Source organism: Cydia pomonella, chromosome 25, assembly GCF_033807575.1.
Source record: "Cydia pomonella isolate Wapato2018A chromosome 25, ilCydPomo1, whole genome shotgun sequence".
Taxonomy (NCBI): Eukaryota; Metazoa; Arthropoda; class Insecta; order Lepidoptera; family Tortricidae; genus Cydia; species Cydia pomonella.
Window position 1 is genome coordinate 1 of NC_084727.1, and position 288,358 is coordinate 288,358.

Sequence of the window (288,358 nt, forward strand, 5' to 3'; positions counted from 1 at the left end):
ACATAAAAAATATTTCGTAAAAACTTATAGTTAAATATCATACCAAATGTACCTGGAGGGGCAGGGACTCACCTTCGAATAGCTCATATCCCGCCGACTCCAATTTTGAGTTCGTATTTCACCACAAACACGAAAATTTGATTGTTCACACAGCACAGCGTTAAAAGTGATGTCACTGATCTTCTTGGAGTATTTTTTCACATGTATTTTGAGTTTTGATTAGAGGAGTGCGAGTTTTTGGGCGCGCGCGCGATGGGATTTTATTTTGCACTGGCGGTTTAAGGTGAGGGTGGGGGTATAGGACAAAGGATGTTGCCATATATAAAATATATAAGAGGTGCGTTCTAGTTGTGTGTATGAGATATTTAAATAAACTTAAATTAATTTTAAAATGTATGAAATTATCACAATGGCGTAGCCAACTTCGGGGCGCCTAGAGGTTTCCTCTACATTGCGTTGAGATAAAAACTGTTAATATAGGTAGATACTACTGCTAAAGAAGAGTTTTTTTTTTTTTTTTTTTTTTAATAAGTTTGTACTATGTTAAATTTAATTATTGCGTAGGTAACGGGCAGAGCCGAGTTACAGGACGGACATAAGTTCCTGAATTAGTAGTCACTTTTGCGACGCGAATTATATTATCTTTTCCTGGGAAAACCTCTGAGACAACAGCGAGAGGCCAGAACATAGGAATGAGCGTGATCATCTTTAATGACAACAACTGTTCCCACACTCACAGGTTTAGGAGGGTGAATTCCATTTATCGCGTTTGTTGAAGGGAAGTGAGATATTCCGTGCTGAAACGGTTCCAATAACTTTGGACAATTTTATTTAAAAGTTGATAGCGAGTTAACATATTATTTGAGATATTAGTATCAACTTTTTCCGCGGGTAAAAACTTGAGTGGAGTGATATTTAAGAAATGACTTGGCGATAATGCGGCTTGGATCAGTAGGATCCGATGATAGGACGCAAATCGGACGACTATTAAGCAGCCCTTCAATTTGGACCAAAACCGAATTGAATTCTTCATAGGTTAAAATTTGATTTCCTATAGTTTTATATAAGTGAGTTTTTACGGATTTAACATTAGTTTCGCTTAAACCGTTAAAGTGCGGACCATAAGGTGGACTATGTTGAAATGTAATTTTATGTTGCGCTAGATAATTACTTAAATATTTGTTATAATCGGTTGACTGTATCAGTGGGTAAATTTCGTTTAGTTTGTGTTTTGCTCCAATAAAATTTGTACCTCCGTCACTATATAAAATCGAAACCGGACCTCTGCGTGAAATGAAACGTTTAAAAGCGGCAAGAAATAAGTCCGTGCTCAGATCGGAGACCAATTCTAAATGGATGGCTTTGGTTGTCAAACAAACAAACAAACAGATATAAGCCTTATGGCTTTTAACTCCGCGACGGCGTATATGAGTGATATAAAACGGTCCGCCGTAATCGACAGCCGTGTGTACGAATGCTTTTACTTGAGAGACTCGAATGGGGGGGAAGATCACCCATCGGTGGTTGCGTAGACAATGGTTTGAGTTTAAAACATGAGTTGCATTTGTGCACTCTTTGACGAATTAAATTTCGAGCAGATAAGATCCAATATTTTTGCCTAATTAATGCTAGTACTAAGGCGGGACCGGTGTGAAGGTTCGACGAGTGATAATAATCTACTAGAAGTGATACTACTCTGCTTTTTGCGGATAATAGTATTTGATGTTTTGATCAAAACTTAATTGAGAATGAGTGAGTCTACCTCCTACTCTTAGGAGACCTTGGTCGTCAATAAATGGACGTAGTTTTAGAACTGATTTACTAGGAATTAATTTGTTATTTTTAATAGCATCGAGCTCGCGAGAGAAGTGTGTTGCTTGTTCGTAGCGTAATACGCGGCATTCTGCATATTCTAAGTCATTTGGAGTTATGGAACCTTGAGAGTTGAGTAGTTTTACAAAACGAAATGCGTATACGAGTGAGCGAATTAATTTAGTCCACGTCGAACATCTTAAAGCGAGGTCATGAATTGGTGGTGAGTAGGTTCGGCCGTAGATAAAGTTTGCGCGGGAAGCGATGTAATTTTAATTTCTTGTAAATCTTCCTGTTTATTATGATTTATTTTAAATTCCTTTACAGGCCAGGTATTAATCGGAGCGGACAGCCATTGCGGGCCGTGGAACCAGAGTGAGTTGTTTATTAATCCTATTGGCGTTACAGGTCGCGAAACAATATCTGCAGGGTTCTCTACGCCACGAACGTGGAACCAGTGTGAAGCGGGTAAGTATTCATTTATTTGAGCGATACGATTAGCTACAAATGTGTGAAATTTATAAGCGGGTGAATGAATCCATGTAAGTGTTACAGTGGCGTCTGAAAAAGCGTATATTTTATTTATAGTGCAGCGTTTACTTAGGACGTCGCGAACAGAATTTATTAATTTTGCGAGTAACACAGCGGCGCAGAGTTCTAAGCGAGCGAGGGTTTTATTAGGATTGGAAACTTTGGATTTAGCGGTTAGTAATTTTACTGAATGCGCGGCTGAGTTTTCATCTGAATCTACGCGTATGTAGTACGCTGCCCCATAGCACTGCTGACTAGCGTCGGCAAATCCGATTAAAGTTATTTTATTTGTGGACGTTATGCCAATACGGCGCGGTATTTTAATTTCTGATAAGTGCGAAAGCTCCTGGTGGAACGGTTTCCATTTGGAGACAATGAAATCGGGCACTTCATCGTCCCAGTGAAGTTGAAGTTTAAAACATTCTTGAATGAGTAATTTCATATAAGCTACGACCGGGCTAATTAGACCTAGCGGGTCGAACAAGCGCGCGGTGACAGATAAAATCGTGCGTTTAGTACAAGTTTCTGGAAAATTTATGTTTGTTTTAAAATGAAAGTTATCGTCAGTAGGCTGCCATTGCATACCTACGATTTTAGTATCAGCGTTGGGGTCGTCGTCAAATTTGACAGCAAGAGGGCTTTTTTGTGCGGATGGGATGCGCGACATGAGTTGAGTATCATTTGAAATCCATTTGACTAAATTGAAACCTCCCGATTTTGAACATAGCAGTCATCTCTTTATATATTTTTTCTGCCGTATCAACGTTATCGACGGAGCTAACATAATCGTCAACGTACATATGGTTTTCAGCTTCATAAGCGGCGAGCGGGTACGAATCACGACTATCTGCGGCAAGTTGTCGCACGACACGCAAAGCTAAATATGGCGAACTGGAAACGCCGAAACAGACCCTATTAAATTGATATATTTCAATTGGTGAGTTTGTGTCAAATCTAAATAAAATTCTTTGGAATGAGTGGTGATCAGGAGAAAGTCTCACTTGAAAATACATTTTCTCTATATCTGCGGATATTGCAATTGAAAACATCCGGAGATTTAAAAGCAATTCGAAAATATTATTTTGTAGAACTGGGCCTATATAAAGTAAATCATTAAGAGATTTTCCTGACGTAGTTTTACAACCAGCGTTCAGTACAATACGCGTCTTTGAAGTTTCTTTGTCGGGACGATAAACGGCCCTATGCGGTATGTAATAAGAATCAGTGTTTAGAAAATTGTTCGGAACTTTTGTTAAATAACCTTGATTTATGTAAGTTTGAATAGGTGCGTTATAATCAGACCGTAATCCGTTTGAGTCGAGTTTCTTTTCTAAATTTAATAAGCGGTGCTTCGCTGCAGAATAAGACGATCCTAATTCGGCAGGTGAGTGTTTGAAAGGGAGAGCAACGGTGTAGGTACCGTCGTCATCGCGCGTATAAGTTGACTGAAAAAGCTTTTCACATGCTTCGTCATCTGGACTAAAATGGGTTTTTTCTGGGACATTTTCAATTTCCCAAAAGCGTTGCGTTAATTGATCGAGACAGAAATCCTCAGTTTGACAAAATAACGTTTTTTCAGAGTTGTGAGAATTTAATGAGCGTGTGTCATTTTCGAGTGAATGAGGAAAACAATGCGCCCTTCCTCCGGCGATGTATCCGAGAGTAGTCTCGATACCTACAACCGAGGAGGTCGGTGAGGTGACTTTACGCGGTCCGAGTAACGTGGGGAACAATTCATTGCCTATCAAACAATCTATTTCACCCGGTAAATAATATTCGTCATCGGCCATCGGCAAACCTTGAAGGTGATTTAATTGCGTGGATTCTAGCTCGGCGCTAGGTAAAATGTCCGTTATTTGATCCATAACGCGACAGCAAATGGTATAGGAACAGCGTGAGTCGAATCGAGAATGTATTGTAAGTTGCGTTATTCCGAACGTGCGGTCTTTAATTTTTCCTATGCCATTAATAATAGCGGGTGCGGGATTAATTTTTAAATTTAAGCGTTCACAGCAAGCCTTAGTTATGAAATTAGTAGCCGCTCCCGTATCCAAAAATACGCGGAGGCGATGTGTTTGATTATTACTATAAACGTTAACAGATGCGGTCGGGCATAAAACTAACGTGTCACTCTTTGATTTTCGAGGATTTGCGGGAATGGTAACCGACAACGCGAGGTTGCTATCGTTATTCGCCCTGAGCATTTGTCTGGCCGCCGTCGTGCGTGCGAGCGGCACTCGCCGTAGGCGAGCGCGGCTGACGCGGCGGGTGAGACAGAGACGGAAGATTGCTGGACAGCGGCGCTGCGGCAGCGCGCGCGCCAGCGGAGTTGTTATTAATGTTATCATTTGCTGAATCAGCTAATCGCGGGAAATGCGTTGTATTTGTTTGGGTCTCATAATGTAATAAAGAATGATGTTTCTTATTGCAAATCGAACACCTGTTTGTTGATTTACATGTACTAATATGATGAAAACCTAAACAGTTTATGCAAAATGTGTGTTGACGAACTAAGTCGTTGCGCGTTTTTGAGTGTTTTGTTTCAAGAAATATTCACATTTAAATAGCGGGTGAGAGAGTTGAGAATTGCACACTTTGCATGATCGAGATTGAGTGACAATGTCAGAGTTATTTGACTTGCTAGAAGTTTGAGGTTGCGGAACTGTAACTTGGGTACAGAATGTTTTTATTTTATTAATTTGCGGTGCGGGTTTGTTAGTAATCTGAATGCGAGTATTATTATTATAAGTTTGAGAGCGAGACGGCGTGTGGAGTACTTGGAGTTTACTCTGTTCAGTTAGAAATTTCTTTAAATCACTAAATTTAGGAATGTCGATGTGTCTATGAGCCTGTTCGAATAGGTCAATCATAGATTTATCCAATTTGCTTAAGGCAACGTGAGTTATAATAAAATCTGATAAATTATCAATTTTCAAGCGCTGCAATGCTGCTTCAGCGGAACAAAAATTATCGAGCATATTATCGACCGACTGTCCGGTCTTTTGTTGTAACATTTGGTCTAGATAGATAGAAGCCTGTACCCTAGTATCTTGGTATTTTGCTAGAAGAGCTTGCCATATGATGTCATAGTTTTCAGAGGTAGCGATTATTCCAGAACAAACATTTAGTGCTTTGCCGGAGAGACATCCTATGAGGTACTGGACCTTTTCAGCACTTGTTAAGCGAGTATTAGTGTGTATGACACTGCGGAAATTTTCATAGAATACTGGCCACTTAGTAAGAGTACCATCGAAACCTATGAGTTGAAGCGGGGGTAACTTAGTATTTAAGTTATTATTTTTCTTTTGGTCCTCAAGCTCTTGCCTCAGTGTAGTTTCTTTTTGTTTTATGTAACAATATAATTCGTCGAATGTATTTAAAATACTATAACTCGGCAGAGCCTCAGGATTTTCTTTGAGTTGCTCAATCATAAGTTTATCTACCGTTTCAATATAATCTGAACGCGTTTTATCAGCGGATTGAGCCCTAGCTAAGAATTGTGTGCGAGTGACATCGTCGGAAACCTTCAAGCTTAAGTTATAGACTTCTTGGATCATTTGAAATAGAAATTGTTTTTTATGTTCCAAAAATCTAATCATGACATCTTCGTCGCTTGAACCCTCTTTCGGTTTCTTGTTTCCCGGCATATTGGCGATGAGTTAATTAATAATGAGTTATGCGTAATTTGCGTGAAGTTTTAAAATGAAAGTTTTGTCGTAAAATAAAATATATCGACGAACTGTGCGCGGCGCGTATCTAAAAGTGATATGGCGGGTAGGGAAATATAAATGGCTCGAGCGGCGAACAAATTTTTACGATTGATTATGTGAAATATACGGAATCTACCAAAAATATGCTTTAAATCTTAAAGAATGAGTAAAATAACTGGTATTTAATAATAACTAGTTGCGAAATAAAATGAAATAAGCGTGATGCGAATCAATTAAAGTATGTTGGCACGTTGCGGGTTTTTAACAAATATGCGTGTAAATTATATTTTTGAGTGTGTAAATAATGTAAATATGTACGAGATAATGGGATATTTATATAGGAAGGATCAGGATTCGAAGGACCAATTCTAAATGGATGGCTTTGGTTGTCAAACAAACAGATATAAGCCTTATGGCTTTTAACTCCGCGTCGGCGGGATATGAGCTATTCGAAGGTGAGTCCCTGCCCCTCCAGTATCTAACGAACCTACCTGGGGAAACATGATTTTTTGTTTGGCTTACTGACTTTACCTCCGTTTCCTATATTTCATGTAACTTATTAATCCATTTCGTGCCGCCAACGAGTCGACGGAGCCCCGCTTCGCGGGACTCCTATTTTCGCTCTGAGGGACACAAGGTAACTAACGAACCTACCTGGGGAAACATGATTTTTTGAATTAATCGACATTCATGCCAATATCATTTCTTCCTATTCGCAATTCTACACAGTCTAAATTCCTCACAGTAAGTATTTAACCACATTCGCTATTGTGCACAGTCATTATTTGTGTACAGTAGCGATTCAGCCTTTTCGCAATTCTGCACAATCTGAATTCTACACAACGGCATTTCACCACAGTCGCTACTGTGCACAGTCATTATTTGTGCACATTAGCGATTCAGCCTTTTCGCAATTCTGCACAATCTGAATTCTACACAACGGCATTTCACCACAGTCGCTACTGTGCACAGTCATTATTTGTGCACATTAGCGATTCAGCCTTTTCGCAATTCTGCACAATCTGAATTCTACACAACGGCATTTCACCACAGTCGCTACTGTGCACAGTCATTATTTGTGCACATTAGCGATTCAGCCTTTTCGCAATTCTGCACAATCTGAATTCTACACAACGGCATTTCACCACAGTCGCTACTGTGCACAGTCATTATTTGTGCACATTAGCGATTCAGCCTTTTCGCAATTCTGCACAATCTGAATTCTACACAACGGCATTTCACCACAGTCGCTACTGTGCACAGTCATTATTTGTGCACATTAGCGATTCTCCCTGTTCGCAATCTCGCACAATCTTAATTCTACGCAATATCATGTGATAATAATATCATTATTTATTTGTTAGGATAATGAAAAGACGACTAAAAGCTAAAAAATATACTATAAATTCTATTAATAGAACATTATTACAGAGGCCGGGATGAAAGGGGTTGCCGGCCGAATGCATATAGTTATGAGGCAGGCAACCTTTTTTCACGCCTAGGTATGTATAGTGCTTCTCTCAAACTAGCAATGAAATTAAAAACAACTATTAAATAAGAAATATTGTTTTCAATTATTTTTTTCATTTCTGAATGTCATGATGCTGTGTTCCTATATCTGTGAAATGAAAATTAAAAAATAGTACTTAGTCGGCCTAGGCCTTAAATTTAATTGCCGGCTTCTTAGATGTGCTCCGCCCGAAACGAAATGTTTGAAGCCTAAAATACCGAACAGAATGACAATATTTCATTGCATGCTTGAAAAAATGATATTGCGTAGAATTAAGATTGTGCGAGATTGCGAACAGGGAGAATCGCTAATGTGCACAAATAATGACTGTGCACAGTAGCGACTGTGGTGAAATGCCGTTGTGTAGAATTCAGATTGTGCAGAATTGCGAAAAGGCTGAATCGCTAATGTGCACAAATAATGACTGTGCACAGTAGCGACTGTGGTGAAATGCCGTTGTGTAGAATTCAGATTGTGCAGAATTGCGAAAAGGCTGAATCGCTAATGTGCACAAATAATGACTGTGCACAGTAGCGACTGTGGTGAAATGCCGTTGTGTAGAATTCAGATTGTGCAGAATTGCGAAAAGGCTGAATCGCTAATGTGCACAAATAATGACTGTGCACAGTAGCGACTGTGGTGAAATGCCGTTGTGTAGAATTCAGATTGTGCAGAATTGCGAAAAGGCTGAATCGCTAATGTGCACAAATAATGACTGTGCACAGTAGCGACTGTGGTGAAATGCCGTTGTGTAGAATTCAGATTGTGCAGAATTGCGAAAAGGCTGAATCGCTAATGTGCACAAATAATGACTGTGCACAGTAGCGACTGTGGTGAAATGCCGTTGTGTAGAATTCAGATTGTGCAGAATTGCGAAAAGGCTGAATCGCTAATGTGCACAAATAATGACTGTGCACAGTAGCGACTGTGGTGAAATGCCGTTGTGTAGAATTCAGATTGTGCAGAATTGCGAAAAGGCTGAATCGCTACTGTACACAAATAATGACTGTGCACAATAGCGAATGTGGTTAAATACTTACTGTGAGGAATTTAGACTGTGTAGAATTGCGAATAGGAAGAAATGATATTGGCATGAATATCGATTAATTCGATTTTTTGTATGGCTTACTGACTTTACCTCCGTTTCCTATATTTCATGTAACTTATTAATCCATTTCGTGCCGCCAACGAGTCGACGGAGCCCCGCTTCGCGGGACTCCTATTTTCGCTCTGAGGGACACAAGGTAACTAACGAACCTACCTGGGGAAACATGATTTTTTGTTTGGCTTACTAATTAAAACATGATTTTTTGTTTAGTTATTAAAAATGAATAATAACCATTAGTCCGTTAAAATGTATGCCTTAAAATATTTCTGAATAATAATGCATAGGCCTTAGAATGTTATACTAATCAATTTTATAACTTTTGCGATTATAGTATTTAATATTATAGAATGATAATGTTCGAACTATTAAACGTTATGCTTAGCAAAAATTATGACTATTGATCTTTATGTTCTTTAATTATATGGATATCAATTTCTGACTATCGAAATTCGGAACAATAAGAATATGGGAAAGAAAGGGATCCCATGAAAAACACTTCAAAATTTTTGATCAACCATCCTCCGCCACCGCTTCATGGATCCCTTGAATTCCTTCTCATAATGTGCAGATTTCTTATATATTAGTGTCGAAAAATAGTGATTAGATCACCGATTTACACACCCACTACAACGGGGTCTAATCAAAAGTTGAACAGAATACGCATTAAATTAAGAATGATACCTGAAGTTCTCTCCACTGGTTCTCCAGCTCCTCCACGTGCGTGGAGATCTCCTGCGATGCATAGTGTTTCGCCTCTGTTGGAAACAACACGTTTTAGACAACTATATGACCATGCAGGACTTGTGATAGTAAAAGCATTTAGGGACTTTTCTAGGAAGAAGCTTATGGAGTGACAGTACTAAAGGCCGACAGCCAGCAGTGAACATAAAAATGCTCATACAGTAAAATTTTGCGTCCTAAGTATAGGCGCGGCTAGGCGCCTTTGAACATACTCTGAGGTTGAACAGTGCGTGCTTCCAACTTTTATCAAACAGGATTCTAGTATAGAAGATAATGATGATCTATAAGTGTATTGTGTATGCTACCTATGAGCTCCTCGCCGCGGTTGGCGACGTCGTCTATACGCTTCTTGTTGGACGCCAGCTCCGACTCGAAGGCCGCGTGCTTCTGAATCTTGCTCTGCAGGTTCGACAGTTCTCTGCACACACAAATATTAATAAATTATTATACAAATATTACCGATTTTGCATTAGCTACGAGCGCGCACCGACCGTATTCGCTCGATACTGATGCTGGCGGCTCGATTTAGATTAGAACGCTTCTGTCATAGCCTTAATGTTTACGTTATATTTTACCTTTACGTTACATCTTATTTTTCTCTTTGATAGTGTAATGTAAATAATTATAAGTATAGTATCTGCAATATCAACTGTCGCCTGAAGTCATAATGATCTCTTTCACTCTTGGCTAGTCTTAACAAGTTGGTATTGCGGTAACTATAGTAACAAATGTGGCGTTATGAGAACTTAGACACCACGAAAATTGTGTTAACTATTTAGGCACGCGCAAAGTGATATTCCGAATATGTATACCTGTAGTTGTGGTCGGTGGCGGTCTGCATCTTGAGCGCGATCCACTCCTGCTCGTGCTCCAGGTCTCGCAGGAACTCCAGCAGCTGCTTGGACTGCTGCAGCATCACGCCGCGCGCGCGGCACGACTCCTGGACGAGAACAAAACACGTCAGCAATAAAATTCAATCTAAAATGCGGAAATGAAATGGGGAAGGCAAAAATAATAATACGGGGGATTTTTTTTTTCCAATGAAAATCTTTTTGTCTGTAGGTATATGGTTTTCGTACATCCGGTGCTCTAAAATGAGTATCCTCTTTTCTGTACAGCTAGCACACCACCACGTGAGTACTCAAGTTGGGACACTAACTGTACGGTCACGTCTGAAGATATCGATACGGAAAAAGCGCCAAAAATATATATACACTACCTTAATTAATAAAGGCAATAAGCTCGTGTATACATATTTTTGGCACTTTTTCCGTATCGATATTTTTAGACGTGACTGTACATACTTAAAGACCATCTGACTTCTATCTAATTTTATCTATAATCTAGAAGAGCGCCATCGACAATAAGGATGTTTTTTGTGTTTAAAATTATTTCACACCACGCACGAAATAAGGCACCAGAAACCGCAGTTATCTTCAGACACTATTTCTATTTGAGAAAACCGAAAGAACTATAAAGAGTAGCTAACTTGACCGTGACGTCATTGTTCTGTTTTTCATATAATCTCCATAGTGGCTAATCGTTTTGACTGTTCGAAAAAAGAAACTGATTTGACCAGGCAGTCTACTACCCTATTACAAGCTCGTAGTTTTCTTCGTCCTTCCCTTTTTGCCCTAGGTGTTGATTGATTAATGGGTGCTGATTATTAATATGATAGCTAACCTAAATACTACTTAAATATTAGTATGATTAACATAAGATGGACAGAATATAACATAGGTATAAGTATAGAAGTAAGACATTGTAATGCCCTCACAGGGTAGCATGTACTATTCCTAAGAAATTATATTTAACACCATGTATCCTGATGCATTACTATAAATAAATAAATAAATAAATATTATATGACATTATTACACAAATTGACTAAGTCCCACAGTAAGCTCAATAAGGCTTGTGTTGAGGGTACTAAGACAACGATATATATAATATATAAATATTTATAAATACTTAAATACATAGAAAACACCCATGACTCAGGAACAAATATCCATGCTTATCACACGAATAAATGCCCTTACCAGGATTTTAACCCGGGACCATCGGCTTCATAGGCAGGGTCACTACCCACTAGGCCAGACCGGTCGTCAAATACTATACATGTATACAATAAATAAATACAATACAATACAATACCTTGAGTTTGTCTCTCCTCGCCAAGATGGCGGCGAGTCGTCGCTCGATGTAGGCCTGGTCGTAGTGTCCTCCCTCCAGCAGCGAGCGAGCGAAGGTCTCCAGCTCCTCCACTCGCGCCACTCCCGACTCCAGCAGCTTGGCGAACTCTGCGTGCTTCCTGATCAGGGTTTCCACGGCTACAATAAAAAGGAACACACTCGTTCAAGCGCTGGTGACCTAGCGGTAAGAGCGTGCGACTTGCAATCCGGAGGTCGCGAGTTCAAACCCCGGCTCGTACCAATGACTGTTTCGGAACTTATGTACGAAATATCTTTTGATATTCACCACTCGCTTTTCGGTGAAGGAAAACATCGTGAGGAAACCGGACTAATCCCAACAAGGCCTAGTTTATCCTCTAGGTTGGAAGGTCAGATGGCAGTCGCTTTCGTACAAACTAGGGCCTACACCAAATCTTGGGATTAGTTGTCAAGAGGACCCCAAGCTCCCGTGAGCCGCGGCAAAATGCCGGGACAACGCAAGGAAGAAGGGACTTATTCATACATAACAAAACTCTGTGAAGTTTTCTCTCTTTCTAACAAAGCAAATGTAAAACTAACGAATAGGGACCAATCAACGGCTTTTTGTAAACGTGGTAAAAAACTGCCTCCGACGGCAACCTCAGCAGCGTGAGGAGCCCTGCCCGCCTGCGTCGCATCACAGGTCCCGCGCGCTGTCGGCCCTCAAATTAAAACTGAAATGAGAGTTTTGTACTCGTCCACTGTAATGGTTGAGTTAAGTTTTCGTATACCAAACTAATTGCGTACTTATCATGTGTGGGCTCCAAACTCAACTTGAATATTTCTTTCGATACGCTGTAGTCAACTATAAAAAAATGGACCAATCACGTGCTCCCATAGAAAAGACTAAAGGGGCGCGGGGCGGGAGTGGCACGTTTTTGTCTACGAGATACGAGTACTTACCAATTTTCATTAATTATTTAGGTTTTATAGTAAAACAATATTATTTTTGATGACTCGTAGAAAAAGTATTGTAGTATTAGTGATATAATCAAGCTTTTCAATCTCGTACCTTACTTAGGCAACTCAGCATACTCGGCTGAAAAGCTCTCTATTATATCAAGATTATATAAAATACAATATATATGTATTATTGTATGTCATGTGTATTGTTGTTGAGTTTATTCAATACCGTCTAGGTTCTCGCCGAGATCATCATTGTTCAGGAAAGCCTCCTTAGCTGCAAGCCAGTCTTCTGTCTGTCTCGCTTGCTCCTTCAGCAGCTGCAGCTGGTGCGCCTGAGACAAAACATTTACGTTAGTATAAATAATTAAGTAAAGTAAAACGACAAAACATGCTTTCATCATCACAACATTTGCTTACATTTGTTACATGTCATAAAATACCTGTGTGAGATGCTGTTCTCGCTGCAGCCAGGCCTGGTCGAGGGTCTGCGCCAGCTCCGTGAGCTTCTTCAGCTTCTCCGGGCTCTGTTCTTCGCGCTGCAGCGCCGCTATGCTCTTCTGGCGATTGTCTATCTCCGTCTAACACATACAAAACATTTATGTCACAATGTAGTTTAAGTCTATATTTAAATAACAGATATTTATTCGTGACGATCACGAAACATGTACGAACATGTACAGACAACAATAGAAAGGGATAAAACATAGTTTAACTAATTTAAGTGCGAGTCAGAATTGCATCTCGACGTATAAAGGCTCCGCCACACTATGTCGCGGTACAGCCGATGGATTTTTGCCGCGCGGGTATTGTGCCGGCATAAGCTAAATGAGTTGTCGAAGGAACTTGATATTGACATATTCAATTGTAAAGTTCCTAATGTCAGGCATAGTCTGGTTAAGCGGTGTTTTATGTGAGCTTTCTTTCTCTGTATTATTATATGTATACCGTTTTTTTTTTTTGTTTTTGTTTCTTTATTAAGTTTTCATTAGGCGATTAAATGCATTTTATTCATCAACCTAGTGTATTAGCGCCTCGATATGAACTTTAAAATATGCTTTATCAGCATTAACCTTTTGACTGCCAAAGACGTCATATGACGCGCGCAGCTACAGCCCAATATCAACCTTCATGCGTACCGACAAGGTTCACGATTACGCGCCGCGTACGATAGGCGTGGCGTTCAAAAGGTTAACATCTGATATATTTTACTGTATGTTCTTTTTTCTTTCGAACTTTGAGACCTCAATTATTCTGGGCGGTAATGAACTAAGTGTTTTCGAACCTAGGGTCTATTTTAATGGCTTCTACGTATTTTCATTTCCAATTGTGTTTTTGTTTTTTTCTCACTTTGTACGCATGTGTGCGTGCGTCAGTGTTAGCATTTTTTTATATACTTTGTAATTACTCGTGAGTTCCTGTAATTGGCTTGGTAGGGTTCCGTAGTTACTCTTCCGTCACAATAAGCTAAACTGGAGCTTAAAGTATAGTAAATTGTTAACCAAGGGATGAAACGGTACCTTTCACCCGAGTTAAACAAATAGGCAAATTTGCATAATCAGTACCTAATTAAAGTAAGTCTTTTTTACTATGAAGGGAAAACTTTTTGCGATAACTCAAAAACAGCTAAACTGATCATGTCTGCTATAGTTTTCATTTAATGTCTTTCTTAAGCTCTACTTCCACGATTTTTTTCATATTTTTTGGACCTATGGTTCAAAAGTTAGAGGGGGGGGGGGACATTTTTTTTTCTTTCGGAGCGATTATCTCCGAATATATTCTCTTTATCAAAAAATGTTTCTTAAAAAACCCCTATTAGTTTTGAAAGACCTTTCCAACGATACCCCACACTCTAGGGATGAAGCGAAAAAAAAATTCACCCCCACTTTACGTGTAGGGGAGGTACCCTAAAAAAAAAAATTTAGATTTTATTGTACGACTTTGTCGGCTTTATTGATTTATATATCCATGCCAAATTTCAGCTTTCTAGCACTAACGACCGCGGAGCAAAGTCTCGGACAGACAGACAGACAGACAGACAGACATGGCGAAACTATAAGGGTTCCGTTTTATGCCATTTTACGGAACCCTAAAAAAGGGCCGTGTGGGTACCTTCCTCTCGTGGTGCGCGTCGAGCATGGCCCGGGCGGCGGGCGCGGAGTCGGGCGCGGCGCCGCGCTGCATGCGCTTCACGCGCTCCGACACCCACACCTCCAGCTCCTGCGACGCAAACACTCGATGACTCATCACACAGACCAGACTCTACTAACTATTCGATTAGGATACAATCGCAGCAGATCACAATTAAACTTTGGATACGAGGGTACTTTGGGAAGTGAAATTTTGGATACGAATTAAAGATCCGAGTTTGCAATATTCTCACCCCCGGAGGTACACACAATGTTTTTAATCACACTTGCGAAGAAAAAACTAAATTAATTCTTAAATACGGTTACATATCTAACATTCGTCCGCCATTTTGTGATTTCTTGGCGGGTGAGGCATCGAAGGCACAGACCTGTTTGGCATTCAGCCACGATTGAATATTATGTAAAAATATTTTAAACGGCTGTGAAATTAAATAATTTGAAACATAAACAAAAATAATAAATTATAAACGTCAGTATTTTAAAAGTAAACCTCATTTGTGCTTCTTGGTTTGTATGAATAAGTGACATAATAAAAAAGCTATAACTCTCTAGGGAGTTATAGCTTTTTTTCACAATTCATAACTCCCGCGGGAGCAAAATAGGCCTTTGTGCTTCAGCACACCTGCATGAAATAAGATATTTTTCAAGTAAGTGTGATAAAAATGCATTTGTATACATCCCCGTGTGTTTATACGGATCAAACCGAAAACCATCTATTTTTGAAGCTGGTTATAAATAATGAAAGTTGTCCGCTCTACACAGAACAAGCTGTCTCTGAGAGGAAATTGCCCCACAACATAGTACTTATAACATCTAACATTTTAAAACACGGTGTTTTCATACTGAAGTAGTTTTATAGCGAGCGAAGTAAGTGCAGAAATGTATAAAGCAGTTAATATTTTTGCCTCAGATGACACAATTATTCCTTGCCTCACGCTGGGCTGATCTAATCCCACGAAATTAACTCTTGGTTACCCCCCAAAAAGGGAGATGAAAAATCGGGCAGTGTAGTTCGCGATTTGTTTCAACGTACCTGCACGTATACGGTCAAGTTTTGTATCGTTTTCGTATAAATTAAGGACGAGAAAATCATTAACGGTTAGTTTCAGTAGACTTATATCGGCCGGTGGTAACCTTTTGTATTGTTTTCGAGCTCCCGATATTGCGACGCATATCGATCGATACAAGTCTAGAAGAAATCATTAATGAAATAATTATAGTAATACTATTAAGCTTCGAATAAATTTAAAAGTGGAAATATTACTGCCTCGGGTGAGACCGGAACTCACGGCCTCTGGATCGATACTCCAGCGCTCTGCCATCTGAGCCATCGAGACCTCATCCATAGCCAGCAAATTTTCTCACCATATAAGTCTAGGGGACCCTATTATTCTAAGCTTAATAGCATCGTTCACAGACGTTTCTGGTTGTTAAAAATTAATACAGTAATACTATGTTCTCGATATCGACATTGAAGTTGGCCGTTAGGCAATTTGACCTTAAGGCTGTCATCGAACTTGTGCTCGGCGATGGCGTCGTCCAGCAGCGCGGTGCGGCGCGCGGCGAGCTGCTGCAGGCGCTGCCAGTCCTCGCGCAGGGACGCCAGGCGCGCCTCGATCTCCTCGGCGCGGTCTGGATGTCTGGGACACATTTGTTACGTTACTAAAATATTACTTAACAAGTTACATAAAAATGCGAACAAATTTAAAGGATTCTCCCGGAGCGGCGTTTTCGCCTTTACAGAACGACACGTCGCTAGTAAATTTCACACAAAAAGAAATGTTACATTTCAGGCCTTCAGCACGTACACGCATAAGTGTATCGTAATACGCGCGTAGAACGAGAGCCAACGGGCGCGTACGAGTTAAAACAAGTCCGCACTCAAATCATCGTCGTAGCGAAACGTGTGAGATATCTGTCGTCATTACGACAGGCGTAGCGTAATAAAAGCGTGAAAAACAGAACTTCTGATATAATTGACATAATCAAACGATAAAAGATCTTGCTCATCTGACGAAAAAATAAGATCGTCGATACATCCGCCGAAGACAAGTGACGCCATGAAACGATTACGCTTACGCACGCTTGGTGCCCAGAACTCTACGCGTCCCGTACTCGCATTTTTACGATACGCTTACGCTCACGCCTCATGTGCTGAGGACTAGCCACTACAATAACAACAAGGCTAATTCCTGCACTTAATATTAAACGCTGTAGACTACTCGCAGAGTATAACATAGGCATGTTCTCACTGTTGCTGCAGCGTTGTAGCATTTGTTGCAGGCGAATGGTTTTTATAACCAAAAAGCCATACTCCTGCAACAGTCGCTACCGACTAAGGACCGGTTCAGAGGGACTGCACCCGACTGCAACTTGTATGGAAACTACACGCCGACGTTACAGTTGGCGTGCAGTCGGTGTGCAGTTACCATATAAATTGAAATCGGGTTGCAGTCCGTCCGTATCGGCCCTAACACAGTATAGTATCTTGCACCAACCTCAGCCGCTAAAAAACCTTACTCCTGCAACAGCTGTTCAAAGCGTTGCCGACTACCTGAACATGGCGTCATACGGTCGGTACTCACTTCCTCTGCAGCGTGGCTCCCTCTGCGCACAGCTGCTTGATCTTGTCTCCGACGGCACCGGCCTCCGCCGCCCTGGCCAGATGCCTCCTCTTCAACTCCTGCGCGGCGTCCAGGTCGCGCCCGCGCTCGTTGCTGCTGAAGAGGGCTGCTTTCTTCGCTATGCGCTCCGCGGTGTCTTCCACGTCCCTGTATTAAATATTACGTACATATATAATTAATAATAAAATTCTTTATTGCACACTACATAAAAAATACAGATACAGAAATTGAGAAAATATATACATTGGTAGGTAACAACAGGCGGACTTATCGTTAAACAGCGATCTCTTCCAGACAACCTTATATACATTTATGTTTTTTAAGATTTAAATCAGATGGAAATTGAGTGGAATACATACAATTTCATACAAATGAAGGTGCAACGTAAAAAGTCCTTACTTAATAAAATAATACTGTACAAATCACAAACTTGAGATGAAAGTGGAGGACCCGCCCGAAATCGCCTTTTCATACGAACTTAGTCCTCATTTTCCTCTCTGGATGCTAACGTTATTAAAAATATTTTACTTGGAACTTCAAGTCAAGAAGTGGCGAGAAATCGCACAGGACGAGAAAAGTGGCGCTGTCTGGTGTCGGAGGCCAAGTGATTTTGGGGCGCTGAGCCAACGCCAACGGAGAAAGTAAGTAAAAATATTTTGACACAATTTGTTGTATACCAACCACAGCTATGCTCCTACGTTTTATTTTTCGATTTTTAATTATTATAAAAGCTAGGAGAATTAAAAAATATGTTTGAAATCCGTTTTTCGCTCCTAATTTTTACAATAATCAAAAAATCGAAAAAGGTGTAACGTAGTTAAGGTTAATATATATCAAATTATGTAACAATATTTTCCTTAATGTCAATATCCATAGAGGAAAATGGGGACTACGTTTGTATGAAGCAGCGGCCGTCCCCTTTCGTGTTGAATGTAGTGGTCCCACAATCGGCTGACTTTTATTCTGTATCGTATTGCCTCGGCGGCTCAGGATCATAATAACACGTACTAATTTATACAAATATACAATCTAGGTCACAGCCATTTTTAAGATATTTGTCATTGTATGTATGTCAGTCTGTACGTATTTATCTTGTTGTTACACGCGTGGGTCCGTATCCCATCCTCGTCGCCGCTGTTATTTCTCGAATAAAGGAACCGAAAACGCCGTCTTTTGTAAGATTACCTATGTAATGTACTGTATTTATCTCGGTAAATCATACGATATAATGTATTTTTTGTTTTTGTAAGGTTGTCTGGAAGAGATCGCTTTTTAGCGATAAGACCGCCTGTTGTTTACCTCTTCTTTATGTGTTGTATTATTTGTACTGTTTCTTTATTGAGGTGTGCAATAAAGTATATTTGTATTGTATTGTATTGTATTTCCAACGGTTCGAAATGCTTCATCCGAGATAGTATGACTGTTCTACTCGGCGGTCTAACATCGACTGACAGTAACTTTCAATGACGTCACCACGACGTAAGGGCTCGAAACGTCTATACACTACAACCTAATAAATAATAAATTAATAGTTGATGATTGTAATAAGGTTCACTTTGGTAAATTGTGGTTTTTGCATTTAACTAAATCAGAAAGACGTGTGATCTTGTACGAGTTTATTAAGAGACTGGTAGGACATATAAAATAGAAAGAGAAGGCGGGAATATACTTAAACAGGCATGCATAAGGTTCAAATTTAACACAACATACCGCCCACCAAAAGGACACTTACGTCCTTTTCATAACCTTACAATAGTACAATTTAAATTGAATCAAATTGACATTACAAAGTTTCAGTATCAACGGGCAACGCACATAGTTTAGTTACAGACCGTTTCACTATAGCACTACCAGATTTCACACTATACACTCTAGTAAAACCGTCTTCAGCAGGGTGTTTGTCCATAATGCGGCCCAGTGACCATTTGCCTGGAGGTAAGTTATCAGTTTTAATAAGCACTATATCTCCTATTTTAAACTCCTTCTCTTTTTTAAGCCATTTAGGTCTTTGTTGCAGTCTGGATAGGTACTCATCTTGCCATCGACGCCAAAAATCTGCCAGCAGTTTCTGAGTAAGTTGCCAGCGTGACAAGGTATGTATTTTGCATTCTTTATAATCTGCTGCTGGAACAACTATAGGGGCTTCACCTATTAAGAAATGTCCTGGGGTGAGTATTTCAGCGTTTTCAGGGTCTGAGTTATCGAGAGGACACAGGGGCCGAGAATTCAAACAGGCCTCGATCTCGTAAAGTACGGTCGTCATCTCTTCGAACGTCAGGTTTGTTGTCAGAACTCTCTTTAGATGGTGTTTTATGGACTTGACGCCAGCTTCCCAAAGACCACCGAAGTTAGGGCTATAAGCTGGAATGAAGTGCCATTGTGTGCCTTCGATTGCAAGTGTCTCTGCTATTGGTCCGGTAAATTTCAATTTAGCTTCATTCCAGGCTTCTACAAGTTCTTTGTTAGCACCTACAAAGTTTCTACCCTGGTCGCTCCACATGTGAGTACATTTTCCTCTTCTAGCGACGAAGCGTTTGAATGCTGCTATGAACGCTTCTGAAGTAAGGTCTCCAACTAGTTCAATGTGAATTGCTTTGACGGCCATACAAATAAAAATAGCAATGTATGCCTTCACAGTTTTTCCTCCTCTGCCTTTAGACGTCAATATCTGGTATGGCCCTGCAAAGTCTACTCCACTGTGTAGAAATGACCTCGAAGGAGTGACTCTCGTCTCCGGTAAATCTCCCATGAATTGAGGTTTCGACGTAGCATTTTGTTTTGCACAAGTAAGGCATTTCTGTATGTGTCTCTTGACTAAGGACTTTGCTCGTAATATCCAGTATTTAGAACGTAAGTAGCATAGCATTTCAGCCATAGTGCCATGAAGCGTTCTCGTATGTGCATCAGCAATTATTAGTGGTACTAACGAGTTCTTGTTTCCCAGAATGATTGGATGCTTTCTGTTCTCATCTATATTTGCATATCTGAGGCGACCGCCCACCCTGAGGAATTTGTTTTCATCTACGTATGGGGCGAGGGATTGTAAGCAGCTCTTTCTTTTGACTTGTTTATTTGATATCAACCGTTCTATTTCTTCTTGATATTCTTCTTGCTGTGCCATTTTTATGCAAATATTCATGGCGTTTTGTAATTCCATTGTAGTTATATCTTTGTCAATGCCATCTGGATTTTTCTTGTAGTTTAGGAATCTTCGGCAATAGACAATACTTTTAAGTAGTTCAGTTAGTTTATCAAAATCTCCAAATTGTGTAGTCAATGCCTTTTCTTGTTTTTCCAGGTCCTCAATATTCAGGTAAGTTTGAATTTTTTGTACTTTTATTTCTTCATCTGTTGTAAAATCCTCTTGTTTACTAATATTTATTTCTTTTTCAGATAACCAGCTCGGGCCGTGCCACCACAGATCATAGTTCTTAAGTGTGGACAGTTTTATTCCTCTTGAAGCGATATCTGCAGGGTTATCTTTAGATTGCAAATGGTACCAGTGTTTGTTGTTTAAGTTCTCAACAATTTCTACGACGCGGTTGGCTACAAACGGTTTCCATCTATTGGGTTCTCCACAAAGCCAAGCGATCACTATCGAAGAGTCGGTCCATGCGAACATGCTTGTAGTTGGTACTTCTTCTAGATGTCCCTCATCCAGGTAATCATTAATACCCTTTATGTATTCTGTTTTCAGGTTCGGCGAACGCTTAAACTTTCTTTCCAATTGCATGAATCTCCTTTTAGCTATCTCTTTTGTATTTCCATCAAGTACTCTTGGATTCTCAGTCTTAAATGGAAGCTTCACAATGTATCTTCCTTCTTGGTTTCGAGTGACTGTTTTTTCATAGATTTCTTCACATTGTTCTTCCTTGGTGTATTTTCTCTTAGTGTCTGTTTCTATTTCCCATAGAGATTTCAGTGTGTCTTCTATATCGACCTGATGGTGCATGACGATGTAAGAATCTTCTTGTGGTGTGCTATCACTCTCTCCAAAAAGAATCCAGCCCAGGTCAGTTCTTTGTGCGCATGGTGTACCTGGTGGACCTTTGACTAGTTCTGCTTGCAGTATTCTAGCATATACTCGGACCCCTAGCAAGAGATCTATGGGTCCCGAGTTGTTGTAATTAGGATCTGCTAGCTGTAATCCTTGTAAATGAGGCCATGGTTGTTGAACAATATGCTTCTTGGGTAACTTCTTGGTCAGCTGTTTCGACATTACATAAGCTTTGACCGGTAGGACAAATGTTTTATCCCATTGTGATTTTATTTCTAGCTCACAGACGTGGTTGATTTCTGTTCTCATAGGACCCAAGCCCGTGATGCTACCCCTTACATGTTGTCGGTCAAGCTTGAGCAGTTGAGCCGCTTTCTCGCTTATAAATGATTCTTCGGAACCTTGGTCTATTAGCGCGCGCAGTGGAATGATGTGACCTTGGTTGCTTCTTGCTTCCACCACAGCAGTCGCTAGTAGTGCTGATTTCTGTCTAGTAGTGAGATGTAACGCGATCACTGTGTTTGCTTGTACTTCTTCTATGTCTTCTACAACATGTAATGATGAAGCCAGTGGTTGTGAGGGACTCGTAGGGGCCACAGGCTCAGTCTGCTTTAGTTGATGTAGAAGGGAGTGATGACGTCGGTGACATATTCTACAGGACACAGGTACTCGACATTTTGATGCTGAATGCCCTGGCACTAGACAGTTGTAACATAAGTTGTTATTCTTGACATATTCGCTTCTCTCCGTAGGTTCCATCTTGGTAAACTCCTTGCAGTGACATAATGTATGACTTTCTTTACACATTACACAACTCCTGTTCTCGAAGGTAGGTGTGGCAACATGGCATGTACTTCGCTCCTTGTTTGACTTCACTTCCCTTGTATTATTAGAAAGAAGTTCCAGCGTACGAAATTTGGCCTCTAGAAACTCCTTAAAATCGCTCCACTTCGGTAAGGGTTCAGAGTCACTCTTATAAGCATGTTCTTCCCAGTCTTTATGCGTCTCTGGGTCCAATTTCTGAACAAGCAAAAATAACACTAGTGGATCCCAAGAGTCAACAGAAACATTTAGGTTCTGAATATTCTGTAAACACTCTGACGTTGTATCTAAGAGTACTTTCAATTGAACAGCTGATTGTGTGGTCATTTGACGCTGATTAACCAATTTCTTTAAATTATTGTTCAAAATTAATCGTTTGTTGCCATACCTTGTTTTCAGGATCAGCCATGCTTGTGAATAATTATCAGACGTAATTTGAATGTGCCTCAGTAACGACGACGCTTCGGCAGTAACACTTGTCTTCAAATAATGTAGCCTTTGTACGTCACTTAACATCTTGTTATTATGCACGAGTGACATAAATAAATCCTTGAACGCGGGCCACTCTTCATAACTTCCACTAAAAGTAGGTAATTCGATCCGCGGCAAACGTACAAAGTTGTTTTGTGTTCCTGCTATAGCATAGCTTGCATTCGTAATAGAAGTTTCCATTAAAGTATCTTGCACTAAACTTGAAAGTCTGTCCATTAAATCTCCCCGGAGTACGTTGTATAAATCTTCGTAAATAAAAAACTCTTCATTCAAAAAGTATGGTAAAACACCCCTTTGCTCCGAAGGTGTAGCCTTAACCAACTCTTGATGTCCATTATTGAACGTAGTCCAGTACTCATCAATCATTTTAATGCGAGACTCGATGTAACCCTTGGTTAATCTTTCTTTAGGGCATTTCTTTAAGTTAGTTTGTGTTTTCCGAAGCACTATAGCACTATCTTCAAGCACAGCAAGTAATTGTTTTTGTTTATCAGTCATTGTTAACGATAAAACACTGCAATTTCACGTACAAGTCTATAAAACGTTGTTATAACTTTAAGCAATAAAACTTGTTTTTATTCAAAATAACTCATTAGTTTGAGGTGCAATTCGTTAGCATTTGCCGGCTCCTTATCTCTGGAATGCGCCTCGCTATTGTTCTCGCCGCCGGGCGGCCGGTGTCCGATGCACTAATTTATCCGGTTCGATTGCGACCATATGATGATTGTAATAAGGTTCACTTTGGTAAATTGTGGTTTTTGCATTTAACTAAATCAGAAAGACGTGTGATCTTGTACGAGTTTATTAAGCGACTGGTAGGACATATAAAATAGAAAGAGAAGGCGGGAATATACTTAAACAGGCATGCATAAGGTTCAAATTTAACACAACAATAGTTTAAAAAACACTAGAAAAACACGCTTTTATAAATGCACGTAAAAATCGTGGTCAAAGTTCATTACAAGACTTTTCTAACAAATCCAAACACAGCTACGATACGATGTTCCATCGTGAAGTTCCAGTTCATATCTTCCGGCTCCATCATCAGATCAGTTCGACAGTACCATATCATTGTATCGTCATCAGAACCACATACAGCTGCCAATTTTCATGACGCTACGATCCTTGGAAGATGGTTAAATTAGTCACCTAAGATTCATACAGGTCGACCTAATAAAAGCGTGTTAAAAATGAATAATACGAGATGATTCAGTGCGGGACCTGTTGAAGGCGTGCGCCTCGAGCGCGGCGGCGAGCGCGTCGCGGTAGGCCTGCAGGTGGCCGCTGAGCGCGCGCCACTTGCCCAGCAGCGCGTCGCGCCGCGCCGCCACCGCCGCCGCCTGCTGCGTCGGGCCCTGCGCCATGCACACCGTTAGCTTGAGAGTTAACACCTTCTCAAAGCACTCGCTCGGAAAACATCTTATTTCATGCAGGTGTACTGAAGGGCAGAGGGCTATTTTGTTCCCGCGTCCCCATTTATTCGTACAATTAAAGTAGCACAAATGAGTTTTACTTTTAAAATACTGACATTTATAATTTAATATTTTTGTTTATGTTTAAAATTATTAACAGCCGTTTAAAATATTTTTACATAATTTTCAATCGTGGCTAAATGCCGGATAGGTCTGTGCCTTCGATGCCTAAACTGTCAAGAAATTACAAAATGGCGGACTAATATTTGATATGTCACCGTATTTAAGAATTATTTCACTTAAGATTTAGTTTTTTCTTCGCAAGTGTGATGAAAAACATTGTGTGTAACTCCAAGGGTAAGAATACTCGAGTCTTTAATTCCCTCCAGCCTGCGACTGTCGGGAATTACCACCCTCGTATCCAAATCCTTATTTACCCCTTCTAGTTGCACAATGTACTATTGTTCTTCAATGAAGACATACTATAATACAACTCATATAACCATTCCGGTGGCAGAATCATCAAAGTAGTAAATAAATGTCAGTATATATAGCGGTGTCATAACAGTTACTACACTTTGCGACTGTGTTCAGTTTTGTTTACTTAGTGTGGTAACAGTGTGCACACAATGTGACCAGAATTGTTTCAGTAACTAAGTGTGGTCGCCGTGTTTACACATTTCAGTCACAAAGTTCCGAAACATTTTTATACACTTTGCGTTCAGTTTATCACCAAATGTTTACACAATGTGTCGTAACCATTGCCGAACTGTTTCGAAACATTTTGTCCGAAAAATTAGAATAAAATACCTCTTTGAAATCAAGTGTACCATTAGTTTCATGCGTGCTTGTACTGCCAATAGGTTATCATAAGCCATTCTAAGGATAATAATCGATTAAAACAAAAAAAAATCTTTAACTTTTTACAGAAAAGTGGGAATATTAAGAAATTCACAGAACGCAAAGACGAATAGTAAAGTGTATTCGGTTATTCCGAATGCCAAAAATCATTGGAAAATTCTGAATAGAGATTCTTGTTATGTTGTAATTTCGGGTGATTTTCATCAGATTTTCGGAATCATCCAACATACAAAATTACCCGAATACAATCTACTATAAAATTATGTATTACTACAACACAACCCTTATTGAGCTTACTGTGGGATTGAATTAGTCAATTTGTATAATTATGTCCTATAAAATATATTTTATCCGTGTCTGCCTGAAGATAAAAATGTAGATAGCTTTATGTAGGCATCACCCAATGTGACAATCGCATTTATGATTGACCGAGCGAGCAAAACATCTCCGTTTCATCTCGTTAAATAAAATTAAAAAAGTTTTTTTCCAAAATATCGGAGTCATGGGGGTTCGCGAGGTGTACAATGACTGTGTAGCCAGTACAAGGCACGCTACACACCTGGCGCAGCAGGCGGTCGGCGAGCGCGCAGGTGGTCCGGACGCGCTGCTCGTCCACCTTCATGTCGGAGTCCAGGTCGTCCAGCTTGCGCACCAGCGCCGAGCAGTGCTCGTAGTCGCGGCCCAGCTCGTGCGCTTGCACCTGACAACACTCGACCAATTACTACTTCGAAAACAAAATCAATAACATGAAGATTACCGTCACTGTTTTAACTAGAAAATAAAAAAAGGTTGTACAAGCGTGAAAATGTGTTTGTTCTCCGTCTGGAAAGCGTCAACTTTCAACGCAGAAATATTGTATATAAACCTCGGGCAGTAAATAAGAAAGCCTCAGATCACTTGTTTCTAGCCCTCGACTTCGCCTCGGCCTACAATTACGTTTGATCTGTGACCTACTTTTCTGCTCTAGGTATATAATATACCACTTTACTGTCCAAAATTAGCAAGAAAATAGAACACTACGATAAAAGTGTAAAACGTAGGAAGTGTTTTAAATCAACACGAGTTGCGAATCGAATTACACGTGTAATGTACAACGTTTTGCAGTGCACATACCCTTTAAATTTTCGATATACGCACGTATAGTGCTAGTTACCAAACTAAGGCGTCTCTCTAACCCTCTATATCTTAAAAAGCGTTTCAACTATCTTTCCTCGGTCCGCTGTGCGGAGATGCATCTCCTTGCTCCACCACCTTCATCATCAAAATTTTATAGCAACTCTTTTTCTTTTCGTGCTGTTCGGTTGTGGAATGCTTTGCCATTAGACATTAGACGTGCTAAATCCCTTCCCGTTTTCAAAAATCTTTTGAAGACTCACTACCTTTCGCTGCCTTAACTTGCCTTTATTTATGATTGTATAATATATAATGTATGTATGTATATATGTATTTATTTTATTAGTATGTAGGTATGTATTATATTGTTTGCGTCTTAATTTTGTTGAATTATATGTATATCGGCACTACCCGTTCAATGTTGTAAGTTCATTGTTTCCTGCTACCCCAAGGTTGTCTGGAAGAGATCGCTTCTTAGCGATAAGACCGCCTGTTGTTACCTAACTTTTACGTGTTTTTTCATTTCCTGTCTATTTTTAAATGTATGGTGCACAATAAAGAATATTTACTTACTTACTTACTTACTTAAGGCGGTAAAATAGCACCATTGTACTGTAGAAACATATCCAGTTCATAACGTAATTAATATGCCAATACCATACCATGCCAATATCATAAGGTAAGTACATTAGAACATAAACATACCATCATCTCCTTGTCGCGGATCCAGGCCTCGATCTTGTCCAGGTGCTGGTTGAACTCCAGGATGTCCTGCGCCTCCTCCAGCCCGCGCCCTGAAGGACACAATCACTTGTTACCCTTTTGTCATGTAATATTATAAATGTAAACTCAGTATGTTTCATTGATTAGATGTTTGTCGCTCAGAATGCTGTCACACAAAAACGGTTAAATATGAAGTTTAGCAACGTTAATTTATAACCAGGAATAAGATACATACGTTGGATACCTACATTGGTACCAAACTGTTTTTCCCAAAATTCACCACATAAAAGGGGTTGCTAGTACTGCAGTTTAGCAATTTGTACGTACATATGTACGCGGACGAAGCCGTATATATATATATATATATCGTAAATTAAAGCATGTCAAAACTAAAGTGCCTGTGATAACCGACGAAGCTTCCAAACGTGTCGACCAGGTATCCCATATTTTCCGCACATATACTTTAGCACGCTTATATCACAGGAATTGTGAATTGTTACACTCACCTCTCTCCTCGGTAGCCTTCTCGAGCTTCCCTCAGTCTTTTTTCAAGTGTATCATCTGTTTCTCATCTCCTCGTCAGGCCGCAGCTGTTCAGCCAGTGTCTGGGTCTCCTGCGGACGCAGCGGTTGTTCCTTCTGGACCTGGTAGTCTGTACTCACCTCTCTTCTCCGCAACCGCCTCGATCTTCCCCCGGTTTTCTTTCAACTGTTCCGTCCACCTCCTTGTCAGGCCGCACTTGCACAGCCACCACTTGGACCTCCTGCAGGCGCAGCGGTTGTTTCACTTGGACCTGGTAGTTTGCACTCACCTCTCTCCTCGGTAGCCTTCTCGAGCTTTCCCCAATCTTCCTTCAGCTGAGCCATCTGTTTCTCCACCTCCTCGTCAGGGCGCAGCTGCTCAGCCAGCGCCTGGATCTCCTGCAGGCGCGCGCGGTTGGCGGCTAGTTCGGCCGTGAAGGCCTGGTGCTTCTGCAACTTCTTTATCTTGTCTTCCAGATCGGTTACTTCGCCTGGAAAAGTAAAAAAAAAAAACAAGATTTAAAGTTTGTTTCTAATTCTAATAAGCTCAGTTTTTATATTCCAGATACTAAAATGCGTATGATTGACCGGTTTAAAAATGCCTTACTGGCATTAAAGTCCACCATGTGCGCTTTCATGTACTGTACCACTGGCCAATAATTTGTTTTTGTACTAAAATAGATATGGCTGATTTAGCATTCATGCCTAAATTGAAGTGTGTTATAGAGATTAGAGTACCGTACCTTGCTGGTGGTCGTTGTGCAGCTTGGCGAGCTTGTCGGCGAGCCAGCCGCGCGTCTCGGCGGCGTCGCGCGCGAACTGCGCCCGCGCGCGCGTGCGCAGCAGCAGCGCGCGCCGCGCCGCCGCCGCCGAGTACAGCTGCACACACAAGTACATGTACACGGAGCGACCATAGACTGTGGGAGGGGGGGTACAAGACAACGTACGAGAACGGTTGTTTTTGTCAATGTACATGTTTATGTTTCCGATTCAGGACACAAGATGGCAGAACCTCCGACGCGCACGGTCCCAATTACAGGACTTATGGACGGATTACACTGTTACTGCAAGAAATAAATGTCTTGACGTCTCTAAAATACATTACGTTAAAATTAATCTTTAAAAATGTTTTGTAAACAAATAGATAACAAACTTCTAAAGCTCCGTTACAGATTTAAAAGCCTAATTGCGATACATGGACATGTGTATATTGTATATACGTATACATATTGTAAAATGCATAAACAAGTATGCCATAAGGCTTAACATCGTTAATAACCAAGAAAATATATCTCTTGATAACTAGTGCCAGCAGTGACTAAACGATAATCTTTTTACTGTAATTTCCCCAAACCAGTATGCCATAAGGCGTAATACAATAAACATATCTGAAGTAATCTATGCGGTCATACCTTTTGCCGTCTTTCATTAATGGCGCGCAGTTCATCGGCGATCTTCTGACTCTCGACGTGGTTCTGCTGAAGCAGCTTGTCTCCGTGGCTGTTCAGGGTCGTCAGCTTCTCGTCCTGAAAGTATTTTATCTCGTAAAAACTTATTCATAATTACCTAAAATTTGAAAAATTGTGTATATGTATATTGTAAAGGTCAGAAAAGTAATAATAAGAACATCAATTAGAAACGTACCTGCGTAGCGAGCAGCTTCTCGAAGGCCTCGTGTTTCTTCAGAATGTTGTCGACTTCTTCCACGCTGCACGTCGGAGATATCTCTGTGCCTGCAATTTGGGAGTAAATTAAAATAACATTGTTATTATTTTTTATCTATGATTGAGGGTTGCGTCGAACATGGTCGAACGCACAAAACATTTGCACGTATACATCTATCGTTGATAATGATTTATTTGTATCGATTTATAGGCTTTTAAATCGAAATGTCAAGAGAAATAATGGATCAGTGAGTTACTAAGTGTGAGCCTAATTAGTGTATTCGCAATTTTTTTTATCATCGGCACATGTGCTTACTCAAGGCCGCCTCTTGCGCCGCGCTGTGCGCGTGCAGCTGCTTGGCGTCGCGCAGGAAGCAGTGCAGGTCGATGAGCTGGTCCAGCGCCACCTGGCGCGCCGCCCACGCGCCGTGCAGCTTGGCGCGCTCCTCCACCAGCGCCGCGCACTGCTCCTCAATCTCCTGTGTATGATACAGTGGCTTTATACTTCCACGTAGGGTTAACTTGCTGTTTGACAGCCGGATCTCGCTTGGAGTTAAGGACAAGCTGTTTATAGGGACATTTAAGTTACATATCGAACATATACAGAATACGTTCGTAAAAGTGTTTGTTATGCGAATGTGGTGTAAACATGTTTACAAAAGTAAGAATGAAATAATTATTCATCAAGAGTGGTATTTGTACACATTTCGTTCTAAACCTTGAGTTCTGAGGGTAACAATTAAAATAGGTCAGAGGGGTAAAATAATAAGTAAAAAAGTTAGAACCAGGGTACGGTACCTGCGAGCTGGGATGCTGCGCCAGCACCAGCTGCTGGCCCGCGTGCAGCGCGTCTCGGAAGCTGTCGTCTCTCGCGTCCAGCTCGGCGCGCACGGCGGCGTGCTCGGCGCGCGCGGCCTGCGCGCTGACGGCGTCGCGGACCCGGGGGGCCTGCGCGAGGCTGCTAGAACCAGGGTACGGTACCTGCGAGCTGGGATGCTGCGCCAGCACCAGCTGCTGGCCCGCGTGCAGCGCGTCCCGGAAGCTGTCGTCTCTCGCGTCCAGCTCGGCGCGCACGGCGGCGTGCTCGGCGCGCGCGGCCTGCGCGCTGACGGCGTCGCGGACCCGGGGGGCCTGCGCGAGGCTGCTAGAACCAGGGTACGGTACCTGCGAGCTGGGATGCTGCGCCAGCACCAGCTGCTGGCCCGCGTGCAGCGCGTCCCGGAAGCTGTCGTCTCTCGCGTCCAGCTCGGCGCGCACGGCGGCGGCGTGCTCGGCGCGCGCGGCCTGCGCGCTGACGGCGTCCGCGGACCCGGGGGGCCTGCGCGAGGCTGCTAGAACCCAGGGTACGGTACCTGCGAGCTGGGATGCTGCGCCAGCACCAGCTGCTGGCCCGCGTGCAGCGCGTCTCGGAAGCTGTCGTCTCTCGCGTCCAGCTCGGCGCGCACGGCGGCGTGCTCGGCGCGCGCGGCCTGCGCGCTGACGGCGTCGCGGACCCGGGGGGCCTGCGCGAGGCTGCTAGAACCAGGGTACGGTACCTGCGAGCTGGGATGCTGCGCCAGCACCAGCTGCTGGCCCGCGTGCAGCGCGTCTCGGAAGCTGTCGTCTCTCGCGTCCAGCTCGGCGCGCACGGCGGCGTGCTCGGCGCGCGCGGCCTGCGCGCTGACGGCGTCGCGGACCCGGGGGGCCTGCGCGAGGCTGCTAGAACCAGGGTACGGTACCTGCGAGCTGGGATGCTGCGCCAGCACCAGCTGCTGGCCCGCGTGCAGCGCGTCTCGGAAGCTGTCGTCTCTCGCGTCCAGCTCGGCGCGCACGGCGGCGTGCTCGGCGCGCGCGGCCTGCGCGCTGACGGCGTCGCGGACCCGGGGGGCCTGCGCGAGGCTGCTAGAACCAGGGTACGGTACCTGCGAGCTGGGATGCTGCGCCAGCACCAGCTGCTGGCCCGCGTGCAGCGCGTCTCGGAAGCTGTCGTCTCTCGCGTCCAGCTCGGCGCGCACGGCGGCGTGCTCGGCGCGCGCGGCCTGCGCGCTGACGGCGTCGCGGACCCGGGGGGCCTGCGCGAGGCTGCTAGAACCAGGGTACGGTACCTGCGAGCTGGGATGCTGCGCCAGCACCAGCTGCTGGCCCGCGTGCAGCGCGTCTCGGAAGCTGTCGTCTCTCGCGTCCAGCTCGGCGCGCACGGCGGCGTGCTCGGCGCGCGCGGCCTGCGCGCTGACGGCGTCGCGGACCCGGGGGGCCTGCGCGAGGCTGCTAGAACCAGGGTACGGTACCTGCGAGCTGGGATGCTGCGCCAGCACCAGCTGCTGGCCCGCGTGCAGCGCGTCTCGGAAGCTGTCGTCTCTCGCGTCCAGCTCGGCGCGCACGGCGGCGTGCTCGGCGCGCGCGGCCTGCGCGCTGACGGCGTCGCGGACCCGGGGGGCCTGCGCGAGGCTGCTAGAACCAGGGTACGGTACCTGCGAGCTGGGATGCTGCGCCAGCACCAGCTGCTGGCCCGCGTGCAGCGCGTCTCGGAAGCTGTCGTCTCTCGCGTCCAGCTCGGCGCGCACGGCGGCGTGCTCGGCGCGCGCGGCCTGCGCGCTGACGGCGTCGCGGACCCGGGGGGCCTGCGCGAGGCTGCTAGAACCAGGGTACGGTACCTGCGAGCTGGGATGCTGCGCCAGCACCAGCTGCTGGCCCGCGTGCAGCGCGTCTCGGAAGCTGTCGTCTCTCGCGTCCAGCTCGGCGCGCACGGCGGCGTGCTCGGCGCGCGCGGCCTGCGCGCTGACGGCGTCGCGGACCCGGGGGGCCTGCGCGAGGCTGCTAGAACCAGGGTACGGTACCTGCGAGCTGGGATGCTGCGCCAGCACCAGCTGCTGGCCCGCGTGCAGCGCGTCCCGGAAGCTGTCGTCTCTCGCGTCCAGCTCGGCGCGCACGGCGGCGTGCTCGGCGCGCGCGGCCTGCGCGCTGACGGCGTCGCGGACCCGGGGGGCCTGCGCGAGGCTGCTAGAACCAGGGTACGGTACCTGCGAGCTGGGATGCTGCGCCAGCACCAGCTGCTGGCCCGCGTGCAGCGCGTCCCGGAAGCTGTCGTCTCTCGCGTCCAGCTCGGCGCGCACGGCGGCGTGCTCGGCGCGCGCGGCCTGCGCGCTGACGGCGTCGCGGACCCGGGGGGCCTGCGCGAGGCTGCTAGAACCAGGGTACGGTACCTGCGAGCTGGGATGCTGCGCCAGCACCAGCTGCTGGCCCGCGTGCAGCGCGTCCCGGAAGCTGTCGTCTCTCGCGTCCAGCTCGGCGCGCACGGCGGCGTGCTCGGCGCGCGCGGCCTGCGCGCTGACGGCGTCGCGGACCCGGGGGGCCTGCGCGAGGCTGCTAGAACCAGGGTACGGTACCTGCGAGCTGGGATGCTGCGCCAGCACCAGCTGCTGGCCCGCGTGCAGCGCGTCCCGGAAGCTGTCGTCTCTCGCGTCCAGCTCGGCGCGCACGGCGGCGTGCTCGGCGCGCGCGGCCTGCGCGCTGACGGCGTCGCGGACCCGGGGGGCCTGCGCGAGGCTGCTAGAACCAGGGTACGGTACCTGCGAGCTGGGATGCTGCGCCAGCACCAGCTGCTGGCCCGCGTGCAGCGCGTCCCGGAAGCTGTCGTCTCTCGCGTCCAGCTCGGCGCGCACGGCGGCGTGCTCGGCGCGCGCGGCCTGCGCGCTGACGGCGTCGCGGACCCGGGGGGGCCTGCGCGAGGCTGCTAGAACCAGGGTACGGTACCTGCGAGCTGGGATGCTGCGCCAGCACCAGCTGCTGGCCCGCGTGCAGCGCGTCCCGGAAGCTGTCGTCTCTCGCGTCCAGCTCGGCGCGCACGGCGGCGTGCTCGGCGCGCGCGGCCTGCGCGCTGACGGCGTCGCGGACCCGGGGGGCCTGCGCGAGGCTGCTAGAACCAGGGTACGGTACCTGCGAGCTGGGATGCTGCGCCAGCACCAGCTGCTGGCCCGCGTGCAGCGCGTCCCGGAAGCTGTCGTCTCTCGCGTCCAGCTCGGCGCGCACGGCGGCGTGCTCGGCGCGCGCGGCCTGCGCGCTGACGGCGTCGCGGACCCGGGGGGCCTGCGCGAGGCTGCTAGAACCAGGGTACGGTACCTGCGAGCTGGGATGCTGCGCCAGCACCAGCTGCTGGCCCGCGTGCAGCGCGTCTCGGAAGCTGTCGTCTCTCGCGTCCAGCTCGGCGCGCACGGCGGCGTGCTCGGCGCGCGCGGCCTGCGCGCTGACGGCGTCGCGGACCCGGGGGGCCTGCGCGAGGCTGCTAGAACCAGGGTACGGTACCTGCGAGCTGGGATGCTGCGCCAGCACCAGCTGCTGGCCCGCGTGCAGCGCGTCCCGGAAGCTGTCGTCTCTCGCGTCCAGCTCGGCGCGCACGGCGGCGTGCTCGGCGCGCGCGGCCTGCGCGCTGACGGCGTCGCGGACCCGGGGGGCCTGCGCGAGGCTGCTAGAACCAGGGTACGGTACCTGCGAGCTGGGATGCTGCGCCAGCACCAGCTGCTGGCCCGCGTGCAGCGCGTCCCGGAAGCTGTCGTCTCTCGCGTCCAGCTCGGCGCGCACGGCGGCGTGCTCGGCGCGCGCGGCCTGCGCGCTGACGGCGTCGCGGACCCGGGGGGCCTGCGCGAGGCTGCTAGAACCAGGGTACGGTACCTGCGAGCTGGGATGCTGCGCCAGCACCAGCTGCTGGCCCGCGTGCAGCGCGTCCCGGAAGCTGTCGTCTCTCGCGTCCAGCTCGGCGCGCACGGCGGCGTGCTCGGCGCGCGCGGCCTGCGCGCTGACGGCGTCGCGGACCCGGGGGGCCTGCGCGAGGCTGCTAGAACCAGGGTACGGTACCTGCGAGCTGGGATGCTGCGCCAGCACCAGCTGCTGGCCCGCGTGCAGCGCGTCCCGGAAGCTGTCGTCTCTCGCGTCCAGCTCGGCGCGCACGGCGGCGTGCTCGGCGCGCGCGGCCTGCGCGCTGACGGCGTCGCGGACCCGGGGGGCCTGCGCGAGGCTGCTAGAACCAGGGTACGGTACCTGCGAGCTGGGATGCTGCGCCAGCACCAGCTGCTGGCCCGCGTGCAGCGCGTCCCGGAAGCTGTCGTCTCTCGCGTCCAGCTCGGCGCGCACGGCGGCGTGCTCGGCGCGCGCGGCCTGCGCGCTGACGGCGTCGCGGACCCGGGGGGCCTGCGCGAGGCTGCTAGAACCAGGGTACGGTACCTGCGAGCTGGGATGCTGCGCCAGCACCAGCTGCTGGCCCGCGTGCAGCGCGTCCCGGAAGCTGTCGTCTCTCGCGTCCAGCTCGGCGCGCACGGCGGCGTGCTCGGCGCGCGCGGCCTGCGCGCTGACGGCGTCGCGGACCCGGGGGGCCTGCGCGAGGCTGCTAGAACCAGGGTACGGTACCTGCGAGCTGGGATGCTGCGCCAGCACCAGCTGCTGGCCCGCGTGCAGCGCGTCCCGGAAGCTGTCGTCTCTCGCGTCCAGCTCGGCGCGCACGGCGGCGTGCTCGGCGCGCGCGGCCTGCGCGCTGACGGCGTCGCGGACCCGGGGGGCCTGCGCGAGGCTGCTAGAACCAGGGTACGGTACCTGCGAGCTGGGATGCTGCGCCAGCACCAGCTGCTGGCCCGCGTGCAGCGCGTCCCGGAAGCTGTCGTCTCTCGCGTCCAGCTCGGCGCGCACGGCGGCGTGCTCGGCGCGCGCGGCCTGCGCGCTGACGGCGTCGCGGACCCGGGGGGCCTGCGCGAGGCTGCTAGAACCAGGGTACGGTACATGCGAGCTGGGATGCTGCGCCAGCACCAGCTGCTGGCCCGCGTGCAGCGCGTCCCGGAAGCTGTCGTCTCTCGCGTCCAGCTCGGCGCGCACGGCGGCGTGCTCGGCGCGCGCGGCCTGCGCGCTGACGGCGTCGCGGACCCGGGGGGCCTGCGCGAGGCTGCTAGAACCAGGGTACGGTACCTGCGAGCTGGGATGCTGCGCCAGCACCAGCTGCTGGCCCGCGTGCAGCGCGTCCCGGAAGCTGTCGTCTCTCGCGTCCAGCTCGGCGCGCACGGCGGCGTGCTCGGCGCGCGCGGCCTGCGCGCTGACGGCGTCGCGGACCCGGGGGGCCTGCGCGAGGCTGCTAGAACCAGGGTACGGTACCTGCGAGCTGGGATGCTGCGCCAGCACCAGCTGCTGGCCCGCGTGCAGCGCGTCCCGGAAGCTGTCGTCTCTCGCGTCCAGCTCGGCGCGCACGGCGGCGTGCTCGGCGCGCGCGGCCTGCGCGCTGACGGCGTCGCGGACCCGGGGGGCCTGCGCGAGGCCGGCGCGCAGCGCGCCCGACCACGACGCCAGGTCACGGACCTGCACACAATACATGACGGGGCTAGTAATAAAACTCATATTTTCATAGGAATTTTTCTGATGGCGCCGCCGCAATCTATCGCTCGTCGCGACGGCGCGGGGTTAACTTATGTGGACTCTATTGACATAGTTTCAGATTGCTTTGTTTAAGCGTTATAAGTAATTGCGATTTATTGTCAACATAGTTTTTTTTGGTATCTCAAACGGCGCCACACGCCCATAGATAGTGTCAATTGTTTCATCGCTCTCGCTCTCTCTATCAAAAATGGCTGCACGCGTAAGTCCATAACTCTGTGTTAAAAATAATAAAATTAGTTTTAGTGCACAAATATTGTGCTTCAAAAAATGTAAAAGTCGAAATAAAAGACTATTGTGTTAAATCCAACGTTTTATTGAAGAGTTATCCACCAGTGAACCAGCTTATCCAATTATCCAAATTGTGCCGGCCACATGGTCGGACATTGGTCCAATCGAACCGAATAAGAACGAAATTACAAGATTATCACCATGGAATATATAAAATTACAGCAAAATATAGAAGAGATAATTGACAAGGCCGCTTCTAACCTCAAAAAATCACCGAAATCGCGTATGACCAACACGTACTTACAAGCAAGGTTAGATCTTCTCGAAGGAAATTGGAAATCTTTCGAGAGCAACCATCAAACGATTTTGTTAGAATCTAAGGATCCAAGCAATACGTACTTCACAAATGAAACCTATGACAGAGTCGAAGAAAAATATATTGATTATAAGTGTCAGTTAAAAGAGGCCTTGGAAAAAATCAAATCAACAATGTCAACATCCTCAACTCACACACATAATAATCTACAGAGTGAATCAAATCCATCAAGTGCAGTGAAGCTACCTAGAATTATAATCCCCGTATTTTCTGGCAAGTATGCGGAGTGGCCTACTTTTCACGACCTATTCGAATCTGTGATCAATAACAACCAGACTTTAGCACCTGTACAAAAGCTCCACTACTTAAAGGGTCATCTGACGGGTGAAGCAGAGCAGTTAATACGACACACACCTATAACGGATGCAAATTATGAACAATGTTGGACATTATTGAAGAAACGTTACAGCAACACTCGCTACATCTCATCGTGCATACTTAACCGCTTAATAAGCCAAAAGACTTTAACCGCAGCATCTTCTTATGGTGTCAAACAAATATTAGACACAACAAATGAATGTTTAAGTGCTCTGACCAACATGAATATTGATGTTTCAACATGGGATCTTATCATCATCCACCTGATCATACAGAAGCTTGACCAGGAATCCCGGAAAGAATGGGAACACAAGATAAGTGATTACTCAGATAAACTACCAACGTTTAGTGAATTTTCAACATTCCTAGAATCCAGATTTAGAGCATTGGAGTTCTTAGAGCCAAGTACTAAGAAAGAAACAAGATTAAAAGAAACAGAGCGACCTAAAGTGTTCAGCATTACCTCATCAGCATCATCAGTATCCTGCCCATTTTGTGCAGAGGCTCACTTGTTGTACCAATGTAAGCGGTTTAGCCAGGACTCTGTACAACAACGGAGGGACTTTGTCAAAAGTAAGGCGTTGTGCTTCAATTGCTTTGGAGCAAAGCATTCTGCAACACACTGCAAGCGAGACACAACATGTAGGCGCTGCGGCCGCCGTCACCACTCCCTATTGCATCTGGACAGCGAGCAACCACCTTCAGCGCAACCAAGCCGAGCCGTTGAAGGGGTGAAGATCCACAACCAACAGCCGAGTACCCATGAGAAGTCGGAGCAGAAGGAACCTGGGCCTGGTAACATTGTGGCTCACGCTGCCGAAAGTTCAGGTTCATCGAATAGTGAGATAATATTAACAACGGCATTAGTTAAGGTAGAAAATAAAGGAAACTGTCATATACTTAGGGCATTTCTTGACCAGGGTGCACAATTATCATTCGTGACTGAGCGTGCTGTACAATTGCTTCAGTTACACAAGATACCTGTTAATGTTAGTGTTGATCCCTCAGGGCTGGGCGGAGAAAAAATCCCCTTGTCAGTCCCAATTAAACACAAAGTTCAATTCAAAATACAATCCATTTGTAGCTCTTTTAGTTGCGTTGTTCAAGCATATGTGGTAAGTCAGGTAACTAATCCCATTCCTTCACAGAAAGTTGAGATTCATGATTGGCAGGAGTTGAAGAAATTAAAGATGGCAGATCCAGGATATGACACTCCAGGCCATGTGGACATGTTGCTGGGTGCTGAGGTGTATGGACTGACCCTGACAGAGGGTATTGTACGTAATCCGACGTCCACGCTGACAGCACAGAACACCGCTTTGGGCTGGATCCTGTCAGGAAGAACACAAGTGAGTAACCATTCTAATAGCTTTATAACTGCTCATATTCTGGATAACTCCATTAATGACACTCTCCGTAAATTCTGGGAAATAGAAACTGATCAGCCTCGCAACTTGTTGTCTAAGGAGGACCAAGTGTGTGAGGAGCATTATGCATCCACTACAACTAGAGACTGTACAGGTCGCTATGTTGTTAGTCTCCCATTTCGTGATGAAGATCCATCATGTCAGTATGGCGAATCACGGAAAGTGGCTTTAAGGAGATTTCTCTCATTGGAGAAAAAGATGGATAGCAATCCACTCCTAAAGCAGGAATATACCAAAGTGATAAATGAATATTTATCACTAAATCACATGGAACTTATCCAAGACCAGCGGGACGCTGCGAGACCTGGCTGTGTGTACATGCCTTACCATGCCGTGATTCGCAGCGACAAATCCACAACCAAGTTTCGCATGGTTTTTGACTGCTCTTCTAAAGGTGTTAATGGCAGGTCCTTGAATGATGATCTCTTGGTTGGTCCACGACTACAACCAGAACTGCGTCATATCATCATGAAATGGCGTATTCATCCAATTTGCTTTATAGCAGATATTATAAAAATGTACAGGCAGGTTAAAGTCGTGGACAAACACACTGATTTCCAACGCTTGCTGTGGCGTGAGAGTTCTGATGACATTGTAAAGGATTACAGGATGTTACGTGTAACTTTCGGGGTCTCGTCAGCTCCTTATCTTGCAGTCAAAAGTTTACAGCAAGTGGCTAAAGATGATGGTAAAGATTATCCATTGGCTGCAGAAAGGGTGCTGACAGATTTCTATATGGATGATTTCATGAGTGGGTGTGAGACAGATGATCAAGCCATCCAAATCTATTCGGAAATAGTTAGTTTGCTAAGTAAAGCTGGGTTTGAATTACAAAAATGGGCAAGCAATAGTCAAAGATTAATGGAAACAATTTATCCACACCCGGTTACCAGCTCTGACAAAGACATAAAACTGGATGACATGATCAAAATCCTAGGCTTGTCTTGGAATCATCAGACTGACTCATTTCACTATAAGGTTAACTTACCTCCACAGCCAACCCCCGTCACCAAGCGGAACATCTTGTCTGACATATCACGTCTCTTTGATCCACTGGGATGGATTTCCCCAGTCATTATCCGAGCCAAGATATACATGCAAAAACTGTGGGTTTCAGGTCACTCGTGGGACGAGGAAGTGACTTCCAACTTGCTGACAGAGTGGAATGAGTTCCGTGAGCAGCTCCCGGTTCTCAACGACTTCATCATGCCACGATGGGTTGGCGTCAGGCAAGACGCGAGTGATATCCAGCTGCATGGGTACTGCGACGCCTCCAACGACGCTTACGCAGCAGTCGTATACCTGAGGGTAGTGGATCATGAAGGTAATGTTACTGTCCATTTAGTCGCAGCCAGAACAAAGGTCTGTCCAATCCGCCAAATTTCCACACCCCGACTTGAACTTTCCGGAGCAGTACTCTTATCCAAACTGCTGGCAGAAGTATCCACTGTCTTATCCATGCCAGTCAGTCATTGCAGGGCTTGGACAGACTCAACCATAGTCCTCGCATGGCTTCAAGGTGAGCCGAACCGTTGGACAACGTTTGTTGCCAATCGCGTCACCGAGATCCTATCCATACTAAACCATGATCAGTGGGCGCATGTAGAATCCACCAGCAACCCGGCAGACTGTGCAAGTCGAGGAATGTCACCATCTGATTTCATCCAATTCGAGTTGTGGGTCCATGGCCCAGCTTGGCTACATGACCCTAACTACCAGCATCCAACATCCGAGCCCGTATCCACTGAGCTAGAAGCAAAGCCCATGAAAGTCCAGGTATGTACAGTTTTATCCCCTGCTCAGCCATCCGAAGAGTTGAGTGCTTGGACTAAATACTCATCTTTAACAAAGACAGTAAGAGTAGTAGCTTACTGTCTCAGATTTTGTAAAAAACTGAAAGGAGAATCGTTTCCATCCTATCTGACCGCAAGAGAGCTTGATAATGCCTTGAAGGTAGGTATTAAAGCAAGTCAATTGTCAGCCTTTCCCCGGGAGTTAACTAACCTGAATAACTCTAATCCAATTCCCCGGAGAAGCATTATCTTATCATTGTGTCCCTTCTTGGACGAGGATGGCATTATGAGAACGCGAGGTAGGATTGAGCATAGCGATCATTCTTATAATGTAAAGCATCCTATCATAATGCCTCATGACCATCACTTGTCAAAGCTGATTGTGAGTGACGCTCACTCAAGGACTCTCCACGGAGGCCCCCAACTCACCCTAAATTATGTAAGATCCAAGTTTCTAATTATTAATGCCAAAAGCTTGATTAGACATATTTTAAGTAAATGTGTGAGATGTATAAAGTACAAAGTCACCAAAACTCAACCCTTCATGGCTGATTTACCCAGTAGCAGGGTGACTGTTGCTCGACCGTTCCACCGCACCGGGTGCGACTATGCAGGCCCTATAAATATCAGAATATCCAAAGGTAGAGGATGCAAGAGCTATAAGGGCTATATAGCACTGTTTGTATGTATGGTAACCCGTTGTATCCACCTGGAGGCAGTAAGTTCACTTACCACTGAAGGGTTTCTAGCTGCTTATAGACGGTTCGTGGCACGTCGAGGACCCTGTAAGGAGATTTGGAGCGACAATGGGTCCAACTTTGTCGGTGCATCCAAGGAACTGCGCATCCTCTTCCAGCAGGGCGAGGCTTCTGTCATGAAAGAGGTTGCTGAGGCCTTAGCTAATGAAGGTACTGAATGGCATTTTATTCCACCCCGGGCTCCCAATTTCGGTGGACTCTGGGAGGCGGGTGTCGCCTCTACTAAATATCATTTGAAACGGGTCCTAGATGGCACCACTCTCACGTTTGAGGAGTTATCAACGGTTTTAGCACAGGCTGAGGCTTGTCTAAACAGTAGGCCCATGTACCAGCTGCCATCAAATGAAGTGGACACGAGTCCACTCACCCCGGGACACTTTCTAGTTGGCGAAGCTCTGGTAACCGCGCCAGATCGCAACTATGAAGATTCTCAAATCAGCCCTTTACATAGATGGCAGCTCACCCAGAAGATTATGCAGCAGTTCTGGCGAAAGTGGTCTCAGGAGTACCTAACAACGCTCTATCAGAGGTACAAATGGACTAAGGTGACCCCAGAGCCACAGGTAGGTGACGTAGTGTTAGTCAAGGAGGATGATCTCCCGCCCTCGATGTGGTTATATGGGTTAGTACAAGAAAAGCACCCTGGTCCAGACAATGTCACTAGAGTCGTTACCTTAAAATGTAAACATTCCAAACTTATGAGACCTGTTTCCAAATTAATAGTGTTGCCTGTTGCCAACTAGTATTATTTGTCATGTAGTTAAAGTTATAGTTTCCTGTATTCTTATTTTGCTACCAGTCAGAGCAAGACTAAGAGTATGTTATTAATATGTGTTAAATTTAGTTGTAGGTACCCAAATGGTACTGTAAAATTCATATGGTTGATACTGTTACTGTATAACTTTAGGTTCTTACTCGTAATGAAGTTCCTACAAGGTTGTTACTGAAGTCTCTATTAATACTTCTAAATTCTACTAGTATGTAAAACTATACAAGTGTACTTATTCAAAATGACTGATAGGAAAGAGTACTAATTGTATAAATATTGTAATAGGTATACTTATAAGTTTTATTTTTTCTAAATTACATTTATGTGGTATGTAGTAATTAAAGGGTTTTTAACCTTCAGGTGATTTCTGGATACTCACTTTTACGGGTATGTTAGTAAATGTTAGTTAACGTGCTAAAGTTAGCATACAATGTTACTTGTCTTAGTCAGCCTGTTTTCTCTATCTCTATAGATTGTAACCAAAGTTGTTCATGATCTCTGCCTTATAGACTGGTGAACAGTGTATTGTATTGTTTATGTTTAAAAAATTTAGATGGAGTGCAAAGTTATCTATTGATGTCATGTTAACTCGTTTTCATGTTAGTTTAGTACGTTAGTAATGTTCAGTTCCTAAACCTTGTTATGTATGTACTGTTGTATGATGTCATGGCGGGCGGTAGGAAGAACCTACTGTTCTTGGCGGGCGGAATGTTTAAGCGTTATAAGTAATTGCGATTTATTGTCAACATAGTTTTTTTTGGTATCTCAAACGGCGCCACACGCCCATAGATAGTGTCAATTGTTTCATCGCTCTCGCTCTCTCTATCAAAAATGGCTGCACGCGTAAGTCCATAACTCTGTGTTAAAAATAATAAAATTAGTTTTAGTGCACAAATATTGTGCTTCAAAAAATGTAAAAGTCGAAATAAAAGACTATTGTGTTAAATCCAACGTTTTATTGAAGAGTTATCCACCAGTGAACCAGCTTATCCAATTATCCAAATTGTGCCGGCCACATGGTCGGACATGCTTGATCAGAAAAAAGTTACAATATTTGAATACTATATATTTAAATAGGAAACGTACAAAATGGTAATAAAATATAATATACAAGCAATGACAAGTTACTCTGTCATAGTAACTATGACTAACAGTATACCAAACATGACGTACCTGTTGCCTGAACTGTTGTAAGGAGAGGTACTGCTGCAGCGTGGCGCGGCGCGCGTCCGCAGCGGCGCGCAGCATGCTCCACGCGTCCGACAGCGCCTGCTGCTGCAGCGCGATCTGCTGCACGTTGCCGCCCGGGCACAGCCGCTGCAGCCGCAGGCCCTCCTCTTGAAGCACCTGTGGAAATACACAATTATACCAACTATTCACTCTATACAATGTTCAAACTGTAACTACATTGTTTAACTCGCACAGGAAGCGTCACCAGACAGTACTGACCTGAACCTGTGCGTCGATGGCCAGCAGATCGTTCTCGGCGGCGTCGTGAGCCCGCAGCAGCGCCGCCGCGGCGGGCAGGTCCCTGGGCGGCTCCGGCGGGGCCAGCTGGGCGCGCTTGTCGGCGGCGCGCGCCAGCAGCTCGGCCACGTCGCGGTGGAAGCGTCACCAGACAGTACTGACCTGAACCTGTGCGTCGATGGCCAGCAGATCGTTCTCGGCGGCGTCGTGAGCCCGCAGCAGCGCCGCCGCGGCGGGCAGGTCCCTGGGCGGCTCCGGCGGGGCCAGCTGGGCGCGCTTGTCGGCGGCGCGCGCCAGCAGCTCGGCCACGTCGCGGTGGAAGCGTCACCAGACAGTACTGACCTGAACCTGTGCGTCGATGGCCAGCAGATCGTTCTCGGCGGCGTCGTGAGCCCGCAGCAGCGCCGCCGCGGCGGGCAGGTCCCTGGGCGGCTCCGGCGGGGCCAGCTGGGCGCGCTTGTCGGCGGCGCGCGCCAGCAGCTCGGCCACGTCGCGGTGGAAGCGTCACCAGACAGTACTGACCTGAACCTGTGCGTCGATGGCCAGCAGATCGTTCTCGGCGGCGTCGTGAGCCCGCAGCAGCGCCGCCGCGGCGGGCAGGTCCCTGGGCGGCTCCGGCGGGGCCAGCTGGGCGCGCTTGTCGGCGGCGCGCGCCAGCAGCTCGGCCACGTCGCGGTGGAAGCGGTGGATCTCGCCGGCGGCGTGCAGCCGCGTGCCGCGCGAGCGGATCTGCTCCACAAGGCGCTGCCAGGACTCGCTGTCAGAAATAACACATCTAATTAATTCATTTATAAAAAATCGTGTGTAATATCAAACTAAATTTTCTACAGTGTCCAACTTGCTCTACAGTGTCCAACTTGCTCTACAGTGTCCAACTTGCTGACTTGCCTCTCCTCCTGGACTGAAAGTTTTGACAAGAGGGACCCTACAGATGTAATTTACCTTGACTATGAAAAGGCCTTCGACAAAGTTCCCACAGAGAGGCTACTTTATAAACTGGAACACTTGGGAATCCGTGGGAAACTATTAATATGGATAAGGGCCTTTCTACAACATAGAACCTTTGAAGTTAGAGTTGGTGAGACTAAGTCACGGCAGCGAGAGATACAGAGTGGAGTACCACAGGGTTCAGTCTTAGGCCCGGTGCTTTACATACTATACACTGTTGACCTTCCATGTCGCCTCAAATGCAGTATTAGTACTTTTGCGGATGACACCAAGTTATTTGCTAACCCACTCCTAGATTACAGCCAACTACTTACAAGACGATCTAGATGCAATAGTAAGCTGGTCTAAGGAATGGTTAATCAATCTGAATTCTGCCAAATGTACAATACTTCACATAGGAAATCGGAATCCCCGCCAGATTTACAACTTGGAAGGCACTCCACTAACGGCTGTAAAAGCACAAACTGACCTAGGTGTTAAAATCTCTGAGGACCTAAAGTGGGAAGAGCACATATCTACAATGGTTAAGAAAGCCAGAAGCATGATTTACCTCATTAGAAAAGCTTTCAAGACCTTAACACCGTATATGATGCTAAAAATATACAAAACATATGTCAGACCCGTACTGGAGTATGCTTTTCAAGCCTGGAGTCCTTACTTTGCCAAGGACATTGAGATGCTCGAGAAAGTACAACGCAGTTTCACGAAACTGCCAAGGCAACTTAAAAACAAGCCATATGAAGAGAGACTAAAGGAACTGAACCTCACTACTCTAAAGCAACGCAGAGAACGTGGCGACCTAATAGAGACGTACAAAATACTATCTGGGCACTATGACCTCAAGGATTTCCAAGAGATGTTCAAGTGTAACAACAACAACCGTCTGAGAGGTCATCATTTAAAGCTGGAAAGGCATAGGGCTCACAGTAACCCATACAAACACTTTTTCAGCAATCGAGTGGTGAGGGCTTGGAACAGACTCCCAGATGATGTGGTTTCAGCACCAAATGTGAACCAGTTTAAAAATAAATTAGACAAGCACATTATATCTACTACTCGTTCATGATAACTATCTTTATGAATATTGGATACAGGTCATATCAGTTGTCAAACTGCCTGCCTGCTTATTACTATTAGATAATAATAATAATAATAAAATTTACGAGTTAATTTATGCATTTTTGTTTGTTTTACTAAATCTCTACTATCAAGCACTATTGTCGTACTGCCGCATCGTCGCGTGTGTTGGAGACCATGGCTCTCGGAAACATGTCGCACGAGTATGTAGACAAATAAATACGTGCATTAAACCGTAAAATTAGTTTAATGTTAGAATTAGGCCAGTTATTATTCAGATACTTTATTGATAAATAAGAATGTTGTACAAAATATTGGCAACATTGGCATTAAATTCGTCATTTAAACATTGGTAACATTGGTTTATATTGTTCACTGAAGTTTAAATGAATAAGGGCCTGTTTCACAATGTCCAAGTGCAGTCCTGAATAAGCTACTTGCCACTTACCTGACGAATAAAGTCATCGTTGGCGTTTCACAATCTTCAAATAAGCTTAACTGGTAGACAAAGTGCTAAGTTTTGTAGGAAGTTTTATCTAGTAAGTAGTTTTTTTTAATACGTCATAAATGGTACGGAACCCTTCATGGGCGAGTCCAACTCGCACTTGGCCGCTTTTTTCGTTACTAGATTGCTGTATAGGATGTTACATGTACGAAATCTACACATTTGGGTTCGTCTTTGACGTCTTTTAAAAACTGGTCAGAGAATTTAATTTTAAACTAATTAACACAAAAGTTATGGCCAGTGAACCAGGTTTTTGGCTTAAAATTGATCAACTTTGATGATAAATATCTCGAAGACAGTGAACTTTGAAGTAAATATTGTATACTATATTTCTTACAGCCGTTGCTGTTAATATGATAAGCTACAAAAAAACATGAGAAAACTAAGGGATTCAGATCAAAGGTCATTGGCGTTAGGGACCCCCTTAAATCTGCCATTTTGACTTATGTTCAACTAATAGGGGCTTGTAAAGTTTTATTAATAAACCTATAGCTCCTTAGTGTGAGAGTGAGATATTTCTAGCATCAAAATTCGTTTTGTCTTTTCTATAAAAAAAAAAAACATTCTTTTTCCGAAAACTGGATCGATAAAAAAAGCTATATAATCAAAGAATTTGGTGAATTCTATTTAGTCATAGAATCTGATCACAAAATTTCACGAGAATCGGTTAAGAATTGCGACCGTAGAGGAGAACATCCGGACATACGAAAGTAAAATGCCCGTGTTAAATCGGAGACCTTCGCTAAAACTTCGGTCAATGACATTCAATATGGATGGTACATAAGAAGCGTCATCATTGCGATACAACGAGGAAAGGAAGCCAGCATTTAGGCTGGTTATTCATTTAGTTATGAATTTATTAAATATTTTACTGACAGTTGTCATTTTTAAATAATTCAATAATAATTATTTCGTATTGATGTTTTGATATTTTGTATGACATTTTGTAATTCATCTTTTATTATAGTTTATAGAATTGACGCATGTTAGATTAAGTATTAGATATAGTCAATATTCAGACACAATTGTAATATTGTTAATGAATAAATAATAATATAATATAATAGTTAAGTATTTGCACAGTTATGTAATACATCTGTATACATATATCTATTATGTAAACAAATGGCTTTATTATGTGATAACTTCCCAAATACATCTATGTACAGTACAGACATGTCATGTCACATAAATATGAAATGAGAGTCAACTTCAATATTAAATTAAAATAATACGTCGTTGTCTTCGCGCCTACAAAATAATTGACACGGGTGCTAAGTTCTGTGCACAAAATCCTGAAAGTTAGTTACAAGAACATGCAACATTCTAAAATGAATATATAAAACAATTTCTTCTTTCTTGTTACATAATATATATTTAATCTTAAATTTAAACAGACAATTATTTACACAACGCATGTATTTCATTAGGGACGTTATTCTCAGGATTCGACTCGGCCATCGAATTTCCATAGTAGTTGTCCCGGAGTCACGGCCGAGTCTCTTCCGAAGCGATGCTTTTTCCTATTTCCCTCCCTGCTAAAACACCGAAGAGTAATGCAAAGCGTGGAGCCTCACCCGAGCGCCTCCTGGCGCTGCTCGATGTCGGCGATGTGGGGGCTCTCGGACGCCAGCAGCTTCTTGGCCAGCTCCTCGCACTGGCTGAACCGCTCCGCGCCGGACTCCACGCGGTGCCGGAGCTCTTCGAACTTCGAGCGCAGGATCTGGTGACCAAAGACAACAAATCAATTTACTTAAATGCTACCAATTTAATTTGACTTTACGCATTTCTACGAGTACTAATGGTAATAAAGTTTTTGGCTAAAATTTAATTTTTGGTACAAGTTTTTATCGCCGACTGTACTTTTCAGTCCACAGTTAACTAATTCTCATCGAGACAGTTCTAAAAACCCCAAACAAAATTAGGTTGCCTTGTTTTATCACAGAGTTCCTATCGCTACCTCCTGTCTCCATCATCAGATCGGCTCTATGTTATAATAATATTGCCTTGTCATTCGATTTATACATGCATGCAAAATATCAGCTCAATCGGAAACCGGGAAGTGGAACAAATTTAACTTGCAATGTTCGATTACAGACAGACAACGGGACATATGAAACTAAATAAGTTTTTGGCAAAAATTTCATTTTTGGAACAAGTTTATCGCTGACTGTACTTTTCTTTCCACAGGCAACTAATACTCATCGGGCCAATTCTAAAAATCCCAAACACAATTAAGTTGCGTTGTTTTATCACAGCGTTCTTATGTCCACCTCTTGTCTCCATCATCTGATCAGCTCGATGGTAACATAATATTGCATTGTCACCCGACTTACATATGTATGCACATTTTCAGCTCAATCGGAAACCGGGAAGTGGATTAAATTTAATTTGCAAGATTTGATTACAGACAACGGGACAGGTGAAACTAAATAAAAGCTTGTAAAAAAAATACAAAAAACTAAACATTCGACTTTGTGACACGACTGTAAAATGAAGAAGATACTAACCAATAGATGCTCGTAGTCCTGGCCGTAGTCCTCGCTGGCGGCCGCCGCGAACTGCTCCTGGATCCAGCTCTCCAGCTCCGCGCTCTCCGCCAGGTACTCGTGTCTGGAACACATCACACCAATCAGAAAACGGGATACAATGATACTCTGCAAACGTGGCATATTTCAATTCGAAATGTAGCTTCAATCATGCCTCCCGGTATTATATGTATATGAGTAATATATCACAACAATATGTCACAGTGGAGAATCATACCATAGGATGATGGCATCGCATGGGTGCTATCAGCAATTAAGTTTACGTCCCTTCTGAGACCATAACTAATCCATTTCTGCATAAAAGGGATTTTTCTAGCAACTTGCGTGTTAAATCATTATTTATATGCAGGCAAGCTGTCACGTGTTGTCCACAGGAGAGACAAATATGAGTGTAAATCTGTGAGGGTAGGGGATTCAGCATGAACCTGCACACGCTCTCGACGAGCTCGCGCTGGCGCTGCGCGGCCAGGCGCTGCAGGCGCTGCAGGGAGTCGTGCAGCGCGCCGTGCCGCGCCAGCAGCGCCGCGCCCGGCCCGCCGCCCGCCGCCATGCCGGCCGCCGAGTGCCCCATCTCCGCGATGATGGCGGCGTACGTGTCCAGCTCCAGCTCCACGGCCTGCCGACACGACCGAGACTTAGTCAAGCTTCCTGTTGCATCTCATGATTCAAGAGACGAGTTTTTTACGATGTCTCAATTTCATATAAGCATCAGTGGTGAAGTCTTACCAGTTTTACCAAGAAGTTGGTAAGGCTGAACGCTCAACGGTCGCATATTAAGCAAGTCGAGTCGAATTAGGACGTCTAGCTCCTGACGGCAAGTCTAAGCTATCCGAAGGCTACGTATTCATAAATAAAAACTACCTACGTACTAAAACGCTTTAGTGGCAACGAGATTAGTTGCTTATTTAGACGATTTTTTTTAATGATTTAGATTATGCGGTTCCTTTACCTTGTGTCTCGTGAGTAGCTGAGTGGCGCGGTGGCGGTCTCTGCCGACATCCGCAGAGGACAGGGCGGCGGCCTGAAATATATACATTTGTTTACTTTTAATATAAACAATAAGAGGATACATTCAATTCCAATGGGTGCCGTGACCAGGATAATTCATTTATTTGTTCAATACCCAAACTTGAATTGATGTTAGATAGTCGACGGTATAACTATGATATTACCTAGAAAAGTCATTACATGATTAAGTATGGCGACAACATTTTGTAATTTACATAGTTGATGTGCTAGTATGATTGATTTTTGGTTAAGCAAATTCAAATGAAGGGGGTTTTATAAACTTTTTGAAACCGTTTATCTGTTGTTACCATTTTTTTTTATACAGTAAAATGCTGCAAATGTATCTCTACTATCTCTAAGCCATTTATTTCCCATAACATACCTTGTCAGCAAGCCAGGAGTCGACCTCGAGCGCGTCGTGCAGGAACTGCTGCGCGCGCAGCGCCGAGTCCAGGCGGGCGGCGCGCGCGTCGGCCGCCGCGCACACCGCAGAGTACGCGTCCTCCAGCTTCTTGCACAGGGACGCGATCTGCCCACAAATTAATATCGATACGAATATTTATCCCACTTGCTGACTATATGCATAAAACCAGCATTCAAATAAATAAAACTCATATACTCTTCTTCTTCTTTGTTTTCAGTTCCTACATCTTATAAAAACAACGTCCCCCGCCGCGTCTGTCTGTCTGTATATATGTTCGCGATATACTCGAAAACTACTGAGCGGATTTTTATGCGGTTTTCACCTATCAATAGAGTAATTTTTGTAAAAGGTAGCTGTATAATTTGTTAAGGTTCACCCGAGCGAAGCCGGGGCGGATCGCTAGTTATTATATATGTCCGCCGGTGTCCACCTCGGAACCTGCGGCGCACTCGTGGCTTTTTAAGCCATGGAATTCTAAAACCGCTTTTGAAATTATTTACGTACCTTCTCATCATCACTATGATGCTCCTTCCCATGCGCCAGCACCCTTTCAATGTTCTGTTTCCGTCCCTTGAGTTCGTCGCGCAGTTTGGCGTGTTTTTTCTGCGCGGCCTGCGCGGCGTGCAGGTCGGCCGGGAGCGCCTCGGAGGCGGCGGCGGCGGCGCGCTCCGCCAGCCAGTCCAGCTCGCCGTCCAGCTCCAGGGCGAACTTGTGCAGTCTGAAATATCATTTCATTTAAAATACGTCTGAGGTGCACACCTATGCACTCCCGCTCATCTACGCGTTAGACAATTCTAACAAACCTAAACATAATTAGGTTGCGGAGTTTTATCACAGAGTTCCTAGGGCCACCTCCCGTCTCCATCATCCGATGGGCGGCGCGTCGAAGTGCCCGAGGGACACTAAGGCCGCCCCCCGACTTGTTGGGGGACTCGGTACTCACTGTAAGCTCTGCGTGAGCTTGTCCCTCCTGGTCTGCGCGTGCGGCTGCAGCGCGCGCACGGCGTCGCGCAGCGCCGCGGACTCGCGCTCGATGGCCGGCGCGTCGAAGTGCCCGAGCGACACTAAGTCCGCCCCCTGGCTGGCTAGGACGGTGGCTTTCTGCTCCCAAGTTGTTAGCTCTTGCTCCAACGTCTGTATGTACGAAAATAAATTATAATCTACTCGAATCTGTTTTGCTGCAGAGAATTTTCCAAAACGGATAATAAAATACCATACAATAAAATAACCTTTATTGTACACTTCAAAATGCTATGAAATGTATATAATCACAGCTTGAAACTGGCAATTTATTTCAGATACAACGCTGGTATACAAAAAAGTTAGTCTTGCGGTTCAAACTCTATTAGGTACGAGTAATAATTGATATAAGCGCGCGATTTTCATACCTGATGCTGCGTAAGAAGACGCTTGCAGCTGCGCAGATCAGACCCGGTCTCCTCGCTGCGCAGCGCGCGCTCGAGGTCCACCAATCGCGCTTTAGCGTCCTCCACAGATCTACACAAAGTACAAAAATAGAGCATCAGCTAACGAAAAAAAACGACGACGACGTTGAAGTTGCTTATACAAAGGTAAATAAAAAATGTCACATAAAAGCTTAAGGTACCGTAGGTTCAAGAAGCGAAATTTTGAAAATCATACCGCTTTTTTACATCACAATACGGTTGCCAAAAATTTGATTACCAATCTTGAGGATTCTCTCGAGACTTCATCGAATCGAATCTTGATATTTTGACTTTCGCTTGACAGAAAAAAAACACGAACATAGGTCTAAAACACATTTTAATTTTTTTTTACAAACAGGCAGATCCACACAGAGCGACTATTTATGCACAAAAGCTAAAAATATGAAATTTGTCTCTCAATATGCGCATTTTTATTTTTGTGGGAAATCATTGACAACTTACTTTTTTTGTTAAACCTTACAACAAATTAAAATTTATAAACATTATATCCGCGGTCCCGAGTAGACATCCATCTCGCTCACGCTTACGCTAAGTGAGAGTGAGACAAGAACACGAACTTAAGAGGCTTTAAACATTTTTTTTTTTATAAAAACTGATCTGCGATTGGCTCTAGTCACACCTGATGGAAAGTGAAGACAGGGCCTAAGATGGAGCTCACCGGTTCAGTAGTAGCCTATTCACTCTTGCTTTAAAGTAGGGCTCGCGGTCGTGTCCGTGATTCGTGAACCCGTAGCCGTGCGCCCGGTTTCGTGATTCACGGCAACGGTTTTCTGGTCCGTTCCGCACGTGACATTCGGCTACGTGAAATTAGGGTACGTGAATCCGTGTAGGCGTGATCACGGCTTCACGTATCTTAAGAACACGCCGGTTCGGTCCGCCCGCGACGTTGAGTGAAAATACGATGCGGTCTCTAAGAGCTACGAATAAATATTTATCATGATTTTTTTATTCATAGATAAATCAACTTATACAAGAGATAAATCAAAAAGTGGCCAAATTAGAGAATACTGTAGAGACACTCAAGACACAAAACGATGAACTTACGATAAAAAATCAGACCTTAGAATCCGAGATCACTAAGCTTAAGGAGGGCCAGAAGGCATTAAAGGACGACGTCAACGATCTCAAGGCAAAGGAAACCGAACTGCGGACAATTGTGCGTCAATACCAAGAAAAAGAAAACAAATATGAGGACACTATAAAAAATATTCAGCATGACACTTCGTTCCTACTTTGCAAAATAGAGGATTTAGAACAAAAAAACAGGTCATGCAATATAGAAGTCAGGGGGATTCCAGAGACGCAAGGTGAGAACCTACTCAAATTCTTGGACGACATGTGCAACTTCTTGAAGATAAAAATCGACAAAAATGACTTGTACACGTCATTTAGATCAGGCCGCAAAGGTCACAAACTGCGCTCGATAGTGTACATATTTAAAAGTGTGATTCCTAGGGACGATATTTTAAGAGCATCGAAGAACTACAATAAAAACTGTAATGACCCAAGCGAGCGTTTAAAGACAGTGCACATAGGTATTCCCGGTGAGCCAAATCCGATTTTCATTTCTGAGCACCTCTCACCGAAACTTAAGTATCTACTCGCAAAGAGTAGGACGGCCAAGTCTTCCTTAGGGTATGAATTCTGTTGGGTTCTAAATGGACGAATATTTATGAAAAAAAATGCTAGCCAAAAGCCCATATGGATTAAGGATGAGAGCACACTTGCTAATTTGTGACTAGGAAGCGCTAGTCTTCGAAAAATTGACGTTTTATATTTCTATTATCTTGTTCTTTATTATAATAACATCTTTATATATCTAGTATTAGTATATTTATTCTATTTTTTAGGTGATAAATGTTGTACTATAATGGTTACTACGGAGAGAACGAATTATGGTTGCAAGAAAATTCGTGTTTGTACTCAAGCATTAGTGTCTGCAAATTCTGAGCTGAGTTTTAGATATGCCAACCTCTTCATTATCTACGATAATGGATAGTGACTTTTTATTTATAAATGACAATTCGGACAGGCTCTTGTATGATTCGGCAGTGCTGGAAATAGACAATCCTCTAACATTGAGAAATCACCTCCATTCGAAACTGAACTTCATGAAAATCATATCAATTAACATAAGATCTATATTCAAAAATTTTGATAGTTTATTAATCACTTTTCAGGATACTATTAAAAATTTTGATGTATTAATATTAACGGAATGCAGAATAAAACACCACAAACCCAATCAAACCATCCCCGGATATACAACTATTTCCACAGAAATAAACCCGATTCAAAATGATGGGGTTGTGATGTTTATTAGAAATGATTTGAATTTTACATACAGGGAAATTGAACTTTTTGGGGCGAACTGCCTAAGGGTTGATCTTGAAGAATGTAGCGTATTTGGTATTTATAGATCCCCCTCGTCTTATAACATTGAAATATTCCTGGAGTCACTTGATAAAGCTCTTGATGATTGCAAATGTATAAAAAATACGGTCTTAATGGGCGACTTAAATATTAACTTCTTAGACTTTTCTGGCAGTAAACACCCCCATGCTGATGAGTACATTGACTTACTTACTTTGCACAAATACAGAATAGGAATTAATAAGCCCACAAAAGAGAAGAGTTGTCTGGATCACTGCATGATAAAATTGCAAAATCTTAAACATGAATGTTTAATCTACAGCGCTGCAGTGACCGATCATATGTTAACCCTGTGTCTGCTTGAAAGTTATCCAATGGTGGACCGCAGGAGTATCCCGGAAATAGTGATTAAAAAGGTTGATCACGATAATAAGGTCCAATAGTAAGGCCTTTTAAATATTAATGAGTAATAAATGAAAAGAACCAAACATTAATTACAATGAATAGCTACTTTAATAAACGAGTTGCTAAAATAATACAACAACACTGTGTGTCAGGAGACCAACTGTGATGTCAGGAGTAACTTATGAGAATGAATGTGAGTTCAAAATTCTAAACTGCCCCCTCCAGATTAAATAAAAAATACCACGAATTTGTAAAACAAAACATCGCGGTCACTTCTTTCAACTTCACGAATAAAAGGTAAAGCCCACAGCTACTTATGTATATTGTTTGTTTCATTTTATTTATTTATTTATTTATTTATTTATTAAACACAATGTAAGTTTACAGTGTCAGACCAATTCACTTACATGCTAGGAAAAATAAGTCGCTCGCAAATCTTATTATCTTTGTCTGCACAACATACGAAGATAACCGCCTCACTAGCCTAGAAATAAAACGCCAGTTACGGAAAGAGAGACCTAAGCCCTCCTACGTGTACACGTTCAACGCAGCTGGCCAACTTTATTGTCACGCGTGCAATAGAGTATTTAAGACCAAGTTCGGCCTGGCCAGCCACATTAGGGCTCACGCTAGACAACGTCCATAATGTGTTTATTTGGGGTCGCCGTCATCGAAAACGATGAGGAGGACTATATCTTTGTCTGCACGTGCAACTGCATTTCTTATCTACAAAAAAACCCGGTATGTTGGCTTAGCTTGTTAGTCATACAATAAAACGCTCTAACAATAATATGTCATTATTACCTTCAATCTAGAAATAAACAGTACTCTTTAATGTCTTTAATGTGTGTTTATTCCTTATTCGTGCTAGTTGCCTGTAGGTTTAAGGGACTACCTGTTAAAACATTATATCGAGAATGAAGCGATGAAATATAATAGATGATTAAACGAACTTTCCTAAAGTGAAGTTCGATCACTATTATATGAGTCGCTTCATTCGAAGATATAAATATAATCACCCACCCATCCCTAGGTGACCCAAAAAAGAAAGTTTTGTTCGTGACTCTAAAAAATGAAGTCTACGGCAGCGCCCCACCCCCAGGTGGCGGCCGCCGGAACTACTAATACCGATTTTGAATCAAATGAAATACTCTAAAAGCGTGCTAGTTGCCTGTAGGTTTAAGGGACTACCTGTTAAAACATTATATCTTCGAATGAAGCGACTCATATAATAGTGATCGAACTTCACTTTAGGAAAGTTCGTTTAATCATCTAATAAACAGTACTCTTTAATGTGCCGAAAGTCCGAAACTGATAAGAACTGCAGCTGCGTATTTTTTTTTCCGTGGCCCCGTACATGTGTTTTTGTTGAATTTGTTTACCTGTATTACCTTTATCATACCTACCGAAGATTTGCAGAAATTTACCCTTTTGTTTCTTTGGATTAGAATTGCCTTGTTTATATTTAGGCTACGTTATATTCTTTGATAGTAGCAAGCTTTTACAAGTATGTTTCATTCATTTCATTAATATTTAACAGAAAAAAATGTCTTCTCTTGATTTAATAATGACAACCAGTAGCACAGCGTTGCTTAAGTTCATAATTATAATGATACTTACTAGGGAGTTTTACACCTTATATTTATATTAGTGCTATGCAACGAGCAGGTCGCTAGTTTTGACTATTAATCATTAGCTGGTTATACAAAAAACAGGATAACCCCATAAATTATTTAGATATAACCATTATATTCAAATCGATGCAAAAAATACAATTTAAGTTTAATTCACACGTAAATGTTTGTCCGACGAACGTCCCGTATTCAATATACTAAGTGGTAACTCAATTCAATAATACCTAGTCCTTATTTATTTTTCTCCCGGGCGTGTCGAACCTACGAGACGTACGATAAGTACCTATCCAACGGAACCGAGCCCGAAGCTCCGCACACGAACGCAGGTACGGGCTACGTATCATGGCGTGTCACGGCGTGTCACGTGAATCCGGTCGCGAACGCAGGTACGAGGTACGTACCTTGGCGTGTTCGTGAAATTCGTGATCTTAGTACCGCCGGGCTTAAGAACCCGTAGCTACGGATCGGCGTGTATCACGGATATCAGGAGCCCTACTTTAAAGAGACCGAGGTCATTCATTGTCTATATTATACGACTAAATTGGTGCCGTGACCAGGATCTTGTGAATGAGTTTTAATTGAATGCAATAGTAACTGTACTAGCTGTGACGCCCAGAGGTCCAAGTTTAGTAATCCGGCAAATAAAAACTGAGAATCTGGCGTAAACAACAGACATTATTTATGGTTATGATTTAGGACACGAGAATATCCGGAATGAATATATCCGAGGTACTATTAAAGTTGCAGATATACATCATAAGGTGCAGGAAGGCCGATTACGCTGGTATGGTCATGTAATGCGCAGAGACGAACACCACATGACGAGACGAGTGATGGATATAGACGAGAGAGGCAGAGGCCACCCGCCAACCAACTGGACTAGAACCATCTCCAAGGACATGACGGAGCTAGGCCTAACGCCAGCAATGACTAAAGATCGCAACAAGTGGCGATCATGTATCAGGAGGGCCGACACCAATTAGGGAATGCGCCAGGAGAATGACGAATGATGATGATTTAGGACACGCGATATCAAAAAAAAAAGTCGTCGGAGTTCGTCACTCTTGTCGTCTAAATAAGCTATAAGAAAATGCTTCAAGACTCTTCTACCGTTCTCCTGCTCTCTCTGACACGTTTTGACAGCTGGCACATACCTCCTATGCTGGCATTGCAAAGAAGCCTGCCGCAGCTTGCCGCCCTTGTCCTTCGAGGCGGGCACGAGCGCCTCCCAGGTGGTATGACCTGCCTCCAGCTGTACCTCTACGGGGTCTACCGTACCTCCTGTGCTGGCTCTGTAAGGCGGCCTGCCTCAGCTTGCCGCCCTTGTCCCTGGAGGCGGCCACGAGCGCCTCCCAGGCGGTGTGGACGGCCTCCAGCCGCTGCGCCACCTCCGCGGCGCGCGCGGGGTCCGACTTCTGCAGAGACTGGCCGATCTGTAACAACCACAATAGTATTTTATACAATTGGCTACTTGACTGTTTTTTTTAAATAATGTCAAACGATCTTGATTTTCCTGAGGATCAAATGTCTATATGTATAGGACTCATGGCATTTAATCAACACAAAGGTCAGAAATGAGAGTTAAAGTCTGACGCTCGCACTCGACGATTGAAACGCCTCTAACAAAATGATAATGTGATGTGACGTCACATCATATAAGTCTGTCCTAAATGTATGGAAGATTAAGGAAATTGCCATTTTGACCTTGAAATATTGCGTTTATGTGTATAGTTGTCATACAATTTATTTTTCAATAAAATGTAAGGAATCGAATGGTACCATTATCTTTTCTATTTTTGAAAGACAAAAAAAAAAATTTTGAGACTTCGGAGCCTTGTATTTTTTTATAATCTCAATATATTTTTTTAAATTCCACTTTTTTATAATGGATGGCTCATTTTCTATCCATTTAACTAAATTTTGTTATAATATTCAACATGGGTCAAGTACCCAATTGTGATATAGTAGAGCTCTTCAGTCGAGTGGCATGTTCAGGTAATGAAGCTTGCTGAGTTGCCTTCGTAAGACAAGCTTGATCATATCACTATTGTGTAAAATAGTTTGCAATACTTTTTCTACGAGTCATCTAAAATAATACTTTTTTTACTATAACATCTAAATAATTTATGAAAATTGGTAAGTATCAGTAGACAAAATGTAGTAAAAAACAGAAACGCGCTAAGTCACCCGTTTAGTATTTTCTAAAGGGAGCGCGGCGGCATGTGATTGGTAAATTTTTTTATAGTTGTCTACAGCGTATCGAAATGAGCATTATAGTTGAGTTGGGAGCCCATAAATGAAATTCGCAATTATAGTTTGATATACGAAATCTTAATTCAACCATTACAGTCGAAGAGTAGAAAAACGTCATTGTGATTTCAAACTTAATAAAAACGTTCTGCCACGTTCCGCTCCACAAAAAGTGGTACCGTCAGACTAAGCTCTGCAGCGTGTTTGATAGCACAGAGTGTCGAAGTGTAATCATAAAGGTCAAACTTCTATGAACTTATGACGTTTAAAATAATACTTGCACACTCTGTGCTATCAAACAAGCTGCATTTAGCTTAGCCTGACCCTGACTGATCAGTAAATACTTGAAAAATACGTTAATTTTGATATAACAAGTAAAATATCAGTTACTCACGCTATCGACGTTTCGGAGTTGTTTCTCGTTGGCCTGCAGTTCGGCCTCGAACGCCTCATGCTTTTGCAGTTTACGCTCCAAGTTCGCCAGGTCCCTGTTTCAAATAAAAAAAATATTAATGAAACATTGATAATATGTAACGGTGGTTAAAATAAAAGGTTTGGTGTTGTTACCTGTAGCTCTGGTCTTTAGCCGTCCGGGTCTTGTCTTGTATCCAGGCCTGGAGCTCTTCCGTGGATGCCAGGAACTGTCAGAAGAAAACATAATTAGAGGGACATGAACGACTCAGGACTCAGGCTGTCCACAGCTGGTCTCGCAACTTTTACGCCTTCTCGTGCCCCCTCTGTTTCAATCGAAGACAAATTTTAGGCCACGTAATCGCGACTTACTGGCAGTTCGTAAAGCGCACACTGTGGCGTACAGGGCCTTACCATTAGTTCGCGCCTTACAATACCTAAACGCACTTATCAAGTCAGCTGACTGCGATGTTTTTGCCAGTAGTTGGAAGATGTTATGTGACGAATGTAAGAGGTTATGTGAGGCGACGGATGATCACCCATCTTCAGTGAGTATTTAAGTTTTTTGTTATTGTATTTTAGGATAATAATAATATTGTATGCATTCCACAGTGCCTTAGTGTCTTACTGTAATACTGTGTAATCTGATTGAATAAAAAAAAATCTTATAGGGAGCGTGCATGAACTGTAGGAGGCAGCACAGGAGCCGTCAGATTTTTGGCGCGAGGCGTAAATGTGATGTTTATTGTTGCGATGTAGCCCACAAGATGGCAGAACCTACTATGCACAAGAAAACACGTGACATGTAAATGTACATGTTTATTGTTCCGATTCAGGCCACAAGATGGCAGACCCTCCAACGCGCACGGTCCCTATTTGTACGTGTTAAATTTCGAAGGAAGAAGATGCCCTTTCAAAGGATGCATGATGTTGGTTTCGTTCTGTACAAGTAGTCTGTAACAATTCGATTATCACAAATCGTTCTCGTTATAAATTAATTACTTAAATCATCCACGGCGTGATATAGTGTTTAATCGGATCACTCTGGAGATCTTGGTCGAACACGGGGAGACAAACGCGAACGATGACTTTTGTCAAAAGATATGACCTTAGATAAAGTGTAGTGAAGATATTGTTGGCAGTCTAAAAGAGCCACGTATGTTAAGTTTGGCAGTAAATGAATTGAATAAATGTATGATGGGCTAACTTGTTGGTGCGCCAGGTTGGCGAGCAGCGCCCTCCTCCTGGCGGCGGCCGCGGCGCGTACGGCCTCGCGCCGCTCCGCCACCGCCGCCATGCGCGCCGAGATGCTGCAACACAAATATAGCTTGTAACCTTTCAGAGGTTAGGGGATCACAAGACAATTTTTTTCACTACCAACGCTGTTCGGAAAGGTTGGATATGGAAAGCAGTGATAGAGAGAATCTACCAAATAAAATCAAAGGTTGTTCTGTCATAGTGTACACGGAGAGCTCCTCGTGCCGCTTCAGCAGGGCTGCTGCTTCGTCTACTGACGCCTGTAACGACAAGTACGTACTGGTGCGCGGCGTGGTGCGGGCGCTGCACGAGCCTGTCGGCGCGCTGGCGCAGCGCCTGCACGCGCTCGGCCTGCGCCGACAGGCGCGCCTCCAGCTCCTCGTGCCGCTTCAGCAGGCCTGCTGCTTCGTCTACTGACGCCTGTAACGACAAGTACGTACTGGTGCGCGGCGTGGTGCGGGCGCTGCACGAGCCTGTCGGCGCGCTGGCGCAGCGCCTGCACGCGCTCGGCCTGCGCCGACAGGCGCGCCTCCAGCTCCTCGTGCCGCTTCAGCAGGCCTGCTGCTTCGTCTACTGACGCCTGTAACGACAAGTACGTACTGGTGCGCGGCGTGGTGCGGGCGCTGCACGAGCCTGTCGGCGCGCTGGCGCAGCGCCTGCACGCGCTCGGCCTGCGCCGACAGGCGCGCCTCCAGCTCCTCGTGCCGCTTCAGCAGGCCTGCTGCTTCGTCTACTGACGCCTGTAACGACAAGTACGTACTGGTGCGCGGCGTGGTGCGGGCGCTGCACGAGCCTGTCGGCGCGCTGGCGCAGCGCCTGCACGCGCTCGGCCTGCGCCGACAGGCGCGCCTCCAGCTCCTCGTGCCGCTTCAGCAGGCCTGCTGCTTCGTCTACTGACGCCTGTAACGACAAGTACGTACTGGTGCGCGGCGTGGTGCGGGCGCTGCACGAGCCTGTCGGCGCGCTGGCGCAGCGCCTGCACGCGCTCGGCCTGCGCCGACAGGCGCGCCTCCAGCTCCTCGTGCCGCTTCAGCAGGCCTGCTGCTTCGTCTACTGACGCCTGTAACGACAAGTACGTACTGGTGCGCGGCGTGGTGCGGGCGCTGCACGAGCCTGTCGGCGCGCTGGCGCAGCGCCTGCACGCGCTCGGCCTGCGCCGACAGGCGCGCCTCCAGCTCCTCGTGCCGCTTCAGCAGGCCTGCTGCTTCGTCTACTGACGCCTGTAACGACAAGTACGTACTGGTGCGCGGCGTGGTGCGGGCGCTGCACGAGCCTGTCGGCGCGCTGGCGCAGCGCCTGCACGCGCTCGGCCTGCGCCGACAGGCGCGCCTCCAGCTCCTCGTGCCGCTTCAGCAGGCCTGCTGCTTCGTCTACTGACGCCTGTAACGACAAGTACGTACTGGTGCGCGGCGTGGTGCGGGCGCTGCACGAGCCTGTCGGCGCGCTGGCGCAGCGCCTGCACGCGCTCGGCCTGCGCCGACAGGCGCGCCTCCAGCTCCTCGTGCCGCTTCAGCAGGCCTGCTGCTTCGTCTACTGACGCCTGTAACGACAAATGCAGGTTTAATTTAAAGTAAAAAATAAATTCCACCTTTCTCTCTCAATCCACTCACATCATAACACTCACCCCGCTCTGGCTGTACTCCAGGAAGGCCTCGTGCGCGCCGCTCGACGCGTCGATCTGGTCGTCCTTGTCTCCCCCGCCTGACAGTGCGAGACGGAGCATGTAACATGGCACTCACCCCGCTCTGGCTGTACTCCAGGAAGGCCTCGTGCGCGCCGCTCGACGCGTCGATCTGGTCGGCCTCGCGATTGAAGGCCTGCAGTTCCACCACTTCGCGCAGACGGGCGTCCTTGTCTTCCCAACCTGACAGAGCGAGACAGAACATATAGCGTTTAAACGACTTAAAATCGTTACGTTTACAATGGACGCTTCGCGCTTACATTTATCAAATTATCGTTGATTGGCGTGGTGACTATATATTTTTAGGGTTCCGTAGCCAAATGGCAAAAATCGGAACCCTTATAGATTCGTCATGTCCGTCTGTCTGTCTGTTTATGTTTTGTGTGTATGTATTATTATCGTGAACCTTGTGGGAATGCACGAAGGTTGACATTGGGCTGTAACCGCGCGCGACTACTGATGTCTATGGCGGTCAACGGGTTAAGATACACCTTAGCTTAGACTACACTAACGATACACTGATTTAAACTTTCACGATTTTTACATATTATTTAATTATCATTAACAAGTCAAGGAGCATTTACTGGAGTCAGGACCAGACCACTGGATCGAGCTGCATAACCCTACAATCCTTTCCACGGATCGCCACTTCTACAGCAGAAAAGTGCGGGAAGCTATTGAAATCAAAAACATTGCAATTTCAATCGGGACGAGGGTTTGGGGATCTCATCCACATGGAATCCAGCCATTAGGACCTCCCAACAACTTAGTTTAGATACTAACATAGTAATTTAAGTATATTTGTAACTAACAAAATATGGATTGTGTCGTCCGAAATAAATGATTTTATTTTTATTTATTAGTATATGTAAGCGGAAACGAATATTGACAGTCGAAAAATCAAATATCGTTAGTATATGACAGAGTAACATCTCTAGTACTCAAAACATTCAAATTGATAAACAAGATCAAGTTCGAAAAACTTGCCAAGAAGATATTGATGTCAACTTTAGCCAGTCTTCTCCGAGACCACGGGGACAACGCCGTCCTCGAAACGTCCGAGGTAAATTTAAAACTCAATACGCGGTTAAGTTCTGTAATTTAATAACACACTAACGATATCCAAAGATTACCTTTCTTGACAGCTTTCTGCTCGGCCTCCAGATGCTTGATCTTGTCGGCCACGTCGGCCAGCGACGGGTTGTTGCCGAGCAGCTGACGACCCAGCCCGATCACTTCCTTGAACCTGAAACGGAAATAATGATGTTACATTCTTTTTTTATACTACGTCGCTGGCAAACAAGCATAAGGCCCTCCTGATGGTAAGCCATCTCCGTAGGCTATAGACGCCTGTAACATGCGCGTTGCTGCCTCTAACACTTCGCACCCTCGTTGACACTATGAGTAGGGTAGGGTACGTTCCAAAGTATCGTGAGTAATGAACCTGAACATGAACGCTGGACGCAAATCGCGCTACATCAATAAGTATGTAAGTTAAACTGTTGTGTTTTTTACCCTTAAAGTCCAGATGCGTGCACGCACACGTCACGCAAGCAGTGTGCCGTGTCTCATAAGGATCTGTATATTACAACGCGCACGTGCGTCTACGCACACGCATCCAGTGTGCACAAGCCTTCAATCGAAATAGAACACGGAAGGCTGTAAGGTCACATCATCTTGGGGACTATCTTCTAAGTCGCAAATAATTACCCTTTTTAGGGTTCTGAACCCAAAAGGTAAAACGGGACCCTATTACTAAGACTCCGCTGTCCGTCCGACTGTCTAGGCTATATTTCATGAACAGTGACATATTTCTGTTGCTATAACAACAAATACTAAAAAACAGCATATATATTTAAGGGGGCTCATACAACAGACATGATTTTTTTTGCCGTTTTTATAGTTAGTGGTACGGAACCTTTTGTACGCGAGTCCGACTCGCACTTGGCCGGTTTTATTTTATTTGAACCCTGGACCTTCAGTTTCGTATTTACATTCACAATGTCCAAGTAAAGTTCTGAATAAGCTACTTGCCACTTACCTGACGAATAAAGTCATCGTTGGCGTATCACAATCTACAAACAAGCTTAACTGGTAGACAAAGTGCTAAGTTTTGTAGGAAGTTTTATCTGGCAGTTAATTTATTTGTGAATTAGCTATCCAAGATAAGATAAGATAATCTTTATTGGTAGCGTGCTGGTACAAGTAAAAAAACAATTTTGTACAACAAACATACAAATTCCACATTACAGAATACTTATTTCGTACGAAATATTAGTAATGTCAGTTATCCTTAAAAAAATAAAATATAGTACATTACGATACAAGTGCGAAAAATAGGAAATTCGAAACGAGTGGCGATAAATTAAAACACGACCGAAGGGAGTGTTTTAAATCGACACGAGTTGCGAATTACCTATTCGCACATGTATCGTACAACGTTTTACAGTACATATGGCCCTTTAAATGTTCGACACAGTAACATAATATGCTACTTCTCGCACTAGTGCTATAAAGTAGCCCCATATGTACTGTAATAGTACATTACGATACAAGTGCGAAAAATAGGAAATTCGAAACGAGTGGCGATAAATTAAAACACGACCGAAGGGAGTGTTTTAAATCGACACGAGTTGCGAATTACCTATTCGCACATGTATCGTACAACGTTTTACAGTACATATGGCCCTTTAAATGTTCGACACAGTAACGTAATATGCTACTTCTCGCACTAGTGCTATAAAGTAGCCCCATATGTACTGTAAAAAATATTATATAGCCAGTGGCAACACAACATTGTGAAACAGGCCCTAATAGGCAGGTAAGAACAGGTATGCGTGTAGAAGTACTCACTCGTCGTCGTGCGCCTTGATGTCGTCCTCCAGCTCGCGGTGCTCCTTGAGCAGCAGCTCGGCCGTCGCCACGTCCTTGGCCGGCGCCTCTTGTGCCAGCTGCTCGTGCACTTTCTGCGACACACATGCATTACTCCTACTTACGACCATAATACCCTTCTTCACAGTTTACCTGATATTACGTTAAAAATGAGGTTTTAAAGATAAGTAGAGAGTCTGAAGTAAGAGTATTTTATTTCTATTTTAAGATTTAGGTTTTAAGTGTAAGGGTCCACTGAAAATTAGCTTCAGCATGCTGAGTGGTATCCTCTTTGGAACGACAAATTACTAAAGTCAAATGTTAATTTTAAGATTGTTGTGTGTTGTTTCAAATAAATTATTTTCATTTTCATTCATTAATTTTCAATGAATATGCTCATGAAATAGTTGCTCGTTTATGTCTTTTCTATGGGAGCGCAGCGGCACGTGATTGGTCAAATTCTTTATAGTTGACTAGATCGTATCGAAATTAACATTACAGTACATATGGGGCTACTTTATAGCACTAGTGCGAGAAGTAGCATATTACGTTACTGTGTCGAACATTTAAAGGGCCATATGTACTGTAAAACGTTGTACGATACATGTGCGAATAGGTAATTCGCAACTCGTGTCGATTTAAAACACTCCCTTCGGTCGTGTTTTAATTTATCGCCACTCGTTTCGAATTTCCTATTTTTCGCACTTGTATCGTAATGTACTATTATAATTGAGTTGGGAACCCATACATGAAAAAAATACTATTATAGTTCGGTGTAAGAAATGTTAATTGAGCCGTTACAGTCGACGAGTAGAAAAGGACAATATAAAGTGTGTGGAACCTGGATCCAGTCGTCCAGCATGGCGGCGCTGCGGCCGAAGATCTGGTGGCCCACGGCGCTCTCCAGGCGCGCGCGGCGCTCGGCGGCGGCGGCGCGGCACCGCTCCCACACGGCGCGGATCTCGCGCTGTCTCGCTTCCACGTTGGCGCGCTCCGTCGGGTACTGGGACTTCACGCTAACGGAAAAATTACACCTTAGAAAACATCCAAGTAACAAAGTGAACCATAAACGTCCTTAGATGCCAGCCACGCTAAGTTTTGTACCAAAGAACCATTGATTTTGTAACGCTTGCAAAGTTTTAGACAAATTGGTGCCTCGAATTTGACGAGTGATGTAGATGAGTTAGGGTCGGTTGCACCAAACCATCTGTCATCGTTGAAGCGTCCGCAAAATATTATCTTATGAGACGTATTACCCCAGCCACTGAAAGCAAAATGTTACTATGGGACCAACCCCGAAATCATTCAGTGGCTGGAGTAACACGTAGTATAGACACAAATAACAATACCGAGTGGGTTACGGGTGCCTAGCAGGTACTATATTTATGCAAATAAGTACCTGTGTCTTCGCAACCACGAAAGCAGGCTGGTGAAAGAGAAACACCATTATATTTACGTCACACTTAATGCTCAGTTTAACCCTTACCCCCATATTAGAAACATCTACCGTTTTAACACAAGTGCTACTTTCCTCAAAGATAAATTCATACCTCAAGTTCGACAGGTTATGTAGATGGCGCTGTACGACTTTGTAGATTATGCAACTTTGAATGTCAAGCCGCATTTCTACTATTAGACCGCGAGCCAGGAACAGATTTTTATGGCCAATCGCCTCGCGGACGAAAACTCGTATAGTGGTTAACGGCTATATATGATGAACTCTCGTGGACGTCAGCTGCCGCTCCGTTGGTGGGTCGAGGAATGGCAGCCACCGAAAGCCGCGGCCAGCTGCCGCTCCTTCTAGTACTCACTCGTCGGCGAGCAGGCTCACGGTGTGCACCTTCTCCCGGAGCGGCTCCAGCTCCCGCTCGAGCTGCGCGTGGCGCCGCTGCAGCGCCCGCACGGTGCGCAGGTCGGCGGCCGGCGCGCCGCCCGCGGCCAGCTGCCGCTCCTTCTAGTACTCACTCGTCGGCGAGCAGGCTCACGGTGTGCACCTTCTCCCGGAGCGGCTCCAGCTCCCGCTCGAGCTGCGCGTGGCGCCGCTGCAGCGCCCGCACGGTGCGCAGGTCGGCGGCCGGCGCGCCGCCCGCGGCCAGCTGCCGCTCCTTCTAGTACTCACTCGTCGGCGAGCAGGCTCACGGTGTGCACCTTCTCCCGGAGCGGCTCCAGCTCCCGCTCGAGCTGCGCGTGGCGCCGCTGCAGCGCCCGCACGGTGCGCAGGTCGGCGGCCGGCGCGCCGCCCGCGGCCAGCTGCCGCTCCTTCTAGTACTCACTCGTCGGCGAGCAGGCTCACGGTGTGCACCTTCTCCCGGAGCGGCTCCAGCTCCCGCTCGAGCTGCGCGTGGCGCCGCTGCAGCGCCCGCACGGTGCGCAGGTCGGCGGCCGGCGCGCCGCCCGCGGCCAGCTGCCGCTCCTTCTAGTACTCACTCGTCGGCGAGCAGGCTCACGGTGTGCACCTTCTCCCGGAGCGGCTCCAGCTCCCGCTCGAGCTGCGCGTGGCGCCGCTGCAGCGCCCGCACGGTGCGCAGGTCGGCGGCCGGCGCGCCGCCCGCGGCCAGCTGCCGCTCCTTCTAGTACTCACTCGTCGGCGAGCAGGCTCACGGTGTGCACCTTCTCCCGGAGCGGCTCCAGCTCCCGCTCGAGCTGCGCGTGGCGCCGCTGCAGCGCCCGCACGGTGCGCAGGTCGGCGGCCGGCGCGCCGCCCGCGGCCAGCTGCCGCTCCTTCTAGTACTCACTCGTCGGCGAGCAGGCTCACGGTGTGCACCTTCTCCCGGAGCGGCTCCAGCTCCCGCTCGAGCTGCGCGTGGCGCCGCTGCAGCGCCCGCACGGTGCGCAGGTCGGCGGCCGGCGCGCCGCCCGCGGCCAGCTGCCGCTCCTTCTAGTACTCACTCGTCGGCGAGCAGGCTCACGGTGTGCACCTTCTCCCGGAGCGGCTCCAGCTCCCGCTCGAGCTGCGCGTGGCGCCGCTGCAGCGCCCGCACGGTGCGCAGGTCGGCGGCCGGCGCGCCGCCCGCGGCCAGCTGCCGCTCCTTCTAGTACTCACTCGTCGGCGAGCAGGCTCACGGTGTGCACCTTCTCCCGGAGCGGCTCCAGCTCCCGCTCGAGCTGCGCGTGGCGCCGCTGCAGCGCCCGCACGGTGCGCAGGTCGGCGGCCGGCGCGCCGCCCGCGGCCAGCTGCCGCTCCTTCTAGTACTCACTCGTCGGCGAGCAGGCTCACGGTGTGCACCTTCTCCCGGAGCGGCTCCAGCTCCCGCTCGAGCTGCGCGTGGCGCCGCTGCAGCGCCCGCACGGTGCGCAGGTCGGCGGCCGGCGCGCCGCCCGCGGCCAGCTGCCGCTCCTTCTAGTACTCACTCGTCGGCGAGCAGGCTCACGGTGTGCACCTTCTCCCGGAGCGGCTCCAGCTCCCGCTCGAGCTGCGCGTGGCGCCGCTGCAGCGCCCGCACGGTGCGCAGGTCGGCGGCCGGCGCGCCGCCCGCGGCCAGCTGCCGCTCCTTCTAGTACTCACTCGTCGGCGAGCAGGCTCACGGTGTGCACCTTCTCCCGGAGCGGCTCCAGCTCCCGCTCGAGCTGCGCGTGGCGCCGCTGCAGCGCCCGCACGGTGCGCAGGTCGGCGGCCGGCGCGCCGCCCGCGGCCAGCTGCCGCTCCTTCTAGTACTCACTCGTCGGCGAGCAGGCTCACGGTGTGCACCTTCTCCCGGAGCGGCTCCAGCTCCCGCTCGAGCTGCGCGTGGCGCCGCTGCAGCGCCCGCACGGTGCGCAGGTCGGCGGCCGGCGCGCCGCCCGCGGCCAGCTGCCGCTCCTTCTAGTACTCACTCGTCGGCGAGCAGGCTCACGGTGTGCACCTTCTCCCGGAGCGGCTCCAGCTCCCGCTCGAGCTGCGCGTGGCGCCGCTGCAGCGCCCGCACGGTGCGCAGGTCGGCGGCCGGCGCGCCGCCCGCGGCCAGCTGCCGCTCCTTCTAGTACTCACTCGTCGGCGAGCAGGCTCACGGTGTGCACCTTCTCCCGGAGCGGCTCCAGCTCCCGCTCGAGCTGCGCGTGGCGCCGCTGCAGCGCCCGCACGGTGCGCAGGTCGGCGGCCGGCGCGCCGCCCGCGGCCAGCTGCTGCTCCTTCTCGCCCATCCAGTCCAGCGCCTCGTCGCACGTGCGGCTGAACAGCTCCACGCTACGAGTTAATGACTTCAATTAACACAATAACTTAACATGGAAAGCTCAGATTGACAATGTAACTATGTAAAAAAACTTAATAAATTTTCATATGCATTATACAACCTTAGTACTCGTAAAACGGTAAATGCATCAGCAGTGCTAACCGCCAACAATGCGTATGTTACCTCAACTTTGAGGTACGGCGTCATTATCTGGGGCGATTCCGCTAATCGGGAAATGAAATTTAAGGCAGAAAAAAACTGTTTGCGTTCAGCAGTTAGAATTCCACGTTTAGAAAGCTTTATTAGACTGAACATTTTAACTTTACCTTATCTCTATATTTATGAAACAGCGATGTATGTTAAAAACAACATCAACCAATTTTCTGCTATTAATAGTGCTCGGCGATGTAACAAAGTATAATCACAATCATTAAAAACAAGCTCTTCTTACTAAAAGTTTTTTCAGCACTAATAATTGTTTTATTTATAGGTAAATATATACCTACCAAAAGTTATCAATGTAAAAACAAAGTGAAAGAGGTTAACGCGCCCCGTATAGTATAAGTACTTAAACATCATTGGTTTGTTATTTTTTTTTAATTTTTAGGGTTTTTGTTTTCCTTTTTTTAAGTTTTTTTTTTTTACCTTGATGCGCCCTCCAGGCTCTTCTCCTTCTGCTGTTTAAGCCTGAGCAGTCTGTCCCACTGCTGCCTCAGCTGCTGTCTCCTGGCGGTGGCCTTGCCGGCCTGCCCGTGCGCCGTGGCCACCAGCTCCTCGGCGGCAGCCTCGATCTGCTCCAGGCGCTTGGAGGCCGCTGAGAGGTCGGTCACGAATTTCTGGAATTACCATTAAAATTAGTAAATGTTGGCATGAAAAAGCACTCTTACTACTCGTGTTATCGGTAATACAATGTGTACAAAATAAAACACTCTACAAAAAAATAGGTACAGTATAAAAAAAGTAGACTATACAACTAGGGCTTAAAGCGACCCGTTTTATGCGAGGCAGTTTATCGGTCCGAATGTAAGCGAGGACCGATATAGGTCGAGGATAAAATGGGGCATTTATGCCCGAGTTATATACTCTACTTTTCACTTCGGTTGCGAGTAAAATATACAAAGATATCCAATATTTTAGGTTATTTTACCGTATCTTACTCAAAATCTTAAAGAAAGTTTAATCTTACTCGCTGGTTGGCAATTTGTATGGAAGATGCAGGACTTTATTTCTTAGTAAATAAGGGTCGTAATAGAAGATTTTACTTTATGCTCTATAGCATAATAAGGAAGTTTATGGCGCTTACACGCGACTAAAATTAAAATTTTACGAGCATAAGAAGTGAAAAGGTAATAAACTCACACACAGTATAGTAGTAGTGCGGGAACACAGGCTATCACATTACATTAAACAAATAAACAGACTTAAGTCCATTGCTCGGGCGCACTGCTCTTTTTGTTTGGATAAAATCAGTTATTTTATAATACATCTGAAGTACTTTAAAAAAACGAATGGGTGGCGGCAGATTATTCCATCATTTGGCAGCTGCATATCTGAAGCTAACACAAAAAGCAGCAGTATCAGTGACAGTATTTACAGAGAAGCTCCTGATTGGTATTAGTGTACCCACCTCGTACTTCCTCTTGGCAGTGTCCACGCTCTCCTCGCCATCATCAGCTCGCAGCATCTTCTCTTTATCTTTGATCCACTTGTCGAAGTCGTCGCACTCCGCGAAGAAGCTGTACAACTTGATCGCGTCTTCGAGTTGAGCGCGGCGCGCCGCTGAGAGTGTTAGCAGCTCATCTGAGAACAAGATGATATTATGTAATATGTAAAATAGTTTCGTGACTTCACCTTTATTGCTTTTCTGTTTCCGAAAGATAAGAAAATTAGTAAGCAACTTAAGACTTTGGCAACTCACGACCCTAATCAACATGACAAACAGGCCAAAGTATAACTTAGGTGACAGATGCTTGTAATCCATTTTTCTTTTTTATTATATATAATGACCTTAGTTATAAGAAATGTAATGTCTTAGGCTAGTCCTGTATTGTTACATTTTGTGTTTTTTTTTAATAGATTGGATTGAACTGAATTGTATTTATGTTTTTCTGCGTAATAACATATTCATTGTTATGACACTACATTGATTGTTAGATAGAAGTCGTTCAGTTCTTGTGAATAATAATGGACATTTTAGTTTACTTGTAATTTGGTGCATACTTTTCAACATTAAGTGAAAACAGAGTCAGACCAATATAAGTTGGCAGCTATTTTGATTTGATATATTAAACGTCAAACATCTATGAAATTATCACGTGTACTTAACACGTGCACAGGCTGGGCTATCAAAATCTCTGCCAACTTAGCTTGGTCTGTCTCTATAAAATTTTAAATTTTCTATGTGGAACTTTATTGTCTAATTTTGAAGTTGAAAATTTTTGTGTTTTACTTAGCGATATCTTTATTTATATTTTTAATTTAAATTTAGAATTATCAAGTTGATAGCATTTGTTTTAGGAATTAACAGGTTAAATTTTCAGTGTATCAAATTGAATGAAATAGATGATACCATAGTCCCGCTTGATATCGGCGATCCTGGCCCCGACGGCGGGCGGCGGCTGGGCGGGCGGCGCGGGCGCGCGCGCGCGGCGGGCGGCGCCGGGGGCGGGGGCGGCGGCGGCGGGGCGCGCGCGCCGCACCGGCACCACCTGCTTCACCAGCACCGTCTTCTTCACGCGCTGCACCGTGCGCACCTTCTCCGGCCGCCGCACTTGCACCTGACGGGGACCATTTATTGCAATGCTTTATTGGTATCATATCATTTCAGGTTTACAAGCTTTTATTTAACTTGCCCTCTTAGTATGTATGGGACAAATCTTGCAAGTTAAATTTGATCCACTTCCCGGTTTCCGATGAAGCTGAAAATTTGCATACATATGTAAGTCGGGTGACAATGCAATATTATGGTACCATCGAGCTGATCTGATGATGGAGACAGGAGGTAGCCATAGGACCTCTGTGATAAAACAAAGCAACCTAATTGTATTTGGAGTTTTTAGAATTGTCTCGATGAGTATTTGCCTGTGCGTACCGAAAATGAAATTTGTTGCAAAAACTTATTTAAATTATTTTAAACGGGTAACTTAGGAATACACGCTCGACATGTCTCGACTAGTCGAACCGGGCTTTGGCCCGCAGTCCACGTCGCGTCCTCGACCAGTAAAGGCGGTTCGTTACTCCGAGAAGGTCCTCAAAAACTGTATCGTAAAATATCAAGCATTTATTCGACTTAATAATACATATGTTTGAATCTCACGCGAGTTTTATGCCGCCTGTACACACTCGTCGAGAGCTTCTCGCCGAGTCTCGGCACCACTCCCACCCAATCGGAGAAGAGCAAGACGAAACGAGAAGGGAACAGAATGTACACACTCGTTCTCGGCCTGTCTCGGGGTCCCTCGGCAAGTGTGTACAGCCGACATTATAGTAAGTTTTCTTTTTATACGGGAAAATAACGGCACGGATAGTTGCTGGACACAAATGCTTATACCCCTGTGGCAAATTACTAAGTTCGAAGCTGCTCAGTATATCTCAAAGATCGCCATCTATCGAACCATCGTCAGGCCCGTTGTCACCTACGCCTGTGAAACCTGGGCCACAACCCAGTCGGACGAAGTAAGTAAAGCTTGCGGTATTCGAGAGGAAAGTGCTACGAAAAATAAATGGTCCGTTAAAGGGGCCAGACGGTAACCGACAGCGCATGAACCATGAACTTGAAACTCTGATCAAACAGGAGACCATTGTTGGGTTTTGCAAATCCCAGCGGCTGAGATGGGCGGGTCACTTGGAAAGGATGCCCGATATGAGAGTTCCAAAAATTATGACAAGGTGGACGCCGCCTTGTTATAATTTTTGGAGCCGAACAGAAAAGGCCTAGTAGTAAGCCTAAGAAAAGGAGGCTGGACAGTGTGGAAGAAGATCTTAGGAGGATGAGGAAGTATAACTGGAGGAAGGTTGCCCAGGATCGCGACAATTGGAGGAAGATAGCGCAGGAGGCCAAGACCCACAAAGGGTTGTATCGCCATCGGAATAAGAAGTAAGTAATTATAAAAATATATTTTACAGTACATATGGGGCTACTTTATAGCACTAGTGCGAGAAGTAGCATATTATGTTACTGTGTCGAACATTTAAAGGGCCATATGTACTGTAAAACGTTGTACGATACATGTGCGAATAGGTAATTCGCAATTCGTGTCGATTTAAAACACTCCCTTCGGTCGTGTTTTAATTTATCGCCACTCGTTTCGAATTTCCTATTTTTCGCACTTGTATCGTAATGTACTATAAGTTACCGGCACAACTCTGGGTTCGATCTCTCGCACGTAGTTGGCGGGCACGAAGCCGTCGGAGCGGTCCGCCTTGCGCACCGACCACCAGTCCGGGTTCGTCTTGTTGATCAGGAACATCACCTCGCCCTTCGCCATGGATATGCCCTGCCCCGTGAACGCGTACAGCGCCTTCACCTGCGAACAAATTAAATCATGTACATTTTTTTTTTTAAACAACAAGTTTAAAATGAATTATTTGTTTTACAAGCAGAAACGTCTGCCAACGTTGCTATTAGAATAAATTTAAAAGTGGAAATATTACTAACAAAGAAATTTAAGAGTTTAAGAAGTGTAACGTTCTTACGGTAGATGTCGCTAGGGTCCCCTAGACCCATACGGTGGAAAAAATTGCTGGCTATGGATAAGGTCTCGGTGGTTCAGTTGGCAGAGCGCTGGAGTATCGATCCAAAGGCCGTTAGTTCAAGTCTCACAAAAGGCAGTATTTTTTCCACTTTTAAATTTATTATATGTTCGAGGTGCTTAAAAATATCTGAACACGAGGGCGTCTCGTTCACCCATTCCTCTTCCTCCAGCGCTCGCGCAGCTTCCACTTCTGTCGGGAGCTGTTGAAGCTGTATGGTCCCCATCCCTGTACCATACCTGCGGCACGGAGCGCTCCTCGGTGACGGTGCGGTGCTCCAGGCGCTCCACCTCCTCCTCCTCCCACACTTCCGTTGGCACGAGGCGCGATTCGTTCACCCATTCCTCTTCCTCGAGCGCTGGCGCCGCTTCCACTTCTGTTGGGAGCTGTTGGAAACAAAATAATAATTATTTATTATTGAATAGCGCATGCCCATGGGGGGGCGGAAAATCTGTACCTTTTATTGAAGTATAGAATGTAAAGTTACTTGTAACGTGTCCAGCTCGGCGCTGTAGGCGCGGATCTCGTCGTGCAGCGCGCGGTGGCGCGCCAGCAGCGCGGCGGAGTATAGAATGTAAAGTTACTTGTAACGTGAGTATCCCGGCGGCCTCGAGGCGGTGCGCGTGCGCGGCGAGCGCGTCCAGCTCGGCGCTGTAGGCGCGGATCTCGTCGTGCAGCGCGCGGTGGCGCGCCAGCAGCGCGGCGGAGTATAGAATGTAAAGTTACTTGTAACGTGAGTATCCCGGCGGCCTCGAGGCGGTGCGCGTGCGCGGCGAGCGCGTCCAGCTCGGCGCTGTAGGCGCGGATCTCGTCGTGCAGCGCGCGGTGGCGCGCCAGCAGCGCGGCGGAGTATAGAATGTAAAGTTACTTGTAACGTGAGTATCCCGGCGGCCTCGAGGCGGTGCGCGTGCGCGGCGAGCGCGTCCAGCTCGGCGCTGTAGGCGCGGATCTCGTCGTGCAGCGCGCGGTGGCGCGCCAGCAGCGCGGCGGAGTATAGAATGTAAAGTTACTTGTAACGTGAGTATCCCGGCGGCCTCGAGGCGGTGCGCGTGCGCGGCGAGCGCGTCCAGCTCGGCGCTGTAGGCGCGGATCTCGTCGTGCAGCGCGCGGTGGCGCGCCAGCAGCGCGGCGGAGTATAGAATGTAAAGTTACTTGTAACGTGAGTATCCCGGCGGCCTCGAGGCGGTGCGCGTGCGCGGCGAGCGCGTCCAGCTCGGCGCTGTAGGCGCGGATCTCGTCGTGCAGCGCGCGGTGGCGCGCCAGCAGCGCGGCGGAGTATAGAATGTAAAGTTACTTGTAACGTGAGTATCCCGGCGGCTTCGAGGCGGTGCGCGTGCGCGGCGAGCGCGTCCAGCTCGGCGCTGTAGGCGCGGATCTCGTCGTGCAGCGCGCGGTGGCGCGCCAGCAGCGCGGCGGAGTATAGAATGTAAAGGTTACTTGTAACGTGAGTATCCCGGCGGCCTCGAGGCGGTGCGCGTGCGCGGCGAGCGCGTCCAGCTCGGCGCTGTAGGCGCGGATCTCGTCGTGCAGCGCGCGGTGGCGCGCCAGCAGCGCGGCGGAGTATAGAATGTAAAGTTACTTGTAACGTGAGTATCCCGGCGGCCTCGAGGCGGTGCGCGTGCGCGGCGAGCGCGTCCAGCTCGGCGCTGTAGGCGCGGATCTCGTCGTGCAGCGCGCGGTGGCGCGCCAGCAGCGCGGCGGAGTATAGAATGTAAAGTTACTTGTAACGTGAGTATCCCGGCGGCCTCGAGGCGGTGCGCATGCGCGGCGAGCGCGTCCAGCTCGGCGCTGTAGGCGCGGATCTCGTCGTGCAGCGCGCGGTGGCGCGCCAGCAGCGCGGCGGAGTATAGAATGTAAAGTTACTTGTAACGTGAGTATCCCGGCGGCCTCGAGGCGGTGCGCGTGCGCGGCGAGCGCGTCCAGCTCGGCGCTGTAGGCGCGGATCTCGTCGTGCAGCGCGCGGTGGCGCGCCAGCAGCGCGGCGGAGTATAGAATGTAAAGTTACTTGTAACGTGAGTATCCCGGCGGCCTCGAGGCGGTGCGCGTGCGCGGCGAGCGCGTCCAGCTCGGCGCTGTAGGCGCGGATCTCGTCGTGCAGCGCGCGGTGGCGCGCCAGCAGCGCGGCGGAGTATAGAATGTAAAGTTACTTGTAACGTGAGTATCCCGGCGGCCTCGAGGCGGTGCGCGTGCGCGGCGAGCGCGTCCAGCTCGGCGCTGTAGGCGCGGATCTCGTCGTGCAGCGCGCGGTGGCGCGCCAGCAGCGCGGCGGAGTATAGAATGTAAAGTTACTTGTAACGTGAGTATCCCGGCGGCCTCGAGGCGGTGCGCGTGCGCGGCGAGCGCGTCCAGCTCGGCGCTGTAGGCGCGGATCTCGTCGTGCAGCGCGCGGTGGCGCGCCAGCAGCGCGGCGGAGTATAGAATGTAAAGTTACTTGTAACGTGAGTATCCCGGCGGCCTCGAGGCGGTGCGCGTGCGCGGCGAGCGCGTCCAGCTCGGCGCTGTAGGCGCGGATCTCGTCGTGCAGCGCGCGGTGGCGCGCCAGCAGCGCGGCGGAGTATAGAATGTAAAGTTACTTGTAACGTGAGTATCCCGGCGGCCTCGAGGCGGTGCGCGTGCGCGGCGAGCGCGTCCAGCTCGGCGCTGTAGGCGCGGATCTCGTCGTGCAGCGCGCGGTGGCGCGCCAGCAGCGCGGCGGAGTATAGAATGTAAAGTTACTTGTAACGTGAGTATCCCGGCGGCCTCGAGGCGGTGCGCGTGCGCGGCGAGCGCGTCCAGCTCGGCGCTGTAGGCGCGGATCTCGTCGTGCAGCGCGCGGTGGCGCGCCAGCAGCGCGGCGGAGTATAGAATGTAAAGTTACTTGTAACGTGAGTATCCCGGCGGCCTCGAGGCGGTGCGCGTGCGCGGCGAGCGCGTCCAGCTCGGCGCTGTAGGCGCGGATCTCGTCGTGCAGCGCGCGGTGGCGCGCCAGCAGCGCGGCGGAGTATAGAATGTAAAGTTACTTGTAACGTGAGTATCCCGGCGGCCTCGAGGCGGTGCGCGTGCGCGGCGAGCGCGTCCAGCTCGGCGCTGTAGGCGCGGATCTCGTCGTGCAGCGCGCGGTGGCGCGCCAGCAGCGCGGCGGAGTATAGAATGTAAAGTTACTTGTAACGTGAGTATCCCGGCGGCCTCGAGGCGGTGCGCGTGCGCGGCGAGCGCGTCCAGCTCGGCGCTGTAGGCGCGGATCTCGTCGTGCAGCGCGCGGTGGCGCGCCAGCAGCGCGGCGGAGTATAGAATGTAAAGTTACTTGTAACGTGAGTATCCCGGCGGCCTCGAGGCGGTGCGCGTGCGCGGCGAGCGCGTCCAGCTCGGCGCTGTAGGCGCGGATCTCGTCGTGCAGCGCGCGGTGGCGCGCCAGCAGCGCGGCGGAGTATAGAATGTAAAGTTACTTGTAACGTGAGTATCCCGGCGGCCTCGAGGCGGTGCGCGTGCGCGGCGAGCGCGTCCAGCTCGGCGCTGTAGGCGCGGATCTCGTCGTGCAGCGCGCGGTGGCGCGCCAGCAGCGCGGCGGAGTATAGAATGTAAAGTTACTTGTAACGTGAGTATCCCGGCGGCCTCGAGGCGGTGCGCGTGCGCGGCGAGCGCGTCCAGCTCGGCGCTGTAGGCGCGGATCTCGTCGTGCAGCGCGCGGTGGCGCGCCAGCAGCGCGGCGGAGTATAGAATGTAAAGTTACTTGTAACGTGAGTATCCCGGCGGCCTCGAGGCGGTGCGCGTGCGCGGCGAGCGCGTCCAGCTCGGCGCTGTAGGCGCGGATCTCGTCGTGCAGCGCGCGGTGGCGCGCCAGCAGCGCGGCGGAGTATAGAATGTACAGTTACTTGTAACGTGAGTATCCCGGCGGCCTCGAGGCGGTGCGCGTGCGCGGCGAGCGCGTCCAGCTCGGCGCTGTAGGCGCGGATCTCGTCATGCAGCGCGCGGTGGCGCGCCAGCAGCGCGGCGGAGTATAGAATGTAAAGTTACTTGTAACGTGAGTATCCCGGCGGCCTCGAGGCGGTGCGCGTGCGCGGCGAGCGCGTCCAGCTCGGCGCTGTAGGCGCGGATCTCGTCGTGCAGCGCGCGGTGGCGCGCCAGCAGCGCGGCGGAGTATAGAATGTAAAGTTACTTGTAACGTGAGTATCCCGGCGGCCTCGAGGCGGTGCGCGTGCGCGGCGAGCGCGTCCAGCTCGGCGCTGTAGGCGCGGATCTCGTCGTGCAGCGCGCGGTGGCGCGCCAGCAGCGCGGCGGAGTATAGAATGTAAAGTTACTTGTAACGTGAGTATCCCGGCGGCCTCGAGGCGGTGCGCGTGCGCGGCGAGCGCGTCCAGCTCGGCGCTGTAGGCGCGGATCTCGTCGTGCAGCGCGCGGTGGCGCGCCAGCAGCGCGGCGGAGTATAGAATGTAAAGTTACTTGTAACGTGAGTATCCCGGCGGCCTCGAGGCGGTGCGCGTGCGCGGCGAGCGCGTCCAGCTCGGCGCTGTAGGCGCGGATCTCGTCGTGCAGCGCGCGGTGGCGCGCCAGCAGCGCGGCGGAGTATAGAATGTAAAGTTACTTGTAACGTGAGTATCCCGGCGGCCTCGAGGCGGTGCGCGTGCGCGGCGAGCGCGTCCAGCTCGGCGCTGTAGGCGCGGATCTCGTCGTGCAGCGCGCGGTGGCGCGCCAGCAGCGCGGCGGAGTATAGAATGTAAAGTTACTTGTAACGTGAGTATCCCGGCGGCCTCGAGGCGGTGCGCGTGCGCGGCGAGCGCGTCCAGCTCGGCGCTGTAGGCGCGGATCTCGTCGTGCAGCGCGCGGTGGCGCGCCAGCAGCGCGGCGGAGTATAGAATGTAAAGTTACTTGTAACGTGAGTATCCCGGCGGCCTCGAGGCGGTGCGCGTGCGCGGCGAGCGCGTCCAGCTCGGCGCTGTAGGCGCGGATCTCGTCATGCAGCGCGCGGTGGCGCGCCAGCAGCGCGGCGGAGTATAGAATGTAAAGTTACTTGTAACGTGAGTATCCCGGCGGCCTCGAGGCGGTGCGCGTGCGCGGCGAGCGCGTCCAGCTCGGCGCTGTAGGCGCGGATCTCGTCGTGCAGCGCGCGGTGGCGCGCCAGCAGCGCGGCGGAGTATAGAATGTAAAGTTACTTGTAACGTGAGTATCCCGGCGGCCTCGAGGCGGTGCGCGTGCGCGGCGAGCGCGTCCAGCTCGGCGCTGTAGGCGCGGATCTCGTCGTGCAGCGCGCGGTGGCGCGCCAGCAGCGCGGCGGAGTATAGAATGTAAAGTTACTTGTAACGTGAGTATCCCGGCGGCCTCGAGGCGGTGCGCGTGCGCGGCGAGCGCGTCCAGCTCGGCGCTGTAGGCGCGGATCTCGTCGTGCAGCGCGCGGTGGCGCGCCAGCAGCGCGGCGGAGTATAGAATGTAAAGTTACTTGTAACGTGAGTATCCCGGCGGCCTCGAGGCGGTGCGCGTGCGCGGCGAGCGCGTCCAGCTCGGCGCTGTAGGCGCGGATCTCGTCGTGCAGCGCGCGGTGGCGCGCCAGCAGCGCGGCGGAGTATAGAATGTAAAGTTACTTGTAACGTGAGTATCCCGGCGGCCTCGAGGCGGTGCGCGTGCGCGGCGAGCGCGTCCAGCTCGGCGCTGTAGGCGCGGATCTCGTCGTGCAGCGCGCGGTGGCGCGCCAGCAGCGCGGCGGAGTATAGAATGTAAAGTTACTTGTAACGTGAGTATCCCGGCGGCCTCGAGGCGGTGCGCGTGCGCGGCGAGCGCGTCCAGCTCGGCGCTGTAGGCGCGGATCTCGTCGTGCAGCGCGCGGTGGCGCGCCAGCAGCGCGGCGGAGTATAGAATGTTCAGTTAGCGTCGAGTGCTCGTTCCGATCGGCTGTTGCGCGACCTACCGTGTGACTCATTTGTTTACGCCGCCGTGCGAACGTGTCTCGTTCATACAATAACCAACCTAATTATTACTGTGACTGAGTTCTATTTAACTTGAAGTGTCGTAATTACATTAATTGCACCATGATTTGTTTAAAGTGCGAACTCGAGGTTACTGATGGTGTTTTATGCAGTGATTGTAAAGGAAGTCTTCATTTCGGATGTGCTGGTCTCCTGGAAACTACTCATCGCAAGATGACCAGCGAAAAAAAAGCGAGCTGGCGTTGCACCACTTGCCGCGGTGTCGGAAATATTCCGACACCCACTAATGTGAAAAATGCGAAAGTAGAAAAACAATCGCTCCCGGCGAAGACTAACAATACTCCTACCGGGTCCAGTGAATCCAGTTTCCTTACTCAGCTCGAACAAGGATTTAAATCCGTCCTGACGGAAATCAAGGAATTTCGAGCCGATTTCGGCGTCTTGCGGGCGGACCTGCAGTCTTGCAAGGACAGTGTCAACAATATCGAAACGAAACTAAATGAGTTTGAACCTCGTTTGTCAACTGCAGAAGACCGGCTTAGCCTTTTAGAGGATAAATCCACTCTCTTGCCTAGGTTGCAGTCGGACCTAGATAAAGCCACGACTATTATTTCTACCCTCCAACAGGAATGTGAGGCTCGCGAGCAATACTCAAGAATAAACAATGTTGAGATTTCTGGCCTGCCTTTTAAAAAAGGGGAGAACCTTATTAGCATTTTAGAAAACATATACGCCACAGTGGGATTAAAATTGGAGGTTCAGAATATAGATAATGTTCAACGGGTGCGACGGTTCCATAGTGTGCCCAGCGAAGAGGGCGGCGATAACGATTTCGACCGGTCGTCGAATGTACGTGAACCGGCGGTGATCGTAAAGTTTACCCGCCGTATTTACAAGGATGAACTTCTCTCGGCGGTGCGAGCTCGAAGGGGCATCACGACATCTTCTATCGGCCTCCCCGGGCCAGCTGTGAACCTGTACCTGGGTGACCACCTCACTCCGGCCAGTAAGATGCTACTCAAGCAGGCGCGTGAGCTCAAAAAGGAAAACAAATCGCCTACCTATGGATAAGGGACTGTAAAATTTTAGCTCGAAAAACCGAGACGTCTCAAGTTATGGTGATTAATAAAAACTTCAATTTCAACAAGTTTAAGTGACTGTTTTTATTAGTATTGTTCATTGTCATAAAAATAAGTGTTCGTAAAATATGTATATTAACGATACCCTTTATTAAATCCTCAGCATGTCTCGCTAATGAAATCGCTTCCCTGTCTAGCCGCATAAAAAATAGTACTTATTTTTCGTTTTACTCGCAACACCCACCCTCTCCATTTATATTTAATATACTCTGGTACTCAGAGACTACGTGGTTCACTCTGGCTTTAAAAATAATAAAAACATTTATACTAATTCATGTATTCATAAACTTACTGCCGGCCTAACTGTCAATTTAACAGGTTATTATCAGAACGTAAGGGGACTGCGTACCAAAACACACAGTTTTTATTCGCAGGTCGCATTGCTAAATTATGACTTTATATGTATTACCGAGAGTTGGTTAAATGCACACTTTTTTGACAGGGAAATCTTCGACAGTAGGTATATTGTTTATCGTTGCGATAGATCAGCTGGCTCGAGTGGGGCGGAGCGGGGCGGGGGGGTGGCGGTCGCTGTGCGCCGGGAGCTCATGCCGACTCCGCGAGACTGGCCCTGTCCCTCTCCATCATCCTCTGAGTGCATATGGTTGTCATTACCTATATCGCAAACTGATGGTCAAGGACAAATATTCTTAAATATTTGTTGTGTTTACATTCCGCACGGGCCGCAATATAGGGATACATTGGAAAACTTTTTTGAAATCTGTAGTGAATTAATAATAGATAATCCAAACGATATTTTTCTTATAACTGGTGATTTTAATATTTCTGACGCACAATGGGTTAATAATGACTGTTATAAAATGACCTTAGCTAACAACAACAGTTCTCCTCTACAATTGCTTAGTGAGTTTTTATCATACACAGGTGTTGAACAATACAACGGTTGTTTTAACATTAATCAACGTGTGCTTGATCTCATTTTTAGGGTTCCGTAGCCAAATGGCATAAAACGGAACCCTTATTTGCAATAAAAATTGCATAGTTACAGTAAGTGATGATGTTTTAACACCAGAGGATTTGCATCATAAGGCTCTTCAGATTGAACTTAACTTAGATTACACACCACCGCTGAAGCCGGCTTCTACTTACGTATACCGTTTTTATGAAGCTAATTTTAATCAAATAAATATTGAATTATCAAAAATTCACTGGATCGAATATTTTCAAGGCCGTGCACTGGAGGATTGTGTAATACTTTTCTATGACATATTAAATAGATTGATTGACAGGTATGTTCCAAAGGTACCGCAACGTTCATCGTGTTCAAAGCCCCCTTGGTATACTAGGTCTCTTAGAAGACTTCTGAATGAGAAAAAGAAATACCATAAACTGTGGAAGACTTTCAATAATCCCTTAGATTTCGACACTTTTAAAACTATAAGAAAAATAATTTTAAAATTGGAGCCAATATGTTACAGAAATTATATTAACAATACTGAAGCCAAAATTAGTACTCACCCTAAATTCTTTTGGACTTATATAAAATCAGTTTTTGTTAAGAGTGGTCTCCCACAGCTTATGCACTATAAGGGTATGACAGCCTCAAATGGTACACAAATATGTGATTTTTTCAATCAACATTTCCACTCAGTTTTTGAAAAACCTACTGTTAGTTCTGTTGACTTGAATAATCTTCTACCTGTAAATGATACAGTGTTTGATATGGACACTATTTTTATAACTAAAGACCTTGTTAACAAATATCTTAAACGTATAAACATTAATAAGGGTGCTGGTCCTGACGGTATACCTCCCATCATAATTAAAAGATGCTCCTCTAGCTTGACATTGCCTATAACTTTACTTTTTGAGAGGTCTATCAGGGAGGGGTGTGTACCTTCACTTTGGAAACAGGCATTAGTTACACCAGTACCAAAAGGTGAAGTTAGCTCGGACATAGAGAAATATCGCCCTATATCGAAATTGTGTCAGTTTGGCAAAATTTTAGAGAAGATTGTTAGTGATCAGCTTTCTACTGCGATGCGGCGTCATATCATTCCAAACCAACATGGTTTTCTTAGTGGTCGTAGTGTCGAATCGAATCTTCTATCTTATACAGAAGCCATATTAACTGCGCTAGATAACAACTGTCAAGTGGACGCTGTGTATACCGATTTTGCCAAGGCTTTCGACAAGGTCTGTCATGAGCGCTTACTTATAAAGCTGTGGCATTTTGGTATACACGGGGATCTTTATCGCTGGATAAAATCCTATGTAGAAAATCGTTCGCAGGCCGTAGCTGTGAAGGGACATATTTCTCATTATAGGTCTATCAGTTCTGGTGTACCGCAGGGTTCCCATTTGGGGCCTTTGTTATTTGTCCTGTACATAAATGATATCACTGAATGTATCAAAAATTCAAACATGCTTTTATATGCCGACGACACGAAAATTTTCAGAGTCATACGAAATCCAGAAGATTGTACTTTACTACAAAACGATTTACATAATTTCCAGACTTTTTGTAACACAAATAATCTTTTCTTAAACCCAGAAAAATGTTTTGTTATTAGCTTTAGTAGAAAAAGGACAACTATTAATTTCAAGTATGATCTTTGTAATAAAGAGTTAACTCGTGTGAACCAGATCCGTGACCTCGGCGTAATCATGGACTCAAATCTTACCTTTGTACCCCACATTGATAATATCTTAAATAAATCTTTTAAGCAGTTGGGATTCATATTGCGCGTAGGTAAAGATTTCAGGAGACCTTCGACGTATAAGATATTATTTAATAGTTATGTCCGTAGTCGATTAGAATTTGCTAGTTCAGTGTGGAACCCGCTATATAAAATTCATGGCGATAGAATAGAGAGAGTGCAAAAGAAGTTTGTAAGAGCAATTGAATATCGCACTGGAAATAAATACATAGATTACACTACCGCTATGAAAAGACATAATATTTTACCCTTGAGCTTGCGTCGCGAACGCACTGATATTATAATTCTCTATAAAGTCATTAACAACATCATCGACGCCCCTGAGTTATTAAAATCTGTTTCATTTAGAGTACCCCGTCGTTGTGAGCGAGCATGTAGAAAGAAGAACCTCTTTTATATTCCTCGTAGTCGAACCGCATATGCGAGAAACGGTTTCATTAGAAGAGCATGCAGGATGTATGATGATAAGTTTCAAAATGTAGATATTTTCAGTGAAAAGTTCGGTAGTTTCAAACAACTTACATTGAAATGTATTAATGGACTTAAATTAGATAGTTAACTTTAATTACAATTATTGTTTGTTATTAGTGTTATTGCAATGTACTTCATCTTTGCTTTTATTTTTGTTAGGATGTACGAGCATTATTTGTAACTTCAATTTGGCAACTTAGAATTTCAGGTTTAGTTTAGTAATTATATATATTTAGGTTATATGGTTTTCATACTATATTTAAGGAAACTGTAGGTCTATAAGTCTATTACCCTATATTGTAAAAATTTATGAATATAAGAGACTGTTTGTTTCTAAATAAAGAAAAAAAAAAAAAAAGAAAAAAAAAAAAAAAAAAAAGTTACTTGTAACGTGAGTATCCCGGCGGCCTCGAGGCGGTGCGCGTGCGCGGCGAGCGCGTCCAGCTCGGCGCTGTAGGCGCGGATCTCGTCGTGCAGCGCGCGGTGGCGCGCCAGCAGCGCGGCGGAGTATAGAATGTAAAGTTACTTGTAACGTGAGTATCCCGGCGGCCTCGAGGCGGTGCGCGTGCGCGGCGAGCGCGTCCAGCTCGGCGCTGTAGGCGCGGATCTCGTCGTGCAGCGCGCGGTGGCGCGCCAGCAGCGCGGCGGAGTATAGAATGTAAAGTTACTTGTAACGTGAGTATCCCGGCGGCCTCGAGGCGGTGCGCGTGCGCGGCGAGCGCGTCCAGCTCGGCGCTGTAGGCGCGGATCTCGTCGTGCAGCGCGCGGTGGCGCGCCAGCAGCGCGGCGGAGTATAGAATGTAAAGTTACTTGTAACGTGAGTATCCCGGCGGCCTCGAGGCGGTGCGCGTGCGCGGCGAGCGCGTCCAGCTCGGCGCTGTAGGCGCGGATCTCGTCGTGCAGCGCGCGGTGGCGCGCCAGCAGCGCGGCGGAGTATAGAATGTAAAGTTACTTGTAACGTGAGTATCCCGGCGGCCTCGAGGCGGTGCGCGTGCGCGGCGAGCGCGTCCAGCTCGGCGCTGTAGGCGCGGATCTCGTCGTGCAGCGCGCGGTGGCGCGCCAGCAGCGCGGCGGAGTATAGAATGTAAAGTTACTTGTAACGTGAGTATCCCGGCGGCCTCGAGGCGGTGCGCGTGCGCGGCGAGCGCGTCCAGCTCGGCGCTGTAGGCGCGGATCTCGTCGTGCAGCGCGCGGTGGCGCGCCAGCAGCGCGGCGGAGTATAGAATGTAAAGTTACTTGTAACGTGAGTATCCCGGCGGCCTCGAGGCGGTGCGCGTGCGCGGCGAGCGCGTCCAGCTCGGCGCTGTAGGCGCGGATCTCGTCGTGCAGCGCGCGGTGGCGCGCCAGCAGCGCGGCGGAGTATAGAATGTAAAGTTACTTGTAACGTGAGTATCCCGGCGGCCTCGAGGCGGTGCGCGTGCGCGGCGAGCGCGTCCAGCTCGGCGCTGTAGGCGCGGATCTCGTCGTGCAGCGCGCGGTGGCGCGCCAGCAGCGCGGCGGAGTATAGAATGTAAAGTTACTTGTAACGTGAGTATCCCGGCGGCCTCGAGGCGGTGCGCGTGCGCGGCGAGCGCGTCCAGCTCGGCGCTGTAGGCGCGGATCTCGTCGTGCAGCGCGCGGTGGCGCGCCAGCAGCGCGGCGGAGTATAGAATGTAAAGTTACTTGTAACGTGAGTATCCCGGCGGCCTCGAGGCGGTGCGCGTGCGCGGCGAGCGCGTCCAGCTCGGCGCTGTAGGCGCGGATCTCGTCGTGCAGCGCGCGGTGGCGCGCCAGCAGCGCGGCGGAGTATAGAATGTAAAGTTACTTGTAACGTGAGTATCCCGGCGGCCTCGAGGCGGTGCGCGTGCGCGGCGAGCGCGTCCAGCTCGGCGCTGTAGGCGCGGATCTCGTCGTGCAGCGCGCGGTGGCGCGCCAGCAGCGCGGCGGAGTATAGAATGTAAAGTTACTTGTAACGTGAGTATCCCGGCGGCCTCGAGGCGGTGCGCGTGCGCGGCGAGCGCGTCCAGCTCGGCGCTGTAGGCGCGGATCTCGTCGTGCAGCGCGCGGTGGCGCGCCAGCAGCGCGGCGGAGTATAGAATGTAAAGTTACTTGTAACGTGAGTATCCCGGCGGCCTCGAGGCGGTGCGCGTGCGCGGCGAGCGCGTCCAGCTCGGCGCTGTAGGCGCGGATCTCGTCGTGCAGCGCGCGGTGGCGCGCCAGCAGCGCGGCGGCGGCCGGCGCGTCGCGCCCGCAGTCGCTGCTCGCCACCAGCGGCCGCTTCTCCTTCATCCACGACTCCGCCTCGTTCGCGTCACCGTAGAACTGATAACAATATACACTTCATTATTGACCGAAGCGCAGCGAAGGTCTACGTTTTGACTCGGGCAATCTGCTTTCGTATGTCCGGATGTTCTACTCTACAGGTCGTAATTCTCGACCGATTCGCGTGAAATTTTGTGACCTTCTATGATTAAATAGATTTTTTTTTGTCGATCCAGTATTTGGATTTTTTCCAAAACTACGGCAGTAGTGCAGCTACAGTCGGACACCCAAATGTTACCTTTACATTGCTTAGACTAGTGGAAGACTTTGGGTATCTTGGTGTAGGTTGCTTATACGTTGCGCTTTCTCGGGTTCAATGTCTTAATGACATTATTCTAGAGCCTTTTAATTTGGATCACCTCGCTAAAATTAAGACTATGAAACTCCTTCTATTGCGACTCGAGGACTTCGAGAAGGAAAAAATACTGAAAAGACTGGCAACTCAAACAAACCGACACGCACCCAAGCATCTCGGTTACAGCTTAAATGCCAATTTCGAACGTACACTGACATCAGAATGCACGAATGATATATGAATCAGTTTATTTACTTATCATGCGTCTCGCTTGCGCCAATACATATGGAGTACGAACAAAATGCACGATAACTGAATGACATCTTTTAGATGTTAATGACATCAGTCTACGTTCGAATTGGCCTGTTAGGCAAACATTGTTTCCTATGTCCATCTGTTCCACTCTCCAGGTCGCATTTCTAAGCCGATTTCCGTGAATTTTTTGCGTAGGTTCGATAATAAGGTCCAAAAGTATGAGGTTACAAAATTCCTTTTCCATGCGGGATTTTTTATTCCAATATACGTATAAATATCCATAGCAAAATTTAAAGTTATTAAACATCATTTAGAGGTCGCTATAAATTAAACAGTTCTACCATATAAAATTGTATGAAAATAAATTGACCCATCGATAATTTTGCTTTGGAAATGTCTTTAAGGTCTCTTTATACGTTTTATTTATTGGTTATAAGTATGTTAAAAATATGGCGGTCGTTTTTTTATCGCGGTAATATGGCGGTCGATATTGCAAATCACAAAATAATAGCGACCACTAAATCATTTGCAAATGATTTCAAATTTGGCACATAGATCACTATTCCATAATATTATAAAGTGTTTGTGAAGATAAAATCAATTCTACTTTTTTTCTACATACAGAGGGTGTAGCAGGATAGCCTAGGAAAAATTGCCCCCAGCGATTTTGGGCCGAAACTGTAATCAAACGATGCCTTTTGGGGAGGTTATACTCTGCACAAAGTTTCATCCCTCTGTTACCCCCTGGGGGTGAAAAACACCCGATTAACCCCAAAACTGTTTTAATTATTTTTTCCTAAACTATGAAAGTGACGAATTTCAAATTTTGTACTAATATTAATAAGACTAAAAGCTATGTGCTAAAAAAATATTAACCCCCTAACCATTTAAATTCTTGTAAAAAAAACAAAAATAAAAAAAGAATCACTCTGTATATCAAGTTTGACTTATGGTACACACACTTTTTTTTTTTCAAAAATGAACCTTTTTATATTCTACATTATACTTAAGTTTCATGGACCTACTCCAGAAGGAACATTGCGAAATTACAGATGGTAAAATACAGATTGTTTTGAAATTTTCGTCTCTGATTAAAATATAAAAATATGAATGTACCTGGTGTGCTTCAGCGGCGTCTTCAAGTTGCTTCTCCCTGGCGTCGGCGAGTTCTCGTAACGTCGCCCACTGCTGGGCGAGGGACGCCAGGCGGCGTTCGATCTCGGCGCTCTTCGGGTGCTTTGCGTCGATCAGGCTGCGAATCATATAGTAAATTTATACCTTGCAGTCGTGCTGGACGCCGTCCTGTTGGTCATCCTAGATTTTGTTGGGAAGATAAAGTAGAGTAGGCCTCCGTGAGATCGGCGTCGATGAAAGCTGGCGTGAATTCGCTCAGGATCGAGCAAAATGGCGGACTGTTGTGTTGGAGGCCAAGACTCATTTTGGGTCATCGCGCCAGCCAAGTAAGTAAGTAAATTTATACGTTGCGTTGTTTAATACACTTTAGTATACTTTTACAACTGTATATATAATATTAATAGATGTGCAGAAAATCAAATTAACTACTTTGAAATGCAACTGATAAAGTTTGCTTAATTCGGCCCACTAATATTCGTAGAGACTCGTTAATTGTGCGAAGATCATAGTAAGTATTGTTTGCGCGCATTTGAAAGGCATCTGCTAATGCGGGCTTACGAAGGGATTTTGAAGGTTGATGAATTGTTGCTGTGTAGTGTAGTGTAGTTTGTAGTATTATCTGACCTCTGTCCCTTAGCGCGATGTCTCTGCGACACGTGGTCCCGGGCCCGCAGCTCCGTGAGCAGCGCCGTGTGCTTCTGGCGCAGCGCGAGCACCCCGCGCAGGTCCTTGGCGGCCACGTCGGCGCGGCAGATGCGCTGCTTGTCCGTCACCCAGCCTGCCCGACGTTGTTCATTAACATTTCAACACAACAATACAATTGTTGACATAGTTCAGTCCTAGCCAGTCATTTGGTGCTGCTCCTTGAGTAAATTACTAGATATTTGAATTAATAATTCCGAATTCATAAACAAAATAACACTAACAGCATTATAAATCAGTAAATTACTGTTTAATCAAAATGGGTCTTAATTTCTAACATTGTAAATAATATGATTGTTTTATCTTCTCTCTTCAGAAAGATGAGGCACTTGGGAATTCAGAACATTGTTAGACATATTATAGAATTGCTAAATAAATGAACGAAAAAAATCTAACAATAAATCTTAAGATTACTGCCGTTGAATATAAATACCTTCTTCTTCGTCGTGGTCTTCCAGGAACTGGTAGAGGTTTCTGGCATCTTCCAATCTCGCCTTGCGGTCCTTAGCGGCCGCTAACAAACTGCAAACAAATAAATAGGTTACAAAAAAATTAACACAAACATTACAAGACCATAGTTTTATTTTATGGTCTTGATCTGCAGTCTCACTTCGCCAAAAAAAAATCAAATTTAATTCAGAACTTCGTCCTCCGAAACTATAAATCTGTTAAAATTTACTGTCATAATGTGGTGAAAATATTAAATTTTTATTTAATAATTACGGCACAAACAGTCGTGCAGAGCTGCGGGCTGTAGCTCTTGTAGTACACTCCACGTGTACACAATACCCACCTGTCGTAGCCGTCCTGCAGCCCCTGCAGGCGCGCCGCCAGCTCCTTGTGCCCCTCGCCCTCGCCCTGGCGCGCCAGCCGCCGCAGGCTCTCGTGCAGAGCTGCGGGCTGTAGCTCTTGTAGTACACTCCACGTGTACACAATACCCACCTGTCGTAGCCGTCCTGCAGCCCCTGCAGGCGCGCCGCCAGCTCCTTGTGCCCCTCGCCCTCGCCCTGGCGCGCCAGCCGCCGCAGGCTCTCGTGCAGAGCTGCGGGCTGTAGCTCTTGTAGTACACTCCACGTGTACACAATACCCACCTGTCGTAGCCGTCCTGCAGCCCCTGCAGGCGCGCCGCCAGCTCCTTGTGCCCCTCGCCCTCGCCCTGGCGCGCCAGCCGCCGCAGGCTCTCGTGCAGAGCTGCGGGCTGTAGCTCTTGTAGTACACTCCACGTGTACACAATACCCACCTGTCGTAGCCGTCCTGCAGCCCCTGCAGGCGCGCCGCCAGCTCCTTGTGCCCCTCGCCCTCGCCCTGGCGCGCCAGCCGCCGCAGGCTCTCGTGCAGAGCTGCGGGCTGTAGCTCTTGTAGTACACTCCACGTGTACACAATACCCACCTGTCGTAGCCGTCCTGCAGCCCCTGCAGGCGCGCCGCCAGCTCCTTGTGCCCCTCGCCCTCGCCCTGGCGCGCCAGCCGCCGCAGGCTCTCGTGCAGAGCTGCGGGCTGTAGCTCTTGTAGTACACTCCACGTGTACACAATACCCACCTGTCGTAGCCGTCCTGCAGCCCCTGCAGGCGCGCCGCCAGCTCCTTGTGCCCCTCGCCCTCGCCCTGGCGCGCCAGCCGCCGCAGGCTCTCGTGCAGAGCTGCGGGCTGTAGCTCTTGTAGTACACTCCACGTGTACACAATACCCACCTGTCGTAGCCGTCCTGCAGCCCCTGCAGGCGCGCCGCCAGCTCCTTGTGCCCCTCGCCCTCGCCCTGGCGCGCCAGCCGCCGCAGGCTCTCGTGCAGAGCTGCGGGCTGTAGCTCTTGTAGTACACTCCACGTGTACACAATACCCACCTGTCGTAGCCGTCCTGCAGCCCCTGCAGGCGCGCCGCCAGCTCCTTGTGCCCCTCGCCCTCGCCCTGGCGCGCCAGCCGCCGCAGGCTCTCGTGCAGAGCTGCGGGCTGTAGCTCTTGTAGTACACTCCACGTGTACACAATACCCACCTGTCGTAGCCGTCCTGCAGCCCCTGCAGGCGCGCCGCCAGCTCCTTGTGCCCCTCGCCCTCGCCCTGGCGCGCCAGCCGCCGCAGGCTCTCGTGCAGAGCTGCGGGCTGTAGCTCTTGTAGTACACTCCACGTGTACACAATACCCACCTGTCGTAGCCGTCCTGCAGCCCCTGCAGGCGCGCCGCCAGCTCCTTGTGCCCCTCGCCCTCGCCCTGGCGCGCCAGCCGCCGCAGGCTCTCGTGCAGAGCTGCGGGCTGTAGCTCTTGTAGTACACTCCACGTGTACACAATACCCACCTGTCGTAGCCGTCCTGCAGCCCCTGCAGGCGCGCCGCCAGCTCCTTGTGCCCCTCGCCCTCGCCCTGGCGCGCCAGCCGCCGCAGGCTCTCGTGCAGGGCTCCGAGCTGCAGCTCTTGCAGTGCATGCGCTTGCAATAGACGCTCCACGTCTACTAGATGGCGCCCTACTTCTTCGGATTGGAATACGGCCTGTAAACAAAAATAATATTTGAATTTGAATGACAAACAGCGACAAAAATTCAAAATATAAATTTAACATTACAAATTTAACTTGAATGTTATGAAATTAATCCAATTCTAAAATATGCAAATTCTGAAAAATAACATTTAATTTAAAGTTTATATTTTAACTTACGGCTGAGTGTACGATTAAAATGTATACCTGCATGTCCGACAGCGTGCCGCGAACCGTGTCGCACTCGCGCAGCAGAGCCATGAGGCGCGCCAAGGCGGCCAGCGAGGCCCGGTGGCGCGCCAGCAGCGCCAGCAGCTCCTGCCAGCGCGCCAGCACGGCCTGCTCCGTGCGCGCCACGCCGTCCGCGCCGTGGTACTTCTCGCGCACCAGCTCGGCCGCCATGGCCGACAGGTCCTCGAAGCGTTCCGTTCTACCAACACACATATTAACGCTCAAAACAACTAGGGAACAAATCATTTTATTTAATATCTGGTGGTGTCTAGTGGTCTGGTCGCGGGGTGGTCTTAATGAATAGAATTATTTTATTCGTAAACACAAACAAATTACATAATATAACAAAAACATAGAATGTATAAAGTGCCACGAAATGATCTCATCTCAGCATGTTGCTGGTGGCTTCCAGCGCTGATCTTCCAATGAGACCTTCAAGTGAGAAAGTGGTTAGGTTAGGACGTTAGCCGCGTAAGGTGAGCCCGTTTGATTCCGGCCTCGCTGCCCGTGGATTTGGTCACTTTTTCATTAGTGTAGGATATCTATTTCAGTTTATAAGAGTCAAACAGTATTTTTTAGGGTTCCGTAGCCAAATGGCATAAAACGGAACCCTTATAGTTTCGCCATGTCCGTCTGTCTGTCTGTCTGTCTGTCTGTCTGTCTGTCTGTCTGTCCGAGGCTTTGCTCCGTGGTCGTTAGTGCTAGAAAGCTGAAATTTGGCATGGATATATAAATCAATAAAGCCGACAAAGTCGTACAATAAAATCTAAAAATTTAATTTTTTTTGGGTACCTCCCCTACACGTAAAGTGCGGGTGAATTTTTTTTTTCGCTTCAACCCTAAAGTGTGGGGTATCGTTGGAAAGGTCTTTCAAAACTAATAGGGGTTTTCAAGAAACATTTTTTGATAACGTGAATATATTCGGAGATAATCGCTCCGAAAGAAAAAAAAAATGTGTCCCCCCCCTCTAACTTTTGAACCATAGGTCCAAAAAATATGAAAAAAATCGTGGAAGTAGAGCTTAAGAAAGACATTAAATGAAAACTATAGCGGACATGATCAGTTTAGCTGTTTTTGAGTTATCGCAAAAAGTTTTCCCTTCATAGTAAAAAGACTTACTTTAATTAGGTACTGATTATGCAAATTTGCCTATTTGTTTAACTCGGGTGAAAGGTACCATTTACTACACTTTAAGCTCCAGTTTAGCTTATTGTGACGGAAGAGTAACTACGGAACCCTACACTGAGCGTGGCCCGACATGCTCTTGGCCGGTTATTAATAATAATCGATGGTACAACACAATCTATACAACTCCCGTGAGACTCAAACGTCTTCTTCCTGCCGTTATCCCACGTTGTGTGGGGTCGGCACAACATGTTCTTGTCTTTTATTCTCCTCTATCTTTCGTCACCTCATCACTCACTCTTTTCTTTCTCATATCCTCTTTCACACAATCCATCCATCGTTTTTGGGTCTACCATCCGCTCTCCGTTAATCAACATTCATCCCTAAGATTCTCTTCCCTTTATGGAATTCATCCCTCCTCATTACGTAACCATATCACGCTAACCTACTACTCCTTATCTTCTCCATTACCTTTAAACTGAAATAATAAATAACTACATTATCGATACCTTCAATACCCACTTGCCCAGGGCTGGAACCGAGCTAGTCTATAGTATTCTCTAAGGCCACAACCCCTAGCCAGGCCCCTCGGGACTCGAGTCACGGTGGCACCTGTCCTTTCTCCAGCATATGCAATCTTAAATAGGTCAATCTCCTTGGTGACTTTTTCTTTACTTACCATGACTTCAAACTTGACATGGCGTCACGCGCGAGGACGGAAGTGATGCTAAGCTTATAAAAAAAGTTAAATGAAAATACCTGGCGAGGATGTCGGCGGAGATGGCCTCGTGCTTCTTGACGGTGGCGTCCACCTGCGCCAGGTTGGAGCCGTAGCGCGGGTCCGAGAGCACCTGGATCATCTCCTTCAGGTAGCCTTTGCGGAGCACCGACTGCGAACATCACATACGATAAAGTAATGTTCTGTATGTGGGTTCAGTTCATCTTCGGGTCTGCCGTACAGAGCAACACAATATTTTTTAGGAGATACAAAAAAGTATAGGATCTTTAAAAAATACAGACGGTTTCTTATTTTACATGAGGATTTGGGCTTTGGGGATTCACAATCTCTGCAATGGTAAGCGATTCCCGTCGCCCATGGACGGACGGACGCCCAACACTAGAGGGGCTATGCATTGCCGGCCTTTAGAATAGACAACTTCCAAACTGTCTTGCAGTTTTCAATAATGGCTTTCAGTAAGAAAAAACCGTAAGTATATCGAGATCAATTAAAGAATTAATACTTTAGTATAAAATAAAAACTTTGTGTATAGCCAATGATATAGTCGAAATATTGAGTTCTTGACGCATTAAGGCCAGGCCACACCGGTTGCGTGTGCGTAGACGTGTACGTGCACGTGCGCGTGACAGTGCACGCACCGCTTGCAGCCGTTCAAACGGCATGTGGTTTTCAGAACGTCATAATGTGAGTAGTAGTGTCGTAGGAGTATTTTGCGTTAAAAGTGACAGGAATTCTTCCACTTCGGCCCATAAACTGCTGTCGAACATTTAAAAACTCAAGGAAATAATACGTAAATATCGGCGGATGTGCACGCAGCATGCACGCACGACAGAGCTGCAGCGTGCGCCTGCGCGGCGTGTGCCGCACTTGCGCTGCGTGACGCGCGCGTAACCCGGTGTGACAGGGGTGCTGTGCACGTCTACGCTTACCTCGCCGCACACCACGCCAGCTCGCGCGCGTGCTCCGCCTGCCGAGTGTATGTGTGTGGAGTGCGGAGTTACCTTGGTGTTGAACTTGTAGTTGAGCTGCTCGAGGCGCTGCTGCCGCAGCAGCTCCGTGCGCAGCGCCAGCTCGCGCGCGTGCTCCGCCTGCCGAGTGTATGTGTGTGGAGTGCGGAGTTACCTTGGTGTTGAACTTGTAGTTGAGCTGCTCGAGGCGCTGCTGCCGCAGCAGCTCCGTGCGCAGCGCCAGCTCGCGCGCGTGCTCCGCCTGCCGAGTGTATGTGTGTGGAGTGCGGAGTTACCTTGGTGTTGAACTTGTAGTTGAGCTGCTCGAGGCGCTGCTGCCGCAGCAGCTCCGTGCGCAGCGCCAGCTCGCGCGCGTGCTCCGCCTGCCGAGTGTATGTGTGTGGAATGCGGAGTTACCTTGGTGTTGAACTTGTAGTTGAGCTGCTCGAGGCGCTGCTGCCGCAGCAGCTCCGTGCGCAGCGCCAGCTCGCGCGCGTGCTCCGCCTGCCGAGTGTATGTGTGTGGAGTGCGGAGTTACCTTGGTGTTGAACTTGTAGTTGAGCTGCTCGAGGCGCTGCTGCCGCAGCAGCTCCGTGCGCAGCGCCAGCTCGCGCGCGTGCTCCGCCTGCCGAGTGTATGTGTGTGGAATGCGGAGTTACCTTGGTGTTGAACTTGTAGTTGAGCTGCTCGAGGCGCTGCTGCCGCAGCAGCTCCGTGCGCAGCGCCAGCTCGCGCGCGTGCTCCGCCTGCCGAGTGTATGTGTGTGGAGTGCGGAGTTACCTTGGTGTTGAACTTGTAGTTGAGCTGCTCGAGGCGCTGCTGCCGCAGCAGCTCCGTGCGCAGCGCCAGCTCGCGCGCGTGCTCCGCCTGCCGAGTGTATGTGTGTGGAGTGCGGAGTTACCTTGGTGTTGAACTTGTAGTTGAGCTGCTCGAGGCGCTGCTGCCGCAGCAGCTCCGTGCGCAGCGCCAGCTCGCGCGCGTGCTCCGCCTGCCGAGTGTATGTGTGTGGAGTGCGGAGTTACCTTGGTGTTGAACTTGTAGTTGAGCTGCTCGAGGCGCTGCTGCCGCAGCAGCTCCGTGCGCAGCGCCAGCTCGCGCGCGTGCTCCGCCTGCCGAGTGTATGTGTGTGGAGTGCGGAGTTACCTTGGTGTTGAACTTGTAGTTGAGCTGCTCGAGGCGCTGCTGCCGCAGCAGCTCCGTGCGCAGCGCCAGCTCGCGCGCGTGCTCCGCCTGCCGAGTGTATGTGTGTGGAATGCGGAGTTACCTTGGTGTTGAACTTGTAGTTGAGCTGCTCGAGGCGCTGCTGCCGCAGCAGCTCCGTGCGCAGCGCCAGCTCGCGCGCGTGCTCCGCCTGCCGAGTGTATGTGTGTGGAGTGCGGAGTTACCTTGGTGTTGAACTTGTAGTTGAGCTGCTCGAGGCGCTGCTGCCGCAGCAGCTCCGTGCGCAGCGCCAGCTCGCGCGCGTGCTCCGCCTGCCGAGTGTATGTGTGTGGAGTGCGGAGTTACCTTGGTGTTGAACTTGTAGTTGAGCTGCTCGAGGCGCTGCTGCCGCAGCAGCTCCGTGCGCAGCGCCAGCTCGCGCGCGTGCTCCGCCTGCCGAGTGTATGTGTGTGGAGTGCGGAGTTACCTTGGTGTTGAACTTGTAGTTGAGCTGCTCGAGGCGCTGCTGCCGCAGCAGCTCCGTGCGCAGCGCCAGCTCGCGCGCGTGCTCCGCCTGCCGAGTGTATGTGTGTGGAATGCGGAGTTACCTTGGTGTTGAACTTGTAGTTGAGCTGCTCGAGGCGCTGCTGCCGCAGCAGCTCCGTGCGCAGCGCCAGCTCGCGCGCGTGCTCCGCCTGCCGAGTGTATGTGTGTGGAGTGCGGAGTTACCTTGGTGTTGAACTTGTAGTTGAGCTGCTCGAGGCGCTGCTGCCGCAGCAGCTCCGTGCGCAGCGCCAGCTCGCGCGCGTGCTCCGCCTGCCGAGTGTATGTGTGTGGAATGCGGAGTTACCTTGGTGTTGAACTTGTAGTTGAGCTGCTCGAGGCGCTGCTGCCGCAGCAGCTCCGTGCGCAGCGCCAGCTCGCGCGCGTGCTCCGCCTGCCGAGTGTATGTGTGTGGAGTGCGGAGTTACCTTGGTGTTGAACTTGTAGTTGAGCTGCTCGAGGCGCTGCTGCCGCAGCAGCTCCGTGCGCAGCGCCAGCTCGCGCGCGTGCTCCGCCTGCCGAGTGTATGTGTGTGGAATGCGGAGTTACCTTGGTGTTGAACTTGTAGTTGAGCTGCTCGAGGCGCTGCTGCCGCAGCAGCTCCGTGCGCAGCGCCAGCTCGCGCGCGTGCTCCGCCTGCCGAGTGTATGTGTGTGGAGTGCGGAGTTACCTTGGTGTTGAACTTGTAGTTGAGCTGCTCGAGGCGCTGCTGCCGCAGCAGCTCCGTGCGCAGCGCCAGCTCGCGCGCGTGCTCCGCCTGCCGAGTGTATGTGTGTGGAGTGCGGAGTTACCTTGGTGTTGAACTTGTAGTTGAGCTGCTCGAGGCGCTGCTGCCGCAGCAGCTCCGTGCGCAGCGCCAGCTCGCGCGCGTGCTCCGCCTGCCGAGTGTATGTGTGTGGAGTGCGGAGTTACCTTGGTGTTGAACTTGTAGTTGAGCTGCTCGAGGCGCTGCTGCCGCAGCAGCTCCGTGCGCAGCGCCAGCTCGCGCGCGTGCTCCGCCTGCCGAGTGTATGTGTGTGGAGTGCGGAGTTACCTTGGTGTTGAACTTGTAGTTGAGCTGCTCGAGGCGCTGCTGCCGCAGCAGCTCCGTGCGCAGCGCCAGCTCGCGCGCGTGCTCCGCCTGCCGAGTGTATGTGTGTGGAGTGCGGAGTTACCTTGGTGTTGAACTTGTAGTTGAGCTGCTCGAGGCGCTGCTGCCGCAGCAGCTCCGTGCGCAGCGCCAGCTCGCGCGCGTGCTCCGCCTGCCGAGTGTATGTGTGTGGAGTGCGGAGTTACCTTGGTGTTGAACTTGTAGTTGAGCTGCTCGAGGCGCTGCTGCCGCAGCAGCTCCGTGCGCAGCGCCAGCTCGCGCGCGTGCTCCGCCTGCCGAGTGTATGTGTGTGGAGTGCGGAGTTACCTTGGTGTTGAACTTGTAGTTGAGCTGCTCGAGGCGCTGCTGCCGCAGCAGCTCCGTGCGCAGCGCCAGCTCGCGCGCGTGCTCCGCCTGCCGAGTGTATGTGTGTGGAGTGCGGAGTTACCTTGGTGTTGAACTTGTAGTTGAGCTGCTCGAGGCGCTGCTGCCGCAGCAGCTCCGTGCGCAGCGCCAGCTCGCGCGCGTGCTCCGCCTGCCGAGTGTATGTGTGTGGAGTGCGGAGTTACCTTGGTGTTGAACTTGTAGTTGAGCTGCTCGAGGCGCTGCTGCCGCAGCAGCTCCGTGCGCAGCGCCAGCTCGCGCGCGTGCTCCGCCTGCCGAGTGTATGTGTGTGGAGTGCGGAGTTACCTTGGTGTTGAACTTGTAGTTGAGCTGCTCGAGGCGCTGCTGCCGCAGCAGCTCCGTGCGCAGCGCCAGCTCGCGCGCGTGCTCCGCCTGCCGAGTGTATGTGTGTGGAGTGCGGAGTTACCTTGGTGTTGAACTTGTAGTTGAGCTGCTCGAGGCGCTGCTGCCGCAGCAGCTCCGTGCGCAGCGCCAGCTCGCGCGCGTGCTCCGCCTGCCGAGTGTATGTGTGTGGAGTGCGGAGTTACCTTGGTGTTGAACTTGTAGTTGAGCTGCTCGAGGCGCTGCTGCCGCAGCAGCTCCGTGCGCAGCGCCAGCTCGCGCGCGTGCTCCGCCTGCCGAGTGTATGTGTGTGGAGTGCGGAGTTACCTTGGTGTTGAACTTGTAGTTGAGCTGCTCGAGGCGCTGCTGCCGCAGCAGCTCCGTGCGCAGCGCCAGCTCGCGCGCGTGCTCCGCCTGCGGGCCGAATAGAGCGAATATTGTATAACGACACCGACAAACAACACATCCGAGCCGACAGGTGAGGGCCAGACTCAGACCAAGATAAAATGACAACGATTTTGAGAGCCCAGCCTGTGCAAGTGTTAAGTAAACGTCATAATTTCGTAGAAGTTTGACGTTTAAATAACACTGTCGGGGCTGTCAAAATCGCTGCCAACTTATCTTGGTCTGACTAATGAATACAGATCGCACCACTTTAGCATACATAGTAACTTTATACGGAAAAGAAAAATAATATGTAATTTAAGAGTTCGAGCTTGAAAACTAAAGATTTTTTGGGTTATGTATTCGTATACACGGATACACAAGTATGTTTATTGATTAAAAGGGTACCAGAATTTATTAACAATAGACCGGAGCATATTTCGTCCGTCATCGCCTCCCGGCTGATACTTTGTCCGATGATAGTTTAGATGCTGTTTTAAACTAAAAAAACCGTCAGCCAGTTGTATCGCGGTGGAATAACCGTCAGCTGTAAAATGAACATGTAAAAAATATGCGCCTTACCACTTTATGTGCGGCAAAGTATGCGTAATGTGTAAATTGTGTAATTCGTTGATGGCTATTCAGGCGTTTACGCCTAATGAAATGCTACATGCAGTTTCATGATTTGTTATTTTACACGAGTTTTCAGCCGGGAGGCGAGCGATTGGTCATGGAAATTGTTCCTGGCTCGCTGTCTATAAGTGTTTTTGAGTTCTTTTTCACATACATCTTATATCAGGTCAGTCGCAAAACCATACATTTTAAAAAAATCTCTCTGTTTAAGGTGATCTGAAAGTACTTTTTTTTTACTAGGTGACGTCTGGCAGACCTTAAACTAGGTTGAGCCTGTATCTAGGGACCCTAAATATCGTCGGCTGCACCAGGCTCCTACCACCACATAGTCCGAGTATAGTTAGTACCTGCTCGAGGCGCTGCCACGCGCGCTCCAGGTCTTGCGGCAGCTGCCCCTCCAGCGGCGCCCACGCTTCTCCAACTAGACTCTTGTTCATCGTGTTGATGTCAAAGTATAGGGCTTCGATCTCGGACCGCTCCTTGTATCTGCACAAACAAACCACTTATAAATACCCACCCACAGATGATATTTGGAAACCTAGAATACATCTTCCGCTCTTTTTACTATATTATCATTATATAAATTCACAAAACATGATACAAATTAACAGCATTGCAAAAAAAATTAAACAAGCACATTAATATTGAAAGAGCCGCCGCCGCCGCCGGCCGCCGCCGTTTTTTAACCGTATAAACAAGATCTTTTTTTTTACTAAGAACAAACAAGCAGAAATATAATAATTGCTGCGCCATTTACATCAATTTTTGCGCATATATCTTGACGACCAGTTTGGCCTAGTGGGTAGTGACCCTGCCTACGAAGCCGATGGACCCGGGTTCAAATCCTGGTACGGGCATTTATTCGTGTGATGAGCATGGATATTTGTTCCTGAGTCATGGGTGTTTTCTATGTATTTAAGTATTTATAAATATTTATATATTATATATATCATTGTCTAAGTACCCTCAACACAAGCCTTATTGAGCTTACTGTGGGACTTAGTCAATTTGTGTAATAATGTCCCATAATATTTAAAAAAGAAAAAAAATATCCTTATTGGTATTTCATATTTTGAATGCTAATGTTTATCCTTGTAATGATGTATTACTTCCCAAATTATGATATAGTATTATAAATTCGACAGTCAACTTCATCAGAAAACCCTGCCATATAAAGCACTCACTTAGAGGATTTCTCCACAGTCCTGTACTGCTTAAAAGCCAGCAGCGACATCTGGATGCCGTCCAACGAGTTGGGCAGCTCTCGAGCATTCAACTCTTCGATCTTCAGTCAGGTCCGCTCGAGTACTTACTTGGGAGGTTTCTCCACAGTCCTGTACTGCTTAAACGCCAGCAGCAACCTCTGGATGCCATCCAAAGAGTTGGGCAGTTCCCGACCGTTCAACTCTTCGATCTTGAGCCGGATCCACTCGAGCAGCGCGGTGACGAGGCGGCTGTACTCCGCCTTGCGTCCGTCGCAGTCCATCAGTTGGCCGATGATCTGCAATACGGAAATTATATTTATATTGCTCTCCTAATGACCTCAGTTTTACCTCAGATTACTATGCCATAAAACATAACACTGCAAAAATAGCCTAAGTAAACAGTGATGTTTCTATGCATGTTTAGTACTGTCTTTAGGACTGTAAAATATTGTAAGGTTTTTCATACTTAAAGCAAAGATGGATTGTGTGAGGAGGCAGGTATATCTGATAAGCCATGTTTTTAACACAATTATCCTGCTTTTATACCGTTTTTGTAGAAAAATGACAGGTCGGTTGGAGAGAAATTGGGGCAATCGGACTGTCATCTGTATCCGAGATATAAACAACACAGCTTTGAACTACGTTAAATAATCAGTCGATTCAGTGGAAAACCGCTTAGAGCCAGAGCCATTATGTCTTACAAATTATATGCACATTTACATAGTCTAGACTAGCCATAAGCACTCACGTTGGCGATCCTGCGCCCGCTCTTCTGTTCGTTCTTCATGCGCGCGAACGTGTGGTAGTAGCTGGCCACGTACGTCATCACCGACTTCTCGTCGGGCCGGTTGATGTCCACGTCTGAAACGGGAAACATGGTTAATAGGCGTCGACTAAGTGTATTCTATACCTTACGCAGTACCACTGCACACCTAACCTGTGCTTCTTATATATGCTTATAGGTAAGCCAATAATAAAGAGAAATCCCAATCTCTATGGGTTTTCAGTTAGTATCAGAGGGATAATATCAACAAAATATAAATACAAAAATAAAGATATTTGTGTGCCAATAGAAGATGACCAAATAAGAAAGCCACGCTACAATGTGAATTAACGTAATGTAACATAAAATGTTGTTACTGAATGCAGGCAATCAATATCAAAACAATGCATTTGAAAACAACATATTTGACGTCTAACTGATGAGAACTCTAAACCAACTCTAAACAGCCAATCTTGAATCAGATTATTGACACGAGATCTCGTATCGCCAATCTGGGTTCGAATTGCATTCCCAAGGTGGAAGCGAAGGTCCCCGTGTCAGCTTCGGTAAAATACTTTCGTATGTCCGGCTATTCGATTTTCCTCTACATTGGTGGATTTTTTTTTGTCGATCCTGTGTTTGGATTTTTCCAAAAAGGCGGAACTATTCGGTTCTTGAGGTCTACAATTCACAGAGCCACTATAGTAATAGATGACTAAGATGACGTACCCTCAGCGTCAAGCAGCTTCGGGATGCCGAGGTTCTTGTGCGCGACCTCGAAGGCGTGGTTGAGGGTCTCCACGTGGTCCTGAACTGGAAGGTCCGCCCAGCGGAACAGGTCCGGCCTAAAGGTGTAAATAAAAAATATAGTTAGATCACAATTTTACGGATCTACCTAACCTCAAACTTGTAACATGTGTACTCGGGGACTATAGACAAATACATACTTATTCTCATAGAAAACCTCAATAACTCAAGAATTAGGTACTTTATAAAAATACAAAGAACTGCCCTACCGGGATTAGGACCTCAGGCAAGGCAGTTAACCGATAAAGTCAAGTTCAAAAAGGATTATTTTTGTGAAAAGTTGCATTCAGTCTGCCTTTTGTACTCGTGTTTTGTGACATAATAATATGTGACGTTCACTGGGAAAAGGAATCTTATGGATGGCGGCTGGCGCTTACGCGGTTATTCACGTCGTTCCTATACGAATACGCTGCTACGTGTCATAAGCGCCAACCACCATAAGGTACCTTTACCCGTGGGACATCACATATAGGTATTATCTATGTATTGAAAATCCTAAATAAGTTATCCTGTTTGTCCATGCCACGTTAAGTTTAAGTCAATCAAGGTTAATTATTTATAAGTAGGTCAAGGTGGAGTGTGAAGTTCACCTGTGCGCGTGTATGAGGGCGTTGAACCCGAGCCCTGAGCGCCAGGAGTCGGAGAAGTTGTGGATGTGGACTCCGTGGTAGCCGCTCGTCTTGCGCTGACACCACAGCAGCAGGGCGTCCTTGGCTGACTTCTTTTCCGAGGATTCATTTTCTTCGTCCTGAAAATCGATAAGTTTATTTATTTTGTTCGTTATTTAAATTATATACTATAATGTAAATGGGAGAATCAACTTTTTAGCGTCACTCGTTGCCATGGTTACGATTAGTTGTCCAGGGGACAAAAGTTCATTGAAATACTGATTTTATGGCACTTAAATGTATTAAACTTGCGTTTTTGTGGTCGTTATAACCAATGTCCATAATGGGCCCACTACTAAGCATGTTAATAGAACGGCATACAACGTCTCTTCAAACAAACTGTGCCACTGTTGTCCCTTGGACAACGGGACAGGATAACAAAACAAAAAAAGTTGATTCACCCAAATGTGTTAACCTAAATACCATAATGTCATTGTCTTTGCCACCTATGAATTAATTTCAAATCATTTTATTAAACAAATATAAAAATTAAGGATTTCTTTATACATACAACTTAGTATGCCTCTTATTGTTAAATTATTGTTGTATTTTTTTAACAAACTCAAATGAAGAACTGAAAGTCAAGTCGAACGAATTTGAACTGCATTTTTCTCTAATACGAGTATGTGGCAGAGATATTGTAAGAGCGTTTTCACATTGTCCGATCCGATATCGATGTTGACCGAAACGACCATGATATGACTACAAACAAGCAAAAGGTGAAAAAGTCCCTTTTTATATATATTTTTTAAATTTAATTATTGTTTGTTTTTCAAAAGAAAGCGTTAATGCAAAATAAAAGGACTTGATGGCATATGGCATTTTCTAGCCACCGCTTTTCTCCAAAGGTCATTAGTCATCCAATATCGGATCTGACAATGTGAAAACGATCTAATAATTCATGTACTCACGACATCGATCTCGATCTCCTGGATCTGGAAGCGCAGGATGATGGTCCACACCAGGCCGAGGATGAGGCGCGGGTTGCCGTCCACGATGTCTTCGGCGCCGATCGACTCGAGCCGCACCTGCCGAGGTCAGGGTCACAATGTTACTATCATAAAACTCGGCCTTCTGGCCGAAGGGATTAGTAGTCCAGAAATTTCTTAGTTATTTATGATTTCCATAGTAATTTAAGTTGTATTTTTTTAAATTTAATGTTAGTGTTATTGTTAGTTAGAGAGGTAAGGGCATTGTGAGTGTCATCTCGCTTATGTGTGGTAGGGCACAGCACAGCGGATGTCATTCCAGATCTAAAGCAGAGCCCAACTGGGGAAGTACCTCCACCTTACAGAAAACCGCAGCCAAATAACACTAGACCCTACTCATAGTGTTGTGTTCCTGCCGGGGAGTAAGGTTGCCAGAGCTCAACGAGGGGCGGAAGGGGGTTAGGGTCGGCAACGCGCATGTAACTTCTCTGGAGTTACAGGCGTGCATAGGCTACGGATACTGCTTACCATCAGGCTGGCCGTATGCTTGTTTGCCACCGACGTAGTATTAAAAAAAAATAGTTATAATATGTAATGTTTTGAAAAGAAGTGTCCCGTTGAGTTTCTTGCCCGTCTCATCGTGGGATACCCTCCTTCAATTTAGGAGGGAATTAAATCTTCTCGACCAGTGGTGTAGGGTTAGAGCCGGCGTAGCTTTATTTGACATTCATAAGCGCATGAAAAATAAACTTTTCTTATTTTTATCTAGTATTTTGGCGGTCCTGTGAGAATTCTAAATCAGTGTTTTGTTTTTTTTTCTGAAGCAAAGAACTATTTGTGTTTTTTCTTCCAATCTTTAAGATCCAGTAATTTCGGAGAAAATAACTTCTAAACTGTTTATCTTTGTCTTCCTTTTGAGGTAAATTTTATAAATAGTACACACTAAAAATTTGTCTTCCTTTTGAGGTATGGAACTTAAAAAAGGTGTACACTTTTTGAAAAATTAATAATTTTTATTTATTTGTATACAAGGTGTAACATTAAGTAACAAAAATATTCGGGTTCAAAGGCATATTTGGCATCGTATTCTGATAAGGAAAAAGTACAAGAAAAAACATTTTGACAAAAATTTTTTTGGCTTTTTTATATGAAAAAATTGGGCAACTTAGACGACCTGCCCCAAACATTTTTTTTTTTTTCGCGTCAAAAATATTTATCTTCTACTTTTTTCCTAATCAGAACATTACCGAATACATACCGAATATTGAATATGCCCTTAAACGGATCCCCACTACTTTTGTTACATACTGTATGTATACTTTCACAACCTAATAGTATACAGTAGGAACCGTGCAATAAAACCCGACTCGCACTTGCCACATTCCTGGAAGCCTTCCAACGCCGGTACAGTCGGGTTTCCTCTACTACTATATTGTTTGCACAGCTGTCTGTACTAAATAGCCCGTGAACATCATACAATAGTCGCGCTTCGTGAAAATAATGACGCATGGTTTCACTGCAATTGTACTGGCTAAAATCAAGGTCGCCTCCCATTCATCGACCATCCAGTACATCGACAAACGCGAAACGAACAGAAAAATGTCTCGAGATGACATATGCTACGAAAAGTCATGTCACTATTTTCATAGATTATTTCAATTTTGATTTGATTTATTTATTTACTTATATGAATCTAGAGTGTCCCACTGCTGGGCAAAGGCCTCCTTCCTCCCTTTCCACGTATCCCGGTCTTGACCCGTCTCCCACCAGTTCCTTTCGAAGGCGTCAAGGTCATCTCACTAACGCCGTCGAGGTTTGCCGCGACCTCGGATTCGATTTTGTGGGGCCCAATTGGTGGTTGATGTAGCCCATAAGTCATCTGGCATACAGCAAACGTGTCCCGCCCAGTACCAATTCAGCTTGGCGGCTGTTTCAACCACATCAGCTATTTGGGTTGGAGAGCGATCGGGCAACTTCACGCCGCGTTGGAACTCCATGGCGCGTTGGCAAACCTTGGGGTGGATTTTTGAACTTTTGTCAAGGACCAAGTCTGTGCTCCGTAAGTCAGGATGGGAAAAATACACATGTCCATGAGCTTTCGTTTTAGAGATAAAAGGAAATCTCCCTTCATTTGCTCTTCCAGGCACACACAGGCAGATTTGATTAGCGTTTTCTATTGTTGATAGATTGGCTAAGCTCCCTGTGTTACGCTGTTGACAGTAAGGTAACGAATGTAACAGATAAGTTAATTATCGAGGAATGCGTTGCGCAACGCAAGGTCGCTGATAGCGATATATCGACAGCTGATGAACGTCATAAGACAAGCGGATTCATTAGTACAAGATTAGTTAGTAAAATCATTCGTTGTGCGTGGAATCATAATGAATATATGTCTACATCTGTGTCTGTGTTTAATTTAGGGACTATAAGGTCACGGCAGCGAAGGAATATATAAAGACGAAGCTCGCAATACATTTTTGACTTCGAGAAACGGTCCATCTGACTAACACCTATCTGACAGCTATGCCCTTCCATTAATATACCCCGCCCGCAGCTTTGAATATTATCCAATAGACAATTACCCCCTCTATAAAAATGTTGTGATATGTCACTAAGAGTTTTGATTGGCTAAAATAAAATTCTACATGTCAAACATCTTGCTTTAGACCGGTTTCAGACTAGCGTATTTTTCTCTGCGTATAAATTAAAACACGACCGAAGGGAGTGTTTTAAATTGACACGAGTTGCGAATTGCCTATTCGTGCATTTTACAGTACATATGGCCCTTTAACTTTTCGACATAGTTACGTAATGTGCTAATTATCGCACTAGTGCGGTAAAGTAGCATAATATGTACTGTAATAGTACATTACGATACAAGTGCGAAAAATAATCGACACGAGTTGCGAATTACCTATTCGCACATGTATTGTACAACGTTTTACAGTACATATGGCCCGTTAAATGTTCGACACAGTAACGTAATATGCTAATTTTCGCACTAGTGCGATAAAGTAGCACCTATGTACTGTAAAAGTAGTTATTCTAGTTCGGCGGGATTAACAAATCTTAGAGCATTAATAAAGGACCCCTTAAGTCTTGTTGCAAGTATCCTTCGATTTTCCGTAACTTCAGGAGTCACCGGCCGTCGCGCCAAGTTCGTGAACAGGTCTTCCATTTCCATGCAAGCCTGGAAGACTAGTTACTGTTCTAAAAGACGTACCTTAGTGTGCAGGAAGCTGAGACTCTTGTTAACGTTCTCGATCTTGTGCACCCTCATGCGGCCCGAGTTGGGGCGGGGGAGGCGCTCCCCGCTGATGATCTCCAGCAGCTTGAGGAGTCGCCTGCCGTCCGCTAGGTCCGTGAACAGATCTTCGACCTCCATGCGGGCCTGAAAGATGAAAAGTTAGTTTATAGTTCGGCCAGTAGATGGTGTTTGTACTTTCTCATTTGCCTAATATGTATACCCTCGTGCCGCATTAATCTACACTCAGTATCGATGGAATGTCAATCTTCATTAAAGATAAACAAAGTAGCATTCTCATTATCTCGCAAAATTTTCGTATAAATGGAATAAATAAAAAATAGAGCACCTAGATTCAAACTTCCTTTGTTTTCTCATTTTGTATGGTAGGCGGCACGAGGACAGAGTATTATATAGTCGTACATCAACAAAAATTAAACGAAAAGAAGAAATCTATCAGGATGACAGATGCTGCGAAATGTCACGTGACACAAGAAAGAAAGAAAATACATTTATTTATGACAAAACAACAAAAACATGTTGACAATACAATGTATAACATTTAGCGCAAAATGCTATAAAAGGGTCACAACTCAGCATGTAGCTGGCAAAGCCAACGCTGTTCTTCCGTTGTGACCCATGCATATGTGTATTTAAGCTTTGGTTGGCGTTTTCTATCAAAAATTGTCCAGAGGGCCTACAGCGAATCACGTTCGCCGTGTTGCCTCCTTGTCACACACGTACGAATTTACAAGTGCGACCGAGAGGCAACACGTCGAGCGTGGTACGCGGTAGGCTCCCTGGCCTGCAAACTTCATTAGTTAAAGGCACACAATTTTACGTAATCCGATTAAGTTTTTCAAGGAAATTCCAAGTATCTTAGCTGTAAAAAGGATACAAAAAGGTGTAGTGATGCCCCGCGAGCCACATTTGGGGGATTAGACTAAGTGGAGTATCAAATGACAGCTTAATACTCGCGTTAATAATAGCCGAGCCGGAGTGCCAGGAGGAGTCGTGGAAAGGATAATATGCGTATGCTGAGTCTGTTCACTTTTAACGTTATTTTTAATATATTTTTTAACTTGAGTTGTTTTGTGTCGCATGTTTTTTTTTTATCATAAAAAGATTAACATACCACGAGTTATACGTTACTTTTAGTTTTGTTATCGCAACGGGGACACACAGAGGAGATTTTGCCGATATAATTCACAAATAGAATAAATGCTCTAGTACTGCATTTTTTTGGAAAACGAAGAAACAATCCATGGTTTCTGATTCTTCGTGCCCAGTAAAGCATATTACCACCCAATAAAATAAAAAAATGCCCTTACCGATATTCGAACCCAGGACCATCGCCTTCATAGGCAGGGTCACTACCCACTAGGCCAGACCGGTCGTCAAATTTTAAAAATCTGGGAACATCTACTCATTTCTGAAACTATAAGACAATTCTGACATCTTTCTGTATTTCACAACTAAATAAATATTCTATGAAATAATAATGCTACAAATAATTCAATGATTAAATGTTTGAATAAGCGATGATGTCATCTCGGCACCGACCTCATGAGGTCAGGTCACGAGTCGAAACTAGATAGGTAGATAGTTTGCAATAATTATTTAGAATAGCGTACATTCTGCGATAAGTGATGAGTAATGCCGGCGGCAGTTGCTATTAGTTGCTAATTATATTATATAATTATTTGCAAGTACGTAATGTGATCGTGCCAAAATGGTTACCGAGTGGGACCCTCGGAACACCATAGATGGTGCAGGCCGAGGTGCAGGCAGGCCGAAAAGGAGATGGACGACTTGGACGTATTTTATCCGGTTTGGCGGGAAACTACAAAAGACAGGGTTGACTGGAGAAAGCGAGGGGAGACTTTTTTCCAGCAGTGGGACACTAAATTAGGCTAAAAAATAGTGATAGTGAGTATAATTAACATATATGTATCTCCTACCCATGCAAATGTATATCTTTAAAGTTAAACTAGGTAAACTAGCTCCCGCCTAGCGACCTTTGTACGACTTCTATGTGCAGGAGCCGTTAAAACTGTCAACCTCATTCTCACCTTCTTGCAGGTTACATTTCTAAATGTTTTTTGGAGCTCTACATAATTAGAACACTTTGAATAGAATTTTCTTCTTACTGTTACATAACAGTACACTAGAACTAAACTTAAAAATTATAACACTATCAAACTAAAAATAAAGTTATAAAAAAAATAAAAAAAATCCCAAGTCACTGCCGAGGAACAGTGTGCCCAGAAGGCTGGCCGCATTGACACGTTGCGATGGGCGGTAATGCTTATGCATTTGAGCAAAATACTGGCCAGCCTTCTGGTTACCTGTGGCGTTTATATGGCCCGTACTCGTAGGAGGGTCTGTCATCTTATCGGCCTGTCAGTTGGTCGGAATTGTCAACTTCTTGTTCTAACTGTCAGGCCGATACAGTCCAGCGGACTGTTAATCAGTGGGTAAGGGGCCCAGCCGGGCACGGCCGGCACCAGCGTTTTGACCCCAAACGCCTCAAAAAAGTATTTGTGGCGTTTGAGGCCTTTATTTTAACTTTATTTGTAGTTTGCATTATCATTTTTAAGTTTATTTATAGTTTACTGTTTGGTGATTTTTTTAATATAATCTTTCAAATTTCAAGGTCCTACCTTGAACCCATTCTTACATAAAATATATCTACTTTCTTAAAATGCGCTTGTATTAGGTATATATATATATCTGTAGGTAAGTTAAACAAAACGTTATCTCTTCCGCTGATAAGAGTATTAATAGTTGGCGAAGTTAGAGTTACATCAAGCGATTTTTCAGTGTCATGTCTGAGTTAGTACATTGTGTATTAAGGGCGGTACACAATAATTTACGCACAAGTGTGAAATGACGGCCGAAGCCGAAGGCGAGGGCTTAATTAACACGAGTAATTCTTGTACCGCCCGTGGCACACACAATGTTTTTCATCACACATGTGAGGAAAACAAAAGGGAAATAAATAGAGTTAGACTAAGATAAGTCTGCAACGATTTTGATAGCACACACAGTGTTATTTATGCGTTATAATTTCATAGAAGTTCTGCCTAATTTCGTACGTACAGTCAGAAACAAAGAACTGAAAGTGCATAGACTGTATGCAAGGGGGGGTCACCTCTCTCTGCAGCTGGCTGTACATTACAGCCCTAGGTCGTAATTTACGATTTACGGACCGCATCGCCTATACGTATAATAACATATTTTACGAGCAAGTGTGATCAAGTAAAGAATCATTAGTATCATTACTCGTATTAGATATGTTAAGTTTAAGACAAAACTAGATGGCGCTGTACAGTCGCAAGCAGATATATGGGAGCGGCCAAGGTGCTCAAAATATATATGAACACGCACTTTAACACATTGATAATAGGCGATAATAGAGGCTTTAACGCATTGATAATAGAGGCTTTGTTCAGATATTTGTAAGCACCTCGGCCGCTCCAATATATTTGATAGCGACTATACAGCTCCGTACATTATAATGTATAGCGCCATCTTCTTCAGCTGTCTAACTAGTTATCATACGCCTAATGTCAATGAAAATAGTGTTGTGTTCCTGCCGGTGAGGAAGGTTGCCAGAGCTCAACGAGGGTGGGAGGGGGTTAGGGTCGGCAACACGCATGTAACTCCTCTGGAGTTTCAGGCGTACATAGGCTACGGATACTGCTTACCATCAGGCAGGCCGTATGCTTGTTTGCCACCGACGTAGTATAAAAAAAAATTGAAAAAATATGTGTATGTTTTTAGTAAATTTAAGGTACTTGTTTGTATTCTGTGAATGTAAATACCTACTCTCACCCGAGTAATATTAACATAGTTACTTCTAAATATTATGAGAAATACATTCTTTAAACCCAAGTGGTAATACTCCTATTATAGCTTAGAATACGTTTGCACTAGAATTGTCAATGATACCGATAAGAAACGAGAAAAAATAAACTTTTCTATTATACTTTAGTGATTAATATTGTTTGAAACAACAATCTAATTGAAAGTTTACAGCTCAAGATGGCAGTAATAACATTGTAACCTTGGCATACCAAGGGAATGACCAAGGGTGATCGAGATAAACTACGTTAAATGCCAAAAATAGCAATGAACAATATCATGACTGATCTGACCGGCCCGGCAGATTAAAATCTTCAAAACTATTGTTATTGCTAGAACTACGAATTCTTCTTACCCGACTGCCGCAGAAGGAGGGTAATGTTTTCCAAATATTAAAACCTAGCTAGATGAGGTTTTTCATCTCATCAATATACCCAAAAGCTGCAGCACAACAATGCCTTTAGGATGCTGATCGGCCTGCCCAACTTCTGCAGCGCATCCACCATGTTCGGGGAGTCACGCACCGATGGATTTGCAGCAATTTTGCGCAAAAAAGCAGCATCTCTGCTGAGCAGAACAAGGGACAACCCAAACAGCATCCTAAAGATGATTGCTGATCATGTGTGTTGTCCTGTAATTCATTAAATAATTTTAAATGTAAAATCGAATTTAGCTTTTAAGTACTAACATTATTTTTAGGAATGTACTATATGTATTTTATGTATGTGTTTTTGACGACTGGTTTGGCCTAGTGGGTAGTGACCCTGCCTACGAAGCTGATGGTCCCGGGTTCAAATCCTGGTAAGGGCATTTATTCGTGTAATGAGCATGGATATTTGTTCCTGAGTCATAGGTGTTTTCTATGTATTTAAGTATTTATAAATATCGTTTTCTATGTATTTAAGTATTTATAAATATTTATAAATATATTATATATATCGTTGTCTAAGTACCCTCAACACAAGCCTTATTGAGCTTACTGTGGGACTTAGTCAATTTGTGAAATAATGTCCTATAATAATACGATCATTGTTATCTTCATTAAATAAATGAAATGAATATCGTTAAAACGATTTTCAAGACATGAAATAAAACTATTCATAGCATTTTCCTTATATGTGATAATACTTATGATGAATCATGTGTACTGAGAATATTGTATCGGTTGTATCACAATATTTATCAAATAATTAGCACCTCACTATATTTGACAGCACAATGCTTTAAATGATTGCAAAATACTGACGTCATGCAATTACAGAGTTAAGTAAGCTATAATGTCTGATCACTAACACTCGGGTTCACATTTATTTACCCAAAAAAATGTAAACGTGAAATTATTATTTTTTACTAATAAAATATAATGTCTGACTCTACTGTCTGTATATAATGTGTCTGATTAGATTACATACATAAGTAACGCTTTTGTCCATTAAAGATCTAGAACTTACTTATGATGTTTTAATAATTATGTACAGATGCATGCAGAGAATTGGGTATTTTTTTTTTCTGTATATATCATAAACAGCTACTTTTTGCAGCATTTCAGTCGCAAAGAGGCCGCGATTCAGTCGCTGGTAATATACTATTGCACAATTAAAAACGATTCAGTTCAGAGGGCCTTCCGCGCACGAAAATCAACAATTCCTTATCTGCCTCTCTAACACTCTTGCATATTCGAGCGAAAGAGGCAAATAACGAAACGCGGTAAGTCCTCTGCATCGCTACAGTCGCGATCGCGATTTACTGCAAGGCCTTGCTTTAACTAAAGCGAGTCTTAAGTCAGGTGTTTCTAACCACCACGGAAGTAGAGCATATCTTACGTTCTGCAGGAAAGAGTTGACCCATCTTGTGAATGTTTCCTTCTGATGCCTTCTTTAACTTAGCTTAGCTTTAACAGCCACTAAGGCAGAATACCTACACCTAATTATTGTAAAACTGAGGTGATCCGTTTTGTGAACGATATTTTCTCTATTTGTAACCGTTCTTTCAGCAGGGCCTTGCTAAAACGTGAGTCTGTTAAATCATGACGCTCTAAAGACCACTGAAGAAGACCTTTTTTAAGCGTGCAATTCACTCCATCCATTTTGTAAAAGTTTCCTTTACATATAATTATTCTTCCTACAGAATCTTGTTTATACTTGAGCGCGTCTGTTGCCATAGTACTACTGAAAGTACTGAAACGGATTATGTTGAACATTCCGTGTCTTATGAATAAACGTATAACGCGGACCCTGCCCGAGGTTACGGGTGAAAACCTTAACGGCGACTACAGCAGAGCAGATGGGATTCAGTACGGCGGCGGAAGAGGCAACGGATTCCGAGTACCGCAGGCGACAGTAATAAGGTTGAACCAGAACAAGTCGGAAACTCCTGCAACCAAACCATCTCCACACGTAATTTCTGTGGAAAAAGATGGGGAGGTCGAGAGGGGAACATGAATGCTGGTGAAGTTCGTGTTGTTGGATTACAGTGTCCCAGGCAATGCAGCGCCAAGCCTAATCCGTCGCTACATCAATCATCTGTCAAGATGCCGTGGCCAATGATGATGAGCTACCATATTTGTGTGAATCTTACCTTCTGTAAAAATGAGTTGATCCATTTTGTGAACGTCTTCTTCTGTATATGCAACCGTTCTTCTTGTAAGGCCTTGATGCGGCCCTGCTCGAACTTGAGCGCGTCCTCCCGCTGAGTCATGTTGCTGCGCTGCTGGACGGCGGCCGCGTAGCCGCCCGGCTCATACTGTGGCCCTGGAAAGAGAAGAATTATTTCATAAATGGTGTGTAAGAGTGGTACAGCGAATAAACAAATTCAAAGTAATTTTCGTTTACAGATGTAATGAAAGTGTCGTCACAACAGTTTTTTTTTTTTCAGTGTGAAAAATATCCATGAAGCAGGTGGTCTGAAGGATTTAGTAGTAATAATGTGTCGGTGAAAATATTATCGCATGTTATCACTTCCCAAACAATTTTTCCCATAATTTTGTATAATATGATTACTTCAACTGTAATGCGAATAATTCGAACGAGGAAATTATGAAAAATATTCGAGAGATAGGGAGGCAGATAACGAGTTTAGATTTTTTGATGTTGAAAGTAGCTTATCGTGATCAGACTCTAACTTATTTGTACTCTAAACAAGCTCACGTGACATATATTATTTTTTTTATTCCGCTACCTAAAGATTGTCTGGAAGAGATCGCTTTTTAGCGATAAGACCGCCTGTTGTTTACCTCTTCTTTATGTGTTGTATTATTTGTACTGTTTCTGTATTGAGGTGTGCAATAAAGAGTATTTGTATTGTATTGTTCTCGTTAATAATTACACATGGCAAAAGGTCCGAGCCAGAAAATGCCTCTTTCAGCCATGGTGCTTTTCTCACACATGTGAGTGTAAGGAAATACAATAAAAATACGACCATTCCTTGAATCCGAGCATGTTCGAGAAATAGTACATTGTGTAATTTGTGTATTAAGGGTAGTAAATAAGAATTTACTACGAATAAGTGTTAATTTAGTTCGTAATTCTTGTACCGCCCGTGGCACACACAAGTATTTCATCACATTTGTGAGGAAAAAACTAAATTTTAAGCGAAATAAATCTTAAATTGAATGAAAATTTTTATTTCAGACACATTAGGTATCCATACCTTGATTAGTAATAGTGTAACAAAACAATTAATAGTACATTACGATACAAGTGCGAAAAATAGGAAATTCGAAACGAGTGGCGATAAATTAAAACACGACCGAAGGGAGTGTTTTAAATCGACACGAGTTGCGAATTACCTATTCGCACATGTATCGTACAACGTTTTACAGTACATATGGCCCTTTAAATGTTCGACACAGTAACGTAATATGCTACTTCTCGCACTAGTGCTATAAAGTAGCTCCATATGTACTGTAAAATAATATTACTATTACTTAAGCTAAAACAATAATTAAAAATAATTTCCTATCCTACTGCGCAGTCTAGATTGCCCGCTGTCACCGGACATGTAATTTCATCAAGTGTTGCTGGAACGGACAATCCAGCCTGGGCTGGCCTAGGAGGCTGTTGGGCGCTGGCGCACACGCGTCACATCAACAAATACGGTGACATATCAAACATTTGTCGTCCACCATATTGTCATTTTTGACAGGTTAAGCATCGAAGGCACAAACCTATCCGGCATTCAGCCACGATTGAAAATTGTGTAATATTTTAAGCGGCTATTAAATTAATTAGTATTAATGTATTATATTTATAAATGTAGACAAAAAAATATAAACGGCAAAAAACTTGATGTTTATATTTTGCGCAAACTTGAAAAAAACATTATGCGCAATGAAAAAAAACTATTACGCCCGTAAGCATATTATAGCTTATTCCATCTCAGTTTGCTGGCATACAATAACACCGTTTACGAGCAAATGTGATGAACATGAAATTAGGCGAAACATGTTGGTCGAAATGGCAGTAGGTGAGATGACCTGATGACTGATGACCTACCATATTTCCTGCTGGGCTGGTAGTCCTGGTAGGAATGCACGCTGACGTTGCTCAGAGGTCGCTGCATCTTCGTGTCTCGAACATTTGTACACTACACTACACTTAACTTAATCTTTGGTTTCGTATCTGTACAGTCGGGTTAAAGTTAAATCTCTTTTAGACTTTATGCCAAGTGTTAGCCTTTTCTATCAAATAAGATAGTTTTTTTTGCCAAGTCTATGTACAGTCAGCTGCAAACATATGTATCGAGAGAATCGTCTCATAAATATGGTACTACGCTATTACACTGGAATAAGATGCTATGGGACGTATTTTTGAGTAAGATGTGTACACCTATATTCTTAAACTTGACTGTACACTCAAACGCTATGAAAATCGGTCAATTTGTATGTACAGATTTTAACATAGAAAGTGACCATAATGTAGTTTTCAATAAAATAAAAACTAATTATTTTTTCTAACCTTTTTTCATTTAGGTTTAGTGATTAATATAAGTTTAGTTTTATGTTTAGATATATGTTAGTAGTACATATATGATGTATGATATACATATTTTTTATACAATGTTTGCCTTTGTCAATGTATTTATCAATTGCCTTTACTGGATTGTTCGTTTCTCCTTGCACCATCTTTTAGTGTTTCTGTTTGGCCCTGTGGTACCGGGATTTATAGGCCCGTGAAATCAAAGGAGATGCTAATAGAAACGAACAGATACAAAAATAAATTCTAAAATTATTTAGAGGTGTAAATATCAATTTATCAGTTATTAATTGTAATCTAAAACTGAACCAAGCTGAGCCAAATTGCATCAGGCAAGCGCGACGTGGGACGCCCATTATTCCGCTTTAAGGACTGCGTAAAGCGCGACATGCTTGCGTTTAATATCTACTGCGGCTCATGGGAAGACCTCGCAACAAGCCGCGTTGAGGGGAGGAACAGCCTTAAGTCGCGAAACCCACGATAGATCCTGGTTTCAAGACTTGGCCAGAAAACGGGCAATACACATGCGCGATGAGGGTCGCCTCGATGCGGACCCTCAGTTTATTTCCCATAAATGTGAGCGATTATGCCGTTCAAGAATCGGTTTAGAAGCCACGAGCGGCGTTGTCGCTAGATCATAGATGCTGCTTAAATCATCTTAAATGAATCTAAAACTAAAATATAAGCCACCAAATACTAGACTTAAATCGACCGGGATATGGACCGTGATTACCTTTTGTATTGTTTTCGAGCTCCCGATATTTCGACGCGGTTACAACCATCTTTTATTACGGGTATAACTGAAGATAGGTGTCAAAGTTTTAAGTATAGTGAAACTAACCCTGAATCATTTAAAACTACAAAGATAAATTTGTGTGAGAAACTTTCTATTCCAGAAAGTAGATTTTTAAATGTTGTTGCTGTCGGTACACTTATACAGGTAGAAAGTTGCACTTTACAACCATAAACCCTACTTATTGTAAAAACAGCTATTCAGCTTTTTTACTGTAGACTCCACCATAAAATACTTATTTCCGCAGCAAGATCTTTTTATCGCCTCTCTATTATAACCGATAGTTTTTACCGTGTCGAGTTTGCATACTAGCTTCGACCCACTACACACTTAACTATGGTCGACCTTATATCTTTGCAATATGGTTTATTATCGGTCATTCAACGTCAACGATGGTACAGTTAGGTAAAGCACCGAACCAGCGTCCGTGGCGATGCCCACACGTGTAAAATCCATTGCCTTATTACATTAAAGACGAGCCTTACGGGCACTATGACCTGGGCCAGTTCGTTAGTGCGCAAATGGCATTTGTGCACATTTCGTTAGTGCGCAATGTGCGCATGTTCGCTCGGCATTATTTATTTATTTATTATTCGAAGGACCAACAGCTATCAATTGCACAATAGTTATATATATAAATAACAAATTTATTTAATAAAATATGTATGAAAGGGCCTATCTTTACTTTTGAAATCTATGATAAAATCCACACGTTTTGAACACTTGTAGATCTTATATCTATACAATAAGATTGATTAATGGTAAGTTGTAGAGGGTTCGGTTTATAATTGTTGCTTTTGTGTTGTAGTATGACCACCTACTTACGTAATGTCATATGAGCTAACGATAAAATAAAGCTACAGATTAACAAACATCAATACTTCATTTTGCCCTTTTCTTGTGGTTTAATCTTTTACATGGGTAGTCCAAAAATTTGGGTTTATATACCTCGGTTGTGCTACTTGTACTAATGTTTTTTTTTTTAATGTAAGCATAGTCAGCAAACGAGCAGACGAGCAACCTAATGGGAAGCGGTCATCGTCGCCCATGGACATAAGCAACATCATAGGAGCCACTTAAGTGTTGCCGACCCTTGAGAACCCTAAATACCCGTATAGTAGCAAAGACAATTTGAAATAGAGGTGGATTGGCGAAGTAAACCTTATAGCCACAGTAAATTTACTGCCATCTTTCGACACATGATTTAAGCTTTTAGAACGCCATTTGACTTTGATCCTTTTTCTTTTACTGACATGTGTTAAATTTGTTAAATATCAAAAAAGAGAGTTGTAAAGTAAAAAAAAAACATCTTTCTATGATATCATTATATGCAATGACAAACCGTCTGCTTTTTGTGAATTTTTGCCGTCTTTACCTGCCAATTGAAAAACGGTGGGTTATTGAACTTGTTTATAATAACCTTGTCATATCTTGTATACAATGAGGAGTTTCGACACAAGGGAATTACGGAAATGTAATAGCAACTTAATTAGGGCCTATTTCACAATGTCCAAGCAAAGTATTGGATATAGGAGCATACCACAAGGCATGCCCGGAAAAACTGGTACAAACAGGAAAAGGACAGCCATGGTGGAACAGAGAACTGCAGAAGGTAAGGAAGAAGGTACGTAGGGCAATGAGAGTGGCAACAAAAAGGGATGACTCTCAGAGCTGGGATGCGTATAGAGAGGTTAGAAACAAATACACCAGACTGAGAGAGAAAGCTAGCCTAGAGGGATGGAGAAGGTTCACAGGTGACATCAACAGTTACTCAGAGGGGGCGCGAGTGGTAAAACTGCTTGCTGGAGACCGAGCGTGCCAACTGGGTAGTCTGATAGTGAACGGAGACTTAGTCACGGATCCAGAAGAGATATTAAGCGTCATGCTGAAATCACACTTTCCGGACTGTGAGGAGGTGACAGAAATAGAGGAACAGGAAGGTGGGGGGGAACCCGACTGGGGGGCGGCAATGGAGGTGGTGGAGGCGGAGAAGGTAGAATGGGCAATTAGCTCCTTCGCGCCCCTCAAGGCCGCGGGCCCTGACGGAGTCCTGCCCGCACTGTTGCAGAAAGGCTATAGATACATAAAAGAGGACCTAGTGGAGTTATACAGGGCAAGCATAGCACTAAGCTACATTCCAAGGGTATGGAGAGAGGTGAGGGCGGTCTTCCTGCCAAAACCGGGTAAGAAATCGTACCAAGAAGCAAAGTCATTCAGAAGCATAAGTCTGTCGTCTTTTGTACTGAAGGCTTTAGAGAAAGTGATAGACAAACATATAAGAGAGAAAGTGGAATGCAGCGGAGATCCGCTACATGCGAATCAGCATGCATACATGGCAGGAAAGTCAACGGAGACAGCCCTACACAATCTAACGGTGAGGGTGGAAAGAGCATTAGATATGAAACAGTACGCATTGGGCTGCTTCTTCGACGTTGAGGGAGCCTTTGATAAGGCAACCTTCGAGGCTGTAGAGGAAAGCCTGAAAAGAGAAGGCATCCGACCGACAATAGCACTATGGATAAAAAGAATGCTCAAAGGAAGATCCATAACGGCGGAGTTGGGCGGAGCAGCAAAGACGATTAGTCCAAAAAGAGGGTTCCCACAAGGAGGATGTCTGTCCCCCCTGATGTGGTGCCTACTGCTAGATTCGATGGTGAAGGAGGTCAATAGAGGGGGCATGTATATGCAGGCTTACTCTGATGATGGAGTGTTACTAGTGAGAGGGACGGTTCTGAATGTCCTAAGAGATATAATGATAAGAAGTCTCAGACAGGTACTGGGATGGTGCAGAGATAGAGGACTGGATCTCAATCCGTCGAAAACAAAGCTTGTGCTGTTCACGAACAGGAAGATAAAAGAGATAACACCTATAAAGATACAAGATAAAGAACTAGAAATGGTGGATGAGATAAAATATCTGGGCGTTACTCTGGACAGAACGCTTAGATACAGAACTCACATCAAGGAGCAGTCGGCAAAAGCCATAAGAACACTGTATCAATGTAAAAGGGCAGTGGGAAAGAATTGGGGGTTGAAGCCGGGAATGATCTACTGGATCTACAAGGCGGTCATACTACCCAGGGTGCTATATGGGGCCGTGGTATGGTGGCATAGGGCCCATATCAAAGAATACCAAAGAGACCTAACCAAAGTACAGAGATTAGCGTGTCTAATGATGACGGGGGCCATGAGAACGACCCCGACACACGCGATGGAGGTAATGTTAGGTTTGAAGCCACTCTGGATTGAGGTAGAGAAAAGAGCCACAGAACAGTGGTACAGAATGAAAGCATGTAAAGAATGGAGAGGAAGCTGCGTGGACAAAAGGCACGCGCTGATACAAAGAGAGGCACTATCAAGATTTGAGATGTTGATGGCAAACAATGACCTTATAAAAAGGCAGGAGACATTTGACAAGAAGTACAGGGTACATATAGGAGAGAGAGACAACTGGAAAGTGGAAGTCAGACACCCAACGACAATCTGCTTCACGGATGGCTCGAGAAGAAGCTCAACGAAACTAGCAGGAGCGGGCATTGTGATCCCTAAACTGGGAGAGAAAGTATCAATATCATTGGGTAGATATGCGAGCGTGTTCCAAGCTGAGGTATGTGCAATAGCGCGCTGTGCACGTATAATCAAAGAGAGCGTGAAGCAAGAGGGTGCTGTTGTAATATATACCGACAGCCAGGCAGCACTGAAGGCACTGAAGAAAGTATCAGTCACCTCCGCTCTCGTGAGAGAATGCAGAGAGGAGCTAAACTCGATAGGCAAGCAAAGAAGTGTCACGGTGGCATGGGTGCCGGGGCACCAGGGAGTAACAGGGAACGAGAAAGCGGACGAGCTGGCGAGGATGGGGGCGGAGACGGAATACATGGGTCCGGAACCGGCTCTACCTATGTCAGCGGATGTCACGAAGGGAGTTATAGAAAAGGTAAAAGAAATGGAAGCACAGAGAGAATGGGAAGAAGAGACTAGCTGCAGACAGTCCAAGATGATGGTCAAGGGCATTGACCACAAAAGAACTAGGTATCTTCTGAAACTAGGTAAGAGCAGTCTGAGAATACTGACAGGTATCATTACTGGTCATAATACTCTCAACAGACATCTTAAGGTAATGAAAATAAACAGAGACGCCTCCTGTCCACACTGTGGTAAGGAGGAAACTAGCTTTCACCTACTAGCAGAATGTATTATGTACGCGGCACTGCGATATAATATATTCGGTAGAGATTCACTAATAGAAAATGAACTAAAGGACGTCGAACTTAAAGATGTCCTTCTGTTCTGCAGGAAAACAAGAAGATTTGAGGAGATTGGTATGGGAATGCCGCCGGGACAGTAACCTGCAGCTCCAACTACAGGGAACTGGGCTGAATGAACGCAACATGCGATCGACAGCCCGCCTGCTTCCGGCCGGGCGTCCCTACACTACATCTACAAAGTATTGGATAGCTAATTAACAAATAAATTAACTGCCAGATAAAACTTCCTGCAAAACTTGGCACTTTATCTACCAGTTAAGCTTACTTGATGATTGTGAACGCCAACGATGACTATATTTGTCAGAAAAGTGGCAAGTAGCTTATTCAGGATTTTACTTGGAGTTTTGAATTCTTATAGCAATAAAAGAGAGTTCCAAATTCAAAAGCGCTAAAATTAGTCTTAGACCACAATAAAATAAGTTAGTTTGTTTTTAACGAATTATTTGGCACCCTTAATCGTCCGCAGCCCGATGCGTCTGAAAATCGTACAGACATACCGACAGACATGAGGCTATGACCCCCGTTCAACTATGCCTCGTGCACTTGCACCGTGCACTCATTGCACCGCGTCGATCGCGTGTCGGCGACCTGCGGCCATCACGGCACATAACAGTGACGTCACGCGATTTGGGTTTCGTGATGGCTAATTAGTGCATCAATTTTATTCCGTTATCCACTAAGGAAAGTACTTGAATATTGAAGAATTTTACCATCCAAAGAGGCAAGTATTTGATGTACCTCTACATAAGGTACACACGTTGTTAAAGTGTATGAGCCCTACTGTGAATCTAAAATTTTTATGAATATATTTATTTTCAAACTAGTGTTAAATTTTGAAGTCATACATACCAAGAAGTAATACGTAACGTAATTTCAAGCAGTTAAATACGTAATTTTAAGATTATTTTTCACAACTTGGTCCTGCATTAATAGAATAAATGTATTCAAATAACGCGTGTCAACCATAACGAATATATGTATTATGTTTTAGCGCTAGGAATCGAATATGTTAAACACGGAACGTGTTATTGTATAAATGAATATATTTGTATAAAAATAACCCATATAGGTATGTACAAGTTTTAGTAGCCAAGCATTGCTCAGTCAACATTATTTGGGATGCTCAAAAAATTCAAAACAAACTTGTACTAGCATTAATACCTGACCATCGGCAGACCTAATTGTCTTGACAATAAGGTTTATAAATTGTTAGTTAACAGTTTGGATGGCGGTAGGCGTGCGCAAACGCAAAATAAGCAAATATGGTGGCTAATGCAGGTCGATGAACTCCTTAACTTAACACAATACACGAATTTATTTAGGTATTTCAACTTTTTTTTATCCTGCTTACTTAAATATTTTATCAATAAACGAAAGTCAAAAAGATTTTCGAATCGTTTTTAGTCTACAGCGAAACCAACAAGAAGGCTTATGATTAAAGTTCGGTGGCAAAATGGTTCCATTTTTATCGCTTGTCACTATGCCTGTCACTTTCAGCCTTACATACTAGTTAGAACGTGACAGGCATAGTGACAAGTGATAAAATGCGACCGTGCTACCGCCCCTGAATTTGATTAGTCCGCCTGTTGTCTGCCTCTACATTTAATCTATTGCTTCTTTTTTTTTTCTTGTATCTTTTACTGAGATGTACCAATAAAGAGTATTATAGGTGTAGAGTTTGTGAAGTTAGGGCTTATAGAGTTAGAAGCTTGGCTCTACAAGATCCAATCTTAAATCAAGATTAAGATCAAGATTAGATCTGGTAACTTTTTGACAGTGCGAGCCTTATGGTCTCGTCTTGGCTACATTTTACATGTTTTTTTTTTGATGGGATCTATCTATTAGGTTCCAGTCCATTATTTTTTCGCGACGGCGCGTTATATTTTTAACCGACTTCTAAAAAGGATGAAGTGGTACACAAAGATAATCTAATTCATAACTTTATAAAGGCGATATTCATAAACGTCTGTCAAGTCTAATAAGCTCTGTTTCTGTCATTTTGACATTTATGTTTGTCAGAAAGAGACAACATTTCACAGAGCTTTGCTAAGTTTTATTAATAAGTTTATTCTCTACATCTATTTAAAATGTAATACTTTTAATGTAATACTGCTAATAAAGAAGACCACTTATTCCACATTCATTATGTCAGAGTCCGCGTGTACTAAGGAGTGCTGTTATCTATGTTTGTACTGATAAGGGGTACCTTGCCTTAAGTAAATACATACTATCTATTACCTACATATCAATTTCATGCCCTAGACTTCAAAACAACTTGCATTAGTTTATGTAAAAAAACGGCTGGTATTTAACTGATCACCAGATATAGTAAAATTTAACATAAAAAATAATGGATATATACATAGGATTACTATAACTAGCTTAAATCTAAAATAGGCCCTTGAGGCATTGTACCAAGGATGCTGGCAGCATTTCCTCGTTATATCGCAATGCTGATATGTTGTGCAAGGAAGCCGTCAGCTCTTCGGTCACCAGTTTCGTCAACCAGACGCCTCGCGGTTTCTGCAAAAAACTTGTACGCGCTGGGACCCCATGGACCTAGAGTTTCAACGCCAAAAATTACCAAATCAGTGTACCCATGGCCAATCACTCCGATCTTCGGACATTGCGCTGTTCGTCCGATCAAACTATCATATGCCTCCCTTATCTTCGTACTCGTAATTAGCGATTGCGCACCGCACCGCACCGCTAAACCGTTATGCAATGCGCGCGCGCCGGTGCGGGCGATAATACACCTTACACAGTTGATATAAAGGCGAATAGAAATACAATGGGAGCACAGGTAGCGGCTATATTAATGCGAATGAAAAATTAAGGGCAATGCGTGTGCGTGTATAGTTCTTAATTTCTTCTATAGATGCATTCCGTCCATTTTGTTTATTAAAAAAAAACTATTAGAATGTAGTATATTCTTTGATTTAATTGCATCGCTTGTTGGGAGTTACAGTTAAGTTTTAATGATTAAGATTTATTTGTTTGTTTTTTTAAACATAAAACACGTGAAAGCTGTAATAGTTGAATCAATGCTTTTTTTTTATACATACAAACAGTGCGGTGGGATTAATGATTAATATTATTAGTATTAGTACTCTGACATTGGGGACCTTTTACATCTCCAGATTTAATGTGTTTTTAACCATAGAGACTATACATCTCTATTGTATTGTAGTAATTATTTATTTTAATATTATTATAATGTAATGTTTACCCAGGTATTGGCTGTTGTATTTATAAATGTTGTTATGTATTTTTCATGTCACTATATGATGTTACTATAAATGTTGTATTGACTTGTAAAAGAGCCCTTAAGGCCTACATGCAGAATAAATTTTTGAATTTTGAATTGTCACTAATGTATATTTATTTGAAAATATGATGACTGAGTTTTAGATTTTTATTATTTTATGTATGTTAGTTTGTAATATATATGGATCTTACTTGCGTGAAAATTAATATTTTATTTCATTTGGCACGCTCTGTAGACAAAGCATATATTATGAAAATATTTTAACAAATTCATCTAAGTTTTAGGCAATCCGATATCCGACCCGCTGTTGACACGCAAGTGTCCAACCCGCACGGAGCGTGCTCATGAATGGCGTTATTGTGTCGTGGTCGTAACCACAACGTCCACATCTCAACGACCTCTACTCTAAGCTGCCGGCGCGGCGCCACTGCCAGCGGAGACCAGTTTTTTTTTTCAAAGGCACATATACATAATCAATTTTAAAGTTACTCGCCAAACTGCTTATGTGGTTTGTTGGCGAGACAGTGCTTATTTTTTACATTTTTATGCACCTAAAAAGTCGAGTAGGTACCGTACTTAACCCCTTACCGCATATGCAACCATATATGACTGACATAATATTCTATTCTATTGACACCTAGACAGAAACCAAATCCGTTTAATAGTGTTTACAAGCAACAAGAGGTCACTACAGATAGGTGCAATTTTAAAATGCTACAATTTGAATAGCACAAGTGTATTCTACACCATTTTCTAGTATAGCAGCCCAGATACATCCCTATACGATCGCGTTCCCATACTATTTTAGTGGAGCGTATGTGTGTGGCCACTTGGTACTAAGGTGACCTCGATTGTCTTATGTGCTCCGTCTAGTAGGTTAGCTACCTTAGTGGTTTCGGTTGTGCGAGCCATGTACGTGCTCATCGAAGAAAATTGTAAAGGTCGCTGTTGTCGGACACGTTCAATCGATCATACAACATGATTATAGGTGCATGTGATGAGATGAGATGTATAAAAGTATACTGAACATCTTTTACTTCGGAGTAACCCCAAAATTGGGTAAAAAGATTTAGCTATTTCAAAGAACACGTTGTCATCTGATTAGTCAAAATAGCTAAATAATGAAGTTTGGTCAGTCCCATTCCCATTAGGAACAGTTGTTGGTGTTCAGAGTATGGCAATATTTTAAACTGATCGTGGGAGGGCTTTAATGACTGCTTGTTAGCTAATCGTGTGTGAAATACTTATGCCCGCTACAACTGCGGCCGCACGCCGCGCGCCAAGGTCACGCCGCCACAAGCCTTGTATGGGTTTAAATTTAAACATGGAATCATACAGCGTTCCGAATTCAAGCCGCAACGGTCGGCGGGTTTTTTGTGGCGCACGAGGCACGGGCGAACGTTAACTGCCAAAAAAGTTTACATTTGCATTTCTTTGTTTCGAATTGGAACTTGTTAGTCGTGCTATTTTTTTAATTGGAAGATAATTGGCTTCTTTTGAGAATGAGATATCAAGTCTATTAATGAGACTTGTATGAACAAATTAAGGCTAAGTGTACAGGGGTTGTTTTTTCAACTCTTAACCATATTTTTATAGATAATATAGGTAAGGTAGGTCATACTAATTTAACTATGGGACCAGCCCCGAAATCTCCAGATTTTTTTTACGCTCCCATAGAAAATATTGACATTTCATCTGCCAGTATGTATGACAGTAGTTTCTTGTTTGTGAGTTCGGGGTATTACATATATTCTACTTCATCCAACAAATATGGTTGAGGATTGAAACATCCTGTCGAATCAAACCACGATAAGCTGGCAACTATTTTGATAGTCCAGGCGGTGCAAGTGTTAAGCGAACGTCATAATTTTAGTAGTTTGACGTTTAAAACAACACGTGCCCCGTCTGGGCTATCAAAATCGCTGCCAACTTATCTTGGTCTGACTCTATAATGGTTGCAATTTTCTATTAAATAGTAAAATCAGTAATGATGGTATCTTATAAATTATGTGTGTTTTCGTTGGACTCTATCGTATGAGTATCTACACTTGTAACTCTATCGATATTTTTTTTAGATATTTCATAAATTGTCAAAATATAAATTATCATTCAATTATAATGACTGACAACTATTAAACACTCGTTAATTTTCTTTACTTTATACTTATTTTTATCTAAGTCTTTATCTATTTAAGAAATAATGTTTAAAATGAACAAGACTTCCTCGCTAATACTTGTTATGTTTTATTTTCCATTAATTCTTCGCCAGTTATTTTAGCAAAAATAATTATATTTTCACAACGACCAGGAAACCCAAAGGCGATTAATATTATTTTTTAATTGCACCCATGAATATCTTCCTCATTCGAGCAATTACTCACAGACAGTGTTCATTAGAATTCTCACGCTCCTGACGTCAGCGAAGGAACGCCGGTATTGTACCTTCAAGGTAATATACGGCTAAGTATGTAACCTTTTCAAATATGTACGTCTAGAAGAATGTTATTAATTAAAGTATTTTAAGACTTTAATTTAAGGAAGAATACTTATGTTAGTTGATTTATTTGTGTTTGGATTATTTATTAATTTTGTTTGTATTTAGTTTTATATATAGTTAGTATTATCGTGTGATTATTGTATGAATAATTAAAGTATTCATTTGTATATTAACGAATTAAACAAAATGATCAAAATATTATTTAATCACCAAAGAATAGTATAGTATAGTTTATATTCATATATAGTCTCGGTTACAAATTCATTTCCTTTAAAAGACACTGCACCTACTTAATCTTTCTGGTTTAACCCATTGGTGGACTGGTAGAGAATGCCTTAAGGCATTAAGTCCGCCATTTGTACCTTCATGTATTGTGTAATAAAGATTAAATAAATAAATAAAGGATAAAATGCCTATACATTGCTAGGTGATACAAAATTTCGCATCATTTTAAATATATGTACAAATATTTGAGGGCACTAGAGTTAGACTAACATAAGTTAAATACCTACAGTCAGTCTTTAAAAACGATGAAACGTTAATACGAAAAAATAATGCTCTGAGTTTGACAGGTGAAATACATGGTGCTCTGTACGACACTCTAATGTTTGGCCTTTCATGTGTGCGGTGGTCAAAAATCCTAGGTGCAAGCCTCAGTTGTTTTTTATATACTATGTCGGTGGGAAACATTCGGCCCGCCTGGTGGTAAGCAGTCTCCGTAACCTATGTACGCCCGCAACTCCGGAGGAGTTACATGTGCATTACCGACTCTAACACTCCGCACCCTCGTGGAGCTCTTGCTGAGGAGCTGTATTAGAGCACGTACGGAGCCATATAGTGTAATCTGGCAAACCCACTTTGTAAATCGCGAAAACAAATTTTCTATGGAAGGATCCTTCGCGCATACATTTTTAAAATTTGCGGAATTTTTCTACTGCCGGATATAAAATATGTCATCATTAATGTCACACTATACATAAGACTACATTTATCATACAAAATTTACGATCAAAATTTAACGTTTGGTATTTGGACGACGGCACCCTAGGAGGAAACATAGACACTGTACTTTCTGACCTTTCGACCCTCAAAACAAAATTTGAATCCATTGGCCTAGATCTAAATTATAACAAATGTGAACTTTATATTCACGATACATCCATTAACCACTTAGATATTACCAATAAATTTAATCTCTTAGCACCAAATATAAAACCTGTTACAAAAGAGACTCTTAGCCTCCTAGGGACACCAATTTTTGATGATTCTTTTCCTGACTTTATTAACAATATCATAGCTAATTTTGAAAATTGCGCCGATCGTCTACTAGAAATTAGCCCCCATTCGGCCTTTTTTATCCTTAAATTCTGTCTTTTCGTGCCAAAATTAACATACATGCTTCGGTGCAGCCCCTTCTGGAAACATCCAAATTTACTGACGCCTATCGACTCCTTAGTTCAAACCCACTTGGAAATTATATTAAATTTAAAGCTCACCGAACAATCTTGGCTCCAAGCATCCCTGCCTGTCCGATACGGCGGGCTCGGAGTGCGCAAAATTTCGAGTGTTTCGCTGCCCGCATTTCTATCGTCTGTCCACAGCTCTGCTGGCCTCGTAGGAAAAATCATAAGGGCTCCGCCCACAAACTACGAGATCTCAGGCTTGGATGACGCTAGAAATGCCTGGCTGTCTGCCTGCCCGGGGCAAAACATTCCACACAACCCATGTTCACAAAGGGGGTGGGACGATGTTGTAAACAAATTAACGTATACCTCCCTCCTAAATAGCAGCGCAGGAGCTGAGCGAGCCCGGCTGTTGGCTGTCGGCTGCAGAGAGGCAGGCCACTGGCTGAATGCCTACCCATCGCCCAATATTGGTACCCACCTAGACTCCGAAACACTCCGATTGGCAATGGGGCTACGCTTAGGGGCCCCAATCTGCGCACCGCACAAATGCTCCTGTGGCTTTGAGGTGGACCAACTGGGACGCCACGGACTTGCTTGCCAACGTAGCGCGGGTCGCCTTTCGCGCCACGCTGCACTTAACGACATAATCCGTCGGTCACTTGCCACCGTCAACGTTCCGGCTATACTGGAGCCTGCCGGTATTGCCAGAGACGATGGCAAGAGACCAGACGGGATGTCTTTGATTCCGTGGAGGATGGGACGTGTGCTCGTGTGGGACGCAACTTGTGTTGACACGCTGGCACCTTCCCACCTCCACGGTACTACACACAAAGCCGGCGCGGCGGCGGAAGCGGCAGAGGCGCTCAAAAAGCGCAAATACGGGAGTCTCGACACCAACTACAACTTTGTTGCATTTGGAGTCGAGACTCTTGGTCCGTGGGGCCCCGCAGCGCAGGGCCTATACCGGCAATTGGCGAAACGGCTGGTGGATGGGACCGGGGATAAGAGAGCTGGCAGCTTCCTCGCCCAACGCTTGAGCATAGCGATCCAGCGAGGAAATGCTGCCAGCATCCTCGGTACCTTGCCACGGGGGCCCATTTTAGATTTAGATTTTTAGTTTTATATAGTAGTTTTAGTTTAGTTAATTGTATTACTTATATAATTTTTTTATTATTAATCTTCTCTTCTCTTGTCAATAAAGTATTTTAATATAGACTACATTTTAGAACAGGGTTGTTTCCATCTACAAATCTTAGGGCAGAATTGTATCCCAATAAATTCTTTTGGATTATAAGAACATGTTAAACTACTTTTAGGGGACCTGTAATGACCATATTTTTGTAAATATTGAATTTAAAATATCTTTTGGTACACCTCACGTGACCAAACTCGAAACGTCTTTGAAGATTAGTATGACGTCACAACTCTCGGATTGACACTGTTGACAGTTAGGCGATAAACAACAAATGACAAATGCCAGTTGACAGTTCGTATCTTCTACGTGTGTATGTAGTTATGTGTCAAACCGTAAACTGTGACGTCACACAATTTTCAAAGAGCGTTTTGGGCGGGAAAGCATCCGTCAAAATATATTTTGTTAATTTAACATATTTAAAGCCGTTTTTAGTATAAAAGTCGAATTTTATGGCAACTTTTAGTTAATATAGAACGTAATACAAGCGTTTCAAAAAATTGGAAACAACCCTATTGTAGCTCTCCTAGTTTTTACAATTAATAGCTTAATTCATAGAATCTAAATCGCAAATAGCAAACCGCATCATACTTCCGCATGACAAATCTGACATTCCTGACAATGATTCACTACGTCTGTATGTCGGTCGTCATCAACTAATCATTATAATTATTGTTTTGACTCAACTGACCTCAAAATTGATATCTAATTGGTTAATTTGGGTAACTACTGTTGGAAGTTATTTAGTTGCGTAACTGTCTTGGATATTGAAATAGTACATTACGATACAAGTGTGAAAAATAGGAAATTCGAAACGAGTGGCGATAAATTAAAACACGACCGAAGGGAGTGTTTTAAATCCACACGAGTTGCGAATTACCTATTCACACATGTATCGTACAACGTTTTACAGTACATATGGCCCTGTAAATGTTCGATACAGTAACGTAATATGCTAATATTCGTACTAGTGCGGTAAAGAAGCACCATATGTACTGTAGATGTTATTTTACATCATTATTCTAATTATAATCACGTTGTACATAGAGTGGTATAATATATAGAACAGTTAATACTCACATACACCGCTATAAATAATAAATAAATATTGGAAAATGTTACACAAATTGACTAAGCTTTACAGTAAGCTCAAGAAAGCTTACGTTGTGGGTACACAGACAACGATATATATAAATAATATGAAAGTATTTGGCGTACATCTTACATACATACGCCAATTGTTGTGTTTAGTTGCCAAGCGGACCCCGGGCTCCCATGAGCCGTGGCGAAAATGCCGGGACAACGCGAGGAAGATAAACATGATGACTTAGGTATACATAGAAAACACCCATGACTCAGGAGCAAATATCTGTGTTCTTCACACAAATAAATGCCCTTACCGGGATTCGAAAAGTAGATAAAATACCGAAGCAGCTTATTTGCGTGGTTGTGAGCATGTATTCATACTGTTCATCGTTCGCCAGATAAGCGGTGACGTCATACCTTATATCTTATCCGACCTACTTGGAAGATAACTCAAAACTTGTCGCTGCATTACCTGCATTTCCTACCAAATTGATATTTATGAAATTTCTCAACTATTTATTATATGATACGCATTATACTGAACGTTGTATTCTCGGGTTTATTTTATTTTAATGCCCGCTGTACACACTCGTCGAGACCCTCTCGCCGAGTCTCGGCCACGCTCCGATCCAGTCTGAGAAGCGCGAGACGAGAAGGGAGCAGTATGTTTACTTACATTGTACACACTTATTCTCGGCCTGTCTCGAGGTGTCTCGACGAGTGTGTACAGTCCACAAAAGGTAAGGCAAGGTACAATTTATTTTTAAATTAATCTCCAGATTACCTTAGTTTCCAAATATTAGAGGTTTTAAAACGTGTTAAAAATAATCACACACTCAAAAAACATTACCATTCCTTCTAAACAAATAGTTTAAAATAAAAACTAGGGTATTATTATTAGAGCCAAGTTAGAGCCCGACAAAACTGTCTCTATATGTCGTTTGCAATGAAAAAGTGTAACAATATCATCAAACAAACGGCTGCACTCCACACCTTGGAAGTGACATACGATTTCGTACCGGGCGCTGTGGAGACTGCTGGATCCTAGGGTAATGAGGCTCTGGAGCTTTCTAGGGAGTTGGGCAGGCGTTTACGGGAGAAGGGTAATGATCCCCGCTCTGGGTCTTGGCTGGTCCAACAAGTTTCCATCGCCAAACAGCGTGGGAATGCTGCCAGCATAGGGCACTTTCGGCCCGGACTTGGTGCAGGGTGGGGATGGGCGATAGTTTATAGATGTTTTCGATCTGGGAAGATTGTCCCAAAATATTTATTTATTTTAATTTTGATTTACATTTGTGTTATGACGAGAAACATGTGGCTGATTACCTTTGTTTTGAATATTAAAATATGTCATCATTAATGTAAAATTTCTTTAAATACATGACGTTGTTTAATAGTATCTTAGTGTGTAATTTAGTGTACCTATTTGTAGTTTTCGCTCTTTAAATATGCCTTTCATTCTTAACCAAAACCTGTACTTAAAACAATAGTTCGTGTAATAAATGCTATATTTTGTGTGCCTAATAAATAAAATAAAATAACATTCCACACTTTGTTCCGTTCAAGTGGGTGGTGTAAAGTCAACCTAATATTGTCTCAATTCCTAAAACTAAAGCTTTAGCGACAGTTATCACAAGAAACAGTGAGTAACTTCCTTGCGGATGACTAACTTTTAACGGCCGTTTTTTTTTATTATACACATGTGGTACGCGGTCCCCGGCGGTCATTGGCGTTTTTATGAGATAATAATGGGGTCCACGAGGCCTTGAGAATAACTAGTTTTCGGCCTGTTCCAGTTTGGCTGTAGGTATGGTTGGAGCTTGAAATAACCTTGTAAATAACTTGTTTTTTTTTTAGTTATTTTAGACATTTTAGTATGCGAAATTCCTAGCCAAGAATAAAACGTCGTCATTTCCCATATTTTGCAGCGACCGTGGCAGGCTAGTGAACATAAGAACATAACATAATGCAGTTTGTGGGACGCACTGCATTCGCTATTTATTGCAAACTATAATATATTCTTGGTAGAAACCACTCTCTATATCTTAGCGTAGATTTATTTTATTATTTATTGTTGAGGTTTTATAATTCTTAGCGTATTTATATGTATACAATTATGCCTAATAAAATAAATTAATAAATACCTAATAACCTAAGTATCAATACTAAAAATATTATCTTTAACATTTTGAAAACCATTATGTACTTTTGAAACTGAAAATAATATTCTTAGCTCTTTCAACATGCCCAATTGGCTATCACCTGTATACCTCCTAACAGTACGAAGGGTGTCAAGTTCCAGCGGTTCCGCAGCCGACTCCCTGACACTGCGGGTTGCTTAATACATCGCAGCCATTATGTGTTTTCTAGTTTTTAGCTTCAAGATACATTTTTATAATATATATGCTAGTTTTAAGGTATTTATCTACGGGCTAGCTACTAGTTAACATGGCAAAAGGTGTAAAAGAGAGATCCGTCAGAAATGCGGCGAAAGCCGTTACAGACGAAGACACAACACTCATCACTTATGCACAACACACTGTACGACTTCACTACACAATTTATCGTCGTAAAGCATATAATGTATATTACTCTGTAAGTAGTTTTGTTATTCTGGTAAGCTCCTGAGGATTCGCTGAGTGGATCAAATCAATCTCATTAACACTACTTAATGTAATTATCCCGGACGTGTTATTATAAGGCTATTAAAACCTATATAGGCATAATTATTATTATTTGTACCTATGTCTTTATAACACTTTAACGATATTGATATTGATGATTGATAGTTACTAACATAGTTTTTAAGGTAATTGTAATTAATTTTACATAACATAGTCATTTAATTTCAATTTATCCACCACTGAACAATGATATTTTGGGCATTTGCGAGGCGTGCGTTACTATATCATTTGTTTATCACCAGGGCCCGTACTTTTCATGCTGTTGACAGAAAAATGAGGTCACGCTACATAGAGTATGATTCCAATTAGTATTTTCATAATAATTAATCATTTATCAACCTCTTTAGGTAAGTTATACATATACTTGACAATCAGTACAGAAACGTCCAACTGACTTTCATCTTAATGTCACTCAAATAAATTTACTAAATATTAATGATTATTAATGTACTAAATAATACATATTTTTGATTTTTAACAGCGTAACAAGCTTTTATTCTCGTAACAAGTATTTATTTTGATACCCGTCAATAAGTAAGTTATCTAAATTTGTAGTATTGTAAAACAACTGCCTGTATGTTAAATTACGTCATTTTTGCGTCAACGGCATGAAAAGTACGGGCCCTATTTATCACGTATCATTAAAAATTGTACAAGCTAGTTGTTTTGTTTTAATGCTCTCATAACTTATAGAATATATCCTACAGAGTGCGTGCGATAAGAGGAGAGTCGTTACATTCCACGACTCTTTTTCCGGACAGACTCTAGATTCAAATCTTTTAGTTAGAATCAGGCTACACCGTGCACCATGTTTGATAATGATAGCACAGAGTGTGCAAATGTTAGTTTAAACGTCATAATTTCATAGGAGTTTGACATTTATATGATAACACTTCCACACTCTGTGCTATCAAACAGAGTGCAGCTTAGCCTGACCAGTATATTAAACAGAGAATCTTCATAGACTAGATCTTAAAGACTTGCAAATTGCTTCAAAATCATCATATCATACATAAATTCCTTTTAAACTGCTTTACGTCGGTAAACGTGCGCATTGTGGACGATTGCAAAAAACATTAGAATGCTAACGACCTTTGGATGACGTTGTCTACAATTTTCGCAATATGCTTACTATTTCATACGCGTAACGTATGAAGTATGTTGTACGAAAACGTGTGAAGAATTTTGCCATATGTTTGTCACGTTTTTTACATAGGAAGCTTCTGCTCTGCCGGCCACTTCGCCAAATTTCATCTATGTCGTACGTACATAGATATGCCACGAATTTTCGGCAACTATTCGGTATTCGGCCTTATCGACCATTTTGATGAATATTCGGTATTCGGCCGAATATTCCGTACTATTCGGTCGAATACCCAATACATTATTAAGAAAAATTACTTAGTTAAATTAAAGTGCATCGCAAACCATTACGTTGAATATGTATTCTTTGGAAATAGTTACAAATTAAGATATATGTGATAATTTGTAATAATTTTTTGATAAATGTGACTTAAAATAGTACACATGTGTTACCGAATATTTGCAAGAGCGTCGCCAAGGGGGCAGCTACCCCCCTAGAGAGGAGAACAAAAGTTCTAACTATATGTATGCCCTCTTCCTTTGGCCATCGGCCTTATGAAGTGCGCTTCGGCCGAGTGTGGCCGAATATTCCATATTCGGTATTCGGCCATAACCACTATTCGGGGCATCAGATTTCTCGTACATACAGTCAGCTACAAAGTATTTGACGCTGACTGTACATCATTTCTGCGGTTTGAGCGTCAAAAGACAGCCGACAGAGGTTACTAACGCATTTATAAGTAGAGATTATGTATTATGTTCCAATCAGCCCAAGCTAACTGTTCACTGACTTTGCAACCCATAGAGTGTAACAGTGCCACTATAAACGTAAACCTTTGATTATAAAGTTTATAGAGGCGCCTACTTACTTTGTCGCTAGGAAATGGATGCAAAGCTAGTTTAAACAGACCATAAGTAATAATCATTATCATCATATCCGCCCTTTATGGCCCATTGCTGAGCATAGGCCTCTCTTCTAGTACGCCACTTATCCCGGTCCTGGGCTAATCTCATCCAGAAGTGACCCGCAATCTCCGAGTGTCGTCCACGCAACGAGCCAGCGGACGCCCGGGCTTCTTTCATTCGCGGGGAATTCTTTCATAAGCATAAGTAGTAACTGTTGTTAGAAGGTATGCTATGTACAGTGTTAACACAGTATGTCGAGGAAAGATAACACATTATCTGTTTTAATTTTTGATACCAATTGATAATAAAAAAATGTAATTAATTTTCCTCCCAGAAGCACTTGGTAGGTAGGTAAACCTCAGACAGTAGAGTCTTAGTAATAGGGTCCCGTTTTTACCCTTTGGGTACGGAACCCTAAAAAGACGACAAGCGAGATCATAACATGCCTTCTAAACGTGATAGTATATCAACCTAATCGGTAAAATATAATAATACGAAAACATTTTATACAAATAAGACCAATTAAAAAAGGTAAGTAAATCGTTGCAAGTAAATTTCAATTAAAAATTACTAATTACTTTTAGTTTTCGACTAGACTAACACGAGGCAAATTTCACAAATGTAGCGTTAGAGTTATCTAACGCTACATTTTTAAACATATTCGGTCATAAATCATATTGTACATTACAGGTTAGAATAGCATTCAAATATCTGCAATGATCCTTATTTGGCAATATCCAACACTACACTATTTGCTTTACACACCACCTTAAACAACACAATATCAATAACGGACGTACTGACAACACTATTGTAACTTAATCAATAATACTGACGTATTGACGTATTGACAGTATTGTTGCGCGCGCGCCGGCGGTCGGGGGCGGACTGAAGCCTGACGCATCGTTTCCGTCATACGCGAGATAATTGTACGCGGGTTGGGGATCCCGAGGCGAATTAGAAAACGGTTAAGTTAGCCAGTGAGAATTTTAGATATAGCGTTTGACAATAAACATTTTTTGTAGTAAACATTGTTTGGTTTATCTTATAATATTAATATTTTTTGTAGTATTCGTATTTAATTTTACTTCAAGTATTTTATGAAATACATAGGTATAACGCCATTTTAATGATTACTTCATGGGTATGTAAATAGATTCGATAAGCGCCATATCGCTAAGCGTAATTATTTAAGTCAAACAATAAAAACTAGCTCTGATATAATTAAAACAACGTGGAAAGTAATTAATGTGGAGACTGGTAGATCAAAGCAAAGGATGAAAGATTTTAAACTAAAAATTGATGACAAAATCGTAGATTCCAGTTTAGATGTAGCAACAGAATTTGAAAAATTCTTCACCGAGGTACCAGCTTCCACAACTAAGAACTTAAATTCATCACCCTCGTCTGCCGTTACACTGTTAGAAGAGAATGTCCCAGAATGTACTAGAAACCTTAATTTTGAACATGTGAGTGCCTCAGATATATTAAAGGCGTTTAAATCAATTAATGTAAAAAAAACTAGTGACCTTTGGGGAGTCTCCGTTCATACTGTCAAGTCCTTAATAGAAGTTGTAGCGCCTGACCTGGTAGTTATATTTAATAACAGTGTTGACTGCGGTGAGTTTCCTGATCTAATGAAACATAGTAAAGTCACTCCTTTATTTAAATCAGGTAGCACATCCGACCCCACTAACTTTAGACCGATATCAGTGTTACCAACATTCAGCAAAATTTTTGAAAAAATAGTTTTGAGTCAGTTATTGAAACATTTTAACATTAATAATCTAATGCACAACAAACAATTTGGTTTTACACGGGGTCGCTCAACAACCGACGCTGGTGTTGAGCTAATTAAACAGATCTTCGATGCCTGGGAGGAGTCACAGGATGCTTTAGGTATCTTCTGTGACTTATCTAAGGCCTTCGATTGCGTCTGTCATGAAACATTGATCAGGAAACTGCACTATTATGGAGTAAGAGGCTCGGCACTGAATTTAATAAAGTCTTACTTACACGGTAGAATACAAAGGGTTGATGTGAGTGGACAGCGATCACCGGGGTCATTGGTCTCTATGGGTGTACCGCAGGGATCAATATTGGGGCCGTTCCTGTTCCTTATCTACATTAATGACCTGCCTTACCTTGTAAAGACCCACCATGACATAGTATTGTTTGCAGACGATACCTCACTTATTTTCAAAGTCAAACGACAGCAACAAGCTTGCAGTGATGTAAACAATGCTATTTCTAAAGTAGTAAATTGGTTTAATGTTAATAATTTATTGTTAAATGAGAAAAAGACTAAGTGCATTAAGTTTGTTACAAGTCACATAAGGAATGAGCAAACAGGTGTCATTGTCAAGGATGAGGAATTGGAACTAGTAGATAGCACAGTTTTTCTTGGTATAACTTTAGATTCTAAACTACAATGGGGTCCCCATATTGCTAATCTCTCGAATAGACTGAGTTCTGCAGCTTTTGCAGTGAGCAAGATCCGTCAGTTAACAGACGTGAAAACAGCTCGATTAGTTTACTTTAGTTACTTTCATAGCATTATGTCATATGGTATTTTACTATGGGATAGTGCTTCAGAGATAAATACCATTTTTGTTCTGCAGAAGAGGGCTATTCGTGCAATATATAAAATGTACCATAGAGACACACTTAGAGATAAGTTTAAGGACATTAACATAATGACAGTGCACTGTCAATATATTTATGAGAATATTCTGTATGTACATAAAAACATTGCCAGTTTTAAGAAAAACTGTGAAATACATAATATTAATACTAGAAATAAGCATAAGCTCGCAGTGCCCTTCACTAGGCTCCATAAAATTAAGAAATCATTCATGGGTAATTGTGTAAGATTTTACAATAAACTTCCTAATATTATAACTGAATTGTCTGTTAGTAAATTTAAAAATTATGTAAAACGTAAGCTTATCTCTAAAGCCTATTATAGCACACAAGACTACATGAATGATGAAACACCGTGGGATTAAGTGTGATTGTAAAGAATGAATTATTTATTGTTATGTTATTAATGATGAAATTGATAATTCAATGTATATATATATATACCGTATTTTTTGACATTTAGATTTTATTCTAGAAAGGTTCTAGACTAGTATTTTTATACAATTTTGATGTTTGACGATCTTTTTGTAAAATTCTTATTATTAAGTTTACCATATCTATAATAGTTCAATGTTTTTTTTAGAACAATAATAACTGCATCAATAAATTGCTCTGATATTTAGATTAAGATGATATTTGTAAAATTTGACGATTTAAAAGTGCTTGTTGCTAGGCCTATTTGAATAAAGAATATTTTGACTTTGACTTTGACTTTGATAGCTATGTAAATAAAGGATTATTTATGTATTTAAAATTAATTGCACAGTAAAAATTGTACAGAAGGCGAACTTAATGCCAGAAGGCATTCTCTACCAGTTAAGCCTCGGGCCAAACAGAGAAAAAGCAGTAATAGGTGCTTGAAAAATTTACAAATTACGAAAAAAAAAAATTAAATATAATTGAATATTATCTAATAAATCATTTTTTTGCTGCCGCTTGCTCTTATTGCGTGATATGGACAAGCCAGACAGCCAAGTCAGAGATAATCAATAAGACATATGTTTGACCCAGAGAGAGCCAAGAGCAAAAAAATCTCATCCAGCTGTTCTTCTCTACAGGTCACATTTCTCAACTGAGTCTCGTGAAATTTGGTAAACAGGGTCGACATTCGACAATATAAATATTTGTTATTGCTCACCAATATGAAAGAACATAATGACATACAAATTAAACATACAACTTAGACTATGGTAGACAACGGGCGGTCTTATCGCTAAAGAGCGATCTCTTCCAGACTACCTTAAGGTAGTGGAGACAAGGTAAGAAAAAACAAGTAATGTGAGTAGGTGATGCAGTGAGTGATAGAAGTTGAGATATAATAATACCAAATTATACACATACATAAATAGCCAATAATATAAACTACATACACAAATAAATATCATATATAACACATTTACGAACACACATATATAAATCACCACAAGGCGGCCAACAACAATTGAAAGGGAAACAGGAACAGAACATAAAGTAACATTACGGAAGTGATAAATAATAATATTTTACTTGAGTTTTAAAAATATGAAATAACAATTAGATATATAGATTTTTTTTGTCTGTTCCCTTTCGGATTTTTTTTAAATAGTGGTGCCATGGGGGTTCGCAAGCTCTACAGAATACAGAGCCACTAGTTTAAAATAAGTTTGGTTTGTAACTACAGAACCCTAAGTTAAATGCCGACTCACCGTAGTCCGTCGTAACAGCGTTCCGCGTGAAATGCGCGAAAACGGTAATGAGCGGACCGGAATGCTGCGCGCGCGCCACTGAGTACAAGAAACCATTCAGTAGAATTTCCTTTATCAGTTGTGTCCACTGGCGAACTAGACTGTGGCAAAGGGGGAAAATCCCACGGGCCCCTGGTCCGAGAGGGGATCCAATTTGACCCAGTCAGATGATAGTTGGTCCAATTATGTCAATCATTGTGTTACTAGATGTAGATACTTTTATTTTACTTGTATTGCATTGCTTTTTAGGGTTCCGTAGCCAAATGGCAAAAAACGGAACCCTTATAGATTCGTCATGTCCGTCTGTCTGTCCGGTTATTTATATGTCAAACAATTAGAGTATGGCATGTGGTAGACACTACGGGAACTGTTTGAACCCGGGTATGTCCTTAACTTCGTCCAAAAGAGAGGTATAGGCTCTATAAATGTCATCTCACTTTGTGTGGTAGGGCACAGCACAGCGGATGTCATTCCAGATCTAGAGCAGAGCCCAACTGGGGAAGTACCTCCAGTCCTCCACCTTACAGAAAACCGCAGCCAAATAACGCTAGACCCTACTCATAGTGTTGTGTTCCTGCCGGTAAGGTTGCCAGAGCTCTACGAGGGTACAGTGTTAGGGTCGGCAATCCTCAGGAGTTGCAGGCGTACATAGGCTACGGAGACTGCTTACCATCAGGCGGGCCGTATGCTTGTTTGCCACCGGTAGAGGTAAATTGGTTGGCAGGATATACTTTTGGCACTTAGTTCTATCCGCTACTGAGGCCATTGTATTTCTTCCTTTTGCAGCTAGGTGTAAAATGTGTTTGGTGTAAGTGTACCTAAGGGCAATAACGAAAGTGCCTGGGTTCGTATTCGAACGCCAACTGAATCATTTCTCTGTTTTCACTCCTGCGCCACTTTCCGGACGCGTTGCATTCGCTTGCGCGCGCAGCGTCTCGCGCCCTCAACTGATCAGTTTACAGCCAGCTTGCCTTGTTTCTGACCACTCTGTCACACTGTCTGCTGTATCTATGTCTTCTATCAAATTATTAAAAAAGGTCGAGTGCTATTGTATGTCTTTCTAGCTGTGGAATATATTTTATATGAGAAAAATTAATGACAAAATATCATCTCATACAAAAAGCTCCTTTTTGGGGACAAAAAAACAAGACAACGAAAAGGGTTTTGACCCAGTTGACCCATGTAAAATAAACTTTTGCGCAGGAGGGTCATGCAACTGTATCTACGACATACACTATCAGTAACATATTTTCTGTAACATGATGATGATGCATCATAATAAATGGTCCCCATACATTTTAGCAACTGTCATGCGTTCACTGTTGTGACATTTATTTCTGTCAGGGCAAAAAAAAAAAACGAAATGAAAAGTTACGTCACTATTTACGTTAAGTTTTCCGTCGGTGACTATAGGGACCGTGCGCGTTGGAGGGTCTGCCATCTTGTGGCCTGAATCGGAACCATAAACATCACATTTACGCCTCGCGCCAAAAATCTGACGGCTCCTGTGCTGCCTCCTACAGTTCATGCACGCTCCCTGTATCAACGTATGTCGTCTTGACTAGACCCCAGCCCCCAGGTAGCTACCTCTCGCTAGCGACAGGAATGATCGCAATCCATTGGCAGGCGGCGCACGCGCAAAAACGGCGTTTAGTATTACATGTGCCCGGCGCTGGGAAAGTTTATATTGCTTTATAATGCATTTGACTACCCTATGAAACACAAGCCCATGGTTTTTCTTATAAAACAAGTGGCTATGTGAGCTGTAAACTTTGCAAACACCTATGGTTCAGTCATACAGAAAAAACTGAAGGCAAAACAAATCAAGGTATATCATTATCGAACCAGCTCACGAAATTTCACGAGAATCGGTTGAGAAATTGAGGTAGATGTGAGCGTAAAGGAAACACAGCAGTTCAGTCGACGGTCCGTTTATTACTGGTTGATACAAAAGGGGGCGCGGGGAGCGACACCGCGCCCGCGTCGGTTTGCATGCATATACTACAGAAATGCAACCTGTAGAAAACATGCGGACATATGAAAACATTTTCATAAAAACTAAAACAGATACCTTCGCTCGACTGGGTCAATAATGATAATTGATCTACATTTGAGTCTACCAGCGTTTCGTAAGGGGTAACCACATGGGAAGATGGGGTTTTTCAGGCAACATTAAAAATAATTCAAACCCATAAGGGAAAAAATCTTCTGTTCCGACGTTCGTACCTAGACAGTTTCTGAACGAATTTTCCTTTTAATTAAGATCGAGCGTGGCGAATACCAATAGGTACGATGTTGATGATTTTAGTTTTTTTTTTTCTAAACTGCTATTAAATTTCTTTTTGTTCCTCACGTTATCCCGGCATCTTTGCCACGGCTCATGGGAGCCTGGGGTCCGCTTGACAACTAATCCCCAGAATTGGCGTAGGCACTAGTTTTTACGAAAGCGACTGCCATCTGACTTTCCAACCCAGAGGATAAACTAGGCCTTATTGGGATTAGTCCGGTTTCCTCACGATGTTTTCCTTCACCGAAAAGCGACTGGTAAATATCTAATGATATTTCGTACATTAGTTCCTAAAAACTCATTAGTACGAACCGGGGTTTGAACCCGCGACCTCCGGATTGAAAGTCGCACGCTCTTACCGCTAGGCCACCAGCGCTTCAAACTGCTATTAAAATTGCATGCTATTTAAATATAACAACCTTTGTTGCTTATCTTTTGGTCCCAAATCTAGAAAAATCGACTCAGAAAGCCACAGTATAAATAAGTGTTCCGTGAACAAAGTTTTGTACGGAACACTAAAAATAGGTCAATTTTAATTACGATATTTGTAATTCTCCATCTTACTTGTATTACTCTTCATTTTAAATTTTGACCATAATTAAGGCAAGATTTCAAATTATTTTCCAGTAATTGTAATTAACTCGCTATTTTAAGCAACAGGAAATTAACGTGGTTAATATAAAACGGATATTTACCTTAAGGACAATAAAACTGCGCTAATAGTAAGTATTATTTATAGAAATGAGCAAATACAACACGCCTTCCTTATCTGAACCAACGTGGCTGGCTGCTGTCGGGAGACACGTATTTCTCGTACTAATATTAATTAATATTATATTATTTGCCTAACGGTAAGAGCGTGCGACTTGCAATCCGGGGGTCGCGGGTTGAAACCCCGGCTCGTACCAATGAGTTTTTCAGAGCTTATGTACGAAATATCATTTCATATTTACCAGTCACTTTTCGGTGAAGGAAAACATCGTGAGGAAACCGGACTAATCCCAATAAGGCCTAGATTACCCTCTGGGTTGGAAGGTTGAATGGCAGTGGCTTTAGTAAAAACTAGTGCCTACGCCAATTCTTGGGATTAGTTGCCAAGCGGACACCAGGTGCTCATGAGCCGGAGCAAAAATGCCGGGACAACGCGAGGAAGATGATGGTTGACATAATTTCTAAATTAGTTAAGTAAATGATCATTATAGGTATAGACTTTTGTATAGTAATTTTTATATTATTTGGAGAAGCACGCAGGGAAATTGTTAGAACGAGTAGCTAAGTTGTTCTCGGCAAGTACAGACTTCAGAGCCACATTATGCAAAAAAAAATGTAATCCCGAAAACTCCACGAAACCCCACGTGCAGCTGTAAGTACAGTCAAGTGTAAAAATATGAGTGTACACATCTTACTCAAAAATATGTCCCATAGCATCTTATTCCAGTGAAATAAGAGCGTATTACCATATTTATGAGACGATTTATTCGATACTTATTTTTGCACTTGACTGTACATTCGCGGACTTTAATAGTTGAGCCATGTAGGGTTCACTTTACATTGGACATTTACCGTTATATAGTGTTGACAAACAAACTAGCTTGAACTCTGAATATATAATAATTTAAGCCGTTTGTGGCATATCATAAATGTATATAATACCTTGCTCTAAGTTTAATCCAGACTTCAGAAAAAGCGCTGATAGGAACTCGAATCTTTTGAGTCTTTTGGAAAACTCATATTTGTTTCCCGAGTCTGTTAAGTCCCAAGCCGCAACTTAAAAGCATTCGAACCTTCGGACTAAGACTTCGTCAATAACATTTGTAGGTATATATCTAAATGAGCAAAGAAAATAGGAATTATTGAATGACGTGTACTTAAACCATGAATTTCATGTAAAAACAATGCGTCTTTGCAAAAGACTTAGATCTCGATAAGAACTCAAGTTTCAACTTAATGGACTATTAGAGTCTGATATAGACAAAGTACACGACCAAAAATAAGTTTTGGAGCGTTAACAACCACAATGAAGTAAAAATTTAAAAAGCGCGTTTTTAATTCACTTATGCATTCAGTGTTTAAAGTGTATTCTTCAAATGTAACCTTAAAAATAAACCAAATAGAAGAATTTGATACCATAAAGCAATCTCTAGTAGCTGCTTTTCTCCAAAGATCATCCAAATGTGAAAACGCTTCAATACAAGGTTCAGAAGTATACGGAACCCTCGCAGCTGTATAACAAGTAGCTAAGTTATTGTCGGCAAGTTCAGAGCCACATGTGCGACAAGGGGCCCACGTGCGGAGCACCCGGCCGCTAAATATAGACAAGATTTGTTCAACATTCTCACCATTTCCTCTGCTACATTTGCACCCCTCGCGAACCAGTGACCGATTGGAAATCTTATTGCAAAGAGAAGCTCTGTCAATGATCAATTTAGTGCATCACTATACTAAATTAAAAAAAAATGCGATTCGGGTCTATCCGTCGGTGGCGTCGAATTAAGTTATTAGACAATGGCAGATACTTTTGACTACTAAACTAGAAAAGAAAAGTCCAATAAATGGATAATATCCATCCATAAATGGACAAACTGCGTAATGACGAATCGCTGTTATTTTTTTTAGCATTCAATTGAAGATTTGAAGAATTTGGACATTTTTTTTATCTCTTTGATAAGCACTTTGAACGTGTCTTTTCTTGAAAAACACTTTTGAAAAATAAGTCACGGCAAAATATGTAACAATTGTTAGCTTTATATAATTAATAACAAATTATTTACATATACTTGTACTTTATTAATAATAATCTGATTTATTTAGTAAAAGAAGTGAGTGTAATGATTAAACCAAGACTTGACCGTTGGCATGTCGACCAATCAGGGCACTGCTAAAATGGTGGCGCGGCGTTCTGATTGGCCGACAGTGATGACGCTTGAAGTAGCGGGAATAGTCGCAACGGCCGTAGGGCAGTCTTGATTTAACCAGCAAAAGGAAAGGAGTTCTCAAATTAAACACTAACCTGCATATTACATAATTTGTTTACAACTACACGTTTTACGTTATAAATTGCATACGAGTAAGGCAAGCGTTTGTAATTGGTGAGTTAAATGTGTGTATAAACACAGTGATAATAAATAGTAAGTACTTAAATCCATTACGATATTTCATTTATTTACTTAAATCACATACCTTTGGCAATTTAAAACCATTAAGTCAGCCTCCTGCATTTACACAATTATAAAACATATTCGATTATTTACAAATTATTATTATTTAATCCATATAATATCCATGTGTTACTGCGTAGTCGTCAACTTCGCTATTTGACAATAGCTCGCGAATCTCGCGATGTCTGCTCGTACGGTCAACCAATTTGATTCCTAGGCCACTATAGAACCATGTCATAATGACTTCTACGACAGTGCTTATTGAGTGATGCATGTCATGTATAGAGTAGTTAAAGCGACAAGGTTCTATAGTGGCCTAGGATTCAAATTGGTTGACCGTACAAAGGTGTGACTGTATGAATAATTACCAATTTAATTTAGTTTTATGAGTTAAAAGTTACGTGTCTTTTTTGTGGACGTCGCAAAATAAACCCTACTTTAAATCGTAATTAAATTAAAGTCCCACTTCTTGAAAGTTATACGAAATGAAAGACTTAGAAAAATTTATCTAAATCGTTAACTTCTGTAATGTGTTTTTGGCCCATGTGCTTGACTTCTTTATAAACCTTAAAAACAGAAGCACTAGAAAACCTGGTCGAAATTGTAATAGGGACAGATAAAGTAACTAATGTTTGTTCGTCTAGCCGGCCGAGGCCAATAAAAAGGTCCCCAGTTCCATTTTAATTTGAATCTTTTTTAAATTGACAAATGAAAATTGCATTTCTCTTAGTTTTGATGTCTGGACGGCTCGCGGCTTACGGTTATTGATATCTGTATGAAATTAATTTAGGACTATACAAGTATACATATATCAACTTTGCGTAATGAGCTTTACACCTCAATAAGGAATACCGTCGAGAAAAACTCTCAATCGCCTCTTTTACTCGTATCGTTGTCTCAATCGCCGCCGACACAGCCGTCTAGACAGGCTGATCCGACGAACCGTGACCGATTTCATTTCGAACTTCGAACCGAGGCACGAACCAATCCATTGTAGTCTGCAATGGTGGGCCTGTTCAACATTAGGCCGCTATTCGTTGTAGTTTCGTGAAGTTTAAGGTCGTTTCGTGTAGCTAATTTATTTAGTTATTAAATTATTACGCTATGAAATGCCCATTAGGTATTATGCGTACGGTACGGGCTAGATGCTGAGCTATTACCTTAAATAGCTCAGCATCTAGCCCGTGATTGGACCGAGACAACTGACCGAGCCACGCTTGTGAATATCATCATTTATCATTGGTCAAATCACCTATAATATTATATAAGTGAAAGATTGGATGTTCCTCCAGACTCCATCACATAAAAACGGCTAAGCGGACAGACAACTAGATAGTAGATAATAAAAAGATGAATTATAACCTGTAAAATACGAAGGATACTTTTATTCCCTAACCCCCTTATTCATAAACGTGTGCTAAAGTTGACAAGCCGCTAACAATCGTTTGTCCCTTTCCGACGTATTGCTATGATGGAAAGGGAAAAACGATTGTTACCGGCTTGTCAACTTTAGCACACGTTTATGAATAAGGGGGTAATAGAGTACAGTCGTGGACTTTAATTGATGAGCCATTAAGGGTCTAAGCTAAGTTGGTTGTCAATACTAACGGTATGAAATGGCCAATGTAAAGTAAACCGTAAATAGCACAAGAATTAAAGTTTGTACACTGTACAATGGAGGTTGCAATTCAGTAAGAGACAACAAAAGGGGAAGGGTTCGAGGCAGCTTAACGACATGTGAGCGGATTAAGTCGCAGGCTTAGAATAGTGTTGAATACTTTGGTATACTTATTACCATTGGTCCCCGCCCCGCCTTATTTATAGCGGGGGCCTTGTCTTCTCTTCTTCCGGCCTCCCATTTCTATCTGAGGTCCTTCTCCAGAGATATCGTTTCTGGATCGTCGCTGGGTCTAAATAGTTATTGGAGAGATACTTCTAATAACTGATATACATGTAGTAAGGAGTCTGCCATGAGGATTTAGTCCCGATATAAGGTTTCGGAGTCGAACCCAGCGCTTTATGTATAAAGGACTATGCGCCAAAATTGTCCCAAAACCAACAGAGTTGAGAATTAGGTCAATAGATATGTAAGTTTATGTATTTCATTTCGTTCTATAGGCGCCAAGCGGAATTCCATTGCAGAACTGAGATATTTGTATTTTAGTCAAAATGTCATCACCCTTATTACCTAGCCAATACAGGCCACTGGGCGAACGCGGCGAATGGTTTGCCGCGCTCACAGCGGTACGTGATCATCTACCCTGCAGCAATTAATTTACTTACTTGGACTCTATTGCCTAGGTAATAAGGGTGATGACATTTTGACTAAATTACAAATATCTCAGTTCTGCAATGGAATTCCGCTTGGTACCCATAGAACTAAATATAGTACCTATAAATACCTATCTAATGACCTAGCTCGCATTTCTGTTGGTTTTTGGTCCAGGCTACTGTACTGTAGAGGGTACTGGAGCAGTGCATAATTGACATAATTGTATTAATTGTCACCTGCAAGGCCGCGAGGTCAACGGTCGGTCGTGCGCCGGCGCCGGTGTGAGCTAACCAACCGACGCTGATCAACTTACGTAGTCGTGATTTGACGACACGGTCTGACTAGATCGTATACAATACTTTAAACAAAGTATAGCGCACATTGTTCTATTGCTAGTCGCTTAGAAGGCGAAAGTTTGACCTACAGGACTAGAATGTACAGCCCCCTGCATAGAAATTTGTATGGGAAAGACGTTAGGCTAATAGTATTGCTGACTGAAAATTGCTTGTTAAATAAATCAAAAAGGCGCGACGAAAATCGAAATGATGTGAAATGTTATTGGAAGTAATGAATTCAGAATGTACTTGTGTAAGTTATTTACTTTTATAACAGTATATTCCAAGATAGGTAGGACCGTGCCTCCTCAACTCAATGCAGCTTACCAGTCCGCTAACCTATAACGGGCTGTCAAGATTTATTAGTAATTTTGTCATTTATAACTTGCAGTCTATAACTGAAGTGTCTGAAGTAAACCTAAAGTTCTTGAGCCTCTTTTCATCGCTATTTAGAGCTTCGAGATATTACTCTCTATCACTCTCTTACTGGCCAAAACTAAACAGCAATTGAAAATATACACTGAGACACACGCTTTATTTCTGGTCCCCATTAAAGGGCCCACCCTGTATTTATATTTGCGTAGAAATTAGGAATTTAGGAGACGCTCTCCTAATGTTCGTTACTTAGGAAATCTCAGCATTTATTACCCATGACATCAGCTCCATATGTTGGCACAACCTTATTTCTTCAGCCCGAAATGTCAAATACAATCAAATTGGTACTTTATGCCAAACGCAATAGAGTACAAGGGTTTTTTCTAAGCGCAATTAGATCTTGTTTCGGTTTATCTGTGGTGACGCAACGGCTTTTTGTTTCCATTTTTGAATTGAAACGTTTTTTTTTTTCATTAGGAATGTTAACAATGGTGTCGAGTTACTTTTTGTTCTGTTTATCTGTGGGCCCTTCTCATAATGAACGCATTTCAATAATGACTTTAGTCTTACACAAGAGGTTACGGGTTTGTTGTTTTGAGAGCTTTAATTTGATGCGTCTCTACTTATTGTTCGAAACCGTTACTTAATGCCAATTAAAGCGTATGTATAGTAGAGTGTACACAGTGTTTTTGAAGTTAAAACTGCTGTGCTGCTGCGGCGCTGTGCACTTTTTGTGATGGGGAAAAAATGTTAAACTCGCGTCAGGTGTCACGTGACCGTCAGATTGAAAATTCGTAAGACGGACACGTGACATCATCGTGACGTGCAAATTGAATGTCATCGAAGCCTGGTTACTTTTGAAAAATCGTATCCCATCAAGTGTTGTCACACTTTATTTTCTTCATAATCAAAGTGCTGTCATAACGGTTAAAGAGGTTTAATCTTTGTTAATTGTGTTGTATTGTATCTTTGTGTTGTTGGGTGTTCATGATTGTAGATACTAAAATTTTTCCTTACCAAAGAGTTAAATAACAGAAAAGAAGCGTGATTGTTTTACTTAATATGATGGTGAACGATTCATTAACATTTCCTGATTGTGTAGGCTGTAGTCCTGCTCACGTCTCATGAATTACTCTGTATATGTTAGATATTAACACTAAAATTCGCATTTCAAAATATCTTCAACACTCCAATTTATTTACGTAGGTATAATAGAGAATTATCTCTTTTTATAAAACTGCTACTCAATTTCTCCAAAATATCAAAAATGCACAAATTAATATTCAAGCTTTCATTTCTGCCGGCACTCCCGGGGTGCAACTTGTTGTTTTTTTTTTAAATTTCCGTTAATTTCAATGGTGCATTCCTGAGCTTATATTAAGTAACTTTCTCAAAGACACCGGTATTCTAATTAACTCCGTTTCGGAGATAATCGATAGTTAATTTTTATCTGATAAGGCACTTACGAGCGTGTACACTGGCCTTAGGGCCTGTTTATATAATAATTAGTGTTTAGTACGACTTAATACATTTGCTACTAAACGTACGTACTATCTCGGACGATCGATGTTCAAATGACATTGATATGTCACAGTTTTCAATTGTTTGGTTGAATTTAATGTTATGTCCATGCTAAAACAACGCTATATGCAATAATTGATTATTTTTTATTTAAAAAACTAGAAAATTTTGAAAATTAACTGCGCCATTTATTTTCCTAAAACGTACTTACCCAACCCATACCCCGATGAAGTTAACGGAATTCAATAACAACACGGTGTGTAATAGTATTTTACAGTACATATGGTGCTACTTTACCGCACTAGTGCGCAAATTAGCATATTACGTTACTGTGTCAAACATCTAAAGGGCCATATGTACTGTAAAACGTTGTACGATACATGTGCGAATAGGTAATTCGCAACTCGTGTCAAATTAAAACACTCCCTTCGGTCGTGTTTTAATTTATCGCCACTCGTTTTAGATTTCCTATTTTTCGCACTTGTACCGTAATGTACTATTATGTGACTGGCATTAAAATACCAGTCTAGGTTTAGGGCACGACAACGACGGGACACTGAATAATAATAATAATAAGCCCGCAGTGCAGCTTGTGGCGAGCTGTTGGGGAGTAGCGACCCCACGGACCCGAGTGTTCACAAGAGTCGGTCAGGGTCTCCGTCTCCGGCGTGTCTTCATCGGTCGGAGTGGACCCCAAGGGGACCCGCAGGACTCTCAGCTCTGGCTTGCCTTCATTGGCCGTCCAGAGAGGAATCGTTAGAGCTATATGCTCCGGGGGTGGAAGTGAAAGATACATAGGACGCGAGTTGGCACAGTGGCTGTTATCAGCCACTGGGTAGAAAGCGGCGCACACCTCTCGGCACCCCTGAGCCGCTCACACCGGTGTTGCTCCTGGTCGTCTTTACGACGACAGTTTCAGGGGCCCATCTCGTCAGCGGCAAGTCACCACCTGCCTGGACAACGTGTTTAAGCATTGTTATGGCAGGTGTCCGCATCTCTTTACAATAGCCCAATCTTTTGACCGGCCAAAGTTCAACAACAACTTCCATGTAGTCGAAGAAGTGCTTTTGTCCGGCTCCTCTACACGCCGTTTTCTCATATCATCCCCGATTCTTGTGACTCGTGCGCAGGTTCGGTTATTACATGGATTTAGCGTTTGGATATGCTTTGAAAAAGGCGGATCCTGCGTTCGGTTTTAACCTTTGAGTCTGTACTTGTAAATATACTATAATAAAACATTATCGGTAGAAAGAAACCTGAGCCCACTGAGGCCTCGAGGATAACCGCACAGCGGCAATTCTTCCTGTTAGTTCGTTTGTAACACTGGCATAATTTACCTGCTTACACAATAATTTATCTTCCGTGCTAAAGTGTATGTTTTCAACCTACTGAAGTAAATAAAAAGCGGCCAAGTGCGAGTCGGACTCGCCCATGAAGGGTTCCATACCATTTAGGACGTATTAAAAAAACTACTTACTAGATCTCGTTCAAACCAATTTTCGGTGGAAGTTTGCATGGTAATGTATATCATATATTTTTTTAGTTTTATCATTCTGTTATTTTAGAAGTTACATGGGGGGGGGGGGACACATTTTACCACTTTGGAAGTGTCTCTCGCGCAAACTATTGAGTTTACAAAAAAATTATATTAGAAGCCTCAATCTCATTTTTGAAGACCTATCCATATATATATAGATACCCCACACGTATGGGTTTATGAAAAAAAAATTTTTGAGTTTCAGTCTAAGTATGGGGAACCCCCAAAATTTATTGGTTTTTTTTTTCTATTTTTGTGTGAAAATCTTAATGCGGTTCATAGAATATATCTACATACAAAGTTTGAACAGTATAGTTCTTATAGTTTCGGAAAAAAGTGGCTGTGACATAAACGGACAGACAGATGGACATATGACGAATCCATAAATGTTCTGTTTTTTGTCATTTGGCTACGGAAACCTAAAAAGTATCTGTTTATACATTTATTTATTATTTGTTGTTCAAAAGAAACCATTAAAGCAAAGTTAAAGGACTTGATGGCATAGCATTTTCTAGCACCTGTTCTCCGAAGGTCATCCGTCGTCCGATATCGGATCTGACAATGTGAAAACGCTCTAAATCTGTGTAGAGCATAAGATGCAGATTATATCAGCACGAATGAAGCTATGCAGTCATCATAAAACCTATCTGCACCCAGAACAATATTTACACGGCCAAGGTGACTGGAGCGCTGTCTGCTGTCTTAGGCCCTCAGCACACGGAGCGTAAGCGTCGCGTTAGCGTATTGCATAAACGTTACGAGACGCGTAGAGTTTTGGGCACCAAGCGTCGCGTAACCGTCGCGTCAGCGTCGCGTAAGCGTAATCGTTTTAAAAGTGAAATCTTAGTTGAAATCATCAGATGTCTTCGGCGGATGTATGAGTATCAACGATCTTACTTTGTCGTCAGGTGAAGAAGATTTTTTAGTGTTTGATTACGTCAGAAGTTTTGTTTTTACGCGTGTATTACGCTACGCTTGTCGTAATGACGACAGAAATTTCATACGCTACGACGACGCTCCGTGTGCGGACTTGTTTGAAGTTGTTCGTGCTCGCAGTGCTCTCGTTCTACGCGCGTATTACGATACGCTTACGCGCCGTGTGTTGACGGCCATAAATAACCCACTTTAGAGGTTTGCTGTGGCTTAACATTCTTGTTTTTGAATTTGGAACGGGCTACTACTGAAGGCTAAAGTTGTTTATAATATCTGAGATAAAGTGTCTTACAAATTTTTGTGTTTTTTTTTTCAATATGGCCTGAGTACGAGAAGTCCATTAAGCGTTCTTTGTTGAAATGTAAAGATTGAAGAAGGCAATTTATTGCGAAAGTGATAAGTACCTATATGTATGTCTTGATCAGTAAAATCAAGATTTAATGCTAATATATTTAGTGCAAGAGCATATAGCAATGAGTAATATACAGACTCTAACAGAAAAAAAAAACCTAAATCTAATGTTAATATAAAAAGAAGTGACGTGTGCCTACTGCCGTACTGCCTAATACCTCGCATTACTATGTATATAGCCCAATAAAATAAAATAAACACAGTACTAGAGTTATTATGTAGTCTAAATTATGTACAAACGTATACCTAAAGAAAAGCAGCAAAAATATTTGACATATTTTTCGCAGCTTAAAAAAACCGGATCTTTTACCTACACATACCAACAAGGTATGAAAACAGAAAGATTAAACACATTGATAATGTAAGTAAGTAATCAAACCAAAGCTAATCTTATCCGTGGACTGAAACCCTGATTAATTTCAAGAACAGAACTACTTAAATAAAATATATACAAATTTATAAAACATGATGAAACGGTAAACTTACGGTATTCGAGAGATATTTAAAATACTATTGCCCAAAACCGTATTCTACTCTGAATTGGTGGAAGGCAAACGCAAGCACGGCGGTCAGCATCTGCGTTACAAGGACGTGCTCAAACGACACCTGAATGCTTGCAACATCAACCCTGAGCGCTGGGAGGAGCTTGCTGCAGACAGAGCATCTTGGCGGTCTACCATTTTTAACCACATCAAAATCGTTTGAGGAAAACCGCCTCAATGCCTTAGATACCAAACGCCAACAACGTAAAGAGAGACCGAAGCCCTCTTACACGTATACATACAACGCGTCTGGCCAACTATATTGTAACACCTGCAAAAGAGTCTTTAAGACCAAGTTCGGCCTGGCCAGCCACATTAGGGCCCATAATCGGCGTAATCCGTAATTGCTGAGGTCGCCGTCATCGAAATCGATGAGGAGGACTATATAAAAATACTATCTAATCCCCCCCATCTCAGGATCTCAGGCTCCTATGAGCCGGGACAACGCGAGGAAGAAAATATAGAGGAGTTGACCGTTGAAAACATACACTTCAGCACAGAAGATAAATTATTGTGAAATAAGCAGGTAATATAAGTAGCAAATGTATTTTAAGCGAGCGAGTAACGTATATAATGTTAATATATATACTTAAATGCATACAGCTTACCTAACCTATGTTCAATAATTTGCAATGAAGAATATTTACCTACAAGCTCACTTAACTTGAGTGCAGTAGAGTTAACATTAATAATATGAAACCTTACTGTTTCAGGTTTCCTCATAGTGCACCATTTGAATTGATTAACGACAGTATATAAAGTAAACAGTACGAGAATGTAATAGGATTAGCGTACGTGCCTCCGCGAGCCAACGCGAACGTGCTAAACTCAGTATAAACAATATGGCGAGCGCTTGAGGGAAAACTATACTTGGGGTATACCTACCTACCTTCTTTAAAATTGGTTAACATTCAGTCTCATTCGAAAATATTAATGAAATCATTTCGTACCACTCCCACATGCAAAGCCTCTTTTTTTTCAACTAGTGTGCAAATTCGCATTTTGTCCTAAGGGCGCAAAGTTAATTGATGAAAATGTTGAGTAGTCTATTTACATTAGCTGGTAGGATGGGCTTTTAGACAGTGAACTCCCTTGGAGTAAATTCCTTGAGAACCGGAGTAAGGTGTAAGTAAATATTCTTTATTGCACCAACAATTATACATTTTACATACATGTAAAACTACAAATACATTTTAAAGGAAAATAGAACCAGGTAACAACAGGCGGTCTTATCGCTAAAAAGCGATCTCTTCCGGACAACCTTTAGGTAGCAGGAAATGTAGAACTCATACAATAGTCAACAGGTAGTGCAAGGAGCTAAAAATGTATATGTATGTATTCAGGTTATTCCGAAAAGTTCAGTGACGGGTCCCTAATTCCAAAAATGGACTCGAATATTATTAGATGTTAAGGATATCTGGAACAATCTTTTAGAATTTTGTTAAGTATTTGACAAGTGACAGATAGTTTTGCCGCGGTTTTGGTAAAATGTGACATTATTGACATTAGAGTATGACTTAGAGGAAAAACTTGAGCGATTGAATAAAAGATATGTACTGTTTTAATTGTAGAAAACCCAAAGATAAGTAAACTATTGTAAACTAATTCACTATTTTAGTGATGGAATTAGTCGACATTTTGAAGTAATCGGAATTACCCGAACACACCTTACTCCAGTTATTTATAATAGGAATAATTCCTTTACCTATTCGCACATGTATCGTACAACGTTTTATAGTACATGTGGTACAGTAAAATTTAAATTTGAAATTTTCGACATAGTTACGTAATGTGCTAATTATCGCACTAGTGCGGTAAAGTAGCACCATATGTACTGTAATATTATTATGATCCTCCTGAGCAGTCAACGCAGCAACGGACGGCCAGTTTCGCCTGTCCATCCTCATTTCCTTCCCGAAATTAGCTATTTCCTGTATCGCCTAGTGACAAGGTGACCTCGCATTGCTGATTTCCTTTAATAATATTCACGTAATGATGGTAGCAGCTGACTAAACCTATAAAGAAACCTCTTATCTGTATCCTGGCCTCTACTGTGACAAAAAGTCTCGTGAGGTTTACAGGCCGTGGTTTGCCGGCTCTTGCTTTTCAAATCCTTGCCCTCCTGGTCTTGAACCACTTTTACTTATTTTATTCATTGGATATAAGGTACAAAAACATGTCAGAAACAATAAATAAAAACTTAAAATTACAATTAATCTAAATACAGACTATACAAAAATAAAACTACACTAAACTAAACTAAATCTAAAAAAGGTCCCTGCGGCAAGGTCCCGATGATGCTGGCTGCGTTACCCCGCTGAACTGCCAGACTGATGCGTTGAGCGAGGTAACTGCCAGCTCTCCGGTCCCCAGTTGCGTCCCTGAGTCTCTTTGAAAGGTCTCTAAGGAGACTCAGAGCGCCAGGACCCCACGGACCCAGGGTCTCGACGCCGAACGGAACAAAACTGTATTCGGCACCGAGACCGCGGTATTTCCCCACCTTTGCGTTTTCAGCCGCCTCCGCAGCAGCTGCCGCCCTTACCGAGGTTCCGTGGAGATGTGACGGGGCTAGCGTATCCACGCATGTTACATCCCACACCAGCACCGGAATCAAAGACATCCCGTCAGGTCTCTTGCCGTCACTTCTCAATATGCCGGTCGGCTCCAATAGAGCAGGCACATTGACATTTACTTATTTATATTTCAAGAAACAATAGTATATTATTATCGAAGCTCGGAAGTAGCTACTTGCTCGATTTGTTTCAAACGGACGACCTTGGGAGTCAGTTTAATTGAATCCGAAGTCAGCAAGTAGCCCTCCACTTCCAGCCAGTCTCTCAAAAAATGTAACCGAAACCGGCAAAACGTCCCACTTTGTCGAAGGCCATAAGGATGCCTTGACAAGATACAAGCAAATCTCGTCCTTATAGCAAGCGACAAAGTGGGACGTTTTGCCGTTTTCGGTCACAAATAACGGGTTTTGTTATTTATTAGCTCCATTCAATCAACATTTGTGACTGCATTAGATTCTGGAAACCTGATTTATTTATACTGCGGTTAACTCTTCTTTTCAAAAGTTTGCCTACTCCTGCTTGAAAAGTTGCTATTTGCACAATATAAAAATAAGTAGAACAATCTGAACAATAAATGATTCATTTACAGTAGTATTATTTATACACATCTCAAGGAAAACTTACAAAAGGCAATTTTCTCGCACTCCTAAATACAAACGAAGACGGTGATGTCATTAGTTACAATACAATATTGCATGACCGCATCTTTCTAAGAATTGCATCACAAAGCATATATCCACACCTTCAATGTTTTTACAACTCTCATCCATACCTGTAAGTAAATATTTAAATAGCATGACAACTTTTAAATGGGACAATTTCGAAAGCACGAAATAATATTTGGGTGTTCGCACCCATTTGCCACCATTTTTGACGACCGGTTTGGCCTAGTGGGTAGTGACCCTGCCTACGAAGCTGATAGTCCCGGGTTCAAATCCTGGTAAGGGCATTTATTCGTGTGATGAGCATGGATATTTGTTCCTGAGTCATGGGTATTTTATTTATAAATATTTATATATTATATATATCGTTGTGTAAGTACCCTCAATACAAGCCTTATTGAGTTTACTGTGGGACTTAGTCAATTTGTGTAATAATGTCCTGTAATATTTATTTATTTATTTGCCACCTCGCTACAGTCCCTACGTGGTCGGTTACTTTAGTTACCTATTCACATATTTCAGAAATGTAAGATCAGAGAGTAGAAAGCGTTAATTGGTGGCAAAATAAAAAGAGAAAAGCACAAGTAACAAAACATAACATATAAGCCACGACATGGTCCCGACTCAGCATGGTGCTGGCTGGGCTAGCGCTGGTCTTCCGTCGGGGCCATGACCGTGTACAGCACAAAGCGTAACACAATATAACTAGTCCCCACCCAAGAATAAGTCGTTAAAATCTGGTTCATCCCCTTACAAGTTTAGAGATGGCATTTTAAAGATTCCTTCCTTAGTTGGAGCACTACATTTGAATATATGTTACTAATTTTAAGGTCCACCTCCAACGGTGGCTGGAGTTGTCAGTGGGTATCCAAGGCTGCGTTTCCATGCGATGTGCGAGGATGCGTAGCGAGGGATGTGTTTGTTAAGAACCAATAGGATCACTTCATTCAACTAACCTCGCTCAGAGCAGGTATACTAACAAAACTCTATTGGTTATAAATAAACACATTCCTCGCTACGCATCCTCGCACATCTCTGGTAGAAGCGCAGCCTAAGTATAAAAAAAACGATATACAGGATGTTTGCGAGGTGAATACCTATAGGGGTTAGGGGCCGTGCGCGTTGGAGGGTCTGCCATGCCATCTTGGGGCTTGAATCAGAAACATAAACGTGTACATTGACATTCACGCCAAAGCAAGTGCTGCCATCTACCGTTCTCGTACGTTTTCTTGTGCATAGCATGTGCTGCCATCTTGTGAGCAACATTGGAAGCATAAACTTCACATTTACACCCCACGCCAAAAATCTCACGTCTTCTTTGCCCTAAAGTTTATGTAGGCCATCCTAAGTCAATTTTTACAAGAAAATATTGCTGTTCCATACATTTTCGCTGAAACAGAGTGAGCCAACATTTTTATGGAGTTTACTTTCTATCCTCTTTCTTATACTAAACTTGTCTCTGATAATACCTATGAACCTACAAATATAGTTTTATTACTAAAGTAAAGAAAGTAAATTGCTAGCCGACCTTGATGATGCCGTCATCTGACCTTGAGTCTGTCATCGTGACCTCATGATGTCAGCTGGTGACTTCACCTCCCGCCTCTGTTTACCTACTTTAATGTATGACACGATAACACATTAATTTATAATGTGATATGACAACGTAGAAACGATAACATAAAAATGTATATTATGACAAAGGACAGAATTAGAATCATGAGCGGAGTATTCCATAATAAAAAAAAATTACCAGGGGTTTCCAACCTTTCTTGCCTCCCTTAAAAAAACTTACTTTTTTTGATGCTGTTCTCATTATGCATAACTCAAAAAACAATCGGTCAAAAAGGTTTTTGTATGTACGAGTTCGCATTGTGTGTCCTTCCTGTGGACATCATACAACACATAGTCTTCAGAAGTCTAATATTCTTCAAATATTTTACAACCAAACCTTTTACTTAAAAGCTGTATATCAAACTTAGTAAAATCTACCCCAATTCTCCGCAGGACACTCGTTTTCCGAAAAGTTTTTAACCCAAATGCTAGTTCTAAGTTGTTTATGGATGATTTTAAACACTGTTTACATATCTCTTCTGACATAATCACTTTTGGTTTCAATGGGAAGAGAGCACTCCCATCTTAAATGCCGGCAATGCACTTGTAAACCAGAGGCTTACCATCAGGCGATTTGTCTGCTTGTTTGCCTTGTATATCATGAAAAAACTATCCAGTGTTTTTATTATTTACAGGACTTTTATGTATTTCTGCACTTCTACAGTATCTTTTAAAATGAAACCACCATGTCGTGTGCAGCATACGCAAGATATTGAAGTATTCCATATTGAAAACACTTGCACCGCCATACTTACTTTACTCTTTGCGCACAGCTCAAAATGTATAATCCAATAAGTCTATTAACTAAAGAGATTCTATAAATAAATAAATATTATAGGGACATTCTTAAAAAAATTGACTAAGTTCCATGGCAAGCCAAGAAGGCTTGTGTTGTCTATATCTATATAATTAATTAATTAACCAAGGAAAATGAGCACAAAATCAAAGTCAGTCAACTAAGTATGGAGCAAAGTATACTGTGAATAAAACTGAGAGATTGATGCAGACTCACAGACATTAGGAAAACAACCAAAATAGAATATGGTTCCCAGAAAATCGTACACTCAAATGGAAATGGACATAGCACATGATGCACTCACAAAAGGACAAAAGATGTCACAGAGTGGTACCCAAGACGAAAGCTCAATGCAAGCCGTACAAAAGATGGGAAGATGAGTTTCCTGAAGACTGGACTCTCAAAAAACCGCGAGGAGTGGCGCCGCCTGGAGGAGGCCTATGTCAAACACAGCCTGACAAAGAAAAAGAAACACAGAAAGAGTAAAAACATATATAAATAAATAAGTGGATACTTGTATGTATGTCACTTTATTGCACGTAAAAAGGTTAACATAACTATTAAAATAAATATATATATATGTATATATATATGGGTCAGGAGTCAGGAATGAAGGCTATGGCGCTCCTTTTTATTATTAATTTTTTAGGATATCAAAACACAACATCTTGGACTTATCCCATGCTTTTAACATGTCTTAAAATGCCCATGAACATAGTCATCAATGAGTTTTTCCATTACGAGTCGATAATGCCGCGATCGCGAGGTGAACGTCTGATAACAACTGTTTACATTCAATGTGCAGTGTAAAATGCTACTTACGCACTTTACAATGCATTTGCCAACTTCATTTCAAACCCTTTAATATTTATACATCAAATTGTGTAATAATATTTCATATAATGTTAATGGAAAATGGAGACTATGTTTGTATGGGTCGTCCCTTTTCGTATTAAGACTATTAAGGTCGAAAATTCGAAGGCTTAACAAATAAAGTCCGCAATTAGTCTACCTTCCCACTGAGGCGGTGATGAAAGGAGACATGCAGGAATGAACCAATAGTTATAGCCCAGCAGAGTGGAGAAGACATCCGATGCTATTGGTCGGATATTGCATGTCTCCCTTCACCTCTGCCTCAGTGAAAGGCAGCTGATGGTTGTGAGACAGAGACAGCTGACTACATACATTCTTTATTTTTATTATAAACATCAACTTTCAATTTCAAAGGTGAATTTAGACTATTAGGCGGGTCCACACAGAGCGAGCAGACGCGCAAGGCAATCTCCTCGTGCACAAACCGACCAGTGTACCGAGGCACCTACTTAGTTGAAAAGATTGATTCATATCTTTTGATAGCAGAGATGAGAGATATGTATATCACTCATTTCATTCATTTCGCTCAGTGGATCTGTAGAGTGCGTAAAAATGATATCGTTGTAATACACACAGCCATAAGTGTAACCAAGATGGCAAATCACGCAATACAATCCCGCCATGTATTCCCGAACTCTGAACCCCACCAAAACGATTGGGAAAGCAACACTAAGTTAGATGAGTTACTGAGCGAGTTACATCTCAAGTGAGGAGAAGAGTGAGTGAGTTCAATCAAATCATATAGTTCATTTAAATCACTCACTGTCAAATGACGCATGTCTAATTTAGACATGTTGAATGTATACAACAATACAGTATACAGAGAATGATGTCTAAATTCATGTCATGTTTTCATAGTTTATCTAGCTCATCTAAAGTTTGGCAAAGCCATGGCATGGATTAAATATTAAAATAAAGGTTGGTTGATCTACAGTAGTATAAATGCTTTAGTAGGAATGCAGTCTGTCTATCAAAGCTCCCATAAAAAACTTAGTACTTCAATATAACTCCTATATTTAAATTATTACCATGAATTATTATTTAAAATGATCTATTTTTCATAACAATATACATTTTACAATACGTCTGAAATGTCCCACATCCCAATATGTTATGGATTCTTGCATCTAAAAATGTTTATTGTGCCTGCATGTTGCAATAACAGCACGTCAAAACAACCACATGTATGAATTGTTGACATGGCAAAAATTCAATGACATTTCAAAACTTTTAACCACTTTTAAAAGTATAAATTGCTAGGAAAACTACCTAAGCATCTAGGTTAAGCTTTTTTAGAACGCTGAAGCAGATGTAAAGACTAAAATTTACATTTCAACACGCAATTTACGATCTAAATGCAAATTTTACGTATTTAGCAAAACAAGTTTCCATATTAGTGTCCAAACTGCTGAATTAGAGAAACATCTCTCGGAGTTCTTGGAATGAAATTGAATTAACCAATTAGAGCTTTATTATAGAGCTGTGCCCATTCCCAGACAGACTCTATACATCTTATACTTACTTACGTCTTCACATTACACGTCTTCTACCCACTTTCTTTAACATATACTCTCGTTTCAGCTGTGCTAAAGTTAGCCGATGTATTGTAAGTACAGAATAAACAATATTAAGTAAGAAACCTACCTGACACCGGCGAAAAATAGCCCCGTCTTGAAGCAATCCAGTTCGCAATCCACAAAAAACTAGCACACACACAAACTTTTTAATGAACACTTTTCCACCACAAAACTACACTCAACAAGTAAGGCACTTAGATATTAATGTTTAAAGCACTTTTTCCGCGTTTTTCGCTTGATTAGCTGTGTTTTATTAGATTAGCGAGCGCGACGTATAAGTAAGTTAGCAACTTTGTGAAGTCGTGTCGAGGTTTGTTGACAGCAGCCTGCGTCCAATAGGATGCGAGCGGTCCGCGATGGGCGCAAGTGTTAAAAGGTAATTCGCGTCAGTTTGAGGAGACCGTTTTCTAGCTGTGCGAACTGATAAAATTAAAAGCAAGCATTAAATTCTACCTCATGTAGACGGTTGATATTATTATAGATATTTAGCCAATAAAAAAACGAAAGATTCAAACTTGATTGTCTTCTTATTACTTCAATATAGAAAGCATAAATTCTTTAAAAATAGTTTTATATAGTGCTTTTCTCAAACTTGCAATGAAATAATTAAAAAATAGGATGATAATGATAATGATATTGTTATTATTACTTTGGGGTTATTAGAAGGGGAACGAAAATTTAATTATTTTTACGCGACGACGCACGGTTTAGCAGATACAGCCCTATAAAGATTTCTGCATGACTGAAAAAAAATTGTATGGGACTGTATCTCCTAAACCGTGCGTCGTAGCGCAAAAATAATGAAATTTTTGTTCCCCTTTGAAACCCTGAAATAATATTTACACAAAAAAGAAAAATAAACACAAAAAAAAAAACATAATGGCAGAATATTGCTTATAGATTTTATATGGTTGAATGCCAAGACGCGCCATAATTTGAAGTTTCAAAACAAAAGAAGGTTGCCTTACAGGCCTAGGTGTGTAAGGCTGTATGAAATTCCTTTACATATCATCTTCACTCATCGCACCTGGTATGTAGTTGGTATTTCCGGACCTAATTTGAAGTAAGTCATGTCAACATTTCATTACAAGTTTGAGAAAACGTATTTTATTAACCTCTTCTCGACACTGCCTTCTATAGGTATTGTTAGTCTATATGTCCACCCCTATTAGTACAGTCAGCATCAAAAGTAGCGGATCAAGCAAGTTTTAAAAGTATCTACCATTTTGTAACATCTTAACAAAAATTGATGGTTTTATACGTAGAACAATTTAGACTGTAAAATATATACTTTTGAAAGTAAATTTTTGAGAATTATCTTTATTTGGAAAAGTTATCCGGAATATCAGATACTTTTGGCGCGTTACTTCATCCGCTACTATTGATGCTGACTGTACTCCCATACCGTGCTAACTTCATCCCCTATTTTACTTAGCTACTAAGACTAATGCCCCATTCTACCTGGATTAGTAGCCGTAGAGCGTAGTAACTAATAAACAACAAGAAATGAAAAGAATATTAGTTGAATTAGGTTTGTATAAATACGTCTATACTTATAATCATCGGTAAAATTGTCTGTAAATGTTAGTGTTTATTAAAATACCAATTGTGAGCAAAAATTACAGACTGGATTTTAAAATTAAAGAAGTGCCAAAGTTACAAAGATACATGTCATTAAGTGCGTAAATATTTATTATATTTACAGGCACCTACATGTAGCATCCAAAAACATGAAACTAATTACAAACTTTCAATACAACATCATCCTCATCATTTTAGCCTCCAGTCGCCCACCCCACTGCTGAGCATAGGCCTCTCTTCGTGTACTAGTCTACTTCGGGCTAGTCGCATCCAGAAGTGTCCCGTGATTTTCTGAATGCCATACACCCAACGAGCTAACGGACGTCAGGCGCTTCTTTCATCAGGAAGTGGCCACCAATCCGTCAACTACATTTTGGTTCAATCCTCCCATCCCTCTGCCTGGCATTGTGTTCCGCTCGCATTTAAGCTTAATAATGACGTCACCCAGGGCACGTCTCGCACCTTGGTGCGGCATCGGATCTCGACATCCCTTACTTGGAAATGTAAGTTTCGTTAGAATCGATCACAAATTTTCACATAATATGTGGATTATATGGAATAGCTTCAAATTGATATGATAAATACAATGAAAATTGATTGATGATGATTTATTTAGGTTTTTGAAAAATTGATGTATTTTGTAAGTACTGAATACTTACGTGAATACCAAGTGAATACGCTTGAGAACTAATTAAGAAGTTTCTAATCTATTGTTTTTTACTAAACAGAACTCCATTTGACATATGTCATAATACAGTCTACTAAAACGCACCACCTGTCACCGCGATCCCGGCCGTGCAACTCGGACCGCGTCAACCAATCACTGCATTCCAAACATACTTTCCCGCCGCGCGAAACCGGTCGCCACGCCTTCCCACTCTCTTGACTCTCCGCTCCATTTGACATACCTTTCACGACGTATTCTCTACGCTACAAATCCATTGCTTCTTTTGCTCTGTATTTTTATTGATACCTCTTCGTTGACGCAGCAATGGTTTGAGTTATAGCCAATATGCTCAATTTAAATTGTTTTAAGTGTGACATGGTAAGTAAGAGGCTTGAAAAATGCAGATTTGGTTTTTTGATGAAGTGTGGCTAATTTCTGTTATTTTAATGCCATTACTTTAGTCAAGGTTAGATATTTTGTGTAGAACTTATGATTTTGTAGTGTAAAGAATATTACTTCGTCTTGCTACTATAAGTACCGTTTTAAAAACAAATATGACGTCATTGAAATCTAAAGGTTTGGTCGATGACATAATAATGATCATCAATCAACATCATAACTTTGTAACTTTAAGCCTCGGGCCAAACAATATAAATAAAATATAATACTTGACTCCTCATAGTAGGTAAATTAAATTGTACTTACCTAAATATGAAGGTCGGTTGAATACATCCGACTCCCAAAAAGAGGATGTTGGGTTGGTAGCCTATTGGTACAGGACTACAGGTGCCATCAGATATATATCGGAGCGGCCGAAATGCTCAAAAATATCTCAACACGCACTCTAGTGCCCTGACAATCGAGTCGTGTTTGGATATATTAAAACGGGTCACTTAAGTGTATTAAGTCGAAAAACGCTCCAATTGCGCAAACTTCATACTCGGCCCATCTCTAATTTCAATTTTGCGTACGGAAGTTCTAACATCCTTTTTCAGCATTAGGCTGCGTTTTCACCAGACATGTGCGAGGGATGAATTGGTTAAGAACCAATAGAATCACTTCCGCTACGCATCCTCGCACATCTCTGGTGGACACGCAGCCTTAAAGGCTAACTTAAGTATGTACCTATATGACTGGGAGTTTTGAATAAAATTCAAGATAATTTCAAATATTTATTAGTGTCTTTGGTATTAATATCTTAAACGCGTGAACAATAATTTACAATTATTACTTAACATCTAGGCAGTCAAATGCTTTTCATAAATAAAATAAAATGTAAACACTACAGCCTTTTATATTAATCACAAAAATATAACACAACTCGTGTAAAAATCACAAATAAAAATATCATTAGATTTATAAGACAAGGGTGTGGAGAGCTAGCAACTAAGAGTTCTCATAATCAAACCACGTTAATCGTTATCAACGTTGCAGAACATTAAAATTTCATTAAAATACGTTCCCAGAAATTTGGAGTTCAACTAGCATTGAATCATAATTATAATAAAAAAAAAATATTAGGTGAAGTTCGGACAGTTGGCGAAGGGTATTTTAGATTTTTTTATTTTATTTTAATAGCATTTTATACAATCGTGATATATTACAGAGAGTACCGTGTTTAGGCAACGAAGCTCGCTGAGTTGCCTAAGTAAGTTACCAGATTGAAAAGCTTGATTCACAGAAGTATTCACAAAAGTATTGTATACAATACTTTTTCTACGAGTCATCTAAAATAATACTTTTTTACTATAAAACCTAAATAATCAACGAAAATTGGTAAGTATCTCAGTAGCACAAGATCACCAAAATACTACTGAAAACACATAGACACCAACTACGTAAAACAGTAGGATTAATTACAGGACACAACACACTTAACAAACACCTACACAATATGGGTAAAACAGACAGCCCCATGTGCAGAGCGTGCATGGAAGAAGAGGAAACAACAAAACGCATTCTCCTAGACTGCAAACAGGTAGAAGTATACAGGAACAAATACCTAGGGACTCCGTGCACGCTAAAGGAGGCAGTTTGCAACCTGAAAACTTTGCTAGGCTGCGTGGAGGAGCTGGGGTGGTTAGAGTAGCGCTACCTCGTTTCACGCAAAATAGGCACAATGGTTGTCGATTTGCGGAAAATGCCCAGAAGCACTAACTATCTCAGTAGAAAAAATGTAGTACAAACGACATTAACGCGCGTTGAATGAATATGCTCATGCAATAGTTGCCCGTTTATGTCTTTTCTATAGGAGCGCGGCGGCACGTGATTGGTCAAATTATTTATAGTTGACTACAACGTATAGATGAATAGTTGAGTTGGGCGCACATACATGAAAAGTACGCAATTACAGTTCGGTATACGAAATCTTAATTCAACCATTACAGCCGATGAGTAGAAAAAACTATTTTATTACGCAGCTCTATTTATTGTAAAAAACATTATTTTGATATTTACACTTGGGCGAAGTTGGGCACCAACGGTGAAGATATGGCACCCATTTTTTTTAATAACCCTGTTTTTTAATGAATTGTAACATTGATAACGCGGTTTGATCATATCATAAGATGTAAGCCCGTCACAGACGGAGCGACAATATACCAAAAGATATCTTATAGCAAGACATCTCACGATATATTTTACGTACCATTTGACAGTGTCCACACACGGGATACAGAATTTTATTGGTATAATTTAAGATTATTATAATGTATTGTTTACCCAGGTATTGACTGTTGTATTTATAAATGTTGTTATGCATTATTCATGTCACTATATGATGTTACTATAATGTTTTACTGACTTATAAAAGAGCCCTTGAGGCCTACTTGCAGAATAAATTTTTGAATTTTGAATTTTAATTTTTTTTAAAGCAGTAACTATTACTTATGAAAGCAAAATAATGGAAATTATCGTATATCCTCCTGAGTCCTGGATATAAAATGAGTACGCTCGCATAAAAGCCGAGAGTCCTTTTTAACACCATCAGCGTCAAGTCCTGGATAAAAAACGAGTCCGCTCGCATAAAAGCCGGGAGTCCTTTATAACACCATCAGTGTTGAGTCCTGAACCTTCTGTTGCTTATTTTAAGGTTTAAAATGAGTTTGTCAGATTTTCGTTGGAACAAAGTTGATTATAGACTGTAAGAGGAATACTTTAAGCATATTTTTTTTACAAATTATTTGGGCATTATAAAGGCCTCTCGGCTTTTATGCCACTAAGATTATATGATAAATGTAGCGAATATGTGTCATTTTGTATGAAATCAGGTGTAACTTTGAAAAATAAAATAAAATATTAGGAATTGTCAAAATGCTATAATTATGAAAAATAACAAAAAACACAGAACCATTCTGTTAAAAAAAAACATAAAAACCTTTATTTTAAAATCCAATTCAATACAAAACTGTTGTAGTTAAATGAATCTACTTCTCACATCACAATAGTTTCCTTATAAAGTAACTTACTTACGTATTTTAACAACAATTGTGATAAATCTTTTGTAACATTATATAACTTATTAATTTCTCAATACAAAATAATGTCTTTGTGCGCGTAACTATATAATTAGAAAATATTCATCTATGTGTTTCAAGGAACCAACTTCAAGTAGCCACTTTGATACACACGGTTCAAACAGAGTACCTCTCCTTTTTAGAAGTCGGTTTAAGTACTAAAACCTTCTTAGTGTATCAAATACGTCTTTGAAAATCGATTCAGCCAAACGCAAGAAAATCAAGAACAAAACAAACATACATAAAAACATAGGGGTCAAAGAGAGCCCCTTTTTTTAGTCGGTTCTAGTACTGAACCCTTCTCCTAAATGTAACGCATACCTCTCTGAAAACCGCTTTAAAATTGATTTAGCCAAACGCGAGCCAAAAGCCAAACAAAAGTAACAAACAAACATACATACATAAAAACATACGGGTCAAACAACTTCTTGTATGCTTAAAATCACTACTCAACAATAATGTAAGTATAGCATAGAGTCCGTTAAGACGCCAGAAACATGGCGACCTATACTATAAACTAAGTCCGAGTGGGCGTTACAAAGGTCAAATTAATTTAACACGTAATTGTACTTCAAACATCATATATACAATAAAACTAGTAATTAAATTATAATAAATATATAAAATACTCATTAAATACATAAAAAGGCAAACAAAAACAAAAAGGATTAAGCAAAAAAAAAATGGATTGGACTCACCTCCACCTGCGCGACGTGACATCTTCCTGGACTTGTGACGTCGTACTGAAGGGAATATTCTTGATTACTAGGCAATAGCCTTTGCTAAAGAAAGATAGGTACATTTCGGATTGGACGACGGCCATTGGTTCTCAAGAGCACGCCACTATCACCTGATTTTAAGCGCGAAACATTTAGACCTTTATAACGGACACTCGGCGTTTATGGATAACTTTATTTTTTAGCGCTCGGTCTTTACAAATGTCATGATTTTGGCCGTTATAGCGGACTCTGGGACTTTATGGATAACTTTATTTTTTAGCGGCCGGTCTTTACACGTGTCATGATTTTGGCCGTTATAACGGACGCGGGGACTCAGGAGGATATGATTTATAATTGTTAGCTATTTGCCGTGACTTATTTTTCAATAAAAAAAACGCATTCAAATCGCTTACCTTCTTTCTAATGCTAAAAAACCGGACTGTAGTGAGGCATCTTAAGATACCTTGCGATATATAGCTCGGTATATTACGATATATTTTGGTATATTTCGTCTCTCTCACGATGTAGGTGCTGGACAGACAGCGATATATATTTTGGTATCGTTGGCGTGTATGTTGCTTACACAATAAGATATCTTACGGTCGGTGTCTTACGGTATATTAATATATATTATCGCTTCGTCTGTGACGGGCTTAATAAGATATAATCGTCGCATAGGTCTTCAAATTCAGGTTGTTTAAAACTAATTGTACTTTTTAAGCCCCATTCAGACGGTTTAATAACTTGCATGCTATTTTCGTTACATTGTGGTATTTTGGTACTCAATTCATGTGGTTTGCAAGGTATCGAATATTGCATACAAGTTCTTGAAATGGGGCTATACATAATAGACAGAGAAGCGAGACCCGGATAATAATAAACACTCTGTAACGATAATACGCAAATACAGTAAAAGTTTCACAATAATAGCATGGACAGCCCTTATAATAACTAGGTAGGTAATGAGATTTGTAATATACGGTTGTTCTAGTAAAACGTTTGAATAACGTCACATTTACGCATTTAATGCTTTAAGGCATTTATAAATTCATTCAACAATTCATAATTTTCTAAACGACATAATAAGTTGACGGATTTTCAAGTGATAATATCCTATCCTTTACCCTTCAAAGGCGTCCACAGACGGTTACAGAGTACCCGTGTATCACGGTTACAGTGTGCCCATGTATCACGGTACCCGTGTATCACGGTTACAGTGTACCCGTGTATCAAAGGTTACAGAGTACCCGTGTATCATGGTTACAGTGTACCCGTGTATCAAAGGTTACAGAGTACCCGTGTATCACGGTTACAGTGTGCCCGTGTATCACGGTTACAGTGTACCCGTGTATCAAAGGTTACAGAGTACCCGTGTATCACGGTTACAGTGTACCCGTGCATCACGGTTACAGTGTACCCGTGCATCACGGTTACAGTGTACCCGTGCATCACGGTTACAGTGTACCCGTGCATCACGGTTACAGTGTACCCGTGTATTTCGGTAAGGATTACGATCGCGCGTTGAATACACGGTGTTTTTAGGGTTCCGTACCCAAAGGGTAAAACGGGACCCTATTACTAAGACTCCACTGTCCGTCCGTCTGTTCGTCAATCACCAGACTGTATCTCATAAACCGTGATAGTTAGACGGTTTAAATTTTCACAGATGATGTATTTCTGTTGCCGCTATAACAACAAATACTAAAGAGTACGGAACCCTTGGTGGGCGAGTCCAACTCGCACCTGTCCGGCTGTTTTAAGGTCCGTTAACTTTGCGGTTTACATTTAAGGAAACTGAATGGCATAGTTATTTTTTTTCGTAAAACGTAATTAATAACGTTGTTGTAACACGGGCATTATTATTTAAATCTACTAAACAATTGAAAACTCTGACTTATCGATGACATTTCGGATATCGATCGTCCGTGATAGTACTTGCGTTTAGTAGCAAATGTTCCTCCTACTAAACACTAATCAATATGTAAACAGGCCCTAAGGCAAATGTACACGCACATAGGCCTTATCAGATAATAATAAATCATTGATTATCTCCAAAATGGAGTTAATTAGAATACTTGCTTTGAGAAAGTTATTTAAGCTCAGGAATGCACCTTCAAATTAACAACCTTAAAAAGCACCGTGTATAATATGGTGCGGCGTTCAAAGGGTTAATATTATTTTACACTTGATATTCACATTTCCACTTAGGTACTAAGTAACTGCGACACTGAAACACATACATTGTTTGTTATTTAATAACTTTTTACCCCATTTTATCTTGTTTAAACATTGTCTTGAACTTATGAAAACGTCGCTCAAACGTCAATTTACTTGTTACAACAGATTTATGTACCTTATAGGTCGTGTCATTCACGAAGACGCGGGCCTTGAGTCGTAATGTCATGTTATTAAACGTTAGATTTGACTAATCTGCGCGTTATCGTGGATGACAGGAGTTTTGTATACATGAAAGCATGAAGGTTATTTTGCTAGCGAGCATCAAACATGGTTAAGAACCTCGACTTCAAATGACTAATATCATAATTAAATAAATAAATATTATAGGACATATTTACACAAATTGACTAAGTCCCACAGTAAGCTTAAGAAGGCATGTGTTGTGGGTACTCAAACAACGATATATATAATATATAAATAGAAACACCCATGACTCAGGCACAAATATCCGTGCTCATCACACAAATGACCTTACCAGGATTTGAACCCGATACAATCAGCTTCATATGCAGAGTCACTACCTCACTACCCACTAGGCCAGCCAGGTCGTCAAATTGGGTGGTTAACTTTTTTTGCGGGTTACCTTTGTGGGTTACCCTCATCTGTCAGAATATTATTTGTCAGAAATACACTTCGCATAATACGTATCGGAGAAAAACTTCAGTCTAATCGCACTAACGACGACGCATAAATATATACTTGCCATAATAGTCATTACGCATAATATTAATTTGGCAGGATTTTCTAAGTGGGTTAGGTTAGGGTTTTCTGCCAAATAATATTACGCGAAAATAAAAGCGCGAAGTAATATTATGCGGAAAACAGAATGCCGGAAGTATTTCTGCCAAGGATACTTCTACTAAGTAACATTACGCAATACAGAAATGTAATAAACAACTTTCTGCAACACATTAGAAAACCCCAAGCATAAAATGCCAACGTAGTGAAACAAAAAGTTGATTCACCCAGTTATTTATGACAACTTTAGGGGTGTTTAAAGGTATTCATGGCGTTGAGAGGGTTCAATATTAGCTAGTTTCCCAAACTGAGCGTCAAACTTAGTCACACTACATTTTGACAAAAATATTAGTTTAAATAATGAAATCGATATAATAAGTACAGCGCTATGTCAAACGAGCTGATAAATGTATATTGTCCGTTTTTAATATAAAAAACTAACCCATCGATGTAAATCAGCACATATCTAATATCCATTTTCCGTCGTGTGCGAGTTGTTGAACGTGTATATCCATCGTAAGGCTGCGCCAGCTAGACGTGTATATCCGTGTAAGACGTGTTTGATATAAAACACTAACCAATCGACAACATTCACTGTCCGGAATACCCTGTGCGAGTTGCTGGACGTGCATATACGTCCTTGGCTGAGCTGGGGGACGTGTATATCCGTATCCGTACAGGGCGTGTTTAATATAAAACACTAATCCATCGACGTAACAGCATATATCCAATATCCATTCACATGATGTGCGAGTTAGACGTGTACATCCGTCGGACGTGTTTAGTCGGGCAGCCAGTGGCCGGCGCGCCACAGGAGGCAATGTGGGCCGCTGTACGAGTTGTTCGATGTGTTGGGCTGCGAAAAAAAATGGGTCAAACATTATACAATAAAATTCATGAAATTTTTCACCCGGGTCTTGGTCTTTACTCTTGAAATAGATACTTTTCTGTACTCTTTTAAATTAAAATCCAACTACGGTATAGAGCGTCTATTTTTTATTGGTCGGACCCGCAATATACGGTCATTGTCAAAGTCGGGTGTGGCAAAACAGGGGCCAGATCATTGTGACAAAGAAATAAATCCGATAAAGTAGGTCTCGTGTGTGTGGTTGTTACCTGTTGTGGTGCATAGCGGTGCAGCAGCGGACGGTAGCCGGTGCCCAGCGTGGCCAGCATGGCGGCCTGCGAGCCGCGGTGCGGGTATAATGGTACTATTGACGTTACCTGCCAACACAAACATGTAATACAAACATGGGCATCGGGCAGGGCATGTCAAGGAGTGGAATGCCCTGCTCGAGTCTGTGTTTCCGTATGAGTGAAATCTGAATCTCTTCAAGGCTAGGGTAAATAGGTATCTCATAGGTAAGCGTGCTCCACCGTAGACCGCATCATCACTTACCATCAGGTGTGATCGTGGACAAAGGCCTGCCTATCTTCCATAAAAAAAAATGTAAACGATGGAAACTTTGTATTATCTTTAGTGATGTACCGACTATTGATTTTGCGCTCGAATGGCCGATTATTCGGTTTGCAACTTTCGTCTAAGTTCACTTGAAAAACAATTGTTTTGCTCCTTCGGTCGCGCTAAATCATATTACGTTATCTATGACAAGGATCCTCATTTAGTTTCTATCATTCTGTATTTTCTTATTGAAGGCATTTCCAAGGCTTCATATCCCGTACGTAGTCGCCAGCCAAGAACCCATCCCCTGAGGTTAGCGGCGAGACGAGCAATCTGCTCCAACTCTTAAATTTTGTAATAAGATTAACAGTTTTCCTGAGAATTGTGTCATCCTTTTATCTTTCTTATTGCCGCAGGAAAATCATCGCACCACAACTCTCTATATAGCTCTTTGAGCTACATACTGGGTAAAAAAAATGACTTAATATGTGTTCAAAACGCGAAATTTATAAAAAAATTGTAGTGGTAAGTCATCAACGCTATGTACGTCAACTTGAGTTTGTAAAGAGAAATTAATATGCGACACCTATCTTGTGCGGCGCGTCATGTTGAGCCTTGTGGGGATGCAGTACGGTTGACATTGGGCTGTGGCCGCGCGCGTCACTTGACGTGTATGGCGTTGAAAGGGCTAATAATGAAGAAGCACTCACGCTCTGCTCGTAAGGGCGGAACACGGCGAGCGGGCGCAGGCTGGCGGCCGCGCACACGAGCAGCACGCCCCACGCCGTGCCCACGTACAGCGCCCCGCCCAGCGCCGCCAGCGCCGTCACCTGACCGACACAATACTCCCACATGGTACCTCGTTTAGGCCACTTAAACCACATACACCGTGTTTTTATTGAATTTCGTTAACTTCGTTGTATCGGTAAGTACGTTTAAGGAAACTAAATGGAATAGTTAATTTTCAAAAAAAAAATTTCTTTGTTTTTTTTTTTACTATTTTTATTTTTATAAAAGGTAACTAAATGTTGCATTTAGCGTTGTTGTAACACGGGCATTACATTTAACTCAACCAAACAATTGAAAACTGTGACATATCAATGTCATTTCGAACGTCGCTCGTCCGAGATAGTACTTACGTTTAGTAGCAAATGTATGAACTCGCACTAAACACTAATCAATAAGTAAACAGGCCCTAAGGCAAGTGTACACGCTCGTAAGGGCCTTATAAGATAAAAATTAATGATTGATTATCTCCGAAATGGAGTTGATTAGAATATCGGTATCTTTGAGAAAGTTACTTAATTTAAGCTCGGGAATGCACCCTCGAAATTAACGCAAATAAAAAAAAACACTGTTTATAACTACCACGTAATTATATTTGTTGACTCGTAGAAAAAGTATTGTATGCAACGTTGTATAAGTGGGCCTCCTCCTTCGGCTCCGGCTCACATTGTAACTCATGCCACTCGCCTTTTTTGACTCTTATACAACGGTTGCATAAAATACTATTATACTTCGGCTAAATTGGCATCTTTAGTTAAGTTTGATTACAACTTTGGTAAGGACAACAAGGACCTTTTATACAGTAGCAAAGAGAATTTGAAATAGAGGTGTGCTGTCAAAGAAAACCATATTGTTAAAAAGTGGCACAATCTTACCGGCACTACCTAAAGGTTGTGGCGCCATCGCTCGAAACGATGCTGCCATACCTTTGGCCTTTCATCTGTTAGATGACGCCACTTTTTTACATTTAAAAAAAGTAAAAGTAATCAGTAAAAGAATAAGAATCAAAGTCAAATGGCGTTCTAAAAGTTTTAATCATGTGTCGAAAATGGCAGTTAATTTACTGTGGCTACAAAGGTTTCTTTGACAATCCACCTCTAATTCAAATTATCTTTGACAGTAGTAAAGTTAGTATGTTTCGGAACACTCACTTCACAACCGGCCGAGCTAATCCATTGAGACAGACTCTAGGTGTAGGTATAATTGCCTGTGTAGGCGCCACTTTTTAATATTTAACACATATCAGTGAAAGAATAAGGATCAAAGACAAATGGCGTTCTAAAAGTTTTAATCATGTGTCGAAAGATGGCAGTAAATTTACTGTGGCTATAAAATTTTCTTTGAAATTTCAAATTCTCTTTGGTGCAGGTAGACTATACTAATGAGTTGCAGTCTAAGCGGGCGTTTGGTTTGAGGACTGGTAGACCTTGGAGTTGTGAAAGAGGCTAACTTACCCGGCCGAGGTCCTCGCCGGGCCGCGAGTCCAGCGCGAGGGACTGCAGGCTCTCGCTGCACGGCACCAGCTTGCTGCAGTCCAGGCGCGCGGTCTGCTGGCGGCTGCGGACCGACCACTGGTACACGCATACCCCTGGAAATACAGGATCGATATAGAGCCAGTTGCACCTACCACACTAAAGTAGCCATATAAAAAAAAAACGTTTAAAGGCGACGGATACTTTAGTGCCGGCCCACAGACAAATATATTGTCCACATTACCTTTAAAACATGAATATTGACTGTCATCTTATGAAAAATGTGTAACGTACATTAGGCACAATACTGGCATTAATCTTTTGTTGTTTATTGATCGTTGTGTTCCTTAAATAAGACCCTGAAGAAATTAATCAGTATTCAAGTTTGCGGACTTTCGAAAGTTTAACAAGGGTAATTAAGGGGATACAATTAAGAAGGGTACCGTAAGTTCAGAGAGTGGAGTTTTTGAAGAAATCGTATCGCTTTTTTTAGATAACAATACTGTTGTCAAAATTTTAATTATTGCTAATTAAAATCCAGCATTTTATCTAGCGCCTTCAGCGATTAGAATCCTGATTTTTGACTTTCACTCGATGGAAAAAAATCACAAACTCAGGTCTAAAAGGCACAAAAGCTGTATAAAAATTGCTTCTGAAAATGCGCAATTTTATTTTTGAGGGAACTCAGCAATTAGGTTTTTTTTTAATTTGCAACAAGATAAAATTCAAAAACATGATATCTGCGATGGAGCCTTAACTTATGCTGTTGGTAAGAAGTTATTAAGGTAAGGTATGGACTAGTCGGCAGTTTGGCTACGTGAATTTGATTTGTGTTAGGTCCAGTAGTCACAACCAGGTACCTTCTATATAAAAACACCGCACAACTTTATTACCATCCGCCTGAAATAAGACCCCGCAGTTATGTAGTTATTTCTCTACTCACCTGGTTCACAGTACAGGGCCACGTAGGGCTCCTCAGGGCTGGCGGCCAATAGGGTGACACGCGGGGTCGCCGGTAGAGGCTCGGCCCCACACACACCGGTAGCGGACACGGCGTAGGTGTACAGACCTGACCCGCCCGCCCAGATCTCGAACCTAACGACATGTAAGTGAGTTAACATTCACAAGAAGCTAATTTGCAATATCAAATATAAAGAGGACCGGAAAGGAAACCCAGTATTGCTCGACTCGAATATGAAAGTGGCTGAGAACCCGGCACCTCCCGCTCCGAACCGACGAGGAACTGCTGCAAGTATTATACAGACAACACAGCTTGCTCGCGGTGCCCAAATCTGTGAGCACGAACCCGCCCTCCGCTTCCGCGTCCGCCTCCGCCACCTCCCTCTCCGAGCGGACGGAACTACCTGCAAGTGTTATACTAGACTCACCCTTGTGGCGAAGGCATGGCGGCGAGACAACACAGCTTGCACGCGGTGCCCAACTCTGTGAGCACGAACCCGCCCTCCGCTTCCGCGTCCGCCTCCGCCACCTCCCTCTCCGAGCGGACGGAACTACCTGCAAGTGTTATACTAGACTCACCCTTGTGGCGAAGGCATGGCGGCGAGACAACACAGCTTGCTCGCGGTGCCCAACTCTGTGAGCACGAACTCACCCTCCGCTTTTGCGTCCGCCTCCGCTACCTCCCGCTCCGAGCGGACGGAACTACCTGCAAGTGTTATACTAACTCACCCTTGTGGCGAAGACACTGCGGCGAGACAACACAGCTTGCTCGCGGTGCCCAACTCTGTGAGCACGAACCCGCCCTCCGCTTCCGCGTCCGCCTCCGCTTCCGCGTCCGCCTCCGCCACCTCCCGCTCCGAGCGGACGGAACTACCTGCAAGTGTTATACTAGACTCACCCTTGTGGCGAAGGCATGGCGGCGAGACAACACAGCTTGCTCGCGGTGCCCAACTCTGTGAGCACGAATCCGCCCTCCGCTTTTGCGTCCGCCTCTGCTACCTCCCGCTCCGAGCGGACGGAACTACCTGCAAGTGTTATACTAACTCACCCTTGTGGTGAAGACACTGCGGCGAGACAACACAGCTTGCTCGCGGTGCCCAACTCTGTGAGCACGAACCCGCCCTCCGCTTTTCCGTCCGCCTCCGCTACCTACCGCTCCGAGCGGACGGAACTACCTGCAAGTGTTATACTATACTCACCCTTGTGGCGAAGGCATGGCGGCGAGACAACACAGCTCGCTCGCGGTGCCCAACTCTGTGAGCACGAACCCGCCCTCCGCTTTTGCGTCCGCCTCCGCTACCTTCCGCTCCGAGCGGACGGAACTACCTGCAAGTGTTATACTAGACTCACCCTTGTGGCGAAGGCATGGCGGCGAGACAACACAGCTTGCTCGCGGAGCCCAACTCTGTGAGCACGAACTCGCCCTCCGCTTTTGCGTCCGCCTCCGCTACCTCCCGCTCCGAGCGGACGGAACTACCTGCAAGTGTTATACTAGACTCACCCCTGTGGCGAAGGCATGGCGGCGAGACAACACAGCTCGCTCGCGGTGCCCAACTCTGTGAGCACGAACCCGCCCTCCGCTTTTGCGTCCGCCTCCGCTACCTTCCGCTCCGAGCGGACGGAACTACCTGCAAGTGTTATACTAGACTCACCCTTGTGGCGAAGGCACGGCGGCGAGACAACACAGCTCGCTCGCGGTGCCCAACTCTGTGAGCACGAACCCGCCCTCCGCTTCCGCGTCCGCCTCCGCTACCTCCCGCTCTGAGCGGACGAGGAATAACCTACAAATATTATGCGAAATTATTTGCACTGAATTCTGTTTGTTGAAAAATGTTATCTATTTACTTTTATTTCTCAATAAATCGAGCAAAAGTGACGCATCGACAAATCCTGAAGCGCACTACTATACTGTACTATTTTATATTTATAATAAAAAAATTTTTTTTTTTTTTTTTATAATAGCCACGGACCTATTATATATTCTTTTACATATAAAACTATAGTTTTATTTTTTGTCTATAACTTTTGATCAAAACTGTGTATGACTGTTTGTTTCTAAATAAACAGAAAAAAAAGCACCGCGCATGTGTTACCTGCCGCACTGTAGAGCCAGAGCCACCCTCCGCAGCTGCGGCAGCGGCTGCAGGGCGCTCACCGGGCTGGGGCCGCCGCCCACGGAGTCTTGCACCTTGGCGGTCCAGAGCAGGGCGCAGGTCGATGACCTGTCACAACACATCATGTGTAAGAGCTACTACTAGAAAACCAGCTTTCAACGTTGAAAAGCTACGGTGTCGCAGACACACATACACACACACACTCACACATATAACGGCCAAACCGGATACCTTCGGTCATAATGTAAATAGTACATAAAAATTGGTTGTCGCAAGAATTATTTTATAATTATCAAGATTTCTTCGATTTACCCATAAATATTTAAATCAAAAACATACCACAAGAATATGTATGTTCCCGGATTTGCATTTATTACAATTAAAATTTATTAAACTAATGTAATTACTTTATATACCTACTATTGTATAAATATTATTAATATTGTGATATTTAAAATGTGGTGACCTGTAACTCTGTTATTAATAATAAATTTCATTTCATTTCATTTCATTGTAATGATTGTCAGATTATAAATTAGTCATACTCGTAATTCTGTAACCGTTAACGTTTCAGGATTTTCGTAAGGTTATCCTATAGATAGGTTAGGTTAGTTTTATGGCTATCCTGAAAATTTACGCGTTAATGTGAATTCGGACAAACATTACATTATGACTTAAACCTCTATGGGAAACAATAGAGACCCTGGCCAAACTAACACCTCTCTTTATGCGTTGAGTGCAAAAAACGGATACTTTTATAAAATTAGCCATATATATGAGGGAAACCAATTCATATAGGGACCGTGCGCGTTGGAGGGTCTGCCATCTTGTGGCCTGAATCGGAACCATAAACATGTACATTTACACGTCACGTGTTTTCTTGTGCATAGTAGGTTCTGCCATCTTTTGGGCTACATCGGAACAATAAACATCACAATTACGCCTCGCGCCAAAAATGTGACGGCTCCTGTGCTGCCTCCTACAGTTCATGCACGCTCCCTATAGCGAAGTAAAATTAGTGGTGTCATCAATTTGAAAGGCAAGTAAGTTATTCTGGCCATTCAATGACCCACTAAGCCATAGAAAGGTTTTCTGGGAAGGTGTGGACGGATTACTGGTGTAAGTATAAAAGCCCGTTGTTTAGTTAGACACCTCTACTAGAGTTGCTGTATATTCTGTTTTTTTTTTTGTATTGAGGTGAGCAATAAAGAGTATTTGTATTATATTCTTTACGGTAATTTCTACTACCTGAAGGTTGTCTGGAAGAGATCGCTTTTTAGCGATAAGACCGCCTGTTGTTGCTTAGTTTTATGTTAATTGCTGTATTTAATCATGTTTTCATTGTGCACAATAAATAATATTATTATTATTCTTTTTATAGGGAGTATTACTGCAATGTTCTGCCACCAGAGTGCAGCACTAGCACATATTGTAAACCACATACTATGCGAAAGCGAATACATCAAGGCGGTTTGTTTACAAAGAGTCTACCGCGAAACGCGAAAATCTAAATTTTTTATCTTCCTCTCTATCGCTTGAATATGCAAGAGTGATAGAAAGGCAGATAACTAAATTTCGAGTTTCGCGGTAGGCCCTCGGTTTGTACTAGTAGCGCCCTCTAGGCAGAGTTTTGCGTAATATTCTCTATATAAGATACTCACGAGTAGACACAGACCCGGCCCGTGCTGTCCCCGGCCCACAGATACTTACGACACGAGTAGACACAGACCCGGCCCGTGCTGTCCCCGGCCCACAGATACTCACGAGTAGACACAGACCCGGCCCGTGCTGTCCCCGGCCCATTGATACTTAGGAGTAGACACAGACCCGGCCCGTGCTGTACCCGGCCCACAGATACTCACGAGTAGACACAGACCCGGCCCGTGCTGTCCCTGGCCCACAGATACTCACGAGTAGACACAGACCCTGCCCGTGCTGTCCCCGGCCCACAGATACTCACGAGTAGACACAGACCCGGCCCGTGCTGTCCCCGGCCCACAGATACTCACGAGTAGACACAGACCCGGCTCGTGCTGTCCCCGGCCCACAGATACTCACGAGTTGACACAGACCCGGCCCGTGCTGTCCCCGGCCCACAGATACTCACGAGTAGACACACACCCGGCCCGTGCTGTCCCCGGCCCATAGATACTCACGAGTAGACACAGACCCGGCCCGTGCTGTCCCCGGCCCACAGATACTCACGAGTAGACACAGACCCGGCCCGTGCTGTCCCCGGCCCACAGATACTCACGAGTAGACACAGACCCGGCCCGTGTTGTCCCCGGCCCACACGCTGGCACCCACGCGGCAAAGCGCCGTCACCGTCACGGGCACCTCGCCGTCTGCGCATCGTCACTTTACTTTATTTCATACATATAAAATCAGGTAGATACTTGTAAATTAACTTCATATAGGTACATATTATGTGTTACTGACAATATTGATCCTTATAATTAAAATAAAAAAGCCTTTATTTCTTACAGAGTTAAATTTACATTAATATTATATTTAGTTACAAAAGACTTGTCAGACATAGAAGTTTAACAAGGATTTACAGAATAAAATTATTACATGCCAGCGCGGAATGGAGCGCAGTATGTTAAATATAAAAAGAATAGACAGAATACGCCACACTAAAATCAGAAACATCACCAAAGCAACAGATGGCTTGGCATATGCTCTAGCACTGAAATGGAAGTGGGCTGGACACGTCGCGCGCCTTCAAGACCAGAGATGGACAAAAATTGTCACCGCGTGGAGGGGACCACCAGGCAAAAGAAAGCAAGGGAGACCTCGAAATCGGTGGGAGGACGAAATCAAACGTACAGCGGGTCCCAACTGGATGCAAACTGCAAAATCCAGAGACGATTGGTTCACCTTGGAGGAGGCCTTTACCTGCAGAGGGGTTCTTGCAGAATAACTCACAGGAAAAGGAAACAAATAACAATAATAATAACGCTATCATAATATTTTTTATAATAATTTTTAGTTGCCTTAAAAATACTGCTTGCTTAACAGTCCAGACCAGACGCGATTTATTTATTCAGTATAAATTTTATTTTGACACTTGGAGAGACTTTACACTTCCAAATTTTATTAGTATTAGTACTCTGACATTGGGGACCTTTTACATCTCCAGATTTAATGTGTTTTTAACTATAGAGACTATACATCTCTATTGTATTGTAGTAATTATTTATTTTAAGATTATTATAATGTAATGTTTACCCAGGTATTGGCTGTTGTATTTATAAATGTTGTTATGTATTGTTCATGTCACTATATGATGTTACTATAAATGTTGTATTGACTTGTAAAAGAGCCCTTGAGGCCTACTTGCAGAATAAATTTTTGAATTTTGAATTTCAATGGCACTGACATATAAGCGTCCGTGATATAAAAACAAGGTTTAGGTGATAAATAACAATTTTTTAAAACTAAACTTAATTAATTTAACAATAAGCTAAATTAATCTAAAATACCTAAACTAAATATTTCACCCCGTGGAGGGATCTCAAGCTAATTCGTCCGTTGGTCGTCCATCTATCATCTATTTGTCACTTTCTAGCCTCTTCAACAATGTACTACAATATACATAAATAGTACATAAAGAACAACATACAAAAACATTTTACGCAGAAATAGTATCCCCACTCAGCATAATGGCGCAGCGATCCATGGCGCTGATTTTCAGTTTGGACTAGGCTTAAAACTAGAATTAGTGGTGGGACATACGCCAATGACACACAAAACCAGATTGTTAATTAAATGACTGACCTGGCGGGACTCTGATGGCGTGTTGCTGCGTGATGTGATGTTCCGTGCACAGCAAAGTGTGTAATCTCTCAGGTTCCCCGCCGCACCACACCTCCCACCCGGGGGCGCCCTCGTCTGAAACGTATGTAATGGTCAGATATGCCATTTATGTCCATCCGAAAAGGACAGCTTATTCAAAATATTTGAACTAAGTAAAGACGTCTGTTAACGAAAGTACTTTTATCTGACAATAGGTGGAATACTTACTTACTTACTTCACTGGCTCAGCGACCCAAACAGGATCTTGGCCTCTGACACAAGAGAGCGCCACTCTGCCCTATTCACGCCACTTCACGCCAGTCGGGTATTCCGAGGGCGAACAGGTCTTTTAGGACTTCGTCACACCAGCGGTATCTGGGACGCCCAGACGGACGTTTTCCACCCGGGTGCCCCACATACGCTCTTCTCACGGCACGATCCTCTCCCATCCTCTCTAGGTGACCGAGCCAGCGGAGTCGTGTGGCTTTGATCTCGCCAATTATATTGGGCATCGCAACCAGCTCCTCCGGCGCCCTATTTTTCCTATGCCTCCAAGTTCCATTTTCATCTCTGATAGGTCCCAGAATCTTCCGCCGGATCTTCCTCTCCGCCACTAAGAGCTTACTCTCTTCTTTCTGAGTCAGAGTCTAAGCTTCACGCCCATACATCAAAATTAGCCTAATTAAAGTCTTGTAGACAGGAATCTTGGTGGGTCTACTGATCAGCTTGGACACTAAAACTCGATGGAGCGCTGCCGAGCATCTTAAAGCGTTTTGGATTCGTAGATCTATCTCGTCCTCCCTTCGGTTGGTATCAGTTACTGTGCAACCAAGGTACCTAAAATGATCCACACCTTTGTAGGTGGTTGCTCCGACTACTAGGTCTTCTCTACCAGCTCTGGTGTTCTTGTACCAATAGGTGGAATAAGGTTCACAAATAGTCAGTTAATTAACAGTGTGAATGATGGCAATGCAGTTACCAGTGACATGGCGCAGGGCCACAGCGGTGGCGGCGAGCGAGGCGCGCGCGGCGGCCGCGTCCAGCAGCGCCGTGAACTCCGGCGCGGCCGCCGCGGACACTAGAAGATGTTGCAGGGATACTGTAGGTCCTGACGTTACCAGTGACATGGCGCAGGGCCACAGCGGTGGCGGCGAGCGAGGCGCGCGCGGCGGCCGCGTCGAGCAGCGCCGTGAACTCCGGCGCGGCCGCCGCGGACACTAGAAGATGTTGCAGGGATACTGTAGGTCCTGACGTTACCAGTGACATGGCGCAGGGCCACAGCGGTGGCGGCGAGCGAGGCGCGCGCGGCGGCCGCGTCGAGCAGCGCCGTGAACTCCGGCGCGGCCGCCGCGGACACTAGAAGATGTTGCAGGGATACTGTAGGTCCTGACGTTACCAGTGACATGGCGCAGGGCCACAGCGGTGGCGGCGAGCGAGGCGCGCGCGGCGGCCGCGTCCAGCAGCGCCGTGAACTCCAGCGCGGCCGCCGCGGACACTAGAAGATGTTGCAGGGATACTGTAGGTCCTGACGTTACCAGTGACATGGCGCAGGGCCACAGCGGTGGCGGCGAGCGAGGCGCGCGCGGCGGCCGCGTCGAGCAGCGCCGTGAACTCCGGCGCGGCCGCCGCGGACACTAGAAGATGTTGCAGGGATACTGTAGGTCCTGACGTTACCAGTGACATGGCGCAGGGCCACAGCGGTGGCGGCGAGCGAGGCGCGCGCGGCGGCCGCGTCCAGCAGCGCCGTGAACTCCGGCGCGGCCGCCGCGGACACTAGAAGATGTTGCAGGGATACTGTAGGTCCTGACGTTACCAGTGACATGGCGCAGGGCCACAGCGGTGGCGGCGAGCGAGGCGCGCGCGGCGGCCGCGTCGAGCAGCGCCGTGAACTCCGGCGCGGCCGCCGCGGACACTAGAAGATGTTGCAGGGATACTGTAGGTCCTGACGTTACCAGTGACATGGCGCAGGGCCACAGCGGTGGCGGCGAGCGAGGCGCGCGCGGCGGCCGCGTCGAGCAGCGCCGTGAACTCCGGCGCGGCCGCCGCGGACACTAGAAGATGTTGCAGGGATACTGTAGGTCCTGACGTTACCAGTGACATGGCGCAGGGCCACAGCGGTGGCGGCGAGCGAGGCGCGCGCGGCGGCCGCGTCCAGCAGCGCCGTGAACTCCAGCGCGGCCGCCGCGGACACTAGAAGATGTTGCAGGGATACTGTAGGTCCTGACGTTACCAGTGACATGGCGCAGGGCCACAGCGGTGGCGGCGAGCGAGGCGCGCGCGGCGGCCGCGTCGAGCAGCGCCGTGAACTCCGGCGCGGCCGCCGCGGACACTAGAAGATGTTGCAGGGATACTGTAGGTCCTGACGTTACCAGTGACATGGCGCAGGGCCACAGCGGTGGCGGCGAGCGAGGCGCGCGCGGCGGCCGCGTCGAGCAGCGCCGTGAACTCCGGCGCGGCCGCCGCGGACACTAGCAGATGTTGCAGGGATACTGTAGGTCCTGACGTTACCAGTGACATGGCGCAGGGCCACAGCGGTGGCGGCGAGCGAGGCGCGCGCGGCGGCCGCGTCGAGCAGCGCCGTGAACTCCGGCGCGGCCGCCGCGGACACTAGAAGATGTTGCAGGGATACTGTAGGTCCTGACGTTACCAGTGACATGGCGCAGGGCCACAGCGGTGGCGGCGAGCGAGGCGCGCGCGGCGGCCGCGTCGAGCAGCGCCGTGAACTCCGGCGCGGCCGCCGCGGACACTAGAAGATGTTGCAGGGATACTGTAGGTCCTGACGTTACCAGTGACATGGCGCAGGGCCACAGCGGTGGCGGCGAGCGAGGCGCGCGCGGCGGCCGCGTCGAGCAGCGCCGTGAACTCCGGCGCGGCCGCCGCGGACACTAGAAGATGTTGCAGGGATACTGTAGGTCCTGACGTTACCAGTGACATGGCGCAGGGCCACAGCGGTGGCGGCGAGCGAGGCGCGCGCGGCGGCCGCGTCGAGCAGCGCCGTGAACTCCGGCGCGGCCGCCGCGGACACTAGAAGATGTTGCAGGGATACTGTAGGTCCTGACGTTACCAGTGACATGGCGCAGGGCCACAGCGGTGGCGGCGAGCGAGGCGCGCGCGGCGGCCGCGTCGAGCAGCGCCGTGAACTCCGGCGCGGCCGCCGCGGACACTAGAAGATGTTGCAGGGATACTGTAGGTCCTGACGTTACCAGTGACATGGCGCAGGGCCACAGCGGTGGCGGCGAGCGAGGCGCGCGCGGCGGCCGCGTCGAGCAGCGCCGTGAACTCCGGCGCGGCCGCCGCGGACACTAGAAGATGTTGCAGGGATACTGTAGGTCCTGACGTTACCAGTGACATGGCGCAGGGCCACAGCGGTGGCGGCGAGCGAGGCGCGCGCGGCGGCCGCGTCGAGCAGCGCCGTGAACTCCGGCGCGGCCGCCGCGGACACTAGAAGATGTTGCAGGGATACTGTAGGTCCTGACGTTACCAGTGACATGGCGCAGGGCCACAGCGGTGGCGGCGAGCGAGGCGCGCGCGGCGGCCGCGTCGAGCAGCGCCGTGAACTCCGGCGCGGCCGCCGCGGACACTAGAAGATGTTGCAGGGATACTGTAGGTCCTGACGTTACCAGTGACATGGCGCAGGGCCACAGCGGTGGCGGCGAGCGAGGCGCGCGCGGCGGCCGCGTCGAGCAGCGCCGTGAACTCCGGCGCGGCCGCCGCGGACACTAGAAGATGTTGCAGGGATACTGTAGGTCCTGACGTTACCAGTGACATGGCGCAGGGCCACAGCGGTGGCGGCGAGCGAGGCGCGCGCGGCGGCCGCGTCGAGCAGCGCCGTGAACTCCGGCGCGGCCGCCGCGGACACTAGAAGATGTTGCAGGGATACTGTAGGTCCTGACGTTACCAGTGACATGGCGCAGGGCCACAGCGGTGGCGGCGAGCGAGGCGCGCGCGGCGGCCGCGTCGAGCAGCGCCGTGAACTCCGGCGCGGCCGCCGCGGACACTAGAAGATGTTGCAGGGATACTGTAGGTCCTGACGTTACCAGTGACATGGCGCAGGGCCACAGCGGTGGCGGCGAGCGAGGCGCGCGCGGCGGCCGCGTCGAGCAGCGCCGTGAACTCCGGCGCGGCCGCCGCGGACACTAGAAGATGTTGCAGGGATACTGTAGGTCCTGACGTTACCAGTGACATGGCGCAGGGCCACAGCGGTGGCGGCGAGCGAGGCGCGCGCGGCGGCCGCGTCGAGCAGCGCCGTGAACTCCGGCGCGGCCGCCGCGGACACTAGAAGATGTTGCAGGGATACTGTAGGTCCTGACGTTACCAGTGACATGGCGCAGGGCCACAGCGGTGGCGGCGAGCGAGGCGCGCGCGGCGGCCGCGTCGAGCAGCGCCGTGAACTCCGGCGCGGCCGCCGCGGACACTAGAAGATGTTGCAGGGATACTGTAGGTCCTGACGTTACCAGTGACATGGCGCAGGGCCACAGCGGTGGCGGCGAGCGAGGCGCGCGCGGCGGCCGCGTCGAGCAGCGCCGTGAACTCCGGCGCGGCCGCCGCGGACACTAGAAGATGTTGCAGGGATACTGTAGGTCCTGACGTTACCAGTGACATGGCGCAGGGCCACAGCGGTGGCGGCGAGCGAGGCGCGCGCGGCGGCCGCGTCCAGCAGCGCCGTGAACTCCGGCGCGGCCGCCGCGGACACCAGCGCCGCCGCCGACGGCCGCAGCTCGGGCGCGCCGCGCCAGCAGCGACGCATGGTTTCCAGGATGTTGCAGGGATACTGTAGGTCCTGATTTAAAAAAAAGATAATTTGTAGGTAGACAAGAAGCTACGTGTAACGAGGTTCGAACACGCCGGAATGTCTTGAGACGGCAAGTACTCGGCACGGGTCCCGCGATTCGGTCTGTACAGCGTGAGCCAGGAAAGACCATGAGGAGGTGGTGGGAAATGTAGGTCCTGATTTATGAAATAAGATCGATCAATAATCAATGCCAAATGGTGTAACAAGTTATTCTTTATTAAAAAAAATTAATTAGTCACTTTTACAATTTGGTGTCTTGACCAGGATACATTTACATAGTAGTTACAAGTGCCGATATCGGATGAAAATGAAAATTAAAAAAGTTTTTGGCAACCATTTCAGTTTTGGTACAGGCTTTTATCATTGACGGTACTTTCCACGTGCAACTAATACTCATTGATACAGTTTTAACAACCCCTAACACAATTATGATAAGACAAAAATTAAAGAAAATTAAAGTATTTGAAGGTTCGATTTAAATGCTGGTTTATGCTTAAATTATGATCATGTTATATAAACATGATTTCCTCGCATGTTTGGAGAAAAACACTATACATACAGACAGGAACAGCAATTCGTAAGAAAATCTAAACTCATCCACGAATTGCCATTTCCCGGCCTATGTAATAATGTACTATTAACATACTGGGATTTACAGACAGACACATCACAGTACAACTTACACGAGGCGTCAGCGAGGGTCGCGCGCCGTCCAGTATGGCGTCTTTGACGGCCTCGTGGCCCTCAAACGGCTGCCGGAGCGTCACGATCTCGTACAGGAGCATGCCGAACGAGAAGCAATCCACCTAAAAGTCACCTTGTATTAGTGTTTACGATTTGAATGAAATACTGAAGAGTCTGAATGTTCTAGCTTGTTAATAATCATATATAGTTTTTTGGCAGAAATTTCATTGTATTGTATTGTATTTGTATTTATTTATTTGCTGAATATGGGTTTACAAAGGTGTACAATAATATATTTTAGTTCAACCATACTCTGCTTAGTGTAGCATGCAAATTTGAAGTAGGTATAGTCGCACTATAACATAAAATAAGATGAAAATATTAAAAATAACATGTAGATTAATTATTAACATTAGAAAAATCATGCAGCGATTTATTACAATTTCAAATTTCTATAACTGTTCAATTTCATAATCAAAGTATTCATGTATGGAATAAAAACACATGTCACAAAGCCATAAAATGATTTATTTTTAAACTTGTTGATTGGAAAGTCTTTTATGTCAGCTGGCAACCTGATAAATATTTCTATGCACGTATAAAACGAACTTCTAGAAACTCTTCATTTTTGGTACAAGCTTTTATCAATGACTACTTTAATCTTTCCACAGGCAACTGTCGCTTCGAGATAATTCTAAAAAGGGAAACACAAAACTAATGTAAAAACAAACATTAGTTATCGCAGTTGAGTCGAGGATATTTTAAAGTAAGAACCGATCGGTCTATTTTACCTTCTCGTTGTACTCCTGCTCGCCGTTGTAGCGCATGATCTCGGGCGCCATGAAGCCCTCCGTGCCGCCGAAGCCCTTCGTGCCCGACGGCGGCGCCAGCCGGCTGATACCTGCACCGCAACCCAGTCTCACTGACTCGCACGAGACTGACTACACAAAATAACAACAAAAACCGGCCAAGAGCATGTCGGGCCACGCTCAGTGTAGGGTTCCGTAGTTACTCTTCCGTCACAATAAGCTAAACTGGAGCTTAAAGTATAGTAAATTGTTAACCAAGGGATGAAACGGTACCTTTCACCCGAGTTAAACAAATAGGCAAATTTGCATAATCAATACCTAATTGAAGTAAGTCTTTTTACTATGAAGGGGAATTTTTTTGCGATAACTCAAAAACAGCTAAACTGATCATGTCCGCTATAGTTTTCATTTAATGTATTTCTTAAGCGCTACTTCCACGATTTTTCCCATGTTTTTTGGACCTATGGTTCAAAAGTTAGAGGGGGGGGGTCACATTTTTTTTTCTTACGGAGCGATTATCTCCGAATATATTCACTTTTAGACCCCTATTAGTTTTGAAAGACCTTTCCAACGATACCCCACACTATAGGGTTAAAGCAAAAAAAAAATCACCCCCAATTTACGTGTACGGGAGGTCCCAAAAAAAAAATTTTTAGATTTTATTGTACGACTTTGTCGGCTTTATTGATTTATATATACATGCCAAATTTCAGCTTTCTAGCACTAACGACCACGGAGCAAAGCCTCGGACAAACAGACAGACAGACGGACATGGCGAAACTATAGTTGACTACGGAACCCTAAAAAACCAGCGCTAGTCAGGCTCACACTTTTAGGATTTTTATATGAATTCATGGAAGCAATTCATTGTATACTTAAATCGTAGATCGTATGACCATCTTACACGAAATTTCTCTATAAGTATTTCGATGAACGAGAAACACATTAAAATGTCGAGATAGCTACTAGGTTAAAAGCGCGTTAGAATTTTATGACTTTGATTTAGGTACCAACGTGTTTTATTTAATTTGGACACTTTAGAAGATATCTTAAGGTGAGAATAGTTCAGACTCACCGTAATCTCCTAATTTGACGTGCACAGGAATGGGCGCCGGGCTCAGCTCGGCCGCCGCCGCCGTCGCCACGGTCGGCATCTCCCACACCAGCACGTTCTCCGACTGTACGCGAACATTAGAGTTATCTTGTAGAAATTGAAGAAGGAACTATTACCAAGTTTGAGTGGCGAGGTTGTCAAATAAATTCTTTAGCCATATTTCTTTTATCTTAACTTTTTATTTGTCGGAACAAATTTATTAGAATTAATCTGCTGCACGGATCCAGTTCGAAGGGCGGTTATTCGCAAATTTACAAATATTTTTTTCGACGGAATAGTAAGGTCTTATTTGGAATTTTCAAAAAGCAAAAGTAGACTAGAAATCCGTCGGGTTCCATTTGTGATATGCTGATACCGAAAAGCGAATCTCAACGTACCTTAAGGTCTCTATACAGCACGCGCTGCGCGTGCAGGTACTCCAAGGCTCGAGCTAGCTGCAGGGCTAGTGCTCGGGCGGCTCGAGCGCCCACCCGGGCGCCCATGCCGCCGTAAGCCCGTAAGATGTTGTCCAGTGCACCCTGAGACAAACACCAATAATAATATAACATTAATTATAATTATATTAATTATCTATTTTAAACATAGAGCCTACTAAATAGTGGTCGTCGACAACCCTTTGAATGAGTCGCCGATCGAAAGTGTAATAAATAATGTATTGTAATGTCAAAAAAATTCAGACTATTGTTCGTAGGTGGTTAATATATCTCTCTTATCAGGTAACATCTAATTTTTATGTAATTTTGTGTTTTTTACAAGCTTTTATTTAGTTTCACTTGTCCCGTTGTCTGTCTGTCGGTCTGTAATCAAATCTTGCAAGTTAAATTTGACCCACTTCCCGGTTTCCGATGAAGATAAAAATTTGCATACATATGTAAGTCGGGTGACAATGCAATATTATGGTACCATCGAGCTGATCTGATGATGGAGACAAGAGGTGACCATAGGAACTCCGTGATAAAACAACGCAACCTAGTTGTGTTTAGGGTTTTTAGAAGTGTCTCGATGAGTATTAGTTGCCTGTGGAAAGAAAAGTACAGTCAGCTATAAAAGCTTGTACCAAAAATGAAATTTTTGTCTAAACTTGTTGAGATGTATGTTCGTCACGCAGGCCCCCTGAAAGTGTAAGAAGTCGGTGCGGTCACCTGTAGCGCCCGCTCGAGGAGCAGCGCGAGCGGCGCGGCGCACACGGCGCGCAGGCGCAGCACGTGCGGGTGGCGCAGCACGCGCAGCACGGCCAGCTCCTGGCGCAGGCCGCAGTAGGCTCACCTGTGGCGCCCGCTCGAGGAGCAGCGCGAGCGGCGCGGCGCACACGGCGCGCAGGCGCAGCACGTGCGGGTGGCGCAGCACGCGCAGCACGGCCAGCTCCTGGCGCAGGCCGCAGTAGGCTCACCTGTGGCGCCCGCTCGAGGAGCAGCGCGAGCGGCGCGGCGCACACGGCGCGCAGGCGCAGCACGTGCGGGTGGCGCAGCACGCGCAGCACGGCCAGCTCCTGGCGCAGGCCGCAGTAGGCTCACCTGTGGCGCCCGCTCGAGGAGCAGCGCGAGCGGCGCGGCGCACACGGCGCGCAGGCGCAGCACGTGCGGGTGGCGCAGCACGCGCAGCACGGCCAGCTCCTGGCGCAGGCCGCAGTAGGCTCACCTGTGGCGCCCGCTCGAGGAGCAGCGCGAGCGGCGCGGCGCACACGGCGCGCAGGCGCAGCACGTGCGGGTGGCGCAGCACGCGCAGCACGGCCAGCTCCTGGCGCAGGCCGCAGTAGGCTCACCTGTGGCGCCCGCTCGAGGAGCAGCGCGAGCGGCGCGGCGCACACGGCGCGCAGGCGCAGCACGTGCGGGTGGCGCAGCACGCGCAGCACGGCCAGCTCCTGGCGCAGGCCGCAGTAGGCTCACCTGTGGCGCCCGCTCGAGGAGCAGCGCGAGCGGCGCGGCGCACACGGCGCGCAGGCGCAGCACGTGCGGGTGGCGCAGCACGCGCAGCACGGCCAGCTCCTGGCGCAGGCCGCAGTAGGCTCACCTGTGGCGCCCGCTCGAGGAGCAGCGCGAGCGGCGCGGCGCACACGGCGCGCAGGCGCAGCACGTGCGGGTGGCGCAGCACGCGCAGCACGGCCAGCTCCTGGCGCAGGCCGCAGTAGGCGCGGCACGCGCCCGCCGTCGGCGACCGCTCCCATCTGGCCAGCGCCACCTGGACGACGGCAAAATATGTAGCCTTGTTGTAAGTAACATTTCTAGAGAACGCAATGCTGCAGCAAATGTACGGCGTCAACCACATACCAAGGTCCCCAAGGGCCAACAAAACACTTGATGAAATCGAAAGCCACAAACCTTATTTTTCTGAACTTGGACTACTGACCCTACAACATATTACTAATGTGTAAGATACTTAATCACTAATTCTCCTCTCCTTGGAATTGTAAATAATAATATTGCAGTGCCCAACAGGGTTCACAAAGACCTAGCTTATAAGTTTACCACCTGTACAACCACTTTGTGAATTTGCAATAAAATATTGAGTATTGAGACTCCGCCGCTGTCAGTCCGTCTGTCACCAGGCTGTATCTCATAAACCGTGACAGTTGAAATTTTTAGAGTTTTTTTTTTTATGTAATAGGCTGCAAACGAGCAGACGAGCCGCCTGATGGGAAGCAGTCATCGCCGCCCATGGACATAAGCAACATCGGAGGAGCCACTTATGCGTTGCCAACCTTTGAGCGCACCAACGGTGGCACCAATTCCAAAAGTTCTTCAGAACATTCCCCATTGTACAGACGGTAGAACAGGCATAGAGAGCCAACGTCTCTCCGAAGACTGAGAGGTTCCAAACCGACTGTGAGATCGGGGTCACCAACAATACGAACTGCCCGACGTTGGATGGAGTCAAGTGGAAGAAGTTGGTATTTCGGTGCTCCAGACCAGAGGTGAGAACAGTACTCCATATGTGGTCGAACCTGCGCTTTGTATAACGAAAGAAGAGATGATGTATTTCTGTTGCCGCTATAACAACAATTATTTAAAAACAAACGTGATTTTTTGCCGTTTTTATAGATAATGGTACGGAATCCTTCGCGCGCGAGTCCGACTTTTAATTGTTATTTGCCTGTCAAAAATACTTAAGGAATGCGTGATTACGAGTGCAGGTAAGTATACGTAGGTACAGCTTCTTGAAAAAAGAAATACTAATTAAATAAAATATTTCAAGCTAATAGGAAGATTTTTTATATAAGTATTGCAAAAGATGGCTTTTAAAGTTTCATAGTCAGGCTCATATGACTTTGAACCTATGACTTTAGGTCTCGTTGGGTCTGAGCAACGTACCCGCAATTCCATAGACCTGTCGTACTGACAGAGAGCCAAGAATCGAATGAATGTAGACGGGCTTAGACCGAGTTTTTCTGAGCTGACGTTTAACGTCAAAATGATCAAGTCGCGTTCGCCGCTGACTAGTACTGCGCTTCACGTACTACAGTGAGACATGATAACACATGACAGTATGAAGGCCACACCTTGTAAGCGTGGTGATGCTGTGCTCTGGGCGGCGGGACAGGCTGCAGCGCCTTGACCGCGACCTTCCTCGCCTGGTGTCCCGGAGGCCTCCACACGGCCGCCATGACGGTGCCGAAGGCCCCGCGCCCGGCCACGGACTCCAGCACGATGTGCTCCCAGCGCGCGCGCTGCTCTTCCTCCACGTCGAGAAGGAGCTGTTTGATATAAGAATAAGCAAATTGAAATCATCAAAAAAACTTGACTGCGTAGCTACGTAAATATGTAAGTGAGATGGTTACAAAGGAATTAGATTCGGCTCTATTCTAATATATCAGTCGAGGTGACGTTGTATTCGAAATGAACTCTCAATTGCAAACAGTTTTGAAAAATTTGGAACGTTAGGGCAGTCGGCCCCCACTCTAATTTGACTCTGAATTAAAAAATAATAACGGATGCGTGACACGCGCTAAAACATTTACATTACTGCCATTTGACGATTATCTTCTAATTATGGTATGTGCCATTTGACGATTAATTAGTTTGTAAGTATAAGATTATACTTGGTTAGTTGAAGCTTACGATATTGATGTAGAAGCAGTGTATGTAACTGTACATAATTAGGCATTAAAGTACTCGTGTGATCCTCTTATGAAACTCATTTCATTCGTTTCATAAACCCACACTCGTATTTTAATGCCTGTCATTATGTAGCAGTCACATAAACTACTATCCAATCTCTATGGGTAGAACAAACAAATCAAACGAAAAATGATATTTTAATATAGGAAATTCGCAACGACTGACGATAAATTAAAACACGACCGAAGGGAGTGTTTTAAAACGACACGAGTTGCGAATTACCTATTCGCACATGTATCGTACAACGTTTTACGGTACATATGGCCCTCAAAATTTTCGACATGGTTACATAATGTGCTAATATCGCACTAGTGCGGTAAAGTAGCACCATATGTACTGTAATAGTACATTACGATACAAGTGCGACAAATAGGAAATTCGAAGCGAGTGGCGATAAATTAAAACACGACCAAAGGGAGTGTTTTAAATCGACACGAGTTGCGAATTACCTGTTAGCACATGTATCGTACAACGTTTTACAGTACATATGGCCCTTTAAATGTTCGACACAGTAACGTAATATGCTAATTTACACACTAGTGCGGTAAAGTAGCACCATATACCTATACTGTAAATACATTCAATTCTTTCGCATCGCGCAGTCGGGTAAAATAAATAAGTACAAAAGTTTTTTATTAAATGTTATGTTATAATGAATCCCCATCGCAAAAAGTTTGACGCCAATGTATGCCTGTCTGTCTGTAGCACAGTAACTCTAAAACGGATGGACCGATTTTGATGCGTTTTTTTACGCGAATGGGGTTTCTCTTACGGTGTTTCTTAGCTATGTTTGACAAAAATCGATCCAGCAGTTTGACAAGTTTAGTATCAGCTCTTTTCGAAAATGATGTAGGGCATTTTTATATTTTATTAAAAATACCTTTATGGACTTTACCCATGAGTTTTTTAATTTAAGAAGTATTACCGCGTCTGGTGCGACTCTCTGCAGGGGGATGCCCCCGTGCGTGGGGCACACGAGGCTATGTGCAGTGCACGCCGCCAGGAGGCACTGCTCCACGGTCCAGCCGTGGACCTCGGCGAGTGGTTCCTCGCGGGTGCTGAGTGTGCCTTCTACTGAACCGATACGAGATGATGCTGTTGGAGAAAAAAGTAGTTTCCAAAAGAGAGGTATGGCATTGTGAATGTCATCTCGCTTTGTGTGGTAGAGCACAGCACAGCGGATGTCATTCCAGATCTAGAGCAGAGCCCAACTGGGGAAGTACCTCCACCTTACAGAAAACAGCAGCCAAATAACACTAGACCCTACTCATAGTGTTGTGTTGCTGTAGGTGAGTAAGGTTGGCAGAGCTCAACGAGGAGGCGGAGTGTTAGGGTCGGCAATGCGCATATAACTCCTTTGAAGTTGCAGGCGGGCCGTATACTTGTTTCTACCCACGTAGTATGAAAAAATTAAAAATCCCCCTGTCTTCGCTCGTGGCCCCACTCGTAGTTACCTGCGGAGTCAGCCCCAACGCCGCTGTCTTGATCAGAAGCTCGCGAGTCCTGCGACACTCTCCCCGCCCCCGCGCCCGCTCCGCCCTCCCGCCGCTCCTCTCGTAGCCCCACCCGTTGTAATGCCTGCCAAACAATTTTGATTCAATACGAGCCTACATAGAAAAATGCCTAACCTGCGCTGCTAGCATAACTTAGACCGCGACTCGCGTTGACATTCCCGCGGCTGTCAAATCACCAGTGTGTTCTCGGCTCCGTTCGGCCAAAGAGAATTTGAAATAGAGGTGGATTGTCAAAGTAAACATTGTAGCCACAGTAAATTTACTGCCATCGTGCCATTGTTCGACCCTTTCACGGTTCCTTTTTTTTAGGCTCGAGTGCTTTCGACGGCTGAACTGCATAAAGATAGATCAATAAAAATAAGGAAAAAAAGTCAGGTGTCATTATTCTTTAAATATAATTTTTCGTAGCTTCGCTTCACTTGGCCACTGGGCAAAGTCATATATGCTATGAGACTTTGCCCAGTGGCCAAGTATGGCGCTGCCATTAGCCCCCGCAATCGTCATTAGAATCGGAATTAAAATTGCACCACGTGTGTAACTGGCGTTCTTCGTGCGCCTCATAATGCAGTGTCTGTAGTCTTCTTTGTCGGCACACTCTTGTCAAAGTGGTCGTGGTCTGATGTCAAGGCCAGTGGCTTCACATTCCGTCGCCATTCTTCCCGTACTGTAGTCCTTCTTGTACATTCGTGGGGTGGTCTAGTGCGATCGACTTTTCCTTGCACTACAAGTCGTTCCAAAGATCTATCGTCTCGAAGTACATGTCCAAAGAAAGTGAGAATACGGTGGGCGACGGAAGGCGCTGTTTAATACCAAGTTGAAGAATTGAGTCTGTAGTCTACAGTCTGTATGTTTAGGTAGTCAAATAAATGAAAACAATGTGTTACCTGCGCGAGGTGTTCGGGGCGCTCCGCCTCGTCCTGGCCGGCCGCCAGGCACGGCGCGCACGGCACCACGCGCGTGATGAGGCAGCGGCCCTCGGACGTGTGCACGAAGCGGGTGCCTGCACATAAATAAATAAATAAATATATAAACATTATAGGACATTATTACACAAATTGACTAAGTCCCACAGTAAGCTCAATAAGGCTTGTGTTGTGGGTACTTAGACAACGATATATATAATACATAAATATTTATAAATACTTAAATACATAGAAAACACCCATGACTCAGGAACAAATATCCATGCTCATCACACGAATAAATGCCCTTACCAGGATTTGAACCCGGGACCATCGGCTTCATAGGCAGGGTCACTACCCACTAGGCCAGACCGGTCGTCATATAATATACATATCATACAATGTCTAACTAAAATTGTAGGAATCCGTCGTTTTCTGATTAGGTAAAACCAGAAGAAGAAAAAGATCTATGGGGCAGGTTGTCCAAACTCCAAGTCGACCAACTCTTCGCGTGGTCCCGGCATTTTACCACGGCTCATGGAAGCCTGGAGTCCGCTTGACAACTAATCCCCAGATTTGGCCCAACCCTGCAACTCCAAAGGCCAAAAATGTTTTCTTCTATTTTTCCTAATCAGTACATGGTATCGAATTAAACAGATCTCCACTATTTTTATTACACCTTGTATTCATTAAAAAAGTTATAGGGCAAGTCATTTATACAGTCATTTTAGTATTTGGGATATAAAAACAGAGCTTTTATAACTTACTTTCATGAATTAGTGCAAAACTCTGCAAACGCAAGCTCTAAGAAAACTCACCAAGCGAGGGGTACCAGTCTTCCAGCAACAGATCCACGTGGTCGGAGAGCACGGCCAGCAGCCGCGCCAGCGCCTCCAAGTTCGGTTCCAGACTGATGCTCTAAAAAAAGGGTGTCATACAACTCCTTGACATTGATACATCCTTCAAATAATACACGAAAATCGGTACAAGAAAAAATATCTCAATGGCTTTTTTCACCGATCTCAAAAAAATGTACTTGTCTTTGACACCGTGTTAACTATTTTCGCGTTACTTATCTACTAGTATACGTTAGATTTTAATAAAATTTGTACTTAGAGCGAAATGTTTATTTATCTGGTTTATTTATTAAATAATATAACTAATTATTATTTTATTCATTGACTAAGAGGTCCCACACTAAGCTCAATACGGCATGTGTTGTATGTACTTCGATGTGGTCGAAAACACCTATATTTCAGGAACAAATATCCATGCTCATCACACGAATAAAATGCCCTTACCGGGTTCGAACCCGGGACCATCGGCTTCATAGGCAGGGTCATTACCGACTAGGCAAGAAAGGTCGTCCTGACAAATATTTATGAGTACATATTTGAAAGGCAATTACAGGAAGAAAAGGTGAACAGCTGGATGACTCTATGCTCGGGGACCGCGCCACTTCCGGGGAACACCAGGCGCCTTACCTGGTATCCAGCCAAGGGCAGGCCGTCAGTGCGGCGCGCCACGCAGACCCGCGCCGGCAACGTTATCTCTATGCTCGGGGACCGCGCCACTTCCGGGGAACACCAGGCGCCTTACCTGGTATCCAGCCAAGGGCAGGCCGTCAGTGCGGCGCGCCACGCAGACCCGCGCCGGCAACATTATCTCTATGCTCGGGGACCGCGCCACTTCCAGGGAACACCAGGCGCCTTACCTGGTATCCAGCCAAGGGCAGGCCGTCAGTGCGGCGCGCCACGCAGACCCGCGCCGGCAACGTTATCTCTATGCTCGGGGACCGCGCCACTTCCAGGGAACACCAGGCGCCTTACCTGGTATCCAGCCAAGGGCAGGCCGTCAGTGCGGCGCGCCACGCAGACCCGCGCCGGCAACGTTATCTCTATGCTCGGGGACCGCGCCACTTCCAGGGAACACCAGGCGCCTTACCTGGTATCCAGCCAAGGGCAGGCCGTCAGTGCGGCGCGCCACGCAGACCCGCGCCGGCAACGTTATCTCTATGCTCGGGGACCGCGCCACTTCCAGGGAACACCAGGCGCCTTACCTGGTATCCAGCCAAGGGCAGGCCGTCAGTGCGGCGCGCCACGCAGACCCGCGCCGGCAACGTTATCTCTATGCTCGGGGACCGCGCCACTTCCAGGGAACACCAGGCGCCTTCTTGTTTCACTCTAAACCTGCGTATAAAGAACGTTTTCATAGCAAGATCGTATAAAAATATGATTTTTAGGGTTCCGTACATCAAAAGGAAAAAAACGGAAGCCTTATAGGCCAACACACTGTACTGCAGTTTGGCTGATTAGTAGTTTAAGGCTTTTAGTAATCTTCTTTTGATACAAATAAATTCAAAAAAAAACTTTTTGTCCGTCCGTCCGTCTTTCTGTCTGTCAAGACAAGACCCTTTATCTCGGGAACGCGTGAACTTCTCGAGTTGAAATTAATAGACTCCCCCCTAGGCCCCTGAAGCTGTGAAAAAAATCAAACTTCTAAATTAACGTAAAAAGGTACGGCCGTTTAAGCCGCAAAAAAAAAAATGACACTCAAGGGAATCAAAATTCATAGAGTTCTTCCCGTTGATCTAGAACTATGAAATTTGGCAAGTAATATCTTCTTACACTACAAATACAGGGAAAAATCTGAAATCTATAAATTTGTTAAAAAAGTCTTTGTATGGAATCCTCGGTCGGTGAGACCGACTCGCATTTACCCGATTTTTTTTATTTCAAAACATTGTCGTACCGACATTACAGCTCGATACAACGTGAATGTACCTCAAGTCCCTCCCACTGTCGCCTTCGGGATTGTCTCCCAGCAGTGGATCGTGTCTTGCCTCTCGCTCCCGCACCTCCAGAGCGACGAGGGAGCCCCAAGACAGCTGGAGACCAGAGCGCCAGAGTTTCCACGCCCAGTTTGGCTCCAACGCTTTCGTGGTTGTGGCATCCACCTCCATCTAAAATAAGAGAATTATAAGTTATAAGGTTTTAAGAGGATTTATTTTCACAAGTTGACAAATACCAAGCAATTTTTGTCATTTTCGGTTTCTACCAGAATGTATGAGAGCGCCATGAGACTGGAGGCTTACATCCGGCGGCAGCTTGTACAGCTGCTGCGCGGCGGCGCCGACGGCCGGGTCGGTCAGCGCGCGCGAGCACAGCCGCGCCCACAGCCAGGAATGTATGAGAGCGCCATGAGACTGGAGGCTTACATCCGGCGGCAGCTTGTACAGCTACTGCGCGGCGGCGCCGACGGCCGGGTCGGCCAGCGCGCGCGAGCACAGCCGCGCCCACAGCCAGGAATGTATGAGAGCGCCATGAGACTGGAGGCTTACATCCGGCGGCAGCTTGTACAGCTGGTGCGCGGCGGCGCCGACGGCCGGGTCGGCCAGCGCGCGCGAGCACAGCCGCGCCCACAGCCAGGAATGTATGAGAGCGCCATGAGACTGGAGGCTTACATCCGGCGGCAGCTTGTACAGCTGCTGCGCGGCGGCGCCGACGGCCGGGTCGGCCAGCGCGCGCGAGCACAGCCGCGCCCACAGCCAGGAATGTATGAGAGCGCCATGAGACTGGAGGCTTACATCCGGCGGCAGCTTGTACAGCTGGTGCGCGGCGGCGCCGACGGCCGGGTCGGCCAGCGCGCGCGAGCACAGCCGCGCCCACAGCCAGGAATGTATGAGAGCGCCATGAGACTGGAGGCTTACATCCGGCGGCAGCTTGTACAGCTGCTGCGCGGCGGCGCCGACGGCCGGGTCGGCCAGCGCGCGCGAGCACAGCCGCGCCCACAGCCAGGAATGTATGAGAGCGCCATGAGACTGGAGGCTTACATCCGGCGGCAGCTTGTACAGCTGGTGCGCGGCGGCGCCGACGGCCGGGTCGGCCAGCGCGCGCGAGCACAGCCGCGCCCACAGCCAGGAATGTATGAGAGCGCCATGAGACTGGAGGCTTACATCCGGCGGCAGCTTGTACAGCTGGTGCGCGGCGGCGCCGACGGCCGGGTCGGCCAGCGCGCGCGAGCACAGCCGCGCCCACAGCCAGGAATGTATGAGAGCGCCATGAGACTGGAGGCTTACATCCGGCGGCAGCTTGTACAGCTGCTGCGCGGCGGCGCCGACGGCCGGGTCGGCCAGCGCGCGCGAGCACAGCCGCGCCCACAGCCAGGAATGTATGAGAGCGCCATGAGACTGGAGGCTTACATCCGGCGGCAGCTTGTACAGCTGGTGCGCGGCGGCGCCGACGGCCGGGTCGGCCAGCGCGCGCGAGCACAGCCGCGCCCACAGCCAGGAATGTATGAGAGCGCCATGAGACTGGAGGCTTACATCCGGCGGCAGCTTGTACAGCTGCTGCGCGGCGGCGCCGACGGCCGGGTCGGCCAGCGCGCGCGAGCACAGCCGCGCCCACAGCCAGGAATGTATGAGAGCGCCATGAGACTGGAGGCTTACATCCGGCGGCAGCTTGTACAGCTGGTGCGCGGCGGCGCCGACGGCCGGGTCGGCCAGCGCGCGCGAGCACAGCCGCGCCCACAGCCAGGAATGTATGAGAGCGCCATGAGACTGGAGGCTTACATCCGGCGGCAGCTTGTACAGCTGCTGCGCGGCGGCGCCGACGGCCGGGTCGGCCAGCGCGCGCGAGCACAGCCGCGCCCACAGCCAGGAATGTATGAGAGCGCCATGAGACTGGAGGCTTACATCCGGCGGCAGCTTGTACAGCTGCTGCGCGGCGGCGCCGACGGCCGGGTCGGCCAGCGCGCGCGAGCACAGCCGCGCCCACAGCCAGGAATGTATGAGAGCGCCATGAGACTGGAGGCTTACATCCGGCGGCAGCTTGTACAGCTGCTGCGCGGCGGCGCCGACGGCCGGGTCGGCCAGCGCGCGCGAGCACAGCCGCGCCCACAGCCAGGAATGTATGAGAGCGCCATGAGACTGGAGGCTTACATCCGGCGGCAGCTTGTACAGCTGCTGCGCGGCGGCGCCGACGGCCGGGTCGGCCAGCGCGCGCGAGCACAGCCGCGCCCACAGCCAGGAATGTATGAGAGCGCCATGAGACTGGAGGCTTACATCCGGCGGCAGCTTGTACAGCTGCTGCGCGGCGGCGCCGACGGCCGGGTCGGCCAGCGCGCGCGAGCACAGCCGCGCCCACAGCCAGGAATGTATGAGAGCGCCATGAGACTGGAGGCTTACATCCGGCGGCAGCTTGTACAGCTGGTGCGCGGCGGCGCCGACGGCCGGGTCGGCCAGCGCGCGCGAGCACAGCCGCGCCCACAGCCAGGAATGTATGAGAGCGCCATGAGACTGGAGGCTTACATCCGGCGGCAGCTTGTACAGCTGGTGCGCGGCGGCGCCGACGGCCGGGTCGGCCAGCGCGCGCGAGCACAGCCGCGCCCACAGCCAGGAATGTATGAGAGCGCCATGAGACTGGAGGCTTACATCCGGCGGCAGCTTGTACAGCTGGTGCGCGGCGGCGCCGACGGCCGGGTCGGCCAGCGCGCGCGAGCACAGCCGCGCCCACAGCCAGGAATGTATGAGAGCGCCATGAGACTGGAGGCTTACATCCGGCGGCAGCTTGTACAGCTGGTGCTCGGCGGCGCCGACGGCCGGGTCGGCCAGCGCGCGCGAGCACAGCCGCGCCCACAGCCAGGAATGTATGAGAGCGCCATGAGACTGGAGGCTTACATCCGGCGGCAGCTTGTACAGCTGGTGCGCGGCGGCGCCGACGGCCGGGTCGGCCAGCGCGCGCGAGCACAGCCGCGCCCACAGCCCGCACGGGATGTACGACAGCAGCAGCATGCGGCGCAGGGCTCGGCCTGTCGAGCGGCCCTCGATGCTGATGCTGCCGGGACTCTCCTCTGCGACAATCCATCTCTCCGTTCAGTTCCAATATCGATAAAAAATCGATATGAATTGCGACAGCGTGTTGTTTTGCCGCGACAATTGGGTACTTGACACATTTTTTTTTTTTAATTTATTTAGAAAACAAATAGCCTTTTACAAATATGTCTAAAGTAAATGAACTAAAAATAGGCCTAAAGTTTCCTACATTACTAAGAAAACTATTACATAGAAATGTAAATTACGCAATTATAAATTACCGGTTTAGTTGTGTACTACATGTTGAATATTATAACAAAATTTTGCTAAATGGATAGAAAATGAGCCATCCATAATAAAAAGTGGAATTTAAAAAGCCCGATTGAGATAATAAAAAAAACGGGCAAGTGCGAGTCGGACTCGCACAGAAAGGGTTCACCCATCCCAAAAACCGTCACCCATCCAAGTACTGACCCCGCCCGACGTTGCTTAACTTCGCCTGACGCGAGTTTAACATTTTTTCCCCATCACAAAAAGTGCACAGCGCCGCTAAATAAGTTTTCACTTCAAAAAAGGGGCCACTGATTAACAGTCCGCCGGACGGTATCGGTGTGTCAGTTCGAATAAAAACTTGAGTGGGCCCCTTTAGAGGCGTTTCAATCGTCGAGTGCGAGCGTCAGACTTTAACTCTCATTTCTGACCTTTGTGTTGCTTAAATGCCATGAGTCCTATATAGACATTTGATCCTCAGGAAAATCAAGATTGATTGACATTATTAAAAAAAAAACAGTCAAGTAGCCAATTCCGGGCTCTAATGATGGGAGTATAGTATAGTTGTACATTATGCAACGAGGGGGGTAAGTGAAATTTTGGATACGGGGGTGGTTAAAGACCCGAGTTTGCAATATTCGTACCCCCGGTCACACGTCACACACAGTGTTTTTCATCACACTTGCGACGAAAAAACTAAATTTAAGCGAAATAATTCTTAAATACGGTGACATATCAAACATTCATCCGCCATTTTGGATATTTTTCACAGGTTAGCATCGAGGGCACAGACCTACTCGGGATTCAGCGACGATTGGAAATTATGTAAAAATATTTACAACGGCTGTTAATTAATCAAATTAAATCATTTTAAAAATAAAGAAATATATTAAATTATAAACGTCAGTATTTTAAATGTAAAACTCTTTTTTTTTCACAATCCATAGCTCCCGCGGGAACAATATAGGCCGTTGTCCTTCAGTACACCTGCATGAAGTAAGGTCATTTTCGAGCAAGTGTGATGAAATAGTACATTACGATACAAGTGCGAAAAATAGGAAATTCGAAACGAGTGGCGATAAATTAAAACACGACCGAAGGGAGTGTTTTAAATCGACACGAGTTGCGAATTATCTATTCGCACATGTATCGTACAACGTTTTACAGTACATATGGCCCTTTAAATGTTCGACACAGTAACGTAATATGCTACTTCTCGCACTAGTGCTATAAAGTAGCCCCATATGTACTGTAAAAGTAGATTATTGCGATGATAGCTTACGTATAAGCGAGGGCGAGTCGGCGCGCGGCGGCGCGGCCACGCGGCGCGGCGTGCCGGCGCCGCCCCGCGCGCGCGCGCGCAGCGCCAGCTGCGGCGTCTGCCGACACGACCAAACATACGGAGATAGTTTGCTCATTAGTATATTGGAAGCCCTCAAATAATACGAGTCCATGTTTAGCGTTTCCGGCCGAAGCATTACATAGTGCTTAACTATAAATACTTTAATAGAAATTATTATTTATATTGGCGTGAGGACAATTATTGAAAAGCGAAGCGATTAAGAAAGCGATGTCTTTTTGCCAGGAACATTTACATTTTCTTTACTAGACGAACTCATTTTTATAGCGCAGATACGTGTTTCTTGTATTTTTTTGTCGAACACAATTTACACTATCCAATTCAGTAAGTATTTTCTGATCCCGCCTTTTTTACTTTTTTATCACTTTTAAGATGCGTTTTTCTGATGTTTGTTTCAAACCGACTATAAGCTTAGAAGCGTTTTTGCTAAAAAAACCACATACAGCTACAGAAGCTACTTTTACTTAAACAAGTAATTGGTCCTATAAATTACCTAATTTCGTTTTTAATGGAAAAAGTTGCGCCAAAAAAAGACCTTTTACCATCACCAATGACAGATGATGATAACAATGAAACATTGTAGTAGTGGTGGTTCAGGTGCTACAGCTATTGCCTACTTTCCAGCTTGGCACATTTCCGAAAAATTATAAGGTTCGCTTTTGTTTCTGATACTATACATTCTGAAAAAGCTTTATGGCGGAACAGGATTATCTTATCATGAAATAGTTATCCCATGAAAAACATTTTCATAAAAATGTTGCCAAGACGAAAGCATAAGGCTTGCACTATTAAAAAGTCATCAGATCTCTTGTACAGCCAAGCTTTTGCATGAAAATGTTTTTGATGGGATTTCAGTTCTTTTTGTAAGTTGCTTATAACCATTTTTCATCGCCTAATTTAAAGGGTTGGGGGTGATTTACTATTAAAAATCATGAAATACGTATCTGGAGGCATCTTTTATACAATCTGCTTTTTACTGATTACCCATAGAAACTTCAACCCCTTTTCCCCCCCTAACGCCATTTTCCTCTCCCTTTTAACCCTTACGAGGTGAGTTTTGGGTTGAAAACTATTCTATATCCTTCCCCATAACAAAAACTCTCTACATACCAAATTTCAACTAAATCGGTTCAGCTGATATTGATGCCCCATACAAAAATCCACCCCCCTTAGAGGCAAAAACTTTTGAGTTTTAATTTTTTTTTGTTGTTCCTGTACTGATACTATTCCACATACCAAACTTTAGCCTCATAGGATTTCAAGAAGTACCCTAAGGGTTTTGATGATCGTCAGTGAGTGAGTGAGTGACGAAATAAGAGGTAATTTTAGATATGAATAAAATCTAAAGTATGAAAGCTATACAATTGAAATTTTTTATGCTTAATAAGTCCACTATTGACATTATATCCCGAGAATTTTGTTTATCCGGTATAATCCCAACCCAAGTTATGAGGGTTCAAAAAACGACGAAGCGCTTCGAGAAAAGGTATGTTTTACAAGGGGGCAAAGTTGTTGTTTAACCTCTCGTGCTAATATTAATACCCGAGCGAGCGAAAGATTCCAAAATATTCGCCTAGTTTTTTTGTAAACCTTAGTGGAAAGTGCCGCTGCTACAGAGCATCCTCCCAGCAGATCCATCATGATATTTTTATTACCACATGTACTATTTACACATATATGACATCAAATAATTCTACTTATATCAATTCTATGTGTAAAATTGGCTAAGGCAAAGTCGTATTAAAATATATGTCATTAAAAAAAAAATGTCATCAAATAAAATAACCTAATTTAATCAAAATTTTGATTGACCAAAATAAGATTTTATATCTCTTGCGCAGCAATACAGTATTTTTCGTTATCAAACTGCGCGCAGTACAGTTGAGTAGCGATGTATACGACATTAAAATATATGTCATTAAAAAAATATATGTCATTAAATAAAATAACCTAATTTAATCAAAATTTTGATTGACCAAAATAAGATTTTATATCTCTTGCGCAGCAATACAGTATTTTTCGTTATCAAACTGCGCGCAGTACAGTTGAGTAGCGATGTATACGACATTAAAATATATGTCATTAAAAAAATATATGTCATTAAATAAAATAACCTAATTTAATCAAAATTTTGATTGACCAAAATAAGATTTTATATCTCTTGCGCAGCAATACAGTATTTTTCGTTATCAAACTGCGCGCAGTACAGTTGAGTAGCACGCGGCACAATACACGTGGGATCATTTTGGAGAATTGGTTAAACTTGTATATTTATTACAGTTTGTTGCTTACAGCGGGCTCGGTGGCGGGCAGCAGCGGCGGCACCAGCAGCGTCCTGCTGTCCCAGCAGAGGGCCAGCTCGAACTTGTTGAGCAGGCTGACCCCCAGCGAGGAGGCCTCGTCCCCGCGCGCCAGGAGGGGGGACGCCTTGAACACGTGCGCGAGGTCCTCGATCTTCATTATGCCTGGGGAATTCAACTGCAGTGAGAGCATCGATATAAAATAACCGGCCAAGAGCATGTCGGGCCACGCTCAGTGTAGGGTTCCGTAGTGACTCTTAAGTCACAATAAGCTAAACTGGAGCTTAAAGTATAGTAAATTGTTAACCAAGGGATGAAACGGTACCTTTCACCCGAGTTAAACAAATAGGCAAATTTGCATAATCAGTACCTAATTAAAGTAAGTCTTTTTACTATGAAAGGAAAACTTTTTGCGATAACTCAAAAACAGCTAAACTGAGCATGTCCGCTATAGTTTTCATTTAATGTCTTTCTTAAGCTCTACTTCCACGATTTTTTTCATATTTTTTGGACCTATGGTTCAAAAGTTAGAGGGGGGGGGACACAATTTTTTTTTCTTTCGGAGCGATTATCTCCGAATTTATTCACTTTATCAAAAAATGTTTCTTGAAAACCCCTATTAGTTTTGAAAGACCTTTCCAACGATACCCCACACTCTAGGGTTGAAGCGAAAAAAAATTTCACCCCCACTTTACGTGTAGGGGAGGTACCCTAAAAAAAATTAAATTTTTAGATTTTATTGTACGACTTTGTCGGCTTTATTGATTTATATATCCATGCCAAATTTCAGCTTTCTAGCACTAACGACCACGGAGCAAAGCCTCGGACAGACAGACAGACAGACAGACAGACAGACGGACATGGCGAAACTATAAGGGTTCCGTTTTATGCCATTTGGCTACGGAACCCTAAAAACCGATTAATTGTAAGCCGAGTCGCGCACCGAGGGTTTATCAGTTTTTACAATTGAACTGGTATAATTTTGTTCAAATGAAATTTACGTTCAGCTTAAACTTTAGAAATTAAAAAAAAACATACACAAAGGGATAAATCTACAAAATTTGTACAAAAAATATTATTGTTCGTTAAAAGGAGCGTTGTTTTTGCGCTGTGATTGTGAGCTCTAGTTCCACATTGAATTTTACGCATATCATTGTTAAAAAGTGAATTACAATAATCGTGAATGAGATTGACAAAGACGAAATGAAACACGTGTAAGTAAACATGGTATTAAAAATGTTACCGTTATTGGCGAAAGGATTGATTTCTCTGACGGTGACCACGTGAGCCAGCACGTCGCAGAGCCACTGCGGCCGCAGGAAGTACAGCTGCTTCAAGGCCGCGTCGTCGTAATGCACCAACACGCCTGCAACACATCAAGCGATTGTAATAATATTATACTGGTTAATAATACTAAATCATTGCCGAAAATTATTTTGCCGAATGTCATTTCTCAGCCAATTTTTCGCATAATTTTATTTCGCCGAATAATCAAGTAGCAACTCAACAAACAAACAATATTCATTCAGCAAATAGGCTACAGGGGCACTGTGTGTCTGTGTGTGTGTGTGTGTGTGTGTGCGTGCGTGCGTGCGTGCGTGCGTGCGTGCGTGCGTGCGTGCGTGCGTGCGTGCGTGCGTGCGTGCGTGCGTGCGTGTGTGTGTGTGTGTGTGTGACCTAAATATAACAACGTATTATGTCTTCAGTATCAATGTACGATATGGTCGCAAACCATATTTGGATATTAAATGTAACATTTGATAAGGTACATGTTTTAGATCACTACTTTGCAAACATAATTATAAACAAATATTATAACAATTATAATCATAACATAATTTACCTAACAATAATTCCTAAAGTAAAACATTGTCATAATAAAAGTTTGCCAAATGTTTGTTGCCAAAGGAAATTTATTTATTTATTTATTTAAAACTTTACAAAAGGCGAACTTAATGCCATGAGGCATTCCCTACCAGTCAACCTTAGGGCAAAGCAGAAAAGATTGTAGGCGGTGCGTTTAAGACTAAAAGAAATTGTTAATCAAAATCATCTGCGAAAAGTTGGTTGGCAAGTGAAAGGTCAATAAAACTTCGGCGAAAAGTAGAACACCTATAATACTATTGTTAAGTAATATTACATTACTAACTAGGGGTGCGAAGAGGACCATCAGAGTGTGGTACAAAAGGCCGAGGGAAAAGAGAACGCTATGCCAGTAAGTAATTTCTATCTCAGTCGAGGTATCAATAGCGCTATTCTCAAGAAATGCGTGGCAATACAACAACGTTCCACAAAAGTGGTGAGACTGGCTTAAGTGCACTCAACGCTAGGTTTCACACATTACCACTATAAATGTATAGTTCGTTCGCATTAAGAATGCAGTACAATCATCATTGTCCGCCAGCCTAGCGATGTTCATAACGAAAAAAAATATTTATTTTAAGATTATTATAATGTAATGTTTACCCAGGTATTGGCTGTTGTATTTATAAATGTTGTTATGTATTTTATGTCACTATATGATGTTACTATAAATGTATTGACTTGTAAAAGAGCCCTTGAGGCCTACTTACAGAATAAATTTTTGAATTTTGTTCCTAATTAGCTAAGCCTATATGCCGTCAATTGGTTACAATGATGATTTTTCTGCATTCTTAACGCGAACAGACTATAACGATAATATTTGACCACATTAAAATTAAAACAAGAAATATTACTTTGCTAATCCGCGAGAAAATAACGTGTTAGTCAATCAGTGCTAACCCGTTATACTTACTTGCGTATTTTTACATGCAATTAATGTTCCCACCCTCCCACCGCAAAAATAAATACGCAAATAAATATAACAACCCACCACCAAAAGTACAAAACTCGACACGTGTTTCGCCTCTCTACGAGGCATCCTCAGGAGATGCTGGAGATGTTGACGGTCTGACACCCGACAACTGACCCCTCAGCTGCTGGCTCTTAGGTCAGTTGTCGTCGGACGGCGTTATTTTCTCGCGGATTAGCAAAGTAATATTTCTTGTTTTAATTAGCATGGATTTCCGCAAAGTAACGCCTGATTCTATTAATTATTTGACCACATGATTGATAAAACGGTACCGTTCTCATGCAGGAACATGGTGGCTTGGTGCAGCTCGGCCGCGTCCCTGAATGTGCGGTGCCCCTTCGTCTGCATGTACTGCGTCACCTGCCACACAAATGTTTCAAATTCAGGTTCCTCGTCCCGCAAAATACCGTAAAACTTACTTACTCTGAAACATTTTTTTATATATTAAATATGACACTTTTCTTTTTTTGTGTTTTGTTTTTGCGCGCACAAATAGCTCTGTTTTACTATGTAGAAACTACTTAATAAGCATGATGTTAAAATATTTTCATTAAGGAAACTGTAAGTCTAGTTTTAAGAAAAGTTCCTGTGTCATATATAACTATAAAATACTGTTTGTTTCTTAAATAAATAAAATTAAAAAAAAATAATAATAATACTTTCTGAGCAGAAAAAAATATATAACAATCTACAAGATATGAAAAATAATGTGGGTTTTATGGAAATCTATTTTAATTTAAATAGGTGAAGAAAAGATATCTTGAAGTGACCCCCATTTCTTTCAGTTGTATCCTTATTTCTTCTGCAACTTTTATCGAAAATGTTTGAAACTTTACAATCTTTTTCACAGAACACTTTTGGTTTTCTTGCTTTTTGCAAATTGATAAAACCTTAATACGTAAAAATAAGCCCAAATTCCCGCCTAAGTTCCTACCATTACCCCGCTCTCGTCCGTATAGTCAGTGCGGGACAAGTCGTGTTGCTAGACGGACCTGTGCTGCGTTCCGCGCGCGAGCAAGCCAAATTCTATTTCGAACGCAGAGCTATCATTGGTTTTAAATAAATATTATAGGACAATATTACACAAATTGACTAAGTCCCACAGTAAGCTCAATAAGGCTTGTGTTGAGGGTACTTAGACAACGATATATATAATATACAAATATTTATAAATACTTGAATACATAGAAAGCATCCATGGCTCAGGAACAAATATCCATGCTCATCACACGAATAAATGCCCTTACCAGGATTTTAACCCGGGACCACATCAGCTTGGTAAGCAGGGTCACTACCCACTAGGCCAAACCGGTCGTCACAAACAAAACCGGTTTTGCAGCGAGTGATGCGATGAGGGGTCTAAGGTCCGCCCATACGCTCGAGGTCGTTTTTATGTCATGAATACAAACATCACTTAAACGCCAAGGTCCCGTGCGCAACCGAGCTAACGTAAGCCCATACTTTAAAGTGTAAAGGTTACTTTGACAGCGTCCGCCATAACACCTATAGTTGTCCTTGGCGCTGTGGGCACGGCTAGTAACGACGACTTTAGGTATTATTGGCGTTCGAAAGGTTAAGAAAAAAATCATTGTCTCAAGCGAGATCGAAATCGTGACTCCTTTACGCTCTTCTATACCATATTTGGTGTTTTTATAAAAATAAAATAAAAAGGTTAATTGAGTTAGCATATACAAACGTGATTTGATTGAACTGGGCTGGTGCCTCTTTTTGAGCGAACATGACACGTGTGTCAAGAAACACCGCTTTTCCGGAGGTGGTAACAGAATTTTTACATATACAATAGCTGTGGCTTAAAACTAAAAACGAACATTTTAAAAAATAACTTAAAAAATAGAAAGAAATTAAGTAGGTATATAAAACAATTCTTAACAAAAATCTGTTCTTAATAGAGATCTGTTCTTATCAGGATATTTAGCACGACCAACAGTCAAAAGGACAAAGTAATGGAAGTAGAAACCAAAAAACGGTTACTATTATTTAGTTAGTATTCAATTTTGTAATGTGCTTCCCGTACAAAACTTAGTCAAGTTAACAATGCTTAAAGAAGATTGCAAGGATGTATCCGATCTAAAGGAATACCATCGTAACAATAGGCTAAGAGGTTTACCTAACTCACATCGATTTATATTACCAACAGTAAAAAATGTGTACGGTATGAGAACCAACTATTACTTGCTTCCAAAAACACTAAACAGCCTTCCGAAACATTTACAAGATTTATACCTAACCAATCCTGAATCAACTAAAGATATAAAAAAATACTTGTTATCATCTAATAACCATGAACATATTTTATAAAGGATAACATTAGAATAATATTAATGTAACATGTGTACAATATTATAACATAACTAAATTCTTAGTGCATTAGTCCGAACTCTGGCTGTAAACAAGCCATCTTTGGCTTAGCAGTTAAGAAATAAGAAAATCTGCGATTAATTTAATGTTTAGAACTTTAATAAATAAAAATAAAAAAGTTTTATTGTATTTATGACATTATCAACTCACCAGTCGTTTGTATTCGTCGTGGTTCAGAACGGGTTCCCGCAGCTCGGCCGCCAGCGCCGTCACACACTCTTCCAGCGCCAGGTACGTGGCCGGGACGCGCTGCTCTAGCAGCGGTTCCTTGCTGCCTGGAATTATTCTTTACAATTATTTCCGGTTATCTAAATCATTGCTGAAAATTATTTTGCGGAATGTCATTTCCCAACCAATTTTTCGCATAATTTCATTTCGCGAAAAACTCAAAATAAAAATTCGTATTATTTCCAAGCTAACAATTAGCACCTGTATGTTTGGACAACAACTTAAAATACTACTAAATACTTTTTGTAAATAATCTAACATCGTGCAAAAAAAGTCGGTTCTGGCGCTATTAGGTCGCAGTTCACCTAACACGCTCTTCCTCGCTTCGCTCGTCGTCGCACCTATCTTGTCTCTGTCAAGTGACTAGACTATATCGTATTTATTTGGCGAAAAAAATGTATTCCAAATGTTGTATGTCATAATATTAATTTACTTAATAATCCAACCAAATAAAGCGCTGTCATAATGAAAGTTTGCCGAATGTTGGTTGCCAAAGTAAATCATCTGCGAAAAACTGGTTGGCAAGTAAAATTCGGTCAATAAAACTTCGGCGAAAAGGCAAAACACCATTATTTCCATAAGGAAAAAAAATCGACGAAACAGCGCTGGGCACGCATATAGCGACGTCTCGCTCGCCCACCGGAGGAGCGTGCGGATCCGCAATCAATGTGAAAGTCACCTTAATGTTCACCCTAAGTAAACTACGACATCAATAGTAGATTGTTAACCAAGGGATGAAATATTGCCTTTCACCCGAGTTAAACACTCTGTTTTTCATTCCGAATAAGAGAAAAATAAAATACACATGTATTTAAAAAAATATGACTATTTAACTAAGTATAACCTTTTGTAGTATTTCTTGAGGGTACTTTCAATGAACAATTTATAAAGTATCGTGATTTAAGTAATGGGGAGTTTGGAAATTGTACAACAAATCCATTTAATATCAAATTTAAATTGTTTATCGTAATATAAAAAAAACATACAAGGAAAGAAGGGAAACGTATCATTGCTGCACACTTTTTAGAACAACAACGACCCACTTTCAGAGCATGAGATATAAAAAAAACATATACCTGTTTAAATCTACCAGACTACGGGAGGTGGATTACTTTAAAAATAAACAATTTTATTTCAACTTCAGATAAACAAATCACAGTTTATTTTAATAACCGGCATAAACACGTATTTCCTATCTTGCCTATGCTTTGCCCATGAAATTCTAGAAAGAAGAGCGCTCTGATGCCGTCGTCGGCCTATTTAATAACTACTGGTTCTACCCCTTCCTCTGTTCCTAACCAGTCTTGAAGCAGTTTCCTTCGTAGTCCGATAGATGGCGCCTTCGAGCCATAGATTGTGGTATGTTGACATTTGTCGGTGTTTCGTGCTCCTCCGCAAGGTCCAGCGCTGCACTCGATTGCCAACACTGTAGAGTTACCAGAAACATATTGCCCTATAAATTAAAACTAGTGCTTACGAAAATTCTCAGGATTAGTTGCCAAGCCGACCCCAGGCTCCCACGAACCGTGACAAAATGCCGGGACAACGCGAGGAAGATGATGGATCAGGGAACTCACCAGGCGGTTTCACGCTGTAGGCGACGGAGTAGATGATGTCGGCGAGCAGCCGGATGTTGTGTTTCGTGCTGCACGACACCTGCGCGACAACGGAATGGTGTTTGGTTGAAGATCCTGAATTGACGGCTTCATTGACAAGCTGAATTGACAGCTTCATTGACAAGAAGCTGAATTGACAGCTTCTTTTTTAGGGTTTCGTATTCAGTTAGAAACCCTTATAGTTTCGCTATGTCCGTCCGTCCGTCCGTCCGCGGCTTTGCTCCGTGATCGTTAGTGCTAGAAAGCTGCAATTTGGCATGAATACATCATGCATGGCGACAGAACGGTAAAAGATAAAACAAAAAAAAAGAAACTAGCATAACATTTTCGGGAATAATCGCTCCGTATGATATATATATATATATACAATAAGATATTGATAAGTATTTTACCTCAACAGAGTCGCAGACGCGCGGCAGCCCCTTCTTGTCCGCGTCGGGCGCCTGCAGCAGCGCGGAACGTATCAGGCGCTGCAACGCAGCCGGGCTCTCGCTCTCCGGGAGGGTACTCTGTACAATAAATCTGTATTGTTCAATTGTTTTAGGCGTTATTTCAAATATTATCTCTACATTGTCAGCAAAAAAGGCCGTAATACAACCACGAAACATTCCAAGACGATTTACATATCAGACCGCAGTTTGACTTCTGATCCTTGTAATGGTGTTCCTAGAGTTTAAGAGGTTAGATGTTAAAAGTCTGAAAAGCCTTGCCGCTATCCCCATCAGCCCCTTGATTTATTTTTCTTCCAATTCTCATATATTCGCCGTCGAAATAAAAAACACCTTTTTTTTTTTATAAGCTTTTATTACTTTCACCTGACCGTTGTCTGTTTGTAATCAAATCTTGCAAGTTAAATTTGACCCACTTCCCGGTTTCCGATTGAGCTAAAAATTTGCATACATATGTAAGTCTGGTGACAATGTAATATTATGGTACCATCGAGCTGATCTGATGATGGAGACAAGAGGTGGACATAGGAACTCTGTGATAAAACAACGCAACCTAATTGTGTTAGGGGTTTTTAGAATTTGCTCGATGAGTATTAGTTGCCTGTGGAAAGAAAAGTACAGTCAGCGATAAAAGCTTGTACCAAAAATGAAATTTTTGCCAAAAACTTATTTAGAAAAGAGATAAATATTTTATTAAATATCAGATGTGTATGGGTATAATAGTAAATATAATAAGTGTGATACGTACATTAGCGATCTGGTCGTAGTGCGTGGCGACGAGGATGACGGGCGAGCCCGGGGCGCGCGCTTGTATGGACCTACGTACAAATTTTACCGTAAAGATTTTATTTTACAATTTCTGAATATGAAAAAAGTACAAGTTGCAAAAGTAATTGTTATTTTCTGCTTATGTGACTAATTTTTTACATATTTAGCTCTAAATTGATATAGCTAATGTTTTTATATTACAAAAAAAACTATAAAATTCAGGACCATAAAATAACGCAGAGAGAAACTGCTTTGCATCTAATGCAATCGAGATCGCGAGCTAGATCAAAGATTTGTCTAAGTTTTGACATAAAATAATACCGTTTTGGTTTGTTTCTACTCTCGGCATATATTTTTATTTCTGTCGTATAGAATTGATCACTTGGTACAGTCGAAAAATACTTTTATAACAAATTACATCATCGATAAAAAAAACAGCTCCCATTGCAAAACAGTTTGTAAAGATTTCCTAACCAAACTTATTTAAGTTAACTTAAATGTTTGATTTTTCAAAACTTCAAGGGACTATATAAACCTGATTATATTGTTTTAATTTCAACTCGATACCTCCACGCGTTCCCGAGATAAAGGGTCTCAGACAGATGGACAGACGAACGGACAACAAAGTGATCCTATAAGGCTTCCGTTTTTACCTTTTGAGGTACAGAACCTTAAAAACCTTCAAGAAACTTTTTGGTCCATCTTGCAGTTAAGATCTATACGAAAAAGAATACTAATTTTAAAATCTTGCTGTCATTTTGTTGTCGTGTGCAGGGATCGGAAACCGGTATTTTTTGTATGGGAACGAAAACGGTATTAACGTTCTTTGTTAATTACTTCATTTCTAATTAGGCAATCTAATAATACGAAGTCGTTATCTGAAAACACAACTGAGTACTACATTTAGAGTATAAAATAAACCGAAATATATGGTTATTTCGATGTTTTCTCGGGGGAGCCTCACCCCTAGAGAACGCGTCCCCAGGTGGCGGATAGGGGAATGCTCACCAGGTTCTTGCTCTAGAACCTGGGGGGTAGGAGTGAAATTAAATAGCTTCCGCGGACCAACAGGCCGGAGATGGATACTTCGATATCAAACCCCTGCAGAGAGCTTCTTTGGCGTAACTGAAGTAGAGGTCCATGCAGTGCTGAGTGTTTAGGCTGGAGCGCTCAGAAGGGATGGTGGCGGATGAACCAAAAATGGTCAACGGCAGCGCCCACACCTTAGTATAAGATACAGCCTTGGCGTCAGGTGACAACCGGCCGTAAAACCTATAGTCAATATACTCCTCCTCGTAATATGAATAAAGGCAAAACAAAGAGAGTGATTACTGCTAGGGCGTACCCCAGAAGCGACGCTGGAAATGGAGATGCGAATTATGCGAGTAAAGAAGATAGTGCTAGGGCGTCCCCCGTAAGCGACGAAAGACATGACAAGAACACGAATTCGCATATCCAAATACAGCCAAACATTAGGCTGGCCACGTGGAATCTCGGCACCCTTACGGGAAGAAGTCAAGAACTATCAAAGATACTGCAGGCGCGAAAACTCAATGTATGCTGCCTGCAAGAGACCAAATGGAAAGGGTCAAAATCACGGGATCTGGGACTCGGATATCAGCTGATATATCACGGCACTACCAATACAAGAAACGGAGTAGCCGTTGTACTGGATTCGTACCTGAAGCAGCGTATAATTAATGTAGACAGAAGAAGTGACAGACTCATTGCTGTAAAACTGGCCATGGACGGACAACAACCCCTAAATGTCATTTCAGCGTACGCCCCACAAACCGGTTGTACAGATACCGAAAAGGACACGTTCTGGGAAGACTTTGATGACCTGCTTAACTCGATCGGGCCAGGTGAAGTAAAGTATATCGGAGGTGACCTCAATGGCCATGTGGGAAACCGCAACCCAGCGTATAGGACTATTCAGGGAGAGTCTGGATATGGCACACTTAATAAGGATGGGGAACAAATTTTAGAATTTTGCATGAGACATAATCTTGCAGTCATTAATACCTTTTTCAAGAAAAACATACAACATTTGATTACGTACAAAAGTGGAGATAAAAAATCTCAAATCGATTTTATTCTAGCTGATAGGAACATGCTTAAAAACTTCAAGGACTGCAAAGTGATCCCTGGGGAGGCACTTACGTCGCAACACAGGATTTTGGTTAGCATTATAAGGCTCCCGAAACCGATAAAATTTGTTCCAAACAAAACCCCAAAAATTAAGTGGCATTTACTTAACACCGAAAAAGGAGTCAACCTATTGGATATGCTTCGGAAAAGGATGGTAGAAGATGTGGAAGACAAATACAACACTACAGCGGAGGAGATGTGGTCGCGTTTGGAAGATTTCTGTCTAAGAGAAGCCAAAATAACACTAGGAGTATCAAAAGGTAGTCTAAGGCTTAGACTCTAAGCTCCAACAAAGATCCCACATGGTGGAATAAAGAAGTGAAGGATACTCTAAGGAGTAAAAAAGAGCACTTCAAACAATGGCAGAGTACAGGACAAGACACCGATCGTATCCAATACAAAAACGCTAAGAAGACGGCCAAACGCATAGTAGCACAAAATAGGGCAGACTCGAGAAATCGCTTCTACGCCAGGCTTGAGAAAGCGACTAACGATAAAGAAGTCTTTAAACTCGCGAAACATAGACACGCTGCAAGTCAGGATATCAAAATTAACAAATATGTCAAAGACGAAAACGGCATTTTACTGACTGAAAACGATAAGATCAATCACCGGTGGGGTCAATATTATCAACGCCTTCTCAACGAGGAATTTCCGAGTACGCCCTTAAGTGCTATCACAGCAACTGCTGGTCCCCTTGATAAAATAAGTGTACAGGAGGTTTTGAATGCCCTTGGAAAAGTGAAAAACCACAAAGCAGTAGGGCCAGATAACATACCGGCGGACGTGTGGAAATATCTTAAACCTGTGGCAGGAGAGTGGCTTGCCAAACTATTCAATTTAATCCTTGTTTCGAAGAAGATCCCAGATTCATGGCGCCACAGCTTCCTGGTCCCCTTTTATAAAAACAAAGGAGATGTCAGTGACTGCAGTAACTACAGAGGCATCAAACTTACTTCTCACACCCTTAAAATTTGGGAACGCGTTCTCAACAACCGTCTAGGCCAGCTTGTTTCCATATCTGCTAACCAATTTGGATTTGCGCCAGGGAAAGCCACAACAGATGCGATCCAGACCATAAGAGTCCTCATGGAGAAACATCGGCGTAACAGGGAAGACTTACACTGTGTGTTCATAGACCTCGAAAAAGCCTTCGACAGGGTACCACGCAAGTTAGTATGGCAGGCTATGAGGTCACAGCAAATACCCGAACACTATATATCCCTAGTACAGGACATGTATGATCGCATCAGCACACAAGTTAGAAGCTTAGCCGGACTCAGCGCACCATTCGAAGTAAAAGTAGGAGTACACCAGGGATCGGCACTTAGCCCATTCCTGTTCAACCTGTCTATGGATTACCTCACAAAAGATATCCAGTCTTCTCTCCCGTGGACAATGCTCTACGCAGACGACATTGTGCTCATCGATAAGTGCGCCAACAAACTAAATGCCACCCTCCAGCAATGGAGACGAGCGCTTGAGGACAGTGGTCTGCGCATTAGCCGATCCAAGACCGAATACCTAAAATGCAGCTTCAGTGAACAGCCACTTTCAAGCACAGACATCGTCATTGAAGGACAACCGGTGCCTATAGTTAATCAGTTTAAGTACCTCGGGTCCATGCTAACAGCCGATGCCAACATAGACGCAGATGTCACCCACAGAGTCAACGCAGGATGGCTGAGATGGAGGACCCTTACCGGGGTGCTTTGTGACAACCAGATGCCAATACGGCTAAAAGGGCGCATCTACAAAACCGCAGTACGACCGGCATTAATGTATGGCTCCGAGTGCTGGGCGACTAACAAGAAACATGAACAAAAGATGCACACCAATGAGATGAAAATGTTGAGGTGGGCAGCGGGAGTGACGAGACTGGACAGAGTTCGAAATGAATATGTTCGAGGCTCTTTCAAGGTCGCTCCCATTGCAGAAAAGATGGCTGAAAGTCGTTTGAGATGGTTCGGGCATATAATGAGACGCGACGAAGAGTATGCGGTCAAAAAGGCCTTGGCCATTGCAGAGAAAAAGAACGGCAAAGGGAGGCCGCTTACCACGTGGTGGACAACCGTTACCAGGGACATGGAGCGGGCGCAGATCAACACCCAGACAACCCAGGACAGAAAAACCTGGCGCCTTCAAACGAGGAGGGCCGACCCCAGATAACGGGACAAGGCAAAGAAGAAGAAGAAGATGGTTATTTCGATGTTTTTGCAAAAAACCGGTTCCGATCCCTGGTCGTGTGCGTGATTTCAACTCTAGTGCCCATACCTATATTTGTTATCTCACCTGAGCCAGCTGATGGCTTCTGCCAGCCCCTTCCTCCCGTCGGTCACTCTCCACACCACGAGGTACAGCGAACGGCGGGAGAGGAAATATTGGTGCGTTGCGTAGTACCTGACAAAAAAAAAAATACACATACATACATATATATAGAGCTCAACGAGGGGGGTGGGGTTAGGGTCGGCAACGCGCATGTAACTCCTCTGGAGTTGCAGGTCCACATAGGCTACGGAGACTGCTTACCATCAGGCAGGCCGTATGCTTGTTTGCCACCGACGTAGTATAAAAAAATAAAAATGTTATTTATTCAGGTATCAACCCATTAAGTTACAATAACGCAAATATACAATTAAATTAAATATACAATTAAATTTCTCTAGACTAAAATTAAAAATAATTATATAGGTGCAGGGGGGAAACCTTGCTCATACCGTAGCAGGTTGTATACACTACTTTAACAATACTGTTCGCCGACTCGCTCACTCTCCCGACAAACGACCAGTGCCTTTTACGCATTATAGCCAAATACCAATTAGTGTCTGTCGCTCCTTTTGTTACATGGAATATGTAAATGAAATGTATTAGGAGCGTGCACGACTGTCACGCAACCTAGTGTCCGCAAGTCTAGGGGAAAACGTCAATTCACTACATCTTATAAAACTACTCCAAAACTAGAAACTACTGAACGGATTTTCATACGACTTTCATCTATCAATAGAGTGATTCTTGAGGAAGGCTTAAGTATATAACTTCTTAAGGTTTTGTGTAAATTGTTTGAAATATAACGATGTTGTCGGAAAAAATCACGCTGGCTAGGAGCTTTAATCAAAAACGCTGCCTAATCCGTTTGAGCTATAACAACACAATGTATGGTGGGGTTGTTTCTCATTCATAGGTCTACAAATAAGTCCGCGATGTCAAATTTCTATCGTTTAAGGATAACTTACTATATCCATTCTTAACTTCTAGAAAAAAGATCACGTAATATGTGGCATTTGCAAAGCTATTTACATGGATACATTATTAACAATTATCAAAATAAATACGTTAGTTATATCAAGCATTTCATACAGCTTACAATGGTCCCTAACACCATACAATTTAAATGAATATTTCAGGAGTAATCGTAAATCAAAGTTTCATTTCGAGCCATATAATTGTACGAAATGTTAAAGACGCTATCCGCAGTTAGTTCAAATTTTTACCACCTTATGCGCTGGGATCGCTTTACTTACCCCCACCATGCACTTAGCACGGTCCCAATATATTTAAGTTCCATTTTAAATGAATTGTACAAATTAATATAGGGCAAGATATTTTACAACTGGGATTTTACAATTTGGTGCCGCGTGCCCAGACTTGCGTATGATCAAAACAAAAAGGCCACTTATTCCGTAGAGCTGCTTTACCTTCGTGCCGCCCACCATACAAAATTATAGCTAAGGAAGTTTGAATGTAGTTGTGTTTTTCATTTGTTCAAATATTTTACGAGATAAATTAAATGCTACTTTTTTAATGAAGATAGACATTCCATCAAAACGGAGTGTACATCCTAATGTACATTGGGCGGCACGAGGTTAATAAAGGATAACAAATGCTATGTAAAGCCCACAGATAAATAGCCAGGTTCAGTAATATGGTCCTTTTGTGTTTGAAGTCTTTCGGTCCATCCAGTTATAATTGGTCTATTTAGAAGACGCCTTGCTGGGTTATCGACGGATTTTTATACTCTGTATCTTTAGGTGTTTAAATAAATAATAATATAATAATTCAGCCTATATACGTCCCACTGCTGGGCACAGGCCTCCTCTCATGTGCAAGAGGGCTCGGGCTATAGTCCCCACGCTAGCCCACTGCGGATTGGGGACTTCACATACACCTTTGAATTTCTTCGCAGATGTATGCAGGTTTCCTCACGATGTTTTCCTTCACCGAAAAGCTAGTGGTAAATATCAAATGACATTTTGTACATCCGAAAAACTCATTGGTACGAGCCAGAATTTGAACCCACGACCTCCGGATTGAAAGTCGGACGTCATATCCACTCGGCCACCACCGCTAAGGTATTTAAATAAAAGTAAACAATTTGTAAATTTTCGGGTAGTTGTAACATTTATTGGTTAACCAACCAAATACAAAACCGCCTGGATCTGTCACTGACCGGCCTGACTTGAACCTACTTTATTTGATCATGTAATGATCAAATGGCTCAAGGAGCCATTTGAGGGTAGATTTTGTTTACTTTTATTTAACTACCTAAAGATACAGAGTATAGTGATAGGGGAAAGTGGACTGACTCGCGCTGGCCGCCGAAGTCCCACGTGCGGAAGGTGACGGGCCCGCGGGCCGCGCGCGGGGGCTCGTAGCTCCACGTGCCGATGTCGACGCCGACGGTGGACATGTTGCGGCCGGACGCCTTGTTGCCCATGCGCAGCGCCCAGTGCTGGAAGCGAGGGCATCTTGAAACTACTTCCACAATTCAAGAAAATAATTAGTATTCGTATAATCCATGGAAGCTTTGTGCCAACTTTTCAGCGACACAGTGTAATGTGCCACTATAAACGAGTGTTGGTAGGAACTCGAGTCTTTTGAGTCTGAATTTGAAGAACTCGACTCGTTTTTACGAAATTCGGCGCTTAAAAAACTTCCGAGTCTTTTAAGTCCTGAGGCGAGTCATTTATTGAGTCTTTTTTAAGAGAACTAAAAAGGACTCGAGTCTCCGAATAAAGACTCCGTCAACAATTTCATAGGTTTAACATAAATAAAACTAAGAAATTATGCGTTATTGTACAATTTGTGTGCCTAATCCACGAAAGAAAAAGCATTTCGAAATTTTGCGAATAAAAAAATTGAGAGCTCTCTGAAAAGGACTCAAGTCCCTACAAAAGACTCGAGTCTCTAACAAGTTGAAAAGAACTCGAGTTTAGACTTAATATGTGAGTCTGAAAAATTGAGTCGAGATTCAAGTCTTAACACTACTATAAACATTATTTTTTATTATGAATTTTCCACAATATTGCTTGCCAAGTCAGTGCAATAATGTTTAAACTTACATCGGTCCCTTTCCTTCGATACTGTATTGGAGATTCTTGTCTCAAGCACTCCAGTAAGCTTGTTTTGCCGATACCCTGAAATAAAGACTTTTGGTTACCAGGGGGAGTAATCTTATAAAGCTGATAGATAACCTTCGGCAAATATAACAAGAAATTTTTATTGCAAGTTTAAGACGAAAGTGAAGGACCCGCGCGAAATTGCCTTTTCATACAAACGTAGTCCTCATTTTCCTCTCTGCATATTAATATTATTAAAAATACTTTGACACAATTTGTTGTATATTAGCTACAGCTATGCCCCCACGTTCGTTCGTTCGTTGCGAGTACAGTTCTGGAGACCTCGACTGGGAAGCCGAGGTGACGGAAAACCACGAGCCAGATGGTCGGACGATATCAGAAAGGCGGCCGGACCGACCTGGCACAGAACCGCCGCATGTTCTGTATGGAAATCCATGAAAGAGGCATATGTTCAGCAGTGGACGCATATATGCTGAGAGAGAGATGCGCCTACGTTTGAATTTTTTGTTATTATGAGAGTTAGGAGCATTTAAAATTTGTAAGAAACCTGTTTTTCTCATCTAATTTTTCCACTAATCAAAAAATCTAAAAAAGGCACACGTAGGAGCATAGCTATGGTTAATATACATCACATGATGTAGAAATATTTTCCATAATGTCAATATCCAGAGAGGATAGGGGACTACGTTTGTATGGAGAAGCGGCCGGTCATTTTCGTCGTAAGGTATTTTTATTTTTGTTAGGATTAGAGCAAGACAATCACAACTAAATACAATTATAAGTAGGGCTAACTGAAATTACACTAATTTGTGGAGAAATTCAATGAAGAAAGTACATCCACTGTTGTCTAAAAGGAAACCCAACGGAAAAAGTAACGTTGCATAAATGTAATATCATCATGACATTTCAGGGAGAGATACTGTATGTTCATTACCTGTAACCCAACCAGCATCAGCTTCATGTTGGTGTAGGGCCGCGCCTCCTGCAGCACGGACTTGAGGTAGCCCACGATGTCCATGCTCTTGTAGCGGCCGCAGGCCAGCATGGACCCTAGAGGCTCGTGGAGCGAGCAGCCGGCCGTGTTCAGGTTCCAGAGCCGGGAGAGGAGGCCCATTTGTGGCGGTAGGTCGGTAATTTCTACAAAGAAAGCATTTAACCCCATATAAATCACTAAATTAATGATGACTTAGACACCTGTAAGTCAACTGCAATCGTAATCATTACTTAAATTAAAAATCTTCTATTACTACAAGAAGTCAATGAATGCCTTAATAATGGCCAATTTTACTTATTTATGAGGGAATTAATGATTAATAGGCCAAAAAATCAGATGCATTTGAATTATTGATAGGCATCGATCCTGGTCATGGCACCAATTGTAAACGTCACCATAATATTTCCTATATCCCCTCGTGTGTCGAACATGGGCTATTGATATAGTAGCAATGAGATTTAGAAATTTAAATCACTGCAGTGAAGGGCATAAAAAAAACTAGGTACTTACCTTTGTTTCCGCTAATGTTGAGCACGGACAGATTCGTCAGAGCGTGTATGAGCGGCGGCACGGAGCGCAGCATGTTACACGACACGTCCAGCATGGAGAGCAGCGGGAACACTAGCCGCGACCGCAGACCAGCCATCGAGTTCTGGGCACAACACAAATATACACAGTGTGATATATTTTATTTTGTGTCGAGCAAAAAAGACAGCCAAAGTCTTTAAAACTAAATTTCTCCACATGTCAAATGTTCTGTTACTGCTGTGGCAGGATGGTTTCATTTTTATTGCCGGTCACTTTCGCACTTACATACTTGTTAGAACGAGACAGGCATGATCACAGGCGATAAAAATATGACCGTGCTACCGCCGCTGATTCTATTCAATAAATTATTATGACCATCTAACAGATATTTTCATTCAGTGCCGGCGCGAGCTACGCGCTACGAGCGTAACCGCCTACGAACAGAGAACCCACCTAGCGGGTCTCTGGCAGTGAATGTGTTAAACAGCCTAACGTTTCAGGCCCGATTAAGTTCAATGGGATAGGATATTTAATGTCGATTTTTATGCTTTTCCGAAAACAACATTTATAAACTTAATTCGAACCTAAACTTTCGGAATTATGCAGTATGTCTGCACGTACCCACTCGTCGTCCTCGTCGATCTCCCCGTCCCTCTCTGGCACGTTGCCGTCGTCGTCCGTCGTCAGCTGGATGCGCTCGAGCATGTTGTTCGCCAGAATCTGTGCAAGCGGTTTTATTTTATTAATGCGTATACTATGGCTGCCAAACCAAAAAAATCATTGTCATACGTTTTTATTGCTGATTTTTCTCTCTTCGTACATCTATAGTTCGTGTCATTCATGTTGACGCGCAATTTGTGAAATCTAACCTTTAATAACAAGACGAGTCGAGGCACGCGTCTTAGTGAATGACACGATCTATTTATTTAATCTTAATTGCACAAAAGAAAAAAAACTTACGGTACAAAAGGCGGTCTTAATGCCATGAGGCATTCTGTGCCAGTCAACCTTAAGGCTAAGCAGACCATCTATACTATAGCAGAGGATCTATACTAGTTATGAATTCTAACCAACCCAAGCTCGATAAGGTTGCGTAGGTTTATATATCCTTATAGAAATCTTCGATCTAAGTTATCATAAAGATCAGCTTGATGTCATCATGATATTTAAATACCTATCACTGGTATTTCACCAGTAAACCAAATTTATCCAAAAAAGTTTGATCAATCTGTCAGCGCCACTCACAACAACAACCGGATAGATTAATATATTTTCGCCCAAGCTGAAACTGAGGCGCTTTGCTCGCACTTTGGTCGCTTCATTTTAAATAATATTATAGTGACATTCTTACACAAATTGACTAAGTCCCATGGTAAGCCAAGAAGGCTTGTGTTGTGGGTCCTCAGTATATATACATATAATATATTTTATTAGACACATTTTATTTGTATTTTTTCAAAATACCGGCGCCATCATGGTACGTGAGTCCTAAACCTAGACTGGTAGACTTACCAAGGTCCTGAGCGAGTCGAGCCTCAGATGGCTTCTGGCCGCGCACGCGCAGTGTAAGAGCTGCGCGCGCACGCCGCCGGAGCGCGGCCGCGCGCACGGCCGCGCGCGCGTCGCGCCGCCGCGGCAGTAGCATGCTAGGGGGTCGCCGACTGACGATCCGAAGCTTTCCACCTAATAAAAGCAATCAACTTAGTACACAATTTAGCTAATAGATCTGTGCGTGCTCATGAAAAGAAGCAAAAGAGTATATACTCGTAATTAAATGTAGGTTACCGAAAAGGTTATATTCTAAAAAAGTTGACATTGATACTAGTGACAAATTTTCTTAAAATTATATTAACATCAGTTCAATTACATCCAATTATGAACGCGTTGCCCGTTTCAAAGGATCGAAATATATATGTGCCATAATTTACGTTTTAACAAATTTCTTGTCCGAGTCATAATTATGTTTTCAATTTTGCACCTTACTCCTTTGTAATAAGGCGAAAAATGTAAACATATCTTTAAAGTCGACTATACTAGACTCAAAATTGAGCATGCAAACACTAGGTATAATTACATGTAAGTGGTTTAGATAGTTTTTTAATTATATTAAATGTTCTACCACACAATTGATTCGTAAAAAAATCCAAACTCCAAAGGAATCCAGGGCATTACTGCTGAACACGTAGAAACTCAAATTTATTAGAGCTCACCTGAGGTAAGCTCGGCCAACACGTGATCTCGTTGTGGCTGAGGTCCAACTGCCGGAGGTTCGTCGGGTATGACGTCACGTACGACATCGACCTGTTCAATATACATTTTGTTTCATTTTTAAGCGTATTTTGTTACGAATGCCACTTGGACAGATCATCTGGGATGAATGTTAAAGTGCAATTCCAAACTACACGAATATCCTGGTCACGGCACCAAATTGTAACTGTATCATATTTTGGGCAGTTTATCATCTCATATCAAATGTTTGTTCACATTCTTAATCTTACATTTACTGTTTAGCTTAATATAAATGAAACCTTATTTTAGATCCCGGGAACTAATGTGACAGTTTGTTTGCCCCAATTGTACAGACAGCCATAAATTTAAATACAAATTTAGTATGAACGTTGAATGATTAGGTAGTAAATTAGCCAATTACTGTCATTTTAGTATAAGAGACAATGAAAAAGAAATTATTTTATTTATTTATTTATTCCTAGGAGAATTCCTATATTGTTAGAATATGAAAATATCTTGAAATCCACACGGCTATTTGAATTCAGCTTGGAAGATAAGGAAAATACACAAATTTTCGAAAATCGTACAATCGTTAAAGCGTTGCCTTATAGTACATTATGTATGGATACTGATATAGGTATGTTGAGAGTACCTGAGCGAGTTGTAGGCCATGTTGAGCGAGGTCAGTCTCGGGGCGAGGCAGGCGAGCCCGGCAGGCACGCACGTGAACTGGTTGTGGGACAGGTTGAGCGCGGCGAGCGCGCAGGCGCCGGCGCCGGGCTCCGGCCGCGGCTCGGCGCGCCACGGGTGCGCGCGCACCGCCTCCGAACATCTACAATACAAATCATATCAAACTATTCTTGATCTTTTGTAAGAAAAGTAAATTAGCTTTATGTGAAACTAAAAACAATAAAAATCGGCAAGAACTGCGGATTTGAACATTTTCTAATGGTAGAGGTGTTAATTAAACAACAATTCGTTGACTCGACACGAACTGGTCACACTGAACTACTGTACTCACATGGCGTGTCCGCTACGATCCCCAAGCACAGGCGGCGTGTCATCATCAGCCCTGTCGACCGACATACGGCTTGTCACAGACCGCCGACTAGACACGGACTGGTCACACTACACTACTGTACTCACATGGCGTGTCCGCTGCGGTCCCCAAGCACAGGCGGCGTGTCATCATCAGCCCTGTCGACCGACATACGGCTTGTCACAGACCGCCGACTAGACACGGACTGGTCACACTACACTACTGTACTCACATGGCGTGTCCGCTGCGGTCCCCAAGCACAGGCGTCGTGTCATCATCAGCGCTGTCGACCGACGCGCGGCTCGACACAGACTGCTGGCTGAGCACGGACTGGTGGCTCGACACGGACTGCCGACTCGACACGGACTGCCGGCGGAACCACTTAGTCACAAACACATGGTTCGGAAATGAGAAGTTAGAATTAGGGAAAAGAAGATTATAAGTAAGGATTACACATAGATTAGAAACAAAAAAGTAAATATCAGTAAATAATATTTGTGGCACACATATTTATTGCTAATTGTACGGTTTCCAAGAAATTAACAAATTACCAATTTTTACTCTGGAGCAGCCTGTATGTGTTGTTAGTAGCTCCTAAGGTAATATCCTCAAAGAATAGTATGGAACCTTCTTCGACCTTTTTGATTATCTTTTTTATTTATGACACTAATAAGATTCTGACTTTTGAAAAATGTCATCATTATCAAATATTTCGAACAAATTGTCAAAAACACTGCCAAAGATTAACACAGTGTGTTTCTTTTTGTTGTCGATTATTGCAAATAACTTTTGTTGGAAAAAAATATTTTTTTATGTTTTGTTCTAATTAAAAAAAATATTAACGTCAGAGCATTCCTGAGAAGTAACCCTACGTGGGCTTTCAGGGTTTGTCCAATGGCTAAGATCACCCTGTATGTAGTGAGTGAAGCTAAGTTAATGAGTGTAAAAAGAACAATATTTTGAAAGTTTCAACATAACTAAAACTTTTAGAACGCCATTTGACTTTGATCCTTATTCTTTCACTGATATGTGTTAAATTTGTTAAATATCAAAAAGTGGCGCCATCTAATAGATAAAGGCCAAAGGTATGGCGGCATCATTTCGAGCGATGACGCCACAACCTTTACCCGATGTCCGGTAAGATGGCGCCACTTTTTGACTTTCGTTAACTCAAACTTGAATTGGCCTAAGTATAAAAGCACCCTATATGGTAAGTAAGTATTCTTCATTGTACAGTCAGCATCAATAGTAGCGAATGAAACAACGCGCCAAAAGTATCTGATATTCTGGATAACTTTTCCAAATATGGATTAATCTCTAAAATTTACATTCAAAAGTATATCTTTTACCGTCTTAATTGTGCTACATATAGAACCACCACATTTTGTTAAGCTGTAACAGAATGGTAGATACTTTTGAAACCTTGTTTGATCCGCTACTTTTGATGCTGACTGTACCACAAAAGAAAACAATTCAAACAAATTTACAATGTAAATAAAGGTAACAACAACCTTAAACACAAAAACAGACTCTAAAACGTAAAAGTAAGTGAACTACTTACCGACTGCGAGAAGTTGAATGAAGATTGTGAGACGGACGGCGACGCGCTCAGCGCCGGGGACGACTCGGACGGAGACTGCGGCGCGTCGCTCTGCGTACCATTGGGAACTTTATGTGCATTGTGTATTGACGCATTCACTGCCACCGACGCATATATGCGTTCACCGTCATACAAGTTTGTTCCGTGAATGCGTTAAGGGCGGTAAACCAACATTTACGAACAAGTGATAATTAACACACACACACGATGTTTTTCATCATTTAAGCGAAATAATTCTTAAATACATTTCAAACATTCGTCCGCCATATTGTAATTTTTGACAGGTTAGGCATCGAAGGCACATGTTGCGAACATCTAGCACAATTAGAACTGGGTAAACTCTGTAGATGTTGTATAGGAACTATTAGCACTCACCGTGTCTCTAGCAGGGAGATCCCTAAGATGGTTGAGCGCCGCGTTGAGGTCCCGCAAGGCGGGCGCGTCCCACACCCGAGACGGTAGCGTTCGGAGTTTGTTATTACTGACGTCCAGAGTCGTTAGGGCTGGTAGAGAGAACAGTTCTGGTGGCAGATGTTCTAGGCGGTTATCCTGATAAAAACAATATGTAAGCTACGTAAAATGCGAAAAAACAATCAAATATCACTAGTTTTTAGAGATCTGAATTTCATGAGACCTTAAAAATTTGCTGTCATGACTTTTACAAGCTTTTATTTAGTTTCACTTGTCCCGTTGTCTGTCTGTCGGTCTGTAATCAAATCTTGCAAGTTAAATTTGACCCACTTCCCGGTTTCCAATGAAGCTGAAAATTTGCATACATATGTAAGTCGGATGACAATGAAATATTATGGTACCATCGAGCTAATCTGATGATGGAGACAAGAGGTAGCCACAGGAACTCTGTGATAAAACAACGCAACCTACTTGTGTTTGGGGTTTTTAGAATTGTCTCGATGAGTATTAGTTGCCTGTGGAAAGAAAAGTACAGTCAGCGATAAAAGCTTGTACTAAAAGTGAAATTTTTGACAAAAACTTATTTACAGTTAGTTTTGATCGAAGTAATAATGGTCTAAATGTTTTCAAAGATTCAGTTCATAAATTAAATTAATAATCCTAAGCCATGGTTAAGTTACAGCAGCGCGTTGTGGTGAGATTTATTTCAGATACGAGTATAGCACCATTGTATAAATATTTTACAAAAAACCGAAACAGCTCTATGCGTTTTTGAAGTGAATAGAAATATTATTTTTTGTACAAAAACGCACTTCTCACCGAAACGTATAACTCTTTGATCAAGTTGTTAGGATTTTGTGACATAAAAAAAAAACAACGGGTTGCACTCCCGGAGTGCTGGCAGAAGTGAAAACTTAAATATCAAAAATACACAACGTTAGCATTTTTGATATTTTGGAATGGTTGGGGAATAATTTTACACGAATTGCTTTAATTATCAGTATATTAGTATCATTTATGTGGTAAAATACAATATTCATTTATTGCGCTATCGTGCACAAACATGATAATTTATATTAGATAAAAAACAGTTTTTCAATCACGAGTTTAACATTTTTTCCCTATCACAAAAAGTGCACAGCGCCGCTAAAGAAGTTTTCACTTCAAAAATGAGTATATTTGTGTGTACAAACCTGCAGATACAGCTCCTGCAGCACGGGCGCGCTGTAGGCGGGCGGCGCGGGGGCGGGGGGGGGGGGGGGGCCGCGGCGCCGCGGCTCCTCCTCCTGCGCCGGCTCGCCGCCCCGCGGCAGCCTCTCCAGCTTGTTGGCCGCCACGTTGAGGTACCTGCACACGTCATGCCAGTACAACACTGGACTCAGCTCTACGGAAAGATCACTCCATTGTATGAGACGAAAGAATAGTCGTAGACAGTCAAATTTAAAATTGGACTGATCTGTTGTATGAGAAATTTAGGTTTCGTCAAAGTTAGCTAACCTTTGCAGTTTCCATTGTTTTCTTGAATACAAATCCTTGATCAAAAGCAAGTCAAATTTCATTCGAAAATGTCAGTATTTTTTAAACATTTCACAGACAATTTAACATTGACCATAATTTTTGTCTCATAAAAGAGATAGATTTTTACATTTTTTTCATTATATCTTCCATAGTCTCACAAAATAGTACATTACGATACAAGTGCGAAAAATAGTAAATTCGACACGAGTTGCGAATTACCTATTCGCACATGTATCGTACAACGTTTTACAGTACATATGGCCCTTTAAATGTTCGACTCAGTAACGTAATATGCTAATTTTCGTACTAGTGCGGTAAAGTAGCACCATATGTACTGTAAAAATATATATATTTGTTACCTGAGACTCAGCAGAGAAAATAACGCAGCAGGCAAAGATCGCAGCTCGTTCTGTGCCAGTTCCAGCCGCGTGACGGCGTGCAGGGCCAGCGCGGCGCTCGACGCGTGCGGGTTCACGCGCAGCGCCGCCGCGCTCAGCCACGACATTCTGCGAGACAAGTTTTTTTTTTCACTTGTCATGCTCGTGAAATGGGTATTTCAGTGTGAACGGCATAAATTTGTTTTTTATGTTCTAGAGCATAAAGTAAAATCATCTATTACGACCCTTATTGACTTATCAATAAAGTCCTGCCGTGTGCCGTATAAACTACAATACGATTTTCTTTAAAATAAAAATAAAATGCATTTATTTCAGACAAACATGGTCCACATTTTGTTAGTACATCTTAAGAATTAAAAGCTATGACTAAGGTTAACTTAAAAAATAAACTTAAATAACTATCTTAGGTACTAGAGATAAATGCAGAGAGGACCAGTGCCTTATCAGGCCACTGTCCCATCTGTCAGCCACGACGGTCAGGAGACTGTGGCGGCTTTAGTATTGAATAAATACGGTAAAATAAGAAGTGACCTTCGGTCTCCAATATTGCATCGTCACCGCTTTTTCATAAGTAAGTATACTAAATTTTGAGAACAAATCAAACATCAACAAGTGGTTTAAATTAAGATTTGACTCATACAACAAGTTGTGGAGTGGAAATTACTTCGTCCAAATAATGTGGAAAATATAAAATTGAAAACCTAATAGTGTCCTGCATGGTGCGCAGCGCCCGCCAGTGCACCATGACGGGCGTCTTCGGCACCAGCGCGTTGTGCGTCAGCGACGAGTCGCGCCCCGCCGCGCCCAGCACCAGCGCCGACACCGCCGCCTTGTTCATCTTGTACCCTGGGTCGGGGTCCGCCTACAGACATACTGACCTGATAGTGTCCTGCATGGTGCGCAGCGCCCGCCAGTGCACCATGACGGGCGTCTTCGGCACCAGCGCGTTGTGCGTCAGCGACGAGTCGCGCCCCGCCGCGCCCAGCACCAGCGCCGACACCGCCGCCTTGTTCATCTTGTACCCTGGGTCGGGGTCCGCCTACAGACATACTGACCTGATAGTGTCCTGCATGGTGCGCAGCGCCCGCCAGTGCACCATGACGGGCGTCTTCGGCACCAGCGCGTTGTGCGTCAGCGACGAGTCGCGCCCCGCCGCGCCCAGCACCAGCGCCGACACCGCCGCCTTGTTCATCTTGTACCCTGGGTCGGGGTCCGCCTACAGACATACTGACCTGATAGTGTCCTGCATGGTGCGCAGCGCCCGCCAGTGCACCATGACGGGCGTCTTCGGCACCAGCGCGTTGTGCGTCAGCGACGAGTCGCGCCCCGCCGCGCCCAGCACCAGCGCCGACACCGCCGCCTTGTTCATCTTGTACCCTGGGTCGGGGTCCGCCTACAGACATACTGACCTGATAGTGTCCTGCATGGTGCGCAGCGCCCGCCAGTGCACCATGACGGGCGTCTTCGGCACCAGCGCGTTGTGCGTCAGCGACGAGTCGCGCCCCGCCGCGCCCAGCACCAGCGCCGACACCGCCGCCTTGTTCATCTTGTACCCTGGGTCGGGGTCCGCCTACAGACATACTGACCTGATAGTGTCCTGCATGGTGCGCAGCGCCCGCCAGTGCACCATGACGGGCGTCTTCGGCACCAGCGCGTTGTGCGTCAGCGACGAGTCGCGCCCCGCCGCGCCCAGCACCAGCGCCGACACCGCCGCCTTGTTCATCTTGTACCCTGGGTCGGGGTCCGCCTACAGACATACTGACCTGATAGTGTCCTGCATGGTGCGCAGCGCCCGCCAGTGCACCATGACGGGCGTCTTCGGCACCAGCGCGTTGTGCGTCAGCGACGAGTCGCGCCCCGCCGCGCCCAGCACCAGCGCCGACACCGCCGCCTTGTTCATCTTGTACCCTGGGTCGGGGTCCGCCTACAGACATACTGACCTGATAGTGTCCTGCATGGTGCGCAGCGCCCGCCAGTGCACCATGACGGGCGTCTTCGGCACCAGCGCGTTGTGCGTCAGCGACGAGTCGCGCCCCGCCGCGCCCAGCACCAGCGCCGACACCGCCGCCTTGTTCATCTTGTACCCTGGGTCGGGGTCCGCCTACAGACATACTGACCTGATAGTGTCCTGCATGGTGCGCAGCGCCCGCCAGTGCACCATGACGGGCGTCTTCGGCACCAGCGCGTTGTGCGTCAGCGACGAGTCGCGCCCCGCCGCGCCCAGCACCAGCGCCGACACCGCCGCCTTGTTCATCTTGTACCCTGGGTCGGGGTCCGCCTACAGACATACTGACCTGATAGTGTCCTGCATGGTGCGCAGCGCCCGCCAGTGCACCATGACGGGCGTCTTCGGCACCAGCGCGTTGTGCGTCAGCGACGAGTCGCGCCCCGCCGCGCCCAGCACCAGCGCCGACACCGCCGCCTTGTTCATCTTGTACCCTGGGTCGGGGTCCGCCTACAGACATACTGACCTGATAGTGTCCTGCATGGTGCGCAGCGCCCGCCAGTGCACCATGACGGGCGTCTTCGGCACCAGCGCGTTGTGCGTCAGCGACGAGTCGCGCCCCGCCGCGCCCAGCACCAGCGCCGACACCGCCGCCTTGTTCATCTTGTACCCTGGGTCGGGGTCCGCCTACAGACATACTGACCTGATAGTGTCCTGCATGGTGCGCAGCGCCCGCCAGTGCACCATGACGGGCGTCTTCGGCACCAGCGCGTTGTGCGTCAGCGACGAGTCGCGCCCCGCCGCGCCCAGCACCAGCGCCGACACCGCCGCCTTGTTCATCTTGTACCCTGGGTCGGGGTCCGCCTACAGACATACTGACCTGATAGTGTCCTGCATGGTGCGCAGCGCCCGCCAGTGCACCATGACGGGCGTCTTCGGCACCAGCGCGTTGTGCGTCAGCGACGAGTCGCGCCCCGCCGCGCCCAGCACCAGCGCCGACACCGCCGCCTTGTTCATCTTGTACCCTGGGTCGGGGTCCGCCTACAGACATACTGACCTGATAGTGTCCTGCATGGTGCGCAGCGCCCGCCAGTGCACCATGACGGGCGTCTTCGGCACCAGCGCGTTGTGCGTCAGCGACGAGTCGCGCCCCGCCGCGCCCAGCACCAGCGCCGACACCGCCGCCTTGTTCATCTTGTACCCTGGGTCGGGGTCCGCCTACAGACATACTGACCTGATAGTGTCCTGCATGGTGCGCAGCGCCCGCCAGTGCACCATGACGGGCGTCTTCGGCACCAGCGCGTTGTGCGTCAGCGACGAGTCGCGCCCCGCCGCGCCCAGCACCAGCGCCGACACCGCCGCCTTGTTCATCTTGTACCCTGGGTCGGGGTCCGCCTACAGACATACTGACCTGATAGTGTCCTGCATGGTGCGCAGCGCCCGCCAGTGCACCATGACGGGCGTCTTCGGCACCAGCGCGTTGTGCGTCAGCGACGAGTCGCGCCCCGCCGCGCCCAGCACCAGCGCCGACACCGCCGCCTTGTTCATCTTGTACCCTGGGTCGGGGTCCGCCTACAGACATACTGACCTGATAGTGTCCTGCATGGTGCGCAGCGCCCGCCAGTGCACCATGACGGGCGTCTTCGGCACCAGCGCGTTGTGCGTCAGCGACGAGTCGCGCCCCGCCGCGCCCAGCACCAGCGCCGACACCGCCGCCTTGTTCATCTTGTACCCTGGGTCGGGGTCCGCCTACAGACATACTGACCTGATAGTGTCCTGCATGGTGCGCAGCGCCCGCCAGTGCACCATGACGGGCGTCTTCGGCACCAGCGCGTTGTGCGTCAGCGACGAGTCGCGCCCCGCCGCGCCCAGCACCAGCGCCGACACCGCCGCCTTGTTCATCTTGTACCCTGGGTCGGGGTCCGCCTACAGACATACTGACCTGATAGTGTCCTGCATGGTGCGCAGCGCCCGCCAGTGCACCATGACGGGCGTCTTCGGCACCAGCGCGTTGTGCGTCAGCGACGAGTCGCGCCCCGCCGCGCCCAGCACCAGCGCCGACACCGCCGCCTTGTTCATCTTGTACCCTGGGTCGGGGTCCGCCTACAGACATACTGACCTGATAGTGTCCTGCATGGTGCGCAGCGCCCGCCAGTGCACCATGACGGGCGTCTTCGGCACCAGCGCGTTGTGCGTCAGCGACGAGTCGCGCCCCGCCGCGCCCAGCACCAGCGCCGACACCGCCGCCTTGTTCATCTTGTACCCTGGGTCGGGGTCCGCCTACAGACATACTGACCTGATAGTGTCCTGCATGGTGCGCAGCGCCCGCCAGTGCACCATGACGGGCGTCTTCGGCACCAGCGCGTTGTGCGTCAGCGACGAGTCGCGCCCCGCCGCGCCCAGCACCAGCGCCGACACCGCCGCCTTGTTCATCTTGTACCCTGGGTCGGGGTCCGCCTACAGACATACTGACCTGATAGTGTCCTGCATGGTGCGCAGCGCCCGCCAGTGCACCATGACGGGCGTCTTCGGCACCAGCGCGTTGTGCGTCAGCGACGAGTCGCGCCCCGCCGCGCCCAGCACCAGCGCCGACACCGCCGCCTTGTTCATCTTGTACCCTGGGTCGGGGTCCGCCTACAGACATACTGACCTGATAGTGTCCTGCATGGTGCGCAGCGCCCGCCAGTGCACCATGACGGGCGTCTTCGGCACCAGCGCGTTGTGCGTCAGCGACGAGTCGCGCCCCGCCGCGCCCAGCACCAGCGCCGACACCGCCGCCTTGTTCATCTTGTACCCTGGGTCGGGGTCCGCCTACAGACATACTGACCTGATAGTGTCCTGCATGGTGCGCAGCGCCCGCCAGTGCACCATGACGGGCGTCTTCGGCACCAGCGCGTTGTGCGTCAGCGACGAGTCGCGCCCCGCCGCGCCCAGCACCAGCGCCGACACCGCCGCCTTGTTCATCTTGTACCCTGGGTCGGGGTCCGCCTACAGACATACTGACCTGATAGTGTCCTGCATGGTGCGCAGCGCCCGCCAGTGCACCATGACGGGCGTCTTCGGCACCAGCGCGTTGTGCGTCAGCGACGAGTCGCGCCCCGCCGCGCCCAGCACCAGCGCCGACACCGCCGCCTTGTTCATCTTGTACCCTGGGTCGGGGTCCGCCTACAGACATACTGACCTGATAGTGTCCTGCATGGTGCGCAGCGCCCGCCAGTGCACCATGACGGGCGTCTTCGGCACCAGCGCGTTGTGCGTCAGCGACGAGTCGCGCCCCGCCGCGCCCAGCACCAGCGCCGACACCGCCGCCTTGTTCATCTTGTACCCTGGGTCGGGGTCCGCCTACAGACATACTGACCTGATAGTGTCCTGCATGGTGCGCAGCGCCCGCCAGTGCACCATGACGGGCGTCTTCGGCACCAGCGCGTTGTGCGTCAGCGACGAGTCGCGCCCCGCCGCGCCCAGCACCAGCGCCGACACCGCCGCCTTGTTCATCTTGTACCCTGGGTCGGGGTCCGCCTACAGACATACTGACCTGATAGTGTCCTGCATGGTGCGCAGCGCCCGCCAGTGCACCATGACGGGCGTCTTCGGCACCAGCGCGTTGTGCGTCAGCGACGAGTCGCGCCCCGCCGCGCCCAGCACCAGCGCCGACACCGCCGCCTTGTTCATCTTGTACCCTGGGTCGGGGTCCGCCTACAGACATACTGACCTGATAGTGTCCTGCATGGTGCGCAGCGCCCGCCAGTGCACCATGACGGGCGTCTTCGGCACCAGCGCGTTGTGCGTCAGCGACGAGTCGCGCCCCGCCGCGCCCAGCACCAGCGCCGACACCGCCGCCTTGTTCATCTTGTACCCTGGGTCGGGGTCCGCCTACAGACATACTGACCTGATAGTGTCCTGCATGGTGCGCAGCGCCCGCCAGTGCACCATGACGGGCGTCTTCGGCACCAGCGCGTTGTGCGTCAGCGACGAGTCGCGCCCCGCCGCGCCCAGCACCAGCGCCGACACCGCCGCCTTGTTCATCTTGTACCCTGGGTCGGGGTCCGCCTACAGACATACTGACCTGATAGTGTCCTGCATGGTGCGCAGCGCCCGCCAGTGCACCATGACGGGCGTCTTCGGCACCAGCGCGTTGTGCGTCAGCGACGAGTCGCGCCCCGCCGCGCCCAGCACCAGCGCCGACACCGCCGCTTTGTTCATCTTGTACTCTGGGTCGGGGTACGCCTATAAAAGAAGAAAATCATGAATTACGTACATTTTCAGATACACCAATGTATCTTTGTCACGGCACTGCTAAGTACAATAGATTTTGGAAACTGACTTAGAGATAGATAGGCTAATATAACGATAAACAGCGCCACTAGACGGTGCTTAGTGCACTCCAGTAATGCTAGTCCGTGTAGATCATCAGCTCCCGCACGTCTACTACTTATAAAAAAATTCTACTCCTGCGAAATGTGAAAAAAAAACGACTTACCCTAGAGGCTAAAATAGCGGCGAGCAGCGCCACTAGACGGTGCTTATGGCACTCCCGTAGCGCCAGTCCGTGGGGGTCGTCGGCTCCCGCCCGGAGGAGCATGTCTGCTACTTGCACATGTTTGTTTCTGACTGCGACCGCTAGCGCTGTCCATGGCACGTCGCCTGCAAGAACGAAAACAAATTATAGCACAGAATATTTATCGTAAACTGCTCATTTTTAGGGCTTATAGAAAAGATATAAAGTCCATCGAGGTTCAGTTAAGAGTGAGCTGGAAAAGAATTAATAATTAGTTCAATTTCAGGATAATTTTATATTTTTACCTCGATGTATAAGATTAAATCGAAACAATGGATTTTGTATGGTAAAGTGATAAGTATATTATTCGGTACTAGACAGTTTGAAATATATGAAAAAAAATTAAAATAATTTATTTGAAACAACAGACAACAATTTTAAAATTAACTTTTGACATTTGTAATTTGTTGTCCCAAAGAGGATACCACTCAGCATGTGTATATAGAACAATGGTGCTGATTTTCAGTGGACCCTTTAACTTAGAACCTTAATCTTAAAATACAAATAAAAAACGTTACAACGTAAGAATAGTAAAAACAACGCGGAGCAGGTAGTCTTATAAATGATAACCAGCAAAAACAGAACAAGAATTGTTCAAACACAGATAGAATGTGAACAAGAGATCACAAGACAGAATGGGGAATTTCATTATGTAACATTTAACTTATGACAATATTTGTAAAAAACATCACCTTATCCCACTACATAAACGTCGACAGACCTTTCGACGCATAGTACCAAATTCGCAATGTGCCATTTGGCGTTTCGCGGAATGTTATTTTTAAACACGCAAAGCACCAAATTCTCACAATACCAAATACGCTTAGTGCCAATACGCGTAGTGCCAAATTCGCAATGTGCCATTTGGCGTTTCGCGGAGTATTATTTTTATACACGCAAAGCACCAAGTTCTCACAATACCAAATACGCTTAGTGCCAATACGCATAGTGCCACATATGTTGCGGTAGAGGTAGAGGATAGTTTGAAAGAATATGTATAGATCTGATATATGAGTACGTATATTATGTTCCAATTATAGGCCAATATCACTGGCAACCACGGTGGCCAAGGTACTTGACGGTTTGCTTAATAACTTACTGGCGAAACACATTAAAACGCAAGATGCGCAGTTTGGTTTCAAACCGGGCCTGTCAACAGAGAGCGCCATTCTTTGTTTCAAGCATACCGTTAAGTATTATGTTGAAGGGAAAACTCCCGTCATTACCTGCTTTTTGGACCTATCAAAGGCGTTCGATACAGTTTCGTATGATATATTATGGGATAAGATGGAAAAGAGAACGAGCACTCCGAGGGAAGTGATTAACCTGTTTCGGTATTGGTACGGGCATCAAACCAACCAGGTGAGATGGGCGGGCGCGCACTCGGACGTGTACAGATTGGAGTGCGGGGTGAGGCAGGGTGGACTTACCTCACCGCGCTTATTCAATCTGTACATGGATGAGCTGATTGTTGGACTCAGCAGCACGAATATCGGATGTTCGGTAGGTGGCACCACGGTGAATAACATTAGCTACGCAGATGATATGGTGCTGCTGTGTCCATCAATCAGTGCGCTAGTGAAACTCCTAAAGGTGTGTGAAGATTATGCGGTCGCTCATGGTCTGAGGTACAATACCAGTAAGAGCGAGCTGTTAGTTTTTAAAGCAGGTAACAAGGCCTTTGACGTACTACCACCTGTCAGCTTGTGTGGTATCGCTCTTAAAAGGGTAACGCGCTTTAAGTATCTCGGACACTGGGTGACCGATAATCTCCAGGACGACGTAGATATAGAGAGGGAGCGCAGGGCATTGGCGGTACGTTGTAATATGTTGTCTCGCAGGTTTGCACGATGTAATAGGAATGTCAAAATAACGCTATTTAAAGCGTTTTGCCAGACCTTTTACACGTGCAGTCTGTGGACAAATTATACTAAAAGGGCCCTCAATGCCCTGCGCGTCCAGTATAACAATGGGTTCAGGATGTTGTTGGGACTGCCTCGCTTTTGTAGCGCGTCAGGTATGTTCGCGGAGGCGCGCACTGATTGCTTTGGTGCAATAATACGCAAAAGGACTGCCTCCCTGATGCGTCGCGTGCGGGACAGTCCCAACAGCCTCTTGCGCCTAGTGTTAGAATCGCCTGCTTGCGCCTTCTGGAAACACTGGGAGGGAGTACATATGGGATCCAGAGGCTTGGTGTATAATTTATTATGAGCTAGTATAGTAGTTAACTAACATAGGATTAAGGGAATGTATACTAACACTATGGACATGGTCCGAAATAAAAATAAATTGAATTGAATTGAATTGAATTGAATTATTCATCCTACTCTGGGGTGGGGTAATTACAATCCAACGTCGACAGGAAAAAAATACGCTTAAAAATAATACTCAATATTTTATTTACGTCCTTATTTTTTTTTTACCTTCAACAAAAATAGAACTTGAAAGTTATCTTTTAATACATAATGTAATATAAGGCATAAGTGAAAGCCTGTCATTGATTTAAACCATGGTTTTAGATCATAGTCTTGAATGCATTTATACATTAAAAAAAAACTTATACTCAGCTCAGAAATCGAACCCGTTCGACTTTTTTTTGTTAATTATGAATACAGTTTTCTTTGTTGCTAAAATCGACGTCATGGTTCCTAAGAACAGATCTTGCTATGTCTCATAGTTTCCGACTTCACCATACTGACCCATTTTGATTGTACACTACCGGGAGTAACGATATTTTTGACGATCACAAAGTGTCACTAGCGAAGTTTCTACTCCGCGTGTTACAGCTTTGGTAACTAGCAAAGTTGGTACTATGCGAGTTGGTACTATACGAATTACAGATTTGGTAACTAACGTAGTTGGTGTTTTGCGAGTTGATCACTTTACAAACTTGGTACTTTACGAAATTGGGGTTTTGCGGAATTGGACATATGAGTATGTTGGCACATTGCGAATTTGGTACTATGCGTCGAAAGGTCGACAGATTGCAGATATTACTTATATACTTAATATTTTAAATGGTAACATTGATTGTCCTGAATTGCTCGCTAAGCTCTCCTTCAATACTCCATCTAGGTCTAAAAAATACTTCCCTCCCCTCTCAATTCCTTTTTTACCACGTAATTACAGAAAAAATTGCTTTCTACTACGAGCTGGTAAAAGTCTAAATGAACTAACGAAGGAGCGGGATATAGACGTTTTAATAGCAACATCACAACTATAAGACGGATTCTAACAGACAAATTACTTGAGTTAGCGAGTCGTATGTGTTGGCATATTATTGTATATGTATCGATTAACGTATTAAGTTTACTAATAAGTTTTGGTTTCTTTGTTCAGTATATAATATAATAAGCATTAATATTTAAAAATATTAGTGGTAACACGTTGTAAAAAAAAAAAGAAAAAAAAATCTAGTGCTAACCACCAATTATCTGTTAACCTGTTGCTACCGGTGGGAACCTATAATTGGCTCTTTGTTATCTATATATATAACTATTGTACAATTTATAGCTGTTGGTTCTCCGAACAATAAATAAATAAATAAACATAAATTTTAAGCCGTAATAGACACAAGCGACTAGGAGAGAGAAGTTTGATGTGTGAGAAGATGAAGTTTTAATTTGCTTTTGAATGAAAAAAGTGAAGCAGCGTTTCTTATTGGCGGGGGAATATTATTCCAGCATCGCGTGGCAGCATACTGGAAGCTGCCACGAAAGCTAGCCGAATTGTGTCGCTGTATGTAAGTTCCAATCTCAAAATAAAAAAAATAATAGTTTTGACTAATCGTATTTTAATTATTTTTATGATACAATTAAATTAATTTACGGTGTTATGTTGGGCCTATAGTGAAATTTCTTCATTGTGGCCTTTTCATTCACCAAGTCAGACAACAAATGTGACCTAAATATCTCACGTTAATAACTTTAGAATCTTTTAACTCGCGTGTTACCATGATAATTTTTTTTTTTTTGTGTAACATATAGTGTGTGTACTCACGGTCGGCGCTAGCTCGGTTGAGCGACGGAGACGGCGACACGGAGCCGACGGCCGACGCGCTGCGCGCGCGCCGCCGGGAGTCGCGCGTGCCCGTGCTCTCGTTCTGTCAACACAAAAATATATAACGACTGGTGCACGCCACGCACGTGTCTATCCCGCAACCTATATCTAGGACTAGTTGTTTATGCCCTCTTCCTATAGTTAGGCGAATCACCTTTTTTGTCTCGTTATCCTGTCTAAGAGATATGTAGCACTAGTTGTTTGTAGTCTCCTACAGTAGTACAACACGTATATTACCTCGGGCGGCGCCGCGGAGGCGGAGGCCGGCGCCCCGGCCTGCAGCAGGCGCCGCACGCTGCGCGCGTGCCCGCCGCGCGCGGCGCACGCCACGCACGAGTCCACCCCTCGTCCTATATCCACCCGTACTGGGTGCACTCGCTTCTCTTCTATCCCATCCTAGGAAAATATACATGAAAAATTAAATTGTACATAATTATTACATAATGTGATTTTGACTTTATTAATGAATAATAAAACTGTACTAATTGCAATACCCACATGACTGCCGGAGCCGGTGAGCCTGCTGACGATGGCCTGTATGCCGAGCGAGATGCCGCGCTGCGGGCTCAGCACGGCGGGCGGCGCCGGCGGCTCGGCCTCCTCCGACTGCTAATCAAACATAATCAGGGCTAAAATACCGGTTCAAGTTTAAAGTTATCACTTATAATATCATTTTACATCTAATGAAACCTGCTATAATTAAAAACCTCATGGCATCTAGTTTCTTTGCTCCCCTGCCTGCAGAAGATTAGCATAGGTTTAATTTTAATTTATTGATTTAAATAAGAAACAAATTACTTCTTTCTTTTCTCATAGCATGTTTTGGCGTTTGTAAAGTCTTTAATTTTGTGCTAACCTGTAATATGACTACCTTTGTATCCTGTCTGTGGAAACCTGTAATTGGCTTCCCTGATACATATTTATGTTAACCTAGTTTTAGTTTACTTAAGCTGTTGGTTTTCCGAATAAAATAAAATAAAATAAAATAAAATAAAATAAAATAAAATAAAATAAAATAAAATAAAATATAAAAAAAATAAAATAAAATAAAAGTAAGTAGTTACCCATTTAAAATTACGTTTGAATATTTTCTATCCGCCTATATGAAATTTACGGTAACTCAGCGTTCATATATTACCTGTTCTTTAACAGGGCGGCACGGCACAGAATAAGACAGCAGCGCGTCCACCACAGCGCTGCAGCCGAGGGTGCTGGCCACGTACAGCGCGCTCTGTCCTCGAGCGTCTACTGCGTTCACGTCGAAAGCTGCTTCGTACTGCCATTTGCCGGTAACATCGCTGAAAACATAGCTGATATATACCGAGTATTCATACTTCGATATAACCTCGTAATAATAATAATAAATAATAATTCAGCCTATATACGTCCCATTGCTGGGCACAGGCCTCCTCTCACGCGCGAGAGGGCTCGGGCTATAGTCCCCACGCTAGCCCAATGCGGATGCGTAACCCAGGGGAAATCTACGAATTTTAATATGGAAATTTATTTTATTTTACGGTTTAAACTCGTGTTTTTGTCACTAGCGCGACGTATTATGGAGAATCTAGCTCTCCTTTCTCAAGCACTAACAGTTAAAAAAATCGGCCAAGAGCATATCGGGCCATACTCAGTCACAATAAGCTAAACTGGAGCTTAAAGTATAGTAGATTATTAACCAAGGGATGAACTGTGGATGAACTGTACGTCTTTTTACTATGAAGGGAAAACTTTTTGCGATAACTCAAAAACAGCTAAACTGATCATGTCCGCTATAGTTTTCATTTAATGTCTTTCTTAAGCTCTACTTCCACGATTATTTCATATTTTTTTGACGTATGGTTCAAAAGTTAGAGGGGAGGGGACACTTTTTTTTTTGGGATCACTTCTTTACATGTAGGGGAGGTACCCTAAAAAAAAATTTTTTTTAGATTTTATTCTACGACTTTGTCGGCTTTATTGATTTATATATCCAAGCCAAATTTCAGCTTTCTAGCACTAACGACCACGGAGCAAAGCCTCGGACAGACATACAGACAGACTGACATGGCGAAACTATAAGGGTTCCTAGTTGACTACGGAACCCTAAAAAGGGCCTTATAATTTGACATAGGTATTATTCAACTGTTGTACAGCTCCAGTTTTGAAATTCAAAGGGTAAAATCTTATAATAAATTTTACGCTTAAATAACGTGCGGATGCTATTTATAACATAAAGTCAAAGTTAATCGGAAAGAGCTTGTTGCTCGGCCTACTAGAGTAAAGTACATTTACTAGACCCTACTCATAGTGTTGTGTTCCTGCCGGCGAGTAAGATTGCCAGAGCTCAACGTGGGTGCGGAGTGTTAAAGGGCAACGCGCATGTAACTCCTCTGGACTACGGTAATGGCCTAATGGCTTACCATCAGCCGGACCGTATGCTTGTTTGCCACCGGCTTAGTATAAAAAATCGTTATTACATAAAGTCAAAGCTAGCTTACGTGTAAGTGCTGAGCAAGGAGGTCGGGTAAGGGTGCTCCAGCAGCAGCGACACGAGGGTGGCGTGTCCTCCGATGCACGCCGCGTGTAATGGCAGCCATTTTTCTACTGTTTCTTGCTGTAACAATATATAATTCTCTTTCACATTTCACCATGATTTTACTTCTGCAAACTGCTTTAATGACTTTACGAAGTAAAGGAGAATTTTAGCATATAATGTCTTCTACATTTACATTGCCTGCGTTTAGGTATTTTAGGAATGTCTAAAGAAAGATCAACCGTCTCCTGCTTCTAGTAACGCCTTGGCCACGGACGTGTGACCTGCTTCTGTTATAATCGTATTAATCTTCAGTCGTAACCTAAATGAGCTATCTAAAGAATTGGATATGGATATATTCAACTGTGGCATTCCTAGCGTGAGACGTAATTTAGTGCAGAAATACTTTGAGTCTTTTGAGTGAGCGTGTTGTCGCCTTCTTGAATACCTATTAATTACGGATTTACTATTTATAATTTTACCTTAGACCTCATTATGTTAGTAAGTTAATTAGTATTTTGAACTTCCACATTATCCTTATTAGGTATCATTTGTATTCGCTTTGTTCACATATGTGGTTGCAATAGTGCGTTATCTTAGTTTAGTATTATGTCACTACCTGTGAGTTCCTATAATTGGCTTCCTGTATCTACTATATTTTTCTATGTTAATGTCACAGCTGTTGGATCTCCAAATAAATATAAATAAATATAAATATAAATATAAATATAAATAAATAAATAATACCTGCACGGCTTCAGGGAAATGCTGCAGCAACAGAGGAACCAGCTCCCGATGCCCGTGGCAGCAAGCTATGTAGAGGGGGCTGTATTTGGTGACTGGAGGAGCGCGGCCATCGGCGCCTGCTTCTATATAGTAATGCTTTGGTCACGGCCGTGTTACCTGCTTCTGTTAGAATACCTGTACAGCTTCAGGGAAATGCTGCAGCAACAGAGGAACCAGCTCTCGATGCCCGTGGTAGCAGGCTATGTAGAGGGGGCTGTATTTGGTGACCGGATGAGCGCGGCCATCGGCGCCTGCTTCTAATAACGCCTTGGCTACGGCAGTGTGGCCTGCTTCCACCGCCCTGATATCAAAGTTATAATTAAGTACAGCCATTGGCGAAAAAAAAATCGCTATTTCTTAATATTAGAAATGAAATATAGACTTTAACCGACTTAAAAAAAACGTGTGGTCAAAAAGCTACTGTTAAGGTCATTTCTGACCTATGTCTTGATTTTACTCACACATATAGCAGCGTGTTGGCGCCCTGCGGCGTCAGGTTGACGCAGAGCGGCGCATTACTCCCGAGGGCGGTAAGTTTTGTTTTAAGCCCCGCCGCGTCTCCTCGCAGCACCAGTTCGCGCAGAGCCGCGTGCTGCGATAGTCTCTCTCGCTCCAAGGCATCTGAAAACAAATTACTTCAAAAACACACCTAATACTAATAATTTAGGGGTAAAACTTTCCTGCGGACATCATTAATTAAATAATAAATATTTTGATTTGTGTTTATAAATAGAGACACTTACAGTATTGTCGTTTTGGAGTCTAACATTGATGGCAGCGCCATCTCTCTCCTTACCTCGGAATCATCTTAGTTGATTCGGAAAACAGGCGCGAGCGCATATTGTTCTACCGTAGAATTGGCCAAAGGGTGCCGTAAGCCGTGAAGAGATCGTACTTGGCGTAATGCCCGGACAGCGGTACCAGTCCGAATTCTTGAGTATTTTTTTTTTTTTTTTTTATAACGATAGGCAAGCGTTTGACCACGATCTCATCTGATGGTAAGTGATGATGCGGTCTACGGTGGAGCACGCTTACCTATGAGATACCTATTTACCCTAGCCTTGAAGAGACCCAGATTGTACTCATACGGAAACACAGACTCGGGCAGGGCATTCCACTCCTTGGCAGTTCGCATAAGAAATGTTGAAGCAAAACGCTTCGTGCGTATTTGTGGAATACCTACCATGAAGCGATGCCGGAGTGCCGATTGTCTGGTAGTCCGATGGTGAAATGGGGACGGAGGAATAAGGTTAATAAATAAATAATTATTTGGGGAGAATCTTACACAAATCGATCTAGTCCCAAACTAAGCAAAGCCCTGCCGATGGGGCCGATGTTCCCGGGTTCAAATCCTGGTAAGGGCATTTATTTGTGTCATGAGCACGGATATTTGTTCGTGAGTCATGGGTGTTTTCGTGTTACACACTCACCTCTCTCCCGCCATGGATCCAGCACATCGTCAATAAAATAATGGCTGACGTCAAACGCGACGTCCGGCTCCGCTTCTTCTCTCGACCGACTCTTGCGCAGTCGACGAAGCATTTTAAGTTTCAGTCAATATTAAACATTTTTCACTGCACTTCACGTCTATGTCCATGGTTAGTGTTTCCTCGAACTAATATTAGGAATAAACTTATGTTTTTACTCGACGTATAATCGTTAAATTACAGGCATCAATTTTTATTCATCGAATTTAATCGTTTTTTTTTTTCATTAATTTAATTAAATTTTTAGTTTAATGATGGTAAATATTTTTATTCACAAAAAAAACAACGCCGACTAAAACGTTTAAAACATAGAAAAAATTATTTGATGAGTATTGGATGTTCCGAGCCTAAGTTGAAAAGCGGAATTAAACGTTTACATTAAATTTGACAAAACACACACAGTTTGCACACTTGCATTGAAATGTACTATTATTTTACATTTAATAATACCGTCTGGTGCCAACCAAAACTCAGTAATTACTACCACAAGTTCAGATCCATAATCAATCGTTTTACAGTACATACACGGTGTAACACGAGGAAACCGAAAGATTTTAACAGTGTATCACATTGTTTCCTTTATTTGGTCTCAGAAGTGCGTGGTTAAAATCTTTCGGGTTCCTCATTCTCGTGTTGCACCGTGTATATGGTACTTACGTATCTATGTCGATGATTTAAAGGTTACTGTAAAACGTTAGACGATACACGTGCGAATTTCATACTTTTTGTACTTGTATAGTAATATACTATTATGCAATTAGTGAGTTTTTGTTGTCCCTGACGATACTTTCTAATCGACTGGAGATTTTTCAGGATTGCTGTAGACTGGTAATTATTTTTCAAAAATTTTGCTTATTCTATTACCAATATTATCAGTCAATAATACAGAAAAGCAACTGCTCGCAAAATGAGCTTAGTTACATAACCGTTGTTTTCTACACCGGATCTGATTCACGAGACTTGCGGTCAGAGTCATACAAGGAATAAACTCGAATGCGTGACACAGACAGCTTACTTTACTAGTGTTACATACAACACAACTAACTATCGGTGGATCTTCGAAATAGACATATTTAGTGATTCTATTCAAAATTTAAAGCGCAGAATGTTTAAAAAAACTTAATATGCTTGTAATATTATATTAGTACTATTAGTAGTAGTTAGTATTTTCCTATGCATGTTTCAATCACTTAATCTATTAATGTATAGTTGTAGTTAATAATGTAGTGTAAAAAGCCTCGAACTGTTTGAGTGTTGTTGCACACCTGTTATTGGTGCATAGATATTATACGTGGCCACTATACTTGTTACTTTGCTAGCTTTGTTTATGTACTGTTGGTGTGTCTTATAAAATAAAATAAAATAAAAAATCTTTTGTTTTCGCAATAAGGTGAATTGTCAGTAAGTCAATGAATTCAATTTCAGTACCATTTCGTTCCTCGTCAGTGACAATAAAAAAGTCGCTGGGACCTCATACTATTGTCAATGTGGCAAGGTACAAAATGGTACTGAAATTGAACTTTTTGATGCCGAGGACGGATGTATCCGCACCTAAGACGGATTAATGGGGACTACGTCATTCTAGATCTAGAGCAGAGCCCATCTGGGGAAGCACCGCCACCTTACAGAAAACCGCAGCCAAATAACACTAGACCCTACTCATAGTGTTGTGTTCCTGCCGGTGAGTAAGGTTACCAGAGCTCAACGAGGGGGGTGGGGGCTTAGGGTCGGCAACGCGCATGTAACTCCTCTGGAGTTGCAGGCGTACATAGGCTACGGTGACTGCTTACCATCAGGCGGGCCGTATGCTTGTTTGCCACCGACGTAGTATAAAAAAAAAACTACGTTTGTATGAAAAGGCAGTTTCGAGGTAGACGTCCACTTTCATCATAAAACACTACCGTTTCGGGTGTGTTCTCATTATTACCCGCCGGGGGCCCAATGAAAATTCACGTGATAGTTTTCATTAAATTAAAGTTTTCTTTTCACGGCTTTCACTTGGCCAGGCCGTCAGACATTTGTCCAAAATGGCGTCGATCACGATTAGCGACGCAAGTAATGCGATTAGTCGCCGTATCGTCTTACCTGCGAACGACCGTGGAGACTTACACACGAAGGCACAACACATGTTACTCAATGTGCAAATTTGGGTTGACATAGTTCTAAATTTCCTTGATTTGACGACCAGTTTGGCCTAGTGGGTAGTGACCCTGCCTACGAAGCCGATGGTCCCGGGTTCAAATCCTGGTAAGGGCATTTATTCGTGTGATGAGCATGGATATTTGTTCCTGAGTCATGGGTGTTTTCTATGTATTTAAGTATTTATAAATATTTATATATTATATATATCGTTGTCTAAGTACCCTTAACACAAGCCTTATTGAGCTTACTGTGGGACTTAGTCAATTTGTGTAATAATGTCCTATAATATTTATTTATTTATTTGCATAGACGGATGTCTATTGGCGTTACGTTTCCGTAAATATTAAAGTCGAAATGCTCTAAAACAGAATAACGAACCCTGAATTCATCAACATATGAAGTTTGTAAGATTTGTCTTATTTCTCGTCAGATTCAAATAAATAAATATTATAGGGACATTCTTACACAAATTTACTAAGTCCCACGTTAAGCTCAAGAAGACTTGTGTTGTGGGTACTCAGACAACGATATATATAATATACAAATACATACATAGAAAACATGCATGACTCAGGTACAAATATCTGTGCTCATCACACAAATAAATGCCCTTACCGGGATTCGAACCCAGGACCATCGGCTTCATAGGCAGGGTCACTACCCACTAGGCCAGACCGGTCGTCAAACAGATTCGAACAGGAGGCAACTTTTATAAAAGACTTTTCTACTTTCCGTTGTATTTACATATGTTTTTGACATCCATTCGTAAAATGCATATTTTAAAATGCTTGGCCATTCCTTTCATTATCTGTTTTGTGATGGAGAAAGAGACTTAATTAAGCTATCGATCTCGATAACTTTGTTCAATAAATAACTACTGTAAATGTTCTTCACAGTAACTCAGTGGTCCTCGATTGTCTCCCGATTCGTATGAAAATAAGGCATATATTAATATATGAGTTTTGGTTAACAAATTCCTACGATTTGGTTCAGGTACAATTTGAGAATACAATTTTTATTTATTTAATCTTTATTGCACAATACATGAAGGTACAAATGGCGGACTTAATGCCTTAAGGCATTCTCTACCAGTCAACCAATGGGTTAAACCAGAAAGATTAAGTAGGTGCAGTGTGTTTTAAAGTAAATGAATGTGTAACCGAGACTATATATGAATATAAACTATATATAGATAAACTTACACATATACTTAATACAAATAAACATACATATATTATACATACATAATTATACCAAGTGTGAATCATTAAGTAGATGAAGAAGAAAGTTTGTCAAGGAAATACTTGCGCAACATGCGCTTGAATATGAATTTTTATACACGAATTCAATATACATATATCATCGGGGGGCACGGCCGTGCCCCCGCCAAGACGAGACAAAGGGCAAAAGGCAGTGCATATCTTTTCTCGGCACGTTTCGTCGTATTTTCGGACCCTCGTAGTTTCGGCTTGGATAATGCTAGAGAGCTGAATACTTTTTTCTGGTAATAGATTAATTAATGGTCATGAAAAAGTAGAATGACCCACTAATGAAGAAAGTACGTACAATGTCGTGCATGGTGCCACCGACTATGTATTTTTTGAATGTCAGTTAGTAGCCAAGTTAGTATTGGTGGGAACTAGAGTCTCTTGAGTTTAAATTTGAAGAATTCGACTCTTGCCTTGAAGAAGTCCCGACCCGGATTTTTAAACGTAATTAAAAAGGATTCAGGCCGCCGAGAGACTCCATCAACAATGTAAAGACAAATGTGTTTTGAAATTTTAGTAAAAAACAATTTGAGTTCCCTAAAGGAGGACTCAAAAGTCTCTTACTCAGACTCAGGTGACGACCGGTTTGGCCTAGTGGGTAGTGACCCTGCCTACGAAGCTGATGGTCCCGGGTTCAAATCCTGGTAAGGGCATTTATTCGTGTGATGAGCATGGATATTTTGTTCCTGAGTCATGGGTGTTTTCTATGTATTTAAGTATTTATAAATATTTATATATTATATATATCGTTGTCTAAGTACCCTCAACACAAGCCTTATTGAGCTTACTGTGGGACTTAGTCAATTTGTGTAATAATGTCCTATAATATTTATTTATTTATTATTTATTATTTACAAGTTAAAAATGACACGAATTACAACTAAGTTATGAGTCTGCAAAATTGAGTTGAGACATAAAGAAAAAGAATTAATTTTTAACAAGTAGAAACGTCTGCGACCGATGCTATTAAGCTTAGAATAAATTTAAAAGTGAAAAAATTACTGTCTTGGGTGAGACTTGAACTCACGGCCTCTGGATCGATACTCCAGCGCTCTGCCATCTGAGCCACCAAAACCTCATCCATAGGCAGCAAATTTTCCACCATATGAGTCTAGGGGACCCTAGCGACATCTACCGTAAGAACGTAATTTTTTCACTTTTAAATTTATTCTAAGATTAATAAAGAAAAGGACTCCAAGGAATAGCCTTAACCAACATATAGCATAGTTAACTATGTAGTTATAGTCGATTTTGAACCGTCATTTCTGCCGTGTTTGCGTTTGAACGCCAATAGTCCCAGGCTGAAATGATGCCTTTCACCCGAATTAAACACTTTATACTTTTCATTTCGAATACGAGGAAAGTAAAATACATGTGTTTTTTAAATCTAAGTATATTTTTTTATAGCATCTCTTGGGTAATTTCAATTAAATATTTAGGTAAAAGTATCGTTTATGAAATGGGGAATTAAATATCAGAATGGAAATAATATAACAAATCCATTTCAAACCAAATTTCAATTTCTTATAGTATAAAAATTAAAAAAAATCGTACTTTGAAAGTATAATGCTCTAGTGCAGAAAGAGATCACTTTCTGCACACTCTTAAAGAGCCTGTGAAATGAAAAATTAGTTTCTGAGTTTCCCCCGTGTCATTATAATACTCTCCTATGTGGACGTATTGCGTAAGTCGCATTGAACACAATTTTGCGGGAAGGCGCAAGACGGAAGCCTTACGACGGGATTATCGGAAGCTATCTACACTTTATTACATTATCCATTCTAAGTGTAGTCACGTAAGATAAAACCATTAGGTTATGTATTTTACAGTACATATGGTGCTATTTTTCCGCACTAGTGAGATAATTAGCACATTACGTAACTATGACGAACATTTAAAGGGCTATATGTTTGATTTATTATTTATTTATTTATGTGTACTGTAAAACATTGAATGATACATGTGTGAATAGTTAATTCGCAACTCGTGTCGATTTAGAACACTCCCTTCGGTCGTGGTCCCTCCACCCGTTGCGAATTTCTTATTTTTCGCACTTGTATTGTAATGTACTATTATTTATTTATTGTATGATATAGGAGGCAAACGAGCAGATGCATCGCCTAATGGTAAGCGATTATCATCGCCCATGGCATGGACACCAACAACAATAATATTTTTGTTTTGCATGCATTGCATGTTAGTATAAGTTACAAGTAGTTATAACTGTTTAGTGTATTAGATCTTCTTTCTTACTTTTTTTTGTTTTCTAATGTGGTGCTGTTTGTAGATGGTTTTGCAATAAACGTTTTTCTATTCTATTCTAATATTAAGTGTAACATATAATTTTGATACAAAGAAAACTCCAATGCATATTTTTTATTAAAAATAGTAAAAGCATTCTGAAAATTGCTTGTTACCTTATAATGCATATCTTCTTCCTCGCGTTGTCCCGGCATTTTGCCACGGCTCATGGGAGCCTGAGGTCCGCTTGACAACTAATCCCAAGATTTGGCTTAGGCACTAGAGTTTTTACGAAAGCGACTGCCATCTGCCCTTCCAACCCAGAGGGTAAACTAGGCCTTGTTGGGATTAGTCCGGTTTCCTCACGATGTTTTCCTTCACCGAAAAGAGACTGGTAAATATCAAATGATATTTCGCACATAAGTTCCGAAAAACTCATTGGTACGAGTCGGGGTTTGAACCCTCGACCTCCGGATTGCACGCTCTTACCGCTAGGCCACCATCGCATATATACTATCATATTTTACATTGAATTGTACTACAAATTGGATTTAATCCCCATTGGATCAGCCATGAATTAATTGACCGAGCGCGCGCGCCACACACCGGATGGTCCGTGCAGCAATTGACCCCCTTAAGACATGACCTTCGACCGCACGACATACGGTACCGGACAGTAATATATTTCCTTAGCGTTTTTTAGGGTTCCGTAGCCAAATGGCAAAAAATGGAACCCTTATAGATTCGTCATGTCCGTCTGTCTGTCCGATTCTGTCACAGTCACTTTTTTCCGAAACTATAAGAGCTGTACTGTTCAAACTTAGTAAGTGGATGTATTCTATGAACCGCATTAAGATTTTCACACAAAAATAGAAAAAAAAACAATAAATTTTGGGGGTTCCCCATACTTAGAACTGAAACTCAAAAAATCTTTTTTCATCAAACCCATACGTGTGGGGTATCTATGGATAGGTCTTCAAAAATGATATTGAGGTTTCTAATATCATTTTTTTCTAAAATGAATAGTTTGCGCGAGAGACACTTCCAAAGTGGTAAAATGTAACCCCCCGCCCCCCCACCCGTAACTTCTAAAATAACAGAATGAAAAATCTAAAAAAAATATATGATATACATTGCCTTGTAAACTTCCACCGAAAATTGGTTTGAACGCGATTTAGTAAGTAGTTTTTTTTTAATACGTCATGAAATTAAAAAAAATTTTTTTTTCATCAAACCCATACGTGTGGGGTATCTATGGATAGGTCTTCAAAAATGATATTGAGGTTTCTAATATCATTTTTTTCTAAACTGAATAGTTTGCGCGAGAGAACCTTCCAAAGTGAAAATTATCTAAGTCAAAGAATAAAAAATAGTACCAACATTATTAAAGCAACCTGGAAAGTAATCAATGTGGAGACTGGTCGCTCGAAACACAGAGTGAATGATTTTAAACTAAATATTGATAACAAAATTTCAAATTCTGTAGCTACTTCTAAATTGGAATCTATATTCCAATTTAGAAATAGCTACAGAATTTGAAATTTTTTTCACTGACGTACCAGTTTTCACAACTAAGGATTTAAATTCATCACCCTCATCTGCTGTTACTCTATTAAAAGATAACGCTCCAGAGTGTTGTGGAGATTTTCATTTTGAACGTGTTTGTACCTCCGATGTAGTAAAGGCGTTTAATTCGGTTAATGTCAAAAAAACGAATGACCTCTGGGGAGTCTCTGTCCATGCTGTCAAATCCTTAGTAGAAATTATAGCGCCTGACTTAGTAATTATATTTAACAACAGTGTTGATTGCGGCGAGTTTCCTGATTTAATGAAACATAGTAAAATAACTCCTTTATTTAAATCGGGTAGCAACTCTGACCCCACTAACTTTAGACCGATATCTGTGCTACCAACGTTCAGAAAGATTTTTGAAAAATTAATTCTTTCTCAATTAGTACGACATTTTAACGTCAATAATTTAATGCATAATAAGCAGTTTGGTTTTACACGGGGTCGCTCGACAACCGATGCTGGTGTTGAGCTAATTAAGCATATCTTCGATGCCTGGGAGGAGTCACGAGATGCTATAGGTATCTTCTGTGATTTGTCTAAGGCCTTCGACTGCGTTTGTCATGAAACATTAATCAGGAAACTACACTATTATGGAGTTAGAGGAGCGGCACTGGATTTACTTAAGTCCTACTTAAATGGTAGAATACAAAGGGTCGATGTGAATGGACAGCGATCACCGAGGTCATTGGTCTCTATGGGTGTACCACAGGGGTCAATATTGGGACCTTTCCTGTTCCTTATCTACATAAATGACTTGCCATTCCTTGTAAAGACCCACCATGATATAGTATTGTTTGCAGACGACACTTCACTTATTTTCAAAGTCAAACGACAGCAACAAGCTTACAATGATGTAAACGATGCTATTTCTAAAGTAGTAAATTGGTTCAATGTTAATAATTTATTGTTAAATGAGAATAAGACTAAATGTATTAGGTTTGTCACTAGTAATGTAAGGCATGTACAAACAAGTGTCATTGTGAAGGATGAGGAATTGGAACTAGTTGATAGTACAGTTTTTCTTGGTATAACTTTAGATTCTAAACTCCAGTGGGGTCCCCATATTGCTACTCTTTCGAATAGACTGAGTTCTGCAGCTTTTGCAGTAAGCAAAATCCGTCAGTTAACTGATGTCAAAACAGCTCGATTAGTATATTTTAGTTACTTCCATAGCATTATGTCATATGGTATTTTACTGTGGGGTGGTGCTTCAGAGATAAATACCATTTTTGTTCTGCAGAAGAGGGCTATTCGAGCAATATATAAAATGAACCATAGAGACTCACTGAGAGATAAATTTAAGGAAATTGACATCATGACAGTGCACTGTCAATACATTTATGAGAATATTCTGTATGTGCATAAAAATATTGCCGATTTTAAGAAAAATTGTGACATTCATAATATTAATACTAGAAATAAACATAAGCTCGCATTGCCCTTCACTCGGCTCCATAAAATTAAAAAATCATTCATGGGTAATTGTGTGAGATTTTATAATAAACTTCCAAACCATATTACTGAGTTACCAATTAATAAATTTAAGAATCATGTAAAGCGTAAACTTATTTCTAAAGCTTATTATACCACACAAGACTACATGAATGATAAAACAACGTGGGATTAATTTTGATTCGAAATGATTAATTATTTATTATATTTGAATAATGATGATGAAATGGATATTCCAATGCATGTATTTCCTTTGTTGTTTTTATTATATTTGTTTGACATTTAGAATTTATTCTAGAAACTATCTAGACAAGTATTTTTTATACATTTTTTTTTGTATGACTGTATTTTGTGAAAGTTTTAGTATTAAATTTGATCTATGAATTATATTCATTAGTATTATATATGGAATAATATTTACAACATCAATAAATTGCTCTGATAATTAGATTAAGATAATTATATGTAATACTGTCTTACTATTCATAAGTGCTTGTTGCTAGGCCTACATGAATAAAGTATATTTGAATTGAATTGAAAAAAAAAATGTGTGCCCCCCCCACCCCTGTAACTTCTAAAATAACAGAATGAAAAATCTAAAAAAAAATATATGATATACATTACCATGCAAACTTCCACTGAAAATTGGTTTGAACGAGATCTAGTGAGTAGTTTTTTTTTAATACGTCATAAAATTAAAAAAAATTTTTTTCATCAAACCCATACGTGTGGGGTATCTATGGATAGGTCTTCAAAAATGGTATTTAGGTTCCTAATATCATTTTTTTCGAAACTGAATAGTTTGCGCGAGAGACACTTCCAAAGTGGTAAAATGTGTGTCCAAAGTGGTAAAATGTTGAACAAGATCTAGTAAGTAGATTTTTTTTAATACGTCTTAAATGGTACGGAACCCTTCATGCGCGATTCCGACTCGCACTTGGCCGCTTTTTCTTAGTATATGACATTTATTTCAGTTTATAAAAAAAGTTGTACCGTAAAAACATGGAGGTGATACATGTATTATTGGCCTGGACTGTAATAATATATGCTTCTTGATAAGAAAAAAAGTCCAATAATTAATGAATGTCCAAAAAGTATAGAAATTTTTAGAACACGTTTTATGTGCTTGTCATTTTGAGTAAAAATAACATTATTTTTAATGCTATGATTACATTTATAATATCGATACAATCCTGGTGTCACTGTCACCTGTGAGTCAAATCGAAAACTATTAGCATTTGTTTAAGAATAACTTGACAGTAATGCTCTGTGCCCAAGTTCGCCTTATCAAACGTCGCGGGCTTGCCTCCCAAACAGACTGATAAGACCAGTATACAAACAAGCATCGATACAACACATTTGAAGGTCACTGTCTTTACTTAATTTGTTTTAAATACTCGATATTTGGGTTTTTAGTAAGTTTAACCTAGATTACCTAGATCTGAGCTACATAATATTTCTTACTAAAATTTTTACAGTATTGGTTTAAGTATTATTGATAATTTGAAATATAAAATTATCAACTCAGGCACTTATTTATTGTATTGGTTTATTCTAGATAACTGAACAAAAGAAACTATTATTTTACTTTTTTAAATTTCCTAATTTTCTAGTGAAAAAAAAAAATATTACCGCGGCAGTCCAAATACTTATAAGCACATAAAACATCCAATAATCATGTTCAAACATTTCATCCTTAAAGGGCGAAAAACGTAACCCTTAATAACTACAATACACTACTTCACACTGAGATTGCGGGAACTTGTTTTCATCCAGTTTTTCACGGTTAATACGCTTTCCCGGTTACGCCGCGTTGTGGCCTTGACTCATTAGAATCTTTACTTTACTTTATCGTACTTAGAAAATACCGCGGACTATGAGTCGGCGAGCGTACGCAACACCCTCGCTATAAGGTCGGTAGGCAACTGAATTAGTGGTCAGTGCAGACGGCCACATATTCGTATCGGACATAACATAGTACAGTCTACACCACAAGTGCATTTTACACATTACTCAGTTGGTAAAAACTTGGTTGGTTTGTTGGTTAGTTGGTTGGTTGGTTAGCTGGTGGTGTTTTATGTGAAATAAAGATAGGTACATTGGATAGGATGTTTTTACAGCCACGGATAGATAAATAAATATAATTGGATATTCTTACACAAATTGACTAAGTCCCACAGTAAGCTCAATAAGGCTTGTGTTGTAGGTACCTACACAACGATATATATAATATAATATATAGATATTTAGAAATTCTTAAATACATAGAACAAACCCATGACTCATGAACAAATATCCGCGCTCATCACACAAATAAATGCCCTTACCAGGTTCTGAACCCGGGACCATCGGCTTTATAGGCAGGGTCACTACCCACTAGGCCAGACCGGTCGTCATAGATGTGGTAATTATTAACATTCAGTTGCCGTAAGTTCAGAGAGTGGAGTTTTTGAAAAACGGTACCGCTTTTTTAGATTACATACGTTTACCAAAAATTTTATGAGCTATCTTGAGGATTGGCTCTTGTGACTTCATCGATTAGAATCCCGATTTTTTTACTTTCTGTCGATAGAACAAATCGCGAACATAGGTCTTAAACGCACTTTAAAAATGTATAACAATATATGCACAAAAGCTAATAATATGAATTTGCTTCTAAATGCGCCCAATTTTATTTTTGAGGGCACTCATCAATTACCTTTTTTGGTAAAAAACTTACAAGATACAACAAAAAAAAAATCGCGGCCCCGTGCACGCACATCCATCTCGCTTAAGCTACGGGACCTTAAGCATAATAAAAATATTTGCTGATAGGAAGAGATCTACGCTGAACATGTTGAATACCTACCTATTCATTTCGTCGCTTCATCTTCTGCTATCTTCAAATAGTCTTTTCTTAACTAGATCTACTAGACAGAAAAGTATCTTTTGTGGGATGGTTTTTAACATTTTATAATGTAAATAATCTGTCGTAGCTAATGTAATTTCAGTTCTCAAAACTTCGGCTACAATGTTATACTTTACACGTCATACAGACGGACCGCAACTTGTATGGAAACTGAACGCCGACTGCACGCTACTACCGACCGGCCCATAGCGTGATATTTTTTCTGTGCTCTAACTCGAGCACTTCTGTCAGCAACTGTACGTGGCTGCGGTTTTGGAGCCCGAGCTCCACATAAACATATGCAAATCCACGCTCTTACGAAACCGTATTAGTTATTTTATAAATACCACGGCAGGTGGGTATCTCTCTTAGTTAACCCACTTTATAACCACAAAGGGTCCTTTTTGCCTCTTTAATTGACAACAAAACGAAACACACTGTGTTAATCTTTGGCAGAATTTTTGACGATTTGTTCGAAATATTTGATAATGATGACATTTTTCAAAAGTCAGAAGCTTATTAGTGTCATAAATAAAAGGTCGAAGAAGATTCCATACTATTCTTTTAGGATATTACCTTAGGAGCTACTAACACATACAGGCTGCTGCTGCTCCAAAGTAAAATATGGTAATTTGTTAATTTCTTCGAAACCGCTACACCGGTTGTTATGATACTTTGTACACTGGTTCTAAATACCCTAATGCATATGTACATCTCGGCTTTGTATAATGGCTAGGGACACACTGTAGAGTTTCGTGTCTTCATAAAAAAAGTAGACAAATATTTACAAAACGTACCTAGTCAGACCAAGATAAGTTGGCTGAGATTTTGCTGATAGCCCAGCCTGTGCAAGTGTTAAGTAAACGTCATAATTTCATAGTTTGACGTTTGAAATAACACTTGCACTCTCCGAGCTGCCAAAACATATCTTGGTCTAACTCTATTAATCACTATATTAAAAAGATACCTTTTTCAGTGAATTGGTATCTACTAAAATTTAATAACAAAATCTTACTAGTAATTTCTTCAAAATTTACGTACTTAGACTCATACAAACGTAATTTACTCATTAAAATTTAAAATAATTATCGTTGATGAATGAATTGAAGTAATGTTTAATACTACGGTTTAATAATTAATATGTACAGTCAGCGTCAAATACTTTGCAGCAACCAAAGTAGCCAAATAGTTCGGTACACCATATATTTAGTATGGTGTACCGAACTATTTGGCTACTTTGACTGCTGCAAAGTATTTGACGCTGACTGTACATATTATTTTTATTTTTTGGTCCGATGTTCGAAACTTAGATGTTCGAATTACAAAAACCGCCTAGGTTTTTGTAATTCTTCTACAACTTCGGATCCATTCTCGATAATGTTAAACATCAAAATATATCTAGATTTATTAACATTTAAATATATTCAAAGTAATTAAAACTGTTGACAAACGTAGATATAAATAGACCAAAACAAGTCGCATACCAACTGGAGGTGTAAAACGCGAGCAGCCGGTTCTGTGAGGTCGCGATGACATAACACATGACGGTCAAGGACATATATGTCTCTGATCATCGGAAATAACGGTACGTTGGTTCTCTAAAATATGTAAGCGCTTGAATCTTTAAGGAAAGGTACTGTTACACAACACAGTTCTCCTCTACAGATCGCAATTCTGGTGAAATGGCGTAGCTGAAAGGGCATAGCGCCTGCCACCAGTAAAGCCCCATGACTACAAGACTCACCGCTCGCGTCTCTCAGCTCCCTGGCCGCCTGGCGATATCCTGCGTGCTCCGCCAGTTGCGAGGGCGTAGCACCCGCCGCCAGCGAAGCCCTACGGCTACAAGACGCACCACTCGCGTTTCTCAACTCCCTAGCCGCCTGGCGATGGCCCGCACGCTCCGCTAGCTGCAGGGGCGTAGCACCCGCGGGTCGCCAGCGAAGCCCCGCGGGTACATGAACATGACTCACCACTCGCGTTTCTCAGCTCCCTGGCCGCCTGGTGATTGCCCGCGCGTTCCACCAGTTGCAAGGGCGTAGCACCCGCCGCCAGCGAAGCTCTACGGCTACAAGACTCACCACTCGCGTTTCTCAGCTCCCTGGCCGCTTGGCGATGGCCCGCGCGCTCCGCTAACTGCAAGGGAGTAGCGCCGGCCGCGTCGCGGGCCGCCAGCGAAGCCCCCGCCGCTAGCAGAGCCCTGACGTTTTCTGCGTGACCGCGTTCAGCCGCTATGTGAAGTGCCGTCTGTGTACAAAGAACATGCCTGCTTACAAAAATAACGATTTTCACATAGTTCTGATTTTGACATTGTTACTATACACCGTGTTTTTATTGAATTCCGTTAACTCCGGGGTATGGGTAAATACGTTTAAGGAAACTAAATAGCATAAGTAGTTACTAAAAAAAATGTATTTTTTTATTTTATAAAAAGTAATTAAATGTTGCATATAGCGTTGTTGTAATGCGGGCATTCAATTTAACTCAACCAAACAATTGAAAACTGTGACATATCACTGTAATTTCGAACATCGCTCGTCCTGGTACTTACGTTTAGTAGTAAATGTATGAACTCGTACTAATAAATATGTAAATAAGCCCTAAAGCAAATGTATACGCTAATAAGAGCCTAATAAGAAACAATAATTATTGATTATCACCGAAATGGAGTTAATTAGAATACCCGTGTCTTTGAGAAAGTTACTTAATTTAAGCTCAGGAATACACCCTTTTAAATTAACGAAAAAAAAAACACGGTGTATAGATTGGTTTGCTAGGCACATACTAGGCACATACTAGGTACAAGCATGTAAAAGCTATCTGTGTAAACCTTTACTCACCTCCTATGCTATGATTTTAGATAAGGTAGATTATATTTCTTTATTTCACGTTGAAAATTACACTATAAATTTGCTACATTCGTCAAAAGTATGTTTATCTTCTCATGACCGTCAAACATTGCATTATAAATTAAAAATAATAAAATTAAAATTAATTCTGTCTCCCAATAAGGATCATCATGTGCAAGAGATGATTGTCCGAATTTGTGGCACAGATATGTCACATACTAATGTGACATATCTGTGTAACATAACTTGGTAGGAAGGAGCAGGGTGAGCAGCAGTTCCTACATATTTGTGTCAATCCCAACTAGCAAAAGAGTCTCAGGTTGCGCACTTTATAAGACTGATGAGCTTATAGAGCTCTTATTATTGTTTTGGAACATATCATCACTCTTATATTAGTCTTAGACAAGCTAGTACCGGCTTTAGTAAGGTCAGTCTTATTACCTAGTCTTATATATGTATATAAGAGCATTTTATAATACTATTATAAACCTCTTGCTCTTACAAGAACATTTACGAAGTCTCATTGAACTTGAGAGTGCCTGGTCTTATATCCGCTTTCTCTAAGTTCATTTGATTTTAAATTAGACTTTATAAATGCTATTGTAAGAATGTAAGACTAATATCAACATAGTATAATACTATTATAAGCCTCTTGGTCCTACAATAACATTTACGAAGTCTTATTGAACTTGAGAGTGCCTGGTCTTATATCCCCTTTCTCTAAGTTCATTTGATTTTATATTAGACTTTATATATGCTATTGTAAGAATGTAAGACTAATATCAACATAGTATAATACTATTATAAGCCTCTTGGTCCTACAATAACATTTACGAAGTCTCATTGAACTTGAGAGTACCTAGTCTTATATCCCGATTCTCTAAGTTCATTTGATTTTATATTAGACTTTCTAAATGCTATTGTAAGAATGTAAGACTAATATCAACATAGCATAAGAACACTGTAAGTACGTACTTTTCTGATCTTATTTAAAGCTATAAACAAGCATAATAAGATCAACAGCAGCACTTTAGTAAGATATTAGAGTGATATAGGATAAAGATACTTATATCACAAAAGACAAGATCAATATAAGATCGTTTGATCTTAAATCGATTTTGGGAACACTTGTAAGTATGATATTTAATAAAAAATTTTTGTAATTTAAAGTAAGAGTGTAATTTTAAATAGGTATGGATTACGACAACTGGAAAAAACGTTCGAGAAGTGATGGTTATCGGCGGAAAATTCAGAAGTACAAAAAAATCATAAGTAAATCAAATACATATACAGCTCCTGCCAAGACAAGGTAGTGTTGGTGAAAATATTAGTGAGGGTTCTGTAGGTTCTGCTTGCATGAAAGATGTAGAGGTTGAGGACAAAGTTTCAGTATGTGAAATTAATGATTTTAGTGAAAAAGAATCTTCGACCGACGACGAAACAGATTATGAGAAAGATTTTGCCTTAAAAAGTGAATTACAAAAATGGGCGTTAAAATTTAATATCCCTCATGCAGCAGTAAATGGATTGCTAATTATTTTAAACAGAAGACTAAATAATGTTCTACCAAAGGACGCAAGGACACTGCTTAACACAAACAAAGAGATTGTGCAAATTAATGAGTTGTCTCCTGGAATGTATTGGCATAGTAGCTTAATAACAAGACTTGTATATTGTGTTTCTTCCCAAGGCCATGTTAAATGTTTTAACATGCGGAAGTCTTTCTTCATCAAGTAATGGTCTATATCCATAAATACAACCATTTTGCATCACCAATCTTGTCACTTAAATAAAAAAAACATTTAGTTTATTAGTATGTGTCAAGTGATCTAGTAAGGATAAACAAAATGTATTTAGGGTTTTAGTAAGTAAACCAAGGAACCCTAATTAATTCAACATGGCCATATATTTTGTATTCTGAATGCAGAATTTAGTGTAAATAATCTTATAATAGTCTAATAGTGCGCTTTAAAAATACAGCTACAGCTATGGCTGACTATCAGTACAAATAAAGAAATAAAATAATTATAAACGGATACAAATACCATATTTGATCAGGCGCATGAAGTTTGAAGTGGAAAACAGGGTCTACTTTACAGTAAATAATATTTTCCCACGTGATTACATACCGTAAAACATAAACACACACGATGATAACGAGCACGTTATTATATTTAAACATAATTCATAAACAGTTAGATAAATACTTACACTAACATATTTATGTCACGCTGCTGCATTTAATTTCACTCGTACACTTATACTTCACAAATAGAATGTTTCAACTCTCTGTGTGATCTTACAAAAAATCTAAATAAGCTTATTATGGCTCATAAGATTCTAACGTTGGACCAATATAAGCCTATGTAGGCTTACAAGATACTTACGTAAAAGCGATATTAGCCTAAGGTAGCTTAAATAAGTTTTGGAAAGATTACTGTAAATGCAAGCAGCATTCAATTAGACTGATATTAGAACGATATCAAAATAAATACGCTTTTAATTTGTGCCCAAATCCGGGCTTATACGATGCTATAAGATCAATATAAGAGCGAAAAAATTGTAGTCTTGAGACTATTCTAAGCGTGTTTTTGCTAGTTGGGATGTATGGTACCTTGCCGCCTGTAGCCGTGTCTTCTCTCGCGTCGACACTGGCGCCGGCGGCGACCAGCGCGCGCAGACAGCGCGAGCGCTCCGCGAGCGCGGCCGCGTGGAGCGCGCAGCGCGCGCGCGAGTCGCGCGCGTCCGGGTCCGCGCCGCCGGCCAGCAGGGACAGGAGGAGCTCCTCGTTGTCCCAGAGAGCTGCCTATAAAACAAAAGAAAACAATACAAGAGGCCGACACCACACTCGGATCCAGCACACCACACACGCCAGCTAAGCTGCCGGTCGCCTCCTCCGCGGCTCCATAACCTGGCCCCGCTCAAACGGTATCACCAGGTTAGGGGCCGTGGGGTTGGATAACGATCGGTAGCGAAGAGCTGGCCTACACCAGCTACCCACACCGTCCCCAAAACGACGGCCATAAGACCACCCCACCAGTCGGTGGGGAAGCGACCCGCGACAGCCGCCGCAGCCGTGAGGCCGTAGCGGCCCCTCATACTCCCCTGACGGGGGGTATCGACAGATCACTCACTCACAAGAGGCCGTATAACGTCCACGACTACTCTGACAAGAGTATACGACTGAGAAAGATAAATGTTTAACTGTCAGGAACACCAAAAGAGTTTGAGTTATTGGATATTGCATATCTAACGAACGCGATTGCAGCGCCGTCTACGTTAACATTTGCGCGTTTATCCTAATTTTGATTGATATCATTTCTAGATGCGGTGGTGGCACAGTGGATATAACGTCCGACTTTCAATCCGGAGGTCGCGGGTTCAAATCCTGGCTCGTACCAATGAGTTTTTCAAAACGTATGTACGAAATATCATTTGAGATTTACCACTAGCTTTTCGGTGAAAGAAAACATCGTGAGGAAACCTGCATACATCATACATCTGCGAAAAATTCAATTTTTTTGCATGGGGAATATAGTCCAAGTCCTCTCGCGCATGAGAGGAGTCCTGTGCCCAGCAGTGGGACGTAAATGACGTAATATAGTCTGAATTATTATTAATATAATTTTTAGGTGGGAATATAATACCGTTATCAAAGTCATAACAGTGGGGCAATAGAAGAAACGTTGTATCACATTCATCTAAAATATGGATATCACTTCCAACAGTTATGACTAATTCATACGTGGTAAATTTAAATACCATAAAATCAGGGTTAAAGAATAGTCCAGGGGAAAGTTACCAACGAGGAACGCTAAAAAGTTGATTCATCCTTGAATCAAAGCAAATAATTTACTAATTATTTTGATTTGTGTAAGGAAAACACCACTGTATAAGAAGGAAAATGTGACCTAGGCCTCTAGAATCTACATTAACAGCATGTGGCTTAAGCCTTGACTAAAGTTGGCCTTAAGATGACTAAAATTAATATATTGTCAATTATACAATATTTATTATTAATTTTCCAGGTATAATATATGGTATATTTTGTACATAAGTAAAATATAGGTTCGATTTCTATCCCGGACACTGAACACCCTGGTCAATGTGGTTATTGTGTTATAAAAAGGTTCATAAAGGCACCGTCAACTTCAGGCTCCGCCATCTAATCACAAAATGGTACCACTAGCTTCTGTCCGCGTCTTCATTTGCATTGAATGATGTTTAAAACTATCATACTACTCAAACTATTGATGTACCCAATTTCATTCAAATCAGTTCACTGGTTTCAGTGTGAAGAGGTAACAGACATGTAGAGTTACTTTGGCATTTTTAATATTTGTAGGGTTTAGTCAATTGACGTAAACTTTGATTTGAATAAAAGTTTGTAAATATAACACCCATTGCCAGCTAGAAATGTATATTACAAACACCAAACACCCTAATAACCCTAAGAATATTTTATACCCACTATTCAAAAGGGAAAAAGAGCGTACCTGGGTCGCCTAGCAGGAGGACGTCCTATCGGACGCCCTAGGTATCGCTGGAGCGACATGGTGGAGGCGGATCTGCGCGAGCTTCGAGTCGACAATTGGCGAGAGGTCGCACAGGACCGAGAAAAGTGGCGCTGTCTTGGTGTCGGATGCCAAGTCTCATTTTGGGTCGCTGAGCCAACGGAGTAAGTAGTAAGTATTCAAAAGGGACCTGGAGATGAGACCTGGTCACTTACTGTCAATGATAGAGAGAAATTGGCAAAATGTCAAAGGGCAATGGATCTCTCCATTTGTATCCTAGGAGTTAAGCTAAGGGATAAAATCTCAAACCCAGCGATAAGAAGAAAAACCAAGGTAATGGACATATTAAGCCGGATAGACCATTTAAAATGGACAGGACACATGCTTAAATGCAAATTAAACAAATGGAGCAAACAAGTTACCCTGTGGTACCCAAGAGACGGAAGTAGAAAACAAAGACGTCCAAAAACGAGATGGGTAGACGATATCCACTTAACCTTGGGACCTTACTGGTCTAGAGTTGCAGAGGACAGAGTTCAGTGGAGAATGTTGGAGGAGGCCTATGGCAAAAGGCACACCGAACTGCGGAACATTATCTAGTTTAAATATGTTATACCTTTAAACGAGCAATTCTTGTATATATATATTAGTCCATTGAATGAGTCCCTCCAAGGGGGGTCTAGAGTGCGTGAGTTAGTAACGTAAGATGTTTCTTCGGAAACATGTCAAGAGTCCCTAGGTAATAAACATACTAAAACCCCGGGACACTAGGAGGAGCCCCGGAGTGGGGGGAGGGGGGGAAAGGGTCCATTTTTTCATTTTTCGCTTAAATCTCAAAAACGGTACATGTTAGAGAAAAACTTTCAAGGAAAAGTTGAAAGGCCATAAAATTATCTACAAGTTGTACCTAAATCATTTTTTTCTATTCCCAGCCGTTTTCGAGCTACATCCCATGAAAGGTGAAAAATTCCTCGCCCCCGTTTCTCTAGTTCACACGGATGAGCATGGGGTTTTAGCATAAGCTTAACGAGGGCGGACCCCTTCCCATGCTACGTGTGAACCTTCATCGAAAAAATCCGAACAACGGATAATGTTGGGACATTGATGTCATATGAGAGGCACTAGAGGAAAAAAAAAAGTTCAAGTATCGTAACTACCCTAATAAAATTCAATTCCTCCTAAACGCCTCCATGGTGGAATCTGGTTTTTTTATCAATGATAGACCTAATTATGAGCAATGTATCGGTACCGGTCACAAGTTGCACTTTTGAGCTTTTTGGAAGAAAAAAAAATAAAAAGGTCAAGTTGCGTAACTACCCTAATATAATATTTTGACAATCGATTCCTCCTAAAGGCTTCAATGGAGGAATGTGTTTTTTTTACCAATGATAGACCTAATTAAGAGCAATCTATCAGTACCGGTCACAAGTTGCACTTTTGAGCTTTTTGGAAGAAAAAAAATAAAAAGTTCAAGTATCGTAACTACCCTAATAAAATTAAATTCCCCGTAAACGCCTCCGTGGTGGAATCTGGTATTTTTATCAATGATAGATCTAATTATGAGCAATCTATCTGTACCGGTCACAAGTTGCACTTTTGAGTTTTTTGGAAGAAAAAAATAAAAAGATCAAGTTCAGTAACTCAAACTACCCTAATATAATATTTTGACAATCGATTCCTCCTAAAGGCTTCCATGGAGGAATGTGTTTATTTTACCAATTATAGACCTAATTAAGAGCAATCTATCAGTACCGGTCACAAGTTGCACATTTGAGTTTTTTGGACGAAAGAAATATTTTTTGATCGATTGATGTGATAAACATGGGTATGTAGTATGGGGAAATTGTGTGAGCCAAAATCATTTTTTACTGCGTGTAACTCAGAAACGGCTGGGAATAGAAAAAAATGATTTAGGTACAACTTGTAGATAATTTTATGGCCTTTCAACTTTTCCTTGAAAGTTTTTCTCTAACATGTACCGTTTTTGAGATTTAAGCGAAAAATGAAAAAATGGACCCTTTCCCCCCCTCCCCCCACTCCGGGGCTCCTCCTAGTGTCCCGGGGTTTTAGTATGTTTATTACCTAGGGACTCTTGACATGTTTCCGAAGAAACATCTTACGTTACTAACTCACGCACTCTAGAACTTTACATTCAATGGACTATATACAAGAATTGCTATATTTCCGGGATCTCGGAAACGGCTCTAACGATTTTGCTGAAATTTGGTATATGGGGGTTTTTGGGGGTAAACAATCGATCTAGATTAGTCTTATGTTTGGGAAAACGAGTGTTTTCGAGTTTTCGTGCGTTTTTCTTTCGACGCAGAATATGGTCGCTAATTTCGTGTTGCCGGCCACTGTCCGGACGGTCCAGCGGGTTAAGACGCGGACTGCTAAACGAGTGTTACGGGTTCGATTCTCGCCCGGTGACTAACTTTTTTTTTTTTTTTATATGTTCAAGTTTATATATAATTTTTAAATTTTTATTGTTTTAGACAAGTTTAATTTAGTAAAAAAATGTAGTTAAGATTATCACCTATACACCACCATATTACAATAAATAGGTATAACCGAGCAAAGCTCGGTCGCCCAGGTACTATATATCTAATTAAACAACATTGTACCCAAGAATCGGAAATAAATGGCTATATAAATAAATAAAAATCTAATTGGATCCCTTTTGAATTTTTATTCCCCCAACTCACTCTTGAACATATGCAAGATTGCTATGCAAAGCTGTCAGGCATTTATTATACTCTTTGTATGTGTCAAGTTAGAACTTGACAGTGTAATGTCTACATTATAGATCCATAGTCTACTTCTATATTACTCCGCAACGATCCATTTATACGAAAAAGAAAAACGGTTTCATCTGTACGGATGTTCTCCTCTGCAGGTCGCATTTCTCATCTCATTCTTGTGGAAATTTGATCTATGAATTATATTCATTAGTATTATATATGGAATAATATTTACAACATCAATAAATTGCTCTGATAATTAGATTAAGATAATTATATGTAATACTGTCTTACTATTCATAAGTGCTTGTTGCTAGGCCTACATGAATAAAGTATATTTGAATTTGAATTGAATTGTGAGGGGCGGTTATTTTATAGGAGTTGTAAGTTTTATGCCCGAAAAATGGAAACATAGTTTCCCCTAAAAGGCGAAAAGGTGTTTAAAAAATCTTTAATACAAGTACTGAAAAAGAAAATGCCTTACAATGTAAATTACTTTTTCAATATAGATTTCTCTACAGCTTAGTAATATGATAAGCTTGCCTTATGTTTCCTTTTTATGTAAAACATAGCTGAAAAGGAAAAATATGGCAAATACAAACATTGTAAATACAAACATTGTAAATAGTTCATCTAGATTTAAGTAAAATTACATTGTACGCCTGACAGGCAAATTATAGTGACACTACCAAAATATCCATTATAACCTGTACACCTATAATCGTGCAATAAATGATATCTTATCTTATCTAAATTTACTTGTTGCCGTTCTGTAGAGCAAGTGTTGGGTGTATTGGGTGGGAGGAGGTTACCCAAGCTGCACAGGACCGGAAACTTACTCATTCATGAAAATTGATGATTATAAGTTCAAAATGTATGCGCAGAAAATTGTACAGTTACTTGAAATAATTACTAAATGGAACGGAGTAAGGTATATCAAGCATTTGCTGCAGTACTGATAAAAAGCTCCAGATATTATATGGTAGATATATAATCTACAAGATCATCTTACTATAAAAAAAATCTGTAGCACATTGAAAGTAATCACAAAAAAATAAGGTAATAAATATTCCATATAAAATAAGTCACAAAAATTCACATGAATATACTGTATGATATACAATATCTCTTATGACATAGAATTTGTTACACTATCCAGTTTTTTTTTTTACTTTTTACTGTATTCACAACACACAATAAAATACATAAACTACTTCCTAGTCTAACAACAAATAAATTCAAGATAATAAACTATCAAAAACCTTAAAATAGATAACTTCTACAAACAAACCTTGTTCAAAATGTACCTCCAATGTTTCCGCTCCATTAGTACATGTGGTATCTCACAATTACATTTCAACACCAGCGAGACCTCGCGGCGCGACTCACCGCGGATTACACGCCACTTGGTCGCGCTCAGTCTAATACTAATCCTATTTAGATACCCACTTTCTATAGACATTTCTTCTCACCTGGTGAAGCAGGCGGCCTTGAAACTGATCCTCGTCGGGGGACAGGTCCATCTCAACGCATTTCAACTGAATGCCGCGGCCGAAACTAACATTTCCGGCAAACTGATGCAGTCAAGCGTTGCAAGCTGTTGACACTATATAACTGAGGCAAATACGCGATTTTTAACAAAACTTTGCAGGAAACAATTGAAATAAAAATCTTGTGACGATTATGCAAACAAAATGACTTATTTATTACGCTTATATGTGATGCAATGAGTATTAATTGAATAGAAAGTGTGTATTGATTTTGAACTGCAATTATTTTGCATAGAACAGCTGTCAATGTCCGTATATTGTTCTCATTTACACAATTTGCTTCGATTTTTACGCTTGAGAGTACTCCACATCTTTGATTGGTATAAATAGGGACAGGCAATGCCATGATTGGTTGGTTTGATGACTTCAAAGTGCTGAAAGAGGAAACAAACTAAGTAGGTTCAGGTCATGCGTTCCTTTCTACGCAATAAGCGCGTCGCTATGAAAGTTTACTTTACAAGGTTTTTTATTACTAGGGGCACGAGGTTTAAGTACCTATAAATATTAAATTAAATTAAAATGTATGAAAATTTAAACTTAGCAGATCAAGTTACTTAATTAAAGAGGTACTGGTTTGTTTATACAATTAAATCGCGCGACAAGCTTTTATGAACATATAAATGGTGTATAATGAGGTTATAAGTTGATGATTACAATTTTAAAGGAAAAAATTATTTTCTTCTTTTTAGAGCATTTAAATAAAAACTTTTATTAAAAAAAATCTTTTATATTATTTTGCTAATATATTTTTTCCTTTTTTTTAAATTCCTAGTTATGTACTGTTTTTTGTTCTATATTTCCAAATATAGTGCATAATTTGACCATTTTTATTGGAGAAAATCACTACAAAGACACCAACAACAAATAAAAATGTTACAAACAATATATTTAATAGTTTTAATGTAACAAGAAAATCGCAGATCAGCAAAACACATTGTTACTACATACATAGATTAGATTAGATTTATTTATTTCACAATAAATTATTACAGTACAAATTACATTAATGTAAATTTATAAGAATCAAATTGTGATCGTCAGAAATCAATTAAAATAATAGGTAGCAAGATAATCCAAATAAATTCATTTCATCAATTATACATATTATGAAAAATTTCATCTGAAAAGGATTGTCAAATAATATCAATAATAAACATAGACAATGTGAAATAGGTATGCGATTATAAATTATACATATGGAATAAGACCTCTTTTACTATATTTTAGTGTTAATAAGGAAAAAAAATGATTAAATAGATAAATATTCTACAAAGATATCAACAGTAAATACAACAATCAACACTGAATTATACAGCATTACAGCTGTACCAATGTACTATAAAATTAGACAGTAATTCAATGAATTAAATATTTAAAAATATCCTAACTATATTCTGTATCATTAGGTATTTAAATAAAAGTAAACAAATCATCAAATGGCTCCTTAAGCCAGTTGAAGGTAGATGAAAACATTACATGATCAAATAATGTAGATTAAAGTCAGGTCGTTCAGTGACAGATCCAGGCGAGGTCAAATAATGTAGATTAAAGTCAGGTCGTTCAGTGACAGATCCAGGCGATTTTGTATTTGGTTGGTTAACCAATAAATGTTAGAACTATCCAAAAATGTACAAATAGTTTGTTTACTTTTATTTAAATACCTAAAGATATAGAGTATAGGTAACAAATGTAACAATAAGATTAAGGAAAGGAAGAGTTTTACCAACAGGTCATGGTCTGGGGTAAATTAGACCGCACACCATGAGCATATACCGTCAGTCATCGCCTCCCGGCTGATACTTTGTCAGATGATAGTTTAGATGCTACAATGAATTAAAAAAATAGTCAGCCGGTTGTATTGCGGTGGAAAGACCGTCAGTTGATGTCATGAATATGTAAAAAAAAAACCTTTTTTTTTCAATCATCGCCTCCCGATTGATATTGTATCAGATGATAGTTTATACGCTGTTTTAAATTTAAAAAACCGTCAGCCGGTTGTATCGCGGTGGAAAGATCGTCAGCTGGTCACGTGAGCATGTAAAAAATACGCGCCTTACCGTTTTATGTCCGCAAAGTATGCTTAATGCATAAACTGCGTAATCCGTTTATTTGAAACGCCTGATGGTTTTGGTATTACTATCATAAAAAGGTAAAGTGCTAATTTTTTACATGTCCATGCGACCAGCTGACGTTCTTACCACTGCGATATAACCGGCTGGCGATTTTTTAAATTAACAATAGCACCTGAATTATCATCTGACAAAGTATCAAACGGGAGGCGATGACTAATTTTTTTTACGCCGACGGAGCGGCAGCTGACGCCCACGAGGGTTCGTCATACATAGCCGTAAACCACTCTACGAGTTTTCGCCTAGGCGATTGGTCATGGAAATCTGTTCCTGGCTCGCGGTCTAAATGTTATATTTGGGGTTGTTTGTCGCGAAAGGCAAAAAGTCGTAAAGCGGGCGGTGGCGATGAGCGATGTATCATTAATTATATCAGATATTCAAGCGCGATCTGTTTATGGAAAACATTTATACTTCGTGGGTTTGTTTATGGTATTTGAAACCAGTTAGAGACATATACTTATGATGACATATCTCGCATGAGTAAGGCTTGATTCCAATATGTATTCTTTTATGTATCTTTAAGTAACTCGAAGACGTGAATGCTTTTTCGCACACATCACAAGCATAAGGCTTCTCACCAGTGTGGACTAGTATATGTAACTTTAACGTCCATGATTTTGCAAACCCTTTTTTGCATATAACGCACGAGAAAGGTCTCTCACCAGTGTGAGTACGTTCATGTGCTTTTAATTGAGCCAATGCCGTGAACCCTCTTTTGCATATTTCGCAGGAATGAGGCTTCTCCCCAGTGTGGATAAGCTCATGTAACTTTAAATTTGCTCGATATAGGAACTTTTTCTTACATATCAAGCACGAAAATGATTTAATCCCTGTGTGTATCTTTTTATGTTTCTTCAAATCACTCAAGTGTTTATATACTTTCTGACATATTTCGCAGGTGTATCGCTTCTCTGTTGTGTGGCTTATTTTATGCCGCTTTAATTGGCATGATGTGAAAAACTCCTTTTGACATGTTTTGCAAGAGAAGAGTTTTTCTCCAGTGTGAATAGCTTCATGTCTCTTTAAAAGGTACAGACCCGCAAACTGTTTATTACATATTGTGCAGGGCTGATTCTTTCTGGGATACTTTTTTTTATGTGTTGTCACGACTCTTCTATCTTTCTTCGAGATTGTGTTGTCCTTGGTTGCAGCCGTCGGTGCGTTCGTGCTTTCGTCTAACATAACTGAAACAAAGCACATGTTTTAGTTAGTTTAAGAAAAAATAGTTGAGAATCCTCAAGAGGTCTCAACGCTGACGATGCGGAATCAGTGTAGTGCCGTAAATGTATATAGTCTGTATCTTTAGGTATTTAAAAGAATTAGGTATTTTATTGGGCAAGAAAATTCTTGAATTCAATAAATTTAACTTGATGTGCCTAAACTTACAGTTCTTACTCAACGTAACAACGAAGCTGCTGTAATCGTGTTTTTTGTAAATAGGAATATATATCGGGATGATTTGATTAATCAATAGTAATTTAGTTTTGTATTTACATTTACATTCACGCGCGAGTGGCGAGACGCGTATGGTGGGCTCGGGGATCGTCTCGTGGCTCGGCTGGCCATTCGCCGGGCTGGCGTCCGAAGCGGTTTTTTGGGCACGAGTCAAAGGGGCTCGCGGGGGACGCGCGCTTGCTGTTTACATTCGCGTTCGGCTTTCCATTCGGTTACAAACATTATACCGTGCCGCTTGTGTTTAAAATTGATTAGCTTGACCAGCTTAGGGGCTGGGACCGAGACAGGAGACGTGCCGCGAGCCGAGCCACGAGGCGAGAGTGTATACATTAGCTCGAGGAGCTTACGAGCGAGCAAAGACACGAGACGAGCCGAGCCTCGAGCCGCGAATGTAAATCCGCGGTCACATATTTTTGCTGCCTTCGTTGTGTAACATATTATTGCAGGTGACAGTGCAAACCAAAAACAGCATTGGTTTTATATTTATTTAAACCACGATTTTCATTCGTAATTTTAAAACTAATACAGGATCCTGTCCCATCTGCCTATGACCACGAACGTAACGTCACGTTCGAAACGTCAGACCATATAATAAACGTAAGTTTACGCGATTAAGTCCCGTATAAGTTCTAAAATTATGACCATTGGTTTTGATACTTAATTTTGTATTCAATTAAGAACCATAGTTATAGGATTGGACTAGGTCTCAAGCGCGCGGTTGTTGTATACGATCAATGTACGCGTTTGCCGCAAACCCATTTTACATCAAAAAATTTAATGACACCACATTGTTTTACGCGGTAAACGCAGCGGTAAGCGCATTGTCATCTAAGTCATCTTCCTTACATTCACTTGACGCATGCCTTCAATGCTGCGTTGATCGCAAAAAAGGCGCGCTTTACAAATAAGTGAACAATTATTCAAAATAGCGAGGGTAGCGAGGGCGTACATTGAATCCTAAACGAAGCGATGGATTCTATGATATAATCATGAGTGTAGTGAAGGATTTAAGTGTGTTACGGCCAAGATGAAAGTAATTTTGCTACCATGTGACACAGGAAATGATTACGATTCAAAATATTATATTACAATATTAAGCTAAAACTATTGTATGCACAAAATATTAAAATGGTATCGTAGAACAGAAGTGTTACTTTGATCCCTCCTACCTTACCAGGGAAGAGCTAAAACGACCGCCTGTCACCTAGTCTTATTGTTTGATGACCGGTCTGGCCTAGTGGGTAGTGTTAGCGAATGGTGGGTAAACAATGTAAACATTGTATTTCATGATTGAAAGTTGAGGGTATAATTGAAATCATTTGAGTTTAGTGATTAACTGCTTCTAATGTTCATAGATTATAATTATACAAGTTTAGTTGGATATGTATTTTAATCTAATTAAATATTAAACTTAATGTATATAAATAGCTTAGAAGTATTTACAAGCAAAGGTTAATGTCGTTAATGTAAAATAAAGATCAATATAGAAATGTATTATCTTGTTGGCAACATTGGTTGTCTTTGTTCAATTGAAATGAATTGATTACTTACTGGTCGCTGATAAAAATAGCTTCTAAGTGTTGCTGAATAAATTATCAAGTACTTTAAATATAAAGTGTGGTGATTATTTACGATTCCTGTGGTTCCCGTAGTACGGTTATCGTACAAATCAGAAGTGACGATCCTGGAAAAGAACCTACGTCGCCTGGAACCGAGGTATTTGACCCCGAGTGAAGGTCAGTGATTACAATTTTATATAATTGGTGATTTGTGCTTGTTTTATGATTTGATCATTGTTGGTGCCTAGAATAGTGAAGTGATAAACATAAAATACTTAAACTTTAGACGTCGATTAACCGTTTAATTTTTAACGTTCATAATGAAGCCGTTACGTAATGAAATCGTTGCAAAGAGGAATTTATATGTGTTTATTATATTAGTTACGTGAGTTTATACAAAGACACCTTAGTTCAAGTAAAGATACGTGAGAACTATAGTAGTTAATTAGTAATAAAACAAGTTTGGTTAATTATTATTGTACAAAATAATTGGTTTTAGTATAGCCGTTTATGCAATTAGATGATTTATGTTATGTATTGTGTACTTCCTAATAAGTTTAGTAATTACTAGTTGATAGTTGACTTATCGTAGGTATCATATTGTGAAGTACAGACAGAATTATTAACCATGGGATCAGATAGGGCTTCTAGATCACGTAAGCGTCGCTCTAAACATCAGCGGCGTTATTCAAATTCTTCTGGTCGAAGCATGTCTAAGTCATCATCACGTAGTTCGACATATTCGCCGCCGCGTCGGCGACATAAGAAGCAAAGAAAACATCGCCATCGCAAAAGTAAACAAAGGGATTCTCTGACGAACAAACCCGAAGGTTATCGTAGTCTAGGGCCTAAAAGTTCTACACCGCCGTTACCTTCAAAAGGTAATTCCAGTAATGATCATCCGTCTGGGAATCTGTCTGCGAGTATTGCTGTGGCGAATCAAACCAGTACAGGCAGTATGTCAGTGGGAAATATTTTGCCGGGTCATGCGTATACTGCACATATTAACGTAGTGCCTGAGTTTGACCCTAACGATGGAGCTCAAAATATCGAGTGCTGGATTCACAAGGTCAACGAGTGCGCTCAAATATATTCGTGGACGGATACTCAGACGTGTCATTATGCTCTACCTAAGCTGTCTGGTTTGGCAAAGCGTTGGTATCAAGGACTGCCATCCCTTTTATACACTTGGCCGCAATGGATGGAAAAATTAAAATTAGCTTTTCCCTCAAACGAAAATTATGGCGATCTTTTGCAACGAATGCTCAATGTGCGTTGTAAAGTCGGGCAACCACTAGACGTATACTATTACGAAAAAATGATATTGATTAATAAATGTGACATAACAGGCCGTAAAGCCGTAGGATGTTTAGTGCACGGAATAGATGACAAGTTTGTCAGGATGAGTGCAAATTCATGCCGTTTTGAGGAACCGGAACAATTATTCTCATACTTACGAACGTTGTCTCAGAATGATAGTTATTTAATGTCACAAAAACGCAGTAAACCTTGGAACAAAGATCCACGGTCTACTCAAAACGCCACGAATACAGCAACAAGTAACGAGCCAGTTAAACCAGAAATAGTTTGCTATAACTGTGGAGAGATCGGTCACATTCGCTCCAAATGTACAAAACCTATGAAGAAGTGTAGTATTTGCCGTAGGGTGGGGCACGTGGCTAATGATTGTCGTAATAAGACTACTTTAGGGTCATCGACCAATACTAACAACAGCAGCTTGTTGCAACTGCCTGCAGCATCTGACAATAACGACGTAAGACGTATTGAAACAAATGACACTGAAACACCCGATGTTCAAATAGTAGAATCCGGAAGCGAGAAGTACTATAAGCAAGTTAAGCTTGAAGGCATAGTTACGCCTGCTTTCATTGATTTTGGAAGTGCACGCACTTTGATTAGGGAAAGTTATGCGAAACAAATATTTGGATCATGGGAACGCCCTGACAATATGGGAAATTTAAGAGGTTTTGGTAATGGGATCGTGCGACCCTTGGGTTCTGTGAATGGCACTCTAAGTGTAGATGAGGTAGAAAGTCCAGTCGATTTTATTGTCGTACCCGACCATCACATGCCAAGCGAAATTATGATAGGCCGCACTTTTACGGAATTACCGGACATCGTGGTTATAAAAACTCCAAAACATTTAACTTTCTATAGAGCTCCTGGGGAAGGATGTGTTTTACCTAACACAAAATACACTTTAAATACAGCTGTTGACGTGACGATCGCGGCGAGTTGTACCTCACCTATAGAAGTGAGTACAACAACAAATTTTACTGGGTCCCTTTATGTAGCTGCTACATTTTGCAATTCACAGCAAAAGGACTATATCATTTTACCGGGATTGTATAGTTTTCATGACAGCCACGGGTTCGTTATGGTTTCAAATCTGGCCGATGCGGAACTAAAGTTTGATAAAAATCAAGTATTAGCTAGAGGAAGTAGTTATGATGAAATTAACGAGCCAACAGTTAGGTTATTGTCAACCACAGATGAAAACGAGCAAGCATTGATAACAGAAGATGTCGTAATAGGGACGCAATTAAATGAAAATGAACGCGATGCATTTCATACGCTTTTGTCGAAATACCGCGATTGCTTCGCATTAGACTTATCCGAATTAGGAAAAACTGATCTGGTGGAGATGAATATTAAACTAAAGGATGATAATCCTGTAGTTTATAATCCTTACCGTATGTCCCTCAAAGAAAAAGAGCATTTATCAATAATTATAGAAGATCTTCTTAAAAACGGTATTATCAGAGAAAGTTCATCATCGTATGCAAGTCCAGTGTTATTAGTTAGCAAGAAAAACGGACAAAAACGTTTATGCGTTGATTATCGGGCGTTGAACCGTAAAACACTGAAAGATAAATATCCACTGCCACGCATTGAGGATAAATTAGATTGTCTTGGTGGCAACAATTTCTTCACCAGCCTCGATTTAGCTAGCGGATATTACCAAGTACCGATGGCTGAGGACAGTAAGCACTTGACAGCGTTTGTCACCCCGGACGGCCTCTACGAGTTCAATAGAATGCCGTTCGGTTTGGCAAACGCTCCAAGTGTCTTCCAGCGCGCAATAAACTCGATGGTAAATGGTGTTGGGCAAAAACTGGTTCTTGCGTACATGGATGATCTTTTAGTACCGTCAAAATCTGTTAAAGAGGGCCTGGAAAAGCTTGAAAGGGTATTTATTATGCTGCGTAACGCTAAGCTAACGTTGAACTTAAAGAAATGCGTGTTCTTTCAAGAAAAAATAGAATATCTCGGCTATGAAATTTCTAACGAGGGTATTAGGCCGGGTTCATTCAAAATCGATGCCGTTAAGAAGTTTCCCACTCCTAAAAACGTACACGAGGTCCGACAGTTTGTAGGATTAGCGAGTTACTTCCGTAAATTCGTTCGCAATTTCTCTGTGATAGCTAGACCTCTTACCATTCTTACGAAAAAGAACGAACCTTGGCGTTTCGAATCCAAACAATTAGAAGCGTTTAATCAATTGAAGGATATACTGGTCAGCAGACCTGTTTTGGCATTGTATGAGCCTCATGCACGTTTGGAGGTTCACACAGATGCGAGCAAGATGGGTCTTGGAGCCATTTTGTTGCAGGATGCTGGTCGGGGACTCCAACCCATAGCATTTTATAGTAGGCAGACGTCGCCTGAGGAACAAAAATTTCACGCCTATGAGTTGGAGACCCTGGCAGTCATAACTGCTCTGAACCGATTTAGAGTTTATTTGTTGGGTTGTTCGTTTAAATTAGTAACGGACTGCCATGCTATTCGTAGTACCATGACTAAGAAAGACTTAGTCCCTAGAGTGGCGAGATGGTGGATGGCGATGCAAGAGTTTGACTTTGCCATAGAATATCGAGCTGGCACAAAGATGACTCATGTAGACGCCCTGAGTCGAAATGCTATTGCAGCAGATAATCCACCATGTCGCGATGATGATTGTCACGTCTTTCACATAGTTGGTACAGAGTCAAATGTCACAGCTGATGATAAGTGGCTACAAACTATTCAACAGGCCGACCCCGAATTACAAAGAATAGTCCAAATTTTACAAGACCCCGAAACTAACACAACGGTAGATATTAAAAATAATTTTGTGTATAAAAATGATAGGCTATATCGTATGGTTAAAAAGGGTGAGGACGTGACTTTGCTGTGGGTTGTTCCAAAATCAGTTAGGTGGCAGATACTTAAAAGTCATCATGATGACGTTGGGCACTTTGGGTATGAAAAGACTTATGAAAGAATTCGCAATGTGTATTGGTTCAAAAAGATGCGCCGATTTGTCAAAAAATACTGTAATGCATGTTTACATTGCGCGTATAACAAAGTGCCCGGCGGCCCTAAAGAAGGCATGCTACACCCTATCCAAAAACCTGATAGACCGTTTCACACCTTACACGCAGATCATTGCGGTCCATTCCCACTAAGTAAACGGCGAAATGCTTACATCCTAGCAATAATTGATGCATTTACCAAATTCATATATATAAAACCTGTTAAAAATTGTAAGACTAGCACCACCATAAATGTCTTTGAAGAATATTTCAGCATATTTGCCGTACCGAGGCGTTTAATCACAGATAGGGGGACTAGTTTCACTAGCAACTCTTTTAAAAAAATATATAAAGGATAAAGGATCTATTCACATACTTAACGCGGTTGCTAGTCCTCGCTCAAATGGGCAGATTGAACGCTACAATCGTTCTATTGTAGACGCACTTACATCAATGAATCATGGAAAACCTGATAATGAGTGGGACGTTTGTGTACCAAAAGTCCAATGGGGTCTTAACAATACTATCAATAAGGCCACTAATAAAACGCCATCTCAACTATTATTTAGCTTAAGCCCCATAGGCAGTTCTGATGGGGTAATGAATACGATAGTTTCCGAAGCTCAAGAGTATGAGAATCCTGATGTAATGAGAGCAGAGGCTAATGAAAGGATGCGTATAGAACAAGAGAAACAAAAGGAGCGATTTGATAGCAAAAGAAAATGTCCACATAAATATAATGTAGGTGACCTTGTGCGAATTGAAAGGGAAATAGGTAACCCAACTGGTCAAAGTAAGAAATTGCAACCTAAATGTAGCGGGCCTTATAAAATTACCAAAGTTTTATGTAACGATAGGTATGAGGTTGAAGATACGCCTATTACTAAAAAGGCAGGAAAACCGATATACAAATCAGTATTTGCAGTAGATAAGATACATCCTTGGTTGGTTTTTGAAAATGATCCCATGGAGAGTGATTCTGACACAGAAAGTATTAAAGTGTAAAGTACATTATTTGAATTGATTATCATTTAGAGTAATGATTGTATAACACATACGTATATATACTAATTAAATATTATTGTGTTAATGGATGGTTATACTGTAATGTAAATGTGTATTTAATTAAATTTAGCCCTTGGTGGCGATACTAGCCCTGGTGGCGTTACTAGCCCTCAGTGGCGTTACTAGCCCTCAGTGGCGTTACTAGCCCTGGTGGCGTTACTAGCCCTTGGTGGCGATACTAGCCCTGGTGGCGTTACTAGCCCTTGGTGGCGATACTAGCCCTGGAGGCGTTACTAGCCCTTGGTGGCGTTACTAGCCCTGGTGGCGTTACTAGCCCTTGGTGGCGTTACTAGCCCTGGTGGCGTTACTAGCCCTGGTGGCGTTGTTGGCCCTGAGTGGCATCGAAAGGTAAGTGTGTTGGTGTGTTGTAATGAAAGCAAGTGCAGTATAAACTGGTTGATTTAAAGTGCATAATGTTAATTATCAAGTAAATGTATGTGATGATGTGTAATATTTGTGATTTTTACACTTATAAGATTGCTTTAAGATTATTTATGTTGAGAGATTAATATTTATTAATGTGATAACGAATGGTATGAATTGTTTTTGTGTATTCATAAATATTTTTTTTTAACACAATACCTACACGCGAGGACGCTAACGGTGTCAGAAAAGGCCGAATGTTAGCGAATGGTGGGTAAACAATGTAAACATTGTATTTCATGATTGAAAGTTGAGGGTATAATTGAAATCATTTGAGTTTAGTGATTAACTGCTTCTAATGTTCATAGATTATAATTATACAAGTTTAGTTGGATATGTATTTTAATCTAATTAAATATTAAACTTAATGTATATAAATAGCTTAGAAGTATTTACAAGCAAAGGTTAATGTCGTTAATGTAAAATAAAGATCAATATAGAAATGTATTATCTTGTTGGCAACATTGGTTGTCTTTGTTCAATTGAAATGAATTGATTACTTACTGGTCGCTGATAAAAATAGCTTCTAAGTGTTGCTGAATAAATTATCAAGTACTTTAAATATAAAGTGTGGTGATTATTTACGATTCCTGTGGTTCCCGTAGTACGGTTATCGTACAGTAGTGACCCTGCCTATGAAGCCGATGGTCTGGGTTCAAATCCCGGTATGGGCATTTATTTGTGGAATGAGCATGGATATTTGTTCCTGAGTCATAGGTGTTTTCTAGTATTTATATATTATATCTGTTGTTGTCTAAGTACCTACAACACAAGCCTTATTAAGCTTACTGTGGGTATCTTGTGTAATAATGTCCTATAATATTTATTTATTATTGTTACCTAGTTTTAACTTTTTTTCACTTTCTGTGTATTTTTAACTTTATGGTTCACTAGAACAAATACGAGTATATATTTACTTTTTTCTTAAGAGAATTGTGGAGTACCGCTGCTTCATACCAAACATAGTTTCCATTTTACTCTCTGATAAATATTTTTACTTTCAATGTATATAATTAACCATATCTTCAAAATTCAAATTCAAAATTCAAAAATTTATTCTGCAAGTAGGCCTCAAGGGCTCTTTTACAAGTCAATACAACATTTATAGTAACATCATATAGTGACATGAAAAATACATAGGTAACAACATTTATAAATACAACAGCCAATACCTGGGTAAACATTACATTATAATAATCTTAAAATAAATAATTAATACAATACAATAGAGATGTATAGTCTCTATGGTTAAAAACACATTAAATCTGGAGATTTAAAAGGTCCCCAATGTCAGAGTACTAATACTAATAAAATTTGGAGGTGTAAAGTCTCTCCAAGTGTCAAAATAAAATTTATACTAAATAAATAAACCGCGTCTGGACTGTTAAACTAGCAGTCTCATAAACTAATGCTACATTCTGTACATAACTAGTATGTACCAAGTCAAGTATATTATACAATATGACAGAGACGTATAGTCTCCACGGTTAATACATTAAGTTTGGAGATGTATAAGGTCCCCACGGTCTGAGAAAAATAATAATACACAATAATAAGATTTGGAGGTGTAAAGGTTCTCCAAATGTCAAAGAATAAAAAAATAAAAAATTGTATGAAATACATATTTCACGTCAAGAGACTGTTAAGCTAACAATCTTAAAACTAGTTCTACAGAATACATAACTACTATGTATTTAATATGTCAATGTCATCATCAAAATAACTAAAACATAACAAACATTAATACATAAGGTTGAACAGCTAGAAACAACAGCGCCATATGCCTCTCCGGGACACTGCACGCAAAACTATTACAGCTTTTGAGAATGGATACTTGGCCATGATTCCGTGTCTCCCAAGTAGTCATCTATTTTATAGTATCCCTTTTTGAGAAGTGCATTTTTGACGTATTGCTTGAATGAAGTATAGGGCAGGTTCCATGCCTCTAAGGGTACTTTGTTATAAAATGTTACACAGTTTCCCATGAACGATTTTTTAACTTTCTGTAGACGAAACTTGGAGACTACTAACTTATGTTTATTTCGCGTATTATAACTATGGATATCGGACAGTTTCTTAAAGGACTTTATATTCTTATGCGTATACATTATCACATCTAGTATGTATTGTGAAGCTACTGTGAGAATATCTATTTCCTTGAATCGTTCTCTCAGTGAGTCACGAGAAGCCATGTTATAAATAGATCTGATTGCCCTCTTCTGAAGAACGAAGATGGTTTCTATGTCAGCTGCTTTGCCCCACGCCAGTATGCCATAAGACATAATACTGTGAAAGTAACTGAAGTAAACTAGGCGAGCTGTCTCCACGTCAGTAAACTGCCTGATTCTTCTTACTGCATACGCGGCAGAGCTCAACCTTTTCGCCAGGGCAGATATGTGAGGGGCCCATTGCAGTTTACTACCTAAAGTAAGGCCCAGAAAAACCGTATTCTCGACAAGGTCCAGCGTTTCGCCATTTAATGTGATGATAGTTTCAGATTTTCTTACATTCGGCAGCGAAAATTTGACACATTTCGTCTTTTTCCCATTAAGAAGTAAGTTATTTGCTGTGAACCATTCTAGTACCTTTTCCAAAGTTTCATTGACTTGGCTATAATCGCTCAGTTTCCTGTCAACTTTGAAAATTAGTGAGGTGTCATCAGCAAATAAGACTATCTCACATTTATGTTTTACAAGGTTCGGCAGATCATTTATATATACAAGGAAGAGAAAAGGACCCAAAATTGAACCCTGTGGAACTCCGAGCTTTACAGTCATTCCAGTAGACTCCGTTCCATTTACAACCACTTTCTGGGTTCTTTGGTTTAAGTAAGACTTAACAAGGCTTAGAGCTTCCGTTGACAGACCGTAGTGCTTCAGCTTGTGTAGAAGTGTGTCATGCTCCACGCAATCAAATGCTTTGGACAGATCGCAGAAGACACCTATAGCATCTAGCGAGTGTTCCCAGGCGTCGTATATGTGCTTGATTAGTACAGAGGCGGCATCAGTCGTCGAACGACCTCTTGTAAAACCAAATTGCTGATCTTGAAGTAGTTCATTCGAGTTGAAATGTCGAAGCAATTGGTTTAATACAATTTTTTCAAACACTTTACTGAGAACAGGAAGTATTGAAATAGGTCTAAAATTTCCAAGGTCATCTTTGCTGCCCGCTTTAAATAGAGGAATGACCTTACTGTACTTCATCAGATCGGGAAATACACATTCTCTAACACAAGCATTAAATATATCGGCCAAATACGGTGCCACTACGTCGATTACAGATTGCATGACTTTCACAGAGATCCCCCAAAGGTCCTCAGTATTCTTTAATTTCAAGGACTTGAACGTTTTAATGATTTCATGGGGGTCAGTATATTGGAAGTATAATTCCATGCTGCATTTCTTGACATTGTTTGTATCTAAGTAAACACCAGCCTTTGCTACAGAGGAGTTCAAGTTCCGTGTAGCATCTGTGGCTATGTTGGTGAAAAAGTGTTGAAAGGCGCCAGCAACATCCAGGTCTGCAGACAATATTCGGTCTTGAACTTTCAGTCTGTAGTGGCCATCACGGGGTTTCGTTTTTCCAGTTTCAGTGTTTATTACAGTCCAAGTAGCTTTTACTTTATTGTCAGCTGACCTGACTTTCTGACCTATAAAGGCAGACTTAGCCGCGGCGCAGACTTTCTTAAACACTTTTGAATATTTTCTTACATATTCTGCAAAATTCTCGTCATGGTTAATGCTCCTCATTTCATACAGGTTATACAATCTATTCCTACTCTTATGGATGCCCACTGTGGCCCATTCACTAAACCTTGTTTTCAGTGATCCTTGCTTTAGAGTCTTTGTTTTAAAAATATTCTTGTGGACGTCATGTATCACATTCGACAGTTCCTTGTATAGTGTATCAGGATCTTGCTCACCTGTAATCAGTGCTGGTACCTTGGATATAACACCTTCTCTAAACCTTTCCATTCGACTGGCAGTGATGGGTCTCTATGTAAATGATTGCTGTTGTCTTATAACATTGACTTGGAAATAGGCTTTTTGACCACAGTGATCAGAGTTGAAGCAGCTAAAGATCTCTTTTTTTATAACTTCACAATTATAGAATACATTGTCCAAACATGTCGCCGTGCTAGCTGTAATCCTTGTGGGCTCGTTGAATAGCGGAAACAAGTCAAAAGACTGATAAAGGTTTAGAAGTCTTACAGTGTGTGCATGTGTGGGATCTAATATATTAACATTAAAGTCCCCACAAACTATTATCTTCTTACTGCTAACAAAGACTCGTTTCAACGCATCTTCCATCACGGACTCAAACTGGCTAAAATCCGACGAAGGTGGTCTATAGACACATATTATAATGTGACTCTCCATTTCCACACATGATATAATAATAATAAAAAAAAAAAAAAAAAACCGCTCTGACAATGACAGACGTCTCGTAAAATTTTCTTGCTATAAATATATTTTTATACGTTTTTATTGTTAAAACTATTGTGTATTTTGCCGTCAAGTGAATAATCCATCTACGTTAAAATGTGGAAACGTAAAAAATGTGCCCAAAATGCGTGTGACGCAAATTTATACGCACCTCACTGACATGACATTTGCATGTAACACAATACGGTATGGTAAATAACGTATGAGCATGATTACGAGGAGTCAAGCACGTGCAGCGGAGTCGATAAACGCACGACCACCACCCCCGCCCGCCTCGTCGAGTTCCTCGTCCACATCATCGTCAGGCGACGACTTTGAAACGGCGCCTGACACAGACGAGTCCAGTAATGAGAGCGGGCCGCCGCCGCCGCCGCCACGACCACCTGCGCGACGAGGGCGGCCACCGCTGCCGGCACGCTTGGGGCCTGCGGGACATCCTGCCCCGCCCACGGCTCCCGCTGCCGGTGGTGTAGTGCATCGCATGCGATGGTCTCAATCCATGAATGAGAACGTCATGCGCGCCTACTATGGGGCTACAGAGGGGGGAACACAGCTATCCGCGTATCGCTCAAGAATACTTCCTCTGTTTCAGGCTCTTGAACCTACCATCATCGTATCGGAGCAACGATTATCGGATCAGGTGCGCGTCATTCAGCGGCTAAAGCGGTTGGATGACGCGACACTTGATCGGCTTCGCCAGGAGGCTCTCTCTGCTCGCGCGGACTCCACCTCGGTGCGAGATCTGCCCGCCACGTCGCCGGATCCGATGCCCGCACCCGACCTGGCATCGGGGGCGCCGCGGGTTGATTTCAGTACCGACGAGGGGGTCTTTGCGAGTCAGAGCGTGAGTACATCTGCCAATGAGCAACTGAGGAGGACTCTGGAAGAGGTCATTACGCAGTATCGGTCCACACCCAACACTAGGCCACGATTACCACGTTTGCCTATGAATAGACGCAATCTAGCGCTAATGGGAGCCCTAAACGCTTTACTAGAGCCATATCTGCGGACTAGTAAAGATTTAGATGATACGCACTCGATCATGTATTGCGGAGCCATCGCGGCGTGCCGTGTTGCACGAGTCAAGTTTCCGGACGCTGAACGTGCACCTAGGACCGCCGGAGGTGCCCCCGCATGGCAAATACGGATCGAGCGACGTATCAACTCGTTTAGGACTCTCATTGCAAAGCTGATCTGCTTCAGGGGGGGCAACCACCGCCCCCGAGTAATGCGCTTTGTGAATCAGGCGTTCGCGGGGACGGGTATTGAGCCCCGCGACTATATTGCCAATCTCACGGAGCGCATCGACTTTCTTAAGCAGAAAGTGTATGCATGGGCAAACCGTATTCGCCGCTACAGAAAGCGTGTGGATCGATTCCAGCAGAATCGTCTTTTTCAGAGTGATCAAAGGAAGGTATACCGAAAGTGGGAGGAAACCAACCTTCGTGCGTCCGACACGCGGTCGCCAGATGCTACTGCCATGACTGATTTCTGGCGTAGCATCTGGTCAGTGCCTGTCGAACACACCGAGGGGGGTTGGATGAGTGTTGTCGAGCGTGAGTGCGAGTCCATCGAACCTATGGGGGCAATCACCATCAGCCCCGATGACGTAAGTTGTGCCATCCGCACGGCCCAGAACTGGAAAAGCCCTGGGCCGGATGGATTGCACAACTTCTGGCTAAAATGGTTCCGATGCTCGCACTCGCGCTTGGCAGCACAATTTCAACAAGCCCTCGAGTTTGGTTCTCTCCCACCTTCTTTAACAACTGGTGTCACCTTCCTGCTCTATAAGTCCGGTAGTACCACGGAAGCAAAGAACTACAGACCCATCACGTGCTTGCCTACACTCTACAAGCTCCTTACTTCCATTTTGAGATCAAAAATAAACGCGCACATTGTCGCTAACAACATTTTGGCCTCCGCTCAAAATGGATGTAGGGTTGGGTCCCGTGGTACTAAAGAGCTCCTCCTCATAGACATGACCATTTGCCAACAAATCCGGCGGAATAGGGGGGCCCTCTCTGCCGCTTGGATTGACTACAAGAAGGCCTATGATTCGGTGCCTCACTCATGGCTGGGGAGAGTCTTAGAGCTGTATAAAGTTGATACAGCTTTAAGAGCCTTCCTAAGCGCGTGTATGAGGCAGTGGACCACAGTCCTTCGTCAACCAGGAGGTGGGGATGACCGCCCTGGCCCGCAGGATTTTATAAGGATTGAGCGAGGAATATTCCAGGGTGATAGTCTGAGTCCCCTGTGGTTCTGCCTAGCTCTGAATCCCCTCAGCACCCTGCTGAAGGATTCAGGATTAGGTTGCCGGCTTCGGAGAGAGGGTGAAGTCATTTCTCACCTTCTGTACATGGATGACCTCAAATTATTTGCACCAAATAGCCAAGACTTGTTGGAGCTACTGAAAACCACCGAAGATTTCAGTAGTGCCATCAACATGGAGTTTGGTGTCGATAAATGTGCGGTTATGCATGTACAGCGGGGGAAGGTTGTAAATTCAACAAATTTACAACTTTCTGAGACAATGTCTTTCAGATCTATCTCTGAATCAGAAACCTACAAATACCTTGGTATGACACAGTCGTTGGGTATTGAGGACGAGGGTATTAGACAGTCGGTGAAGGAGCGCTTTTTCAGTCGGCTCACAAAAGTCCTTAACAGTCTTTTGTCAGGAGGCAACAAAGTGCGCGCCTTCAACGCCTGGGTAATGCCCCTACTCATATACTCCTTTGGCATACTAAGATGGACTCAGACCGAGCTGGACGCCCTGGATCGGAGGGTCCGACTAATGCTCACCACACATCGTATGCTGCACCCACGCTCGTCAGTTATGAGATTGTACATCCCACGGAAGTGTGGAGGTCGAGGCTTCCTAAACGCCAAAGATCTCCACAACCGCGAGGTGTGCAATCTCAGGAATTATTTCCTTAACAACGAGTGTGGGATGCATCGGGATGTGGTGGCAGTAGACAGGAACCTCACTCCGCTCTCCTTGGCAAACGAGAACTGGCGCAAACCTGTGGTACTAAGTACTGCGGATCGCAAGGCGGCATGGGAGAGTAAGGTGCTACACGGGCGGTTCTATAAGGCCCTCACGGGACCCGACGTAGACCTGCTCGCGTCGGTGAACTGGTTACGATTCGGGGACCTCTTCGGAGAAACCGAGGGTTTCGTCTGTGCAATTGCGGACGAAGTTATGATGACGAACAACTATCGGAAATATATCCTGAAGGACGGTACGGTCGACATTTGTCGGGCATGCCGCCGTCCCGGAGAGTCACTCAGGCATATCATTTCCGGTTGTTCTCATCTTGCTAACGGCGAGTACTTGCACAGACATAATCTCGTAGCCAGGATTATTCACCAGCAACTTGCTCTTCTATACGGCCTTGTGGACCGCGAAGTACCGTACTACAAGTACTCACCTGCGCCAGTTCTCGAAAATGGTCGTGCCACGCTCTATTGGGATCGATCTATCATCACTGACAGGACTATTGTAGCCAATAAGCCTGACATCGTGATAATAGATCGATCGCAACGCCGGGCCGTGCTCGTCGACATCACCATCCCCCATGACGAGAATCTCGTGAAAGCCGAGAAGGACAAATCTAGTAAGTACCTAGACTTGGCTCACGAGATAACCGCCATGTGGGATGTTGATTCGACGATCATTGTCCCGATAGTTGTTTCAGCGAACGGTCTCATAGCGAAGAGTCTCGAACAACACCTTGAGAGACTCTCGCTAGGTGGTTGGATCAAGGGTCAGATGCAGAAGGCGGTGATCTTGAGCACGGCGCGGATAGTCCGGCGGTTCCTCTCCCTGCGGCCCTGACCACCGGCAGCTTGGGCCTTGCCCCGCTGCTGGCGGCACCCTAGGTTAGGTTTTTTACAATGTGTTTATATGTGTTTTGTATTTTTTTTTATGTATTTTTATATTTTACTTTTATATCCATATTGTAAAAAACCTCAGTCTAAGAATTAAGAGAAATAAAGGAAATAATAATAATAATAATAAATTCTTTATTTCAAGTTTAAAAACTCATACAATACAATTAAATAAATAAAACAATAACATAAAATTAAACATAAATTGAATTGAAGCAGATGCTATAGACAGATCCTTTGTATTACATTTATATATTATTTACCATTTTCGTCCAGGTGCACGGCTGTCCAGTGCTTTAGGATCTTATTGCTCGGGTTGATTTCTATAGTTCGCTCGATAGAAAGTTTGACTAAGTCGTTTCTTTCCTTGCATTTAAATTTTCTTTTCACTATAATCAATGAGCCCCCGTGAATGGCCGACTTTCTACTGAACGAGCTAACTATATCATAATTATAAATATTGAGTAATAACAATTCATATTCCTTGAGCCAGTGTTCCATATATCTATGCCCCATTGTTTGACTTATTTCGTTTTCTTTTTTATTATAAATGTTAGCAGGGAAAAAACCAAATTTTATACAATATTTACAAAACTTGTAACATCTATAATAATATAAAAAATGGAAAAAGCATAAAACGGGATATAGCGGTGGTTATAAAATACCAAGTTGCATAAAGATATTTTCTATAATGTTCATATTTATAGAATAAATACAATACAATACAATATTTATAGAGGAAAATCGTTATTACATACATTTGTATAGAGAAGCAGTCACGCAACTTCATTCCCTTTCCTCTTATCTTGTAGACAGATTGTTATGTTCCCGTGTAATGTTGTGATGAAAGTCACATTAAACCGATAGATAGGTATGATAGGTTGGTTAGGGTGCTTCAGATGCCCGAAGGGCAAACTCTCCAGAAATAGGAACCCCATTGACTCAGGGAGATAGACAAAGACTTTGATGTTTAACAATATGCCGATTTTAACAATTTACCTGATCTTACTACACCGCCAACGCGCATACCGCAAGGGAAAATTATCTTGAAGGCACCCTACCCATTTTGCTTTCTCTTTGACGACCGGTCTGGCCTAGTGGGTAGTGACCCTGCCTATGAAGCCAATGGTCCCGGGTTCAAATCCTGGTAAGGGCATTTATTCGTGTGATGAGCATGGATATCTGTTCCTGAGTCATGGGTGTTTTCTATGTATTTAAGTATTTATAAATATTTATATATTATATATATCGTTGTCTAAGTACCCTCAACACAAGCCTTATTGAGCTTACTGTGGGACTTAGTCAATTTGTGTAATAATATCCTATAATATTTATTTATTTATGGACAAAATGGTATGTATATGTTTTATATATTTATATTAAGACCCTACAAAAGGATCAACAGTAAATAATTAGGTGTAAAGTTAAAAAACAAGTGAGGAATCGTGATAACTAATGATTGTTATCAACATGCTGTATTGGTAGCAAAGTATGGTTGACAAAAAAACAAATATGCAAGTATTATAAACATTATATGTATGTTTCACAACTTATGATATTTATAGACATATTTATAATCACTTATCCAAATTATACCCAATAAACGACTAAAATTTGTATATCCACTCTAGATACAATGAGCATTTGATTATTTAGATTAAAATAAACACTTCGTGTAATTTAATTGGATTTTTTAACTTATAGTTGTATTTTTATGACATTTAATGTCATTTGACGTACATTTTTTTTTAAATATATTAGGGCTGAAAAGGTTATGTACATAACCTAATAGTAATCCTAGGAAGGTAAGTATTTATTTTATAGTTAAATACAAAAGTGAATATTCAAATGTATTTGTTTTTTCCGTCAACAATAACCTTTGCTACGAAAAGTATACGTTGATAACGATATCTAGTGATAACACGGCGTTAGAACTATAGTGGAAGGAAACATGAAATAGAGTTATGTGTCGAGCACGACGTCTAGGAAGTGTAAAGCCTGGAAAGTAAATCAGAAATCAGAAATATTTATTGTGCAAACTGTGTAGGTACAAGAATATGACTTAGGTACATTTTTTGATGAGTATCAACAGTTTTACCCTTCTCGGGTATACAATTATTTTTAACTTAAACTAGGTTTTAATATTTTATCTTAAACTATATTTTAATATACATTTAGGTTAACATAGTTATAAAATTCTTTTAAATTATAGAAGACTTTGTCTATTATAAAGTTTTTTAAACATCTTTTAAAAGTATTTCCTTCGAGGTTTTTTATTTCGTTTGGCAGATGGTTGAAGACATTAATAGCAGATATGAACGTACTTTTTTTATATATTGAGGTGCTAGTTCTCGGAAGTACCATATTGTACTTATAAGGTAGGGTGGCCTAAGAGCGGATGTGCCACAAGACCGGATACATACAATTTTGCACGAAAGAAGCGACATTTTTCGCGGCTGGCAACATAGTTTTGTCCACCATTTTGTTCTGCCCCTCCCTTCATACCGCGAACGGCGTTGCTAAAGACAGGTCGCGTGTAGCGGAGCTGACAAAAAAAATTGCCATTTTTAGTAAATTTTTGGCGATCCGGTCTTCAATCCAAAAATTCGTTGCAAAATTATGGTGAGTATTTATCATTTTATTGCTTTTTAAGTAGAATTCTGTGTAGAATTAGCAAGTGCTCTCCAGGATTGTATACTTGGTTTACGCCTAGGACGTCTGTAAACAAAGATCCGGACTTTTCTCCCATTGCCAAAGTACGGACTAAAATAGTCCGATCTTAAAGCACTAAAAAAAATGCAGTGGTTCTCAAAATTTTCAAATAGCGCTGGAACACTAAACCTGTCAGGCAGCCATTTTTACTTCCATCATTTATCTGCATGGGTTCTGAATTAGGTATATAGTGTAATTATATTTATCTATGAGTTTAGTTCAGTTCAGCCCTATTTTAGCACATACCAACTATTACGTCCGGTCTTAAATCTCTATCTTCCGAATGCTACATTGCTACCCGACGCTGACTGAGTAAAGTTTGAGAAACTCAATTTTGCTCATATTATGCTTGGGAGGGAAGATCGGACTAAAAATGCCAAAAAAATAATAATTACCTGTGTTTGCCACACCAAGCAAAATTACAGGACGATTTTGTGGTATGTTGTTTTCGATTTAAGACCAGATATTTTCCTTTTGTGCACTCTAATGCCACAGCTTCAAGGGTGAAATTAAGCAGTAGTCCGAACTTTGGCTTCGCCAGGTTTTTTTGAAAAGTAGTCAAGAAAACTATTCTGTCACTTTGAAGGCGTGTCTCGTATAATCTACAGCGTGTATCGAATTAAACGAAAAGTGACCAGATTATTTGTTTTATTGCTAATAATTTCCTCTAGCAGTCCATTTGTAAAATAGTTATAGGAAATGATAAAAGCAATGTTTTTTATCATGGTCCGAACTCGACGAAAAAGCGTCCGATCTTAGGCGACCCTACCTTATTGTGATCTGATATTTTCTTTGCATGAACGCTTTGTGAAATATTCAGGGTGTTTTTTTACAAATAGGCTTAATTCTAATATATAAATACCGGTGTTCACTCCCTACACTGCACTGCACTGCACTTCCTACCTTTTGTAATGAAACACTTCACTTGACAACTTAATACTCATTTATTCCGAAACCAAATTTACCTTATAAGGGGCTGTAGAAAAATCTTAATAGCGTGAAGTAGCCGATAGATCAGCGACATCTACTGTGAAATTGGGCAACTATAAAAACTAAACATACTACATTTAACATTATCGGCCCCCAAGGACGACTTGTCCTTCATAAAGA

At 43.5% G+C, this 288,358-nt stretch overlaps 5 protein-coding genes across 6 annotated transcripts in view; 2 read left to right on the plus strand and 3 right to left on the minus strand.

The window, feature by feature from the left end:
• Positions 1-9,270: 9,270 nt before the first annotated feature.
• Positions 9,271-133,498, minus strand: LOC133531503 (spectrin beta chain, non-erythrocytic 5-like). The gene is made up of 61 exons (XM_061869762.1): positions 133,389-133,498; positions 113,041-113,270; positions 111,125-111,297; positions 104,660-104,827; positions 101,419-101,535; positions 100,430-100,587; positions 99,762-99,877; positions 99,018-99,130; positions 98,378-98,565; positions 97,412-97,550; positions 96,375-96,461; positions 91,643-91,773; positions 89,735-89,957; positions 89,351-89,541; positions 87,501-87,589; positions 86,990-87,143; positions 86,348-86,483; positions 84,469-84,681; positions 72,432-72,578; positions 71,796-71,966; positions 70,010-70,217; positions 69,068-69,240; positions 68,086-68,276; positions 67,260-67,454; positions 64,134-64,308; positions 63,275-63,387; positions 61,555-61,667; positions 60,480-60,604; positions 60,141-60,280; positions 58,691-58,793; positions 57,640-57,713; positions 57,467-57,560; positions 56,101-56,255; positions 50,333-50,441; positions 49,888-50,078; positions 49,449-49,662; positions 48,903-49,049; positions 48,462-48,533; positions 47,938-48,128; positions 47,474-47,576; positions 46,541-46,686; positions 42,956-43,190; positions 42,140-42,313; positions 35,019-35,219; positions 29,224-29,386; positions 28,888-28,976; positions 28,656-28,769; positions 27,987-28,122; positions 27,534-27,734; positions 26,705-26,793; positions 25,446-25,586; positions 23,835-23,968; positions 17,264-17,449; positions 16,177-16,318; positions 14,641-14,748; positions 12,972-13,109; positions 12,758-12,863; positions 11,570-11,745; positions 10,225-10,352; positions 9,718-9,830; positions 9,271-9,426 (listed from the first exon to the last, which is right to left on the minus strand). Exons 2-61 carry the CDS (start codon positions 113,105-113,107, stop codon positions 9,335-9,337), a joined length of 8,679 nt encoding a protein of 2,892 aa, XP_061725746.1. The 5' UTR covers positions 113,108-113,270; positions 133,389-133,498; the 3' UTR covers positions 9,271-9,334.
• LOC133531502 (uncharacterized) lies at positions 35,244-41,912 on the plus strand. 2 transcript variants are annotated; one of them, XM_061869761.1, is made up of 2 exons: positions 35,244-37,568; positions 38,764-38,975. In XM_061869761.1, exons 1-2 carry the CDS (start codon positions 35,727-35,729, stop codon positions 38,785-38,787), a joined length of 1,866 nt encoding a protein of 621 aa, XP_061725745.1. In that variant the 5' UTR covers positions 35,244-35,726; the 3' UTR covers positions 38,788-38,975. The 2 variants fall into 2 exon arrangements, with proteins under 2 accessions (XP_061725745.1, XP_061725744.1); XM_061869760.1 differs by having other exon boundaries at positions 37,480-37,568; positions 38,764-41,912.
• A 30,751-nt stretch (positions 133,499-164,249) lies between the features above and the next one.
• Positions 164,250-265,686, minus strand: LOC133531272 (leucine-rich repeat serine/threonine-protein kinase 1). The gene is made up of 57 exons (XM_061869403.1): positions 265,176-265,686; positions 259,063-259,254; positions 255,681-255,846; positions 241,015-241,174; positions 240,689-240,854; positions 239,733-239,848; positions 238,394-238,553; positions 237,754-237,864; positions 237,493-237,651; positions 237,196-237,298; positions 233,119-233,282; positions 232,705-232,865; positions 226,655-226,801; positions 225,971-226,124; positions 224,742-224,915; positions 224,328-224,417; positions 222,999-223,147; positions 222,380-222,559; positions 221,709-221,799; positions 221,011-221,181; positions 220,120-220,218; positions 219,481-219,622; positions 218,911-219,113; positions 217,959-218,033; positions 217,203-217,348; positions 214,912-215,019; positions 210,449-210,518; positions 209,644-209,760; positions 209,213-209,291; positions 207,558-207,682; positions 205,301-205,388; positions 203,439-203,561; positions 202,188-202,360; positions 199,818-199,914; positions 198,131-198,327; positions 195,237-195,415; positions 194,513-194,642; positions 193,272-193,371; positions 192,436-192,551; positions 191,492-191,615; positions 190,963-191,132; positions 189,419-189,613; positions 187,933-188,100; positions 186,300-186,440; positions 185,884-185,986; positions 184,791-184,900; positions 183,999-184,121; positions 183,117-183,303; positions 178,506-178,619; positions 176,980-177,070; positions 174,705-174,833; positions 174,264-174,392; positions 172,595-172,746; positions 171,634-171,767; positions 170,104-170,223; positions 169,108-169,215; positions 164,250-168,847 (listed from the first exon to the last, which is right to left on the minus strand). Exons 1-57 carry the CDS (start codon positions 265,224-265,226, stop codon positions 168,773-168,775), a joined length of 7,605 nt encoding a protein of 2,534 aa, XP_061725387.1. The 5' UTR covers positions 265,227-265,686; the 3' UTR covers positions 164,250-168,772.
• A 4,400-nt stretch (positions 265,687-270,086) lies between these two features.
• LOC133531521 (ommochrome-binding protein-like) overlaps positions 270,087-288,358 on the plus strand; it is a 302,438-nt gene continuing 284,166 nt past the window's right edge. Inside the window, exon 1 of the mRNA XM_061869791.1 lies at positions 270,087-270,573. The gene's annotated coding sequence lies outside the window, so the exon portion shown is untranslated. The remainder of the gene's footprint in view (positions 270,574-288,358) is intronic.
• Positions 286,499-288,358, minus strand: part of LOC133531274 (uncharacterized) — a 7,883-nt gene continuing 6,023 nt past the window's right edge. Inside the window, exon 3 of the mRNA XM_061869404.1 lies at positions 286,499-286,534. Within this exon, the coding sequence (XP_061725388.1) occupies positions 286,499-286,534 (36 nt within the window). The remainder of the gene's footprint in view (positions 286,535-288,358) is intronic.

Coding starts and splice junctions, on each gene's coding strand:
- LOC133531502 (XM_061869760.1), top strand. CDS start 38,853: ATGCCACGATGGGTTGGCGTCAGGCAAGACGCGAGTGATATCCAGCTG.
- LOC133531503 (XM_061869762.1), bottom strand. CDS start 113,107: ATGCAGCGACCTCTGAGCAACGTCAGCGTGCATTCCTACCAGGACTAC. Junction 57,561..57,639: donor GCTAAAGACCAGAGCTACAG/GTAACAACACCA, acceptor TATTTGAAACAG/GGACCTGGCGAACTTGGAGC. Junction 43,191..46,540: donor CAGCGCCAGGAGGCGCTCGG/GTGAGGCTCCAC, acceptor TATTTCTGACAG/CGAGTCCTGGCAGCGCCTTG.
- LOC133531272 (XM_061869403.1), bottom strand. CDS start 265,226: ATGGACCTGTCCCCCGACGAGGATCAGTTTCAAGGCCGCCTGCTTCAC. Junction 209,292..209,643: donor GCGTCTGCGACTCTGTTGAG/GTAAAATACTTA, acceptor GTTGTCGCGCAG/GTGTCGTGCAGCACGAAACA. Junction 170,224..171,633: donor CCGGCGAGGACCTCGGCCGG/GTAAGTTAGCCT, acceptor TGTGTCGGTCAG/GTGACGGCGCTGGCGGCGCT.